The sequence below is a fragment of the Pituophis catenifer genome, unplaced genomic scaffold (assembly GCF_029215685.1).
Source record: "Pituophis catenifer annectens isolate HBS135680 unplaced genomic scaffold, rPitCat1.0.hap2 SCAF_2, whole genome shotgun sequence".
In the NCBI taxonomy this organism is placed as follows: Eukaryota; Metazoa; Chordata; class Lepidosauria; order Squamata; family Colubridae; genus Pituophis; species Pituophis catenifer.
In genome coordinates, this window is record NW_027256882.1 from 34,325,154 (window position 1) to 34,607,701 (window position 282,548).

Below are 282,548 nucleotides of genomic sequence, written 5' to 3' on the forward strand. Positions count from 1 at the left end.
CGCCGCCTTCGGTCTGACCTAAGCTCAGTACATAAAATTATCTGCTACAATGTCCTACCTGTCAATGACAACTTCAGCTTCAACCGCAACAATACACCAGCACACAATAGATACAAACTCAAAGTAAACCACTCCAAACTCGATTGCAGAAAGTACAACTTCAGCAACAGAGTAGTCAATGCCTGGAATGCACTACCTGACTCTGTTGTTACATCCTCAACCCCCCATAACTTAACCTTAGACCAGTGATGGCTAACCTTTTTGCCGTCGCGTGCCAAAAGTGGGGGGAGCGTGGGGGGTTTGCGTGCGTGCATGCCCACATCTATAATTCAATATGCCCCGCCTCCCCGTGCATGCCTGTGCTCCCCCCGCCGCTTTTGGCACATGATGGCACGGTGGGCCTGGTAGGCCCGTTTTTCATCCTCCCCAGGCTCCAGAGGCTTTCTTGGAGGCTGGGGAGGGCGAAAACAGCCTTCCCCATCCCCCAGAGGCCTTCTAGAGGCCAGAAACGGCCTGTTTCCTGACTTCCAGTGGGCCCGGAACAGCCAAATATCAGGTGGCCAGCGCGCACGTGTGCTGGAGCTGAGCTAGGGCAACGCTCGCGTGCCCACAAATATGTCTCCACATGCCACCTGTGGCACGCGTGCATAGGTTCGCCATCACGGCCTTAGACTGTCTACTGTTGACCTCACCCCATTCCTAAGAGGTCTGTAAGGGGCATGCATAAGCACACCAACGTGCCCACCGTCCCTGTCCTAATGTCCCCATTTATTCATACCCATTTCCTGTGTTCATAATCATGTTTATACTTATCCTTGTTATCTCATACATGTTTGACAAACTAAATAAATAAATAAAATAAATAAAAGAATGTGGGATGAGACAGGTGGTAGCCCATGTACATTAAGAGGAGTCTAGGAAGCTGTTGGTCTGTCTCAGAGAAGATAAGGAAGTGGTAATGTAGAATCGGTACATTGCTTAACACCTTATCTGAATCTGTCTTCTTTCAAAAGAGGAAGAGGACTAACTGAAAAAGAGGAGAGGGGAATGCGGTGCAGAATTGAGAAAGGTCCTTGAAAGGTCCCCCAAGCTTACCTCGGGGGATCTAAATAAAACTTCCCTAAAGATGGAGATAACCACCACATAATGCGATAATGCCAAAATGACAACACACGCCAAGTAATGTTGTTACATATCAAGTTGGGTTGCTGGGTGTTCTGATTGGTGGATTCAGAGGGTGGCGTCTGGTTGGTTGTTCACTGACAGCGGGTTACATATAAAGAGCTGTCAAGCGCGGGATGTTGATTCGGTTGTAAATTGAGTTCTGAAATAAAGCTGTTACAGTTATAGCATTCCTGCCGATCCTGTCAGTGTGTAAATTAGAATGAAATAGTGGCGACGAAGGTGGGATTACGAGCGGACCCCTGGGAGACGAGTTAAGGGGTTTTCCGTGGCGTTGGAATCCCTCACACATCGGAAGAGTCGGGCGAGCAGGAGAACGGGAGGAGAAAAATGGCGGCGGCGCAGAGTTTTGCTCCTTTCAATTCGGCGAAGGAGTCCTGGGAGGCGTTTGTAGCCCGGTTTGATTGCTATTTAATCGCCAATGATTACCGTGAGTTGTCCAGCGAACGCAAACGGGCGTACTTCCTGAGTTTCTGCGGGCCGGAGATGTTTGAGACGGCGATGACTCTCATGGCGCCGCAGTCTGTGCATGCAGGGACTTGGGAGGAGTTTATGTCAAAGTTAAAAAATCATTATGCCCCCGCGCCATCCCGAATCGCTCGCCGTCAGCATTTCTATCATCGGGACCAAGCTGACGGCGAGTCAATTAGCCAATATGTAGCAGCACTACGGAAAGCAGCCAGACATTGTCAATTTGTGAATCTGGACGATTATCTTTTAGACAGACTGGTAAGCAGCGTGAGGGATGAAAATCTCAAGAGGCGCCTGATTGCAAAGCCTGAGCTGTCATTTCAGGAAGCTCTTGATGAGGCGTGTGCCGCGGAATTAGCCAATCTGTCATTGGCTGATTTGCCACGAGGACAGTTCCCGAGTAAAAATATTACAGAGCAGGTGCATACTAATGAGATGGAGTTCAGTGATGACGATTACCATGGACTGGATAATGATGTGGATCGGATTAAAGACGGCCAGCGCCCCATGAGGCAGGCTAGGCAAGCGCAAGGGGAATGCCTGAGTTGCGGGGGAAGTCATCAAAGAGCAGTTTGCCGATTTAAAGACGCGGCGTGCCATAGGTGTGGGCGCCGGGGACACATCGCACGAGTTTGCCGGGCGCAAAACCTGGCAGAGAAGACTACCCCCCCCACGGGGAATAGGCGGGGCCCTGCACGGAGAGGGGCAGGATCACTGGGACGCTCAGGTTGGGCCCGTGAACCAGGTGGCGTTAATGGGGTGTATCCGGGTTCTCAAGGAACTACCCAACCGAAAATCTACTTGTCACTCACCATTGAGGGCCGCCCCTGCCGTATGGAAGTAGACACGGGGTCGGCTAATTCGATTGTGTCATGGAGCACGGTCAAACGGCTTGTACCCCGTATATCCAAGCGTCGCCTGGATCCCTGCCACCTACAATTACGGGACTATCAGGGAAATGACATTGCTATTGTGGGTTGCGGACAGTTCCGGGTTCAATTTAAGGAATTTTGTGGACGTCTGCCTTTGATCGTAGTGGCAGCACCATTACCTAGTTTATTGGGCTTAAACTGGTTCCAGGCATTGGGACTCGAAATTCAGGGGGTGAATACGATACGGCCGTCCGAACTAGACTCGCTGGTCAAGGAATTCCCAGAGGTGTTTGATGGTAAACTGGGATGCTACAAGGGCTCCCCTGTCTCGTTTAGTTTGGATCCACAGATTCCCCCCCGCCGGCTGAAACCTCGCCGGGTTCCTTTTGCGCTACAGGAGAGGGTTGATGCGGAACTGGATAAATTGATTGCGCAAGGGATTTTGGAGCCAGTTGAATTTGCCAAGTGGGAAACGCCGATTGTGACACCAATTAAGGCGGATGGCTCGGTCCGCATATGCGCTGACTACCGGGCCACGTTGAACAAGGCTCTTCTTGGTCACGCCTATCCTGTACCTGTGGTGCAGCATTTGCTGCACTCCCTGGGCCAGGGGTCGGTCTTTGCAAAACTTGACCTGGCCCAGGCCTACCAACAATTACGGGTGGACGACCAGACGGCGGAAGCACAGACTATTGTGACCCACAGGGGGGCGTTTCGGTGTCGCCGCCTGCAGTTTGGGGTTAGTGTAGCCCCGGGAATTTTCCAAAGCATGATGGAACGGATGCTGCAAGGAATTCCCGGGGTCATACCCTACTTTGATGACGTCCTTGTCGCGGCCACGTCCACATCACAGTTAATGAGTAGGATGCGACAAGTCCTCCGTAAGCTTAGTGACGCAGGCCTCAAAGTTAATAGGAATAAATGTCAGGTTGCGGTGCGACAAGTAGAATTCCTGGGGTTCCTGGTTGATGGGTCGGGGATCCACCCGACGCCCGCCAAAACATCAGCTATTATAAATGCTCCGCCCCCACGTTGTAAGGCTGATCTCCAATCCTTCCTGGGTCTACTTAATTTTTATGCGGTTTTTATTCCACATAAAGCCACTATAGCTGAGCCGTTGCACCGACTCTTGGATAGGGCTGCGTGTTGGCAGTGGGGGGCCAAAGAGGCTGCAGCTTTCCGTGCTGTGAAGAATCTCCTGGTCTCTAACGCAGTCCTCACACAATTCTCGCCTCACCTCCCATTGACCCTAGCCTGTGACGCTTCCCAGTTCGGGGTGGGGGCAGTTTTAAGCCATAAACTGCCATCGGGCCGGGAGCTGCCCATTGCCTACTTTTCGAAAACCTTGGCCCCAGCGGAGCGGCAATACTCGCAGCTGGATAAAGAGGCGCTTGCTTTGGTGGTCGGGGTCAAGCGATTCCACCATTACCTGTACGGCCGGCCATTTACCTTGTATACAGATCACAAGCCTCTCTTAGGCATTCTGGCCGGCGACAGGCAGGCGCCACTAATCTTGTCTCCCCGCATGACTCGATACTCTGTCTTCCTGGCGGCGTATTCGTATAACTTAGTTCACCGCCCCGGCAAGGACCTCGCCCACGCTGATGCGTTGAGTCGCTGTCCCGTTCCTGACCTTCTCGTGGACCCTGTTCCTGTTTCCTCGATTCTCCTGTTGGATGACTCTCCCCTGATAATCACCGCGTCTGACGTCGCCCATTTTTCAGCAAAGGACAGTGTTCTGTCGCAAGTGCTCGATTGGATGGCCAGGGGTTGGCCTCAGGGACCCTTTGCCCCAGAGTTTCGGCCCTACGCTACAAGACGTCATGAACTCTCTTCTCAAGCGGGTTGTCTCTTGTGGGGGCATAGGGTGGTTATTCCCCCACCCCTTAGACACTCTTTGTTGAAGCAATTACATCGGGGTCACCCGGGGGTGGTGCGTATGAAGGCCTTAGGCCGTTGTTATATGTGGTGGCCGGGGTTAGATCAGGCCATCACTGAGTGGGTCGCAACCTGCTCCCAGTGCCAGGCGTGCATGCCCATGCCACCCAAGGACCAGCCTGGGGAGTGGGAGACCCCGGGCTCACCCTGGTCCCGTTTGCATATTGATCTCGCTGGCCCGCTACAAGGACAATCATTCCTGGTGGTAGCTGACGCATTCTCCAAGTGGGTGGAGGTAGTTCCCCTACGTTCAACGACGTCAGAGGCTGTCATTAAGGCTTTACGCTCAATGTTTGTTACACATGGGTTGCCAGATTTGGTTGTTTCGGATAATGGGCCCCAATTCACGGCTGCCGAGTTCGAGGGATTCCTAGCTCACCGAGGAATACGGCACTGTTTGATTTCGCCGTTCCATCCATCTAGTAACGGATGTGCAGAGAGGGCGGTGCGGTCCGCTAAGGAGGCACTGAAAAAGATAGGCCACGGGACTTGGGGTGAAAGGGTGGAGGAGTTTCTATTAGCTCAGCACACCACGCCCTGCCAGTTAACTAATAGAAGCCCCGCCGAGCTTCTTATGGGTCGGAAGCTCCGCACCAAATTAGATAGGCTTCACCCCTCATACGGGCACTCCAAACCATTGGATTCCCTGAGAAGTTACCGTCAGTTCCAAATAGGGGAATTGATATACGCCAGGAATTATGGAGGGATGCCGTTGTGGTTAGCGGGGACCGTAGTGGGGATAGCGGGGCCATGCTCCTACTACGTGGAGGTAGAGCAAGGGAGAATTTGGAAGCGTCACAAGGAACAATTACGGGCGAGGAGGCAGCTGCCAGACTATAGGAGTAAGGGGGGCGAGCTAAGCGACATGGAAAGCTCCTCTGCAGCTGAGGTTAAAAAGAAGCATCAGGCGACCAGGGGATCATCCCAAGAGAGGGTGGAGACAGAGGGTTTCTTTTCGCCGGACAGGGCTGACCAACCAGGGGAAGTAGGGTGTGAGAATAGGACGCAACAGGAGGATACTTTGTCACAAGGGGAACAACCTAAGTCAGCAACTGAACAGGCGGAGGGGGTGGAGCCAAGGAGATTGGGAAGGGTTCGAAGGCGTCCGACATACTTGAGTGAATATGACTGTGTGGGTTAAGAGTATATGTCAAGTTTGGTGGGAAGGAGTGTTACATATCAAGTTGGGTTGCTGGGTGTTCTGATTGGTGGATTCAGAGGGTGGCGTCTGGTTGGTTGTTCACTGACAGCGGGTTACATATAAAGAGCTGTCAAGCGCGGGATGTTGATTCGGTTGTAAATTGAGTTCTGAAATAAAGCTGTTACAGTTATAGCATTCCTGCCGATCCTGTCAGTGTGTAAATTAGAATGAAATAAATGTCATCATACAAATGCCGGGATCATGTATTTGTGCTCCTGTATTTGCTCATTTGATGCAAGTACAGGTTAGTCCCCGACTTATGACCACAATTGTTGAGCCCAAAATTTCTTTTGCTAAAGCAAGATGGTTGTTAAATGAGTTTTGCCCCATTTTGTGACCTTCCTTGCCCCACTTATTAAGTGCATCCCTGCAGTTGTTAGTAACATGGAACACTGCGACCGTCATAAATGTGAGCCAGTTGCCAAGCATCTGAATTTTGATCAGATGTCCATGGGGATGCTGCAAACAGTCGTAAGTGTGAAAAATGGTCGTCAGTTTTTTCAGTGCCGTTGTAACTTCGGACGGTCACTAAATGAACTGCTGTAAGTCGAGGATTACCTGTTAAGTAACTTACAACAGTTATATGATGATGTCCCCACATGTTGCCATTTGTCCCCCTTTCTTCCCTGTAGACATCTATAAGCTGTCAAGCTTCTGAATGAATCTCATCAAAATGTTCTTCAGGAATTAATTCCACAGTTGGTTTGCTTTTTCTATTAGCGTGTTTTTTCCTGTGGCGAGTTGTGCCGTGGCAAGTTGGCTATGGCAAGTTGGCCATGGCGATTTGTGGAGCATAGTATCCTTCCTCCTCTTTGTGACTGCCAGCTGCCACCTCAAACTGTACATCACGTAGTGACTGGCTGTAAGCTGAGAGCACATAGCAGTCCAGTATCTGATTTTTTTAATATAACATAATAATATAAAATATAATATAATCTTAATATATGTAGCTAGTCCATATGCCTTAGGGCTTAGGCTAAATAAATAAATAAATATAAAAACAACGTCCTTATTAGGTCCTTGTTTGAAGTGTTTTGTGCAGTATCTGTTAATTGATTGTAGCTGCCAAACAGTTTATCTTTTGCCAAGCTTGTCAATTACATATGTACTTTGCTGTTTTTACCTTTCGGTCATAATAAACATGACGGACAACAATAACAATAAAACCATGTCTTGAACATCATGTGTATTATGACCATCTGATGGAAAAACCTATTTATCTTGCCCTTCTTTTCAAGGCTAAATCTAAGTGGTTCCCTCAGGGGTGGGCTTCAAAAATTTTAGCAAGGGGTTCTCTGCCCGGTTGCTGGGTGAGCGTGGCCATGGTATGCGTGGCCTAGTCGGCCTCCTGTACCATGGCTGCGGGGGCGGGGGGGGGGCTTTTTGCCCTCCCCAGGCTCTGGAGGCTTTCCTTGAGCCTCTGGGAAGAGGAAAACGGCCTCTCCAGGCTCTGGAAACCCTCTGGAGGCTGGAAACGAGCCTATTTCTGGCCTTCCTGAACTTCCGGTAGGCCTGTTTTTCGCCCTCCCCAAGCCTCTATACGCGCCCTGAACTTATCTGCATCCAAAATGGGCTGCATGGGGACTCCTAGGAGGGGAGGGGTGGGCAGGGCCAATCAGGAGTGAGTTTTGGGGTTTCTCCGAACTGCACAGAATCTTAGCTAGAGGTTCTCCCGAACCCCTGCGAACCCCCAGCAGCCCACTCCTGGGTTCCCTCAAACAGAAGAAAGGAAGGACCTTCAGTCTGGTTTGTCTGGGCCCTTCTTAAAATATGTTGCTGGACTCTTTACATTTTTGCCTTTTACAATGATTACAGTAGTGTTTGTTAACCTTGATGGCTTTAAGATGTGTGGACTGGAACTCCCAGCATTCCCCAGCCAGCCATGGCTAGGACTGAAAGCATTCTAACTCAGGGCAATTTTTCATGTCTTTTCCCATCTGACCTCTAGAGGGCGCAAAGTCTTCACCCCAATTTTCATCCTCTCAGTAAAGGTAGTCCTTAACTTACGACCACAACTGAGCCCAAAATTTTTGTTGCCAAGGGAGAAATTTATTAACTGAGTTTTGCCCCATTTTACGACTTTTCTTAACACATTTGTTAAATGAGTCTCTGCAGTTGTAACACCATCGTTAAGTGAATCTGGTTTCCCATTGAATCTGCTTGTCAGGTCGCAAAGGGTGACCATATGACACTGGGACACTGCAACCATCATAAATATGAGTCAATTGACAAGCATCTGAATTTTATTCATGTGACCATGGGGATGCTGCAATGGTCATAAGTGTGAAAAATGGTTATAAGTCACTTATTTCAATGCTGTTGTAACACTCACATGTCAAATAATGTCACCATATAAATGCCGGGATCATGTATTTGTGCCCCTGTATTTGTGTATCTGATGCAAATACAGGTAAGTCTTCGACGTATGACCACAACTGAGCCCAAAATTTCTGTTGCTAAGCGAGACGGTTGTTAAATGAGTTTTGCCCCATTTTATGACCTTCCTTGCCACAGCTATTAAGTGCATCACTGCAGTTGTGTTAGTAACATGGAAGTTGTTAGTAACATGGAACACTGCAATCGTCATAAATATGAGCCAGTTGCCAAGTATCCGAATTTTGATCAGCTGACCATGGGGATGTTGCAAACAGGGTCTAAGGGTGAAAAATGGTCATCAGTCACTTTTTTCAGTGCTGTTTTTTTTTTTTTTTTAATTTTGATTTATATGCCACCCTTCTCCGGAGACTCAGGGTGGCTTACAGTGCGTTAAGCAATAGCCTTCATCCTTTTGTATTTTTATACAAAGTCAGCTTATTGCCCCCACAACTGGGTGCTCAATTTACCTACCTTAGAAAGGATGGAAGGCTGAGTCAACCTTGAGCCTGGCGAGATTCGAACCTGCAGTAATTGCAGGCAGCTGGTCTTAATAACAGGGTGCTTTAGACCATTGTACTACCAAGGCTCTCTATTGTAACTTCAAAAAGTGACTAAGTGAACTGTTGTAAGTTGAGGACTTTTTGTTGTTAGTTGCGAAGTTGTGTCCGACCCATCGCGACCCCATGGACAGCGTTCCTCCAGGCCTTCCTGTCCTCTACCATCCCCCGGAGTCCATTTAAGCTCACGCCGACTGCTTCAGTGACTCCATCCAGCTACCTCATTCTCTGTCGTCTCTTTCTTCTTTTGCCCTCAATCTTTCCCAGCATTAGGTTCTTCTCCAGTGAGTTCTTCCTTCTCATTAGGTGGCCAAAGTATTTTCATTTTCAGGATCTGGCCTTCTAAGTTTAGGACTATCTGTACCCTATTAGAGAATTCTCGACTTTTGCTTCTGGTCAGAACTGGAAGTATTCTAACTTGAGACAATTTCCCACCTGCCTTCTCCTATCTGGCCTCTGGAGAGCGCAAAGGCTTCACCCCAATTTTTCTCCTCTCATAAAGCCCAGTTTATACAGGCAGGTTGCCTTCCACCCTTGTCCCATCAGCTGGCCTGAAATGCCCTGAAACTTGCTATCACATTTTCTGTACAATTACCAGCCTTGCAAAGTAGTCCAGACAAGAAACACACCCAGGAGTTACCAGTTTTATCCCTATTGTAAAGTTACATGAGCAGAATCTTTGCAAATCTGAAAATAACCCCTCCCTGCCCTCATTTTTACTATCCCCAAAACTAAGGAGGGTCTTTCAACCAACCTTCCTTCTTTGGACTCGAATTTTATTCATCATAATCTTGTCTAGGCTGCAGGTCTTCCTCCTATCTACAAGGTCATTCCCACAGACCATTACATCAATTCACCCACTGCTCCTTTAGTTGGCTTCTTTACACAGAATGGGAACTGGGATACCTGTGTGGGGATGAAAATGTCCGAACAGCGATCTAGATCACAGGTGTCAAACTCGCCGTGTCACGTTGCCGTCATGTGACGTTTCACATTTTTCACATTCACGGAGCTTGTGGTGGGTGTGGCCTGCGCATGACGCATCCGGCCCGCAGGACACCAGTTTGACACGCCTGAATTAGATTCTACTCTTTGCTTAGCCACAGAAACCTAACCACAGTTTGCTTAGTCAGAGACTCTAGAAACTGGAGTAAGGAGAAGCACAACGAAAATGACTGGGGAATGGAGGCTAAAACATATGAAGAACGGTGTCTGGAATGTCTATTTTAATGAAGGACTACGGGTGACATGATAGCAGTGTTCCGGTATCTCAGGGGCTGCCACAAAGAAGAGGGAGTCAAGTTATTCTCCAAAGCACCTGAAGGAAGAACAAGAAGCAACGGATGGAAACTAATCGAGGATAGAAGCAACTTAGAACGGAGGAGAAATTTCCTGAAAGAACAATTAATCAGTGGAACAACTTGCCTCCAGAAGATGTGAATGCTCCAACACTGGAAGTTTTCAAGAAGAGATTGGACACCCATTTCTCTGAAATGGTATAGGGCTGTGATGGTGAACCTATGGCATAGGTGGCACGCAGAGCCCTCTATGCGGGCACATGAGCCGTCGCCTAGCTCAGCTCCACCACACATGCGCGCGTGCCTCCTGCTGGCCAGCTGATTTTCAGGTCTCTGGCGTGAGGGCGGGGCGCATGTGGGAGACGTGCGCATGCGTGGGGGAGGGAGGGGGTCTCACGCGCATGTGGGGGGTGGGGTGGGAGAGGACAGGGGAAGTGGTTCCCCCCATGCCAAAACAGGCCACAGGGAGGTTTGGCGCCCCCACTTTATGGCCCATATTTGGTCCCAAGAGGCTTCAGGGAGGCCTGCCAGGCCCGTTTTTGGTCCCAGGTGGTTTCAGAGAGGCCTGCCAGGCCCAAAATGGGCCACGGGGGTCACGCACGCATGCATGAGGGAGCACAGGGGAGCGCGGGAGAGTTGCACGCATACATGGGGGAGTGTAGGGGTGAAGAGCATGCACGGAAGGCCATATTTGGCCTGCTTAATTCTGCTTGAGTTAATTATAAAAATAATAAAGGCCGGATATACCTGGGGACAGAAAAATAGAAGAGAAAGAACTGGAGAAAGTCTCGATATATAAAGACCTGCAAATAGAAGTATAATGACTGTGGCAAAAGAAAGCAAAGCTAGTACCATTAGTGATAGGCGCCTTGGATGCAATTCCAAAACATCGGGCACACCCCATGAACACCATCAGCGCTGACAAAATTCCCATCAGCCAATTGCAAAAGGCAGCGTTACTTGCAACAGCTTCCATCCTTGATATCACATTTAATACCATCTCAAACCTCAACATCTGTCTATCCCAGGACTCGATAGGTGGATAAAAATGCCAAATCCAGTCTGAACATCTGGCTGTGTGACCAACCATAAACAGCAGGAGAGTCAGGATGAAGTCCACTCTGAATCACAGCGGATCAGTTCCTTCCTCTCTGCCCCAAAGCCATGGGTGTGTTGCACAACAAAGGTACTGAACCAGGAGTGGAGAGGCCAAATTTCACTCCCTCTTCTGCCACTTAAGTTCTCTGGGTGACTTTGGGCCAGTCCCTGCCTTTCAGCCCCAAACCCAAGATAGGTTAGTGGCTAGGATATTGGTCTAGGGGCAGAGACCCACATTCAAATCCACTCCGTAGCCACAGAAGCTTCTGGAAGACTTTGAACCAGTCCCTCTCATTTGTAACTCATTTCTCCTCACAGGATTAACAGAATAAAGGTAATCCTCGATTTACGACCATAATTGAACCCAACATTTTTGTTCCTAAATGAGACATTGGTTAAGTGAGTTTTGCCTCATTTTAGGCCATTTCATGCCACATTTGTTAAGGGAATCCCTGCAATTGTTAAGTTAGTAACACGGTTGTTAAGTGAACCCATTGATTTTGCTCGTTAGAAGGTCGCAAAAGGGGATCACATGCCCTCGGGACACTGCATCCCATCATAAATGTGAGTCAGCCACCAAGCTTCTGAATTTTGACCACGTGACCATGGAGATGCTGCAGCGGTCGTAAGCGTGAAAAACGGTCACTTTTTTCACTGTAACTTTGAACGGTCACTAAATGAACTGTTGTATGTTGAGGACTACCTGTAACAGAGTTGGAAAGGCCAATCCTCTGCTCAAGCAGGAGACCCTAGACCAGTGATGGCTAACCTTTTTGCCGTCACGTACCAAAAGTGGGGGGAGCACAGGGAGGTCACCCACGTGCGTGCCCACACCCATAATTCAATGCACCCTGTGCATGCGCGCACGCCCCCCCGCTTTTAACACGCAATGGCATGGTGGGCCTGGTAGGCCCGTTTTTCACCCTCCCCAGGCACCAGAGGCTTTCTAGGAGCCTGGGGAGAGCGAAAACAGTCTCCCCCTCTCCCCTCCAGAGGCTGGACACAGCCCATTTCCCAACTTCCAGTGGGACTGGAAGGCCCAAAAATCAGCTGGCCAGTGCACTCATGCGCGCTGGAGCTGAGCTACGGCAATGCTCGTGTGCCCACTGATATGGGTCCGTGTGCTACCTGTGGCACCTGTGCCATAGATTCGCCATCACGGCCCTAGACCATTCCGGACAAATTACTGTCTAATCTTTTCTTTCAAAAGAAAATAAAAATTGAAAGGAAGAATATCAATCCTAAGTAATATAAGAGGCATCAATCCTAGAATCAGTCTAATAATAACTCTGCTCCGAGTTATTTTGTTTTTGTGAATTTAGAGCTGGGGGAAGAGGGCAAAGTCAAAAAGGCTAATTTCTCCCAGTTATTACCCTCCCCATTTGGGATGAGATTTCTTTTAATGAAATAAACAAGTATAAAGGGAGACCTTTGTCCACTGCCTCTCCCTCTTATGTTTAATCATTAAAATGCAGCCAAATTAGCAGAGCAGCCACAGACAGCCTTTCAACCGGATGCCCAATGGATGCAAATCCAAGAAGTGTAGTGTTACAGTTCCCATAATCTTCAACCCTTGTGGCCATAAGGTGTTTCATGCTCTCTTGGTTTTGTCCTCAGATACCCCGGAGCTGTAATAACAACAGAATAAAGTTTCCCGCAACTTCCAAAGGCAAGCTGTTCCATTGGCTGATTGTTCTGTCAGAAAATCTCTACTTATTTCCAGGTTGAATCTCTCCTTAATCAGTTTATAGTCACCACACTATAAAAAAGATGTTGAGACTTCAGAAAGAGTGCAGAGAAGAGCAACCAGGATGATTAGGGGACTGGAGGTTAAAATATACAATTAACGGTTACAGGAACTGGGCATGGCTAGTCTAGTGAAGAGAAGGACCAGGGGAGACATGATAGCAGTCTTCCAATATTTGAGGGGCTGCCACAGAGAGGAGGGGGTCAACCTATTTTCCAAAGCACCTGAAGGCCAGACAAGGAATAATGGATGAAAACTGAACAAGGAGAGTGTCAGCGTTCCAGAAAGCCCCACTCCAATTAAACTATCGGAGCCATATTAGCACCAGAAGCTTCCACACTGCCAGGGTGATTCAACTTAGAAATGAGGAGGAACTTTCTGACAGAGAGAACAACCAACCTATGGAACAGAAGTTGCCTTTGGAAGTTCTGGGAGCTTCATCACTTGAAGCTTTCAAGAAAAGATTAGACTGCCATTTGTCAGAAATGGTGTAGGGTCTCCTGATTGAGCGGGGTGTAGGGTGTGGGTGAGGGGTTGGATTAGATTACCTATAACCGTGATGGCGAACCTATGGCACACGTGCCACAGGTGGCACACGGAGCCATATTTGTGGGCACGTGAGCGTTGCCCTAACTGAGCTTCAGCGGGCATGCGTGCGCTAGCAAGCTGATTTTCGGGTCTTCCGGTCCCACTGGAAGTTGGGCCGTTTCCAGCCTCCGGGGGGCCTCTGGGTGGGCGGAGGATGTCGTTTTCCCCCCTCCCCAGGCTCCTAGAAAGGCTCTGGAGCCTGGGGAGGGGGAAAAACAGGCCTACCGGGCCCACCGGTAACCTTTTTGCCATCGTGTGCCGAAAGTGGGAGCGCAGGGGTCCATGCGCACATGTGCGGGGTGCGGGGTATGGGGGCATTAAATTATGGGTGTGGGCACGGGCATGCGTGACCCCCCCCGCCTCCTCTCGCTTTTGGCACCTGACAGCAAAAAGGTTAGCCATCACTGACCTATAAGGTCCCTTCCAACTCTGTTAATCTGTTAATTTTTCCATCCATTATTCTTTGTCTGGCCTTCGGGTGCCTTGGAAAATAGCTTGACCCCCTCCTCTTTGTGGCAGCCCCTCAAATATTGGAAGATTGCTATCATGTCTCCCCTGGTCCTTCTCTTCACTAGACTAGCCATGCCCAGTTCCTGTAACCGTTATTCATATGTTTTAGCCTCCAGTCCCCTAATCATCTTTGTTGCTCTTCTCTGCACTTTTTCTAGAATCTCAACATCTTTTTTATAGTGTGGTGACCAAAACTGGAGGCAGCATTCGAGGTGTGGTCTTACTAAGGCTTTATAGAGTGGTAATTAGTACCTCACCTGATCTTGATTGTATCCCTCTGTTCATGCAACTCCACCTAACCGGCACGGGGAAAACCCCAGCTATTCACCGAAGTCGGGCGCGATCTTGGTAGCCTTGACTCCGAACTGAAGTCTTGCAAACTAGGGTTTACGGGAAATCAAGGCCGAGGTGAGGGAGGAAGACCGGGCCAAGCGAGAAAGCCCCGCGAACGCCACAGGCCACCAATTTTAACCCACCAAGTTAAAGCAGCTTTTTTCCAAGTGCGAACGACGTCGCGGGAGACGGAACGCGTGTCGCTCGGCTACGTGCGAATGCGCGGGCGCTCGCGTCTGCGATCGAACTGCATTTTTTTTCCCTCCGTGTGTGTGTGTGTGAAATCACTTCGATGTCAGGACTTTACACACACACACACACTTGAGCCACAAGAGTTTCGATCACGATCGGTTACAATAAAAGGAAGGAAAAGCCTCGATTTCCCCAAACCCCGTCCCCCAGCGACTCAGATCCGCTCGAAGCCACAGGAAAGACTCCGATTTAGCTACGTCGAGAAAATTGCCGGAACAGTTTTAACCAAGTTTGCGCAATTCTCCCTTTTCCCACCAATCGATTCTCCCCCCCCCACTCGCCGCCTCCCTCCTCCCTCGCCGCTTAGTTTCTTTCCTCAAACGGGAAAGGCGGACTGAAAGCGGAGTCGGCGGCTTTTTTCCCGTGTGGCTGGCAACGTCTGCGACGGAATTTCTCCGCTCTGCAGCCGCGGGGTGCAAAGCGAACGGCGGTCTGGGCTCGTCGGCGGCGCGACCATGATCCAGGAATTCTGTTTTCTCTCCAGCTTCGTGGCAGGTAGTGGGAAAACGCTGCCACTCGCTGCTGCCTGGGTTGGGGGCGGCGATCCAGCCCCAGGGATGAGTTGGGCGGGGAAGGGGGGGGGGTGTCAAAGCATCTCTCTCATCTCTCTCTCCCTCTCTCTCTGTCTCTCTCTCTCAGATCTCTTTTTCTCAGATCTCTCTCAGTCTCTTTCTCTTAGATCTCTCTCTCATCTCTCTCTCTGATCTCTTTCTCTCTGATCTCGCTCTCTCAGTCTCTTAGATCTCTCTCTGTCTCTCTCAGATCTCTTTTTCTCAGATCTCTCTCTCTCAGTCTCTTTCTCTTAGATCTCTCTCTCATCTCTCTCTCTGATCTCTTTCTCTCTGATTTCGCTCTCTCAGTCTCTTTCTCTTAGATCTCTCTCTCATCTCTCTCTCTGATCTCTTTCTCTCTGATCTCTCTCTCTCTCAGTCTCTTTCTCTTAGATCTCTCTCTCATCTCAGATCTCTGTGTGTGTCTCTTTCTCTCCTCTCTTTCTCTGTCTCTCTCTCTCTCTCTCTCAGATCTCTTTCTCTCTCTCAGATCTCTTTCACTCTCTCTCAGATCTCTTTCTCTTAGATCTCTCTCTCTCAGATCTCTCTTTCTCTCTCTCTGTGTCTCTCTCTCTCAGATCTCTCTCTCTGTGTGTCTCTTTCTTTCTCTCTCTCAGATCTCTCTCTCTCTCAGATCTCTTTCTCTCTCTCAGATCTCTTTCACTCTCTCTCAGATCTCTTTCTCTTAGATCTCTCTCTCATCTTTCTCTCAGATCTCTCTCTCTCAGATCTCTTTCTCTCTCTCTCAGATCTCTTTCTCTTAGATCTCTCTCTCTCTCTCTCTCTCCCTCTCTCCCTGCCTACTTTCCAATAATTCCAACTTGCCATTCGATTGTGTGATGCTGAATTTTCTCTGGCACTCTGGAGGCTAAAACATATAAAGAAACTTGGAATGTTGCATCCAGATTTGGTTGCCACAATGTAAAGCAGATGTTGAGACTCTAGAAAGAGTGCAGAGATGAGCAACAAAGATAATTAAGGGAGCTGCTGGAGGCTATAACATATAAGAATGGTTGCTGGAATTGGGTGTGTCTAGTTTAATGAAAAGAAGGACCAGGGGTGACATGATAGCAGTGTTCCAATATCTCAGAGGTTGCCACAAAGAAGAGGGGGGGAGGGCAACCTATTCTCCAAAGCACCTGAGGAGAGAACAAGAAGCAATGGGTGGAAATCCATTTTTCAAGAGGCAAATGAACTTTCTGGTTTTTCTTTGAAGATGTTTCGCTTCTCAAGGAAGAAACTTCTTCATCTCTGATTGGTTTCCAATGGATGGAAACTAATGAAAGAGAGAAGCAACCTAGAACTAAGGAGAGATTTCCTGACAGTTGATTCAAATAGATATAAGGCTTGGGAATGAGAGTTACGGTGCTGTGGTGGTTGTCCTACTTCCATTTAGTGTTGACAGGTGGAAAAAGGTCCATCCTGAGCCTGTGATTTGTGGTTTGCCTCGGGATTCTATTCAAACTACACAAAACTGCAGGGTGAGGTCATTTGTTGACATGTCTGTTCTCAGTCATCCAGGTCATGGTTGTCCCAAAGGTGCTCTTTCAAGAGGCAATTGGACTTTCTGGTTTTTCTTTGAAGACGTTTCGCTTCTCATCCAAGAAGCTTCTTCAGCTCTGACTGGATGGTGGGGAATGGAAGGATTTATACTCCTTGCAGACAGCTGGTCATTTGCATCCTTTTTCACAGAGGGCCATCTATGTCAAAATTGAACATCCCTCTCTTAACAGAGGGGGAGGGATATGACATCATCTATCTCCAGTCTACAACACAATCCTTTTAGCAGTTCCAAGAAGGCTCCACGCTCATTTGCACCACTCAGGTGACCCTGATGACACAGATAAATCTCCAGGTGACCTTAAGGACTGGCTAAAAGGATGCAAATGATCAGCTGTCTGCAAGGAGTATAAATCCTTCCATATACTCCTATATATACTCCTATACTCACCCCATTCCTAAGAGGTCTGTAAAGGAGGTGTGCATAAGAGCACCAGCTGCCTATCGTCCCTGTCCTGCTGTCCCCATTTATTTATATTCATTTCCTTCGTTCATGTTCATGTTCATATTCATACCTGCTATCTTGTACCTGTTTGACAAACTAACAAATAAATAAATAAATAAATCTGGAGATGAGGCAGAGACATCATGAACAAATGACATTAAAAAAGCTAGGTTTGTGCTGCACTGCCTCAGAATGAGCCTTGGAGCTTGCTTTTTAAATTCTTCTTCTTGTGCCATATCTGTCATCGGACGTTGGCAATCATGTTGGCGATCCTATTTTTATCAACAGCTACACAAAAAAGTGCTGTTGAGTTTTGTCCAAACCAGTGCCTTAGATTTTGAAGCCATGATGATCTTCTTCTGCCTGGACCTCATTTGCCTTCAGTTTTCCCTGGAGGATTAAGTGAAGGATGGCGTATTTTTCCGAGTGTCGCATCACATGCCCAAAATATTCTAACTGTCGCTTTTTTACGGTTTTGATGATTTCCCTTGGCTTTCCCAGGCGGCTTATCACCTCCTCATTTCTGATTTTGTCAACGCTTTTTTAATAGTAACTTTATTAAAAATATATATAATTACAAAAATAAAGAACAAATATAAACTAAAAGCAATCAAAGCACAGAAAGAAAAAATGGAAGATGCAGAAAAAATAGAAGAAAAATAGAAAAAAATCAGAGAGAAAAGAAAAAAATAGGAATATGGTAAAGAAAAAGAGAAGTGACTTTTCATTACAAGTATAAACAGGTAACTTATCACATTCTCTTAAAATACAACAAACGATCGCTTCTTCTCATATTCCAACTCTTTTATCTATAAAGACATCCTTAAAAACCTGGTCATTTCAGTACTCATCAGCAAAACCTGATCAGTACAATGCTGCCTTGCAGTCTCCTTGCAAGGAGCAGCTGTGTGGAAAACATATGGGTGATCTCCAGTCTTTTCCTTATCCAGAGAGGAAATACGAAGAGCCAATCTACTTGCTAGCTCTTCATCCCACTGCAGTCATAGAATTATAGAATCAGGACTGGAAGGGACCTTGGAGGTTATTTAGTATAACCGCCTGCTCAATACCATCCCTGACAAAGGGTCCAGGATTGGTCCAAGTCCAACCTATTCTTGAAAGTCATCAACTCTGCTTTTCCGAGTGCCATCTTCAGTCTCCCATTTGTTCCCTAGAAGTTCTGAGCTTTTTTTTACTTGGCGGAAATTCATTCCCCTCTTGCCAGCAACTGTCTTCCCAAGCTTCGACCTCCCTCCCAAAGTATTGGGAGGACAAAATTTAGCAGATTTTATATTCTGAGACTGCCCTTGGAGAAGTATGAGTATCTTATCAGGTGAGGTGGTACGAGATGGGTCCGTGAGTCCTTACAAAAAGGTACAGTATAGTAGGATGTGAGCTGTAGTTTCAATGGCCCCTTGTCTACTGAGTCACGGTCTCTGCTCATACGGGATTTTCTTACATCAATCTTCCAAGACTGCTGTGGGAGTTAAAAATTAAAATTGATGCATTTGATGCCATATTGTTTCTCATGATAGTTTGATGGGAGTTTAAGAATGCATTATTTTTCAGCATTAGTGAGGCAAATAATTTTGATTTTGGTTGAATTAAAATTAAAATGAGAAGAATAGAATAGAATAGAATAGAATAGAATAGAATAGAATAGAATAGAATAGAATAGAATAGAATAGAATAGAATAGAATAGAACAGTTTAGTTTAGTTTAGTTTAGTTTATTCATACTTATATGCCGCCCTTCTCCCGAAGGACTCGGGGCGGCTCACAACAATAAAACAACAGAACAATAAAAATTAGCACTAAAATAATCCAATTAAAATCCCCAACAGGTTAAAACTAACAACTCCCAGCAGATCAGGAGATTTGTTGGAAAAGCCATGTCTTCAGGTCACCACGGAAAGAGCGGAGGTCCAGTGGGTAATTCGTTCCAGGGAACAGAATAGAATAAAAGTTGGAAGGGATCTTGGAGGTCTTCTACTCCAGCCCCCTCCTCAGGCAGAAAACTCTATACCATTTCAGACAAATTGCTGTCCAGTCTCTTCTTAACAACTTCCAGTGTTGGAGCATTCACAACTTCTGGAGGCAAGTGGTTCCACTGATTAATCGTTCTAACTGTCGGGAAATTTCTCCTTAGTTCTAAGTTGCTTCTCTCCTTGATTTGTTTCCACCCATTGCTTCTTGTCCTGCCCTCAGGTGCTTTGGAGAATAGCTGACTCCCTCTTCTTTGTGGCAGCCTCCACAAAAGAAGGACCCCCCTAGTCCTTCTTTTCATCAAACTAGAGTCAGACCCAAACCTTTCTAGGTTCTAGGACCAGACTTTAAAAACACTGAAAATGTTTTATAGGTGGCACATGTCTCCAACCAGACTAGGAAAAATACAGCCCAAAAATAGTCCGATCTGCTGGAAATGTAAGAAGACACAAGGAACCTTCTATCATTTATGGTGGACATGCCCGGCAGCAAAGAAATTTTGATCTAACATCAGAAAATGGTTGGAACAAATAATAGAAACCCAAATAGATAAAGAACCAGAAACGTTTTTACTAGGAATTTTTAATAAACCATACCCTAAAGATATTAAATATCTCACAATCCACATACTAACAGCTACAAGAATAATATATGCAAAAAATTGGAAGCAAGAAAAAAACGCCAAACGAAACAGATTTAATAGAAAAAATTCTAGAATGTGCTGAAATGGATAGGTTAACCAAAGAAATACAAGAAAGAGAAGAATCAGATTACTATAAAATTTGGAATAAATGGTATAATTGGTTAAAAATTAGAAATAAACAAAAAACCTAGAGGGGAAATATTACCGGTATAGAAAATGTCATTATACTAAGGAGAGGTGAAGAAATATATAACAAGGAGAATGTCACTTTGAAACAATGCTTAAGAAGGAAACATAATTTCTTTTTGTTTATATGTTGTATAAATGTTTGTTGTGTGTATGTCATGTTATGTTTTTTTTAATATTATACTCTAATAAAAATTTATTTTAAAAACACTGCTTTAAGCTGTCTCAGGGGCTGGGAAACAGCAAAAGAGAGAGAGAGAGAGAGAGAGAGAGAGAGAGAGAGAGAGAGAGAGAGAGAGAGACTAGCAGGTGTATTTGTGCAGGGAGGAAGGCAAGTGGGAATGACTGAGCCAGCGCCAGGCCTATGCCACAATTTTGTTGTGAGGATAAAAGTGGAGGAGTGCCAGGATACAAATATAGCATTGCATATCTATCGTGTTGTTATCTCCATTTGCAGAAGTTTTCACTTCCAGAGCAACTTTTGATGTTTCTTTACCCAGGGTTTCATAATTCCACAATTTGTACTTTCGGTCTCGTTTCCCTGATCATCTAGCCATTTCCAATCATTTTTTTTATTGTTTTGTCCACACCCTTTCTAATTCTTGCAGATCTGCCTATTTCGGGGAAGGCAGGAAATCATATGTGAAGCAACCACGATATGTAAGCTAGAAAAATGGAAGGGGAAGACACTTTGCACCATCAGCAAATTAAGACTCAAATCAAATTATTTGTGGTTTGGCGTTTTTAAAAATTTTGAAATCCCAGTTTGGAGGGCAGGGACTGATGAAATCATTTTTCTGCCTGTCATGGAGCAGCAAGGAGTCATAGGAGCTATATGATATCCAAAAGCAAGCAGGTTATTAAAAATATGAAGAACGGTTACCCAAATTGGGTCTGTCTAGTTTACTGAAAAGAAGGACTAGGGCAGTGGTGGGTTTCAACATTTTTTACTACCGGTTCTAAATTGATTGACGACCAGAGACATGCCTGCTTGGTTCTAAGCCGGAAAATTTAAAAAGGGACTTATGGTATTTGGCACTACATATCATTACAGCGGCGAGACTGACATATGCTCAACTCTGGAAAAATCAAAATATCCCAACAGAGGAGGCTATTATAAAAATTTTTTTAGAATGTGCGGAAGCAGCTATGCTAACTAAAAAATTAAAGGATAGAGAGCAAACACAAATAGGTTTAGCTTGGGAAAAATTTTATAAATGGTTAGAAAAGAGGAAACTATAACCCACATTAGATGAGGAATGGTATTTAATGAGAAACCTATATTATATAAGATAAGTGAGGTCGGATAGACCTAACTGATGTATTAAGGTATATAAGCTGTTCTGTCTTCTCTGGAATATAATATAGAGTTATAGTACCGAATATTTGTTTATTAAGGTACTATATGGAAGTATGTTTGTTTATTGTTGTATTGTTCTTTGTGTGTCATTTTATGTTGTGTTGTCTTTTCTTTTTAATCGAAATGTAAATAAAGATTATTTTTTTAAAAAAAAACATTTTTTACTACCGGTTCTGTGGGTCTGGCTTTGTGGGCGTGGCATGGCTTGGTGGGCATAGCTTGGTGGGCGTGGCAGGGGAAGGATACTGTAAAATCTCCATTCCCATCCCAGTCCAGGGGAAGGTTACTGCAAAATCCCCATTTCCTCCCAATCAGCTGGGACTCTGGAGGCAGAGAATAGATGGGGACGGGGCCAGTCAGAATTTTTACTACCAGTTCTCCAAACTACTCAACATTTCCGCTACCGGTTCTCCAGAACTGGTCAGAACCTGCTGAAAACATGATAACACTGTTCCAGTATTTGAGGGGCTGCCACAAAGAAGAGAATTCTCCAAAGTACCTGAAGGCAGGACAAGAAACAACAGATGGAAACTAACCAAGGAGAGGACCAATCTGGAACTAAGGAGAAATGTCCTGACAGAGAGAACAATAAAACCAGTGGAATATCTTGCCTTCAGAAGTTGTAGGTGCTCCATCACTGGAGGCTTTTAAGAAGAGACTGGACAGCCATTAGTCTGAAAGGGTAGACTTTTCTTCTGGGGCAGCGGGTTGGGCTAGAAGACCTCCAAGGTCTCTTCCAACTTTGTTACTCTGTGAAACCTCTGCACCTCTTCCCCCCACAATGTTTGCGTAAGAGTCCATTTATTTAATAAGACTGTAATAAGATCTCTCAGAACAAAAGGCTTGTTTTGGACTCTAAAATTTAGAGACTTCCTTCTTCCTTGCTTCCACACTTCCTCCCTCCCTCCCTTGACAATCTCATAAAAAGGGTTTATATTTCATCACCAAAGCCAACTTCATTTCCTTCCTGTGCTTTTCAGCTATCGCCACCCAAAGTTTGGTCCATGATGAAACACCATCCTGTCCAACAGCATCCATCCAAGGCGGGCACATCTCTCTCTCCGACGGATATCGTCCAGGAAGTATCCTCACCTTTGCCTGCCCAGCTGGCACTTACCCATATCCCACACCCAGCCGGGTCTGCCAGCCGGATGGCAAATGGACTCCAATGCAGCATCCTAGTGGAAAGCCAGCCAAATTAGCACGTTGCAGAGGTATGTGTTAGGCTACTATTTACACTTAACGTTAACCAATTATAACTACAGGTAGTCCTCGATTTACGGTCATCATCGTGCCCAACATTTCTGTCACTAAGCAAAGCAAGACAGTGGTCAACTGAGTTTTGCCCCCATTTTATGACCTTTCTTTTTTTATTTTTATTTGATTTATATGCCGCCCTTCTCCGGAGACTCAGGGCGGCTTACAATGTGTTAAGCAATAGCCTTCATACTTTTGTATATTTATACAAAGTCAGCTTATTGCCCCCACAAACTGGGTCCTCAATTTACCTACATTAGAAAGGATGGAAGGCTGAGTCGACCTTGAGCCTGGGGAGATTCAAACTTGCAGTAATTGCAGGCAGCTGAATGTTAATAACAGGCTATTGGCCAGCTGCGCCACCAGGCCCCTTCTTCCCCCAGTTGTTACGTGAATCACTGCAGTTGTACAGTTAGTGATCCGGTTGTTAAGTGAATCTGGCTTCCCCCTTGACTTTGCTGGTCAGAAGTTTGCAAAAAGAGATCACGTGATCCTGGGACACTGCAACCGTCATAAATACGAGCCAGTTGTCAAGCCTCCGAATTTCGATCATGGGGGTGCTGCAATGGTCATAAGTGTGAAAAACGGCCATAAGTCACTTTTTTCAGTGCCACTGTAGAATAGAATAGAATAGAATAGAATAGAATAGAATAGAATAGAACAGAACAGAACAGAACAGAACAGAACAGAATACTTTATTGTCACTTCAAATGTACACTAATCAGTGTACATTAAAATAAAATTACATTGCATACACTGTGACTTCAAACGGTCACTAAATGAATGGTTGGAAGTTGAGGACTGTCTCTAGAGGCTCTCTGGTTTGTTCAGTGGTTCCCGCTGGATGGTGGAGTATATTTATTTTTGATAAACCCAAATGTTTGATTTATTCATGAATGCTGGTCTGTTTGTATGAATGGTTATCAGCCAAGGTTTCTATAACGTCTTCATTCTGTATTAATTTAAAATCATCACATTTCCTGACACCCGTTGGCATTTTTATTTTTTTTCCCTCTTATCAGTTCTTATTTGTGCTTATGCAATGGTAGGAATTTCCTAGGCGATCCCAGAATGCCATTACAATCCCACGTGCCAATATCAAAAGTCCAAAAGATAACAAAAAAACCCTGCACAAACTCCATATTTATTTTTTCCCTCGAAATGTTTGGAAAGGGAAGGGCAGTGAACACCTTTCCAAACAATGGGGCATGTAGAGTTCTGGTCAACAATGAAAACTTCACATAATTTTGCAACGATTTCTTTAAAAATTAGCAAAGATGTAAACACTTGCGATAATATTGGCCTTGCAGGAGTCCCACACGAACTGAGGGACTTAATTGGTGCTTCCCATCTTTAAGCAGCTTTTTGGACCAGGTTTCCCAGCAAAAATTAGTAATCCTTGATTTACAGCAGTTCATTTAGTGACCTTTTGAAGTTACAACGGCAGTGAAAAAAGTGACTTATGACTGTTTTTCACACTTAACAACCGGTGCAGCATTCCCAGGATCCCAGGATCAAAATTTAGACGCTTGGCAACTGACTCGTATTTATGACAGTTGCTTTCAGTACTTTATTTGTCCTGGTTTTCAGGCCAAGGGCTATGAGATTTAGGGTGCAAGACCCAAGACTGCCACTGGGACAACATAAGGGGAAGACCATCTTAACTCTTTTCTGCCTCTAGTGACTGTCTGAATTTTTGCAGACCTGATTTGGTAGATGCACAGGATTGAGGCAATGCTACAATAGCTGTTCTGCAAGAGAAGGAACCGGAAATCTGTCAGTCTCTTGGGGTAAATTACCTTGTTTCCCAATTGGAAAATAAGTCTTAGTATGATTTTTCAGGATGCTCGTAATATAAACCAGGAGTGAAATGCTCCCGGTTTGGACCAGATCGCCCGATTCGGTAGTGATGGTGGCAGGTGGTTCGGAGAACTGGTAGCAAAAATCCCTGCGCCTCCCCCACCATGCCCAGCTGAGCTGTACGATCATCAGAGGCTTTTTTTTTTTTTTACTTTTAAAAGCATTTTTTCTACAACCTCTTCTGACGAAAAAATGCTTTTAAAAGTAAAAAAAAAAAGCCTCTGATGATCGTGCGGCTCAGCTGGGATCGTCAAAGGCTTTTCAAAGCATTTTTTTAAAAGCCTCTCTGACGATCCCAGCTGAGTTGCCTGATTGGCAGGGGCTTTTCAAAGCTTTAGAAAAAATGCTTTGAAAAGTTAAAAAAAAAAAAGTTGGCCACGCCCACCCAGTCACATTACCCCCCCCACCAAGCCACGCCCACAGAACCGGTAGTAACAATTTTTACATTTCACCCCAATATAAGCCCTACCCCCAAGATAAGACCCAGTTAAGATTGTCAGCCAGATGGATGTATTTAGCACCATATTTTCCCCAAAATAAGACCTAACCAGAAAATAAGCCCTAATGCATCTTTTTGAGCAAAAATTAATATAAGACCCGGTCTTATTTTCGGGGGAAACACGGTAGATAGGAACCACTACCAGATGAGCTAATTCGACTTTATTGTAAAGCTACATTGACAGAATCTTGCAAACTACAAATAGCCCCCTCCCTCAATCTCCTCTACAGCCTGAGAAACTAGGGAGGGTCTCTTCTGAGCTTCTTGCCTCACCCAGTTATCCAGTTGCAGCCTATGCTGTCTCTTATCTGACCGATTCCTTTGTAGCATCTCTTTGCCCAGTCTCCCAAGGTCTTTGCCACATACTATTACAAAACCTTTGGGAAACCAGAAAAGAGAGATTTGGAGCATTTCCTCGATAAGTGACGACATTTAAAGATGGCATCAGTCCGTTGGATTGTGAGCATGGAGTTCAAGTCCTGGCAAATCCTGAGCTGCTGTGTTTCCCCAAAAATAAGACCCAACCAGAAAATAAGCCCTAGCATGATTTTTACAATGCTCCTAATTTAAGCCCTACCCCCAAAATAAGCCTCAGTTAAGATAGTCAACTGGGGGGAGGGCGTGACCAGCACAGGAAGCGGCAAGCGCACAATGGTGTCCAGCAGCAGCTGTAGCCTGCCAGCCCCTTGGCCGGCACACTCTGGGACTGTGCAGTGCTGGTGAGTCCAAACGCTGCAACCGTCAGGCTGGCCCTCAAAGCAGCAGGCAGAGGTAGAGGCATGGATGGGGCAGGAGGCATGAGACTCACCTATGCTTCATGGTCTGTGCAGCCCCAAAGTGCACTGGCCAAGGGACTGGTGGCTTGCGGCGGCGGCTGGACACCGTCGGCCCCTGTGCATTCACCGCCTCTTGTGCACGCGCCAGTGGGGTGAGGTGCCCAGCCTGATCATCCTGATACCGTACCAAGTTTAAGAGCCTTGGTAGTACAGTGGTCTAAGGCACCCTGTTATTAAGCTGGTTATTAAGACCAGCTGCCTGCAGTTACTGCAGGTTCAAATCTCACCAGGCTCAAGGTTGACTCAGCCTTCCATCCTTTCTAAGGTAGGTAAATTGAGGACCCAGTTGTGGGGGCAATAAGCTGACTTTGTATAAATATACAAAAGGATGAAGGCTATTGCTTAACGCATTGTAAGCTGCCCTGAGTCTCCGGAGAAGGGCGGCATATAAATAAAATTAAAAAAAAAAAAGTTTCCACAAAAATAAGTCCTAATGCAACTTTTGGAGCAAAAAAAAAAAAGTTATAAGACCGGGTTTTATTTTCGGGGAAACAAAGGAAGTACTGCCACCTTTGCCCAAGAGCCTATATGGGTTAGTGGTGAAGGTGTTGGATTAGGTATAAGGCAGTGGTGCAATCCAAATTTTTTTACTACCGGTTCTGTGGGCGTGGTGTGGCTTGGTGGACGTGGCTTGGTGGGCGTGGCAGGGGAAGGATACTGCAAAATCCCCATTCCCTCCCCACTCCCGGGGGAAGGATATTGCAAAATCTCCATTTCTACCCCACTCTGAGGCCAGCCAGAGGTGGCATTTCCCAGTTCTCCGAACTACTCAAAATTTCCACTACCAGTTCTTCAGAACCTGTCAGAACCTGCTGGATTTCACCCCTGGTATAAGGAGACCCAGATCCTAGTCCCCGTTCAGCTACAGAAGCTCCCTGTATGATGCCAATGGTGATTTCTCTGCCTGCCCCACATCACAGGGTTAGTGGAATAAGTGCTACGGAGTCCCAAAGGTACTTTTTCAAAAGGCAACTAGACTTTGTTTTCAAGATGTTTTCAAGAACTGAAGAAACTTCTTGGATGAGAAGCGAAATGTCTTCAAGGAAAACCAAAGTCCAGGTTGCCTTTTGAAAAAGCACCTTTGACACTACCACGACCTGGATAACTGAGAATCTCCATCGACTGCTATGGAGAAAAGGCAAGATACAACTTATTTTTGAAACATGACCTGTACTTTCATTGCCCCATTTTAACTCTGCACCTAAATTTTGGATCTTTTGGTTGTGATCTCTTCCCTTTTTTTGCAGATATACGCTGCCCAGGGCAGATGAACTTTGAAAATGGCTTTTTCATCCCACGGCGAACTTTCCACCCCATTGGCGACATCCTGAGTTTCCAGTGTTCTGATGGCTACCAGCTCCTCGGCTCATCCCAGCGATACTGCCAGCCCAACGGCATATGGAATGGGACCTCCCCTGTTTGTGATGATGGAGGTAAATTAAACGCAAAAGAAAATAGTGGGGAAGATAGGTGAAGCAAAAGGTGTAGGAAAAAGAGAAGAAAGACAAGGCCTTGACTTCCGACTCTCTTTGGTGTGGATAAAGGTAAAGGTTCCCCTTGCACATATGTGCTAGTCGTTCCCGATTCTAGGGGGCAGTGCTCATCTCCATTTCAAAGCTGAAGAGCCAGTGCTGTCCGAAGACGTCTCTATGGTCATGTGGACGGCATGACTAAATGCCAAAGGCACACAGAACGTTCTTACCTTCCCACCAAAGGTGGTCCCTATTTTTCTACTTGCATTTTTTACGTGCTTTCGAACGGCTATGTTGGCAGAAGCTGGGACAATTAACAGGGGCTCACCCCTTTACGCGGCACTAGGGATTCGAACCGCTGAACTGCCGACCTTTTGATCAACAAGCTCAGCGTCTTAACCACTGAACCACCGCATCCCACAAAGGAGGGGGCACCCAGAGTTGAACCAGGGACCTCTTGATCTGCAGTCAAATGCTCTACCACTGAGCTATACCTTAAACCTCAACTTTTTACTTTTACATAGTAATATAAATTAGCCATTTGAATAAGAACAAACCTATCTAATCAGTAAAACCCAAAACCAAAGTTTCATTTTTTTTCTCCCACCTCAAGCACAAAGTCCAGAAGTGGTTTCCAAGTAGAAACAAAAATAATTGTGTTTTTTTGTTTAAACAGAGCACTTAATTTAGCCATCTCTGCTAACTCCATCAGATTTTGTAGCCATTCATCCATTGTGGGAATCTAAGTGTCCTTCTTTTTTTGTGCATAAAGTAATCTGCTGTCAACATAGATAAGATCCAAGATCCCATTTCCCCCCTCCCCCCCAAGCAGGGGTGAAATCCAGCAGGTTCTGACAGGTTCTGGAGAACTGGTAGCGGAAATTTTGAGCAGTTCAGAGAACTGGTAGCGGAAATTTTAAGTGCAGAACCAGAAAATACCACCTCTGACTGGCCCCAGAGTGGGGTGGGAATGGAGATTTTGCAATATTCTTCTCTCAGGAGTGAGGGGGGAATGGGGATTTTGTAGTATCTTTCCTCTGGAGTGGGGTGGGAATGGGGCTTTTGCAGTGTCCTTCCCCTGCCACTCCCACCAAGCCACGCCACCAAGCCACACTACGTCCACCAAGCCACGCCCACAGAACCGGTAGTAAAAAAAATTGGATTTCACCGCTGTCTTTATCCATTAAACCCCAAAGAAAAGTTTCTGGTTTTATCTTGATATTCACTTTGAGAATCTTCTGTAGTAAGATGTGAATCCTACTCCAATATTTCTTTGCTTTGTCAAAATGGAGGTAAATCTTGTTAGGCTTTCAATATGTCCGCTTCTCATAGATGTTCCTTCCTGGCTCTGGAGATGCCAGCTCCCCCGCCACCTCTGGTTGATCTTGTTTGGGGTTCAGAGAAGGCTTTTGTGTACATTTTGGAAATACACTAAACAATCTCCAGGCTAAATATCTCAGTTGTTCAACTTAAACAAGATGGATGGCCGTCACCACATCTTGTGGTAGTGACCGCCATGCACGTTTTCACACAGTACGGGTAGTCCTCGACTTACGACCACAATTGAGCTCAACAATTGAGCGGTTAGGTCAGTTTTGCTCCGTTTTACGACCTTTCTTGCCACCGTTGTTAAGTGAATCACTGCAGTTGTTAAGTTAGTAACACGGTGGTTAAGTGAATCTGGTTTCCCCCATTAACTTTGCTTGTCGGAAGGTCAAAAAAAGGGGATCGTGTGACTCTGAGACATTGCAACGGTCATAAATACAGGCCAGTTGGCCAGCATCTGACTTTTGGTCATGTGACCATGGGGGGTGCTGCAGCAGTTGTAAATGTGAAAAATGGACACGAGTCCCTTATTTCAGTGCCGTTGTAACTTTTGAACGGTTACTAAATGAACTGTTTGTTATACCGTATGTCGAGGCTGTGTACTGTGCTGTAAAAATGAAGTAATTTGGAACCAGTATGAGAGTTAGGCACTTACTGGTATCTCCCCACATCATCTGCTACAGTCTCGTCTCTACAATTGTGTTGATGTTGTCGTCTTCTCTCCACAGTCGGACACTGCCTCACCCTTGCTGTGCCCCCGGGGGCGATTGCTACAGGAAAAGGCAACCGTCTGGGTGATCGGATCTCATTCAAATGTCAGACTAACTTAGATTTGATTGGATCATCCCAACGGGTCTGCATGCTGGATGGCGAATGGTCTGATGCGCAGCCAAGTTGTAGAGGTACGCATTTCAAGAACACCTCTTTTTCCAGCGGGTTAGATTAGATGATCTCCAGGGTCCCCGCTTATCCTTTAGCTTCTGCGTCCTTTTTTTTTTTTTTTTAACATTCATTAGACGCATTTCCTTTTTAATTACTCTGGCTCCTTTATCATCTTTCTATATTCCTTTTTTATATTGCATTGAGTAATAATTGTATAACCTCAGCAATTATTTGTTCATTCAAAGATAATACCTTTATAGAATAGAATAGAATAGAATAGAATAGAATAGAATAGAATAGAATAGAATAGAATAGAATAGCATAGCAATAGCAATAGCAATAGCAATAGCAATAGCAATAAGACTTATATACCGCTTCACAGAGCTTTACAGCCCTCTCTAAGCGGTTTACAGAGCCATCATATTGCCCCCAAACAATCTGGGTCCTCATTTTACCGACCTTGGAAGGATGGAAGGCTGAGTCAACTTTGAGCCTGCTGAGATTCGATCTGCCAAACTGCTGGCAGCAGGTGATCAGCAGAAGTAACCTGCAGTATTGCACTCTAACCACTGTGTCACCGCAGAATAGAATAAAATAGAACAATGAATAGAATAGGACTATAAATAGAATAGGAACCTGCTTGATATCACCTGAGGGAGCATTGTGGATTATTTTTATTTATTTTTTAAATCTATTCATTTGTATCCTCCCTTTATTTTTGTATCTCCCTTTTTGTATCCGTGAATGCCACTGCTTTCCCTTTGAAATAACATATCCAAACAGAAGCATTCATTAAAATGGTTTTATACCAATTAAATGTACCCCATGCTGTCTGCTTGACATCTCAAGAAAGGCTAAAGAATTTTATTTATAGAATAGAAGCCAAATTCCTCTATTACAGTAAGATTGGAGTTTGGATGGAACAAACTTCAATTTTTGCTTTCACAGTTTGGCTTCTATTTTATCACCATATTTTATCTTCCTTTTTCTTCCTCGTTAGATTCAATTTTCCTGTCAGAAAACTAAATTCTTGGCCCTTCCACTATCTGAGCTGCCCATAGGGGGAACCACATCAATCCATGTTTTAAAAAAGGGGAAGAAAAAGAGGATGGAACTTTGATTTCAGGCTTCTGGCTGCCATCTTGACTTTTTTCACCTTCTTTGGGACCACCATCTTCGAAAAATTGCTTCTTAATTGAATCAAACAGAGAAACCAAAAAGAAAATGATACAAAAAAAATGAAAAAAGGAAAAAGAAAAGCAAAACCAATGAATTATATATATGTAACTAAGGAGATTTTTTTAAAAAAAATTACAGTCACTCTGATTTTTATTTTATTTTTTTGCCAAGAATGCCAATGTTTTTTCTGCATGGTGAAGGCAAGCATTTGAAGGTATTTTGTTAACATGTCTAACAAAGGGACTCTACATGTTAATAAAACATGCCCAGTGGTGGGTTCCTCCTGGGTTCGGTCTGGTTCGGCTGAGCCGGTAGCGGTGACGATATGACGTCACCGAACCGGTTCTCCCCCACCATGTTATTCTTACCTTTTATTTGGTCCCACCCCCAATCTATTGCTGCCTCCTGAGTCCCAGCTGATGACTAGAGGGAAAAAAACTTGTCAGATGTAAATGCCTTATTCTCTAATGTGTAAATAGTATATGAACGGGGTATCAGGGGTTAACTTATTCTTCACTTCTTAATGTATTCATAATTCACCACTCCCACATATAGCTCCACCCATTGTATATATAAGGAGCTACCTGCACCCTTTTCCTTGCTTCTATCTGTGAATATTCAGTGAATATAGAATGCCTATTGTAAATAAAAGGAAATATATTTAAACCTTTAACTCTTACTAATCTTATTGAGTCTGATCCTGAAAATATTGCAACAAGCTGGTAGCAGAGGATGGTTAATTGACTCAATAAAAACTTAAAAATGCCTAAGAAAGATAGGCCCAACACCAGGGCCTACAGCAAAGAAATGGAAACAGAACAAGAAATAATCAACGAATCCACAAACGCAATTTCGAGAGAATCCGAAGAATACACCACTGAAGACGAAGAAATAATAGATGAAAATGATGACCAGGAGGAAATCGAAATAGAGAATAACGAACTCAGGTCAGAGATATTAAAACTATTAAAGAGCCAGAAGAATGATGAAAGCCTCATCGCGAACCTCCAAGATATGCTGAAGAACAGCGGAGCAGCGAGAGAGAAAAACATCACTAATGAAAAGTCTAAAGACCCAAAAATAGTGAGTGATATGACTGCAGAGAAAGTCATTGCGAAGAAGAAAAACGGTGATCCCGCGCGAAATTTTGAATGGCAGCCATCTTGGTTTCAACAGGCCTCCAAGGTGAGCGAAGCAGAGCCAATCAAAAAGCTCAATTCAAAATTTCTGGCGCGAAAAGCATTATCAGACAACGAAAATGAAAAAGAAGATTCAAACATCTCAGAAGAATCAGAATCAGAAAGTGAAGATGATTCAACAAACTACCAAATAAAATCAGCAATGAAAACGCTTTTTGCTGCATTTGGGCCAAAACTAAAAATTACTAAAAAGCTAACGAAGAAGCGAGCGAGCAAACCAATGCCTCAAGACCTGCCCGCTCCCATCCTGACTACGAGAATGCCGACGCCCGAACCCAGAGAGCCCTGCCGATACCGTCCTACGTCACAGACCGAAGCAAGCACCAACGCCCTCAAAAGAAGAGGAAGAGCAGCCGCCGTCGTTAGGACTCCCAAAATCGAACCAGAGACCGATTCGTCTGAGGAGGAGCAGAACGAGCGAGCCGCAATGGGGAGAACCTTCCACGACGACTCCAAAGAAGAAATGGACAACACGCATGCGCAAAACTACGCAGACGGTCCGGGAAGACATGAACTAGCGAGAAGACCGTGCAGGCTCGTTGCGAGCATCCCCACGCCGTTTTGCAATTTTCTGCATTTACGAGACCACGGACTACCTCAGGTTGTAAGTAATGGACCCAATAATGTCGGAAATTTACCCAGTGACTTCCCAAAGCTAAGGGTTGATGGCATTAATTTGCAAGAATGGTATCAACAGCTCCAGGTTGTCTTTATGAAGGAAAACTTACTGTTTTTTATCACTAGTCCCCCCAAAAGACCTTGGACTCTAAAAATAGATTGTTTACACCATAGAGCATTTTTCTTAATAATATCTAGTGTGTCTCCTGCAATGTATCACAGCATTAAGTCAAATCTGACTGTTTCAGAAATTATTCAATGCATGTTTAATTTGTTTCACAGTGACAGTGTAGCTACCACCACAAGGATGTCTAAAGATTTCTTTTCATCTAGGGTAAAACCAGGGGTTTCCATAAGTGAGCATTTAATATCTTTAAACAAAATGAGAGCTGAGCTGCATTTGAGGGGGGAGGTGATTTCAGACCAAACAATGAAAAGTGTTATTATCAACTCACTTGATCCATCATGGGACAATTTTATGTCACATTTAGACACAATCAATCTAGGATACTTATCCATAGAAAGTCTATCCAATAAATTGATAGCAGAAGACAATTCAAGAAGGAATCGTTCTAACAATCACACAGAACACAAACCATATAGGAAAGTAGCTTTCCAAGAAAAATGTAATGAAACATTTAAATGTCACAATTGTGGATCCAGGGAACACAATAGAAGAGATTGTCCCAAAATTTCAAAGGATAGACATAGGTCAGAATATAGAAACAAATACAATTATAGACAGTCTTCTATAGATAGACATAGATATAGAAGCCCACCAAATTACAAAGAGAATAGAGGGGGCAGAGATAATTCAAAGGATAGAAAATCTGGTTCACTGAATGGATTAAATAGACAAGACAACACTAACATACAGCAAAATGAGAACAATAATTGGCTTATTGATTCTGGAGCAACTAATCACACCACTAATAACAAAAATATATTGTCTTCATTTGCAGAAGATAAATTTGTAATAAAGGTAGCTAACCAAGAAAAGGTTCAAGTATTAGGTAGAGGGAATGTAACCTTGCCTGGTCTAGGAAAAATAGAGGGGGTATTGCTAATACCTGAAATACCTCATAACATATTAAGTGCCATAAAACTAAGTAGAGATTCTGACATTAACATTGTTTTTTCAAAAGGAAAAGCGACTTTGGAGAAGAATAAAATAAATATAGGCACTGTGATGATTAAAGGAGGCCTACCTTATCTGATAACAAAGGAGAAATGGTTGCATAACATTGATTCAAATATGGAAGATTGTATTGAAGTAGATGATGAAAATATTAGCAACAGTGACAATGATGAATGTAAAATATCTCATGATCACATAGATGCACACACAAAAAAAAAAACCAAAAATAGGTAAGCCAATTCATGATGAGTGTGCTCACATCTTACATAGGAAGTTAGGACATGCCAGTTTTCCTGTAGTACAAAAAATGACTGAACACGCAGAAGGTGTTAAAATAAAAAATTGTGAAAACTATTTGGAATGCTCAGTATGTAAATCTACAAAACTGAAAACTAGTCCCAGGCCAAGAAAATCTACTAGATCAACTAACAAAATTTTTGATTTAGTACACATGGACTTAGTTGGTCCATTAACTCCATCAATCACTTATAGAAAACGTTACTTCCTGACAATAGTAGATGATTATAGCTGCTATGGGTTTGTTTATACATTAAAACACAAAGATGAAACCTTTCAAAAATTTAAAGAATTTTACAAACGCATAGAAACACAACACAATATCAAAATAAAACAAATCATGACAGATAGGGGATGTGAATTCATGTCTAAAGAATTCTCCCAATGGTTAAAAGACAAAGGAATGTTACATTACACATCTAGTCCATTTTCTGCGTTCCAGAACGGGATTGTAGAGAGGAAGAATTCAACATTACAAACCATGATTAGATGCACATTGGAAGATGCTGGCTTAAGCAAACAATTCTGGTCAGAAGCCTTACATTATTCAAATTACACACAAAATAGAACCTGGTCCAGTATTGTAAATAAGACACCATATGAAGTGATGTATAATAGGAAACCAAAATTAGCACACATGCACATATTTGGAGTCACTGCAGACGTACACATACCTAAGCAATTAAGAAGAAAGGGAGAAAACGTATCCAGAAGACTCAGATTTATGGGATATGAGACTGGCACTAAAGGGTACAGATTCATTGATAATAATAACAAATTTATAGTCTCCAGAACAGCTGTGTTCCATGAACAGGCCAACTGGTCTAAATTACATCTTAATGAAATATTTCCAAATAAATACAAAGATACAAAATCTCATGAGAAAGAGGCCATAGAAAGGCAAAATATCAACAAATATAAAAACAAAACCAAAACTTGGACAAATAGCCAACACAAAATAAAGACAGACACACTAACAAAAAAGGAAGCAAGATATTTGCATGATAACGATAGTAAACCTGAAAAAACTGTTAGAAACACCAGAAATCAAATGCCAAATAAATACAAGGATTATATAATGCATATGGATGGTGAGCCAACAACACCTAATACATATGAGGAAGTGTTAAAACTCCCTCATGAAGAAAAAGAAAAATGGGAATTAGCGATGAAGAAAGAGATGGAAAGTTTACAAGGATTAAATGTATTTACACCTGCAATTGCACCTAAAGATAAAACAATTATTGGTACCAGGTGGATATATAAAATTAAGAACTTAGAGGGAGGCAATACTCTATACAAAGCTAGACTAGTTGCACAAGGTTATGCACAGAAATATCCGGAGGACTATACTGACACGTATTCCCCCACAGTAAGAACAGAGAGTGTCAAAACAGCTCTAGTGGTAGCATCAGCACTCAATCTTGATGTATTTCAATATGACATACAGACTGCGTATCTACACGCAAAACTAGATAAGGAAATATACGTAAGAGCACCTCACAGTCAATACACAAACAAAAATGAGATTTGGTTGTTAAACAAGAGTTTATACGGGTTAAAACAATCTGGTAAACGATGGTATGATTGTTTAGTAAAAGTACTTAAAACCATGGACTTCAACGCTACCACTGCTGATAACTGTTTCTTTGTCAAAAAGGGTGATGATTACATTGAATTTGTATTGATTTATGTGGATGACATTTTATACATAGGAAAACATAAAGAGAGAAGAGAAACTTTTGTAACTAAGCTAAATGAACATTTCTCGTTGAAATCTCTAGGCAAAGTAAACAAATATCTTGGTGTTCAAATTAATAAAACTAGAAGGGGATTCAAACTTACTCAGAGAGATAAGATCATAGAACTTTTAAATAAATGCAATTTAAACAATGCCAAACCTTGTGATACTCCTATGCAAACTGATTTTCTAAGAAATACTGATGAATCTTCCCCCGAATTCAAGGATAACACATTTTATAGATCAATCATAGGTTCACTTCTTTATATATCTAATTGGACAAGACCAGATATCGCCTTACCACTCAATTTATTATCCAGACATGTCAGCAAACCAACAATGTATCATTGGGAAGCTGTTAAAAGAATTTTAAGATATCTGAAAAGTACACTAGACTTTTGTTTAATGTTAGAACCTAATGATAATAAAGAACCAAAGCTTACATGTTACGCAGATGCGGACTGGGCTGGAGACACCTCATGTAGAAAAAGTACATCTGGTTATATATTTCTCTTAAATGACTGTCCAGTTTACTGGTACACTGGTAAACAAGAACTAGTGGCCACTTCAACGACAGAAGCGGAATATGTTTGTTTATCCAAAGCTGCAAATAACCTTGTATGGTTTAATGATTTAATTTCAGATGTTTGGAAAAAACCTGCTTTGCCTTTTGTTATGCATGAAGACAATAAAGCAGCCATTGAAATATCTAGATCTGATGCCATTGGACAAAGGTCTAGACACATAGATATAAAATTTAAACATGTGAGACAATTATCTCAGGATGGATTTATTAAAGCAGTGCATTGCGATACTTCAGAACAATTAGCTGACATATTGACAAAGCCTTTACCTTCTAAGCAGCATAAATATTTAACTTCTAAGTTGTATGTTTTGTATTGTCCTGAATCTGAATGTAATTGGTGTTGCATAACGAATCGGCATTTAGAGGGGGATTTGTCAGATGTAAATGCCTTATTCTCTAATGTGTAAATAGTATATGAACGGGGTATCAGGGGTTAACTTATTCTTCACTTCTTAATGTATTCATAATTCACCACTCCCACATATAGCTCCACCCATTGTATATATAAGGAGCTACCTGCACCCTTTTCCTTGCTTCTATCTGTGAATATTCAGTGAATATAGAATGCCTATTGTAAATAAAAGGAAATATATTTAAACCTTTAACTCTTACTAATCTTATTGAGTCTGATCCTGAAAATATTGCAACAAAACTGTTTAAACTCTTGCCGTGGGGCTTCAAAGGGCTGTCCTACATCTGATCAGTGTTAAAAGCAAACAAATAAGTCGGGTCGTAAGTGTGAGGACTGGTCGTAAGTGTGAGGACCTTCCAGAAATGACTCTGACCAGCTAGCCACGCCCACCTAGTCACATGACCTCCAAGCCATGCCCACAAAATAAGCCATGCCCACAGAACCGGTAGTAAAAAAATTTAGAACCCACCCCTGAACATACCTGAATTAAAGAATTTTAAGACACTTTTTGTTACCAGGCTAACTGCAGATAGACCACAATTCAGCCCCAAATTTCTGTTGCTAAATGAGGCAGTTGCTAAGTGAATTTTGCCCCATTTTACAACCTTTCTTGGCAAAGTTGTTTAGTGATTCACTGCAGTTGTTAAGTTAGTGACAGGGTTGTTAAGTGAATCTGACTTCCCCATTGACTTTGCTTGTCAGTAGGTCTCACATGACCCCGGGACACAGCAGCTGTCATAAATATGAATCAGTTGCCAAACATCTGACTTTTGATCATGTGACCATGGGAATGCTGCAACGGTCATGTGAAAAACTTAGTCATTTTTCATGCCGTTGTAACTTCGAATGGTCACTAAATGAACTGTTGTAAATCGAGGACTACCTGTATTCAGCCAATGCTTTTTTTCTGATGTTTTGAAATAACCTGTTAAATAAAGATGTATTTGTATTTCCAGTATTTGACAATAACAATATTGCAGGGATTTAGGAAAAAAAAAAAGAATTACTTTCTTATGTTGGAAAGATGAATGGTAAATCCATGGTCAAATTAATTACAAAATATTGTTCAGAGCAATTTCTCATCAATCAATCTATCAGAATAGAGGTGGAAGGGACCTTGGAGGACCAACCCATTGCTCAAGCAGGAGATCCTATACCATTTCTTTTTTTTTTTTTAGAAATATTTTTATTCAACATTTTTAACCTTTAAAATCACAATTACACTATTACAGCTTTCGGTTATCGGAAATTTTTCTTAATTTCAACTTATTCACAGGCCTCTTGTTTTATACATATACATTCTTATTTCATAGTTACTTATTTTTATAATATATACAATATTTACATGTCTATTACTCTCTAAAATATACATTTTATCCATTTATTATCTTTTCTGTACATTCACTATACGGTAATTTTAGACTTCTTTTCAAGCCAATTATACCACCTATTCCATGTCTCATAATACACTATTTCCTCCTTGTCCCTTAATTCCATTGTTAATTTGTCCATTTCTATATATTCTAGCACCTTTTTTATTATCATTGTGTTTGATGGAGTGTTTTCTTGCTTCTGATTTTGGGCAAATGTGATTCTGGCTGTGGTGATTATATGGAGCATGATGTATTAAATTTCTTTGCTTATATTACCTTTTATTATACCCAAAAGGAATAACTCTGGTTTCATATCAATTTTTTGTTCAACAATTTCCTCCAACCATTTTTTAATTTTTGTCCAATAATCCCTGGCTTTGGGACATGTCCACCACATGTGGTAGTAGGTCCCTTGCTGGTGGTTGCATTTCCAGCAATTTGGTGGTCCATTGGGAAACATTTTGGCCAATCTCGCCGGGGATAAATGCCATCTATAAAACATTTTGTAAATGTTCTTCTTGTTTGTGGCCGACATCATCATTTTATAATTATTAAAAAAAAAATTATAAGATCCTATACCATTTCAGGCAAGTGTCTGTCCAGTCTCTTCTTAAAAACCTCCAGTGATGAAGCACCTACAACTTCTGAAGGCAAAGTTGTTCCACTGGTTAATTGTCCTCACAGTTAGGAAGTTTCTCCTTGATTCGTGGTTGCTTCTCTCCTTGGTTAATTTCAATCCATTGTTTCGTGTCCTGCCCTGCTTTGGAAAATAAGCTGACCCTCTCTTCTTTGTGGCAGCGTCTCAAATACTGGAATCAATGCCTTAATCTCTTTTGCATTAACACGAGATGTTCCCTTTTTCCCATCCCCACAGCCAGTTATTCTTATGACCGAGCTGAAGATGTTAAAGCTGAATTTGGAGCCTCGTTGACGGATGTTCTGAGTGAAGTATCCACTTTCGAGTTGGACCCTTCTGGGACAGTTCAAAGTGAGTCTTTTTCCTCCAGAGCAGCTAGTCTAATGGGTGTACTAGTTAAAAGCGGCAGGCAGGAATTAGTACTTTTCAGACTCGTGATATACTGTTAATGTAGTCTTAGTAAAGTAATTTTCACCTCAGCTAGTCAATTTTCCTGTCTGGTTTAGCTGGGAAGGCCAACGTAACATGATTAGTAGCCATTGGTAGCCTTATCCTCCATGAATTAGACCAGTGTTTTTCAGTCTTGGTAATTAAGATATATGAACTTCAATTCCCAGAATTCCCTAGCCAGTATGCTGCCTATGGAATTCTGGGAATTGAAGTTCAGGAATTCTAGAAGTGGAAATTCTCAAGTTCTCAAACACTGAGAAACATTGTTATAAATGGTAGTTCCAACATGATCTTCACAAATCTCTTAAAAATTAATTTTGGAGGAAACTATGGCACTTAAAGAGGGCCCATTTAGTATTGATTAGGAACTAGATAAGGGGTGAAATCCAGCAGGTTCTGATAGGTTCTGGAGAACCGGTAGCGGAAATTTTGAATAGTTTGGAGAACTGGCAAACGCCACCTCTGGCTGGTCCCAGAGTGGGACAGGGATGGAGATTTTGCAATATCCTTCCCCCAGGAGCGGGGAGGGAATGGGGATTTTGCAGTATCCTTCCCGTGGAGTGGGGTGGGAATGGAGATTTTGCAGTATCCTTCCCCTGCCACGCCCACCAAGCCATGCCCACCAAGCCATGCCCACAGAACCAGTAGTAAAAAAATTTGGATTTCACCACTGAACTAGATGTCGTTTTATTCTGAATTAATTAAATGATAGATGCACGGGAGATCTCCAGCGGGACTGAAGCATGTAATGAGTCATAGGCACTTGCAGAATCATGTGCTAAGGTTGAGAAACACACAAAAATGGCAATGCGGTGGATATTCATCAGGTCAATGTCATGATACATTTTGTGCAAGCAAATTCTATGGCTTGGCCTTTGGGCTGTCCATCTTTTTGTGGCTTCAGAATCACTTTCAGCTTCTTTGCAGGTATCCTAGGTTATTGAAGGGGAAAGAGAGAAAAAAAGAAGTATCTGGTACCAGTGGAAGCAAGTTCTTTTGCTTAGGATGGGAAATAACAATTCCTTTTTTCTCCATATCAGCTCCATCTTTAGGCCGAAGAATTATACTGACCAAAGATGGCTTCCTCTACATTTACTTCCTGTTGGATGCTTCCCACAGCGTTACAGAACCTAACTTTTCTATCTTTAAAGATGCTGTAAGCCAAATCATCATCAGGGTAAGTTTCTGTAGGTACAAGTTGGGTAAAGAATTGGGAGGTGGATGCAGGAGATGACCAGGCTGAGCCCAAGAGAGTGGTCAAACACATAATCAGTCTAAATCCAGCCCACGTTGAATTACTTATCTACCGCCAAATTGCTTTGACTGTTAGTAGTTCAGATTCTTGTAGAGAGTTTAAGCTTACCGTAAATCCTTATACCCATTTGAATTGTCTGGATCTCCTGATTTCCCTGGCGCCTGATGGTGGTAGTGTTAGCAACAGTGCTGGTGACTACTGAGATAAGGATATGTTTACCCTGCAAATATAATATAAATTTGAACTTTTAGAAGGCCTAACCCAGGTTAACCATACTATAAGCAGCCAAATCAGAGTGTGTACAAAATTAAATCCCCAAAAGTTGGAAGTGAGAAAGGGATTTTCACCAAAATAAGTATGTGAGCAGATTACGTTGGTTTATTTATTGATTTATCAATCTGCATGCTCCCTCCATTGGTAAATGTCCCCTTCACTAGATACCAGTCAAGCAGGGATGGGCTTCAAAATATTTAGCAAGGGGTTCTCTGCCCAGTTGGTGGGTGGGTGTGGCCATGGTGGGCGTGGCCTAGTTGGCCTCTTGCACCACGGTGGTCGGTTTTTTGTTTGTTTGTTTTTTATTTATATGCCGCCCTTCTCCGGAGACTCAGGGCGGCTTACAATGCATTAAGCAATAGCCTTCATACTTTTTTTATATTTTATACAAAGTCATCTTATTGCCCCCACAATCTGGGTCCTCATTTTACCTACCTTAGAAAGGATGGAAGGCTGAGTCAACCTTGAGCCTGGTGAGATTTGAACTTGCAGTAATTGCAGGCAGCTGATGGTAATAACAGTGATTTAGTCTGCTGCGCTACCAGGGCTCTTCTGCCCTGGTAGCGCATTTTTGCCCTCTCAGGGCTCCAGAGGCTTTTCTCGAGCCTCTGGGAGAGCAAAAGCGGCCTCCCCAGGCTCCGGAGGCCCCATGGAGGCCAGAAACAGGCCCGTTTCTGGCCTTCCTGAACTTCCGGTAGGCCCGTGTTTTGCCCTCCCTGAGCCCTGCATTTACCTGCATTCAAAATGGGCCGCGTGGGGACTCCTGGGAGGGGAGGGGCGGACGGGGCCAGCCAGGAGTGGGATTTGGAGGTTCTCCGAACTGCACAGAATCTTAGCTAGAAGTTCTCCCGAACCCCTGTGAACCCCCAGTAGCCCTCCCTTGCAGACCGGAAAACAACCGGAAACCTAAAGCTCCTTTGATCGAGATTGGCTATAATAACTGAATTTTACAAGTCTGTTTGTCCCCCTCTTTCTTAAACTCCATGGAATTAGGGAGGCATCTGTCTAAGCCCCTTCTGAATGTTATAGCATTACTTTGGACTTTAATATTGCTTCAGCAACTTTTGCCTACACAACAAATTCTGCATATCTCTGTCAAGGCCATCTTTCTTACACCCTGCACAAAGGGACTCCAGGAAGCTTAACTTATAGGGTTAATACATCAATTACACCTGGAGGAACATCTGACGGCTGTTGCCAGGGGGACTTTTGGTCAGGTTCGCCTGATCCGTCAATTGCGGCCCTTTCTTGATCGGGATTCCCTGTGCACAGTCACTCATGCCCTCGTCACCTCTCGCCTGGACTACTGCAACACTCTCTACATGGGGCTCCCCTTGAAGAGCACCCGGAGGCTCCAACTGGTCCAGAATGCGGCCGCGTGGGTAGTCACGGGAGCCACATGGTGCTCCCATACAACACCTCTCCTGCGTGAGCTGCACTGGCTCCCAGTGGTCTTCCGGGTGCGCTTCAAGATGTTGGTTATCACCTTTAAAGCGCTCAATGGCATAGGACCTAGTTATCTTCAAGACCGCCTGCTGCTACCGACGGCCTCCCATCGACCTGTGCGCTCCCACAGAGAGGGCCTCCTCGGGGTGCCATCAGCCAAACAATGTAGGCTGGTGACCCCCAGGGGGCACCTACCCTCTGGAATCACCTGCCCCCAGAGATAAGGAGAATCCAAGACCTCGGTGCCTTCCGCCGTGCCCTTAAAACCTTCTTTTTCCAGCAATCCGGGCTTTTCCAGCAAGCAACCTAGAACTAAGAAGAAATTTCCTGATATTTAGAACAATTAATTGGTGGAACAACTTGCCTCCAGAAGTTGCGAATGCTCCAACCAACAGTGGAGCATTTTAAGGAAACTTTTAAGAAGACGTTGGATAACCATTTGTCTGAAGTGGTGTAGGGTTTCCTGCCTAAGCAGGGGGTTGGACTAGAAGACCTCTAAGTCCCCTTCCAATTCTGTTATTCTCTTCTATTATAATTCCCCAGCCAGAAGGGTGGATTTATAGGTTTCCTTGAGGGATGATCACTCTTGTTGAATGATTGTAAATTGGCAGTATTCAGTCACCTTGAATAGGGAGAAATGGATTAAAAGCTGGTTTTGAAACAGGGCTGGGACCTGTATCTTGTGTATTCAGCTGCTGGTGTGTTGTTGAGAGGATTTTCGAAGAACAATGCAAAGACTTGCTGGCCCCCAAGTTATCAACCGATCAGTGACTGCAATCCTTAGTATCGCACACAAACAATCGAGGACATCTGATCCTATTCCTTTCAGTGAATAATATTTAAAAGATCCTGCTTTTTTGTTTGACAGAAAATTCCGCACAATTCAACTTCAACAGGAAAAGCCAATGGCTTTTCTAGATGTTTGTGGTAAAAACGAGCTCTTGCAGCATTCTGTCCTTCAATAACTGGCCTAAAGTTGGTTACTTCGCCGTAAAATAATGAAAAGGGGGGAAAAAAGCCATTACCAAAAGGCAAAACTGTCATAAAATATAGTCACGGGATTGCAGTTTGCCGCAAGCAGCCATATATGTGGTCTGGTTATGGCGCACCCGAAGTACGGCCATGTGACTTGGGAGGGGGCTGTCAGAACTTGAATCCAGGTTGTAAGTGTAACACACACACAGGTTCGTTGGGACTATGAATGGTTGCTAAGCAACCTGTCACAAGCCAGGGTCTACCTGTATTATGTATTCCTGATCAATTCGAGCTGCATTGAAAGCGAGTGGATCTGGATCCTGCTTCAAATCAACTGAGGGAGCATTGTGGAATGTTTTTATTTATTTATTTTTTAATTTATTCGTTTGTATCCTCCCTTTATTATTTGTTCAAATAATTCAAGGCCGCTAACATACCCAACACAGATACCCAACACATTTTCTTCTCCTTCTTTTTTCCACAACAACCATCCTGTGAAGTGGGTTGGCCTGAGAGAGAGAGAGAATAGCAGAGTTGGAAGGGACCTTGGAGGTCTTCTAGTCCAACCCCCTGCTCGGGCAGGAAACCCTACACCATCTCAGAGAAAGGGTTGTCCAATCTCTTCTTAAAAACTTCCAGTATTGGGGAGCACCCACAACTTCTGAGGGCAATTTGTTCCACTGATTAATTGTTCTCACTGTCCAGAAATTTCTCCTTAGTTCTGAGTTGCTTCTCTCCTTGATTAGTTTCCACCCATTGCTTCTTGTCCTGCCTTCAGGAGCTTTGGAGAATAGCTTGACTCCCTCTTCTTTGTGGCAGCCCCTGAGATATTGGAAGACTGCTATCATGTCACCCCTGGTCCTTTTCATTAAAGTAGACATACCCAATTCCAGCAACCATTCTTCATATGGTTTAGCCTCCAGTCCCCTAATCATCTTTGTTGCTCTTCTCTGCCGTCTTTCTAGAGTCTCAACATCTCTTTCAAATCATGGCGACCAAAAGTGAAGTGGTGTAGGGTTTCCTGCCTAGGCAGGGGGTTGGACTAGAAGACCTCCAAGGTCCCTTCCAACTCTGTTCTATTCTGTTCTATTCTATTCTATTCTATTCCATTCCGTTCCATTCCATTGTCTATTTTGTATTCTATTCTATTCTATTCTATTCTATTCTATTCTATTCTATTCTATTCTATTCTATTCTATTCTATTCTATTCTATTCTAAAACTGGATTCAGTATTCCAAGTGTGGCCTTAGCAAGACATTATCAAGCTTTACTAACATTTCACGTGATCTTGATTCTATCCTTCTGGGTTTTTTTTTTAATTTTTTTTTTTTAATTTTGATTTATATGCCGCCCTTCTCCGAAGACTCAGGGCGGCTTACAATGTGCTCAGCAATAGCCTTCATCCTTTTGTATATTTATACAAAGTCAGCTTATTGCCCCCACAAACTGGGTCCTCATTTCACCTACCTTAGAAAGGATGGAAGGCTGAGTCAACCTTGAGCCTTGGCGAGATTCGAACCCTGCAGTAATTGCAGGCAGCTGGTCTTAATAACCAGCTTAATAACAAGGTGCCTTAAACCCCTGTACTACCAAGGCTCTTGGTAATGCAGCCTAGAATTGTCTTGGCTTTTTTGGCAGTTGCAGCACACTGCTGGTTCATATTTAGGTGATACTACAGTGAGTAACAGGTCCAAGGTCACCCAGCTGGCTTTCATGGCTAAGACAGGATTAGAATTCACAGACTCCCACTTTCTAGTTTGGTGCCTTAACAACTAGACCAGGGGTGTCAGACTCGATTTCATTGAGGGCCATATGAGGGTTGTGTTTGACCTTGGGGGGCCGGGGTGAGCATGGCCAGCTCAATGTCACTCGTGTCAGGGGTGCCTGTGGTGGCCTGAGTATTCTGCTAGCGAAAACAGGCTCCTGAGTTCCGTTTTCGGCTGCGACAGCCTCCTGCAACCCTCTGCCAGAGAAAACGGAATTTGGGAGGGCCGCAAGCTCCGTTTTCTCTAGCAGAAGCACAGCGGGCCGGTCATTTGTTGTTTCCAGGGTGGCCCCGCAGTCCAGATCTAAGTATCCTGTGGGTGAGATCCGGCCCCCGGGCCTTGAGTTTGACACCTCTGGACTAGACCAAACCAACTGTCAAGTATGCCTCAGAATTCTTTGCCAAGCATTAGAGTGAAATACTTTGGTAGAAGAATATCATATGGAAAAAGGTTCTTTGATGGTAAAGAAAATGACCCGTTTGATGGATGTTCTCTAAAATGTAATCCTGGTTTTGTTTTGTTTTTTCCCCTGTATTTTGGCTTTTCTTTGCTCCTCAGATTTCTAGCTTTGAAGTTCCGGTCAAGTTCTCAGTCATATCTTATGCCAGCCAGCCCAAGACAATTGTCGACATTGGTGATGTTGCCGCTGAAGATGTCGATATGGTGCTTGATGAGATGGAAAATAGTATGAATTACAAAGGTAGGCATTTAGATCAGTTTTGTTCTCCTCCCACCTCCCCCACCCCAATATAGAATAGAATAGAATAGAATAGAATAGAATAGAATAGAATAGAATAGAATAGAATAGAATAGAATAGAATAACAGAGTTGGAAGGGACCTTGGAGGTCTTCTAGTCCAACCCCCTGCCCAGGCAGGAAAACCTACATCACTTCAAACAAATGGTTATCCAACATCTTCTTAAAAATTTCCAGTGTTGGAGTATTCACAACTTCTGCGGGCAAGTTGTTCCACTTATTATATCTCTGTATGTTGCCTAGTGTTGTTGTGAGTTGGGTGGCTTTATACATTTGATACAAACCGTATTTTTCGGAGTATAAAACGCACCGGAGTCTAAGACGCACCTTAGTTTTTGGGGAGGAAAATAAGAAAAAAGCTGATTGGCAGGTGGATCGGCCCCCAGGAATACCCCCAATCAGCTGTTCCCAGAGGTGAATTTTAGCGACAGGTTCCTTGGTTGTGAGCTCTGTGCCTTGCTTTTTTTTGCTTTTTTTTCTGCCTTTGAAACTTCTGAAACTCTGTTTCAGAAAAAACTTTCTTTTCTTGCCTCTGAAAGCCTCCGAAACAGAGCTTCAGAAAAAAAGCTCCTGAAGCTCTGTTTGGGGGCTTCTTTTCTGAAGCTTCGTTTCTGATGCTTTTTTCAGCCTTTGAAACCTCCGTTTGAGAAGCTAGGTGGGGCTACATTTGGAGTATAAGACGCATCCAGATTTTCACCCTCTATTTTTTGGGGGGGGGAAAGGTGCATCTTATACTCTGAAAAATACGGTCGATCTTTTATTTTGATTAAAATATTGACACACTGCTTCTCATCATTGGCTTCTGAGAGGAGGGAGTGGACAAAACCGACAAATTTGTGATACAAGCCCCATGTTATTGTTGTCTCACTGCATAGAGAGACTCTCCCCCTTAGGCACAAATTCATCTCACACACATATACAGATAGTTCTTGACTTACGACCACAATTGAGCCCAAATGCTTGTGTGAAAAACAGTCATAAGAAGAGGTGGTATTCAGTCGGTTTGGACTGGTTCACCCGAACTGGTAGCAGAAATCGCTCGCAGGTGCCCCCCCGCCCCCGCCTCAGCTCTATGCCATCCTATTTAGGCACGTTTTTGAGGCCTGGCGCATGTGTGGAAGAAAGGCGCGCGCAGGGCGGACCGTTAGTAACATAATTTGAAATCCACCGCTGGTCATAAGTCACTTTTTTCAGTGCTGTTGAAACTTCAGACAGTCACTACTGTTGTTTATTTTATTTTATTTAAATGGTTGCTGTGATACTGTTACTGTTAACAACAAGAGTGTTGTTAGTCGAGGACTACCTGTACAGTATCACATTCATACTTTTTCCCTCATCTCTTTCTTAACCATACATATACGTACACATAATTTTTGGATAGAAGGTTATGGCTTCTGGAAGTCAACTTGATTTGAGCTGGCAGCCATCAAGAGAAAAAAAGAAAGGCTGGAATGTTTACCTCAAGTTCAACCGTTTATTTTGCCCTGATTGCTTCCTTTCCAGCCAGCCTCAAAATCTTTCTGCCTTGCTGTCAATCAATCAATCAATCAGAATAGAGATGGAAGGGAACTTGGAGGTTTTCCAGTCCCTGATCAGGCAGGAAACCTTATACCATTTCAGACAAATGGTTGTCCAGTGTCTTTTAAAAACCTCCAGTGATGAAGCACCCACAACTTCTGGAAGCAAAGCTGTTCCACTGGTTAATTGTCCTCACTGTTGGGAAGTTTCTCCTTGATTCCAGGTTGTTTCTCTCCTTGATTAGTTTCCATCCGTTGTTTTTTGTTTTGCCTTCTGGTGCTTTGGAGAATAAGCTGACCCTCACTCTTCTTTGTGGCAGCCTCTCAAATACTGGAATATTGCTATCATATCCTCCCTAGTCCTTTTTTTCTCTAGGCCGGGGTCGGCAACCTTAAACATTCAGAGAGCCCTTTGGACCCATTTCCCACAGAAAAGAAAACACCTGGAGCCACAAAACTCTTCCCGTAACTGACTATTTCCTGAGCGGCCACAAAACTAGCATATAGTTGAATTAAAGATTCTGTTTTCTTCTGAAACCTTTCTTTTCTTGGATTTATCCATGATTGTCCTACCGGGGATCAAAAAGCTTAATAAATTGTGTGCCGGTGGGTGTCAGACATTGGCAGTTGTGACACATATATTGAGTGATAGTGAGCCGCAGCAAAGGGATGAAAGAGCCACATGCGGCTCCAGAGCCACAGGTTGCTGACCCTTGCTCTAGACTAAGCTATACCCAAATACTGCAATGGAAGCCAGCTTGCATTGGGCCTCTGAGTTGTGGCAAAGTTGGCCTACCGTATCAGTGGTGGGTTGCTCCTGATTCGCCCCAGTTTGGGCGAACCGGTAGTGGCAGCAGCGGGAGCCTCCCCACACCCGCCCAGACGGCATCAAAAATGCTCTGCGCATGCGCAGAAGTGCTGCGTGCTACCAATAGTGAACTGGGAAGAAATCCACAAAACTTTGGCAAATGTTATCTATTGCAGTTCCCTCTTACGCCTCTTGCATCGTGCCCTTTATTGTCCTTTCGTATGCCTAATTTACAAGTAGTCCTTGACTTATGACCACAATTGAGCCCAAAATTTCTGTTGCTAAGTGAAACACTTGTTAAGTGAGGTTTGCCCCATTTTACGACCTTTCTTGCCACCGTTGTTAAGTGAATCCCTGGACTTGTTCAATTAGTAACATGGCTGTTAAGCGAGTCTGGCTTCCCCATTGACTTTGCTTGTCAGAAGGTCGCCAAAGGGGGATCACATGACCCCTGAGACATTGCAACCGTCATAAATACGAGTCAATTGCCAAGCGTCTGAATTTTGATCACATGACCACGGGGATGCTGTAACGGTTGTAAGTGTGAAAAACCGTCATCAGCCAATTTTTTCCAGTCATGTTTTAACTTCGAACAGTCACTAAACGAACTGTTGTAAGTCAAGGATCACCTGTATAAGCCTCTCAAGCCTTAGTGAAACTGAGCTTTAAAAAGAAGAATCTCTTAAGACTAATCGAACCCTTTTTGCAGATCATGGCAATGCAACGGGAACCAACATTTACGCGGCCCTTTATGCAGTTTACGAGATGATGATTAACGAAGAAAAATTTTCAAAAGATCAATGGAGCAAAGTCCGCCATGCTATCATTCTGCTTACGGATGGTAAGGAGAAATGGGGATATTGAAAGTGGGTTTTTTTGGGGGGGGAGAGACCATTCACTATCTAGTGATGGTTATTGTACCAAACATCTCGATCAGGGCAAAGCAATAGACACAGTTTACATAGACTTCTGTAAAGCTTTTGATTCAGTGGTACACGACAAATTACTTCTAAAACTAAAATCCTATGGCATTTCTGGACTCCTACATAAATGGATAGCTGCCTTCCTGTCAAACAGACAATAAGTGGTCAAAATAGGAAGCGCTTTATCAAATCCTGTACATGTTAATAGTAGTGTTCCCCAAGGCAGTGTTTTAGGTCCAATACTCTTCATACTTTACTTTACTTTACATATAGGAAACTATTTGTAGCTCAGGGTTGAAATGAGGGGTCCTTGGTGCTCTCTGAGCTTGATGTCAGCGTTTCAGAAGAACCCAACTCCAGTTAAAAATTCTGAGACAGGTATTTTCTCAAGGTTTCCATTTATTAGAGTAGGTATGCTGGCACATCTGGGAAAACCCGAATCTGAGAGTTCCGGGTTTTCCCCCAGTAAATCAAAACTCCAAATCCAGCCCCTGAAGCCATTAGTCCATCACATGGTCCAATTACCATCCATCCAGAGGTTGGTTTCAGCAGATTCTGACCAGTTCTGGAGAACCAGTAGTGGAAACTTTGAGTAGTTCGGAGAACCGGCAAATACCACCTCTGGTTGGCCCCAGAGTGGGGTGGGAATGGAGATTTTGCAATAGCCTTCCCCCAGGAGTGGGGAGGGAATGGGGATTTTGCAGTGTCCTTCCCCTGGAGTAGGGAGGGAATGGAGATTTTACAGTACCCTTCCCCTGGAGTAGGGAGGGAATGGAGATTTTACAGTAGCCTTCCCCTGGAGTAGGGAGGGAATGGAGATTCCCTCCTTCCCCTGGAGTGGGGTGGGAATAGAGATTTTACAGTATCCTTCCCCTGCCCTGCCCACCAAGCCACTCACACAAAGCCATGCCACGCTCACCAAGCCATACCCACAGAACCGGTAGTAAAAATTTTTGAAACCTACAAATATATCCGTCCCATCTCGAGACACCACTCCAACCAGTGGTGGGTTCTTCCCGGTTCGGTCCGGTTCAGCCGAGCCGGTAGCGGTGACGATTTGACGTCACCGAACCGGTTCTCCCCCCCCCGCCCTCCCACCCCCCCCCACCCCCCCACGTTATTCTTACCTTTTATTTGGTCCCACCCCCAATCTATTGCTGCCTCCTGAGTCCTAGAGGGAAAAAAACTGTTTAAACTCTTGCCGCGGGGCTTCAAAGGGCCGTCCTACAGCTGATCAGTGTTAAAAGCAAACAAATGAGTCGGGTCGTAAGTGCGAGGACTGATCGTAAGTGCGAGGACCTTCCAGAAATGACTCTGACTAGCTAGCCACGCCCACCTAGTCACATGACCTCCAAGCCACACCCACAAAATAAGCCACGCCCACAGAACCGGTAGTAAAAAAATTTAGAACCCACCCCTGACTCCAACCACTCCTTCGCCAGATGCAGGAATGCCATGACCTTGACCGAAAAGAAGAATGATATTTTGTCTTAACTACATTCCCTCTACTAAATTCCCCCCCCCTAATTTCCCAAGCGCAAGAAGGTGGCAGCGTGGAAGCTGTTAATATGGCTTCCAAAGCTGACAGTTGTCCCCCCCACCCCCGAAGGACATTTCATTACCCAAACTAGGTAACATCATCAGTTCTAGGAGGGAGTGGGGTTTGCTCTCATTGTGTTGCTCTTATCATGTGAGCTGTGAAAAAGATAACACTGCCAAGCATCAAAGACATGTTGGAAACCACAAACAGACTATTATAACCAGATGGCATTAGGGTACCACACAAACCAACTAAGGCCCTCTAAAACATCCTAAGTAAACTAAAAGACCCAGCAGCCCCAGAAGAAAAGAAAAAAAACCAGGAGTCATTGACAGCAGAGATCCCCAATCCCCAGTACATGAATTGGCAACGGGCTGTGGCATGCCAGTAACCAGGTCGCGCAAACAAGCAAAGCCCCATCTGTGAGAGGCAGGCAACATGTGAAACCATGCCTGCTCCAGTCAGAGAAAAACCTCTCTCCACAGGTTTTTTTCCAGTCACAGAAAAACCTCTCCACCTGTCCCTGGTGCCCAAAAGGTTGGGAGCCACTGATCTACAGCATACAGCAGAGGTCTTCAAACTTGGCAGCTTTAAGACTTGTGGACTTCAACACAAGTTGAAGTGAACTTGTTGAAGTCCACATGTCTTAAAGTTGCCAAGTTTGAAGACTTCTGGCATACAGTGTACAGTAGTGGCCAAACTTGTGGAAACCTTTTGGGAAAAGTGTATTTTCTAAAACTAGCTAATAACACCACTTTTCTTTTTTTAGTAGTGCCATAAAATTATATATCAATGGAAAGATAATTTAATCAAGAATGTAATGCAGTAACTTTTATGAAGGATTTGCTATTAGAATAGCAATTGCAGTATAAAGAAGAAAAGTGAAACATGTAGAAAAAATGAGATATACAAAAATTATTACCATAGAAAAAACAAGATATTCAAAAGTTATCACGTCAGTTAATACTTAGTTGGATAAGCTTTAGCATGGATTACGGCCTCATAATGTCTTCCCATGGAGTGAACCAAGTCTTTTAGTTCTGCAGCTGTTATAATGTGAAACCAAGATTGAAGGATTGCTTCTATTAACTGAGTTTTATTGCTGGGTCACTTCTGACTAACAAGTTTCTTTAGTCAGCTCCATAGATTTTCAATTGTGTTAAAGTCTGGGCTATTCCCAGGCCATTCCAGCAGTGGAATATGATTATCTTGAAACTCCGCAAAAAAAGGGGTGTTATTAGCCATCAAACTTCAAAAATATACTTTTCCCAAATGGTTTCCACAATTTTGACCACTACTGTAAAGATTGAAACAACCGCTACATAGGACAAACAGGCAGGAGATTAGCAGAGCGCATCTATGAACACCAACTAGCAATCAGAAGAGATGTTGAAAAATTCCTTAATCGCACAAGACTCGCGCAAAATTAACTATAGTTTCAACTGTGAGCATCCCCAGACCAAGCCAAGTCCAAAAATGCTAGAGAATTCCTGGAAGCCTGGCATTCAGACGAAATCGGCCACTAGCAGGCACATAGACATAAACATCTATATACCATTCAAAAGAGAACAATCAACAAGCCACAAAGGGAACCAAAGAACTAGAACATCTCCTCAACTAGCAATCAACATTCAGGATTTGGTTGAGATGGAGAGCTCATTTTTCTGATTCTCTTCTTCTCCATTTCTCCAAGGATTTGAGGAAGGTGGGGTGGAGAAAGACCTAATCCTCATAATTCCAGAATAAATCTTACGATATGGTGTCCAACCGATCCTTCCCAGAACGGTTTGCTCCCCGTGGTTTTAAAAATTGCTGCCCAGTTTTAAGCATGTGTGTATTTTAATATGACAAAAGTCGGAATGTCTATGGAGATGCTCAATCATTCAGGTCATGGCTGATCCAAGGTGCTTTTCTAAAAGGCAACTGGATTTTCTTGGTTTTTTTTTCCCTTTGAAAATGTTTCGCTTCTCATCCAAGAAGCTTCTTCAGTTCTAACTGAAGAAGAACTGAAGACATTTCTTGTTTCTTCAAAGAAACAAAGCCAAGGAAAACCAGTTGTCTTTTGGAAAACCACCTTGGGGACAGAAGTGGGAAGTTACATCAGCTGCACCATTTTTTTTTTATTTTTTTGGGGAATGCAGTTCTGGAGCACAGAAAGTTCCACCATCTATGTTCTAAGATGAGCTCTTTGGACCATCCCTCCTTTGGTCCCTTCTTCTGACCATTATGATGTAAACCCTTTTGCTTGTGGTCTTCAAAAGCCTCCACTAGATGAAGATTTAGACTGAAATTTAGTGTTTCAAAGCCAGGCTCCAGCCTATCAATCACAAGGATTTTTAAAAATTCCCTCTTGTTTTTAATACAGTCACAGGTCAGCCTGGTCATAGTCTTCAGAATGCCCAGGAAACCATGCCAGGTCTTCATTTTTCTTAGCTTGCCTATTTCTGTTTTTCATTTAAGAACACAACACCAATTCAATATGATCATCCTTGAGTTTTCCACAATTTATTCCTCTTTTTTTTTTTTAAATTTGATTTATATGCCGCCCTTCTCCGGAGACTCAGGGCGGCTTACAATGCGTTAAGCAATAGCCTTCATACTTTTGTATATTTATACAAAGTCAGCTTATTGCCCCCACAAACTGGGTCCTCAATTTACCTACCTTAGAAAGGATGGAAGGCTGAGTCAACCTGGAGCCTGGTGAGATTCGAACTTACAGTAATTGCAGACAGCTGGTGTTAATCACAATGCTATCAGTCTGCTGAGCCACCAGGCCCCTTGGCTCACTTGTTTTACCATAAGTACATGGCAGTGGTGAAATCCAAATTTTTTTACTACCGGTTCTGTGGGTGTGGCTTGGTGGGCTTGGTGTGGCTTGGTGGGCGTGGCTTGGTGGGCATGGCAGGGGAAGGATACTGCAAAATCTTCATTCCCACCCCACTCCAGGGGAAGGATACTACAAAAACCCCATTCCCTCCCCACTCCCGGGGGAAGGATATTGCAAAATCTCCATTCCCACCCCACTCTGGGGCCAGCCAGAGGTGGTATTTGCCGGTTCTCCGAACTACTCAAAATTTCTGCTACCGGTTCTCCAGAACCTGTCAGAACCTGCTGGATTTCACCCCTGATACATGGTTTGGGAATTACTTTCTGATTTTGTCCTTTAATTTGTTTGTTGTTATTTTTTTGTCTTCAGGAAAATCCAATCTTGGAGGTTCTCCCAAAATGGCAGTGAACCTCATAGAAGGTCTGCTGAATGTGAGAGAAAACCGAAAAGATTATCTTGGTAAGAAAATCATGCTTGATTTTTTTTTTCAAAAGAATGAATTGTGTTATATTGGGATAGCAAACCTTCCCTCAAGAATCTTGTTTTTCTACAGTAGACTGAATGTCTGTATAACTACTGCTCAACTGAAAACCCACTACTGGCAATCCTCGACGTATAACCATAATGGAGCCTGTCCATTATGGACTTATGCCATGATGATCCTAACATGAGTTGATCATATGACTGACTCAATTTTATGACCTTTTTTGCACTGGTTGTAAAACAAATGCCTGTGCTGCCCCATTCACTCACTCACACACACATGTAAAACATGTGTTTTTAAACTATGGGCCAAATTTAATTATTTTAAATCTATTTTTAATCGTACTTATGTATAAATGTTTTTTATTTTGGCTGTTCACCGCCCTGAGTCCGAAAGGAGAAGGGCGGTATAGAAATTCGAATAATAAATAATAATAAATAAATAAAAATAAATGTATTTTACAGAGTTTATTAATGTTCCCCAGCAATTTTGGGGGGATTCCCCAAATCCCCAAAACTTTAACCTTAGACTATCTACTGTAGACCTCACCCCATTCCTAAGAGGTCTGTAAGGGGCGTGCATAAGCGCACCAGCGTGCCTACTGTCCCTGTCCTAATGTTTTCTTTTATTCGTATCCTTTTCATGTATTTATAATTATGTTTACACTTGTATCTGTCATAAAATACATGCTTGACAAAATAAAATAAATAAATAAAATTAAATTTAAAAAATTCCCTTCACCCAGCCTGAGAACTGCCCCAAATAAAGCCACCCACAAGCAGGCCAAGGTTAGTCCACAAGGCAATGGCCAGTAGTCCATAAAAGGTTGCTCCAACAAGTAAGTCCACCAAACAAACTTAAAGCCAAGAGGCAAAACTGAAAGTACATCCACAAGAGTTCACTTGGCAAGAGAAGTTCAGAGTCTCCAAGGCACAAAGTCAAGCAGGAAGCATGAACAAACACAGCCACAAAACAAACACGTTGTTCCCAGAAATGCCTCCCTCTGCCTGCCATGATAAATAGCTTTCTGTGCAGTCCATCAAGATGGGCGGGGCCTTCTCCCGAGTAATCTGGCAGATCTCCTTTGCTCTTGTCTTTTCTCTGCCCTGCGTGCTCTCGGATCCAACATGGAAGGCAGCTCCTCCTCTTCAGTGACCTGCAAACTGTCCCCTGCCAAAGCCCCCTATAAATCACTTTCGGCCAGCAGTTCAGAGTCATTAATTAACCCAGTTCCTAACATGCCAGGAATGAGCTCATCCTCCCTCAAGCCGGCCTCCGAGGAAGAGTCAGAGGAGTCATCCAAGGGAGACATCACAATGCCATGGTCATTAGGCAAAAGCTGTGGTCGTTAAGTGACGTAGTGGTTCACTATGGGTGCAGTTTTGCTGAAAACTAGAAGTAAGCACCAGTCAAAATTGTCATAAAATGTGATCACGTAACTGCAGGACTTTGCAAAGGGCTGTATATGTGACCATATTGCCCAGTGCCCGAAGTTTCATCACACGACTGTGGAGTGGGTGTGACTGTCAGAGCTTTGAATCTGGGTCACAAGCCCCCCATTTTGGGTCAGTTATAGCTTTGATCATAAGTAGAGGAATACGTAGAGGAATATAGCTTAGTTGCTGGGGCCTAGAGCTCACAACACGAAGCAAAATAAATGTTCTTGTAGCCTTTATAAAGCTACCAGAGTTAATTTTCTCTGATTGTTATGAGGGGATCCTCAATAAATCATTTTTTCCTCCTCTTGAAATGCTTTTCTTCCCAGGTTACCTCTCATATCTGACTTCATTGCTTCTCTCAGATTGCTGCTCCTAGATAAATCAAACATCAATTCTTCACCCTGACCACACTCGTTTTCTCACTCTCTCACAAAATCCAAGTGTTATCATGAGCAGCTGAGATCTGCCTTCACTGTAAAGCACCACTTTCTACTTTCTGGGGAAAGCCTGTACTTTCACTTTCACTTTCCACTGTCAGAAGAAAGGCTGTAGCTCAGGGAGTAAGTAACCCGTGGTAAATGCTCTCCAAGAGATGTAAGGTTTTATTTGTTTATTGTCAGGGAGTTACGCAGCAGGTATTCAAATGAAATCACAGACGCTGACACGAACTTGTACTTTTTAAAAAAATAAATAAATACATTTAACATCTATATGTAGTCAGGATAGTCAGGCAAACAGGAGCATCACAGAGCATACAGGGCACACAGAAGAAAAAGGCGGGGGGCGGGGGGAGAAAGGGAAAACTTCCCCCTTTACACACAGTAACCAATCATAATCTAGATTGCCTCATGCAAGAGCCAGCACTCTCCAATCAATCATAGTTGTGGCCCATTATCCACTTTACTGTTCCAGCTATTAAATTAAATATCTTAATATTCATTCATTCATTTATTTATTTATCCAGCTATTAATTTAAATATCTATCTATCTATCTATCTATCTATCTATCTATCTATCTATCTATCTATCATCTATCTATCTATCTATCTATCTATCTATCTATCTATCCAGCTATTAAATTAAATATCTTAATATTTTATTTATTTATTTATTTATTTATTTATTTATTTATTTATTTATTCATTCATTCATTCATTCATTTATCCAGCTATTAAATTAAATATCTTAATATTTATTTATTTATTCATGTATTTATTCATTCATTCATTTAGTCCAACTATTAATTTAAATATCTTAATATTCATTCATTCATTCATTCATTCATTCATTCATTCATTCATTTATAAATTTGTTTACCAACCCTTGTCTAAAACCCAAGAGATGTGTCGCCAGTTAGGGCCAACAGAGAAGTAAGTAATTTAGCAGCTCATCTATGACTAACACACTACATTAGAAGAAACAACTCAGATAAAGAGGCTGCCCAAAATAGAGCAATTGGAAAAAAAGCTGCTGCTGGAAAACAGCAGGAGCAATTGTTAAAAAGCCAGGCAAGTCATTCATGCGGCAGTAATTGAAAACAGAAAATTCAATCACTCCTGCATCTCTCCAGGAAAAGTAATTTCAGTTAAGGTATTTTCCTGGGCAACCCACAGAATAAAGTAACAAAATTTTAAGTCACTGCAAATGTTCTCGGAGTTCTTAGAATATAGTATAAAACCCCCTGCCGGATTCACCTCAGGTTTGCTGGAAATCTATCTGCTTAGTTTCCCTCAAAATGAATTCTAAAGAGTCAAGCTCTTATTTTTCTTATTTCATATGGCTTTCAGTGCATCCAGCCCATTCATCCTTGCTACTTAACTGTCTTGATAAATCTGAAAGAATCCCTTGATAAGATTCGGGGACTGTCCTGTCTTCTCTTCCAGAATATCCCATGTTAACATATGTCCTTTTGAAGGACCCTTGGTTATTTTCTTGCAAGACATTTCATTACCCAATTAGATAACATCATCAGTGCATGTCCTGTTGTTGTTTCATTCAGATATCTATGTTTTTGGCATTGGGAACCTCGACGTTGAGTTGAGTGCCATGAATGACATTGCATCAAAGAAGCCAGGGGAGAGGCATGTCTTTGTGATGGAAAATCCACAGGAACTCAAGAATGCTTTTGAAGATCTGTTGGGTGTGTAGAATCTATCTTGTTTACCAGGGACCAGCGTGCAAGGGGGAAAGGGGCAAAGGGTTGGTGCACCTATCTAATCAGTCTTATGCTTGTGGGAATATATACATGCTGCCCATCTCACCCAGAGGCGACTCCAGGCGGTTTACAGTAAACTTTGCTGTAAGCAAACTAAAAACAACAAGATCAAACATTAAAATATTAAGCTAATAAATATTAACATTAAAATTCAGTTTCGTTGTAACTTCGAATGGTCACCAAATGTATAGTTATGAGGACCGAAGAGCTGTATTGGCAAAGTGGTTAGAATGCAGTATTGCAGGCTGACTCTGCCCTCTGCCAGCAGTTCGAATCTCACCAGGCTCAAGGTTGACTCAGCCTTCCATCCTTTTGAGGTCGGTAAAATGAGAACCCAGATTGTTGGGGGCAATGTGCTAATTCTGTAAACCACTTAGAGAAGGCTATAAAGCACTACGAAGCGGTATATAAATCTAAGTGCTATTGTTACTTGTAGATAGTTCCAGCCTGTATGTGAACAGTCCTTCCCTGTATAACTTCGCCTTCATTTTATGTTTCTATTTGTTCCGTTGTAGACAGTTCAATATTTGTTTCCCTATTTTGAATCATTTTTATTTATGCAAAGCAGGTAATAAGATCCAGAACAAAACAGAAATGAAACCAACATTTTGCAGTGTTAGAAATGCATGGTGTAAATATGAAAGAAGAGAGGCAGTTTGGTGCACTGGTTAAGGCACTAGGCTAGAAACTAGGGGACTCTTGAGTTTTAGTTTCATCTTGGGCACGAAACCAGCTGGGTGAGTTTGGGTCGGTCACTTTCACTCAGCCCTGTGAAGCTGTCAGTGGCAAAGCACTTCCGAAAAACCTTGCCAACAAATCTGCAAAGACTAGTTCAGGTAGTTGCAGGAATTGACACTGACTCAAAGGCATGCATTCACACAAGTACACCCCCCCCCCACTAAAGTATTGACATAAAAAGGGGTTGATTTTTCCCACATGCAAAACTAATCTCAGAACCTCGTTTCTGCTAACATGAGAAATTTTGTCACTAAACAAAGCCAGTGGGAACCTTTGGACAGAAGGCCAATTGGGTTGGTTCTGCTGAAAGAGTGATAGACCTTGAAATCTTCTATGTAGAAAATCCCAAAGGTGCTTTTTCAAAAGCCGACTGGGCTTTCTTGTTTTTCCTTGAAGACGTTTCGCTTCTCATCCAAGAAGCTTCTTCAGTTCTGACTGAATGGTGGAGGAGGGAAGGATTGATATATAGTATAAATCCTTCCATCCTCCATTATTAGTCAGAACTGAAGAAGCTTCTTAGATGAGAAGCGAAGCATCTCCAAGGAAAAACAAGTCCAATTGTCTTTTGAAAAAGCATCTTTGGGACAAAGCTGGATGACTGAAAATCTCCATAAACATCTGTGTAGAAAGAACACGCAAGTAAGGGTGGCAAATGGCAAGATTGAGGATGATCAGTTTTCTCCCAGATTCATTAACTTGCTAACCATCTTAGATCCTAGAGATTTGGAGGCCATTTGTGGTTTGGCAAACTACTCGGACAGTGCAAGGTGGGATCAGAAGAACCCTTGGCATGTGCGTCTCCAAAACACAGTGAGTACAGACTGTTGTTCTCCACCACTGCCGCCTAAGTCATAGAATAAAATAATAGAGTTGGAAGGGACCTTGGAGGTCTTCTAGTCCAACCCTCTGCTTAGGCAGGAAACCCTACACCTACACTTCAGACAAATGGTTATCCAATCTGTTCAAAAACTTCCAGTGTTGGAGCATTTAAAACTTCTGGAATCAAGTCGTTCCACTGATTAATTGTTCTAACTCTCAGGAAATTTCTCCTTAGTTCTAAGTTGCTTCTCTCCTTGATCAGTTTTCACCCATTGCTTCTTGTCCTGCCCTCAGGTGTTTTGGAGAATAGCTTGACTCCCTCTTCTTTGTGGCAGCCCCTCAGATATTGGAACACTGCTATCATGTCTCCCCTTGTCTTTCTTTTCATTAAACTAGACATACCCTGTTGCAATATTTTCAGGATCAGACTCAATAAATTTAGTAAGAGTTAAAGGTTTAAATATATCTCCTTTTATTTACATTAGGCATTCTATATTCACTGAATATTCACAGATAGAAGCAGGGAAAAGGGTGCAAACAGCTCCTTATATATACAATGGGTGGAGCTAGGTATGGGAGTGGTGAATTATGAATACATTAAGAAGTGAAGAATAAATTAACCCCTGATACCCCGTTCATATACTATTTACACATTAGAGAATAAGGCATTTACATCTGACAAATCCCCCTCTAAATGCCGATTCGTTATGCAACACCAATTACATTCAGATTCAGGACAGTACAAAACATACAACTTAGAAGTTAAGTATTTATGCTGCTTAGCAGGTAAAGGTTTTGTCAATATGTCAGCTAATTGTTCTGAAGTTTCACAATGCACTGCTTTAATAAATCCATCCTGAGATAATTGTCTTACATGTTTAAATTTTATATCTATGTGTCTGGACCTTTGTCCAATGGCGTCAGATCTAGATATTTCAATAGCTGCTTTATTGTCTTCATGCATAACAAAAGGCAAAACAGGTTTTTTCCAAACATCTGAAATCAAATCATTAAACCATACAAGATTATTTGCAGCTTTAGATAAACAAACATATTCTGCTTCTGTCGTTGAAGTGGCCACTAATTCTTGTTTACCAGTGTACCAGTAAACTGGACAGTCATTTAAGAGGAATATATAACCAGATGTACTTTTTCTACATGAGGTGTCTCCAGCCCAGTCCGCATCTGCGTAACATGTAAGCTTTGGTTCTTTATTATCGTTAGGTTCCAACATTAAACAAAAGTCAAGTGTACTTTTCAGATATCTTAATATTCTTTTGACAGCTTCCCAGTGATACATTGTTGGCTTGCTGACATGTCTAGATAATAAATTGAGGGGTAAAGCGATATCTGGTCTTGTCCAATTAGATATATAAAGAAGTGAACCTATGACTGATCTATAAAATGTGTTATCTTTGAATTCAGGGGATGATTCATCAGCATTTCTTAGAAAGTCAGTCTGCATAGGAGTATCACAAGGTTTGGCATCACTTAGATTGCATTTGTTTAAGAGCTCTATGATCTTATCTCTCTGAGTAAGTTTGAATCCTCTTTTAGTCTTATTAATTTGAACACCAAGATATTTGTTTACTTTGCCTAAAGATTTCAATGAGAAATGTTCATTTAGCTTAGTTACAAAAGTTTCTCTTCTCTCTTTATGTTTTCCTATGTATAAAATGTCATCCACATAGATCAATACAAATTCTAAGCAATCATCACCCTTTTTGACAAAGAAACAGTTATCAGCAGTGGTGGCATTGAAGTCCATGGTTTTAAGTACTTTTACTAAACAATCATACCATCGTTTACCAGATTGTTTTAACCCGTACAAACTCTTGTTTAACAACCAAGTTTCATTCTTGTTTGTGTATTGACTGTGAGGTGCTCTTACATATATTTCCTTGTCTAGTTTTGCGTGTAGATACGCAGTCTGTATGTCATATTGGAATACATCGAGATTGAGTGCTGATGCTACCACTAGAGCTGTTTTGACACTCTCGGTTCTTACTGTAGGAGAATACGTATCAGTATAGTCCTCCGGATATTTCTGTGCATAACCTTGTGCAACTAATCTAGCTTTGTATAGGGTATTGCCTCCCTCTAAGTTCTTAATTTTATATATCCACCTGGTACCAATAATTGTTTTATCTTTTGGTGCAATTGCAGGTGTAAATACATTTAATCCTTGTAAGCTTTCCATCTCTTTTTTCATTGCTAATTCCCATTTTTCTTTTTCTTTATGAGGGAGTTTTAACACTTCCTCATATGTATTAGGTGTCGTTGACTCACCATCCATATGCATTATATAATCTTTGTATTTATTTGGCATCTGATTTCTGGTGTTTCTAATTGTTTTTTCAGGTTTACTATTGTTATCATGCAAATATCTTGCTTCCTTTTTTGTTAGTGTGTCTGTCTTTATTTTGTGTTGGCTATTTGTCCAAGTTTTGTTTTTGTTTTTATATTTGTTGATATTTTGCTTTTCTATAGTCCCTTTCTCTTGAGATTTTGTATCTTTGTTGTTACTCGGAAATATTTCATTAAGATGTATTTTAGACCAGTTGGCCTGTTCATGGAACACAGCTGTTCTGGAGACTATAAATTTGTTATTACTATCAATGAATCTGTACCCTTTAGTTCCTGTCTCATATCCCATAAATCTGAGTCTTCTGGACACGTTTTCTCCCTTTCTTCTTAGTTGCTTAGGTATGTGTACGTCTGCAGTAACTCCAAATATGTGCATGTGTGCCAATTTTGGTTTCCTATTATACATTACTTCATCTGGTGTCTTATTTACAATGCTGGACCAGGTTCTATTCTGTGTGTAATTGGAATAATGTAAGGCTTCTGACCAGAATTGTTTGCTTAAGCCAGCATCTTCCAAAGTGCATCTAATCATGGTTTGTAATGTTGAGTTCTTCCTCTCTGCAATCCCGTTCTGGAATGCAGAAAATGGACTAGACGTGTAATGTAACATTCCTTTGTCCTTTAACCATTGGGAGAATTCTTTAGACATGAATTCACATCCCCTATCTGTCATGATTTGTTTTATTTTGATATTGTGTTGTGTTTCTATGCGTTTATAAAATTCTTTAAATTTTTGAAAGGTTTCATCTTTGTGTTTTAATGTATAAACAAATCCATAGCGGCTATAATCGTCTACTATGGTCAAGAAGTAACGTTTTCTATAAGTGATTGATGGAGTTAGTGGACCAACTAAGTCCATGTGTACTAAATCAAAAATTTTGTTGGTTGATCTAGTAGATTTTCTTGGTCTGGGGCTAGTTTTTAGTTTTGTAGATTTACATACTGAGCATTCCAAATAGTTTTCACAATTTTTTATTTTAACACCTTCTGCGTGTTCAGTCATTTTTTGTACTACAGGAAAACTGGCATGTCCTAACTTCCTATGTAAGATGTGAGCACACTCATCATGAATTGGCTTACCTATTTTTGGTTTTTTTTCATTGTGTGCGTCTTTGTGATCATGAGATATTTTACATTCATCATTGTCACTGTTGCTAATGTTTCCATCATCTACTTCAATACAATCTTCCATATTTGAATCAATGTTATGCAACCATTTTTCCTTTGTTATTAGATAAGGTAGGCCTCCTTTAATTATTACAGTGCCTATATCTATTTTATTTTTCTCCAAAGTCGCTTTTCCTTTAGAAAAAACAATGTTAATATCAGAATCTCTACTTAGTTTTATGGCACTTAGTATGTTATGAGGTATTTCAGGTATTAGCAATACCCCCTCTATTTTTCCTAGACCAGGCAAGGTTACATTCCCTCTACCTAATACTTGAACCTTTTCTTGGTTAGCTACCTTTATTACAAATTTATCTTCTACAAATGAAGACAATATATCTTTGTTATTAGTGGTGTGATTAGTTGCTCCAGAATCAATAAGCCAATTATTGTTCTCACTCTGCTGTGTGTTAGTGTTGTCTTGTTTATTTAATCCATTCAGTGAACCAGATTTTCTATCCTTTGAATTATCTCTGCCCCCTCTATTATCTTTGTAATTTGGTGGGCTTCTATATCTATGTCTATCCATGGAAGACTGTCTATAATTGTATTTGTTTCTATATTCTGACCTATGTCTTTCTTTTGAAATTTTGGGGCAATCTCTTCTATTGTGTTCCCTGGATCCACAGTTGTGACATTTTGATGTTTCATTATATTTTTCTTGGAAAGCTACTTTCCTATATGGTTTGTGTTCTATGTGATTATTAGAACGATTCCTTCTTGAATTGTCTTCTGCTATTAATTTATTGGATAGACTTTCTATGGATAAGTATCCTAGATTGATTGTGTCTAAGTGTGACATATAATTGTCCCATGATGGATCAAGTGAGTTGATAATAACACTTTTCATTGTTTGGTCTGAAATCACCTCCCCCCTTAAATGCAACTCAGCTCTTATTTTGTTTAAAGATATTAAATGCTCACTTATGGAAACCCCTGGTTTTATCCTAGATGAAAAAAAATCTTTAGACATCCTTGTGGTGGTAGCTACACTGTCACTGTGAAATAAATTAAACATGCATTGAATAATTTCTGAAACAGTCAGATTTTGCTTAATGCTGTGATACATTGCAGGAGACACACTAGATATTAATAAGAAAAATGCTCTATGGTGTAAACAGTCTATTTTTAAAGTCCAAGGTCTTTTTGGGGGACTAGTGATAAAAAACAGTAAGTTTTCCTTCATAAAGACAACCTGGAGCTGCTGATACCATTCTTGCAAATTAATGCCATCTATCCTTAGCTTTGGGAAGTCACTGGGTAAATTTCCGACATTATTAGGTCCATTACTTACAACCTGAGGTAGTCCGTGGTCTCGTAAATGCAGAAAGTTACAAAACGGCGTGGGGATGCTCGCAACGAGCCTGCACGGTCTCCTCGTCAATTCATGTCTTCCCGGACCGTCTGCGTAGTCTTGCGCATGCGTGTTGTTCATTTCTTCACTGGAGTCGTCGTGAGAGGTTCTCCTCGTTGCGGCTCGCTCGTTCTGCTCCTCCTCAGACGAATCGGTCTCTGGCTCGATTTTGGGAGTCCTGACGATGGCGGCTGCTCTTCCTCTTCTTTTGAGGGCGTTGGTGCTTGCTTCGGTCTGTGGCGTGGGGCGGTATCGGCAGGGCTCTCTGGGTTCGGGCGTCGTCGCTCTCGTAGTCAGGATGGGAGCGGGCAGGTCTTGAGGCATTGGCTTGCTCGCTCGCTTCTTTGTTAGCTTTTTAGTAATTTTTAGTTTTGGCCCAAATGCAGCAAAAAGTGTTTTCATCGCTGATTTTATTTGTTTGTTTGTTGAATCATCTTCACTTTCTGATTCTGATTCTTCTGAGGTGTTTGAATCTTCTTTTTCGTTTTCGTTGTCTGATAATGTTTTTCGCGCCAGAAATTTTGAATTGATTTTTCTGATTGGCTCTGCTTCGCTCACCCTGGAGGTCTGTTGAAACCAAGATGGCTGCCATTCAAAATTTCACGCGGGATCACCGTTTTTCTTCTTCACAATAATTTTTTCTGTAGTCATATCACTCACTATTTTTGGGTCTTTTGTTTTTTCATTAGTGATGTGCTTCTCTCTCGCTGCTCCGCTGTTCTTCAGCATATCTTGGAGGTTCGCGATGAGGCTTTCATCATTCTTCTGGCTCTTTAATAGTTTTAATATCTCTGACCTGAGTTCGTTATTCTCTATTTCGATTTCCTCCTGGTCATCATTTTCATCTATTATTTCTTCGTCTTCAGTGGTGTATTCTTCGGATTCTCTCGAAATCGCGTTTGTGGATTCGTTGATTATTTCTTGTTCTGTTTCCATTTCTTTGCTGTATGCCCTGGTGTTGGGCCTATCTTTCTTAGACATTTTTAAGTTTTTATTGAGTCAATTAACCATCCTCTGCTACCAGCTTATTGCAATATTTTCAGGATCAGACTCAATAAATTTAGTAAGAGTTAAAGGTTTAAATATATCTCCTTTTATTTACATTAGGCATTCTATATTCACTGAATATTCACAGATAGAAGCAGGGAAAAGGGTGCAAACAGCTCCTTATATATACAATGGGTGGAGCTAGGTATGGGAGTGGTGAATTATGAATACATTAAGAAGTGAAGAATAAATTAACCCCTGATACCCCGTTCATATACTATTTACACATTAGAGAATAAGGCATTTACATCTGACATACCCAGTTCCTGCAACTGTTGTAATCTCTTTCCTCTTACGAAATTTCTGTAGGGGCTTACAGGAATGTGGCCCCCACCTGCAGTTAACTTGCTTTATCCCCGATATTTGGTTCTGTTGGATGGTTAAAGGATGGGAATCTGGACTGCCTCCCAGTCAAGGAGAGATGACCTAGAATAGGGGTGCCAAACTCTAGGCCCACAGGCCGAAGCTGGCCCACAGGGTGCTTGGATCTGGCCTGTGGGCCCTCCCTGGGAAGAGTGAAGAACTGGCTCATGGTACCTCTGCCAGCGAAAACGGAGCTCGAGAGGGCTGCGCATGGCTCGCCAGGGCTCCGTTTTTGGCCACAACGGCCTCCTGCAACCCTCTGCCAGCAAAAGCGGAGCTTGGGGAGGCCCGCCCGATCTCCGTTTTCGGCCGCAACGGCCTCCTGCAGCCCTCTGCCAGCGAAAACGGAGTCCGGGTGGGCCATCGTGACCGAAAGCAGAGCCTCGATGAGTGACATCGAGCTGGCCACGTCCACCCTGGCCATTCCCCCTGTCCCCCCGCCCCCGAGGTCAAACAAAAACCCTGATGTGGCCCTCAAATCGAGTTTGACACCCCTGACCTAGAACGTAATTCTGGGATGCTAACCTGATTATATTGTATTTAATTTTTGCCCTAGCATCATCGGGATTCTACTTGCCGAGGTGCCTTGATTTCCAGTACCTGGGTTCTAACAGCGGCTCACTGCTTCAACCACTTGCAAAATACGTCTAATTGGATCGTGGTTCTGGGTAAGATACTACATTTATTTATTTATTTATTTATTTATTTATTTATTTATTTATTTATTAGATTTTTATACCGCCCCCTCTCCCGAAGGACTCGGGGCGGTGAACAGCCAAAATTAAAAACATACAATATAAACAATTAAAATACGTTTAAAACAGAACTAAATCTAAAATGGCTCCCCAATTTAAAACGCCTTACCCATACCCCTATAAATAAGAAAGCATGCATTCTGTCGTGGTTCCAGCATAGTTCTGGGGTCTTCCCTTCTTCAGGGATTTCTGAGGCATTATTTCCCTGCATTTAATTGGGGATAGAATTTCAGAAACACCCATTCCAGTATGAAATGCTGGATTCTGCCTTGATTTGTACATAGCTCCATCAACATACCTGGGACCATCTCTAGAAAACAAGAACACAGAAAGCCCTAAAGGAATAACAGTCTAAAATTTAACTGAGAACAAAGAACAGAGGATCGTAGGGAAGAACCAAAGAAAATATGTAATGCTGCTTGAATGCTGCTTGCTTAAACTGGGTGATGTAGAATATAGGACCAATAGGCAGAGTGAGAAGTGTACAGGTAATCTTTGAGCTACAACTACAATTGGGACCAGAATCTCTGCATCTACTAAGCAAGGCAGTTGTTAAGTGAATTGCACCTGATTTTATCACCTATTTTGCCACTGTTGTAACCGTGCAGTCATTAAGCGAATCTGTTTTCTCCCATTGACTTTGTTTGTTAGAAGCTGGATGGGAAGGTCACAAAGGGCGATCACATGACCTTGGGATACTACAACCAATAGCAGAGAATATACAGGTAGTCCTCAATTTATAAACAGTTTGTTTAGCGACGGTTCAAAATTACAACGGCACTGAAAAAAGTGATCATTATGACTGTTTTTCCAACACTTTAAAAGCGTCACAGCATCCTCATGCTCATGTGGTCAAAATTCAGACGTTAGGCAACTGACTCATATTTATGACGATTGCAGTGTCCCAAGGTCACTTTTGCGACCGTCCGACAAGCAAAGTCAATGGGGAAGCCAGGTTCATTTAACAACCGGGTTACTAACTTAACAACAGCAGTGATTCACTTCACAAGCTATAGCAAGAAAGGTCATAAAATGGGAGAAAATTAATTCGCTTCACAAATGTCTCGCTTAGCAACGGAAATTTTGGGGTCAATTGTGGTCGTAAGTCGAGGACTACCTACCTGTACTTCAACTGTTGTAAAGACATGCCGTTTGCCATGTGCCTGAATTTTGATTGCGTTATGCAACAGTCACAAGTGCAAGGACCGGTTGTAAATCACTTTCTTCAGTGTCATTGTAACTTTGAATAGTCACTAAATGAAAGGTTGTAGGTCAAGGACTACCTGGCCCTTAACTACAGCATTTGAATCTCCCCTGATTTATCTATCATGGAAGAGTTAGTAGATGAAACAATTTGCCCTTCACCTCCAAAGTTCCAAAGGTGCTTTTCTAAAAGGCAACTAACTGGATTTTCTTGGGTTTTTTTCTTGAAAACATTTTGCTTCTCATCCAAGAAGCTTCCTGAGTTCTGGCTGAATGATGGGAAATAGAAGGATTCATATTCTCCTGCTTGGGGGGGAGGGAGGGGGTGTTGGACTAGATGACTTACAAGGATCACTAAGCAATGTACTTTTTTTTTTAATAAAAAAGTTTTTATTTTATTTTTTTAATATAAACATTCCATCTTCTCTTAAACAGTGTGTCATCTGGGTACAAATATCTCTGTGCAATAACCATCAGAATTTGCAACATCATTTACTACATTGATATTAATTCTCTAATTAATAGTATATTAATTAGAGAATTATAGTATATATTAAACAATTGAGCATAGTAAGCTTATTCATTTTTCCCTCTTAACGTATCTTCTAATAAGAATATAATAATATTTTTTTTTTGGAAAAAAATTATTTTTATTTTTAAACAAACATACATAAAACCATCTTCAATTACACACAGTGTGTCGATTGGTTACAAGTCTTTTGTGCGTCTTCAACATATTCATAGCTTACAATTTACCTAAATTCTTATCTTATCGATCTAATATATATCTATGTATTGTTGTCCTCAATAATCATTTATTTGACTATAGCTATTCTTCCCTCATTTTGTACAAAATATTCTAAGATTTGACTTAATTTATATTGTAACATTCATTTCATCATCCTGAATCAATCCAATAATAATAATAATACATCTTTATGTTATATTTAATATAGTTCTACAATTCTTGTATTATAACAATCTCTATCATATTTCATTTCCATATTTTTTTATCTAACCATTGATAAAATAAATCCCATATCTTATTATATTGTTTATCTTCTTATTCTCTAATTTCAAATGCCAATTTACTCATTTCAGCACATTCCATTATTTTCTTAATATAATAATAATATTAAGCATAATAATCCTAATAATCATGATACTAACAATTATCATATTGTTTACTTAAATTCTGAGCTCAGGTTTTTTTTTTTTTTTTTTTTTAATTTGATTTATATGCCGCCCTTCTCCGGAGACTCAGGGCGGCTTACAATGCGTTAAGCAATAGCCTTCATACTTTTGTATATTTATACAAAGTCAGCTTATTGCCCCCACAAACTGGGTCCTCATTTCACCTACCTTAGAAAGGATGGAAGGCTGAGTCAACCTTGAGCCTTGGAGAGATTCGAACCAGCAGTAAATTGCAGGCAGCTGTGTTAATAACAGGGTGCACTAAACCACTGTACTAACAAGGCTCTTGTGGTTGTAAGTCGAGGACTACATGTAATTGCCCATAAGGTGAGGACCTTCGTGGCTTAGTTGGATTCTCTTTTTTTTTTTTCCAAAATTGGCTTTAGCATGTTTGGGAGGCTATACTAACATTTTGAAGGGTTTTGCACATGGATGGAGATTCTCAATCATCAAGGTCATGATTGTGTCCTTTTTCAGTTCTGAACTGAAGTAGCTTCTTGGATGAGAAAGCGAAACCTTTTCAAAGAAAGAGCCAATAAAGTTCAGTTGCCTTTTGGGGGAAAAAAAGCATCTGTGGATTTGTACATGAATATGTTACGAAACCACCCTGCAGATGTTTCCTAATTGCACTGCTGAAGTTCAGTGACGCAGCTGAATTTACACAAAAATCATTGTATTGGTTAGCACTTCTATCATAGCTGGATCGCTTGCGGTTGCCAATGTTACTTTAAGTTCCAATTGCAAATCTGGCTGGCTTTTATAAATCAAGTGAAGTAAGACACAATCTATGATCTGTTTTTTGAAGGCAGCAAAATGTCCTAGTTCCACTGAACGTTATGGAATGACCTACTGTGTGTAGACACAATAGTGGATTTGCTGTTAGTTTTACTAAGATAGGGATTTAAAAAACAGACTCGTGCCTCACGTTCAGCCTTTCATTCTATATAGGTAGTCCTCAATTTATTTACTACTGCAATGGAGCCCAAAATTTCTGTTTGCTAAGCGAGACAGTTGTTAAGTGAGCTTTGCCCAATTTCTTGTCATGGTTGTTAAGTAAATCGCTGCAGTTGTTAGATTGTTTAAGTGAATCTGGCTTCCCCATTGACTTTGTTTATCAGAAGTTCACAAAAGGTGATCGGACAACTCTGGGACGCTGCAACGGTCATAAATATGAGTCAGTTGCCACGCGTCTGAATTTTGATCACATCAGCATGGGGGATGCTTACAGTGGCTGTAAATGTAAAAAAATGGTCATAAGTCACTTTTTCCAGTGCCCTTGCAACTCTGAACGGTCACTAAATGAAGTGTTGTAAATCGAGTAACTACCTGTATTCCAGGGGGTGAATTCCAGCAGGTTCTGACAGGTTCTGGAGAACCGGTAGTGGAAATTTTGAGTAGTTCAGAGAACCGGCAAATACCACCTCTGGCTGGCCCCAGTGGGAATGGAGATTTTGCAATATCCTTCCCCCAGGAGTAGGGAGGAAATAGAGATTTTGCGGTATCCTTCCCCTGGAGTGGGGAGGGAATGGAGATTTTGCAGTATCCTTCCCCTGCCATGCCCACCAAGCCACTCCCACCAAGCCACGCCCACAGAACTGGTAGTAAAAAAAATGAATTTCACTAATGTTGTATTCTATGGGCCTTGTATCCTACTTAGGATAGATAGGATTAACAACCACCCACTCTTTTTTGCATTTTTTAGAGTCACGGGATTGTATTTGTTTGTTTATTAAATTTATATGCCACCCATCTCACTATCCAAAATGACATTCAAATTTTAAGGGCCATTTTACCCCTTCTGGTCTCAAGCCTCAAGACCAATTTTTACCTCATAAAACCACCAGAATCCTGCTGTCCCCCCCACCTTCTACATTTCTAATACATCTCATCATGCAAAACCCGGTGTAACCTCAACCCTAGTGGAAAATGCTTACATGCCAATGTAAAAAGGGGAATGGTCATCATAGAGGCAATCAGTAGTTGCTTCCTTGTGGCAAAGTCCATCTGAATGTTTACCTGCCTGATTCAGCAAAGCTCCTGGTGTATTATTTCCTGTTTGGTTGGGCAGGAGATTAATGAGGATATCTTGGGGGGAGGTATTGGTTTTCTTCAGAATGTCTACCCTACGTGTTTCAAGGCCTGCCCTCAGTTTTATTTTCTTCCGTTTTGTTGATACACACACAGAGAGAGGGTGGAACAGGTGGAAAACACCTGGGTGAAAGTAGGCGGGAGCCTTCAAGGGAAAAAAATTAAAGGCAACTCAGTCCTGAGAAAAGGGGAGACGTGAGAAGGGGATTCTAAGTCCCCTTCTCACGTCTCCCCTTTTCTCAGGACTGAGTTGTTCTAACATCACGGTGGTTGTGTTTTCGTATAAGAAATGGCAAGGGTTTTCATGATTCTGTGATTCTACAACAGGATTTTTTTCAACCTTGGCACTTTAAGGTGGGTGGACTTCAACTCCCAGAATTCTCCAGCCAGTATGCCAGCATTCCCCATGCCTGCCGACTGGGGAATTGTGGGTGAGTTGAAGTCCACCCACCTTAAAGTTGCCAAAGTGGAGAAACACTGCTTTAAAGTGAATGAAGTAGCACTCCTGGATTCTTCCAGTGTCCGCTTCCTCACCTGATCTACCTCAAAGGACAAGTGGTGGTCATCTAAGATACTAAGATACTAAGAGCCTTGGTGGCATAGCAGACTAAAGCACTGTTAAGTAACACCAACTCCCTGCAATTACTGCAAGTTCAAATCTCACCAGGCTCAAGGTTGACTGAGCCTTCCATCCTTTCGAGGTAGGTAAAATGAGGACCCGGTTTCTGGGGGCAATAAGCTGACTTTGTATAAAAAAGAACACCGCTTTGGGGGGGGCGAAAGCCCTACTAAGCAGGTATATACAAAAGTATGAAGGCTATTGCTTAACGCATTGTAAGCCGCCCTGAGTCTCCGGAAAAGGGTGGCATATAAATCGAACCAATAAATAAATAAACAATAAATAAAATCTTGTAGAAAAAAGAAGGGTCACTAGATGGCCTCTGAGACTCCACCCAACATTAAACCATCATAATCTAATAATGGCTTAGTGTTGGAAGAGATCTCAGAGATCATTAGTGACCCTTCTTTCTACAAGATGGCCACCATGATTTTAATCATGATTTAATAAAGTGCAATACCGTTTACACAAACACATGGTACATGTAGAGAGTGAGGCAAGGGTAGAGAATCAGGGTTGATATTTTCTCACTAATAGTCAAAACTACAGTCTCTGGGACCACTGCTCTGCTTCATCAAAAGGATGGGAGGCAAAAGATGGACAGGGTAACCAACATTTGGTAATGAACAGATATATCTATATCTATACATCTGATCTCTCTCTCTCTCTCTCTCTCTCTCTCTCTCTCTCATATACATATATATATATCTCAGATATATAAATATCTGTGTATATTCCGGAAGTTGGCAAACGAGCTGTTTCTGGCCTCTGGAGGGCCTCCGGTGTGTGTGTGTGTGTGTGTGTGTGTGTGTGTGTGTGTGTGTAAGGCTGTTTTTGCCCTCCCCAGACTCCTAGAAAGGCTCTGGAGCCAGGTGAGAGAGAAAAACAGGCCTTCCCCACCACTCCCCGAGGCCCTCCGGAGGCAGGAAACAAGCTGGTTCCCTACTTCTGGTGGGCTCAGAAGGCCCGAAAATCAGCTGGCTCGCATGTCCACTGATATGACTACGCATGTCACCTGTGGTACGCGTGCCATAGGTTCGCCATCACGGGTATAGGGTTTCCTGCCTGAGCAGGGGGTTGGACTAGAAGACCTCCAAGGCCCCTTTCAACTCTGTTATTCTATGTTGCTTCTAAGGTAACAAGCACTGTTAGGCTGTAACAAGTAGTTTAGCACTAATGATATTACATAATTTGGATAATAAAACATCTGCAAAAAAAACAACCGGCACGCAGGCCCCCTCGATGCAGTGTTTTACAGTAGAAAAAGAAAATTGAGGATCTCTGATTCTTTCTTCCCTTGGCAGGTGGAGAAATCAGGCTAAAGATAAAGACACGGATTGACCATGAATTATACAACATTCGAGCTAAGACGGCCCAGGGCATCAAAGAATTCTATGACTACGATATCTCCCTCATTGAATTGGAGAAACCTGTGACCTTCGGAGGAAGAATCAGGTATTGTGGCTTTTTGCCAAGGTTTTAAAGTTCACCTGGTTTGTTCTGAAACATTGATCGATTGACACTAATTATGCTCTTTGCACATCTCAACTGAAGCCTTGTTAAAGGAATCCAGTTCTCTTTCATCTACCAGGGCAGCATCTTCCACTGGAAACTCATTTGCATTAGGCTCTTACAGGAGGTTCTCGTTTAGCAACCAAAATTGGTAGCTAAAACATAGGAAGAACGGTTGCAGGAATTGGGTATGTCTAGTCTAGTGAAAAGAAGGATTGGGGTGACATGATAGCAGTGTTCCAATATTTGAAAAAGGGGGTGCCACAAAGCAGAGGGGGGGGGGTCAACCTATTTTCCAAAGCACCTGAGGGCAGGACAAGAAACAATGGATGGAAACTAATCAAGGAGAGATTTCCTGACAGTGAGAACAATTAATCAGTGGAATGGCTTTGCCTTCAGAGTTTGAAGGTGCTCCATCACTGGATGTTTTTAAGAAGGGATTGGATAACCATTTGTCTGAAATGGTATAGACCAGGACTTCCTGCCTGAGCAGGGGGTTGGACTAGAAGACCTCCAGGAAGTGATGAAATGCAATTTTTTTTGCTACTGGTTCTATGGGCATGGCCTGTTAGGCGTGGCCTGTTGGGCGTGGATCATGTGACTGGGTGGGCATGGCCAACTTTTTTTTTTAAAGCGTTTTTTACTACCTATTCGCCCGAACCGGTAGTAAAAAAATGCTTTAAAAAAGTTAAAAAAAAGGTTCCGACAATCGCGCGGCACAACTGTGATCGTCGGAACCTTTTTTTTACTTTTTAAAATATTTTTTACTACCGGTTCGCCCAAACCAGAGCGAACCGGTAGAATTTCACCCCTGCCTCCAAGGTCCCTTCCAACTCTTGTTACCTAATCAATAAAATACAGTATCTAATCTAAATTTGGAGATAGATAGATAGATAGATAGATAGATAGATAGATAGATAGATAGATAGATAGATAGATAGATGAAATAAAGTGATAAAATGCAAGTGTTAATACAAAGATAGATTTTCTTTGCCTTACAGACCAGAAAAGATCATAAATGAGAGGACTGGTTGCAAAGTTACTTTTTTCATCACTGTCATACGGACGGTCCTTGTATGAGGCAGTCACTAAATGAGGTGATGAGTGAGGCTTAATGTTTTTGTGACCTCCTGACTTTCATGTTTATTGCAGTGAAAGTTTGTGTTCTCACGTTGACTGTACGTTACTGAAATGTTTATTTTTATTACAGTTTTACCCTGTAAGGGGCAGAAAGGACAGAGAAAGCCCCTTTTAACTTTTTAAGCAAATAAACAAACAGGTACTGGCTTTGGTTGTGGGTTCAGTGGATTGAGTATCCCAAACAAGAAGGGTGGCCAGTCAAGGGCCACCTGGCCACAGCCCTTCGTTGTAGCTTACAGAATCCCCTCTGATTGCACCTTGGAATTTTGCTGACCCAACTGCTAATTTCCAAAGTTGGAAAATCCCCGCTGGCCCTACTCAACTTGAATTGCCACCCTGTCCTCCCTCATTCAATCAGACTAGAGCTGAGAGGGACCTTAAAGGACTTCTAGTCTAACCCCCTGCTCTGAAGGCAAGATGTTCCACTGGTTAATTGTTCTGTTAGGAAATTTCTCCTTAGTTCTAGATTTATTTATTTTATTTATTTATGCGCTTACGCACGCCCCCCTCTTCTGACCACTTAAGTATGAAGTAAGGTCCACGGAAGTCAATTTGCGACTGAAACACTGCAAATTTGTAGCTGAGACAACAGGATCAGGTAGAGCATTCCAGACTTCGACAACTCTATTACAGAAATCATATTTTTTACAGTCCACGTTGCTTCTCTCCTTGATTAGTTTCCATCCATTGTTTCTTGTCTTGCCTTCTGGTGCTTTGGAAAATAAGAGGAGGCAATTTGTTCCACTGATTAATTGTTCTCACTGTCCAGAAATTTCTCCTTAGTTCTAGGTTGCTTCTCTCCTTGATTAGTTTCCACCCATTGCTTCTTGTCCTGCCCTCAGGTGCTTTGGAGAATAGCTTGACTCCCTCTTCTTTGTGGCAGCCCCTCAAATAGTGGAATAGTGCCATCATGTCACCCCTAATTCTTCTTTTCTTTAGACTAGCCAAACCCAATTCTTTCAACAGTTCCTCATATGTTTTAGTCTCCAGGCCTTTAATCATCTTAGTTGCTCTTCTTTGCACTTTTTTTTTTCAAAGCCTCAACATCTTTTTTGTAATGTGGTGACCAAATCTTGATGCAGTATTCCAGGTGTGGCCGTACAAAGGCTTTATAAAACAGTACTAATACTTCACGGTGAAGTATTCCTCTTGGCACTTACCCACCCACCTACCTTTCTGGCACCCCCTGGATTTCTCTTAAGGGTCATTAAATTAAACAGATCCATTTTTTTCTTTCTAGACCCATCTGCCTCCCTTGCACCGAAGGGGCCAGCAGAGCCCTGAAGAAAAAGCCTGGAACAACAACATGCAGAGATCATGGTAAGGATACCAGGCTTCTCCATACTTTGCAGTGTGCTGCCTTTAAGCAAGGAATAAACTTAGGAGAGATTTCCTGACAGTTAGAACAATTAATCAGTGGAACAACTTGCCTCCAGAGGTTGTGGGTGCATCAACACTGGAGGTTTTTAAGAAGAGATTGGACAACCACTTGTCTGAAATGGTGCAAGGTATCCTGCCTGAGCAGGGAGTTGGACTAGAAGACCTCCAAGGTCCCTTCCAACTCTCTTATTCTGTTAAATTGTACAGGAGGTGTCAGCTTTCCCAATAGAACAGACAAGAAGCATGACAAATGAGCTAATTAGAACTTAGAACGGTGATGGCGAACCTTTTTTTCCTCAGGTGCCAAAAGAGCGCGCACGCGCGCTATCGCGCACACCTACAATGCAGTGCCCCCCATGCACCCCGCCACATGCACATGCACCCACTCCCGTGCTGCCCTGCCCCCCCACGCATGCACGTATGACACTCACCCCCCCGCACACACTCCATTTTGACCCTAGCAGGCCTCCCTGAAGCCTCCGGAGGCCGGAAACGGCCCATTTCCGGACTTTCAGCAGGCCTGTTTTTTGCCCTCCCCAGGCTCTGGAGGCTTTCCTGGAACCTGAGGATGGTGAAAACAGCTTCCATCGACCCCCCAGGAAGCCAGAAACAGCCCATTTCCAGATTTCCCGAGGCCTTTTTTTTACCCTCCCAGAGCCTCTGTGCAAGCCTTGTACTTATGTGGCGTCCGGAGGGCCTCCAGAGCCCGGGGCAGACCATTTTCACCCTCCTGGAGGCTCGAGAAAAGCCTCCAGAGCCTGGGGAGAGCGAAAACGCCCCTGTGCCCCCCCCCCCGTGGTGCAGGAAGCCGACTAGGCCACGCCCCCATGGCCACACCCACCCAGCATCCGGGCAGAGAACAAGTTGTTAAAATTTTTCAATTCCACCCCTGGGTTCACCTGTCATTCAGCTGTGCAGAGGAAGCCCCCACCTGATTTTTTTTTATCATACGTAACTTAAATTAAAAGAGTTGGGATTCTGTGGACACATCATCTTGCCCTTCTGACATTCTCCCCAGAGATGACCTGTGCATGTCCCTCTAGGGCTGTACTGTCAACATCGGTTCCTCATTTTTACAAAGTGGTCACCTTCCTTTCTTCCATTTTTTGGAAATCTATTACTTTCAGTTCTTCTTAGTTTCTCAATCTGTCATATTTGGTTTGGTACGCTTGATTTAATTTTATAAATATGTGCACTCATTTTCCATGTGTTTTGGCGAATTATCAGTTCCAAATTTGTGAAACACACCCATGTTTTGCAATTCCATGTTTTCCCTCAGTTCATCATTTCCCTGCATTGTTCTCGTGAATGTGTGTGCGTTCTTTGGCTCTGATTGTCCCATATAAACCTGCAAATTGAAGATAGCCCAATTTTGCTTTGGTTTTTCTTTCATTTGGAAATCGAAATGAAATATTCAAATGTACTTGTCCCTCATTTTTTAGTAGTTTTTAATAATATTTTAATTCTGTGTTGTTTTAAACTTTTAACTATTTTTACTTCCTTTGTAAGCCCCCTCAGACTCACCTTGTAGAAAAGATGGGCAGCATAAAAATTTAATAAAGAAAGAAAATTAAATTTAAAAAATATTGAAATAGCAGTGAACAGTCTGCTAGGATCAGGTCTTCAATCTACATTAAATAATATTTGCAAAAGGTGCAAAATGTTCAAGGACATGCATATGAGGGAGCATGGCATTGATTGATTGATTGATGAGACTTATATGGCTGTCCATCTTATGTGCCATAACTTTGGGTGGCCTACACTAAGAACAAGAGAAATATTGAAGAAACTATTAAAACCAGCATCCAAGAAACAACTCAGGTGCCCTAAATCAACACTCCCTAATATATAAATCAGTGTTTCTTAACCTCCAGAAGTTTAAGATGAATGGCCTTTATCTCCCAGAATTCCTCAGTCAGCATGCTGGCTGAGGAATTCTGGGAATTGAAGTCCACACGTCTTAGACTTGCTGAGGTTAAGAAACACTGCTCCAGGCACTGGGTCAATGTCTGAATAGTATGACCTGGCCAGCCAGAGTTAAAGTATCAATTATCAGTATCACCCAGGGATGTTATTCAGCAGGTTCTGACAGGTTCTGGAAAACCGGTAGCGGAAATTTTGAGTAGTTCGGAGAACCGACCTCTGCTCTTTCCGTGGTAACCTGAAGACGTGGCTTTTTCAACAAATCTCCTGATCTGCTGGAAATTTTAGTTTTAGTTTTAACCGTTCGGGGATTTTAATTGGATTATTTTAGTATTCATTTTATTGTCTTATTGGTTTATTGTTGTGAGCCGCCCCGAGTCCTTCGGGAGAAGGGCGGCATATAAGTACGATAAAATAAATAAATAAAATAAATAAATAAACCAGCAAATACCACCTCTGACTGGCCCCAGAGTGGGGTGGGAATGGAAATTTTGCAATATCCTTCCCCCAGGAGTGGGGAAGGAATGGGGATTTTGCAGTATCCTTCCCCTGCTATGTCTACCAAGTCATGCCTACCAAGCCATGCCCACAGAAACGGTAGTAAAAAAAATTGAATTCCATCACTGGTACCCCATAACACTGAATGGCCTCCCCCAGCAATTTCATGTAGATGTTAAACAGGAACAGGGAGAATCCTAATCCCTGAGGAATGCCACAAAAAAAGGGGAAGAGGGCTGGAAACTCCCCCCCCCCAATATTTAGAAATATTGAACATTGAGAAAATGACTAAAGGCTATTTACACATCTCAAGGAAAACTAAGGGCAAAAAGATTTGAAAATTTTTCTAATGCATTTTTTTTTAATCCATTGAAAAAATCTTCCAAATCCTGCCTCAGCTTCTGCCAGACCCAATCACTGACCAATTTAGACTGATTGGCACATCCTTATCCTTGCGGATGTAACGTGAGAGATTTTGAGGAACTTGTGCAGTTAAAACCTTTGCTATTTCAGAGGAAAGATGAAGAAATGATTCAGAACAAATATTGTAAAGACATTTCACATGTTGAGTTCACGTTTCTTGGCACCCTTTCAAACAACCCAACCCAGTTTCATTAGAATGAGTGGATTTCTTTTTAAAAAAATAGAAAACAGAACTTGTATCAGAGGGGTTTTTTTTCCAAAAAAAAAAACAAGCATGTTTCTTCAGAAAAGGAAATTGCTCCACTATAGGTCACTGCCTTTCACCAATCCATTTTCTGAGGGCAGAAATTGAAAACAATCGTCCATACTTTCTTTTATCTGCCATGTTTCTTGCTTTCTCTGTTCAGAAACACCATAAATGTTTAGTTATTTTTGTTTGAGGATGGGTTTTCCTTGCTGTAACCTATTAGATGCTTGAGCCTAAATATTAATCTATTTAAACCATGGTGGCAACTTTAAGACCCATGGACTTCAACTCCCAGAATTCCCCAGCCACTGGCCATTCTGGTTGGGGGAATTCTGGGAGTTGAAGTCCAAAGGTCTTAGAGTTGCTAAGATTGGACACCCCTGATCTAAAGCCATAATTATATGTCCCTTTCTGCTTCACAGAACTGGAGCTACTGAGTTTTGAGAAGGTGCCTGCCGAATTCATCTCCTTGGACCACAAGAGAATGAATGTGCAGATCAAGACCAAAACAAGTGTGAGTGTTTGGTTCCCTCCTCGGGGATTCTGGATAATAAGAGCCTGAAAAGGAAAAGGAAATAATGATAGAAAAGTCTCTTAAAGAAAACGAACGGGAGAATGTTAATTTGCCACTCCCTTGAAAATACAAAAAGATAGTTTTAAAACTTATTTTTAATTAATTAATTAATTAATTAATTATTGGTGAAACAAAAATTACAAATTTGAATGAACAAAATGAAAAAGCTAAAATGTGACAGGACTGTAGGCATGTTAATGCACTTACGCACATCCTCTTAGGAAACTCTTAAATAGGGGATGAGGTCCATAGAAGTCAAATTGGAATTAAAACTGTGAAAGTTAGTAGCCGAGACTATTGAATCGGGTAAGGTATTCCAGACTTCGACAACTCTGTTACAAAAATCAAATTTTTTACCATCAAGAAATCATGCAGAAATAGTACACTTCATTGTGTTTCAGATTTTGCAGCATATGGGAAAATTAGAAACCTTTGGTGCTCCCAAAATGTGTGGGGGGGGAAGGCTTTTTTTCTCAAATGTTGTGGCTTTATCATTAGAATGCTCCAGCTTTTTCATCAAATGAAACCAACCAATGTCTCTGTGCAAATGCCGCACATACACACAACCACACTACCCAACTTATTCAGGGAGCAAACTCAGAGGAGAGAGAGCAGAAAAGGTTTTTTGTGGGGGTTTTTTGTTTTGTCCAAGTTCACCTTTTGTTCTGAATCCCACCAAAGCTCATTATGAAATCAAGCGCATGGCTTTGGCTGAAGAAAAACAACAAAATTGGCACTCTACGAATAATGTACAAGTATACGATAGACAGGAACGGAGAAGAATATAAATACATATATTAGTTCTAGCAATGTTTCTGTTATGGTAAATGCCTAACTGTATTGCTATCACTGGTACACAGCCCTGCAAGGGTTAACCAACCACATATCCCATCACTCCCATAGCCACTCCTTACCTCCTAGCCCCTCCTCCTGGGTATAATATACAAAATATAATATAATATACAAAAAGAATGAAGGCTATTGCTTAACGCATTGTAAGCCGCCCTGAGTCTCCGGAGAAGGGCGGCATATAAATCAAATTAAAAATAAAAAAAATAAAAAATAATAGCTCGCTCCACGACATATTCTGGTTGTTCCAGATGTGTACCTGAAAGAGAAAGGTCCAAGGTCAGTGACCTCTGGTTCCATAAGGCCTAGCATCAATCTAGGCCTGCAATAAAGGAATTTACTTAAGAAAGAGAATTCATCTCGTGAGTTATTGGGCTAGATCCATCACCACAACAGTTTCTTTATCTTGGCATCTTTAAGGCAGGTGGACTTCAACTCCCAGAACTCCCTAGCCAGCATGCTAGCTGGGGAATACTGGGAGTTGAAGTCCACCCGTCTTAAAATTGCCAAGGTTGAGAAAGACTGAGTTAGAGTGACTGACCTCCTTTCCCCTTTGCACAAACATGTTTGGGAAATCTCTTTTTTTCTATCCCCATGACACTGCGTTCATTTCATCCCAGGCCTATTTGTGTGATAGGTTTAAACCATCCTTAAAGTAATGTCTCCCCTCTTCAAGCTGACAGTGCTGAAAAGACAGCCTGAAGCTAAATAAAATTCATTAGGCTGTGTTGCTTTACCTTGGTCTAGAACAGTAGGACTGGGGGAAAAGGCAGGAAAACAACAGGTCACAGGAATGATAGATTTATGTTGATCGTTTTCTCTGACTCAGAGATAGAGAACTTGGCAACGAAGAAATGTCATTAGGTGAGGAACTTGTAGTGGGAAAAGGCTCTGAGGCTGATGAATGGATGGTCTGTCACCAACCCGGCCTTTTGAAACTTTCAGTCAGAATTTCCATCACCAAGTTCAAAGCATCAATAATCTTTTTTTTTTTTTTAATTTGATTTATATGCCGCCCTTCTCCGAAGACTCAGGGCGGCTTACAATGTGCTCAGCAATCTTTCTATCTTTCTATCCTGATTCTTCAGAATCCCAACAGTTGACTTCCGTAGCAGGTCACTGAAAAAAATAACACATAGCTGAATCTAAATTGTATTATATTTTAATTTGGGCACAATGACTATGGAGATTCTTAATCATCCAGGTCATGGTTTTCCCAAAGGTGCTTTTTCCAAAAGGTGAACTGGACTTTCTTGTTTGTTTGTTTTTCCTTTGAAATCATTTCGCTTCTCATCCGGGAAGCTCCTTCAGTTCTAACTTCTCATCTCCTCTCGAACTCAACTCTAACTGAAGAGGAGAAGCGAAACGTTTTCAAAGGAAATAGAAAACCAAGAAAATCCAGTCGCCTTTTGGAAAAAGCATCTTTGGGATAACTTGGGCACAGATCTGAAACCAACCCAGGCAGGGTGAAGCGGGAGGGTTACCCTCTTTTCCAGGGGTGGGTTCTAAATTTTTTTACTACCGGTTCTGTGGGCGTGGCTTATTTTGTGGGTGTGGCTTGGAGGTCATGTGACTAGGTGGGCGTGGCTAGCTGGTCAGAGTCATTTCTGGAAGGTCCTCGCACTTACGACCCGACTCATTTGTTTGCTTTTAACACTGATCAGCTGTAGGACGGCCCTTTGAAGCCCCGCGGCAAGAGTTTAAACAGTTTTTTTCCCTCTAGTCATCAGCTGGGACTCAGGAGGCAGCAATAGATTGGGGGTGGGACCAAATAAAAGGTAAGAATAACGTGGGGGGGCGGGGGGGGAGAACCGGTTCGGTGATGTCATATCCTCACCACTACCGGCTCGGTCGAATTGGGAGGAACCTACCACTGCTCTTTTCCGCACCAGCTGTTCAGAGGGCTTATTCTGCCCCCTGTGAAAAAGGGAACGTGTCCCACTTCCCCTCATGTAGGGTAAGCCCCTAAACCAAAGATCTGGTTGCGAAGCTTGTTTTGAGCACTGAAGCTGAGCGCTGAACAAGGGGATACATCAGCTGAATGGGGAAGCTGCATGATAAACAGGAACTTCCAAACTTGGCAACTTTAAGACTAGTGAGCTTCATTTCTCAGAATTCCTGGCTGAGCAATTCTGGGAATTGAAGTCCACAAGTCTTAAAGTTGGCAAATTTGGAGACCCCCTGTGATAAAGCAAGAGGCAGCAGATTTGGACAGTGAGGAGGTTGGGGAGGAATATGGGCCAATCCTGGAGTCTGGGGAAGGCTCTGATGAGGGCTCTGCGTCGGAGGCAGAGATGGGGCCAGGGCCGTATGCCAGCTATCAGCTGCCTTCAGAATCAGTCTGTCAGGTTTAGAGGTCGTCTCAAATAAATTGCATTTCAAACAAAGTCTTTGATGGAAAAAAAACTCCCATTTATTAAGCACGACATTCTAAATCCGACTCCATCGTAGCCAACACTGACTTCCAGACCCAAAACCCTCCCTTTCCGTTCCCCACTCCCCTGCACTCATTGGCCATCTTCCAAGTCACTCTACCCCTAATCTACTGCTCCAGCTCAAAGGAATTTCCCCCCTCCCATCCCATCTCCTAGGGGATATTATCTCCAGGGAAAATAAGTAGGTGAAAAATCAAACGTCCCTTTCCAGACGCCTCCGCTTCTCCTTCTTATGTCAACACTAGAGTAAATGCAGCTTGAAGTGCTGACACAGACATCAGTGAGGCAGACGAACAGCTGTTCCCAGTGCGCGCATGCGCAGAGTTGCCAGACGAAGGGAACAGCTAAAGAACAAGGGTCGACTTGGGAGTAAGGCCACAGGTGGATGATGAATGGTCCCTTCCAGAGGGAATAAAAGCGGAGCAAAAGGGGAGTGGGCTTTTGCAGGAAACAATTCATTCGGTCGTTCATTTCAGGAGTGTGAAGATCTGTCCGTAAATCTCAAGAGACTTTGTGCCAAGTCTTTCCTTGCACAGCACTACGTTTGGACAATATTTACATGGCAGCTTTCCAGTTTTGAAAAAGTGTTTGCCAGGCCTTTGCTGAAGATGAATGAGAGGAATTCACTGTTTGTTTTAATAAAAGGGGTTTTGTCGGGACCAGGATTCTGCTTCGTGCTTTTTGGGGAAGCCTAGGTCGGAACAGTGGTGTCTCAGAACAGACACAATGGAAGTAGGAGAGAAATCAACATTGGAGGCAGCTGATTTCACACCAGTACAGTTTTCTATTGTCTCAAGAACAGCTGGAGAGCCAGTTTGGTCTAGCGGTTAAAGCACCAGGCTTGAAAACAGGAGACGGGGCGTTTTCATCCTGCCTTAGGCCCAAAGCCAGCTGGGCGACCTTGTTTTGTTTGTTTTATATTTTATTAAATTTATATACCGCCCTACTCCCGAAGGACTCAGGGCGGTGAACAGGCACAAAATAAAATACATAAATACAAAAGTTAGAAACATAATTAAAACCAAATTAAATAATTTAGCCCAAGACAATTAAAAATCCCAATAATTTAAAACAAATTAAAATTTCAATTTAAAAATTTAAAAGAAAGGGGAGAAAATTAGGCCAGGCTGGCTTGCTGGAATAGGAGGGTCTTAAGAGCACAGCAGAAAGTGCGCAGATCCGGGATCCTCCGTATCTCCGGGGGGAGCTCGTTCCAGATAGTGGGTGCCTCCACAGAGAAGGCCCTCCCGCTGGGGGCCGCCAGTCGATACTGCTTGGCTGATGGCACCCAGAGGAGCCCCTCTCTATGAGAGCGTACTGGCCGGTGGGAGGCTGTTTGTGGTAGTAGGCGGTCCTGTAAATAACCAGGTCCTAAGCCATGGAGCGCTCTAAAGGTAGTGACCAAAACCTTGAAGCGCACTCGGAAGACCACCGGGAGCCAGTGCAGCTCGCGCAGGAGAGGTGTCACACGGGAGCGCCATGTTGCTCCCATAACCAACTGCGCGGCCGCACTCTGCGCCAGTTGGAGCCTCCGGGTGCTCCTCAAGGGGAGCCCCATGTAGAGAGCGATACTGACCTTGAGCCAGTATCTTCCATTCAGCCCTAGGAATGAGGCAATGGCAAACCACTTTTGAAAAATCTTACCAAGATAACTGTAAGGCAGTGTTTCTCAACCTTGGCAACTTTAAGATGTGTGGACTTCAACGCCTACATTTCCTCAGCCAGCGGTGATACCGGCTGGGGAATTCTGGGATTTGAAGTCTACATATCTTAAAGTTGCCAAGGTTGAGAAAAACCGCTTTAGGGACTAGTGGAGGCGGCCACCAGTATTCAAAACCCAATTTGAAGTCCCAAAGGTGTGTTGTTGTTTTTTTCCAAAAAGCAACTGGACTTTTTTTTTTTTCTCTTGAAGACATTTCGCTTCTCATCCAAGAAGCTTCTTTATTTCTGACAGAATGGTGGAGAATGGAAGGACTAGTATTCCTTGCAGTCATCTGGTCGTTAGCGCTCTCTCTGAGGTTTTTCTGTGCCCTCAGGGTCATCTGAATAGTGCAAATTGGTGTGGAACCTTCTTGGAGCTGCTGAAAGGGACTGTGTCATACGCTGGAGATAGAAGATGACTGTTTTATAAATCCTTCCATCCTCCACCATTCAGTCGGAAGTGAAGAAGCTTCCTGGATGTGAAGTGAAACGTCTTCAAGGAAAAACAAAGTCCAGGTGCCTTTTGAAAAAAAAAACAACTTTGGGACAACCATGACCTGGATGACTGAGAATCTCCATAGACCCAATAAGAGCCTTGGTGGCGCAGCAGACTAAAGTGCTGTTAAATAGCACCAGCTGCCTGCAATTACTGCAAGTTCAAATCTCACCAGGCTCAAGGTTGACTCAGCCTTCCATCCTTCCGAGGTAGGTAAAATGAGGACCCGGATTGTGGGGGCAATAAGCTGACTTTGTATAAAAAGAACACCGCTTGGAGGGGGCCAAAAGCCCTACTAAGCAGGTATATACAAAAGTATGAAGGCTATTGCTTAACACATTGTAAGCCGCCCTGAGTCTCCGGAGAAGGGCGGCATATAAATCGAACCAATAAATAAATAAATACACACACACACACACACACACACACACAAATAGATAGAGAACCCTTGATCCAATGGTCCAATTAGCTACTCCAGTAACAACTTCTGTTGCTTCTTGCAGCGTCCCACATGTGTTTCTGCAGCTATTCAGAAGGGAATGATATATGCCAATGTGTCCAGTATCGACGAAGTAGTGACTGACAGGTTCCTGTGCAGTGGAGAAGATAAATCGTTGGAAGCCTACACTTGCAAAGGTGAATTTTACCTACAAAAGAGGTGTGACTATATCCCCAATGCGGGTAGAAGTGTGGTATGTCAAAGAGGGAGGGTTGAATTCTGGCCAAGCTACGTCATCTTAGTTGGGAGTCCCTAGACGAGGAGCGTTTTGCACCATTCCCACTCCCCAATCCTTTAGAAATACGGGTAGTCCTTGACTTAGGACCAGTCGCTAAATGACCGAAGTTACAGTGGACTTCAAAAAAAGCCACTTAGGAACAGCCCTCAAAGTTATGACTGTCGTACCCCACCCTCACCCCGCCACAGTCACATTATTGCATTTGGGGCGCTTGGCAACTGGCTGGCATTTATGACTAGTTGCAGGGTTCTGTGGTCAGGTGACTGCGATGTGCGATGTTTTTGTATGCTGGATTCGCTTAACGACTATATGGTTCCGTAACAATCACATGATTCACTTAAGAACAGCAATGACTCGTAAAAATGGTGGTAAACTCAAGTCTAGTCACGTGGTCTCTTGACTTAAGACCACCAACAGCTTATGACTGAAATTCAGGCCTCCATTATGGTTGTAAGTTGAGGACAGCCTATAGTTTGAGGCTGAGCTGTAAGTATCATAATACCACTCGATAAACCCTTAGAAAGACCACACCTAGAGTACTGCATCCAGTTTTGGTCACCACACTATTAAAAAGATGTTGAGACTCTAGAAAAAGTTCAGAGAAGAGCAACTGGGATGATTAGGGGACTGGAGGCTAAATCATATGAAGAACGGTTACAGGAACTGGGCCTGACTAGTCTAATGAAGAGAAGGACCAGGGGAGACATGATAGCAGTCTTCCAATATTTGAGGGGCTGCCACAGAGAGGAGGGGGTCAAGCTATTTTCCAAAGCACCTAAAGGCCAGACAAGGAATAATGGATGGAAAATGACCAAGGAGAGATTCAACCTAGAAATAAGGAGAAATAAGACAGTGAGAACAATCAACCAATGGAACAGCTTTTCTTCGGAAGTTGTGGGAGCTTCATCACTGGAAGCGTTTGGAAATGGTGTAGGGTCTCCTGCTTGGGCGGGGAGGTTGAACTAGATGACTTACAAGGTCCCTTCCAACTCTGTTAATCTAATCTAATCTAATCTAATCTAATCTAATCTAATCTAATCTAATCTAATCTAATCTAATCTAATCTATCGTCATGGCTGTTCTGATTATATCATAAAGCCAATGGGTTATGCCTTCAATTACCCCATAGATAGAAGCAAAGAACCAGGAACAGGATGCTGAATTTCGTATGTAAGAACATGGACATAAATCAGTGTTTCTCAACCTTGGCAAGGTGAAGATGTCTGGACTTCAACTCCCAGAATTCCCCAGCCAGCATGGGATGGCTGGCAAAGCCTGGGAGTTGAAGTCCAGACATCTTCACCAGAGGTGGGTTTCAGCAGGTTCTGACCAGTTCTGGAGAACTGGTAGGGAAAATTTTGAGTAGTTCGGAGAACCGGTAGTAAAAATTCTGACTGGCCCCACCCCCATCTATTCTCTGCCTCCCAAGTCCCAGCTGATTGAGAGGAAATGGGGATTTTGCAGTATCCTTCCCCTGGAAGGGGGAGGGAATGGAGATTTTAAAGTATCCTTCCCCTGCCACACCCACCAAGCCACGCCCACCAAGCCATGCCATGCCCACCAAGCCACGCCCACGGAACCGGTAGTAAAAAATTTTGAAACCCACCACTCATCTTCACCGTGCCAAGATTGAGAAATGCCGACATAAGAAATATTCAGCTGGATTGAATCCCTTGTCCATCTAGACAGCAGTTTGTTTTCACAGTGGCCCACCAACTGCCCAAGGAAGCCCAATAGTCTCCCAGCAAATGGCCTTCAGAGGCAGTCCTACAGCCATCCAGGCAAATAACCAGTGATCCCAAAAATGGGGTCAAGGCCCGATCAGTGGGATAATGAACCATGGAGAGGTTCTACAGAGCTGCACCATAGCAGATGGAAAGTCAACTTTGCCTTAGGTTGAAATCAACCAGTGCAGAGCTGGGTAGTTAGGTAGAGAGATAAATTACATAATTTTATTCTCTCTCTCTCTCTCTCTCTCTCTCTCTCTCTCTCTCTCTCTCTCTCTCTCTCTCTCTCTCTCTCTCTCTCTCTCTCTCTCTCTCTTTTTAAAAGGATATTTAAGTGGGGGGAGGAAAGATTGGATGCATCCCATTGCTGGTCCCAGCTGAACAAATATTTTCTAATAACAGAGATCTTTCAGTCCAGGATATTTGAATCAACTTATTGATGTTATGGCAATTTTTATTCATAGAACCCTTCTCCTCCCTCTGTAAACTTTCTAGTCCTTGCTATGAGCTGAGTGCCGGATTCAGTGCCTTGTATGTTTCAGCCATGCAAAAGATCAGATGGCTGTAGGAATAATGTACATTTCCTGCTGCCCAAGTAGAAATTTTGAGGGCCAGTTTGGTTTAGCGTTTCAAGCCACTAGCTTAGAAGCCAGAAGACCATGAGTTCCGGTCCCTCTTTTAGATATAGAAGTTAATTGGATGGCCCAAAGGTGCTATTTCAAGAGGCGGCTTCTTTAAGCTGAAGAAGCGTCTTAGTTTGGTTTAGTTTAGTTTATTATATTTGTATACCGCCCTTCTCCCGAGGGACTCAGGGCGGTGAAACAGCCATGGTAAAAACAATGTACAACAAAAATTAAAAGCTTATTAAAATAATTCAATCAATCGGCCAAATTTAAAACATCCAGCTAAGATCATTTTAAAACCCCTATCAAAACCCAATTTAAAAACCTTTATCCTGTCAATCCAGCTTGCTGGAATAATAGAGTCTTCAGAGTGCGACGGAAGGCACGGAGGTCGGGGATCCTTCGTATGTCCGGGGGCAGTTCATTCCATAGGGCTGGGGCCCCCACAGAGAAGGCTCTCCCCCTGGGGGTTGCCAGCCTACACTGTTTGGCTGACGGCACCCTGAGGAGGCCCTCTCTGTGGGAGCGTATTGGTCGGTGGGAGGCAATCGGTGGCAGAATGCGGTCCTGTAGGTATCCAGGAGGGTCTTGGATGAGAAGTGGAACATCTTCAAAGAAAAAACAGAAAGTCCAGTTGTCTCTTGAAAAAAAAAAAAAAAAAAACCTTTGGGACAACACTACCTGGATGACTGAGAATCTCCATAGACATTAATTGGATCATATTTTGAGGCAATCGTTTTCATCCCTAGACTGGGAAGTCGAAAAATATCTATCTACCAACCCACAAGGATCAGCATGGAACGTGATGCTCCATAGCCCAGTCCTTCACCCTACAGTGCATTGATAAATGAGAAGGAGGAGGAGGAGGAATTACACAATGCTTCCCTATGTACTGTTGACATAGGTTGCATCTTGATGACCAGAATAGTTTGCTCTTGGGTTTTATCAACCGTAGGATATCAATTGGCATTTCAAATGAAACAGTAGGAGTAATGCTACCATGTTTATCATGGACAGAAGAATTCCAAGATGTATGATCTACATGAGATAAAAGGCTAGTGAGGAATAAACAATTATCTTTAAACAATTCCAGAGTAAACTGAGGCCTTAGGACTGTAGGTTTAGAAGTCCTCTGTCTTAGGTCTCCCCAGATGTAAAGATAGATCTCTGATCAGGAGAAAGAAAGAGACCTTCTCCTTCTATTGTTCATCTAATCTGGGGTTAAGTTTTGGCCAGTTTTGCAAGGCCTGAACTTTTGAACTTTTCCCTCCTGGAGGTGGCAAGAAGTGGTGAAATTTGTCCTCTGTTTAATTTCACTTCTCCCACTGAGAGCTTATGCACTGAAGACAACATTGCAATCACACTTGGCCAATAAAGAATTCTGTTCTGTTCTGTTCTGTTCTGTTCTGTTCTATTTTCTATTCTATTCTATTCTATATTCTACTATTTTCTGTTCTATTCTCTTTTCTATTCTATTCCATTCTTTTTTCTATTCCATTCTTTTTTCTATTCTATTCTATTTTCTGTTCTATTCTATTCTCTTTTCTATTTTATTCTATTCTCTTTTCTGTTCTATTCCATTCTTTTTTCTATTCTATTCCATTCTTTTTTCTATTCTATTCTCTTTTTTATTCTATTCTATTCTCTTTTCTGTTCTATTCTATTCTCTTTTCTATTCTATTTTCTGTTCTATTCTCTATTCTATTCTATTCTATTCTATTCTATTCTATTCTATTCTATTCTATTCTATTCTATTCTATTCTTTTCTATCCTATCCTATCCTATCCTATCCTATCCTATCCTATCCTATCCTATCCCATCCCATCCCATCCCATCCCATCCCATCCCATCCCATCCCATCCCATCCCATCTCATCTCATCCCATTCCATTCTATTTTGCAGGTGAATCTGGGGGATCGCTCTTCGTGGAAAGGAAAGAAAGACATTTTCAGGTAATGAATTATGTATTGGGTTCGAATGTGGCATGTACAGTAGCCGAAGTCAGTTGGTTAAAGCTCTTTTCATCTGGGCTCCAGCCAGTCCTTCCTTGAGATCCTACCTGTTCCTAAGCCAGAGGTTTTTTGTTTTTTTTTTTTAAATTGTGGATTATTGAACTAGCTACAATGGTACGGCTTGATTGTGGTAGTTAAAACTTAGATCACTATGTGAACTTACGCAAAGTCTTGCAATCTTCAGGGTGGAGGTGGTGATTACAGCCTCATGGTGGCATATGTGGGGATGGGCATTTGCTCAAACTTTAGATCAAGGGGTGTCAAACTCAATTTCATTGAGGGCTGCATCAAGGTTGTGTTTGACCTCAGGGGGCCAGGGTGGGCGTGGCCAGCTCGATGTCACTCATCTTGGGGTCGCCTGTGCTGGCCCAAGCCCTCTGCCAGCGAAAACGGGCTCCCTCCCGAGCTCCGTTTTCGGCTGCGACAGCCTCCTGCAACCCTCTGCCAGAGCAAACGGAATTCGGGAGGGCCACCTGCAGCCCTCGTGAGCTCCGTTTTTGGCTGCGATGGCGTCTTGCAACCCTCCGGCCAAGGGTGGGTTCTACTTACCTTTACTACCGGTTCGCAACGGGGCCGCACGCTCTTCTGCGCAAGCGTAGAAGCATTTTCATGATGTCAGGGTCAGTGGGCGGAGCCTCCTGCCGGTTTTACTACCGGTTCTATAGAATTGGTGCGAACCAGGGGCAACCCACCACTGCCTCCGGCCCATGGGCCTTGAGTTTGACACCCCTACTTTAGATGCTCTGACAACAGTTGAGATGCTTTGCATTAGAAAAGGCAAGAATCCTCATGGTGAGTGTTAAAAAATCTTCCTAATAAGCAGGAAGCTCTGCTCAAGAGGGAAGACCCTGAAATGAAAGAAGCGGACTCCCATTTCCTGGATGTGTTCCAGCAGAAACCAGGGTACCTTCTCTTGAGTGTGCTCTACTTGGATTCTTGCACTAAGCAGAAGGAGGGGCTCAGTGGCTCTATGGTCTTCTTTTCCAAAACAGTCCCCCCCCCTTTGTTTTAATCTTCCTTAATTTTCCTGCAGAGTCCCACTTACTCTCCTTTTATGCCTTAAAATGTTTCAATTTAAGGTAGGTCCGGAAGGCAGAAGTTAGAATAACAATGATCGGCCAACATATGTGGTTGCAGAAATAAGAATAAACTAATAGTATTGTACAGGTGATTCACTACAGTCACCATAGGCTTAGCGCTACACATTATCCACTATACAACACTGGGTTATTGTGAGAGTAAATGCAAGTGTGTATCTGGAGGAGGCTACCAAGCACTGCATAGGCCAGGGGTCTCCAAAGTTGGCAACTTTCAGACCTGTGGACTTCAGCTCCCAGAATTCCTCGGCCAGCTGGCTGAGGAATTCTGGGAGCTGAAGTCCACAGGTCTTAAAGTTGCCAACTTTGGAGATCCCTGTCATAAGCTATGTTTTTAGAGTGAGATGGTATGAAAATGTCACGAAAAGTTCATTGTGACATCAGTGTGAACTCCACCTTGGACATACATGGGTGTGATATTACTTCTGCTACTGCAATTTGGCAGTTCGAATCTCACGAGGCTCCAGGTTGACTCAGCCTTCCATCCTTCCGAGCAGGGGTGAAATCCAGCAGGTTCTGACAGGTTCTGGAGAACCGGTAGTGGAAATTTTGAGCAGTTCGGAGAACCGGCAAATGCCACTTCTGGCTGGCCCCAGAGTAGGGTGGGAATGGAGATTTTGCAGTATTCTCCCCCCAGGAGTGGGGAAGGAATGGGGATTTTGCAGTCTCCTTCCCCTGGAGCAGGTGTGGGAATGGAGATTTTGCAATATCCTTCCCCCAGGAGCGGGGAGGGAATGGAGATTTTGCAGTATCCTTCCCTTGGAGTGGGATGGGAATGGAGATTTTGTAAAATCCTTCCCCTGCCGCGCCCACCAAGCCACGCCCCACCACGCCACACCCACAGAACCAGTAGTAAAAAAAATTGGATTTCATCACTGCTTCCGAGGTTGACTCAGTCATTCATCCTTCCAAGGTCGGTAAAATGAGGACCCAGATTATTGGGAGCAATAATGCTGACTCTGTAAACCGCTTAGAGAGGGCTGTAAAGCACTGTGAAGCGGTATATAAAGCTAAGAGCTATTGCTGTTGCTATTATGATGAAAGGATAAATAGCCATAGCACTGATATATGGCTTCATAGTGCTTTACACCCAACTTTAAGCTGTTTACAGAGTTAGCATATTGCCCCCGACAATCTGGGTCCTCATTTTACCGACCTTGGAAGGATGAATGGCTGAGTCAACCTTGAGCCGGTCAGGATTGAACTCCTGACAGTGGGCAATACCGCATTCTAACCACCACGCCACCATGGCTCTTGCAAAATGACCTCATGATGTACATTTTGACATCATACTTGGGAAAATCAACCAAAGGCTGATTGGAAGATGGAGGCTTCCCTGTTCAGAACCACGCCAGGTGAAGGGCAAAAAACAGCGAGATTTAGGTTGGCCAAGAGCATTAATACCCACAATTAGTGACTCACTGGATCTGATCCAGGTTATCTAGTTTATTATTTACCATTCTTTTGTCTTTCCCGATAGGTGGGTGTGATCAGCTGGGGCACGTACGATCCATGTGCGCGGCAGAATAAAAATAACAATGGGGAGATGATACGAGATCGGCCGATCAAAGACTACAAACCACGAGATTTCTACATCAGTCTGTTTCAAGTGCAGGATTGGTTAAGAAAACATCTGGGCAACTCCTTGAGATTCATTCCCATGCAATGAACTACTAATATTTGCTCTTAACCAGAACTCCGTACAGTGTTTGCCAAGCCAGCAATCTCCATGACGATTATTGAAAATTACCTTGATGGCATCTGTGATTCAACTAATTGATATTCTCAGCAGAAGGTTCAAAACCTAATCTGCTCCAAAGCTCATCGTGTCAGAGCCTTGAGAGGTCCTTCAAACAGACATTGCAAAAAATGCCAATCGGCTGAAAATAGAATTAAGCCAGTGGTTCCTTTCATAATAGTGTATATTATGCACCTCTGCTTGCCTTCTTCCAAAATCCTTGTATAATATTTGTTCAAAAGTTAATCCCGTTCCCCTAAAGCTTTCTAATGTTAATTAACACAATGGTAATTAAAAGCTTCTTCCTTGTTCTTCCTGCCCTGTTTGTTATGACTTCTTACAGAGCATGGCAGCAGAATTGCTATTCAATAAATTGTCAGTGGAGTAGCATGTCTCTTCTTCTTGTGCCAAATCCGTCATCGGACGTTGGTGATCGTGTAGCATATCTCAGTTGCCTCTTAATATCAATCCTTGTTTACTCAGAGTGAATGTTTGTGTTTAGTGCCATAAATGGTTCCTTTTTATGTGTTTTCGTTTTGGCAGCATCACATCACATAATGTAGTTTCATAGTTCGCAATAATGCCTTTGTGTGAGAAAAGAAAGGTATTTGAGCAAACAAACATTATCAGGAATTCATGATAAGAGGCTATTAGAAATCCCTAGGAAGTAATAAATAAGTCAAAGGCATTTTTGAATTAAAAGACTCCTGTTTCCTGCTTCACACAGGATGCTTTTGATTCAAAATATTGAAGTGCCAGAAACGGTTTGCTACCTCTATCCAGATTAGGCTCTACGACATCCACGGGAAGGGCAGGTCTTTTGACGATGAGATTGTGGCTGCCATCTGAACTTATTGGACACACGTATACACACAACTTGTGAATGTCCTTGTTTAGTTTCATAATCCCATTTTAAATCTGGACATCATTTTAAAAAGCAACAGGAAACAAAGAGAAAAGTGACCCCAGAAAAACATAACATTAATCATAGATGTCCCTAAATGTTTATCTACAAATAAAGGAATAACCCAATAGATACATTATGAGGTTGTTGTTTTTTTCATTCAGGATATCGTCTTTAAGTGAAGTGGAGTGGTTTCTGCATGTAGTTTCATGAAGTTAAAAGTAAAACGTTGGCTATGATTTTGTCATAAAAACTAATAACCACTTTCCATTTTTCCCCACTATTAAGTAGAAGTTCTCTCCATATATCCCCGAGTCAGCAGAAAAGTATACTGGCATGAAATTTGTTGTTCTCATTGCCAATTTGATCCTGGTTCTGCTTCATCAGTGCAAGATTTGAGCAACCTTAAGGCTGTCTTTGGATGGAGCTGGAATACAGGTAGTCCTCGATATACGACCGTTCAAAGTTACAACGACACTGATACTTGAACAATCACTAAATGAGCTGTTGTAAGTCGAGGACTACCTGTACGTATCTTTGCTCAGTGGCTACGTCCTAAATACATGCCAGTTGGGAAGAGTCCAAATTTTAATCACGTGACTATGAGGGTGCTACAATGATCGTAAGTGTGAAAAGTACTTTTTTTCAGTGCCGCTGTGGTTTTGAATGTTCACTTTGAACACTGTTCCAATATTTAAGGGGCTGCCACAAAACAGACGAGGGTCAACCTATTCTCCAAAGCATCTGGAGATGCTTTGGAGAGTACAGAGAAGAGCAACCAGGATGATTAGGGGACTGGAGGCTAAAACATATGAAGAACAGTTACAGGAACTGGGCATGGCTAATCTAGTGAAGAGAGGAACCAGGGGAGACATGATAGCAGTCTTCCAATATTTGAGGGGCTGCCACAGAGAAGAGGGGGTCAATCTGTTTCCCAAACCACCCGAAGGCCAGACAAGGAATAATGGATGGAAACTGACCAAGGCGAGATTCAACCTAGAAATAAGGAGAAATTTTCTGACTGAGGACAATGAACCATTGGAACAGGTTGCCTTCGGATGTTGTGGATGCTTCATCACTGGAGGCTTTCAAGAAGAGATTGGACTACCATTTGTTGGAAATGGTGTAGGGTCTCCCACTTGGGGGTGGGGGTGGGGGTTGGACTAGATGACCTACAAGGTCCCTTCCAACTCTGTTATTCTGTTAATCTGCTATTGCTACTAGTTTTCCCCTTCTAGGAAGGAGTACCTAGAAAAAAAACTGTATTATCTTAAACAGGGTTGTTCTCTGCAGATGCCGTACATGTGGTCAAAAAATCATAATGGAAGCCGCAGCTATGCAATCAAAGGGTGCCCTGTATTTTAATGCAATGTACCTTAAAAATAGGCAGAACTTTAGTCAGACCATCATGGCTGCCATCTTTTTGCTGATATCCTACGGACAAACCTTGGGCATAAATTTTTGGTGTTTAGAGCTCACTTTATATCTATTTATTCCTTCTGGAGGCTGCCCAGTTCCAATCAACTCTTCATGAAGTGCGTTTGTTTGAAAAGGTGCTATCGGACTCCTTCTGTGGCTAACACAGACTAACATGGCTGCCTGCTACAAGGCACAGCTAGTGAAATAGAGGTAGTTCTCGTCTTACAACGGTTCGCTTAATGACAGTTCGAGGTTACAATGGCACTGAAAAAAAGTGACATGACCAATTTTCACACTGATGACCGTTGTACCATCCCCATAATCATGTGGTTTACATCCAGATGCTTGACAACTGACTCGTGTTTATCATAGTTGCAGCGTCCATGTGATTACCTGCAACCTTCTGACAAGCAAAATCAATGGGGGAAGCCAGATTCACTTAACAACCGTGCTACTAACTTAACAACTGCAGTGAATCACTTAACAAATGTGGCAAGAAGAGTCGTACAATGGGGCAAAACTCACTTAACAAATTGCTCACTTAGCAACGTAAATGTTGTGCTCAATTGTGGTCGTACGTTGAGGAGTACCTGTTGTTGTGACCCAGGCCCAAATAAGTAGCAGGAAAATCAGTCAATGAAAAAATAAACAAACTTTATTCGGACAGCTGAGAATTACTTCATTTCCAGCGTTGTTCAACTAAATTAAAGCAAATTCCTCCCAACACAAATTCCTCAGTCCTATCGCAAACCTTGATCCAATTAGGCAAACTGCCAAAGGCCTTTCTTGGCAAACATTCAGAAGTCACAGATACAAAAATAAATGCAAGACGTAGATGAAGAAGACGAAGCTACCAACGTTGTTTTCCGGCAAAACCCAAATGCCGTTGCTGGTCTGTTTTAAGCCTTATGGGAGGGGCCAATCATCTCTTGGCCCTACTCCCGAGTTGTCCTCTTTGCTTGAGCTGCTCTTGCCTTCTGGCAGGTCTTCTCATGCGTGCATTAGGAACAGCCTCCTCCTGTTCCTCTGCCTCACTACTATCAGTCAATGGAGGCTCTGGAGTCCTCATCTCACTTCCCGATGGCCCTGGCCCCATCTCTGCCTCCGACGCAGAGCCATCACCCGGGCCTTCCCCAGCCTCCAGGACTGGGCCATGTTCTTCCTCAGCCTCATCACTGTCCGACTCCGCTGCCAGCTCCGCAGGCTGCTGGCGGACCACAACACCTGTATGCTGTAAAATTAGTTTGCCTGATTCTTTTAATGACAGCCTGGCTTCTTTGCTGTAGCTTGGTTTAGCTGTGAATCTGCTCTGACAGTTCTGGATTATTTGGTAAATTTGGTTTATAATAGCAATAGCAATAGCACTTAGACTTATATACTGCTTCATAGTGATTTTACAGCCCTCTCTAAGCAGTTTTACAGAGTCAGCCTATTGCCCCCAACAATCTGGGTCCTATTTTACCGACCTCGGAAGGATAGAAGGCTGAGTCAACCTTGAGCCTGGTGAGATTTGAACTGCTGAACTGCAGCTAGCAGTCAGCTGAAGTAGCCTGCGATGCTGCACTCTAACCACTGCGCCACTTCGGCTCTATAATGTAAGCAGTTGTTCAGCATCTGAATCTACTTTGATGCTTTCATGCTCAGCATCCTGCCCATAGCAAATCTGGCTGCCAGGTTGAGAGTAAATTACAGTTTCCTTTATCCTTTGATAATTTCTTTTTTTCAGCCAAGTCTTTAAATGTACCAAAATGACTCTGATATCATGACTTAGAATCTGGTTAACTTTAGAGGCCTACCTATAGAAGAATATTCTTTATTGGCCAAGTATGACTGGATACACAAGGAATTCGTCTCCAGTGCATAAGCTCTCAGTGTACATACAAATGACAAAGTGATGTCATAGATGGTACAATCATAAATCATAAGATACAAACAACAGTGTGATAATACTGGATAGCTCAACAGATAGGCTCAATAGGAGCCTGGACAGCTCATCAGACAGAAGCACTGCAATTTAACACCAGCTGTCTGCAATTAAAGTAACATCAAATCTCGCCAGGCTCAAGGTTGACTCAGCCTTCCATCCTTTCTAAGGTAGGTAAATTGAGGACCCAGTTTGTGGGGGCAATAAGCTGACTTTGTATAAATATGCAAAAGTATGAAGGCTATTGCTTAACGCATTGTAAGCCGCCCTGAGTCTCCGGAGAAGGGCGGCATATAAATCAAATAAAAAAAAATAAAAAATAAAAAAATAAAACTAATAAAAGAGAGTATTGTATAAAAAAGAACACTGCTTAGGGGGGGCCAAAAGCCCTATTAAGCAGGTATATACAAAAGTATGAAGGCTATTGCTTAATGCATTGTAAGCCGCCCTGAGTCTCCGGAGAAGGGTGGCATATAAATCAAATTTTAAAAAAAATAAAAAAAAATAATACAAAGCCATGCTACAAAGCCAGCAGGGTGCAACAGCAGCCAAAAAAGCTAATACAATCCTTGGTTGTCGAAACAGGCATTGAATCAAAATCACGTGAAATATTAATACCGCTTTATAAAACCTTAGTAAGCATGGGGAACCTGTGTGCATGTGCGGGGGCGCTTGCATTACATTTTGGGGGGTTGGGGCACACACGTGTGCATTCACACACATGTGCACATGCGCGCTTTGGACACTCGGCACCAAAAAGGTTAACCATCACTGGCCTATAGTGTCCCATTTCAGACAAATGGTTGTCCAAGCTCTTCGCACTTAATGTTGCCACGAAACTCCGTGTTTCCCATTGTTTTGAAGGACTGGTTCAGACCACGTGCGTCTGTTTGCACTGCCTATTCCCAGGCAATCCCGAAATCAATTATCCTGAGTCTAAGTCAATTAGACTTCATACTGCATTCATAGTCCATGCAGATAAAGAACTTAAGTCTTTAGAAATTACGTTTGATTGTCACATGCCAAAAAAAGTGCTAGTTGTATTGTAGTTTGGCTTGATAAATAGCGGAAGACTAGAAGAGCAAACAAGGGAGTTGGTGAATAAGAACATGATTCTGGGCTCCAAGTTAGATCCATTGCTTAGCAATGGCGGGGACCTGATACACTGCAGTAATCCTCTGGCATAATTCAAATTGTGAAACTTTCCTTTGTGATATTAAATCTGGGGATTTCCCAAATGACCTTTCCTCTTTTCCTGCCTCCACGATTCAGATTTTCCCAATTCCATCCCCCCCCCCAAACCTTGGGAATTCCTGTCCACCTGCAGACCGAGGTCATCTGGCCTCACCCCTCTCCCACCCGACTCTAGAATTGCTTAATAGACCGTGTTATTTCCCAAAACTCAGCTGCTTTCTCGGGGTGGGGTTAGCCAACAATACGTTTGGAGGGAGGAAAATCAACATTTCATAAGCAGCTGCCCTGCATCGCTGCTGTCAGTACCAAAGCAGCAGCAGCAGCAGAGAAACTGAAAGGCAGACAGGAAAGAGAGGCAGGAATGCAGAGGGTTCGTCCGCTCCTTTACATCGCCATTGTCCTTGGGGCACTTGGCACAGGTAAGCTAAAAGATTCGAGAAACACCTGGTGAACTTCTTCCAGGTGCCCAGAGCAAGCTTGTGCTCGGAGGAAGCTAATGGCTCTTGAAGCCTGAAACTTCTCAGACTTTTGTCCTGCTGAAAATGATGCCACAAGGGTTGTCACATGAAAATAATGAAGTTTTTAAAGTTTTCTTTTTTTCAGTTCCCCTGTTGGAACTTTTTGCTAGTCGATATTTGCTGTTTTCTCCTATTCTCCTGTCTTTGCTGCCTGTATTTTGCATAACTGCCTTTTTGACATCTTCTAAATAAGGGATTGGTTGTCTATTTAATTTTAGCATGATTGCTACCCTAAAAAAAAAAAAACACCACACCACAAAGTTAGAATAATGAACCGGTAGAGAGAAGAACCACAATTCTATCAAATTTGAGTGGATTCAAAATTTATCTCAATAGCAATAGACCACTATATGGCAACATTTTATGCATGGTAAATTTGTGTGTGTAAACTGTGACTTTGTACTTTTTGTACTTTCTAATTTTTTTCTCTATGCATCTTGGATTCATCATGCTAATCATAGTTCAATAAAAATGGTTTCTAGCTGCTTTTTGACATGTAAACATATTTGGATGGATGACTTATAACGGTTCTTCAATAAGAGGCAGTTTTTAAGAACCAACGTTCAGTGATGATAATGTGGTAGCCTACAGGCAATCTTATTTGACCATTGCTTTATAGGCAATGCTTATGAAAAACAAGCAAGAGATTGTCTCATAAAATCTTTGGCACTTGGAGTCTAAGAGACGAGGAAGCTTTCAAAATGAATTTTGAGTTTTGAAATCAAAACAATTTCCTTTCCCTTCTGAATTGCACATTTGAAAAGCCACAAAGGTCTGTTTCAAAATCTGTTCAAATGCCTTGGATGTGTTTCAAAATCATTGAGGTGTCAAAATTGTGGATGCACTAGATCTTTCTGTTTATGAATCCTTTACACAGGCTTATATATTTGAGGCAAACACAATAGGTTTCATATTTATATTCATATTCTTACAAGGAAGTTTTCAGCATACTGTAAGGCATTTGTCATTCATTAAGCATGGTGTGATCTCTTGGGTTTTTCCCCTTTTCCCAGTGTATGAAAAGCTATACAGTATAGGGGCAAAGGCTTAGATTTCATTTATTAATTTTATTTGTTTGTTTAATTTATACAGCTGCCTATCTCAACATATATGATTCTGGGCGGCTACAAATCTTTAGAAACAAAATAACAACCATTTATAGTCTTTCTTAAAAATAATTGCACTGGAAAAGCATAATGTCAGAAAGAGGTTTATAAAACCTAGCTCCTTCCCTGATTTATGGAAAGACGTATTTGCTTATAAGCCTCTCTTTCTGAGATTATGTCTTTTTTCAGTGCAATTATTTTTAAGAAAGACTATAATAGCTGTTATTTTGTTTTTAAAGATTGCTAGCTGCCCAGAATCATGTGTTTGAGATGGGCGGCTTGTGTAAATTAAGTGAACAAATCAGATGAATGAAATAAATGAAATGATAGCCTTTGCCTTTATATAGCTTTGCATACACTGGAAAAAGGGAAAAACCCAGATCACATCATGCTTTATAAGCGGCAAATGCCTTACAGTATACTGAAAACTTCCTTGTAAGAATAAATATGAAACCTATTGGGTATGCCTCAAATATGCATGCCTGCGTAAAGGACACGTAAACAAAAAGACATACTACATCCACAATTTTGACACCTAAATGTTTTTGCTTTTGCTACTGCATTTTAACAGCAGTTTATATAAGGCTAAGCCTATCTCAGTAAGAATTGAGCTGAGATTTAGCACAAGTAAAGATAAAAAGCACAGTGGTTGAATGTATTCTCTCTCTTGAAGTACTTTGTTGTTGTTGTTTTTCCCCAAGACTGTCATTAGTTTTTAGGCCATTTATAGTGGGTTTTTGTTTGTTTGGTCTCCTTCTGTCAGAAATAAGATTTAGAAAGTTTATGACTATTGGTTTGAGGTTTATGGGATTTTCAGAAACAGTCCATCCTGAACAAACTGGATTAGCCATTAGATTAAGTACACTAAATTGCAGGGTTATTGACAGATCTGCAGCTTTCATCTGGACATTTCCCAATAGAAAGAATTTGTCAATATTACACCATCCCTTTCTATAAATGTGTGCACCCTTGCATACTTGCAACAGATAAATCAATTGTCTCTCAAGGGCCTGTAATCCCTAGTTTACCAGATATTGCCGGACTTCATTTCCCAGCAACCTCCAGTGTATAAGGCTAACAGTGAGGGATGCTGGGAGCTTTTTTTTTTTTTTTAATTTGATTTATATGCCGCCCTTCTCCGGAGACTCAGGGCGGCTCACAATGTGTTAAGCAATAGCCTTCATACTTTTGTATACTTATACAAAGTCAGCTTAGTTTAAGTCAACTACACCGAAAGGGTCAGATGGTTTCTTTGTAAAGCAGTGTTTCTCAGTCTTGGCAGTCTCAAAAGATGCATGGACTTCAATTCCCAGAATTCCCTAGTCAACATGGGGCATTGTGGGAGTTGACGTCTACACATGTTGTAGCTGCCAAGGTTAAAAAATGCTGCTCTACTGGGACATCATTGCTCATGAAGGACCCCTCCCCATAATGCATTTTAGTAACAGCCCACACTCTCTATTACACACATTGTGACAGGCAGGGGCACCACAGCTGCCATCTTGACTTTTTTGATCCTGTTCTCTTTGTTTTGCTTCTAAGTCAGTGTTTCTCTACCTTGGAAGCTTGAAGATGGGTGGACTTCAACTCCCAGAATCCTCCAGCCAGCAGCGTTTGCTGGGGGATTCTGGGAGTTAAAGTCCACCCGTCTTCAAGCTTCCAAGGTAGAGAAACAATGTTCTAAAGCCAAGTACCAAGATTGGATCTGGTCCTTTCCTTGCACTCTTGCAATCTCCAGCGGACATTTGTGATTTTAGGATAGCCGGTGAGAAGGGAGGGAATTTGCCTCATGGAGAGTCCTTGACTAACAACAGTTCATTTAGTGACCATTTGAACTTACAATGGCACTTGAAAAAAAACACATATGACCGTTTTTCACACTTATGATGGTTGCGGCATCGCCATAGTCACATGATCAAAGTTCAGAGACGCCTGGCAACTGATTCATATTTACGACGGTTGCAGTGTCCCAGGGTCATGCGATCAAACTTTTGTGACTTTCTGACAAGCGAAGTCAATGGGGAAGCCAGATTCCCTGAACAACCATGTTATACTAATTTAACAGCTGCAGTGATTCACTTAACAACTGTGGCAAGGAAGGTCATAAAATGGGGCAAAAAGTCACTTAACAACCACTTCACTTAGCAACAGAAACTTTGGGCTCCATTGTGGTCGTAAGTCGAGGACTAAAGGAAAAAGATGCCCCCCCCATCTTTCGGCAAAGATGGGACCCCTGGCTTTCTTCTTTTTTCAGAATGTGGGGTTATAGAACAAGACTAATTTCAGATTTGGGAAGCGGGGTGGTGGTGGTGTCAAATGCAAACTGAGCCCACCCTTCCCCAATACAGCTCCACGCAAAGGAAGAGGGAGACTAATTCCCAGCTTCCCAAACCGGTGTGACTCCAGATAGCCTTAGTACTGCGCTGCCTGAGGTAAAATGGCCCCGGGTTACTTCTCCTTTCATATTCCCCCCCCCCATTTTTTTTGAATGAGGAAATTCATATTAAGGCAAGATTGTTTCAGAGCTTGACCTAAAATAAAAAAGAAGCTCCTTGGACTTCAGGATAAAGGAATTTAATCAAGATGTCCTTCATTTTAATCTTTGGTTTTAATTTATTTGGGTTTTAATGTAGTTGTATTTTTTTTAGGTCTGCAAGCCACCCAGAGTTGTTTATGGCAAGATAGGTGGCAAACAAACAAACAAACAAGCAAACAAACAAATATACATACATACCCTGCGCTTATTTCAGGGTTCAAAAAAATATAAGACAGGAACTTATTTTCGGGGAAACACGGTACATACATACCGGGGTGAAATGTAAAATTTGTTACTACCGGTTCTGTGGGCATGGCTTGGGGGGTGGGGGTAATGTGACTGGGTGGCCGTGGCCAACTTTTTTTTTTTTTTTAACTTTTCAAAGCATTTTTTTTAATGCTTTGAAAAGCCTCTCTGAGGATCAGGCAACTCAGCTGGGATCGTCAGAGACTTTTCAAAGCATTTTTTTTACCACCGCTTCGGCCAAGAGGTTGCAGAAAAAAATGTTTTGAAAAGCCTCTGATGATCCCAGCTGAGCCGCGCGATCATCAGAGGCTTTTTTTTTTACTTTTAAAAGCATTTTTTCGTTGGAAGAGGTTGTAGAAAAAATGCTTTTAAAAGTAAAAAAAAAAAAAAAGCCTCTGATAATCATGCGGCTCAGCTGGGCATGGGGGGGTGGGGCGCAGGGATTTTTGCTACTGGTTCTCCGAACCACCTGCTGCCATCGCTACCGCATCAGCGATCCGGTCCGAACCGGGAGCATTTCACCCCTGATACTTACATACATACATACAGTACATACAAACATATCTGTAAGCCACCCAGTTACTTATGGTAAGGTGGGCGGCCAATAAATGTTATATATACATACATACATACATATATATACACACACACATACACACACACACACACACAAACACACACACATATATCAATGTGTGTGTGTATATACCATATACCGTATATCTATATCTATATCATGTCTGCCTCCCTGCCTGCCTGCCTGCCTATACGTATGTGTGTGTGTGTGTAGATAGAGATAGATAGATAGATGATAGATAGATAGATACACACACAGATATATATATATATATATATATATATATATATATATATATATATATATATATATATACACACACACACACACATATATATACACATAGTACCCTGTTTCCCCCAAAATAAGACAACCCCTGATAATAAGCCCAATCGGGCTTTTGAGTGCATGGCAATAAGGCCAAGTGCTTATTTCAGGGTTCAAAAAAATATAAGACAGGGTCTTATTTTCGGGGAAACACGGTATATGTATATATACACACACACACCACTCAGAGTTACTTATGGTAAGGTGGGTGGCCAATAAATGTTATAAATACATAAATAATTCATAAATACATACATACATAGGTACGTATGTACATACATATACACACTCAGTACAGGTAGTCCTCAATTTACAATCTTTTGTTTAGTGACCGTTCGAAGTTACAACGGCACTGAAGAAAGTGACTTCCGACTGTTTTTCGCACTTAAGACCGTTGCATCATCCCCATGGTCACGTGATCAAAATTTGGACGTATGGCGCTGGATTATATTTATGATGGTTGCATTGTCCCAGGGGTCATTTCATCATCTTTTGCGACCTTCTGGCAAGCAAAGTCAATGGAGAAGCCAGATTCAATTAACAACCATGGTACTAGCTGGACCGCTGCAGTGCTTCACTTAACAACTGTGGCCAGAAAGGTCGTAAAATGGGGCAAAACTCACTTAACAACAGTCTCACTTAGCGACAGAGGTTTTGGTCTTAGTTGTGCTCAGAGATTACCTTTATATAACACCACAGCCCTCAGATCCAAAGTAATATTTTACCCAACCCTGAGTTAAGCTTTGCCTTTCAAAATGAGCTCTGAGGCTAGATTTTACCTCAGGTAGCGTACTCAGCTCACAGCGGTTTTCAAATGAAAATAATGTGAAATTCCGCTCCTATGGTGGGTCATTGCAATGGGGGAGGACAAGACCTCAAGTCCCTAGCTCCTGATATCCCCCAGAGGGAGTCAAAAAAGTCAAGATGGCAGCCACAGCCAAACAATCAAACTCTATCCCTTTTGCAATGCAAGTAAAAAAAACTGAACGGTGGAGCTTCAATTGCAGGATTGCGGCTTGCCATCTTGGCTTGCTAACTATGCATTACAGGGGAATCTAAAGGAAAGTATCTCCTCTATAAAAGCAATCCTCACTTAGCAACCGTCTGAAGTTACAACGGACCTCCCCAGAACTACTTAGGACCCAGTTCTGGAGTTCTGACGGTCGCAGCCCTACACAATCACATTATCACATTTGGGACACTTGGCAACCGGCTCTCATTTATGATCATCGGCAGCTTCCCATGGTGATGTGTTTTTGACATATTTTTTTGCCAGTTTCCAGCATTTACTTCCCGTTTCCAGGTAAAAAACACCCATTGAAAATATGTTTGCTTAATGACTGTGGCATACACTTAAAAGCCATCACCAGAAAGTTTGTAAAATCTGGCCTGGTTAAGTGGTGACTCACCACACCTTACAACTCTAATTCCAGGCTCAATTCCGGTCATAAGTTGAGTGCTATCTGTACACCTTGATTTGAAAACATTTACATAAGTGGCTGCGTACACACAACACAGTGAGGTTATGGGGACTATATTTCCCCCTTTAACCAAATTATTGGTTCAAAGCCCAGCCCTTTGCACATAAGAAATAGGCTTCAAACATGTGGTTGCATCGCCATCTTGACTTTATTGACCTCCTTGGGTGTCCCGATTTAAGACTTATCATTGCATTTAGCTGGAATTTGACTTTAGCTTGTTGTTGACTTTCAATTCTGATTCCTGAGAATCAGAAAACTGTTTCTGTCCCTCTGACTCTAATGCTAAAGATTCAAGGACACAGTTGTTTGATAAGCTAGGTTTATTACAGATACTTGGAAATCTATCATTAAAGTGGAAAGCCAGCAATTATCAACTAGGTGCCTGATGCCATCTATATAGCATTCCTGAGGTTCAAAACTTAGGTCGGTGTTTCTCAACTTTAGCCATTTTAAGAATATGAACTTCAACTCCCAGAAATCCTCAGCTGGAGAATTCTGGGAGTTGAAGTCCATATGTCATAAAATGGCTGAGAAACATTGCCTTAGGGAACTTTCCCCCACCCCAGTGACCCAAAAGGAAGGAAGCTGATTTTTAAATCAATCAATCTACCTACCTACCTACCTACCTACCAACCTAGTTATCTAGCTATCTATCTATCATCCATCCATCTAGCTATCTAGCTATCATCTATCTATTAATCATCTATCCAGTGGTGGGATTCAGCCAGTTCACACCACTTCGGGAGAACCGGTTGTTAACTTTCTGAGCAGTTTAGCAAACTGGTTGTTGGAAGAAATCATTAGGGCAGAGAACCGGTTGTTAAATTACTTGAATCGCACCACTGGATCTATCTATCTCTGTCTAAAGTCCATTTGCCTTTTGAAAAAGCACCTTTGAGACAATTAGAACCACGTTGCTAATATAGCTGCAGTGATTCATTGAACAAGAAAGAAATGGGACAAAACTCACCTATAAAACTTGCTTAACAACTGTCTCACTTAGCAACAAAAAATTTGGGCTCAATTGTGGTCAAAAGTGAAGGATTAGCTGCATAGGTTCTGGTCCTGCCTTAGGCCTGAAGCCAGAATGGGAGACTTTGGGGCCAGTCCCTTCTCCCAGTGCTAAGGGAAATCACTTCTGAAAAACATTGCCAAGAAAACCGCAGGGACACGTAGTTGCTGGGAGTCAAGACTGACTTGCAGTCAGCAAAATCAAGATTAAGCATCATATAGCCTATAGGTTGCTATTCAGGATGTAGAATAGTGTTTGTCAACCCTGTCAACTTTAACTTCAGTCGACACATCTTAAGTTAAATACTGTGTCCAATTTTGGTCACCACGTTACAAAAAAGATGTTGAGACTTTGGAAAAAGTGCAAAGAAGAGCAACTAAGGCGATTAAGGGCCTAGAAACAAAAACATTTGAAAAACGGTTGCAAGAACTGGGTGGCATTAACAGCCGCCAAGAATTCAAAGAATAATAACTGAAAGTTTACTGTGGTTGGCAGAAAGCCCAGAAGCAATTTGCAGGAAGCTGATAAGATAAGCAAGACAAGACAGGAAGGTATGTGAAATAAGTTGTTCCTTGCAAATTGCTTCAGTTGGCATTCCTCCTTAAATAGGCTAAGAGAGTGGCCAATTAGCCCCAAGCCCTACTCTCGAGGAGACCTCCTCCTCCTGAGGAGCCAGTCCTGCCTTTTGGCAGCTCTGCGCGCCTGTGCATCGAGAAGAGGCTCCTCCTCTTCGTCCTCTTCACTTAAGGGATATTCTAGAGGTTCTGAAGGCCCTGACTGAATCCCCACCTCTGGCACCACATCTTCTCCAGCTTCCTCATTGTCCGACTCAAGTGCCAGCTGCACAGGCTGCTGGCGCAGCACCATACCAGCCTCCTCGCTGTCGGAATCAGCTACTAGCTGCACAGGCCGCTGACGGGCCACAACACATGGTGATTAAGCAACTCACTGGCTGTTAAGTCAACCGTGTGGCTGTTAAGTGAATCTGGCTTCTCCCATTGACTTGCTTGTTGGAATCCAGATGAGAAAGGAAGAAATGGTGATCATGTGACCCCAGGATATACAATCCTTGTAATTATGTGCCCGTTGCCAAGATCCTGAATTTTGCTGGAAGCTAATCGAAGAGAAAAGCAACCTAGAACTAAGGAGAAATTTCCTGATGATCCCTTCCAACTCTATAATTCTATTGTTCTGTTTTTATGGACACCCCCCTCTGTCGTTAGCTCCTTCTTCTTCTTCTCCCCCGTTAGCTCCTTCTTCTTCTCCCCCGTTTGGAATTCTAATCCTATGCAGAATTCCCATTCAATCCTGTTCGCCTTTAGAACCTATATTTGACCCAAGCTAACCACGGAGAGAACCAAGGTAGAAATAAACAGAAATTTCCTGACTGTCAGAACCATTAGTGGAACGACTTACCAATGGAATGGAATGGAATGGAATGGAACAGAACGGAACGGAACGGAATAACAGAGTTGGAAGGGACCTTGGAGATCTTCTAGTCCAACTCCCTGCTCAAGCAGGAGACCCTATACCATTTCAGATAAGTGACTGTCTAGTCTCTTGTTAAAAACCTCCAGTGATGGAGCGTTCACGATTTCTGGAGGCAAGCTGTTCCACTGGTTAATTGTCCTCACCATTAGGGTGTTTCTCCTTAATTCCAGGTTGCTTCTCTCTTCGATTAGTTTCCAACCATTGTTTCTTGTCCTGCCCTCTGGTGCTTTGGAAAATAATTTGACCCCGTCTTCTTTGTGGCAGCCCCTAAAATACTGGAATATTGCTCTCACGTCACCCCTGATTCTTCTTCTCTTTCGACTAGCCAGACCCATGTTCTTCGTATGCTTTAGTCTCCAGGCCTTTGATCATCTTTGTTGCTCTTCTCTGAACTTTTTCCAAAATCGCAATGAGATTGGTTGAGCCTCTGACACTGGAAGTTTTTAAGAAGAAATTGGACAGCCATTTGTCTGATATGGTATAGGCTGCCTGTGCCTTCCCAGATCTCCAGAGATTCCCTTCTCAGCGCTGTTTTGGGAGGCAAAGACTTTTTCTGCCCCCTCCCAGCCGTTTTATTTATTTATTTATTTATTAGTTTGATTTATATGCCGCCCTTCTCCAGAGACTCAGGGCGGCTTACAATGCATTAAGCAATAGCCTTCATACTTTTGTATATACCTGCTTAGTAGGGCTTTCTGGCCCCCCCAAGCGGTGTTCTTTTTTATACAAAGTCAGCTTATTGCCCCCACAAACCGGGTCCTCATTTTACCTACCTCGGAAGGATGGAAGGCTGAGTCAACCTTGAGCCTGGTGAGATTTGAACTCGCAGTAATTGCAGGCAGCTGGCAGCTAAGTGCTACTTTAACAGCAGTTTAGTCCGCTGCGCCACCAAGGCTCTTTTTAAGGCTCTCTTCAAAACGACTGGGGGGGGGAGGCCTCTTTTGGAGGCTTCCCCCCCCCCAGTCGTTTTGAGAGGCAAACGCTTCCCCTCCCTGCCCTCAGCTGTTTTGGGAGGCAAATACTTTATCCACCCCCTCCCAGCCATTTTGGGAGGCAAAGGGCCTGTTGGCTCAGCAGATTGATAGGATTGTGATTAACACAGCTGTCTGCAATTACTGTAAATTCGAATCTCACCAGGCTCAAGGTTGACTCAGCCTTCCATCCTTTCTAAGGTAGGTAAATTGAGGACCCAGTTTGTGGGGGCAATAAGCTGACTTTGTATAAATATACAAAAGGATGAAGGCTATTGCTTAACGCATTGTAAGCCACCCTGAGTCTCCGGAGAAGGGCGGCATATAAATCAAATTAAAAAAAAAAGGCTTCTCCCCCTCAGCCATTTTGGGAGGCAAAGGCTTCCCCCCCTCCCAGGGGGTAGCGGAGGAAGGGGGGTTGCGTGCAAATGTGTGTGGGGGGGTCACGTGCTCATGTGGGGGGGTCGCACACATGTGCAGGTGGGCGGGGCACACAGAAGGGGCATTGCAATATGGGTCGGGGCACAATAGCGCGCACACACTTTTGGCACCTGAGGGAAAAAAGGTTAGCCATCCCTGGTATAGGGGCTTCTGCTTTGAGCAGGGGGTTGGACTAGAAGACCTCCAAGGTCCCTTCCAGCTCTATTCTGATTGATTGAAAGTTGGCAAGGTTGGGAAAGGCTGACTTAGGAAACAGGTTATCACTGGGCTCCTTTTAATGTTCTCTTGTGTTTCTTCCCATCAGATGTCGCGGATGCTGGCTGTGAGGTGACGAAGGCAGACGAAATTGTAGGAGGCCAAACAGTAGCGTTGCAGAACAACATGGTGCTTAGGTATACATGCCCAGATGGCCAATACCCATACCCTACTGACTTCCGGACATGCGAATTGAACGAGTGGAAAACTATGAAAAATATATATGATGTCAACGTCTCCCAGGCCAGGTGCCGAGGTATAATTAATTTCTAAATTTAGAAAAGAAAGTCTGCCTTTCAGCTGGCCATCAAAGCAATAACACCCTGAGGGGAATGTCTTGTTCTGGAGCTCATAGTTTTGGGGCCCTGTTAGATCGGCGCAAGGCAGCAGGCGAGACTCATTAGTGAATTCAGCACCTTTTTATTTCCAGCAAAATGCAACTGCGCTCTGCCGACTGGGCTGCCGGAGCTTGCCGTTTAAGGCGCCCCAGGAAGACCAGCCGGTCAATGACAGCAGGTTAAATCTCCCACGGTCCGGACAGCCAATCCGTGGCGAGCATGAAACGTTATGTAGATTTTAGCCAATCCGTGGCGAGCATGAAACCTTATGTAGATTCTAGCCAATCTGTACATAACAGGCCCCTCCCTTTTTTTAAAAAAATTGATTTATATGCCACCCTTCTCCAGAGACTCAGGGCGGCTTACAATGCATTAAGCAATAGCCTTCATACTTTTGTATATTTATAAAAAGTCAGCTTATTGCCCCCACAAACTGGGTCCTCATTTTACCTACCTTAGAAAGGATGGAAGGTCTGAGTCAACCTTGAGCCTGGTGAGATTCGAATTTACAGTAATTGCAGACAGCTGGATGTTAATTATAATGCATTAGTCTGCTGAGCTATCCAGGCTCCTTTTGATTTCATGGGGAGACCCATAGCTTTGCTGGCATCCAAATGTGTGAAGCTAAGCGATGCTGGAGCTGAAACCTTCCTGCATGTCTTCAGCTACCAGAGATGCTTAGCATTTACTCCAAAGATCAGACTTAATGATTTTACTATCAAAAAATGGTAACTTTTTATTTTAGAAGTCTCTCTTCCTCGTTGAACGGTGTTTGACATCAGAGAAAGTGCTAGATATATAAATTGGACGGTCCTTATTGCCTACCCAATTCTACCTCCACAATGAGGTCAGAACATGTGTTGGTCCTTTGAAAAGCATCACCAGTGACTCTCTTTAGCAAATGGGTTGCGATAAGTGAATATAAGTGGCTGCTTGGTTGTGCGTCAACATGCCTCTGGTAATGTTACAGCCAGAGAGATGTTTTTCATTTGTTATCTGTCAGGGCTATTTCTCAACACAGCTTAGAGTGAACACCTCTTTCAGAAAGGGGTTGGTGCCCTAGCATTGAAAGAAATAGTGGCAGGGGTGAAATCCAGCAGGTTCTGACAGGTTCTGGAGAACCGGTAGCAGAAATTTTGAGCAGTTCGGAGAACCGGTAGCGGAAATTTTGAGTAGTTCAGAGAACCGGTAGTAAAAATTCTGACTGGCCCTGCCCCCATCTATTCTCTACCTCCCACGTCCCAGCTGATTAGGAGGAAATGGGGATTTTGCAGTAACCTCCCCCTGGAGTGGGGTGGGAATGGAGATTTTGCAGAATCCTTCCCATGCCACGCCCACCAAGCCACACCCACAGAACTGGTAGTAAAAAAAATTGAAACCCACCACTACCCTCTGCACAATTTCATATGTTGAATACTGAAATAGCTCAAGAAGGAGAGGGGAGGATTAATTTGTTGAGGTAGAGAATATAACCGTGAGGTATTCAATCCCGCTTACTGATCATTTATTATTCTTTTCAGATATTCGTTGCCCCAGAATTTCAGAATTTGAAAATGGTTACTATGAGCCTCCACAGTCATATTACAATATAAACGATAATATCACGTTTTCTTGCTACGGAGGATACAGCATGGAGGGGTCTGAAGTCCGCACCTGCCTTCCCAATGGGAAATGGAGTGGAAAAACAACCATTTGTCACGATGGAAGTGAGTATGGAAATTAATTACATGCAAGTCCTATGACCGTTCTCACTTCAGACTTCCTTTTCTGTCTTCGAAAACACAACATCAGTTTTTAGTCCTCCATCATCTATACTCAGCTATCAATAGACACATCTGCCATTAGCCAATATAGACTACCAGCCACCAATGCTGATGCCTCGTTTCCACACAACGGCACATCCGGACATCATGCAGGGTCAATTCCCTCGAAACTTGCAAGCTCTTGTGCAGGACTCCTGTGTGATGCTCCTATAGAAAAACCTGGTTGTATTCAGCGTGGAAACGTAGCATTGTTCTGCCCCAGCTACGGACCCCAAAGAACGCAGCACACACAAAGTCCGTACAAACCTTAGTTTACTAATTAAGGACTACTAATAAGCTTTCTTAGTAGTTGTTCGAACACAAGTACAATTTTAAATCAGTCTTTTTTGAACAAGGGCTGTTAATTTAACATCATTAACAGCCGACAAGAATCCAAAGAATAATAACTCAATTCTGAGGTACAGTATTTCAGATAACTGTAATCTTACTGTGGTTGGCAGAATGCCCAGAAGCAATTTGCAGGAAAACTGACAAGAGAGAAACAAGAGCCGAATCAAACATTTCTGGAATCAAGACGCGAAGGAATATGAACGAAGTTGTTTCCTGCAAATTGCATCAGCTGTCGTCCTTCCTTAAGTAGGCTAGGGGAGTGGCCAATTAGCCCCAAGCATTACTCCTGAGGAGCCACTCCTGCCTTTTAACAGCTCTGCACGCTCGTGCATCAAAAAGAGGCTCCTCCTCTTCTTCCTCTTCACTTATGGGAGCTTCTGGAGGTTCTGAAGGCCCTGGCTGAATCCCCACCTCTGACATCACATCTTCTCCAGCCTCCTCATTGTCTGACTCGAGTGCCAGCTGCACAGGCTGCTGGTGCAACATCACACCAGCCTCCTCGCTGTCGGAATCAGCTACTAACTGCACAGGCCGCTGACGGGCCACTACAAGCATCAACATTTCATTTACATGTCCCAATGGTGCTTTTTCAAGAGGCAACTGGACTTTCTAGTTTTTCTTTGAAGACATTTTGCTTCTCATCCAAGAGATGAGCAACCCACCACTGTTACAGACCTCTTAGGAATGAGATGAGGTCAACAGTAGACAGGTTAAAATTTTGGGAGTTTTGGGATGAAACCTCAGAGTCAGGCAGTGCATTCCAGGCATTGACCACTCTGTTGTTGAAGTTATATTTTCTGCAATCGAGTTTGGAGCGGTTCACTTTAAGTTTGTATCTGTTGTGTGCTCATGTGTTGTTATGGTTGAAGCTGAAGTAGTCATTGACAGGTAGGACATTGTAGCAGATAATTTTGTGTACTATGCTTAGGTCAGACCAAAAGCAGCGTAGTTCTAAATTGTCTAAACCCAGAATTTCAAGTCTGGTGGCATAAGGTATTTTGTTGCGAGCGGAGGAGTGGAGGACTCTTTTTGTGAAATATTTCTGGACACACTCAATTGTGTTAATATCCAATATGCAGTGCGGGTTCCAGACAGATGAGCTGTATTCGAGAATTGGTCTAGCAAATGCTTTTAATTCAAAAATGACTATTTAATTCATGGTGTCCTTTCTTCTCCTACTTTAGCTGGCCATTGCTCTAACCCGGGGATTCCAATTGGTGCTCGAAAAGAAGGAAACCAATATCGGATAGAATATCGGGTCCGCTACACTTGTGAGCGTGGTCTCATCCTTTTTGGATCCAGTGAACGGATTTGCCAAGAATCAGGAAGCTGGAGTGGATCAGAACCAGAGTGTCGGCGTGAGCAGAGGGGAAAGAATGCCTGATGGGATGAATAGGGGGGTTAAATCAGGTTAAATGGAGTACCCGTGTGTGCGCGCTCGCTTCACGTTTGCGCGTTACACCTCCGTGCATATGCAGGACCTTCTGTGCATGCACAGAGATTCAAAAACGTGATGTGATGACATCCGGGTGGGTGGGCGGAGCTTCCAGCGCTACTGGTTTCACCTGAGCCGGATAGAACCGGCTGCATTTCACCACTGAGTTAAATATTGAAAATGTGAATCCTGGGGCTGAAAATGTGAATCCTTAAGCCTAGCAGTCTTCAACTCCCAGCAACTCCCTTGCTGGCTGTGGAATTCTGGGAGTTGAAGTCCGCCAGGCTTAAAGTTGCCAAGGTTGGAGACCCCTGCACTAAAGAATCTTATATGTTTATCCCAAAGGGTCCCAGAGCAACAAAATGTGCAACTTCCCTTCTTATTATTTCAATCCTGTTTTGCATAAAAATTAGTTCTATTTATTTTGGGGCATTCTCTTTTATAATCTGTTACTAATTGAGCCTCCTCTTGTTCCTTCCCAGAGCCATATACTTTTGACACCCCAGAAGAAGTTGCCAACAATTTCATCTCATCTTTGACTGAAACTGCTGAAGCCGCAGATGCCAGTAGAAATATCTGTAAGTCTTTGTAAACGGAACAGGCTTGGATAATTATAATTCACTTCCTAGCATAACAAGAGAGAGACCACAATTAATATTGTTAGATCCTCTCAATTTCTCTGAGTAGGGTCAGCAACCTGCGGCTCTGGAGCCACATGCGGCTCTTTGGGCCGTCTGCTGTGGCTCCCTGTCGGGTGATCCCACCACTGGTCGGCCCCACCCCTCACCCTCCTCTCCCAGTCACTCCTCGCCTGGCCTGAGAAGGTAAGGGTGGTGGCAGGGGATGGAGAAGCGGCCAGGGCAGAGACAGAGAGATACAGAGAAAGAGGGAGAGAGAGAGAGGGAAAGGAGGGGAGAGAGATATATGTCAAAAGGTTTTTGTGGTTCCCGGTGTTTTTAACTGGTTCTCTGCCCTAATGACCGGCTGGGTAGGTGTGGCTGGGGGGGGGTCATGTGACTGGTGGAAGTGAGTGACATTGAGTTGGCCACGCCCACCCAGGTTTTGTGGCTCTCGGTGTTTTCTTTTCTGTGGGAAATGGGTCCAAATGGCTCTTTGAGTGCTTAAGGTTGCAGACCCCTATTCTACGGCAATTTAATGGAATCTCATTTCAATATTGGAAAAAAGAACACCGAGGGTTTTTTTTTAAAAAAACAACAACAACAATCACTCTTCTTTCCTTTCAAGAAAGTTAACTAACAGAACTCACCAACACTGATGATGTTATGTGGTTGGGTAAATGAAATGTCTACAAGCTAACAACCAAGCTTAGAAAGCACCAAGGACTCTATAGCTCAGAGGTCTTCAAACTTGGCAGCTTTAAGACTTGTGGACTTCAACTCCCAGAATTCTCCAGCCAGCTATGCTGAGTTGAAGTCCACAAGTCTTAAAGCTGCCAAGTTTGAAGACCTCTGCTCAGTGGTGGGTTGCTCCCGATTCGGCCCGGTTCGGCTGAGCCAGTAGTGGTGACGATGTGACATCACTGAACCGGTTCTCTGTGACTGGGAGCTGAGCCCTCCTGCCCACCCCTGCTTTATTCCTACCTTTATTTCATGGCTTTTAGCCCAACTGATAGGTGTGGCAGAGTGGATTGAGGTGTGGATTGCCGCACCTCAGCTGGGCAGAAACCAAATGCGCTTGCGCGGAGCGCACAAAGCACGTGTGTGAAGAGAACCGGTGGTAACACCAGTTGGAACCCACCACTGCCTCTGCTATAGCTCAACCAGGGATGAAATGCTCCCAGTTTGGACCGGATCGCCCAATCCAGTAGCGATGGAGGCGAGTGGTTCGGAGAACCGGTAGCAAAAATCCCTGCACCCGCCCCCCCCCCCCATGCCCAGCTGAGCCATACAATCATCAGAGGCTTTTTTTTAACTTTTAAAAGTATTTTTTCTACAACCTCTTCGGTGGAAAAAATACTTTTAAAAGAAAAAAAAAAGCCTCTGATGATCGCGCGGCTCAGCTGGGATCATCAAAGGCTTTTAAAAGAAAAAAAAACCCTTTTTTTCTTTTAAATGCCTCTGACGATCCCAGCTGAGTTTTTTAAAAAGCCTCTGCCGATCAGGCAACTCAGCTGGGATTGTCAAGAGCCTTTTGAAAGCATTTTTTTACAACCAAAGAGGTTGAGGTTAAAATGGTTTTAAAAGTAAAAAAAAAAGGCCACGCCCACCCAGTCACATTACCCTCCCCAAGCCACGCCCACAGAACCGGTAGTAACAAATTTTAGATTTCACCACTGAGCTCAACCCTGAGTTACAAAGATTCTCTTCTATGAGAGAATTGTTAAAAACATCACAACTAAGACATTGCACAATATTTTTCTAAATATTCAAGCAGATCATTAGTTGAGGAAAAATCGAAGCATATCTCAGGGATACTTCCAAGGCGGAAGATTCTTCCCATAATACCCTTGGGCATGAGTCTACCACTATATAGACCCCATTCTCTCTCTGTGGATGTCTGTTAGATTGACTGCTGCTGTTACTCATAGACATATCTATCTGCTACCTTCTTCTGAATTTAATTTAATTTAATTAATTAAATTTATATGCCGCCCCTCTCCGAAGACTCAGGGCGGCTCACAATACATTTAAAAATCATCTTGCAGCTCTGGACTGAATCTCACCTCAAAATACAGAGATGTTCCTAGTTATCAAGGGAAAAGTTCCTGGTCATAACTTCCATTAATGAAACTTGCAGCAGTATGTTGCGGTAGCTGTGCCTTATTCTAAGTTATTTCGTTTCAGTAGTGCCTCTACCACCTTGTGTGTAGTTTCCCCCTTCAATGTTAAACCAGTATTTTCTGTGCATTAAGCGTACTAGGTCATTGAGGTGCCTGTGTGTATATGGAAAGACTTGGCCCTCCCTGTATTTTGTAAAGAATCTTGCATTTTGATGTATCTTAGCATCATCACAGACCAATGATTTGGCTCCTCAGATGGACAATACCATTTTGGCTGCAAAATCAATAATACAGATTAACAGAGTTGGAAGGGACCTTGTAGGTCATCTAGTCCAACACCCCCCCCAAGCAGGAGACCCCTATATTTCTGACAGATGGCAGTCCAGTCTCTTCTTGAAAGCTTCCAGTAATGAAGCTCCCACAACTTCCGAAAGCAACTTCTATTCCATTGATTGATGGTTCTCACTGTCAGAAAGTTCCTCCTCATTTTTAGGTTGAATCTCTCCTTGGTCAGTTTCCATCCATTATTCTTTGTCTGGCCTTCAGGTGCTTTCAAAAATAGCTTGACCCCCCCTCCTCTCTTTGGCAGCCCCTCAAATATTGGAAGACTGCTATCGTGTCTCCCCTGGTCCTTCTCTTCACTAGACTAACCATGCCCAGTTCCCGCAACCATTCTTCATATGTTTTAGCTTCTAGTCCCCTAATCATCTTGGTTGCTCTTCAGTATATACAATATACTTAGTATATACAATATAATTCAATATATACAATACAGCTGAACTTCGTTCATTAAAAACAAAACAAAAATGTGGCTTTATTTCAACTATTGCAGTTGATTGAATGAGTGAGTGATCATGTGCTATCAGGTTGCAATTCCTTCATTCCCTTGAAAGAATGCCCAATATATCAAAACTACACATAACTGGGAAAACAAGATATGAATATTAGTTCTTTCTCTCTCTCCAGCCTCTACACAGAAGCGAAAGATTGTCATTAAGAAAGGAGGCACAATGAACATCTACTTTCTACTCGATGCCTCAAAAAGTATTAATGAAGAGGATTTCAACAGTACACAAAATGCTACAATCAAGTTGATTGAGAAGGTAAGGAAGAATCAGATAATTTCTTTGCTCAGCCATGTACCAAGAAGTTACCGGTACTAGTTATAAACCAGGGTTTATCAAACTTCGCCTCTTTAAGACATATGGACTTTAAGATGCAGAATTCCTCAGCAAGCATGATGAAATTATAAGGCAGAAGTAAACCGCTTTTAAGATCAGGGGAATACTGGAAATGTGGAGAGCCACTGAGAAATGGCTGCTGTTGTGAGCCTGGCCCAACATAAAATTCTCATTAGCTTCATAAAATATTCTCTACCATCCCATGCAGGGGTCTCCAAACTTGGCAACTTTACAAGTTGTGGACTTCAATTCCCAGAATTCCTCAGCTAGCCATGTTGGCTGAGGAATTCTGAGAGTTAAAGTCCACAAATTGTAAAGTTGTGGGAGCTTTGTAAAGCTGAAGGTCCTTCTAGCCAGCAAAAAATGAGGCTAAAGCTTAGTGAAGTCGGCTTTGCACCAAGGCATTTGTCTGAAGTCATGTAGGATTTCCTGCCTATGCAGGGGGTTCGACTAGAAGACCTCCAAGATCCCTTCCAACTCTGTTATTCTAAGGCAGTTACATTATTATTATTATAAACTTTTATTCATTAAACATGAAACTCAGTCAACTGAACATTTAAAAATGTATCACAAATATCCCTGACTGGCACTGATGGTTGATACGGGTTGCTGCCAGCATCCTACATATCAATCAAGTAACTTCTAAAAATGCACGATGTTCCGAGTAGCACAGTTTTTTGCAGTTCCGCTGGTGTTATTGCAGGAAGCTGCAATTTCTTGATGTATTATATAAACATGGTACCAAGTGCCCCAATGACAATGGGTATCACTTTCACATGCTTCATCCATAATCATGTAGTTTCTATGGCCAGGTCGTGATATTTCATAATTTTTTCCAGTTCTTTTTCTTCAACTCTGGCATCTCCTAGTACAGCAATATCAATAGATTGTATGCTTCGGTTTTCAACAACTGTGATATCTGGTGTGTTGTGTTCTAAATGATGATCCATCTGTATTCGAAAGTCCCATATATGATTATGATGATGATGATGATGACAGTATACACAGCAAACGAGATGACTATGCTGGATTTCGTATCCCAAATCATTAGTCGAACACTTCCTAAGCGTTTAGGACTGCGTGATGTATCAGCGGATTATGCAAGCAGATCCCAGTTAGGTGGCCTTCTGCAGCTGATCAATGGTGATCTTGTTAGCGCCAATTGTTTTTAAGTGCTTGCCTAGGTCTTTAGGCACAGCCCCCAGTGTGCCAAGTACCCCTGGAACCACCTGCACTGGTTTATGCCAGAGTCTGCAGTTCGATTCTCAAGTCCTGATATCTGCTGACTTTTTCACGTTGTTTCTTGTCGATTCTGCTATCACCAGGTATGGCAATGTCGACGATCCACGCCTTTTTCTTCTCCACAATCGTGATATCCGGGGTATTGTGTTCCAAAACTTTGTCTGTCTGTATTCGGAAGTCCCACAGTAATTTTGCATGCTCGTTTTCGACCACTTTTTCAGGATTATGATCCCACCAGTTCTTTGCTACAGACAGATGGTAGCTGTGACACAAGTTCCAGTGGACCATCTGAGCGACTGTGTTATGGAATAATAATAATAATAATAATAATAATAATAATAATAATAATAATAATAATAATAATAATATTCATTGCACAGTCAGCCAGATGTTCAGACTGGGTTTGGCATTTTGGTCTACCTATCAAGGACCTGGGAGAGGCAAATCTGGATGTTTGACAGTGTTACAGATATCGTCGCAGGATGGAAGCAGTTCCAAGTAAAGCCGCCTTCTGCAATTGACTGATGGCAAATTTGTCAATGCTTATGGTGTTCAAGTGGTGCTCCAGTTGTTTTGGGACTGCAACCAAGGCACCTATTACTATTGATACTATCCTTGCTTGCCTTTGCCATAGTTGTTTTATTTCTATTTGTAGGTCTTTGTATTTTGTGATCTTCTCCAGTTCTTTCTCTTCTATTCTGCTGTCTCCAGGCACTGCCACATCCACTATCCTGACTTTTTTGTCTTTCTTATATTATAATTACCGTATTTTTCGGAGTATAAGACACTCCGGATTATAAGACGCACTTACCTTTTTTGGTGAGGAAAACAAGAAAAAGAAATCTGCCTCTACCTCTGCCTCCCAGCAATTTTGCCTCGTTGCAGCAAACAGCAAATAGCCTGCTTTACTTTCATTTTCGTTTTTAGCATAGCTTGATTAGCACAAGAAAAAAAAAAATCTGCTCCCAGCAATTTACCTCCTTGCAGCAAGCAGCAGAGGCCCGCGCAAAACAGCTGAGAGCAAAACAGCTGAGAGTCGGGAGGCCGATCCAATCAACTTGTGCTAATTAGGCCGTGCTGAAGCTGAAACGAGCTGTTTCTTCTTGCTGCTTGCTGCAAGGAGGTAAACTGCTGGGAGGCAGAGACCAAAGGGTGGGGGGCCAGTGGGTGGGTGGGGCTACATTCGGTGTATAAGGCGCACCTAAAATTTCACTCCCTTTTAGGGGGGAAAAAGGTGCATCTTGGTGCAACTCCAAAAAATATGGTATATCTATTACTATTTACACAAACTTGACAGTATACACAGCAAACAAGATAACCATGCTGGATTTCGTATCTCAAATCACTAGTCGAACACTTCCCAAGCGTTTAGGACTGTGTGATGTATCGGTGGATTATGCGAGCAGATCCCAGTTAGGTGGCCTTCTGCAGCTGACCAATGGTGATCTTGTCAGCGCCAATTGTTTTTAAGTGCTTGCCTAGGTCTTTAGGCACAGCGCCCAGTGTGCCGAGTACCACTGGAACCACCTGCACTGGTTTATGCCTGAGTCTCTGCAGTTCGATTCTCAAGTCCTGATATCTGGTGACTTTTTCAAGTTGTTTCTCGTTGATGATCCACACTTTTTTCTTCTCCACAATTGTGATATCCGGGGTATTGTGTTCCAAAACTTTGTCAGTCTGTATTCGGAAGTCCCACAGTAGTTTTGCATGCTCGTTTTCGACCACTTTTTCAGACTTACGATCCCACCAGTTCTTTGCTACAGGCAGATGGTAGTTGTGACACAAGTTCCAGTGGACCATCTGAGCGACTGTGTTGTGACGTTGTTTGTAGTCAGTCTGAGCTATTGTCTTGCAACCACTCAGTATGTGATCAATGGTTTCATCCGCTTCTTTGCAGAGTCTGCATTTGGGGTCATCAGCAGATTTTTCTATTCTGGCTTTGATTACATTCGTTCTGATGGCTTGTTCCTGGGCTGCAAAAATCAGGCCTTCTGTTTCTTTCTTCAGTGTTCCGTTGGTCAGCCATAACCAGGTCTTTTCCTTATCTACTTTTCCTTGGATCTTCCCAAGTAACTGTCCATCCAGTGCTTTGTTACACCAGCTGTCAGCCCGAATTTGCATCGCTGTTTTCCTATATTGAGCCTTGGTTTGCTGCGCTTTGAGCAGCTTCCTCTTGTTGACCTCCATCAGAGCTGGTTCAACATTATCTTTCACATAATCTGCCAGAGCATTAGTAATTACATTTATTATTATTATTATTATTATTATTATTATTATTATTATTATTATTATTATTATTATTATTATTATCTCTTGTATTCATTAAACATGAAACTCAGTCAACTGAACATTCAAAAATGTGTCACAAATACGATTGACTAGTGCTAATGGTTGATACGGGTTGCTGCCAGCATCCTAGGTATCAACCAAGTACCTTCTTAAGATGTATGATGTTCCGAGTAGTGCAGTTTTTTGCAGCTCCATTGTTGTTGTTGTTATTGTTGTTGTTATTACTATTACTATTACTATTATTATTACTATCATCATCATCATCAAAATTCTTTTTAAAGGAAAAGCCAGATGAGAAATAAACTAGGGGGAACTAAACAATGTCCTAATTCTTGAGTAAATCCTAATCTCTTGAACAAGATCCTTGAACAAGGGAGCCTGGATAGCTCTGCAGACAAAAGCACTGTAATTTAACACCAGCTGTCTGCAATTAAAGTAAGTTCGAATCTTGCCAGGCTCAAGGTTGACTCAGCCTTCCATCCTTTCTAAGATAGGTAAATTGAGGACCCAGTTTGTGGGGGCAATAAGCTGACTTTGTATAAATATACAAAAGTATGAAGGCTATTGCTTAACACACTGTAAGCCGCTCTGACTCTCCGGAGAAGGGCGGCATATAAATCAAATTAAAAAAAAAAAAAGATGACCAATATACTGTAAGACCACACTTAAAATATTACACCCAGTTTTGGCCGCCACAATATAAAAAAGAAGTTGAGACTCTAGAAAGAGTACAAAGAAGAGCAACTGAGATGATAAGAAGAACATGAAGGAAGGCAAATATAGGTGTCCTAGGATAATGTTGCAGGATCCAATCTGGGTTCATCACCAGAACCAGAGGTTTTGTCTTCTGAGCTTTCAGACTTGTGCTGGAGTCCATCTTTCAGCGAACTTCTCTCTAGCAGAGTGTGCGCTGTTGCATGTGTGGGATTTATATGGTGCCTGTTGAAGTTGCATGTGCTAGAGGATGGGTGTCAAACTCACGGTGTCATATGACGTTTCACAACATGTTTTCCATTCGTGGAGCTGAGGTGGGCGTGGCTTGTGCATGATGCATCCGGCCTGAGGGCCATTAGTATGACACCCCTGTGCTAGAGAGAGAACTCTGGCTATGTTGGAACCCCAAATTATTCTTCTGACACCAGAGACCCTTGATCCTCCTTGTGGGGACCCTTAGTACTCTTTTTGACGACAACTGCCAACAATTGTAGCAAGATTCACTTTCTGTTTGAGGTTCCCTTAGTCCAGGGGTCTGCAACCTTAAACACTCAAAGAGCCATTTGGACCCGTTTCCCACAGAAAAGAAAACACTGGGAGCCACAAAACCCTTCCCGTGCCTGGTTATTTCTCGAGCGGCCACAAAACTAGCATATGTAATTGAATTAAACGTTCTGTTTTCTTCTGAAACTTTTCTTGGATTTATCCATGATTGGCCTACCGGGGCTTGAAAAGCTCAATAAATCGCATCTTGGCAGGTGTTGCACATTGGTGGTTGTGACGCATATTTTGAGTGACAGGAGCCGCAGCAGAGGGGTGAAAGAGCCACATGTGGCTCCAGAGCCACAGGTTGCTGACCCCTGCCTTATTTATTTTATTTTTATTTATTTTATTTTTCAGATTTCTATACCGCCCTTCTCCTTTCGGACTCAGGGCAGTGAACAGCCAAGATAAAAAACATTTATACACAAAAGTTAAAAATAGATTTAAAATAATTAAATAAATTTGGCCCGTAATTTAAAACATTTCAATTAAAATCCATATCAAATTTTAAAACCAACCATAAAATTAGGACAGCCCGGCTAACTGAAAAAAATAGGTTTTTAGGGCCCGACGAAAAGTCCGGAGGTCAGAGATCACTCGTATCTCTGGGGGTAGAGTGTTCCAGAGGGTAGGTGCCACCACAGAGAAGGCTCTCCCCCTGGGGGTCGTCAGCCGACATTGTCTGGCCGACATCACCCTGAGGAGGCCCTCTCTGTGGGAGCGAACTGGCCGGAGGGAGGCAATTGGTGGCAGAAGGCGGTCCCGTAAGTACCCCGGGCCTAAGCCATGGAGCGCTTTAAAGGTGATCACCAACATGTTTTAAACCCCTGGTAATCCATAGTTGATCTTTTAAAAAAAGCAACAACAGTAAAATGAAAGAGATTTATACTGAACTCTCCATATCTTTAAGAGGTCCTCAGCTGGTTGAGGGACTGGATAGAAGAAAAACATTATTTATTGTTAGCTTCTGGGTCTGCTGTGCCCTATCAATGTGTCAACTTCTGCAAAGCTCTGGAATGGGGCATTTGCAGAAGTTCTAGAATAGGGTATCCCCAAACTTTTGTGGAAGTCATAGAGTGGGTAGTCTTGGACTTTGCAAAGGTTGCCATATTGGTAAGTCTATGTCAGCAAGAGTAAGCCAGAGTGAGAGGCTGGAGATGAAAAACCTTACCTCACTAGCAAATGCTTGGCGGTGGGAGATTTTGTGCGCTGAAATGTTTAAGCCATTCCCATACTGCCCTTGGGACTGAATGTTAATGAACCTAGTTGACAAATGGGTACACGTCTTGCTTCTTTTTGTCTCCTGGTTTCCCTTTGCAGATCTCCAGCTATGACGTCTCCCCCAATTATGCCGTCATCACTTTTGCCACGCATAGCAAAGAAGTTTTGAACACAATGCACGCACAGAGCACTGATGCAGCCTGGGTGATTGAGCAACTACAAAATGTCAAAGTTTCTGGTGAGATATATTCCTGATCTTTGCCAGGTAGATAGGTCTGGCTAGAACAGGGGTCTGCAACCTTAAACACTCAAAGAGCCATTTGGACTTGTTTCCCACAGAAAAGAAAACACCGGGAGCCACAAAACCCTTCCTGTGCCTGACTATTTCTTGAGCGGCCATAAAACTAACATATGTAGTTGAATGAAATGTTCTGTTTTCTTCTGAAACTTTTCTTTTCTTGGATTTATCCATGGTTGGCCTACCGGAGGTTGAAAAGCTCAATAAATCGTGTGCCGGCAGGTGTCACACATTGGCGGTTGTGACGCATATTTTGAGTGAGGGAGCCACAGCAGAGGGGTGAAAGAGCCACATGCGGCTCCAGAGCCGCAGGTCGCTGACCCCTGGGCTAGAAGATCATTTTGCTCACCCACAATCTGCTTCATTTTATAATCCGAACAAGAAATTTTTTTCATACTTGGAATAAATATATTTACACATTTACGTAGCACTCTATAACATTTTCCATTCTATTCCAAGCAACATGTACATCCTTAAGTCTTTTACTATACTACCCATAAAAGGGACACGATGGCTCAGTGGCTAAGATGCTTGTCGATCGAAAGGTCGGCAGTTCAGCGGTTCAAATCCCTAGTGCTGTGTAACAGGGTGAGCTCCCGTTACTTGTCCCAGCTTCTGCCAACCTAGCAGTTCGAAAGCACGTAAAAAATGCAAGTAGAAAAATAGGGGCCACCTTTGGTGGGAAGGTAACAGCGTTCCGTGCGCCTTTGCCGTTTAGTCGTGCCGGCCACATGACCACGGAGACATCTTCGGACAGCGCTGGCTCTTCAGCTTTGAAACGGAGATGAGTTGGGGAACGACTAGTACATATGTGCGAAGGGAACCTTTACCTTTACCAGGGGTGGGTTTCACTTACCTTTGCTACTGGTTCGCTCACGCGCGCCCCACTTTTGCACATGCGCAGAGCATATTTGATGACATCCGGGCGGGTGGGCGGAGCCTCCCACCGCCGCTGCTACCGGTAGCAACCCACCACTGACCTTTATCTTTATACTACCTGTATAGTACCCGCCAAAGTAGCGTTGCCTGCATTCTATCAACTAGGAAGTATCAATATACATTGAAAATGCTTAAGGAATTCTTTAGACTGAGAAACATTCAATGCTGAAGAATGAATACAGCTGTTGATGTTTTTCTGAAGGGAGGTCTGAAGATCAGTTAGGTTATATTGCTGCTGCAGGTGTAGCCTGAATAGCAAATGAGATTTGCCGTGGCTAGCCAACTGCAAATAATTGTGTTCATTTTTCTACTTGTATCTCTTCTTTTTTTTTCTCTTTAGAGCATAAGATAAAGCCAGGAACCAACATCAAGAAAGCCTTGACAGCGGTCTATGAAATGATGATTACCCAGGAAGCTGATGAGAAGAGACGTGGATTAATTCCTCCTCCTGTTTCCAATTCCACACGCCATGTGATCATCCTCCTGAGTGACGGTGAGGAAAACGAACACATGCATGAAAGCTTTAATTTTTTGCAGCTACTTTTTAATATTTAATAGGGCAGCGACTCTAATATTCTAATAATACCTTTATGCTATTTATTTACTCAATATAATTCCTTACTCTGAAATTTGAATGAAATTTAGGGCTCAAATTTTTTTTTTCTTAATATGTATATTCAGGAAAAGCTGCTTTATATTTTTATCCTTTTCTCCATCATCTTCCAGAATCCAGAATCCACAGGTTCAAACCTCTTACTATGTGTGTAAACCCCCACCCCACTTTCTAAATAACCTTTTTCATTCAAAACATTACATCTAAAAAATTGTACAAAAACAAGAGAATTTAAAAATCTGCATGAAAAAGAACAAAAACCGCAAACAAACACATATATATCATCTAACTTAGTTGAATACTGATAAATAGATTGTAACAATGTTAGTTTCCCCCTCTCTTGCAAACTGAGCCCCACATTTTTAAAATTCTACCTCTATTTTCAATATATTTGACCTGTCAGCTATCTACTATATTAAGAACAGTTAACAGGCAAAGCAACAGAAAAATTAAACAGATTTTCAAAATCTGTTAACAATCTATCATTGTAATTAACTTGCAGAAAGTCTACCAAGATGTCTTTATCTTTTCCAAATCACCACAACAGTTATCTCTGATCAATCCTGGATGAATATCAAATATCCTGATTTGTTCCCTAATAACTTTTTTTTTATTTGATTTATATGCTGCCCTTCTCCGGAGACTCAGGGCGGCTTACAATGCGTTAAGCAATAGCCTTCATATTTTGTATATTTATACAAAGTCAGCTTATTGCCCCCACAATCTGGGTTCTCATTTCACCTACCTTTGAAAGGATGGAAGGCTGAGTCAACCTTGAGCCTGGTGAGATTTAAACTTGCAGTAATTGCAGGCAGCTGATGTTAATAACAGTGCTTTAGTCTGCTGCGCCACCAGGGCTCTTATCAGTTGTTGTCTGATTCAATATAGTAAGTCCATTCTCCAAAGTCGATCTATCTTCCCAAAAAGCCCTGTCAAAATTATTTTCCAATTGGATATAATAAGTCTGTAGTACATACTTATTATAGAGCCTGTAGTACAGTGGACTAAAGCACTGTTATTAACATCTGCTGCTTGCAATTGCTACAAGTTCAAATCTCACCAGGCTCAAGGTTGACTCAGCCTTCCATCCGAGGACCTAGATTGTGGGTGCAATAAGCTGACTTTGTATAAATATACAAAATATGAAGGCTATTGCTTAACGCATTGTAAGCCGCCCTGAGTCTCCGGAGAAGGACAGCATATAAATTAAAGCAAAAAAAAAAAAGTCCATCTCCAATCTCCATCAATCTTCAAACCAGTCAACTCTAAGTCTGTAAGGTCCATATTTCTTTTAGCCTTCCCCATTTGAACTTGTAGGTAAAAGCATTCTTTAGAACAAAGAAAACACATACATACAAAAAATCATGTTAAAATCCAGTAAGGGGTTAGTATAAATCAGCATTTGACCAATCAGTTAACTTTTGAAAATAAAAAGCAAATTAAAAGAGAAACATCAATGAGTGTAGTTAATGCATGCCTAAAAAGTTCAATCAGCTGAGAGGAAAAGATGGAGACCTGTCTCTCCAGCTGCTCCTACCAGGAATTGCAATCCTCAAGATTCCTCTTCCCATGCTTTCCAAGGATCATCTTGGATCATTCCTAGATGTTCCGATTCAACTCTAGGAGTCGCACCACTGAAAAGCCAGCTTTGGCAGCAAAATCAGCTGATTGTCAGTAGGAGAAAAAGATTGCCCTGGTTTTCAGCACAGAAACTTGGGGGAAGTCAAACCCTTTTTGGATCAAGATCACTACTTAGTCTTTAAATGGCAAATAAAAAAATTAATGGGGCTGGGGGAAATCTACTTTTATTTCAGTGATTCAATTTCATTTGAGTTGAACGAAGTGAATTATTTCTATAATTCCACAGAAACTTTGGAAGAGCTGTGGGACCACAGTCAGAGTTTTGAGAGGCAACTTGATCACTTCTACCATATAGTAACTGCTACTCTCAACCTTTAGGTCGCTACAACATGGGCGGGGATCCACTTCCTGTCATGAAAACTATTAAGGAATTCCTTAGGATTAAGACATTGGGCACCAATTCTCGCAATGAATTCTTAGGTAAGTTCTGACGATCTACACATCAGGAAAGAAATGGGGAGAAAAATACTTTAAACCAGAATTTCACAATGTTTGGCCTCATTTGCCTGTGATAAGACTTTCTGCCAATATTATAGGCCAATATCAGAAATTACAGATCCAGTGTTTTAAATTCTGTGAGTGTCTGATTGACTTCTTGGCATTTTAACCCAAGGGACAATAGAGAGTAAGCGACATCACAAAAGCAATTTTTGTGTTCCTGGTTGAATATAACACCCATTGAGATTAGCAAACAAGCTGAAGAGAGTACATTTGCCCTGAGGAAGCATGTACTGTATCTGCCAGGGTAGGGGTCTGCAACTTTAAACACTCAAAGAGCCATTTGGACCTATTTCTCACAGAAAAGAAAACACCAGGAGCCACAAAACCCTTCCCATGCCTGACTATTTCTTGAGCAGCCAAAAAACCAGCATATGTAGTTGAATTAAACTTTCTGTTTTCTTCTGAAACTTTTCTTTTCCTGGATTTATCCATGGTTGGCCTACCGGGGGTTGAAAAGCACAATAAATTGTGTGCCAGCAGGTGTCACACATTGGCGGTGGTGACACATATTTGAGTGACAGGGAGCCGCAGCAGAGGGGTGAAAGAGCCACATGCGGCTCCAGAGCCACAGGTTGCTGACCCCTGTGCCAGGGGAATGGGATTATTGAAAGAAGAAGGAACAAATAATTGGGTGGTACTTATGGTCCTAGAATTTACAGGCATCATGCAAGGATTGTGGGCCACATTTGATTTGATGTATCAAGTGATTTATCAAGTGTGATTATTCATTTTTTGGTCGTATTATGTACAGTACCACTGTGTTCAACTCCTAGAAGCTGATCAGAATTAAAACTTGAGATGCCATATGCTCAGTAGAACTGTTTTAAAGTAGCAAAGTTCTTACAATTGTTTGAAATTATTGCATAAATATTATTTGCTGCCAACTTTGCAATCACCATGGCACTGGTCTTCTTACACATACACACACACAGAGAGCAGAGAGTCAGAGAGTGATTGGAATGTACCAATTCTTGCCACACTAACTTCAGGAGTTTCTCCCCCAAATATATTGTAATCTGTCAAAGGAAGACTCAAATCATCTAGTCCGAAGGTCTCTAAAAGATTGAATCATGGCAACCGGACCAAAATTTGTTGAACTATACGTAAGATTTTAAAGGTTAAAAGCAAGATGTCTATCTGATGTAAATCTATAATATAGATGTGTCAGTTAAGTTTCTGATAGTCTTCAAAAGCAGTCCCATATAAAGTATTTTGCAGTAATACACAGAACACACAGACACACAAACACACATTGTTAGAGTGGAATGAACTAACGGACGAGTTTAGAATCTGGAGTTTGTACACAATTCAGTGCGTACATTACTCTTGCAAATACATAAATTTTGTATGGATCTTTGTCCTAAAATGCATTTTTTAAATTGCTGGTGAACTGCAGATTTCAAATGGCATTTGAAGAACGTTGATTCGCACATATAAATTTTGGTTAAGAAACTTCATTAAGTTAACATTCAGTGGAGATCTAAGCAAATTTATCCCTGATCCTTCAAGAGGGTTCCTACTTTTCTGTTGATTAAGAACACATATAACTGCCTTGTTTAAAAAATGTAGTGCTGGGTCATTGAGAGAATTCTCGTACTAGATGAAAACTCTAAGTGTAGGTATCAGGGGTGGGTTCTACTTACCTTTACTACCGGTTTGCAATGGGGTTGCGCACGCGCACAAGCTCTTCTGCGGATTTTGATGATGTTGAGGTCAGTGGGTGGAGCCTCCCGCCAGTTTTACTACCGGGGGCAACCCAGCACTGGTAGGTATTGAATACGAAACGAGCAGTTTCCAGACTAGGTGTGAACATAATGGATCAACAACCACTTGGCTTCAAGGCCTCCAAATGTGCTGACTACTGTCAGTCAATTCAGAAGTTTAGAAGGAAGAAACTATGAGTTTAAACCAGGGTTCTTATTCACTTACCTTCGCTACTGGTTCGCAAATGTAAGAAGCTTCCGCGCATGCGCAGAGGATCAAAAACAGGACGTGATGACATCCGGGGGTGGGTGGGCGGAGGCTCCTGCAGCTGCCGTTACTGGTTTGCTCGAATCGGATCGAACCGGTTGAATACCACCACTGGTTTAAACCCATACAAAGATAGGTAATTTTCATCTTTGAAAACGGCAGTGGGCAAACTGTTGTGTGTGGCTTTATTTTTGCCTGCAGTAAAACAAATCCTCATCTAATCCAGCTGGTTTGGGAGTTTTCTGCCAAAATTAGACGGTGAAATGTCACAATGAAATGTCGGGAGATTTTTGATGGATAGCCTAGTCTTAGCCAGGAAGACTGACAACAATTGCAATGCTGTACTTTATTAAGGACTCACCACTACAAACTACTGTTGACTTTTTTTGGGCAGGAACATTAGTCCTTCCCTCCCAACCTATGTCCCTATCCATGCTTGCTTGCAGATGTTTATGTCTTTGCTGTTGGAAATCAAATCAACAAGGAAAGCATGAATGCTTTGGCATCAAAAAAAACTGGCGAGGAGCACTTCTTCATAATGAAGAAACTTGGAGACCTGCAAGAAGCCTTTGATAAAATGATTGGTAATTTCAACCTACCTTTTGTTGATTTGTTTGCATGCTTCTATAGGGCTTGTAATCCTTCTCGGAAAACTACTGAGTTTCGGGACCCTGCAGATTTTACTCCGCTAGTCGTTGCCGACTATAGGGGACAGTACTCATCTCCATTTCAAGGCCATTGAGCCAGTGCTCTCCGAAGACATTTCCGTGGTCATGTGGTCGGCATGACATCACAGAACGTTGTTATCTTCCCACCAAAGTGGTACCTATTTATCTACTCACATTTACAGGCTTTTGGACTGCTAAGTTGCAGGAGCTGGGATGAGGATGGGAACTCACCTGGTTGCATGGAGCTGGGGTCTTGAACCTGAGCTGTCAGCTTTCCAGCCAACTGTGCTGCCCCACTCATTCACATACACATGTGTTTTTTAAAGTTTATTAAAGTTCCCCAGCAGTTCCCTTCACCCAGCCTCAGACTTCTCCCAAATAAATCCAGCCACAAGCCAGCCAAGATTAGTCCACAAGGCAATGGCCAATAGTCCATAAAACAATAGAAAGTTACCCCAACAAGTAAGTCCACCAAACAAACTTAAAGCCATCAGGCAAAACTGAAAATACATCCATGAGAGCTCACTCGGCAAGAGAAGTTCAGAGTTTCTAAGTCAAGGAGGAAGCACGAACAAACACACAGTCATAAACCAAATACGTTGTTCCCAGCAACACCTCCCTCTGCCTGCCATGATAAATAGCTTTCCAATGCAACCCATCAAGACAGGCGGGGCCTTCTCCTGAGTAATCTGACAGATCTCCTTTGGTCTTGTCTTTTCTCTGTCCTGTGTGCTTTCGGATCCACCATGGAAAGCAGCTCCTCCTTCTCCTCTTCACTCACCTGCAAACTGTCCCCAGCTGAAGCCCCTCATAAATCTCTTTCGGCCGGCAGTTCAGAGTCATTAATTAACCCAGTTCCTGACGTGCCAGGAATGAGCTTGTCCTCCCTCTAGCCGGCCTCCGAGGAAGAGTCAGAGGAGTTGTCCAAGGAAGACATCACACCGACAAGCCCAGCATCTTAACCGCTGAGCCACCCTATTTAAGGACCCATCTTTCCAGAATTTACCCCACTTCCATTTTTCTGTGGAGTGCGACTTTCGATAGCCACCTAATTTTCCTATTTACCCTTCTTATCCTTTTCAAGGAATCCTTGAGTCATAGTGTCTTGCCTAGCCTCCAGGTCATTAGGTCTTCAGCTTTTGTAGAAAATTCAAAGGTCTAAGAAAAGTGCCTCTCTCTTTCCAGATGAAAGTGAAGTTTTGTCTATGTGTGGCTTGGCAAGAGAACACAAAGCAGAAGATCAAATGAAGAATCCCTGGAATACCAAGATCACCATCAGGGTAAGAGAGGCCTTTGGAGAAGAACGCTTTCTTTAGTTATACAGGTAGTCCTCGACTTACAACAGTTCATTTAGTGACCGTTCAAAGTTACAACGGCACTGGGGAAAAAAATGACTTATGACCATTTTTCATACTTACGAACTATTTATTTATTTATTTATTTATTTATTATTAAATTTCTATACCAATTTCTATATTGCAGCATCCCTATGGCCACGGGATCTAAATGTGGACGCTTGGCAACTGACTCCTATTTATGACGGTTGCAGTGTCCCAGGGTCATGCAATCCCCCCTTTTGCGACCTTATGACAAGCAAACTCAATGGAGATGCTAGATTCACGTCATAAATAGGAGTCAGTTGCCAAGTGTCTGAATGTTTGCTCTTGTGACCATGGGGATGCTGCCATGGTCATAAGTATGAAAAATGGTCATAAAGCACCTTTTTCAGTGCCGTTGTAACTTTGAACAGTCACAAAATGTACTGTTGTAAGTCAAGGACTACTCGTTTTTTTCTCCAAGATATTATACCCATTCCTCCTCTGGGTTTCCTTTTTATTACCTTGATTAGCTATCCTCGGGACATGCTGCATTTTTCAAAGTCCTTCCTCAAGTGCTCATACTTGGATAAAATATATTCGATGTACAATAGAGTGGCATGGGGATTTTTCTTGATGTTGACATTATTTTTATTGGAGATGCAAATTCAGCGGCATTAACTCAATAGCTGATGACTTACCAATCACCAGGGATCATTGCGATACAGAGAGAGACAGAGAGTTAACGATTTATTTTATCTTCTCTCTTTGTCCGTAATGGTGTTTGCTTTTGGTCTAAGACAGGGGTGTCAAACTCAATTTCATTGAAGGCCGCATCAGGACTGTGCTCAGTGGCGAAATTCAATTTTTTAAAAATTACCGGTTCTGTGGGCGTGGTTTGGTGGGCGTGGCAGGGGAAGGATACTGCAAAATCTTCATTCCCACCCTACTCTGGGGCCAGCCAGAGGTGGTATCTGCCGGTTTTCCAAACTACTCAAAATTTCCATTACCAGTTCTCCAAACTACTCAAAATTTCCATTACCAGTTCTCCAAACTACTCAAAATTTCTGCTACCAGTTCTCCAGAATCTGCTGGATTTCATCCCTGGCTGTGCTTGACCTCAGGGTGGGTGGGTGATAGGAGAGCCGACTGGGGGGGAGGGTGGGCTGGCCAGCTTGACACCACTCACTGGGCGTGGCGGACTGGGTAGGCATGGCCAGCCTGCTGCCACTCCCCAAACTGTTGGCATGTTTCCTATTTGCATTGGGTAGACCGGGCCGAAGTGTTGCAAGTAGACCAGGCCAAAGTGACATGGGTAGATTAGTCTGAAGTGATGCAAGCTGGCCCCTTACTTACTTCAGGGTGGCCCTGTGGGCCAGATCCAACCACATCCACATCACAGGCCCCTGGGTTTGAGTTTGACACCCCTGGTCTAAGAGATTGTTATTTTCTGTCACTTTGTTCGGCATCTACTCCCACACACACAGAGAACACAAGTGCCTACAAGTAGGCCCAAAGAACCATCTACCCTATTTCCCCCAAAATAAGACATCCCCTGATAATAAGCCCAATCGGGCTTTTGAGTGCATGGCAATAAGACCAAATGCTTATTTCAGAGTTCAAAAAAATATAAGACAGGGTCTTATTTTCGGGAAAACATGGTATATTGAAATACACACATACACTCATATATATAGAGGGCCTTGGTAGAAGCTCCTAACAATCTGGATCCTCATTTTATCGATCTCGGAAGGATGGAAAGCTGAATCAACCTTGAGCCAGTCAGGATCGAACTTCTGGCAGTGAGCAGAGTTAGCTTGCAATACTGCATTCTAACCACGCTTCTAGTTAAACACAAGAAAGAGCCAGGGGAAACCCCACCAATCAGACGGCATCCCTACAGGATTCCTGAATGGCTAAAAGGAGTGTTACAGACTGAGGTAGAAAAATAAATGCTCCAGATGATAAGATGATAATAGCCATCTGTAGATGATGGGTGCTCTCTCTCATTGTTTTGGTGCCAAATTAGAGTGGCGAGGTACGCTTTTGTGTGTATTTTAGACAGATAATCAGATTGGCAAAATTTGATGGTTACCTCGGGGAAACACGCACGGTAAGTGCTAAGTGCTAGAAAACAATCCAGCTCAGAGAGCACCAAGGACCCCTCATTTCAACTCTGAGCTACAAATATTATCTTTTATTTGTTATTATCCAAGGACCTGGAAAAAGTGGGGAAAAGGCAGAACTGTTGTAGTTGATTGCAACTCTTAGAGAGCAATCATTGCCCAGTATGGAGTACAGTACAGGTGGACCTAAGTCTAAGAACTAGGATTATCTAATATCACTTATAGGAAGATGGTGGTGCAGTGGTTAGAATGCAGTATTGCAGTCTAACTCTGCCCACTGCCAGGAGTTCGATCGTGACCAACTCAAGGTCGACTCAGCCTTCCATCCTTCCAAAGTCGGTAAAATAAGGACCCAGATTGTTGGGACAACATACTGATGTTGTAGACTATCCCGAGAGCCGTAAAGCAGTGTTCACCAACCTTTCTAGGTTGGCAGCCTGGCATGGAGGGGGGAGGGGAGGCTCTCGCAGCCCCATACGTGGTCGCAGCGGGTGCCAGTGCCCGCAGCCCCATTTGTGGTATACGCGCCTGCCGCTCACACGAATGGAGTTGTGAGTGATAGTGCCTGCCGCTCATGCGGCCCAGTTGTGAATAGGCCACAGCCCAGTAGTGGGTCACGGGCTGACAGGTGGGAAACCCCTGTTGTAAGTTACTATGGGGCAATATATACAGCAAATTCTAAGTGCTATTGCTATGGTAATATTACAAATTCTTCAGTTAACGTTGAATAGCGAATAAATCCTATTGAATGCAGTGGGAATTATCTCCAAGGAAAACTATGTAGGATGCTTTTGTGACTTACTCGTGGTGATTTTTCTTTTCCGATCACAGCGTACTGGTGGGACAGGGTTTGACAACTGCAAAGGAACCCTCGTTTCTGAGTATTTTATCTTGACAGCAGCTCACTGTTTCACTATCGACGATACGGCCGACCAGATCAGAGTCACAATTGGTAAGCAGTAAGCACAATTATCTTTTGAGAGGAAGCTGGTAGCGTGGTCACCTGGCCAGGAAAGAAACATGCCTGGGCTTCAGTTTCAGAGTAACCAAATGGGCAGAGTCAGCTGATGATCCCACCATGTGGCGATAAGCTATGCAACCCAAGACAGCAGAAAGTCTATGTTTTACTTTCCTGTTTCCTAGACAAGAAAGAGTATCCCGTGGCTGCTGTTCAACTCCACCCACAATACAACATCGGAAAGCTAAAAAATCGCGGAATCCCCGAATTCTATGATTATGACGTCGCCCTGATAAAGCTTGAGAAAAAAGTTGAGTTCAGTTTCTATGCAAGGTGAGATCTCGCAGGGAGAGAGAGGGAGATAAATTGCAGAGCACTTTCAATTCTGTCTCAAAGGAACATTGGAATCAAGACATTGGTTCTGATTTAGTTGTACAAAGTGCGTAGGGTTTTTTTAATCTCAGACTTTTATTATCAAGGATGAGCTGGTTGTTTCATATTTAAAAGGCAAATTGATGGGATGATATGTCTTAAATCAGTGAGTGTGTGCGGTGGCCTAGAGGTGGAGTTCTCGCCTCCCAATCAGGAGGCTGTGAGTTTGATCCTAGGTAGAAGCAGATATTTATCTCTCTGAGCACAGTGCAGTGGTGGGATTCAAATAATTTAACAACCGGTTCTCTGCCCTAATTATTGGCTGGGTGGATGTGTCACTGGGTGGGCGTGGCCAACTCGACATGACTCATGTCGAGGGCTGCCTCACCTCACCCGGCCTCTCTCCTCGCCCCTCCCCTCCCAGCCTCTCCTCGCCCAGTCTCTCCTCACTGGGCAGCTCGCCTTGCCCGTCCTCTCCTTGCTGGGCAGCTCACCTCGCCCAGCTGCTCACCTGGCCTTCAAAATAAGCACAACATGGAAGGCTTCCATCCTACGAAACAAGCCCAAGCAATGCCTCTCTCTCCACCAAAACAGGGTAGCCCATCTTCACATCTTTTCAAGTGCAGCCTCTCTTCCAAACGATCCTGTGTATAAGATGAGCAATGCACGCCGAATTGATCTGGAGGGGCGGGGGGAGGAGGATAACTACACGAAAAGTTAGCTATCGATTCTGGTGAACCCGCACGAACCGGCTGAATCCCACCACTGGTACAATGAGAATATATCTGCTGAAAAAAAATCTCTGCATTGGCGACAGGAAGGACATCCGGCCAGTAAATGCTCAGCTCCATTCAGTTGCCTAGACTCCACTCCGCAAGGGATTATGGGGTCATTCAAAGAAGATAATATGTTTTAAATCAGTGTTTTTCCAAACTGGGGAACTTTTAAGGGGTGTGGACTTTGACTCCAGGAATCCCTCAGCCAGCCTGGGACTTCCAGTTTTATTTTAGTTTGAAAATAAGTTATACATGAAAGAATTATCGTCCCCAGGGAAGAATAATTCTATTTAAAAAGATCTGGGTAGAAACTCAAGAGTCATAATGAGGCTCGGTTGATGTCTCCTTGCACTTCTTGACTGCCTTCAGAAGTGGTGGGTTCTCCATCACTAAAGGCTTTCAAAAAGAGACTGGACAACCACGTGTCTGAAATGATACAGGGCAGCGGCCCACAACTTTTTGGGCAGCAGGAACTGTTTCTGTGGAGAAAGTTTTTTTTCACACACTGGAGGGGGTGTGATTTTGTGTGCTCCCTGCATCCTGCAGATGGGGCTTCGCTTGTTAGCATGTTTTATTGTTTGTTTTGTTTGTTTTATTAAATTTATATACCGGCCTACTCCCGAAGGACTCAGGGCGGTGAACAGGCACAAAATAAATACATAAATACCAAAGTTAAAAACATAATTAAAACCAAATTAAATAATTTAGCCCAAGACAAATAAAAATCCCAATAATTTAAAACAAATTAAAATTTCAATTTAAAATTTAAAAGAAAGGGGAGAAAATTAGGCCAGGCCGGCTTGCTGGAATAGGAGGGTCTTAAGAGCACGGCAGAAAGTGCGCAGATCTGGGATCCTCCGTACCTCGGAGTACGGTTGGTTGCATGGCCTGGTTGCTGGCATGCTGCGGACCAGTGCCGGTCCATGGACTGGGGATTGGGAACCCCTGACTAGGGCCTTCTGCTCAAGCAGGAGGTTGGACTAGAAGACCCCTGAAGTCCCTTCCATTATTCTATGTTCTGTGTTCTCCCCTGCAGGCCAATTTGTTTACCGTGTACACAAGGAACAACCCGAGCTCTGAGGAAATCCCTTGCAACAACCACATGCAGAGATCATGGTAAGGGGATTGTTTATGTTTTAAAAGTAACCAACATGGGGCAGAAGGCACCAAATCTTCTCCCAAAGTAACATTTCTCAACCTTGGCAAGTTTTGTGGACTTCAACTCCCAGAATTCCTTTATGGCTCTTCTTTGAACCTGTTCTCTGAATTTCTTTACATCCCTCGTGTAACATGTTGCACTGTATCCTAGATGGATTCAATCTCGTTTATGAATGAATTGGACTTGGGGCAAACTTGCTTGAAACCCTGGCCATCACTGGTCCATGGGATTGCTGATTCTTCCAGCATCTTCCCCTATTCCTTTTTTCTCCTCACTAGATGTTCCTCTTCCTTCCAAAGGAAGGAACTTCCTTTGGCATTTCATTAAGCTCTTTCCGTATTGTTTGGTTTAACAGAGAATGAGCTGCTACCTGTGGGAAACATTCGTTCTTTTTTTGTAAGTGACTGCAAGTACAAAAACCAAGACAACAATGGGCTAGTTCGCAGACATGTTCAAGTCAAGAATAGTGACAAGGTAAGATCTTTGAGCAAGAAACTCTAACAAGATTAGGTGGAGTGAGGCTCCCTTAAGTCAAATCTAACACCTGAGGACTCCAATATAGGAGGCCTTCCTTCCTTCCTTCCTTCCTTCCTTCCTTCCTTCCTTCCTTCCTTCCTTCCTCCCTCCCTCCCTCCTTTTCCTTCCTTCCCCTTTTCTTTCTTTCCTTCCTTCCTCCCACCCTCCCTCCCTCCCTTTTTCCTTCCTTCCTTCCCCCTTCTTCTTTCTTTCTTTCTTTCTTTCTTTCTTTCTTTCTTTCTTTCTTTCTTTCCTTCCTTTCTTTCTTTCCTTCCTTCCTTCCTTCCTTCCTTCCTTCCTTCCTTCCTTCCCTCCCTTCCCTTTCCTTCCCTTTCCTTCCCTTCCCTTCCTTCCTTTTCTTTGGATTCAGCCAATGCCTCAATTGAATACATTAAATTAATAATAAATGTAGATAATTTATATGACTGTTTGTTTTACATATATGACCCTGGCAGCTAATACCAAGAGCATATTCACACACAGAGAGAGATGTACACACGGATGCACACACACACACACACCTGAATAAAATCTCAAATAAATGTCTTCCAGGGTGTTTCTAGAACTAAATAATTATCAAGTTAGGATAACATCTATTTCCAGGGTGACTGAATCTTGTATATAGATAAAAGAGTTCCAAAGAAAGGAAAAATCCTGATCTTGATTTTAGAGGATGTCTATATTTTTTATGGGGAAAAAACATATTCCCTTCAAGGGGTACCTGCAGCCGGGGGTCAAATGGTCAAGATTTTACCTTGTCTGAGGATAGCTATTTGCTGGGAAGGGAATCAAAAAAGTCAAAATGACAATCACAACGCTCTGATTAGAGCTGACTTTTTTTTAAAAAAAAACTCTTTTCTTGAGACTCCTTTTGCTGAATTATACCACTTTGCTAAGTAGTGAGGTGTTTTTTTTCCCCAGTATTCCTAATGGACACATCAATTTGACCTACAAATTCCTTGTGTGTCCAGTCGCACTTGGCCAATAAAGAATTCTATTGTATTCAAAAAAATATATATATAATATGAACCTAATTTTCACTAAAATGGTAAATCTGTCCCAAACGGGCTGAGTTATAGAATGTCCTTTTATAATTTCTCCAAATTCTTCAAAGCTGAAAATTAGGCTTTGATGGATCAGGATTTTAATGTAGCTGTCACTCTGGCATATTGACTGTTATTTGGGTGAGCTCAGAGGTGGGCTTCAGCAGGTTCTGACCAGTTCTGGAGAACCGGTAGTGGACATTTTGAGTAGTTCGGAGAACCGGTAGTAAAAATTCTGACTGGCCCCGCCCCCATCTATTCTCTGCCTCCCAAGTCCCAGCTGATTGGGAGGAAATGGGGATTTTACAGTAACCTTCCCCTGGATTGGGGAGGGAATGGAGATTTTACAGTATTCTTCCCCTGCCACACCCACAAAGCCTTGCTACGCCCACCAAGCCACACCCACAGAACCGGTAGTAAAAAATTCTGAAACCCACCACTGGGTGAGCTGAATAGAGAATATGGGGCAGCTTGTAGCATCTCTTGAAAACAGGAAAGAGGAGACAGTGGCAAGATGGCTGCACCAATGTCATGAGTTGAGACTTACCCTAAACTGGGACTTATTAAAGACTGCATTCAAACAATCCCCACTCCAATGAACTATGGCTAAATGTAATGATTATGTATTGTCCCTTAATGATCATCTTTAATGATATGTTCAATTTTCTCCATTTCCATTTTCCATTTCCAGAAAATAGCCTGTGAACAAGATGCTCGGAATGCCAAATTCTACACAAACATTACCAATATCAAAGACGTAGTGACTGATAACTTTCTCTGCACGGGGGGACAGGACCCTGTGCTGGATCCCAATACATGCAAAGGTGAGCTGAATAATGGTACTCTCTGCTGTTTCTTCGTTTCCTATCCCTTTAAGGCCTCTCGAAACCAAGTTACCTCCAAAGCTTCATAGCAACCAATCTTGCAAGTCACAGTAGATCAGCATTTGCAGGAAGAAAGGGAATGATTTATTAACAATGTTTAAGGGTATAAATGCAAGGAGATCCTATATTTTCAAGGATCTAAGAAAATGCCCTTCTGTTCCTTTTGGCTCTGGACCCTAGTTATAATGGAGAGACAGCTAGGAACAAAAAATTGGACTTTTCAACAGTAACATTCACATAAACACAACAACAGGTATTAATACTGTATATTTCATTCTGAATGTACTATATAACAGAATTAACAGAATAACAGAACTGAAAAGGACTTTGGAGATCTTCTAGTCCAGGGGTGTCAAACTTGCGACCTGCGGCTGGATGCGTCACATGCTGGCAACGCACACCCCCAGTTTAGCGAGGGGGGGGGGAAGTTGCGATACGTCACATGAGGACAACTTGACAATGCAAGTTTGATACCCCTGGTCTAGTCCAACTCCCTGCTCAGGCAGGAAGCCCTATATTTCAGGGTCTTTCAGTGTAAATGCAACAGTTCATTAATATAACTGTCAAGTTTCCGAAAGATGCCCTAATTAATTCATGAGCCATGATCCAAACTTCAAAGGAAATATAGTGATTTATTTGGAGCAACATTCCGGCAATACTGGATGCAGTCAGGACTGAAGCCACGCAGATTTACGTCCCCCTATGACCCTGTCTCTCCCCTCCTCCCTGGCCATGTCATAAATCACATTCTCCAATTACCCACTTTGGCTGGCTGTGAAACCTAACACCCTCCTGATTGCGGTCAGAAAAAATGTATGGAATTCACTTCAGTTCTCCCTCCCTCCTGCTCATGGCAACTTGAAAGCTTTGCAAGTTGACAATAACTACACCCCCTAGACTTCGGAAAACAGGGGCATGATGGCTCAGCGGTTAAAGATGCTAAGCTTGTCAGCTGGAAAGCTGACGGCCCAGGTTCAAGACCTGAGCATTGGGTGAGTTCCCATTCTTGATTCAGCTTCTGCCCGCCTAGCAGTTTGAAAACATGCAAATGTGAGTAGATAAATAGGTACCATTTCAGTGGAAAGGTAACAGTTCTGTGCACCTTGGAGTATAGTCATCCTAGCCGCATGGCGATGGAAATGTCTTGGGACAACGCCAGTTCCCTTGGCTAAGAAACAGAGATGAGCATCACGCTCTAGAGTTGGACATGACTGAGCAGGGGAAATCTTTACCTATATCTTTAGACTTTGGAAACAGTTTTCTGATGCGAGCTGGTAAGGTTCAAATTGGATCACGTTACAGGGATGGGTCAGCTTGACTTACACAGAGAAATATTGGCACAGAGAAATATAAGGCATAGAGAATTTGGGAGAAATATTTATATATGCACAGAGTTTTTCATGGTAAGAAGTTATATATGGTTCTTCCTATCATATAGATTAACATTTCTCAGTCTTGTCAATTTCACGTTGGGTAGGCTTCAACTCCTAGAATTCCCCAGCCAGCATTTCCCCAGAATGATCAACTGGGGAATTCTGGGAGTTGAAATCCACCCATCTTAAAGTTGACAAGGTTGGGAAACACTGATATAGACAAATACATTCATATAATAATCTAGTTTTTTTAAGGAAAATCTGGAGAGGACTGTTTCTGGTAGAACCTCAGAAATTATAATGAAACCGGGAAGCCCCAGAGAATTCTCATAGAGTTGTTTTATGCAGCTTCAAAACCCATCAAATATGGTCATTAACAACTGTCACGCTAATACAGGGGTGGGGAACTATGGCCGCTTTATGACCTGTGGACTTCAATTCCCAGAATTCCTGAGCCAGCATGGGAGTCGAAGTCCACAGGTCATAAAGGGGCCAAAGTTCCCAACCCCTTCTCTAATACCCTGTTTCCCCCAAAATAAGACATCCCCTGATAATAAGCCCAATCAGACTTTTGAGCAGATGGCAATAAGGCCAAGCACTTATTTCAGGGTTCAAAAAAATATAAGATAGGGTCTTATTTTGGGGAAAACACAGTACACCCTCTTCCTCTAGTTTTTACATCACTGAATGAAGTCTACATTTGGATACATGTTGATCATCATCTCCTTTTAACGAGCCCATAATCCCTCACTGGATGGAATCTGGGCTACTGAATGGAGCTAGCAGAGTATTTACTGGCCGGATGCCCTTCCTGTCACCAATGTGGAGTTTTGTTCAGCAGAAATATTCTCATTGTGCCCAGAGAGAGAAATATCTGCCTAGGATCGAACTAACGGCCTCCTGATTGTGAGGCGAGAGCTCCACCCTTAGGCCACCACACCACTCATTTGGATACACGTTGATGCCTGTCTGAAATTCTCCCATGAGTTGGATTCCTGTGCGTTATATAGATTTGACCTCTCCATACCCAACTCAGTCCCTTGATTAAAAAATCCCTTTTCCTTTTGGCTTGCAGGTGATTCTGGTGGTCCTCTCATTATTCAGAAAAAGTTGCGTTATATTCAGGTGAGTGGTCATTTCACCGAAACTGCTAGACGACAGCAGGTGTGTATGAATGGCCCCAATTAAACCTGTCAGCTTCAGATCACTGCAGGGGTGAAACTCTTCTTATCTTTCTGTCCCAAAGGTGATTTTTCAAGAGGCAACCGGACTTTCTTTGTTTTTCCTCAAAGACGTTTTGCTTTTCATCCAAGAAGCGTTCCCAGTTCTTGGATGAGAAATGAACTGAAGAAGCTTCTAGGATGAGAAGTGAAACATCTTCAAGAAAAAGATGAAGTCCAGTTGCCTCTTGAAAAAGCACCTTCGGGACAACCATGACGTGGATGACTGAGAATCTCCATAGACATATTATCTTTCTGCTATGTGTAAGTTGGCTGCGTGCAGGGGTGGGCTTCAAAAATTTTAGCAAGGGGTTCTCTGCCTGGTTGCTGGGTGGGCGTGGCCATGGTGGGGCTGGTTGCTGGGTCGGCCTCCTGCACCATGGTGGGGGGGGTTGCCCTCCCCGGGCTCCAGAAGCTTTCCTTGAGCCTCCGGGAGGGCAAAAACTGCCTCCCCAGGCTCCGGAGGCCCTCTGGAGGCCGGAAACTGGCCCCCATTCCTGAACTTCCGGTAGGCCTGTTTTTTGCCCTCTCCGAGCCTCCGTGCGCACCCTGCACTTACCTGCATCCAAAACAGGCCGCGTGGGGACTCCTGGGAGGGGTGGGGTGGGCAGGGCCAGCCAGGAGTGGGATTTGAGGGTTCCCCGAACTGCACAGAATCTTAGCTAGAGGTTCTCCTGAACCCCTGCGAACCCCCAGCAGCCCACCTCTGGCCACATGTCCCTCAATGCCAAAAATTATCACAGAATCTTCTGATTGAACGGAGATCTGTTTGCAGCCATAATTTCATCAACTTTGGTAAAGCAAAGTCACGTAAGATTTTCCCCCCCCCCTTTATCTGATGTTGGTTTCCCTTCAATGAAAGCTGTCAGACCCCAGGTTTGAGTTTCTCACGTTTTTTCTATCTCTACCTTCTTTAGGTTGGCGTGATTAGCTGGGGTGTGGTTGATGTCTGCGGTCGCCATGGTACAACATGTGAGGAACCCGACAAATCAAAGAAACGTACCTCCTATTCCAGGGATTTTCACCTCAACCTCTTCAGAGTCATTCCATGGCTCAAACAACAGCTGGCGGACGAGGGACTGGAGTTCATCTAGACATATTCTCTTCCCAACCCCTTCAGATGCTCTGTGTAAATAGAAATAATTCTCTACAAAACTTGCCAAGTAAAGTCTGTGTTAACAATGGCTATCCGATGTAACTGTATAGACAAAAAAATAAATAAATGTGATATATGTTGTCCTTTGCTTATCTATGTTGGAATAGTGGGGCTTAGTTTCTCAATTCAATTCAAAACCTTTAGTTTCAGAGTACAACATGTGTACAATGAGATCGGCTGAGCCAACCTTCGTGCATGAGTGGTGAAATTCAAATTTTTTTTACGAATGGTTCTGTGGGCATGGCTTGGTGGGCGGGCAGGGGAAGGATACTGCATAATCTCCATTTCCACTCCACTCGTGGGGGAAGGATATTGCAAAATCTCCATTCCCACCCCACTCTGGGGCCAGCCAGAGGTGGTATTTGCCGGTTCTCCAAACTATTCAAAATTTCCACTACCGGTTCTCCAGAACCTGTCAGAACCTGCTGGATTTCGCCCCTGGCCCCAACCCAATACAACTCACAATGAAAGACAGTAAAAGAAAAGAAAAATCCCTAACCCAGTGAATCCTACTAACAAACACACTGTCAGGTTTCGAGGTCTCGAAACCTGTTTCAACCTGTTGCAGGTTTCAAGCTGCATTTACTCTAGTGCTGACACACACAATCCTACTGCACCATGTGAATTTATTGCACATCGCACTGGCCCCGCGAGTCAATCGTACTATGTTGTTGCAAAGTTATTTTCTGTTCAAAAACCTGACAGTTCACGGATAAAAACTGTTCTTCAGCCTATTTGTGCGTCTGCCTATGCATCTATATCTCCTTCCCAACGGCAGGAGAATAAAGAAGCGCTGACCAGGATGTGAGTCGTCCCTGAGGATTTTCCTCACTCTTCTAAGGCAGCGAGCCCTAGCAATCACGTCTAGTGGTATCAGGGGAACAGCCCACGATGTTTTGTGCTGTGCTCACCATACTCCGTAATATCTTTCTATCCGCGGCTGTCAAGCCAGCATACCACACCGTAATGCGCTGAGTGAGGACACTTTCTATTGTGGACCGGTAAAAGGAGGTCATCAGTTGTTGTTCCACTTAACTTTTTTTGCAAGACTCTAAGGAAGTGGAGTCTCTGTTGGGCCTTTCTGGTCACCTGAGTCGTGCTGATTTTCCAGGTGAGAATCTTCACTGAGGTAAACTACAAAGAAGCATCTGGGGAAAAAAATCAAGATGGTGACTGCTTGGGGACCCTGAGCACTCCGTAGATAGTAATAGTAGTTTGTTAACTTATTAGTCTTATGACAATATCAAAATTTCCACCCCACTTCAGGGCTTGGGAGCCCCTTCAGTCCCTTGGGAGTTGGGCAGCATAGAAATGCGACAAAATAAAATAAAAATAAATAATTAATAAAAGATAAGATTAAAAAAAATAAACAAAGCATAGGATCTACTTCAGATACCAGAAAATACAGTACAGGTAGTCCTCAACTTACGACCACAACTGAGCCCAAAATTTCTATTGCCAAGCGAGACTAGGGTGAAGTGAATTTTGCCCTATTTTACAACCTTTCTTTCCACAGTGAATCCCTGCGGTTGGTAAGTGAAACTAGCTTCCCCACAGACTTTGCTTGTCAGACGTTTGCCAAAGGTGATTATATGACCCCCAGAGACACCACAGCCATCATAAATATGAGTCAATTTGCCAAGGTCTGAATTTTGACCATGTTACCATGGGGATGCTGCAATGGTCATAAGTGTGAAAAACCTCTTTTTCAGTGCCGTTGTAATTTCGAACAGTCACTAAACAAACTCTTATAAATTGAGGATTAACTGTATAAGCAATATATTTGATGGCTGAGGCACCTTCCAAATGTCTTTTTGAAATGTGGCAGGTGATTCCATGGCCCATATTTGGCCATGGAACCCAATAACTTGGTAGTACAGTGGTAGAGCCTTGGTAGTACAGTGGTCTAAAGCACCCTCTTATTAAGACCAGCTGCCTGCAATTACTGCAGGTTCGAATCTCGCCAGGCTCAAGGTTGACTCAGCCTTCCATCCTTTCTAAGGTAGGTAAATTGAGGACCCAGTTGTTGTCATGGTAAATGTCTAACTACAACATCTCCCTGATCACCCGGCCCTGCAAGGGTTAACTGACCACATATCCCATAACCCCTGTAACCACTCCTTACCTCTTTGCCCCTCCTCCTGGGTATAATAGCTCCAACCACGAGGTCCACATTTATTCCAGATGTATACCTGAAGGGAAAAGGTACAAGGTCAGTGACCTCCAGTACCATTAAACCTACAATAAAGCTACACAAAAAAAAATTGAAGTCTGTCTTTGAGTTATTGGGCTAGCTTTTAACAAAATGGTAGCAGAGGTCGGTTGCCCATAACTCCAGATAATGACTGAACCCAATATCTACCCTGAAGAAGCAAACAGAGCACAGACCAGAGCTCTTACCAAGAAGATGGCTGAGAAACTTGCAACCAAAGCCACAGCCATGGAGGAGACAGAAGCTGGAAGCGAGCAGGACTCCAGCCTGGACTCACAATCAGATGAAGAGGGGCCATCCAAGGAAATCACCGCCCTGGAAGGAGAAACAGCACAGAAAATGAATAAATTCAAACTCTCCATCCTGAAACTGATGGAGGCAAGCAGCGACAAAGAGAACCTCATCGCGGACCTTCAAAGCCTCTTCAAGCAGCAAGAAGCAGCGATTGAGGCACCAAAGACCACCGAGAGAGAAAAGCTAGCAAAAAAGGGTAAGCCACCCCAACTCGAAGATCCCGAGCTGGCCGAATCCATTTCCGTGCCCTCTTCCCGGCGGCCATCTTGGGACGAGCACCAGCCAATGGGATGCCAGGATTTGAATCCCTTGGCGCGAAAATGCTCAAACCCCGAAACAGACAAGGGGGACTCAGAAAGCGACAACGAAGAGCCCAACTCTGAAAGCGACCACGAAGAGATCACAATAACTAAGAAAAAAACGCCTACCGATCTCGAGTTGCAAAAGGCAATCGAGACCATCACCGCTGCCCTCGGCTCCGCTTTCGAGCCTCCTGCAGCACTCAAAAAATCAAAGAAAAATCCTGGAAAACACAAGAAGGCCAGGACAACCAACGACGACCAGGCGACCGAGCCACAGCCACCTAAAAACACCACGCACACCAACAACCGGCACAAAAAACCGCCCACCTGCAGGAAGGATCAACCGCAGGACTCGAACTCGCCACCCGCTACACCAACTACGCGAGGCCCGAGGGAGAAGAGGAGAACCGGCTACTCACCCGCACCACGACATCCACCAGGCTGATCCACGCGACCAGGGACCAGCAACCACGAGGGAAGATCCGCCACCGCCGCCGCCGCCATCACCGCCGAGCCGCTGGGTGCAGGAAATCCTCAACCTACGACCTCTGCGCCGCCGACCCGCGGAAGTCCTCGACTTACGACCGCGTCGCCTCCTCCCCTCCTCCCCTTCTTCGCCGGGGATCCAGCCGTCCAGCAGTGGTGTCCACCTTCAGGAGGAACCTTCGGACCCACCGGGGGTGGGTCCAGCCTCCCACCGACAGGCCTAGGCCTAGGCCTGGGAGCTCCAGCAACAGGAACCTCACCCGATGGACTCCAGCGCAGAATGAGCTTCGCGCATGGCCAGTACCTGCCTGTAACAAGAGAAGCAAGCTACATAGATCCAAGCAAGTACAGAATGGCCACAGACATCCCAAAGCCTTATTGTGAGTTCAATCACAGTTTGGACCATGGACAGCTCCCCTCAGTAAGTAACCTTACTAACATTTCTGGGGCAAATTATGCCAATTTGCCAAAATTACAGTTAGATGTGGGTAATGTTATAGAATGGAGTCAGCAATTGAGAATTGCTCTCATGAGAGAGAATGCACTGTTCCTAGCTAACAGACCTCCCCAAAAGCCCTGGTCACTGGAAATTGACTGTATTCATCACAGGGCATTTTGTATCATGTTAACCTCCATTCCATCTGCCATGTATCCGTCTATTGAGGACAATCTGACTGTTTATGATGTTATGCAAAAACTATGTAACCTGTTTTATAGCCAGAGTAGAGCCACAACCACTAGAATATCTAGGGAGTTCCACTCCACCAAGCACAAGGCAGGGGTCCCCATGAGTGAGCACATTTTAAAGATGAATGCTACAAGGGCAGAGCTCATGCAGAGGGGGGAAATCATCACTGAAGAGAGCATGATAAGCATAATCATAAACTCTCTTGATAGCAGTTGGGACAGCTTCATAACCCAACTAAATAGCCTCAGCTTGCAATACCTAACACTAGGCACACTGACCAGTCAGCTCATTGCAGAGGACACTCTGAGGAGGGACCGCCAACTGTCCAGAAGGGATCCTAGACCCACGAAGAGGGTGGATTTCCAAGATAGGGCCAGGGTTACCTCAGAATGTTATTCTTATGGGTCAAGGAACCACTTAAAGAGGGATTGCCCCAGGAACCACAGGGATAGGGGACAGCACGACAGCAGAGGGGGGAGGTCACCTGAACGCAGGTACCCAAAGGAAAGGGGGCGAGGGTGGTCACCCAACCCCAGGAAGCACCACGAGCGCAGATACCACTCCAGGGACAGTAACTCTGGCTCCATGTATGGAATCAGGCACGATGACCCAAATGACAAACATAAGGCAGAGAGAAACACATGGCTCCTGGACTCAGGGGCCACAAGCCACACTACTTGTAACCCAGAGCTGCTAGACTCACTCACAGAAATAGACTCAGAAATAAAGGTGGCAAACCAAAGCAAGGTCAAAGTGGTGGGGAAAGGAAACGTACACATCACACAGATAGGGGATTTAAAAGGGGTACTGTATGTGCCAGAGATACCCCACAACGTGCTAGCCATCACAAAACTGACACGGGACACAAACATAGAGATAAAATTCAAAGATGGAAAGGCACACTTGATCAAGCAAGGGAAAGAGATAGGAAAGGTAACCATACATGAGGGACTTCCTTACTTCACACCCAACGCAAGGGAGGAAGAAGGCATTGATACCAACACGAACCACAAAGTAGACGAGTGTCCAGAAATAGAGGGGGTGCAGAAGAGGCAGGGAGTGGCCATGGGAATGCCAACAAGTCTGTATCTATCGGGAAGCCATTGCATGATAACTGCGCCCACCTCCTCCACAGGAGGCTGGGACACATAAGTTTCCCCATTGTAAAGAAAATGACAGAATGTACCGAGGGTCTCAAAGTAAAGAACTGTGAAAACTACTTGGAGTGTTCGATCTGTAAGCGTTCTAAGATCAAGGTTAAGGCCATCCCCAGGGGATCCAAACGAACCACAGAGTCCCCCTTCCAATTGGTGCATATGGACTTGGTAGGGCCATTGAAACCCTCTGTAGGGCATAGGAAGCGATTCTTCCTCACGATTGTGGATGACTACACCAGATACGGGTATGTCTACTCCCTCAGACACAAAAACGAAGTATTCCAAAGGTTTAAAGAATTCCACAGAAGAGTAGACATGCAGCATAACATGAAAATAAGGCAAATAATGACAGACAGGGGCTCAGAATTCATGGCCAAGGAATTCACGAGGTGGCTGAGAAAACAGGGCATAGCGCATTACACCTCTTCACCTTTCTCCCCCTTCCAAAATGGGGTTTCAGAGAGAAAGAACGGCGTGTTGCAAACCATGATGAGGTGCGCTCTGGAGGATGCTGGGATGGGGCAGCATTTCTGGTCAGAGGCACTACACTACGCCAATTACACCCTGAATAGACTGTGGTCAAGCTCTATCAATAAGACACCATACGAGATGCTATACAACAGAAAGCCCAACATCGCACACTTACACATATTCGGTGCGCCAGCCGATGTCCACATCCCCAGGCAATTAAGAAAGAAAGGGAAAAAATTATCAAAAAGACTGAGATTCGTGGGTTACGAACTGGGCACAAAGGGCTACAGATTTACCGACAACAACAACCGTTTTGTGGTTTCCAGGTCAGCCAATTTCCACGAAAATGCAAACTGGTCGAGGGTGCACTCCAACGACATTCCCACCAATAGGGTCACATTCGAACATGGCCAAGGGGAAAAGGAGGTCAGAGAGGTCGGAGGGCATAAAGCCAACAATCGCAAGGCAAGCGTCAGAGAGTGGAAAGAAGGACACCCTTCCCTGAAGATAGATGACCTGACAGACAAAGAGGCAGACAACATGCAGGAAACTGAGCCAACCCCCAGCAGGCCAGTCAGAGAAACCAGAAACAAGCTGCCAAGGAAGCTGGAGAACTACGTCATGGCCATCCACAACACCCATTTCACACCCAGCTCATACGAGGACATCCTCGGGCTCCCCCAGAAAGAGAAAGAAAAATGGATATCTGCCATGGAAAAAGAGATGGAGAGCCTAAGGAACCTCCAAGTATACTCACCTGCCCAAATTCCAGAGGACAAAAAACCAATAGGAACCAAATGGGTGTTCAGAGTTAAGACTTTAGAAGACAACAAGGTCCTGTACAAGGCAAGGCTAGTCGCACAGGGCTTCACCCAAAGATACCCCGAAGACTATACAGACACCTACTCGCCTACCGTCAGGGCGGAGAGTGTCAAAAGCGCCCTGGTGGTGGCCACCATCCTGGGCTTGGAAGTTTTCCAATTCGACGTACAAACAGCGTACCTGCACGCCGAGTTGGACAAAGAGATATACGTCAAAGCACCGCCTGGGTACAACGAGGGCGAGAACCAGACCTGGCTGCTGAACAAAAGCCTGTATGGGCTCAAGCAGTCGGGCAAAAGGTGGTATGACTGCCTAGCCAAAGCTCTCAGATCCATGGGCTTCGAGGCCACCTCAGCCGACAAATGCTTCTTCACGAAGAGAGAAAACAACACATTCGAAGGTGTGCTCGCTTACGTGGACGACATCTTGTACATCAGCAAACACAAGGACAGATGTGACAAGTTCGCCACTGAGCTGGGTAGCCACTTCTCCCTAAAGTCACTTGGAAAGATCGATAAATACCTAGGGGTCCAAGTGATAAAAACCAACAAGGGTTTCCGCCTCTCCCAGAAAGAAAAAATCATCGAGCTGCTGTCCAAATGCAACATGTCCGAAGCAAAACCCAGCGAGACCCCCATGCAACCAGAGTTCCTGAAGACTATGTACGAGGAATCTGAACCTTTCACAGACAATAAGTTGTATAGATCAACGATAGGGTCACTGCTGTATATATCCAACTGGACCAGGCCCAACATCTCCTTGGCTGTCAATCTGCTGTCCAGACATGTAAGCAAACCCACAGTAACACACTGGAACGCCATCAAAAGACTACTTAGATACTTAAAATTCAGCGCGGATGCACAACTCTGTCTAGAGCCAGAAACATCCGAGAAACCAAAGCTAACCTGCTATACTGACGCTGATTGGGCTGGGGACATAGAGTGCAGAAAAAGCACCTCTGGCTACGTGCTACTACTCAACAATTGCCCCATCCATTGGTACACTGGAAAGCAAAAACTGGTGGCCACATCAACTATGGAAGCAGAATTCGTTTGCCTATCCAAGGCCACAAACAACTTAGTGTGGTTCGATGACCGGCTCTGCAACATCTGGGCTGAACCCTCATACCCAATAGTCATCCACGAAGACAACAAGGCAGCGATAGAGATCTCAAAGGCCGATGCTATAGGTCAGCGATCTAGGCACATTGACATTAAATACAAACACGTCAGGCAGTTTTCAGAAATAGGTTTCATTAAGGCAGTACACTGTGACACAGAGGAGCAGACAGCAGATATTCTCACTAAACCCCTACTACATAAACAGCATGCGTACCTCATGTCTAAAATGCGTGTTTACATGTAATCCGTGCCTGTGCGTGTATATTCTCTCTGTGTATACAACCACTTCCCCAGGTACCCAGTTAGACATTTAGAGGGGGTTTTGTCATGGTAAATGTCTAACTACAACATCTCCCTGATCACCCGGCCCTGCAAGGGTTAACTGACCACATCCCATAACCCCTGTAACCACTCCTTACCTCTTTGCCCCTCCTTCTGGGTATAATAGCTCCAACCACGAGGTCCACATTTATTCCAGATGTATACCTGAAGGGAAAAGGTACAAGGTCAGTGACCTCCAATACCATTAAACCTACAATAAAGCTACAGAAAAAAAATTGAAGTCTGTCTTTGAGTTATTGGGCTAGATCCAGCTTTTAACAGTTGTGGGGGCAATAAGCTGACTTTGTATAAATATACAAAAGGATGAAGGCTATTGCTTAGCTTAGCACATTGTAAGCCGCCCTGATTCTCCGGAGAAGGGCGGCATATAAATCAAATTAAAAAATAAAATAAAATAACTAACTAAATCTTTCTCTGAAAAGGCCCTTCTTGAGAATTCTGTCAAATTCATTGATAAGTATTTTTCAAACTGGAAAATAATTTTGTTCCTAGCCAACTGATTTCACATTTTTGCTGATAACGTCATGCCAATTTGGCCACCAATATCTAGGACTCTTTGTTTAAAAATCCCCCTTGCCTGGGAAGGAGGCAGTTGAGAGTAAATACTAGGTGGAAAACACAGGTTGTGAAACAAATGAAACAAATAACTTTTTTTTTTTAAAAACCTTTATTAACATTTAAAATCCAAAAATACAAGTTAAAATACCTCTATAAGAAAAATACATCCGTAATAATTATACAATTCAACATCTTTCTGACAGTACTTAATTCTTAACTTTCTTCATCTATTCCCACATATTCCTACTTAATCGACATATTTAATTACATTTTATACCTTATTTTGTTCTATACATTCCTTATTTTTAATTTCTATCCATTGATATCAATTATCCCAAGTTAAGTAATATGCTGAGTCTTCCTTATTATTTAATTCTAAAGTAAGTTTGTCCATTTCTGCACATTCAAAAATTTTCCAGATTATTGCACAGTCTGTTGGAATAGTGGACATTTTCCAGGCTTGCACAAATACAATTCTAGCTGCTGTAGTTATATGAATAATTAAATATTTTATCCTTTTAGGATAATTTTCTTTGAAACAAATCACTTAAATATGAGCCAATGGTGTGCAGCAGCAGCCAAAAGAGCCAATACAATCCTAGGCTGCATTAATAGATGAATAGAATCAAGATCACGTGAAGTATTAGTACCGCTTTACAAAGCCTTAGTATGGCCACACTTGGAATTTTGCATCCAGTTTTGGTCACCGCAATATTTTTTAAAAATGTTGAGACTCTGGAAAGAGTGCAGAAAAGAGCAACAAAGATGATTAGGGGGCTGGAGACTAAGATATATGAAGAACAGTTGCAGGAATTGTGTATATCTAGTTTGATGAAAAGAAAGACTAGGAGTGACATGATAACTCCTAATAAATATAAATGAAAAAAATAAGAGAACCAAACCAAACACTATCTGGTAAACCATATAATCCATATCTGTGTTTCTGCACAGCCTCACAGGCATATGGTTTCTTCTGCATATACAGGGATTCCTCAACTTACAACAGTTCATTTAGTGAGCATTTCACATTACAATGGCACTGAAAAAAAGGACTTATGGTTTTTATCACACTTAACAACCATTGCAGCAACCCCACGGTCATGTGATCAAAATTCAGACATACAATGGCAACCAATTCACATTTATGACAGTCACAGTTGTCCGAGGGTCATGTGATCCTCCTTCCGACAAGCCGAGTCAGTGGGGAAGCCACATTCGCTTAACAACCGTGTCACTAACTGAAACAACTGCAATGATTCCCATTAACAACTTTGGCAAGAAAGGTCATAAATTTTACCTCCACCTGGGGTAAAATTCACTTAACAACTGTCTCGCTTAGCAACAAAAAAATTTGGGCATTGTTGTGGTCACAAGTCGAGGGCCACCTGTTATGACATGGCAAAGACTGAACTGATTACATTTTTGGTATTACAGTTTCTCCAGAGTCAGAATAATATCTCTGTACAGGGGAAGGGAGGATTTCAAAACTATTGCCCTGAGAATATCAGGAAATGGTATAATGAATGGAGGTTAGATAGAATGGAATGGAATGGAATGGAATGGAATAGAATAGAATAGAATAGAATAGAATAGAATAGAATAGAATAGAATAGAATAGAATAGAATAGAATAGAATAGAATTTTTGATTGGCCAAGTGTGATTGGACACACAAGGAATTTGTCTTGGTGCATACGCTCTCGGAGTACATAAAATAAAAGATACGTTCATCAAGAATCATAAGGTACAACACTTAATGATAGTGACAGGGTACAAATAAGCAGTCAGGAAACAATATCAATATAAATCAAGCAACAAAATTACAGTCATACAGTCATAAATGGAGGAGATGGGTGGTGGGAACGATGAGAAGATTAATAGTAGTGCAGACTTAGTAAATAGTTTGACAGTGTTGAGGGAATTATTTGTTTAGCAGAGTGATGGCATTCTGGAAAAAACTGTTCTTATGTTTAGTTGTTCTGGTGTGCAGTGCTCTATAGCGTCGTTTGGAGGGTAGGAGTTGAAACAGTTTATGTAAATCATTATCCAAGTACACAAAGTGTTTAGGTCACGGCCACCATTGAGTCCTTGCCAGAATCTAAGAATTGCTTAATTTGAAGTTAACCTCAGTATTACAGTTCATTTTCTGGGAAGAGATGAGAGGAGGTAGGTGGATCATAATCAGGGAGACAAATGAGGAAATATTCACTGCGATGCAATTGTATGATTTGCAAGAAACACCTGGAATTGCATCACTTTCACCGTTTCTATGAGATGTCCACAAGGGGTGTTTGTTTTGGAACTTCGAACGGTCACTAAACGCACTGTTGTAAGTCAAAGACTACCCATATTGCATTGTTATATATATTGCATTGGCACATCACCCATCAATTAAAAAAAAAACTGACCTTAGCAAACTTCTGATAAATATAGGTTTACTTCAGCTAAGCGTGATCAAGTATTCCTCTTCATATTTGCATTTTGTACCTCAGTAAAGCTTGTTTGAATTCTTAAATAAACACACATCGATTTCCTGAAACTGGGGGATTTTCTGGCCCTGATTGCAGCAGACAGGAAAGTCACAGAAAAACAAAAATGCTATTGTGTTTCCCACAGTAGAAAAGAAACTTCTGGGGCAGGGGTCTCCAACAACCTTGGCAACTTTAAGACCTGTGGACTTCAACTCCCAGAGTTCCTCAGCCAGCAAAACTGGCTGAGGAACTCTGGGAGTTGAAGTCCACAAGTCTTAAAGTTGCCAAGGTTGTTGGAGACCCCCGTTCTGGGGTATTTTTCCCAATTCCTTTTTTTTTTTTTTTGCTCTTCTTAAAGTCTTGTGCTGATGTTTATATAGTCTCCTTTTCGTTCCCGCTGTGGGTAAAGTATGGAACAAAACATAAACTTGATTTTTACATTTTTAATTTCAACTTCAAAGCATTGGCCCTTTCACACAATATCAGGGGTTTCTATAGCACATGGTCAAAAAAGATTGTGGAAAAAAAAATACTCACGCTGAATCCCGACAAAACTGAGGGTCTCTCTGTTTTTTTGACCCTCGCAAACCTGGGGGACTTTCCAAGACTAGAGACTTGGATAGTGCTATACGCTTTTGCTCCTGAGAACAATTTCATTAAAGGTATCGTTTTACTTTGTTCCTAAAGTTTCAAAAGTGAAGCGAAGAGTTTCCGTGCTTTTGCTTCCTTGTTCCTAAAACTATTGGTTCACTTATTTTGAAAAAAAAAAAATATTGCATATCCAAAGCACAGAACTGGCCCAGCTTCAACTTGGTAACTCCAAAAATGTGAGTGATGAGCTTCTAAGCAGTTTCTAACTCGGTCATATCCTTCCAGTTACATTCTGCTACCAAATAAAATAAATGTTTGCCAATCTATTTAAAATTGTGGTTCAGTTGAAAGAGGCACTATAAAGAAGAAAGAAACACTTGAAAGAAATACGACTGGGGCCAGATAGATACTTGAATTCAGAGAATTCTTAAACATGCAATTGAAACCAGAAAGTTTCCTTTTAAGGCTTGATGGGCAAACAAACTGAAATAAAACATGGGACTCTGTTTTCATATATGATAACAACAGCAAGACTCTTGTATGCACAGAGATGAAAGAATTTAGAAATTCCTACAGTAGAAGAAGGGATAGTGAAAATGATGGAGCAGCAGAGAGAGCAGAACTGAAAAGGCAAAATTAGTTTATATTTGGAAACCGGATTAGAATTTTTTGCTTGAAACTGGAAAAAAATAATAATCAGATTTTAACCTTGGGATTTGACAATTACAATTATTTATAAGTATAAAATAGTTGTAATCATCAAATCCCAAAGTTAAAGATTAATTTTAGAGTTTGAAGGGCTACTGCACTTTATATTTGTATCTGTGCTGAAGAAAGTCAGAAGTTTTTTTAAATTTTTTTATTTCCCTTTTTCCCTGTGCTCTCCTCCTTTTAATTTACTTCTTTTCTTTCTTTCTTTCTTTCTTTCTTTCTTTCTTTCTTTCTTTCTTTCTTTCTTTCTTTCTTTCTTTCCTTCCTTCCTTCTTTCTTTCTTTCCTTCCTTCCTTCCTTCCTTCGTTCTTTCTTTCTTTTGTTGCGATATTTTTAGGATCAGACTCAATAAATAATTTGAGAATTAAGAGTTCAAATATATCTCTCTTTATTTACATAAGGCATTCTATATTCACTGAATATTCACAGATAGAAGCAAAGAAGTGATGTATGCAGCTCCTTATATATACAATGGGTGGAGCTAGAAAAAGGAGTGGTGAAGTATGAATACATTAAGAAGTGAAGAATAAGTTAACCCCTGATACCCTGTTCATATACTATTTACATAATGGAGAATAAGGCATTTACTTGTGACAAATCCCCCTCTAAATGCCGATTCGATATATTACACCAATTACATTCAGATTCAGAACAATATAAAACATGTAACTTAGAAGTCAAATATTTATGTTGCTTGGACGGCAAAGGCTTTGTTAATATGTCAGCTATTTGCTCTGATGTTTCACAATGAACTGCTTTGATAAATCCATCCTGAGACAACTGTCTCACATGTTTAAATTTTATATCTATATGTCTGGACCTTTGTCCAATAGCATCAGATCTAGATATTTCGATAGCAGCTTTGTTATCTTCATGCATGATAAATGGTAAGGTGGGTTTTTTCCAAATGTCTGAAAGTAAGTCATTAAACCATACAAGATTATTTGCTGCTTTAGATAGACAAACATATTCTGCTTCTGTTGTTGAAGTAGCTACTAAATCTTGTTTGCCAGTGTACCAGTAAACTGGACAACCGTTAAGGAGAAATATATAACCAGATGTGCTTTTTCTACATGAAGTATCGCCAGCCCAATCCGCATCGGCGTAACATGTGATGATGGGCTCCTTGATATTATCAGGTTCCAATAACAAACAAAAGTCTAAACTATTCTTCAAATATCTTAATATCCTTTTGACAGCTTCCCAATGGTATAGTGTTGGTTTGCTGACATGTCTGGACAATAAGTTGAGAGGCAATGCAATATCAGGTCTAGTCCAATTGGAAATGTAAAGAAGGGAACCTATGATTGATCTATAAAATGTATTATCTTTGAATTCAGGGGATGATTCGTCTGCATTCCTTAGAAAATCAGTTTGCATGGGAGTGTCACAGGGCTTAGCATTACTTAAATTACATTTATTCAAGAGCTCTATGATTTTATCTCTTTGAGAAAGTTTGAATCCCCTTCTGGTTTTACTGATTTGAACACCAAGATACTTATTTACTTTACCCAAAGATTTCAGTGAAAAATGTTCATTTAGTTTTGTTACAAATGTTTCTCTCCTCTCTTTATGTTTACCTATATACAAAATATCATCCACATAGATTAATACAAATTCTATGGAATCACCATCCTTTTTTACAAAGAAACAATTGTCAGCAGTAGTGGCACTGAAATCCATAGTTTTAAGTACTTTTACTAAACAATCATACCATCGTTTACCAGATTGTTTCAACCCGTATAAACTTTTGTTTAATAACCAAGTCTCATTTTTGTTTGTGTATTGACTGTGAGGTGCTCTTACATATATTTCTTTATCTAATTTTGCGTGTAAATACGCAGTCTGTATGTCATATTGGAACACGTTGAGATTGAGTGCTGATGCTATAACTAGAGCTGTTTTGACACTCTCTGTTCTTACTGTGGGAGAGTATGTGTCTGTATAATCCTCGGGATATTTCTGTGCATAACCTTGTGCAACTAATCTAGCTTTGTATAGTGTATTGCCTCCCTCTAAATTTTTAATTTTATATATCCACCTAGTGCCAATGATGGTTTTGTCCTTTGGTGCAATTGCAGGTGTGAATACATTTAGCCCTCGTAAACTATCCATCTCTTTGGTCATTGCTGATTCCCATTTTTCTTTTTCTTCAGGAGGAAGTTTTAACACTTGCTCATATGTATTAGGTGTTGTTGATTCTCCATCCATATACATTACATAATCTTTGTATTTGTTTGGCACTTGATTTCTACTACTTCTGATTGTTCTTTCAGGCTTACTATCATTGTCATGTAAATACCTTGCTTCTTTTTTTGTTAAAGAGTCTGTCTTTATTTTGTGTTGACTGTTTGTCCATGTTTTGGTTTTGTTTCTATGCATGTTGTTACTGTGTTCTTCTATAGTTCTTTTTCTTTGGAGTTTGGTATCTGGTTTGGTGTTTGGGAATATTTCATTAAGATGTATTTTAGATCAGTTGGCCTGTTCATGGAACACAGCCGTTCTGGAAACTATAAATTTATTATTATTATCGATGAATCTGTATCCTTTTGTGCCTGTCTCGTATCCCATAAATCTAAGTCTTCTGGATACGTTCTCTCCTTTGCGCCTTAATTGTTTAGGTATGTGTACGTCTGCAGTGACTCCAAATATGTGCATGTGTGCTAATTTTGGTTTCCTATTATACATTACTTCATATGGTGTCTTATTTACAATGCTGGACCAAGTTCTATTTTGTGTGTAATTAGAATATTGTAGGGCTTCTGACCAGAATTGTTTGCCTAAGCCAGCATCTTCTAATGTGCATCTAATCATGGTTTGTAATGTTGAGTTCTTTCTCTCTGCCACTCCGTTCTGGAATGCGGAAAATGGGCTAGAAGTGTAATGTAACATTCCTTTGTCCTTTAGTCATTGGGAGAATTCCTTAGACATGAATTCACATCCCCTATCTGTCATGATTTGCTTTATTTTAATATTGTGCTGTGTTTCTATACGTTTGTAGAACTCTTTAAATTTCTGAAAGGTTTCATCTTTATGTTTTAATGTGTAAACAAATCCATAACGACTATAATCATCTACAATGGTTAGAAAATAACGTTTTTTGTAAGTAATTGATGGTGTTAGTGGACCAACTAGGTCCATGTGTACCAAATCAAAAATTTTGTTGGTTGACCTTGTTGATCTTCTAGGTCTGGGACTAGTTTTCAGCTTTGTAGACTTACATACTGAGCATTCCAAATAGTTTTCACAATTTTTTATTTTAACACCTTCTGCGTGTTCAGTCATCTTTTGTACTACAGGAAAACTGGCATGTCCTAACTTCCTATGTAAAACATGAGCACACTCATCGTGAATTGGCTTACCTATTTTAGGTTTTTTTTCATTGTGTGTATCTTTGTGATTATGAGTTACTTCACATTCATCATTGTCACTGTTACTATTGTTTCCATTATCTATCTCAATGCTATCTTCCATATTTGAATCAATGTTGTGTAACCATTTCTCCCTTGTCATTAAATAAGGTAGGCCTCCTTTGATTATTACTGTACCTATATCTATTCCATTTTTCTCTAATGTTGCTTTTCCCTTTGAGAACACAATGTTAGTGTCAGAATCTCTGCTTAGTTTTATGGCACTAAGTATGTTATGAGGTATTTCAGGTATTAGTAATACCCCCTCTATTTTTCCTAGACCAGGTAAGGTTACATTCCCTCTACCTATTACTTGGACTTTTTCTTGATTAGCTACTTTGATTACAAATTTATCCTCTACAAATGAAGACAATATATTTCTATTATTTGTAGTGTGATTAGTTGCTCCAGAATCAATAAGCCAATTATTGTTTTCTGTTCGTTGTATGTTAGTGTTGTCTTGTTTGTTTAGTCCATTCAGTGAACCAGATTTCCTATCCTTTGAATTATCTCTGCCCCCTCTATGTTCTTTATAATTAGGTGGACTTCTATACCTATGTCTATCAATGGAAGACTGCCTGTTGTTGTACTTACTTCTGTATTCTGATCTGTGTCTTTCTCTTGTAATTTTAGGGCAATCCCTCCTACTATGTTCTTTGGACCCACAATTGTGACATCTAAATGTTTCATGATATCTTTCTTGAAATGCTACCTTTCTATATTGTTTGTGTTCTATATGGTTGTCAGAGCGACTCCTCCTTGAATTGTCTTCAGCTATTAACTTATTGGATAGATTTTCTATGGATAAGTATCCTAGATTGATTGTGTCTAAATGTGACATATAATTATCCCATGATGGGTCAAGTGAGTTGATGATAACACTTTTCATCGTTTGATCTGAAATCACCTCCCCCCTCAAATGCAGTTCTGCTCTAATTTTGTTTAAAGATATTAAATGTTCACTTATGGTAACCCCTGGCTTTATCCTAGAAGAGAAGAAATCTTTAGACATTCTTGTGGTAGTAGCTACACTATCACTGTGAAATAAATTGAACATGCATTGAATAATTTCTGAGACAGTCAGATTCTGCTTAATGCTATGATACATGGTAGGAGACACACTGGAAATTAATAAGAAAAATGCTCTATGGTGTAGGCAATCTAACTTTAGAGTCCAAGGTCTTTTTGGGGGATTAGTGATAAAAAACAATAAGTTTTCTTTCATAAAGACAACCTGGAGCTGCTGATACCATTCTTGCAAATTAATGCCATCTATCCTCAGCTTTGGGAAGTCACTGGGTAAATTCCCAACATTGTTGGGTCCATTACTTACAACCGGGGGTAGTCCGTGGTCTCGTAAATGCTGGAAATTGCAAAACGGCGTGGGAATGCTCGCAACGAGTCTACATGATTCTCTCCGCATCTCATGTCTTCCTGGGTCGTCCTCGTAGTCTTGCGCATGCGCGTTGCTCATTTCGTTCCTGGAGTCGTCGTGAGAGGTTCTCGCCGCTGCAGCTCGTTCACCCTGTTCCTATTCCGATGAATCAGTCTCCGGCTCGATCTTGGGAGTCCTGGTGATGGCGGGTGCTCGTTTCCTTCTGCTGAAGGCGCTGGTCCTTGGATCAGTCTGCGGCGTGGGGTGGTATCTGCAGGGCTCTCTGGGTTCAGGTGTCGGTGCTCTCGTTGTCTGGATAGGAGCGGGTAGATTTTGAGGCTCTGGCTTGCTTGCTTGTTTTTTGGTTGATTTTTTAGTAATCTTCAGTTTCGGTCCAAATGCAGCAAAAAGCGTTTTCATTGCTGACTTTATTTGTATGTCTGTTGAATCTTCTTCGTTCTCTGATTCTGATTCTTCTGAGGTATATATTTTTTCTTTTTTATTTTCTTTATCGAGTAAGGCCTTTCGCGCCAGAAATTTTGAATCTTGCTTTCTGATTGGCTCTGCTTCGCTCACCTTGGGTGTCTGTTGAAACCAAGATGGCTGCCATTTGAAATTTAGCGCGGGATCGCTGCCTTTCTTCTTCACTGCGTTTTTGTCTGTAAGCATTTCACTCACTATTTTTGAGTCTTTTGGCTTTTCAGTAGCGATGTGCTTTTCTCTCGCTGCTCCGTTGTTTTTTAGTATATCTTGGAGGTTCGCAATGAGACTTTCATCGCTCTTTTGGCTTTTTAAAAGTTTTAATATCTCTGACCTGAGTTCGTTGTTTTCTATTTCGTTTTCCTCCTGGTCATCATCTTCATTTATTATTTCTTCGTCTTCTGTGGTGTATTCTTCAGATTCTCTTGAAATTGCATTCGTGGACTCATCGATTATTTCTTGGTCCGTTTCCATTTCTTTGCTGTATGCCCTGGTGTTGGGCCTATCTCTTTTAGACATATTTAAATTTTTATTGAGTCAATTCAACCATCCTCTGCTACCAGATTGTTGCGATATTTTTAGGATCAGACTCAATAAATAATTTGAGAATTAAGAGTTCAAATATATCTCTCTTTATTTACATAAGGCATTCTATATTCACTGAATATTCACAGATAGAAGCAAAGAAGTGATGTATGCAGCTCCTTATATATACAATGGGTGGAGCTAGAAAAAGGAGTGGTGAAGTATGAATACATTAAGAAGTGAAGAATAAGTTAACCCCTGATACCCTATTCATATACTATTTACATAATGGAGAATAAGGCATTTACTTGTGACATCTTTCCTCCTTTCTTTTCCTTCCTTCCTCCTTTCTTTCTTTCCTCCTTTCTTTCTTTTCCTTCCTTCTTTCTTTTCCTTCCTTCCTTCCTCCCTTCTTTCCTCCTTTCTTTCTTTCTTTTCCTTCCTTCCTTCTCTTTCTTTTCCTTCCTTCTTTCTTTTCCTTCCTTCCTTCCTTTCTTTCTCTTCCTTTCTTTCTTTCTTTCTCTTTCTTTCTTTCTTTTTTATCTCTTGTTGCACTTAATAAACTCCTGTGAAAAGAAAGAATGTTTGGCTTCGCAGTCTTTTTCAGAGGATTGTTACCGTATCAGCAGTTGATAAACAAAAAACTACTGGTTTTTATTTGCACAAAGATTTTCAACAGAAATCTTTTGTAATAGAATTCTTTTGCAAACCCTAACTTGAGTGTGGCTGCTGCCAATATCAAACTAATGAGAGGGCTTAGAAGAGTAAAGTCTACAACAAATAGTTGTAGCAAAGGGGCTCTAGTCTAGTGAAAAGGAAGACTAGGGATGACAGGATAACAGTGTTCCAGTATTTGAGGGGCTGCCACAAAGAAGCAGGGGGGGGAGTCAAGCTATTCTCCAAAGCACCTGAGGGAAAGACAAGTAGCAATGGATGGAAAGTAACCAAGGAAAGAAGCAACCTAGAACTAAGGGGAAATTTCTTGACAGTGAGAACAATCAATCAGTGGAACATCTTGCCTTCAGAAGTTGTAGGTGCTGCATCATTGGAGGCTTTTGAGAAGAGACTCATTGCTGGTGGACATGTAATCAGGCACAAAAATTCTGGAGGATGATATGGGTGTGGATTAGAGAAATAATAAAAGAAAATTTTGATTTTGACCCAAAAGCTTTTCTCCTGGGAATTTTGAAAGCTGAATATGCAAAAAAGAAAAAGTATTTAATTATACATATTCTGACAGCCGCTAGAATTTCCTTTGCCCAGTATTGGAAAGAAAAACAAATACCACCTCAAGAACATGTTATTGGAAAAATATTGGAGTGCGCCGAAATGAACAAATTGACTTCAGAAATTAATGACAGAGAAGATTCAGAATTTTATAGCGTGTGGGACATGTGGTACGAATGGATGGGGGAAAGAAATAAAGAAGGTAATAGAGATTAAATTTTAACTAATTAACAAAATCTATATGAATAGTATTAGATTTAGTCTTAGGGAGTTGAGCACTATTATTTTTAAGTGTTTGAAATTAAATCTAGCTTCAAGAAACAATATCAACAAAAGACAAGCAATAATGTATGTAGATGTATATATGTATATAACTGCACCAATGAACCGAAAATGTACCGATTGTATCACTATATGTTATAATAAAATCAAATTTAAAAAAAAAAAAAAAAAAAGAGAAGAGACTGGACAGCCATTTATCTAAAAATGATATTATAAAGCCTCCCGCTTGAGCAAGGGGTTGGACCTCCAAGGTCCCTTCCAACTTACTTATTCCAGTAGTGAAATTCAAAATTTTTTACTACCAGTTCTGTGGGCGTGGCTTGGCGGGTGCGGTGTGGCTTGGTGGGCATGGCAGGGGAAGGATACTGCAAAATCCCCATTCCCTCCCCACTCCTGGGGTGAAGCATATTGCAAAATCTCCATTCCCACCCCACTCTGGGACCAGCCAGAGATGGTATTTGCTGGTTCTCCGAACTACTCAAAATTTTCGCTACCGGTTCTCCAGAACCTGTCAGAATCCGCTGGATTTCACCCCTGACTTATTCTGTATATAAACCAGGCTCTGTCTTCTAGACCTTGGGTCAAATTGCAACAAATTGGTGGTTAGATCCTTCGGGAAAGATTTTAGTGGTTTAATTGATGGCTGTTTTTCTTTGGTCTTTCATTTAGGATGACGTATTGTGCACCTTCATTGTTTTCACTGCTGTGTCCTGAAAACAGCCTAGACTCCTACAGACTTGGGGCATCCCATAAGTTGAGTGAGTAAATAAATAAATAAATAAATAAAGGCTAGGGTTAGGCAGTCCATTGTCCCCGGTCTGCCTGCGGTTCTCAGGTTTGCTTGTTTTTCTGCTGAAAATTCTCAGCGTGGTTTCCTCCTATTATAATCTCCATGAGAAGCTGCAATGTTGTAATTGTGAGGCAGTTTCCCCAGTACCTAAACTACAGTATTGTGGCAACAGAAATGCTGCCATAGCTGCAACAATGAGGACTGATTATGAACCTTCTCATTCAGGGCCATTGTAAACTTTCAAATAGTTGCTAAAACAAATGGTTATGTACCAAGAAATACCTGAGGAGCGTGGTGGCGCAGTGGTCAGAATGCAGTATTGCAGGCTAATTCTGCCGACTGCCAGCAGTTCGACAGTTTGAGTGTTACCAGGCTCAAGGTTGACTCAGCCTTTCATCCTTCCGAGGTCGGTAAAAATGAGGACCCAGATTATTGGGGGGTAAATATGCCGACTCTGTAAACCTCTTACAGAGGGTAGTTAAAGCACTGTGAAGCGGTATATAAGTCTAAGCGCTGTTGCTGTTGCTACAGGCTTTGGAACTCTTAAGTAAAAGAAAACATAGATAAACAATAACAGATCAGATGCAACAGTTCTAAAACAAGCAAGAACAAGAAACAAACGTACATCATTTCTATACAGGTAGCCCTTGACTTACAACGGTTCATTTAGTGACTGTTTGAAGTTACAACAGCAGTGAAAAAAAAAAGACTTACGGCCATTTTTCACACTTACGACCATTGCAGCATTCCCAGTGTCACATGATCAAAATTCAGATGCTTGGCAACTGACTCACATTTATGACCGTTACAGTGTCCCGGGGGGGGAGGTGTCACATGATCTCCTTTTGCATCTGTTCTGCCCCAGCTACGGACCCCAAAGAACGCAGCACACACAAAGTCCATACAAACCTTTGTTTACTAATTAAGGACTACTAATGAGCTTTCTTAGTAGTTGTTCGAACACAAGTACAGAAGTACAGTTTAAATCAGTCTTTTCTGAACAAGGGCTGTTAATTTAACTTCATTAACAGCCGACAAGAATCCAAAGAATAATAACTCAATTCTGAGGCACGGTATTTCAGATAACTGTAATCTTACTGTGGTTGGCAGAATGCCCAGAAACAATTTGCAGGAAAACTGACAAGAGAGAAACAAAAGCCGAATCAAACATTTCTGGAATCAAGACGCGAAGGAATATGAACGAAGTTGTTTCCTGCAAATTGCATCAGTCGTCGTCCTTCCTTAAATAGGCTAGGGGAGTGGCCAATTAGCCCCAAGTCTTACTCTCGAGGAGACCTCCTCCTGAGGAACCACTCCTGCCTTTTAACAGCTCTGCGTACTCGTGCATCGAGAAGAGGTTCCTCTTCTTCCTCTTCACTTATGGGGGCTTCTGGAGGTTCTGAAGGCCCTGGCTGAATCCCTGCCTCTGGCACCAAATCTTCTCCAGCCTCCTCATTGTCTGACTCGGGCACCAGCTGCACAGGCTGCTGGCGCAGCACCTCACCAGCCTCCTTGCTGTCGGAATCATCTACTAACTGTACAGGCCACTGACAGGCCACAACAGCATCCTTCTGACAAGAGAAGTCAGTGGGGAAGCCAGATTCCCTTAACATCTGTGTTATTACCTTAACAACTGCACTGATTCACTTAACAACAGTGGCAAGAAAGGTGGTAAGATGGGTCAAAACTCACTTAACAACAGTCTCACTTAGCAACAGAAATTTTGGGCTCAATTGTGGTTGTAAGTCGGGGGACTTATCAGAACAGGTAGTCCTTAACTTACAACTGTTCATTTAGTGACCGTTTGAAGTTACAACACCACTGACTTATAACCATCACAGTGTTCCCACAGTCAAATTTGGGCGGTTGGCAACCAGCTTGTATTGGAAGCTGTGTCCCGGGGTCATGCGATCGCCATCTGTGACCTTCCTGGCAGGTTTCTGACGAGCAACCTCAATGAGGGAGCTGGATTTGTTTAATGACCACACAATTCACTTAACAACCATGGCAAAAAAAAAAGTCATGGATTTGGATGCGATTCACTTAACAACCGCCTTGCTTAACCATGGGAATTCCGGTCCCAATTGTGACTATAAGTCGAGCATTACATCTACCTAAGAGAAGAGAAACAACAGTTTTTATTTTTGATGGCAGTCTCTTATCTGATTTGCAAAGATCTTAATTTTTTTTTTTTAAATTAAAAAATTGCGCAAAAATAATGGCGGTTCCCCGTGCTTTTGACCCCTGCCATCGCACCAACGACACCGACCATAGATGAAGGTTTTATAGGAGCATTAAAACCAGGTTTGAGTGCGGGAACGTGCCAGCGAGGTTTGCCTAGCCCGGCCGAACTGCGTAAGGCCGACAAAAGGAGGAGTTTGTGGGTTTAAAGATTCAAATGTCTGCCTGACCCTCAGCCTTTTGCCCAGCTAAGTAGACTTTCAAATCATTTTCCAATAAGCCAGATTTCGGCTTTTGGCTGAACCTTTGTCACCCTAGATGTGTATCAATAGATTTATCATTTCCCACAACTCAGCTGCTTTCTCAGGGAGGGGCCAGTCCATCACATGATGGGAAGGAGGCCAAAACATTTATAAGTACGGTAGCACAGAATTGCATTCCACCTGCTGTAACGAAAGCAGGAGCAGGGAAAGAGAAAAGGAGCGGGAATGCAGTGTCTCGGCTCATATATCCACCTTCTCCTCTTCCTGGGGGCGTTTTCTGCAGGTAGGGTGTGATATTCCAGACCCGGTTGCAAATTTGCCCCAAAACTTAATACTATCCCCCTGCTTATAGACTGCTAAGCTTTTTGGTTAAAGGTGCAAATTCTATCCTCCTTAAATGTATTGCTGCATGCTGAGAGAGTTTGCTTTCACAATGTTTTTTCAAAAAAAAAAAAAGTTGAGGCAAAAGGTCCCAGAAGTGAATTTCCCCCTTCTACAATATTATGTATTGTTTGATGTGTTATATTCCCCTTTGGCCATTGCTTGGTATTTCATGGTTGAAGAGGCAACAAAAAGTTCATATTTGGTTGCGTGGAGGTAGGAAGGTTGGAGCAAAACAGGGTCAGGTCTACTTCAGTTAGGGGGGCTCATTCAGACAGATGGAGCTGAGGGGTTCTTTCAGCCCAGCCTACATTACAGGGTTGTTTTCTGGGAATGAAGTGAAGAGAGATGCCCACAGAAGTGACTGCATGATAGTGGAAGAAAGGTGGGGGGAGAGGAGGAGGGGGGGGAGGAAGAGGAAGAGAAGAAGAAGAAAAACAAGAACAAGAAGAACAAGAATAAGAAGAGGAGGAGGAGGAAGAGAAGAAGAGGAAGAAGAAGAAGAGGAGGAGGAGGAAGAAGAGAAGGAAGAAGAAGAAGATGATGATGAAGAAGAAGAAGAAGAACAACAACAACAACAACAACAAGAACAAGAAGAGGAGGAGGAAGAGAAGAAGAAGAGGAAGAAGAGGAGGAGGAGGAAGAGAAGGAAGAAGATGATGATGAAGAAGAAGAACAAGAAGAGGAGGAGGGGAAGAGAAAAAGAGGAAGAAGAAGGAGGAGGAAGAGAAGGAAGAAGAAGAAGAAGAAGATGATGATGATGAAGAAGAAGAACAAGAACAAGAAGAGGAGGAGGGGGAAGAGAAAAAGAGGAAGAAGAAGGAGGAGGAGGAGGAGGAGAAGGAAGAAGAAGAAGAAGATGATGATGAAGAAGAAGAACAAGAAGAAGAACAAGAACAAGAAGAGGATGAGGAGGAAGAGAAGAAGAGGAGGAAGAAGAAGAGGAGGAGGAGGAGAAGAAGAAGAAGAAGAAAGAGAGAAAGAAAGAAAGAAAGAAAGAAAGAAAGAAAGAAAGAAAGAAAGAAAGAAAGAAAGAAAGAACCTAAGTAACAACCAAGGTGACTGTGGACATGCCAATGCATTCTCTGGCATCTACCAAACTCCCTGCCTTACCTAATTATATTACATTGTTTTTTATTGAATACTTTATTGAAATGAATAAGAAGGAAGCCTACTCTCCAAGCACTCCCCCCCCCCAGCATAAACTGTATTTTGAACAATGTTTGGAACTTGGAAGCCTCATGTAGACCCCCAAATGAGCTCCATTTTTGCTGGCAGAGGGCTGCAGGAGAATCCCCCAGCCCTGCCCGGGCCACCACAGGTGCCCCCGACACGAGTGACATCGAGCTGGCCACGCCTCCTGGCCATGTCCCCCCCAGCCCCACGAGGTCAAATACAACCCTGATGCGGCCCTCAATGAAATTGAGTTTGACACCCCTGGTGTAGAGTCTCCTGCTTGGGAGGGTTAGACTAGATGACCTACAAGGTCCCTTCCAACTCTGTTAATCTGTTCAAGACTCTATAATGAGACACTAGATCGCTGTTTCTCAGTCCTGACTGCTTTAAGATGTGAGGACTTCCAACGCCCAGAATTCCTCAAGTCAGCATGGCTGGCTGAGGAATTCTGGGAGTTGGTCCACACATCTTAAAGCGGCCATGTTTGAGAAACACTGGTCTAGATTAAAAATTGGCTAAAAGTAAACGATCCCTGACCCTCCTAACTGATTATTTATTTATTTATTTTATTTATTTATTGCGATTTATATGCCGCCTTTCTCCCTAGGGACTCAAGGCGGCTTACAAAATGACAACTTCAATACAAATCACAATACAATACAAAATTAAAATCAATAACCCAGTTAAAAAACGATTTAAAATTATCCCAGTGTACCCCCAAACGGATCAGTTTAATTATTATCTCTCTCTGGTTGGGGAATTCCCCCATCTGAAAAATGTGTCAACATTGTGACACACTTTTGGCTGAGAAGTCTGAGACAAGTCAATACTTGCAGAAGAAGAAAGAGCTTAGCTGCCAGCTTGGATTGGATCATGGCCTATTTAAAAACATTTGCTGTGCAATCAAATATGATTTGCAGTCTTTTTTTCCCTTTTTTTCACAGTTAGTCCTCGACTTACAGCCATTTCTTTAGTAACTGTTTGAAGTTACAGCAGACTTATGACCATTTTTCACACTTACAACTGTTGTAGCATCCCATGGTCACATGATCAAAATCCGTACACTAGACAGTTGCAGTGTCTTGGGGAGTCACATGATCCCCTTTTTCAATCTTCTGACAAGCAGCGTCAATGGGGAAGCCAGATTCACTTAACAACCACCTTACTAACTTGACAACTGCAGCGATTCACTTAACAACGGTGGCAAGAAAGGTTATAAAATGGGGCAAAACTCACTTAACAACTGTCTGGCTTAGCCAGGGAAATTTTGGGCTCAAGTGTGGCCATAAATCAAGGACTACCTGCATTTATTCTATGCATTAGCAGTTAACAAAACCATCTTTAATCTTAAAAAAAAAAACTAAAAACACAAACAGTAAGAAAGAATAGAAACAAAAGGTGGGTTTCAGCAGGTTCTGACCAGTTCTGGAAAACCGGTAGTGGAAATTTTGAGTAGTTCGGAGAACCGGTAGTAAAAATTCTGACTGGCCCCACCGCCATCTATCCTCTGCCTCCCAAGTCCCAGCTGATCAGGAGGAAATGGGGATTTTGCAGTAACCTTCCCCTGGAGTGGGGTGGGAATGGAGATTTTACAGTATCCTTCCCCTGCCACGCCCACCAAGCCACGCCCACCAAGCCACACTCATAGAACCAGTAGTAAAAAAATTTGAAACCCACCACTGCCAAGGATCATAAATCACCTAAGACTCATCTCTTCCTTGGAATTCCTTGACTTCACTTTGGACTGCTTGAAACTTGGAATTCACCTTTAAAGTCCTTACCTGTGATTAATTGTTTGTTTTCCTGCCGTTGCCTTTCTGCTACGTCTATGGCCTTGGTGTTGGGATTTACGGAAACAACTCTTCCCTTTAACACTGTGTGTGCCTAGCTCCTGAACGGGTGCTAAAAAAGCCAGGATGCAAAAAAAAAAAAAAGAAATAAAAGAAAAATGGGATTCAGGGTAGCATACAACAACAATTAAAATAATATCACAATCATAAGAACACTTTAAACATAATAAAAATAAATTAAAGGGAAGATTGTCGCTGTCCCTCTGGGACTGGAATTCAGAGGCATTGTCTCCATTACTTCCAGTTTCTATAATGCTTCTTCATTTCATATACAAAAATTAAATACAGGCAGTCCTTGACTTACAACAGCTCATTTAGTGACCATTCAAGGTTACAACCGCACTGAATGACCGTTTTTCACACTTACAACCGTTGCAGCATTCCCATGATCCCATGTTCAAAATTCAGATGCTTGGCCACTGATTCATATGTATGATGGGTTGGAGCGTCCCGGGGGTCATGCGATCCCCTTTTGCGACCATCTAACAAGCCAAGTTAATGGGGAAGCCAGATTCACTTAACAACCGTGTTACTAACTTAAGAACGACAGAGATTCACTTAACCGTGGTGGCAAGAAAGTTCGTAAAATGGGGCCAAACTCACTTAACAACTGTCTTGTTTAGCAACAGATGTTTTGGGCTCAACTGTGGTCATTAAGTCGAAGACTACCTGATTCGCGAAGAGCTCCGTGATCGACCGTGGATTTAAATCTGAGTTTTCCCAGGACCATTCTGTTAGAAGAAATATCCATCTGGTTCCATTCCAAGCCCGGAGAAAGACACTGGAAACATGGAAGCTGATTGAAAGAGGGTTTAATGGTGAACAGAACCACCAAGCACATGGTCCTGGTGCAGTTGACCACATGGAGTGAAGAGTGGGGTTATTTTATACCTTCTCTTGGGTTTTGAACTTGAACTTCCTGTTCCTATGCAAGAACATGTATTCTATTGGCTGTTGTCAGATTCCTATGGGGTCATGTTTGTCTGAGCTCCCAGGTTTGGTTGAAGTTTGCTAGGTGATGCAATGTCCTTAGGACAGGGGTGGGCAAATGTGGCCCTTTTACAATCTGTGGACTTCAACTCCCAGAATTCCTGCGACAGCCAAGCTGTCAGCTTGGATCGTCAGAGGCATTTTAAAAAAAAATCCTTTTTTTCTTTTAAATGCCTCTGACGATCCAAGCTGAGTTGCCTGATCGGCAGAGGTTTTTTAAAAAGCCTCTGCTGATCAGGAAACTCAGCTTGGATCATCAGAGGCATTTAAAAGAAAAAAAGGGTTTTTTTCTTTTAAAAGCCTTTGATGATCCCAGCTGAGCCGCGCGATCATCAGAGGCTTTTTTTTTTTACTTTTAAAAGCATTTTTTAGCCAAAGAGGTTGTAGAAAAAATGCTTTTAAAAGTAAAAAAAAAAGCCTCTGATGATTGTGCGGCTCAGCTGGGCATGGGGGGGGCAGGGATTTTTGCTACCGATTCTCCGAACCACCCGCCTCCATCGCTACCGGATCAGGCAATCCAGTCCGAACTGGGAGCATTTCACCCCTGAGCTGAAGGTCTTTTGTCTTGTAGATAAACTGGCCCAGTCCTGCTGGGGCTATTAACAAAGGTGGGAGCTGCTTTCCAAGAGCATGTTTCTCCTTTAGGGAAATATAAATATTCTGCCTTTTTAAATATTTCCTAAAATATTTCATTCTTCTGGGAGAGGGGTGGGTGCTAACTTTGTACAAGTCTGATTGTACATTTTCACCACTTTCCACTCTGCTTTCTTTCTAGGTACAGTTGATGGAGCCTGCGATCCTAAAGCTGCTGAGATCGTAGGAGGCAGTTATAATCTCCTGAAAGATGGAACCACATTGATCTATGACTGTCCTCAGGGACAGTATCCCTATCCGACACAATTCCAGTTTTGTAAGGATGGCAACCAGTGGAGCCCCTTGACGGGCAGGGACGGCAGGACTGTTGAGCAGGCTGAGTGTCGAGGTACGGTGGGTTCATTTCTCAAAAGAGAGGCATCGTATGACATCTCCCCTCTTCCTCTCATATATATTTATTTGTCAAGAACGTGTTTGGTAATAAGTCTAAGCATGGATTGGATGCATAAAATCGATACAAATAGAAGAAACATGAGGACAGGGACGGTAGGCACGCTGGTGCGCTTATGCACGCCCCCTTACAGACCTCTTAGGAATGGGGTGAGGTCAACAGTAGCCGGTCTTAGGTTAAAATTTGGGAGGGGGGGTTGGGATGAAACCACAGAGTCAGGTAGTGCATTCCAGACATTGACCACTCTGTTACTGAAGTCATATTCTCTGCAATCGAGTTTGCAGCGGTTCATTTAAAGTTTGTATCTATTGTGTGCTCGTGTATTGTTGTGATTGAAGCTGAAGTAGTCATTGACAGGTAGGACATTGTGGCAGATAATTTTATGAGCTATGCTTAGGTCATACCGAAGGCAGCATAGTTCTAAATTTTCTAAGCCCAAAATTTCAAGTCTGGTGGCATAAGGTATTTTATTGCAAGCAGAAGAGTGGAGGATATGTTATCGCTAACCAAGTCCCGGGTTTTCCACCAGAGGCCTTTTTGTAACTATATAAAAAAAACTTCGTGGGAGTCACTAGCAGGCTTATCAAAGTGCAAAAGCATATTTACTTTACTTTTATCTATTGTATGGAAAACGTTTATAAAAACAACTCTGGGCTGCTTACAAGCAATAAAACAATATTCATCAGAATAAAACGAACAACAATAAGATTAAAAACCAGGAAACCGGCATGTAACCCTGAAGCATCCCCCCTCCTTTTAATTTTTAACTTAGGGTTTTTAGATGGCTCCCATTTCCCTGAACCTGATATGTATTGTGTTTTTATGTGATTTTCATGATTTTTATCTGTAAACCGCCCAGAGTCACTCTAAGAGCGAGAGGGGCAGTATCTGTGCTTCATAAATGAATAAATAGAATCCCTGGTGGTGCAGTGGTAAGAATGCAGTATTGCAGGCAAATTCTGCCCAAAGTCTGGAGTTCGATCCTGACCAGCTCAAGGTTGACTCAGCCTTCCACCCTTCTGAGGTCAGCAAAACGAGGAGCCCGATTGTTGGAGGCAATACACAAATAAGGGTTACATTATAAACCACCCAGAGAGTGTTGTATGGAGTGGCAGTGGTGAAATGCTACCAGTTTGCACCGGTTCCAACGAACCGGTAGTGATAAATCTACCAGTTTGGGCAAATCAGTAGTAAAAAAAAGAGCTACCGATTCCTCCGAACCGGTATTTCCGATGATCAGCTGTGCCGCACAATTTAAAATTGCTATAAAGCAGGAAATCCTGCTTTCTAGTGAATCTAAATCACGCGGCACAGCTGATCCCCCACCCTCACTGCTCTACTTACCTTCCCAAGCCTCCTTTTGGCGCGTACTGTGTATGTGTGCGTGCGTGCTGTGCACATTTGGTGTGCACGGTGCATGTGCATGCAGCGTGTGTTCGTGCATGCCTGCACCGCGTGTTTGTCACACGGCACGCATGCGTGTGCAGGCAGTGTGCATTTGGCACACAGCATGCATGCGCAGCCCAGTGAACCGGTGGCAAACCGGTTCAGATTTCACCACTGTGGGGTGGTATATAAATATACACGTCTGAATGCTATTGCTATTGTTAGGGTTGAGCCCCAAATTTCCATTTGCTAAGCAAGACAGTTTTCCCCCATTTTACGATCTTTCCTGCCTCAGTTGTTAAGTCAGGGGTCAGCAACCTGCGGCTCCAGAGCCACATGGGGCTCTTTGGGCTCTCTGCTGTGGCTCCCTGTCGGGCGATCCCACCACTGGCTGGCCCCGCCCCTCAACCCTCCCCTCCCAGTCACTCCTCGCCTGGCCTGAGAAGGTAAGGGCGATGGCGGGATGGAGAAGCGGCCAGGCCAAGGTGGTTGTTAAATGAACCTGGCTTCCCCATTGAGTTTGCTTGTCTGAAGGTCGCAAAAGAGTGGATCACATGACCCCACGACACTGTAATTAGCATAAATATAAGCCAGTTGCCAAGCATCCACATTTTGATCACATGACCATGGGCATGCCACAACAGTCGTAAAAGTGAAAAATGGTCATAAATCACTTTTTTCAGTGCCATTGTAACTTTGAACAATCATAAGCCATAGCACATAGATTTACTGCTTCATAGTGCTTTATAGTACTGTGTAAACAGTTTACAGAGTCAGCATATTGCTCCCAACAAATCGGGTCCTCATTTTACTAACCTGGGAAGGTTGGAAGACTGAATCAACCTTGAGCTAGTCAGGATTGAACTTCTGACAGTGGGCAGAGTTTGCCTGCAAAACTGCATTCTAACCACTGAGCCCCCATGGGTCTCTAAACAAATGACTGTAAGTCAAGGATTAACTGTAGTGATATTTGTGTTAGAATACAATTTTCTTTTCTTTTTCTTTTCTTTTCTTTTTTATAAAAATGTCAAATCAATATGTGAACAGTGTGGCACCTGGGTGCCTGACATTTCCATACAAATTAAATTGATCAGATTAAACATAATTATTACATTCAATCAATTTATGTGTTTCTAATAGCAATACACATCTATGTTAGGTTGCAGTCTATCATTATTTGATTATTCCATATTTTCTCATTCTTACTTTTATTTTATAAAATAAAAATGTGTGTATTAATATTCCCCTTATTTCTGTCACTTATTCTAGCTTTTAATTATGTCACCCTTTATTACAAAACTTTTTCTTCCTTTCCTGTCTAACTTTTAGTCACGTCACCTGCCTAAAGAAAAAAGAGAAAAAAAGAATAGAGAGAGGGAGGGGGGTAGAAGCAACTCAAAACAGCAACAACAACAAAAAAGAAAAAGAAAGAAGGAATCATCCATCCATCATCTCTTGTCCACTTCATGCTTTAATTGCTATGCTTTAAAAGAAAGAGGGGAAGAAGGAAAGGCGAATCAGAACAACAATAAACCAAAAAAAAAAATCATCTATCCATCGTCTCTTACCCGCTCCAATACTTTAATTGCTATGCTTTTATTTTTTTTACTTCCCTCCCAAATTCCTCTCTTAAATCGCCATCTAAGAATACAACTTTCTTTTCATCACTTCCGTCACTGTTGCTTCTAGGCATGGCATAGTCTATGCAATTAATTGTGGCTTCACAATTGTAATGGTCTCAGATGAGCAGGGCCAGAACGATTGTGAATGATGGAACTAGGAAAAAGATGGAGCTGGGATTGGATAGGACATGCAGAAAAATTGACTGGTGTTTTCTCTTCCATCCAGTCATCCGGTGTGTCAGGCCTCTAGAATTTGAAAACGGTGCCTTTGAGACCTTCCAGCAATTTTACAACGTAAGCCAGAAGCTGAAGTTCAGTTGCTATGACGGACACAAGTTGCGAGGGTCCCAGATACGTACCTGTCTCCCCAACGGGAAATGGAGTGGAGAAACAGCCGTATGTGATGATGGAAGTGAGTCTGATTGTCCTTTGTGATCAAAATCTACCATTTCTTCTTCCCCCTTGGGGAAAGGTTTATGGAAATTCTCAACCATCCAGCTCATGGTTGTCCCAAAAGTGCTTCTGAACGGAACTAAAGACGCTTCTTGGATGAGAAGCGAAACATTTTCAAAGAAAAAAAACAACAACAAAGTCCAGTTGCCTTTTGGGGGAGTTTCCCTTTCCGGAATGTATTCATTTTATTTTTTTTTAAATTTGATTTATATGCCGCCCTTCTCCGAAGACTCAGGGCAGCTTACAATGTGCTCAGCAATAGCCTTCATCCTTTTGTATATTTATACAAAGTCAGCTTATTGCCCCCACAAACTGGGTCCTCATTTCACCTACCTTAGAAAGGATGGAAGGCTGAGTCAACCTTGAGCCTTGGCAAGATTCGAACCCTGCAATAATTGCAGGCAGCTGGTCTTAATAAGCTTAATAACAGGGTGCCTTAAACTCCTGTACTACCAAGGCTCTTTTATTCATAATTTGAATGTGTAGTTTTCCTCTGATTGCTGTATTTTTTTATGTTACTTTTTTTTAGTTTAGGAAATTTATATTGCTGCCTATTCACACATGGCGACTCAAGGTGGCTTACAAGAATATAAAAACCTCATATATAAAACAAGAAAACTAATAAAAGAGAGTATTGTATAAAAAAGAACACCGCTTAGTGGGGGCCAAAAGCCCTACTAAGCAGGTATATACAAAAGTATGAAGGCTATTGCTTAACGCATTGTAAGCCGCCCTGAGTCTCTGTAGAAGGGCGGCATATAAATCGAACCAATAAATAAATAAATCAATAAATCAATCAATAAAATAATATAATAAAATAACCCCCATCCCATGCCCCGAAGACAGCACCTCACATGAGCCATTTAATGGGCTCCATCCCGCTCTGGGTTCCCCAGGCCCGCTGGCAGAACCAGGTCTTCAGCACCTTCCGGAAGAGTGATAGAGTCGAGGCCATTTTAATCTCTGAGGGAATGATGTTCCAGAGAGAGGGAGCCACCACGGAGAAGGCCCTTCTTCTGGGCCCCACCAGGTGTCTCTCCCTCGGGGATGGGACCCTGCATTCCCTGCCTCCCCGCTTTGGTGGGTCGGGTAGATGTGACCAGCAAGAGGTGGTCCCTCAGATAACCTGGTCCCAAGCCATGAAGGGCTATAAAGGTGACAACCAGCACCTTGAATTGCACCTGGAAGTAAATCGGCAACCAATGCAGCTCCTGCAGGAGAGGTGATACATGTGCATACCGAGGTCTGCCCAGAACCATGCAGGCCGCTGCATTTTTCACCAACTGGAACTTCCGGATGCTCTTCAAGGGCAGCCCCATGTAGTGTATGTTGCAATAGTCAAGACGGGAAGTGACTAGGGCATGAGTGACCATGAGTAGGGATTGTCGTTCCAGGAAAGGGCGTATCCTTCTTGGCAGGTTCTTATAAATTTTGCTACTGGTTAAGTCAGAAGGTCAGGGCTTGTAGCCCTGTCTGCCATCTTGCTGTTTTTGACCTTACCCTCAGAGCAGTGGTGGAATTCAATTTTTTTTAACTACCGGTTCTGTGGGTGTGGCTTGGTGGGCGTGGCAGGGGAAGAATATTGCAAAATCCCCATTCCCTCCTGACTCCTGGGGGAAGGATATTGCAAAATCTCCATTCCCACCCCACTCTGGGGCCAGCCAGAGGTGGTATTTGCCGGTTCTCCAAACTACTCAAAATCTCCGCTACCGGTTCTCCAGAACCTGTCAGAACCTGCTGGATTTCACCCCTGCCTCAGAGGGTAGTAAAATCCTCTTTGAAGTGTGGAGGTATCATAAAAACACTTCGATGCTTTAAAGCCTCCAAGGAACTTGTCTGCTAAGCAAATCAGGTGGGCTCAATATTTTAATTGATTTAATTTTAGTCTCCATTGCATAACAGGAGGGAAAACCGTTTTGACTTCTTATCTATGAAGATAAGCTTTCGTACCTCATTTCGTGCCCTTCAAATGGACATGCTAGCTCAGGAGGCTGTGAGTTGTGGCCTCATGTAGGGATAGAGGAAGGTGCAGCTAAGAAGCAGCTCCCAACAATCTATTGAAGTCCAAAGACTTAAATTCACAAACCAACTGATTTTTCACACTACTTGTCCTGCTTCAGATGGAGCACACACTCTGAAATAAAATGGCAAGGATTTTATAGGTAGTCCTCGAGTTACGACTGCAATTGAGCCCTGAATGTGAAGTTGTAGTCGTAAATCGTGGCATCACATGAGCAGACCTGATTTTTTTTTCTACATGCGGTAGTCATTAAGCAAACACTTCGGTCCTTAAACCAATCAATTTTCCCCAGTGGGTGTATTTTGCCAGAAATTGGAAGTAAATGTTGAAACCGGCAAAAAAACGTTGCAGATTGTGGTTGTGCTTATACAACCAAGCACATCCAGCCAAGCCCACGAAATGTGACCATGTGGCAGAGAATCAATGGAGACCATTGTAACTTTAAAAGCAGGTCTTAAGTAGCTTTTGGGATGCTACATCATAAGTTTGAATGCTCGTTAAGCAACCGCTTGTAAATCAAGGAATATCTGGACTCACAAGTAGCAGACAATTAGAGGAATGAGCTCATGTTTACGTAGCACAGACATTCAGGTAATATTTACAGGGGAATAAGGAGAAGCTGACAAGCATCAAGAACCCATGCTCCCCACCAATGCTCACACAGATATGGGAATTTGCTTGAGAAGGAGTCCAAAGTATAACAGCAAAGAAATAATATAATCGAATCATAGCTTAAATCTTTGTTTCTCAACCTTGGCAACTCTAAGATATGTGGTCTTGAACGCACTTTATCTAAGGAGCAGCCACAAAGAAGAGGGAGTCATGCTATTCTCCAAAGCACCTGAAGGCAGGGCAAGAAGCAACGGATGGAAACTAATCAAGGAGAGAAGCAACCTAGAACTAAGGAGAAATTTCATGACAGTGAGAACAAATAATCGGTGGAATGACTTGACTCCTGAAGTTGTGGGAGCTCCATCACTGGAGTTTATGGATATTCGCAGTGATCCAGGTCATGGTTGTCCCAAAGATGCTTTTTCAAGAGGCAACTGGACTTTCTGGTTTTTTTCTTTGAAGACCTTTTGCTTCTCATCCAAGAGGCTTCTTCAGCTCTCAATATTGCTGAACAGAGTGGAAAAAGCTTCTTGGATGAGAAGCGAAACGTCTTCAAAGAAAAAAATAAACAGAGAGTCCAGTTGCCTCTTGAAAAAGTACCTCCATCACTGGAGGTTTTGAAGAAGAGATTGGACAGCTATCTGTCTGGAATGGAATAGAGTCTCTTGCTTGAGCAGGGGGTTGGACTAGAAGACCTCCAAAGTCCCTTCCAACTCTGTTATCCCGTTAATTCTTAACATTCTTGAAGTCCACACACCAGTGGTGGGTTGTCCCCGGTTCGCACTGGTTCTATAGAACTGGTAGTAAAACTGGTGGGAGGCTCCGCCCACCGACCCCGACATCATCAAAATGCTTCTGCGTGTGGCCCCATTGTGAACCGGTAGTAAAGGTAAGTAGAACCCACCCCTGATCCACACATCTTCAAGTTGCCAAGGTTTGAGAAATGCTGGTCTAGAACGATAGAATTCAAAACCAATGATTTCTCAAGGAGTTTGTATCATACATTGACGATGCACTGTCTCGTTTGATGTTTGGTTTAACTGTTTACCACCGTGAGTCCTTGGGAACGGCGGTGATGCAAAAATTGTATTTGCAGATAAATAAATACATCGGTGTGTCATTCCCTCCCTCTCTTGTTTTCAGCTGGCCATTGTCCTGACCCAGGAATTCCCATTGGTGTTCGAAAATACGGCACGGAGTATCAAATAGATAGTATGGTTCGCTACCAGTGTTCTCGAGGGTTGTCTCTTATCGGATCTAGGGAAAGAGTTTGCCAAAAATCAGGAATCTGGAGCGGATCAGAACCAGAATGTCGAAGTGAGTAAATATGATAGGAAAAGACGGGCTCAGCATCCGAAAAGGTGAATCTGGAACTGTTATTGTTTTCTCTCTTTTTTTGCCATCATTTATGGAACTATTTTTTCCCCTACTCTTATATACACACACCAAGAGTGAAATGCTACCCGTTCGGACTGGTTCACCCGAACCGGTAGTAAAAAATGCTATTGGTTCGGGCGAACTGGTATTTCCGACAATCAGCTGTGCGACGATCAGCTGCTTTCTAGCTAATCTAAATCGCGCAACACAGCTGTTCCCCTCCCCCTTGCTGTTCTACTTACCTTTGCAGACTCAGAAAAGGCTTTTTAGTCCTCCTTTTTCAGCGCTGCATGGTAACGTCTGTGGTGCACATGCGCGAGCGATGCAAACCAGTAGCGAAGCAAACCGGTAGCAGACTTCAGAGCATTTCACCCCTGACATGCTCATAAAAATAACACTGGGAACCAAATTCACTGTCTCCTTCTTTTCTTTCCCAGGCTCATTCACTTTTGATTCTAAAGAAGAAATCGTCAGCAAGTTCCTTCCATCCCTCCTTGAAGTTGCTTTGTCTGCCAGCCAAGGTAAATTTTTGTAAGTGTGGTAGGATAGGAGATTGTAGCATCATTTAACCTGGTTTCGTCACTGGAATCGTGTTATATCATCCTTGGTAAAAGGGGAAAGATACGGTAAAATCTCCATTCCCACCCCACTCCAGGGGAAGGATACTGTAAAATCTCCATTCCCACCCCACTCCAGGGGAAGGATACTGTAAAATCTCCATTCCCACCCCACTCCAGGGGAAGGATACTGTAAAATCTCCATTCCCACCCCACTCCAGGGGAAGGATACTGTAAAATCTCCATTCCCACCCCACTCCAGGGGAAGATTGCTGCAAAATCCCCACTTCCTCCCGATCAGCTGGGACTTGGGAGGCAGAGAATAGATGGGGGCGGGGCCAATCAGAATTTTTACTACCGGTTCTCCAAACTACTCTAAATTTCCACTACCAGTTCTCCAGAACTGGTTAGAAGCTGCTGAAACGCACCACTGCTGCAAACCCCATGCCTTATATTAGGGTTCTCCAAACTTGGCAACTGTAAGACTTGTGGACTTCAACTCCCAGAATTCCCCAGCGAACATGAAATAGGAATAGCACTTAGACTTATGTACCGCTTCACAGTGCTTTAACAGCCCTCTCTACGCGGTTTACAGAGTCAGCCTCTTGCCCTCAATAATCTGGATCCTCCTTTTGTTGACCTCGGAAGGATGGAAGGCTGAGTCAATCTTGAGCTAGTGAGAATCGAACTGCTGAACTACAGGCAGCTGGCAGTCAGCAGACATAGCCCGGAGCATTGCATTCTAAACACTGCACCACCATGGCTCTTCACAAGTCTTAATATTGCCAAGTTTGGAGGAATAGACAACAGTCCAGAAGCTAGGCTCAAGATCCAGATGGATCTCGAGAGGCTTGAACACTGGGCCCTATCTAACAAAATGAAATTCAATCTACATAAAAGTAAGATTTTACATTTAGGCAAGAAAAACCAACCATATAGGTCTAGGCTATGTGAAACCTGGCTCAACAGCAGTAATTGGGAAAAGGATCTTGGAGTCTTGCAGCCAAAAAAGCCAATGCAATCCTAGGCTGCATTAACAGAGGGATATAATCAAGATCATGTGAAGTTCCAGTACTGTTTTACAAACTCTTAGTAAGACCACACTTGGAATTCTGCATCCAGTTCTGGTCACCGCCATGTAAAAAAAGCTGTTGAGATTCTGGAAAGAGTGCAGAGAAGAGCAACCAAGATAATTAAGGAATTAGAGGCTAAAACATATGAAGAACATTTGCTGGAATTGGGCATATCTAGTTTAATGAAAAGAAGGACCAGGAGTGATGTGATAGCAGTGTTCTGATATCTCAAGGGCTGCCACAAGGAAGAGGGGGATCAAGCTATTGTCCAAAGCACCTGAAGGCAAGACAAGAAGCAATGGAGGGAAACTAATCAAGATGAGAAGCAACCTAGAAATAAGGAGAGACTTCCTGACAGTAAGAACAATTACCGTATTTTTGGGAGTATAAGACACACTTTTTCCCCCTAAAAGAGGGTGAAAATTTGGGTGCATCTTATACACCGAATGTAGCCCCACCCACCCACCGGCCCCCACCTTTTGGCCTCTGTCTCCCAGCAATTTGCCTCCCTGCAGCAAACAGCAAACACTTTCAGCTTCAGCTTCAGCACAGGCTGATTAGCACAAGCAGCTGATTGTCAGTTGGATCGGCCTCCTGAGGATCAGCTGTTTCAGGCGGCAGGGATTACTGAAAATGGGGTGTGGGGAAGCAGCAATAGGCTTTGGCAATCCCTGCAGCCTGAAACAGATGATCCTCAGGAGGCCGATCCAACCGTCAATCAGCTGCTTGTGCTAATCAGGCTGTGCTAAAGCTGAAGCTGAAACAGGCTGTTTGCTGTTTGCTGCAAAGAGGCAAATTGCTGGGAGGCAGGGGCAGATTTCTTTTTTCTTGTTTTCCTCCCCAAAAAAGATAGGTGCATTTTATAGTCCAGAGTATCTTATACTCCGAAAAATACGGTAATCAGTGGAACACCTTGACTCTGGAAGTTGTGGGTACTCCAACTCTGGAAGTTTTTAAGAAGAGATTGGACAGCCATTTGTCTGAAATGATATAGCGATTCCTGCCTGAGCCGGGGGTTGGACTAAAAGATCTCCAAGGTCCTTTCCAACTCTGTTATTCTGGTTTTGTTTTTCCTATCAGGAGCATCAGCTAACAACAAAAGTGACTCACTTAATATCTACTTTCTCATTGATGCCTCAGAAAGCTTTGGCCGAAAAAGGGTCACAAAGGCTAAGGAAGCATTGCTGAAGTTAGTCGAGAAGGTAGGTTCCATTTTGAAAACGTCCTTCAACTAGGTTTGCTTCAACAAAACTGAAAGCAGCTTGAACTACAAGACCTATGTTCCAGGGTTGTCAATATTCCTAGAAAGCTCTAGTGTCACATGGAAGAAGGGCAGATAGCTTTTGGAAAGATGGGGATAAGGTCATTTTTTTTTGACAATGGCCAAGCTATAGAAATTGCCTTGTTAAGTAGGCAACAAGCATATAGTATATACCATATTTTTCAGAGTATAAGACGCACCTTTTCCCCCAAAAAAAGAAGGTGAAAATCTGGGTGCATCGTATACTCCGAATGTAGCCCCACCCAGCCTCTCAAACAGAGGTTTCAGAGGCTAAAAAAAAGCCTCCAAACAGAGCTTCAGAAAAAAAGCCTCAGAAAGGAAGCCTCAGAAAAAAAGCCTCCAAACAGAGCTTCAGAAAAAAAGCCTCTGAAAGAAGCTTAAGAAAAAAAGCCTCCTAAACAGAGTTTCAGAAAGCTCTGAAGCTCTGTTTCGGAGGCTTTCAGACACAGAAAAAAAGCAAGGCGCAGAGTTCACAACCAACGAACCTATTGCTAAAATTCACCTCTGGGAACAGCTGATTGGGGGTATTCCGGAGGCTGATCCACCCGCCAATCAGTTTTTTTCTTATTTTCCTCCCCAAAAACTAAGGTGTGTTTTATGCTCCCAAAAATATGGTATATAATCTATCTATCCTGAAACGTGACATAGGTAATCCTCAATTTACAACCGTTGCTGGACCGACTGTTCAAAATTATGATTATCCTGAAAAATGTTACTGGCAACCAATTCTCACACTTAACCACTGTCGCAGTGTCACCAATCCAAAATTCGGGCACTTGGCAACTGGCATGAATTTGTGACAGTTTCAGCTTCAAGGGGGTCACATGATCACCATTTGTGACCTTTCTGGGAGGTTTCCAATAAGTCAAGTCAATGGGGGAAGCTGGATTTGCTTAATGACCAGCTGATTCACTTAAGGACGCAGAAAGGTTGTACAAGTGGCACAACGACAGCGTCTCTTAGCGATGAAAGTTCCAGTCTCCAATTGTGGCTGCAAGTTGAGGGCTACCCGCATGAATTATAAAAAGAAAGAAATAAAAGACCCATTTTTTGCTCCCAGGGAGGTGCAGGAGGTCGAGTGCTGCCTGTCACACACCCCTGGCCACGCCCACCATGGCCACGCCCACCCAGCCGGTTATTAGGGCAGAGAACCGATTGTTAAATTATTTGAATCCCACCACTGATCATAGATGTGTTAATATCTATGTGTCCACTGATGACTTAGATAGAGCTCTATGACCGTAAGACAGGGGTGAAATGCTCCCTGTTCGGTCCGGTTCACCCGAACCGGTAGTAAAAAAGGCTACTGGTTCACCGAACTGGTAGTAAAAAATGTTTTTAAAAAAAGTTCCAATGATCAGGTGAGCGACGCGCGATAGTCGGAACTTTTTTTAACTTTTTTAGCACTTTTAAAAGTTAAAAAAAAACAAGTTCCGAAGATCGCGCGTCGCTCACCTGATCGTCAGAACTTTTTCTTTTTTTTACTTTTTAGGCATTTTTTTACTACCGGTAGTAAAAATGCTTTTAAAAAGTAAAAAAAAAGAGGCTCCGAAGATAACAGCTGTGGCGCGCGATTGCCAGTTGCCAAGCCTCCCAATTTTTGATCAGGTGATTGTGGGGACACTGCAATGGTCGTAAGTGTGAAAAATGTCACATTTTTTCAGTGCTGTTGTAACTTTGAACTGTCATTGGACTTAGACTTAGAATAACTTTATTGTCACTTTAAATGTACACTAATTGGCATACATTAAAATGAAATTTTGTTCCATACAGCACTCAAAGGGTCTCCACATCCAATATACGCTACATAAACATGACAAGAAAAATATGCATATACCCACATATATTATATGTCACAGAAAAACAACACATTCTAGTTCAGATCGATAGATGTACATGGCGAGACCAATGAATCTTGCGAGTTTACGAGACAGATGGCATAGAGAACAAAGCTGTTACAGAATCTGGCGGTCCTGCTAGAAATATTTTGAAACCTCCTCCCAGAGGGGAGCGACAGAAACAGACCATCAAGTGAGTGTGTGGGGTCTAATTTGGGGTAATTTGTCAGAGCCAAGTTGTTTCCAGAAATTCCCTGGCATTTTTGAACTCAGTTCGGTCTAGGATGGTCACATTTTCCCAATTGAAAGTATGTTTAAGCCTGTCTATGGAATGCTTTGGGGCAACTTCAAGCAAAATTTATCAGAAGAGGTTTAACCCCTTGGCTTTTTTTATTATTATATACTTTATTCATTAAACATGAAACCCAGTCAACTGAACATTCAAAAATGCATCATAAACACCATTGACTGGTGCTAATGGTTGATACAGGTTGCTGCCAGCATCCTAGGTATCAACCAAGTACCTTCTTAAGATGTATGATGTTCCGAGTAGCACAGTTTTTTGCAGGTGTTATTGCAGGAAGCTGCAATTTGTTGATGTATCTTATAAAATTCTTGGACATGGTACCAAGTACCATGACAGGGGGTATTACTGTTACATGTTTCATCCATAGCCGTGTAGTTTCGATGGCCAGGTCGCGATATTTCATGATTTTTTTCCAGTTCTTTTTCTTCGACTCTGGCATCTCCTGGTACCACGATGTCAATAAATTATACGTTTTGGTTTTCGACAACTGTGATATCTGGCGTGTTGTGTTCCAAGTGACAATCTGTCTGCATTCAAAAGTCCCACAAAATCTTCACCTCCTCATTTTCTATAACTTTTTCCACTTTATGTTCTCATGACTTTTTGGATACAGGTAAATTGTATTTTTTACATAATGACCAGTGGATTAATTTAGCAACTCAGTCGTGTCTAGCTTTGTTATTTATTTGTTATTTATTTATTTATTTATTTATTTATTTATTTATTTTTATTATTATTATTATTATTATTATTATTAATAATAATAATAATAATAATAATAATAATAATAATAATAATAATAATAATAATAATAATAATAATCTCTTTTATTTATTAAATATGAAACTCGGTCAACTGAACATTTAAAAATGTGTCACAAATACCATTGACTGGTGCTAATTAATGGTTGATACAGGTTGCTGCCAGCGTCCTAGGTATCAACCAAGTACCTTCTTAAAATGTACGATGTTCCGAGTGGCACAGTTTTTTGCAGTTCCGCTGGTGTCATTGCAGGAAGCTGCAATTTCTTGGGGTGTTTTGTAAAATTCTTGAACATGGTACTAAGTGCCCCGATGACAATGGGTATCACGGTTACATGTTTCTTCCATATAGCCTTGTACTATTATTATTATTATTTAAACAGTATACACAGCAAACGAGATGACCATGCTGGATTTCGTATCACAAATCACTCGTCGAACACTTCCCAAGCGTTTAGGACTGGGTGATGTATTGGCGGATTATGCAAGCAGATCCCAGTAAGGTGGCCTTCTGCAGCTGATCAATGGTGATCTTGTCAGTGCCAATTGTTTTTAAGTGCTTGCCTAGGTCTTTAGGCACAGCCCCCAGTGTGCCGAGTATCCCTGGAACCACCTGCAGTGGTTTATGCCAGAGTCTCTGCAGTTCGATTCTCAAGTCCTGATATCTGGTGACTTTTTCACGTTGTTTCTCATCAATTCTGCTGTCACCAGGTATGGCAATGTCGACAATCCACACCTTTTTCTTCTCCACAATCGTGATATCTGGAGTATTGTGTTCCAAAACTTTGTTAGTCTGTATTCGGAAGTCCCACAGTAATTTTGCATGCTCATTTTCGACCACTTTTTCAGGATTGTGATCCCACCAGTTCTTTGCTACAGGCATTTTTTGTTATTATTATTAATAATTATTATTATATATTATTAATATAACTTTGTTGTTGTTGTTGTTGTTATTGTTGTTATTATTATAGATCTCCAGCTATGACCTCCTTCCCAAATATGGCATTGTGACTTTTGCCACCGAAAGCAGAATGGTTCTGAGTACAACTTCTCCACAGAGTAGTGATGCTCACTGGGTGTCCGAACTGCTGGACACCGTTAGCATCGATGGTGAGCATGCTGGTTAGAAAAAAGAAATGTAAATACATTTCATCCTCAACTTACGACCACAATGGAGCCCAAAATTTCTGTTGCTAAACAAGACATTTGTTAACGGTTAATGAGTTTTGCCCCAGTTTGCAACCTTGCTTGCCGCAGTTGTTAGGTGAATCACAGAAGTTCTTAAGTTAGTTATCCCGTCGTTAAGTGAATCATGCTTCCCCGTTGACTTTGCTTTTCAGAAGGTTGCAAAAGGGGATGACATGACCCCAGGACATTGCAACCGTCATAAATATGAGTCAGTTGCCAAGCTTTTCCTTCCTCACATGACCATGGGGATGCTGGGACAGTCGTTAAGTGTGAAAAGTGGTCCAAAGTCACATTCTTCAGTGCCATTGTAACATTGTAATGGTCACTAAATGAACTCCTGTAAGTTGAGGACTACCTGTGCAGTGGTAGGCAAGCTTTGGAGCTTCTGCCTTGTGGCTGCCAAGGGCTTTTCTTTCATGTATGAGGGCAACCAAGAAAATTATTTTTTTAATTTATTTTAATCAGCTTCACACTGAAGGCCTTTGTGGTCATATACACGAAATTTGGATGTAAATGCCTGTTAGAAAATGTCATTTATTGTCATTTATTACCATTGCATTTGGCAATGGTCATTTATTACCATTGTATTTGTAATTTATTACCATTGACATTTATTACCATTGTATTTGTGAATGGCCGCTAACCAAGATAGTCCCAGAGATGCTTTTTTTCAAAAGACAACTGGGCTTTGAAAAACTTTCTGGTTTTTCTTCGAAGACATTTCGCTTCTCATCCAAGAAGCTTCTTCAGTTCTAACTGAACGGTGGAGGATGGAAAAATGTATATTTCTTGCAGTCATCTGGTCATTAGCGCTCTCTCTGAGAGTCGTTGAAGCCGCTTGGAGGTTTATCTGTGTCCTCAGGGTCACCTGAATAGTGTAAATGGATGTGGAGTCTTCTTGAAAATGCTAAAAGGACTTTATTGTAAACAAGAGATTTCAGCAGTTCTCAGAAGTTTCCACACCTATTTGCACCCATAAGATGACCCTGAGGGCACAATTAAACCTCCAAGTGGCCTCAATGACTCTCAGAAAGGGTGTAAGAAATATAAATATAAATCCTTCCATTCTCCACTATTCAGTCAGAACCGAAGAAGCTTCTTGGATGAGAAGCGAAATGTCTTCAAGGAAAAAAAAAGTCCAGTTGCCTTTTGGGGGGGGGGGGAGCACCTTTGGGACAACCATGATTGGATGACTGAGAATCTCCATAGACAACTAATCAAGATAATTGCTAAATGAGGAGCAGCTATATATCTCAGGACACTCTGTAATGTACTCATCAGAACTGAATTCCTGTTAGCTGTAGAGATGCATTTTTTTTTTCATCTCATGTTCCAATTCAGGAAAATATTTGCAGCTCAGGGTTGAAAGGAAGGGTCTTTGGTGCTCTCTGATGGATGTAGATTAACATCAGACCAACAATCAAGAAGTAAACAATAACCCAATCAAGAAATTGCTAAAGAAGCCAACAGTAAACAGCTCAGCCAAAGAACCTCTAAAAGAGGGGTGAAATGCTCCCGGTTCGGACAGGATCGCCTGATCCGGTAGCGATGGAGGTGGATGGTTCGGAGAACCGGTAGCAAAAATCCCTGCCCGCCCCCCCATGCCCAGCTGAGCCGCACAATCATCATAGCTTTTTTTTTTTTTTACTTTTAAAAGCATTTTTTCTACAACCTCTTCGGCCGAAAAAATGCTTTTAAAAGTTAAAAAAAAAAGCCTATGATGATCGCTCAGCTCAGCTGGGATCGTCAAAAGCTTTTAAAAGCATTTTTTCTACAACCTCTTCAGAGATTGTAGAAAAAATGCTTTTAAAAGCCTCTGGTGATCCCAGCTGAGTTGCCTGATCGGCAGAGGCTTTTTTTCTTTTAAATGCCTCTGACGATCCAAGCTGAGTTGCCTGATCGTCAGAGGCATTTAAAAGAAAAAAAGCCTCTGCCGATCAGGCAACTCAGCTGGGATCGTCAGAGCCTTTTGAAAGCATTTTTTCTACAACCTCTTCGCCGAAGAGATTGTAGAAAAAAATGCTTTTAAAAGTATTTTTTTAAAAAATTGGCCACGCCCACCCAGTCACATTACCCCGCCCACCAAGCCACGCCCACAGAACCGGTAGTAACAAATTTTAGATTTCACCACTGCTCTAAAACCAACCCCACCAACACTGACACAGCAAGGCACTAGAACAGTGTTGGCTAACCTTTTCCATACCGAGTGCCCAAAGTGCGCATACCCCTGCATGCGCCCTGCCTCCTGCGCACGTGCCCCCATACACCCTCCCAGTGCATGAATGCACGGCCCCCCTGCAAGCTCCCTTCCCCCCGTGCATGCAACCCCCCCGGCACGCTCCCTTCCCCGCGTGCACGCAACCCCCGCGCATGCCGTGCCCCCCGTGCATACGCGCACAGCTCCCGCACACACTCTTCCCCTGCGCATGTACACACGCCCCCCCCCGCATGCACCTTGTGCCCACATATGCACGCACAGCCCGCCCCCCCACGCATGCGCAGTAGAGATCCAAAGACCAGCTGGCCGGCGGGAGGCACGCACGCACACACGCGCAGCAGAGCTGAACTGGGACGACAGCTCGCGTGCCATCAGAGAGGGCGCTGCGTTCCATAGGTTCGCCATCACGGCACTAGAATATAAACTCAGAGCAAATCCCAGTCCTTACCAGCACTGATGGTGTTATCGGGTGTGGTAATTAAACGTCTGCAAGAAAACAATCAAGTTCAGACAGCACCAAGGACCTTTCGTTTCATGTATTCCTCTGTTAGGCTTATTGGGACTTATGAAGGCTCACCAACTAATGCACTGTTCAACTTTGCATTTTGATTATTCCAGCGCATGAGCTGAAGCCTGGCACCAACATCGCGAATGGCGTTCAATTTGTCCATGAGATGATGATCATGCAGGACTTGGAAGAGAAGCGACGGGGGCTGAACCCCACTCCTGTCTCCACCACAACCCGTCATATCATTATCCTCCTAACGGATGGTGAGCAGATCAAGAGGACGATGGAAATGCTTGAGTTCTTTCGGTTGCTCTCCTTCTGTTGTTTGAGGAAGAATTTTTAGAGGACCTTAAAAAAGATTATAAGACCAGTCATTTCAAATATTAAGCACCATTTTATACAAGGGCCTCAACTTGTCTGGGAAGGGAGGGAGGGAAAGGGAAAGGAAGAAAAGGGAGGGAGGGAAGGAAGGAAAGAGAGGGAGGGAGGGAGCAAAAGGGAAAGGGAGGAAAGGAGGTAGGAAGAAAGGAAAGGAAGAAAAGGGAGGGAGGGAGGGAGAGAGAAAAGGAGGAAGGGAGGAAAGGAGGCAGGAAGGAAGGGAAGGGAAGGAGGGAAAGAGAGAGAGGGAGGGAGAAAGGAAATGAGGAAGGGAGAAAGGGAGGAAAGGAGGCAGGAATAAAGGGAGGAAGGGAAGGGAAGGAGGGAAAGGGAGGGAGGGAAAGGGAAGGAGAAAGGGAGGGAGGGAGCAAAAGAGAAAGGGAGAAAAGGAGGTAGGAAGAAAGCAAAGAAGGGAAGGAGGGAAAGGGAGGAAGGGAGAGAGGAAAGGAGGAAGGGAGGAATGAAGGAATGGAGGCAGGAAGAAAGGGAGGAAGGGAAGGAAGGAAGGAAGGAAGGAAGGAAGGAAGGAAGGAAGGAAGGAAGGAAGGAAGGAAGGAAGGAAGGAAGGAAGGAAGGAAGGGGTAGACAAAGTACTGAAGGGCAATGAAAGCTGTTAGTGTGTCAAAGTGCTTTTGGAAAAGTAGAATCCAGGACCGAGTAATTTTTTTTTTAAAAAAATCCATAATATTCCATTCCTTTCCTCTCCTTACTCCCAAATGACATCATGACAGGTGAGAATGACTCTTCGCAATAATCTTTCTTTTTCTAGGAAACTACAACTTGGGGGGGCCCCCGTTTATTGTCATCCAACAAATAAAGGAGTTTCTTAACATTGAGGGATCTTCCCAAAACTCTCGTGATGATCATTTGGGTAAGATGACGATGAATGGACTGGACAGCTTCATTTTACCTTCTTTGCATTTCACTGTCCCAGCCAGATGGGAAAAAGATTGTTTTATTTCATTTCCACGAATTGCTTTGCTTATTGATCAATATACTACAAAAACTCTTGTGTGTCTTTTGTCTGTGACCTTTAATTGGGCAAAGGGAAAGGGAAAGAGAAGGAGAGGGAGAGTGACAGTGAGGAAGGAAGTGTGCTGGTTAGAGTAAGTAGTTTAGGAATTAAGAATCACCCCTTTAAGGGATTGCTTTTAAGAAATGTAGTTTATTTCACGTGGTCACATCTGTGTTTCTGATTGGCCACTGGGTTAGACTTCTGATTCGCTGCGGGTCTAACCTGCTATGTGTAGATTAGCGGGGTTTTTAAATTTCAGCCCAACTGGGAGTTGTTTGCTCCTTCAACACGGGGACAAACTAACTTGTTTCATCTACATGAATTGGGAACAGATTATATGTACCTCAGAAGAATCTCTTCAGTGACTGTGAGTTATTGTTTAGAGAATGCCTGATGAATAAAAGTAATCTGCATCGGGGTGGATTCTACTTACCTTTACTACCGGTTCGCAACGGGACTGCCCGCGCTTGCTTTGTGCCTGCGTATGCGCAGAAGCTTCCTGATGACGTCCAGCTCGGTGGGTGGAGCCTCCCGCCGTTTTTACTACCGGTTCTTGCGAACCGGTATGAACCGGGGGCAACCCACCACTGATCTGCATTTAGTAATCTCCCTTTCTGTGGAGTTTATCTGTCTGTGATAAGCCATCTGCCATTTGAAACAGAACAGAAAGGAAGGGGAAGGGAAAGGAGAGAGGGAGGGAGGGAGAAGGGGAAAGGGAAAGGGAGAAAGAGGGAGAGAGGCAGGGAGGGAGAAAGCGAAAACAAAAGGGAGGGAGGGAGAGAGAGAGAGAGCAAAAGGGGAAAGGGAAAGGGAGAAAAGGAGGGAGGGAGGGAGGGAAAGAAGAAAGGAAGGAAAGAAGGAAAGAAGGAAGGAAGGGGTAGACAAAGGTCTGAAGGGCAATGAAAGATGTTAGTGTGTCAAAGTGCTTTTGGAAAATGTTGGAAGAAGAATCCAGTACTGATTAATATTTTTTTAAAATTTTCCATAATCTATTTATTCTATTCCTTCCCTCCCCTTACCCGCAAATGACAGCAAGCCATAATAAATGCAATAACCATTTCTTTTTCCACATAACTACAACGTGGGGATCTCCTCATCTACTGACCTACAAATAGACATTGGCGAATCTTCCCCAAACCCTCGTGATGATCATTTGGGTAAGACGACGATCCATGTGCCGTACGGGCTTTCTTTTACCTTCATTGCATTTCACTGTCCCAGCCAGTTGGGATTGTTTTTTTTTTTATTTCATTTCCCTGAATGTCTTGGCTTATTTATCAATCTACCGCTAAATCTCTTGTGTCTCTTTTGTTGGTGACCTTTAACTGGGCAAAACGCTGCGTCGCTCAGCAAAGTTTTTCCATGCGTTGCTTGAAAGGATTTTTTCCGTAGTGCAATTTTAACAGGGAGAAATCCATTGCTGGTTTCACTGCGCTATTCCTCTCCTTAACGTATACTTCTCTCCACATTTACGCCTAGATATTTATGTCTTTGGTAATGGCCATGAACTCAACATAGAATCTATTAATGAGATGGCTTCTCACAAACCCAATGAGAGACACAGCTTCATTTTGAAGGACTTGAGTGAACTGCAAGAGGTCTTCGAGAAGAGTCTGGGTAATCTGAATTTTCATTTCTCTGATTTCATGACTCGTTGACCCAGTGGTGGGTTCCATTTACCTTCGCTACTGGTTCGCAAATGTGACCACACGTGCACAGCGCTTCTGTGCATGTGCAGACCATCCGTGATGATGTCCGGATGGGTGGGCGGAGTCTCCCGCCACCGCCACTATCGGTTTGCACGAACTGGGGTGAACCTGTAGGAACCCACCACTGCATTGACTTGACCCTGACATTTTGTTTCCCTTGCAAAGAAAGGAAGTTGGAAGTTTCTATCTTTCATACCCACACAGCTCTTAATACAATAGCAATAGCACTTAGATTTATATACCGCTTCACAGTGCTTTACAGCCCTCTCTAAGCAATTTAGAGTCAGCATATTGCCCCCAACAATCTGGATCCTTGTTTTACCCACCTCGGAAGAATGGAAGGTTGAGTCAACCTTGAGCTGGTCAGGATCGAACTGCTGGCAGTCGGCAGAATTAGCCTGCAATACTGCATTCTAACTACTATGGCACCACAACTCTTAATAGTAATAGCAATGGCAGTTAGACTTATATACTGTTTCACAGTTGCGTTATAGCCCTCTCTAAGGGGTTTACAGAGTCAGCATATTGCCTCCAACAATCTGGGTCCTCATTTTACCGGCCTCGGAAGAATGAAATGTCTTTGAAATGTCTTCAAAGAAAAACAAGAAAGTCCAGTTGCCTCTGGAAAAGGCACCTTTGGGTAACTCCAGGGGTGAAATGCTCCCGGTTCGGACTGGATCGCCCGATCCGGTAGCGATGGCGGCGGGTGGTTCGGAGAACCGGTAGCAAAAAGTAAAAATGCTTTTAAAAGTAAAAAAAAAAAAAAAGCCTCTGATGATCCCGCGGCTCAGCTGGGATTATCAGAGGCTTTTCAAAGCATTTTATTTGCAACCTCTTGGCCAAAGAGGTGGTAAAAAAAAATGCTTTGAAAAGTCTCTGACGATCCCAGCTGAGTTGCCTGATCGCAAGAGAAGCTTTTCAAAGCATTTTTTAAAAAAGCCTCTCTGATGATCCCAGCTGAGTTGCCTGATCAGGGAGGCTTTTCAAAGCATTAGAAAAAAATGCTTTGAAAAAAAAAAATTTAAAAGTTGGACACGCCCACCCAGTCACATTAATCCCCCACACACCAAGCCACGCCCACAGAACCGGTAGTAACAAATTTTACATTTCACCCCGGGTAACTGATACTTTTTCATTGTAAATGTTTAATTGGTGGGCTCGGTAGGCACGCTCTTGAAGTTTGTTGAATCTGTGGGCATCTATCCATGAGCACCAAGTTTCCAAACGCACTTAAAAAATTTTCTCTGGTAGTGGTTGAGGAATGAAGTTTGAGGAACTCAGTATAGGAACTGTCAATTCACTTTAGTCCATTTCCATCTTTTTTTTCTCCCAGTCTAAGGATGTCACTTGTTTCCAAACTTGGTCTACTGTCCTTCCCCGGAATCCAGAAGTCCCACTGATCTGTCTCCCTTCCAACCTGCTCATTTTTTTTTTCTAGGAAGTTCTACCTTCCAAAAACATGTCTTTCTATTCCCAGATGATGGTGAATCTTTGCCCATGTGTGGTTTCTCACCGGGAGAAGAAGCAGTAGATGATTATGAAAAGTATCCCTGGTTTGCAAGGATCGTCATCAATGTAAGACTGACTAGCATCGGGATCGATAGATACTTTTATTATGGGCATACGACCAGCACAAAAAGCATTTTTAACCAAAATCCAGCCAATCCAGTAAAGATAACCAGAAAACGTGACCAGAGAAAACATCAAAAGAGAAATCTGTATTCCAACCTCAGAATGTGACAAGTTTTCAAAGACAATTTCATTTTTGGGTGGACACCGAAAATGAAATATTCCATACTTCCAATAAAGGAGAATATTTATGGCTCAGGGTTGAAATGAGGGGTCCTTGATGCTCTCTGAGCTTGCTAGTTTTTCTTGCAGACATCTCATTACCTTAACCAGGTAGCATTGATGATATTACCTAGTTAGGATAATTAAACACCTGCAAGGAAACAACCAAGCTCAGAGAGCACCAAGGACCCCTTATTCCATATTTCAAATGCAGAATTTTGCACAAGACTGCATAGCAACGAAATGTCTGGCAGAATGCACTTTGTTCATGCTTCCCCAGTGCAAGATAATATTGTGGCATGCCTAAGGAGGAGCCCTTTCATAAAAATGCCATCAAGATAGCAACGTTTTCCCGGATCTGGTTTGCTTTCCTTAACTGTCTTTGTTGCTTTCTGTGATCGTTGGGTTGGTTCTAAGGTCCAGCTCTGTGTTTCTCAAATTTGGCAACTTGAAGACGAGTGGACTTCAATTCCCAGAATTCTCCATCCAGCCATGCTGGCTGGGGAATTCTGGGAGTTGAAGTCCACACATCTTCAAATTGCTGAAGTTGAGAAGCACTGGTTTGAGGTAAAATTGTTCCATGATCCAGGAGTGATATTCACTTACCTTCGCTACCGGTTCGCAAATGTGAGCACACAGGTCCGCAGGGCCCACTTCCGCGCATGGGCAGGGCCTTTGACGCAGAGCATCAAAAACGTGGATAAATGGGATGTGATTACGTCCGGGCGAGTGGGCAGAGCCTCCCCAGCCACCGCTACCGATTCACCCGAACCGGATAGAACCAACTGAATATCACCACTGCCATGATCCCAGGATGATTTCCATGTCTAACTTTTAGGAACCGCGGCAAGAAATCTGCAAGGGAGTCGTTGTCTCTGACCGGGACATCTTGACAGCAGCGCACTGCTTGGCCGGAATTAATGGGATCGAAGATATCAGCGTCGTCCTTGGTAAGCCAAATTCTCGCGAGGGCATGGAGAGAGAAAGAAGAAGAGGTAGATTTCTAACTGGTGAAAGAAGACTCAACTGCTTTATTCTTGTGCCATTAACAGTAGGTCGTGAATGATGGTTTAACACAGGGGTCCACAACCCTCAGTCTGTGGCCCTGTACCGGGCTGTGGCCCGTTGGGAACTGGGCCACACAAGCTGTGGGCAAGCACATAAGCGTGCAAGTCTGCATTTGTGCAAGCAGTGTTCATGCATGCTAAACCATCCCGTCCACCGTCAATACTCTTTCTGCTCCCCAGAGCCAGAAAGTTTGGGGACCACTAGTTTAACATTTCCGTGGTTCCATTATTATAATAGTGTTGGAAGAAATGTCCATCTGGGTTCAGTTCCAAGTGGGGAAGAAACACACTGGAAACATGGAGGCTGCTTGGAAAGATGGTTTTTAATGGTGGATAGGATCACGTGGTTTTGAGGTCCTGGGGGAGAAAAGGGAAGAGATGCTGAGAGTGCCCCCATTTTATGCCCTCTCTGGGCTTTTGAATTTGAGCTTGTATTCTGATTGGTTGTCAGACTCCCATGGGGTCATGCAGAGGTGACTTTTTAGATTGTCTGTGTTCCAGGCTTGGTTGAGCCTTGCTGGGTGATGATGTAATGAAGGGGATTTGGGCAATTCCTATTATGGCTCTGCCTGAATGTGGTAGATCTTTGTTATGTAGAGTAGACTGGCCCAGACCTTAATGGCCCATTGACAAAGGTGTGAGGGAGCTGAGTTTCTGCCTCCCTTTTAGGGGAAATATTCTGCCCTTTTAATATTTCCAAAAAATCTCATTTTCCTAGGAGAGGGGTAGGTGCTAACTTCCTACAATATTTATTTATTTACAAATATTTATATGCCGCCCTTCTCCCAAAGGACTCAGGGCGGCGAACACAAGTTAAAAAACATACAATAATAAAGGAAAATCCAAATTAAAAACCAATTAAAACAGGGACAAATAAATAATAAAACCCAAGAATCAGAATCAGCCCATTTGTTGAAAGAGCCAAGTCTTTAGGCCTCGACGGAAGGAGCGGAGATCAGGGGCCGTCCGGAGCTTGGTGGGTAACTCATTCCAGAGGGCAGGAGCGCCCACAGAGAATGCTGTACCCCTGGACATTGCCAGCTGACATTGTCTGGTTGACAGTACCCTGAGGAGGGCATCCCTGTGTGAGCGGACAGGATGGTGGGAGGTGGGCAGGAGATGGTCCTGCAAATACCCCGGACCTAAACCATGTAGGGCTTTATAGGTAAGTACCAGCATTTTGAAGCGGATCCGGAGGACCACTGGTAACCAGTGCAGCTCGCGTAGGAGAGGTGTTACGTGGGAGTAACGGGGAGCTCCCGTAACAACCCGCGCGGTTGGTCTCCATCATCTGCGAAGGTTTCCAGGAAGTTCGCATTGTCTCTCTCCAGCGGTGGGTTTTTTCCGGTTCGCCCCAGTTCGGGCCAACCAGTAGTGGTGGCGGTGGGAGGCTCCGCCCATCCACCGAGATGTCATCATGGACGCTCTGCGCATGCGCAGAAGCGCAGCGTGCGAGCAAAGCGAGCACACACACCACTTGCTCCCAGTTCCGAACCTGTAGCGAAGGTAAGTGGAACCCATTACTGTCTCTCCCTCTTCTTTAGGAACCACCGACTTTGCAGTAGCTGAAATCCGACGCCACCCAGAATACAATAGTCAGAAAGTGAAAAATAAGGGCACTCCAGAGTTCTACGATTATGACGTTGCTCTGGTCAAACTCAAAGAAAAGCACCTTCCATCTTTTGCAAGGTGAGCTGAAAGAAGAATGAGGGTTGGAGGATACTGTAAAAATTTATTTTTTATCGTTATCCGATGATGTCTCTTTGATTCGGGAATTAAAAAACTGTTCAGGTGGGAGGGCTGACAAACAGCACGTCTGTGTTCCATCAGGCATGAGGTAGGGAATAAAAAGGGTGAGAATATGGTTAATAGTCTAGAACAGTGATAGCTAACCTTTTTCTTGTTGTGTGCTGAAAGCGGGGGGGCGGGTGGCAGAACTGGTTCGGTGACGTCATATCGTCACCGCTACCGGTTCGGCGGAACCGGGCGGAACCGGGAGGAACCCACCACTGAAACACACATCCTTTTTTACTGTATATGAGCCTTGATAGTACAAGGGTTTAGTGCACCCTGTTATTAACACAGCTGCCTGCAATTTCTGCTGGTTCGAATCTCTCCAAGGCTCAAGGTTGACTCAGCCTTCCATCCTTTCTAAGGTAGGTGAAATGATGACCCAGTTTGTGGGGGCAATAAGCTGACTTTGTATAAAATATACAAAAGAATGAAGGCTATTGCTTAACGCATTGTAAGCCGCCCTGAGTCTCCGGAGAAGGGCGGCATATAAATCAAATTAAATAAAAAAAAGAAAAATTGTTATGAAAAAATAATGGTTTTAATTAAAACTAATACACTTGGCCATTGCAGGTAGTTCTCAACTTATGACCGCAACTGAGCTCAAAAGTTCTGTTGCTAAGTGAGACAATTGTTAAGTGGAGTTTTGTCCCATTTTACGACTTTTCTGGCTAGAGTTGTTAAATGAATCACTGCAGCTGTGAGTCACGTGGTTGTTAAGTGAATCAGGCTTCCCCATTGACCTTGCTCATCAGAAGGTCGCAAAAAGGGGATCACGTGACATCCCCATCCCACCCCGGGACATAGCAACCGTCGTAACTATGAGTCAGTTGCCGAGCATCTGAATTTTGATCACATGGCCATGGGGAAGCTGCGAAGGCCATCACTGCAAAAAAACAGTCATAAGTCACATTTTTCAGTGCCATTGTACCTCTGAATAGTCACTAAATGAACTGTTGTAAGTCGAGGACTACCTATATTTCTGTCAGTAAGGTGGTACACAGCAGTTAGAATGGTCTAAGCTAAGGTTAACGCATCTGTCCTTGCTCTCTTTAACTTCTTGGCAGTCTTCAGTATAGATAGTCCTCAACATACAACCTTTCGTTTAGTGACCGCTCAAAGTTAACAACGGCACTGGAAAAAAAGTGACTTGAAGTGAAAGATTTTTTTTTTATTGTTTTGTGCGTATCCCTAATGATATGATGTGGATGAGAGATATTGCAATGATCCCTGTCCTTTCTCATAACCCACTTCCAACAGGCCAGTCTGCCTACCATGCACATTAGAAACCACTCGGATTCTGAGAAAGCCACATCCACAGACCACATGCAAGGATCACGGTAAGAGAAACCTAAGTGTTCAATTCTCAGTAGTCACAACAAACATTTTTAGCATTCCTACCTTTCCCCCCCTACCTTCCTTGTGTTTTTCCCATGAGGCTCCGCCTTTTTGTTGGGGGAAGGATCAACATTTAGTTGCAACGTTGGCTGTGACAAGAATTGATCAATCAGTTTTTTTGCTTGAACCTAAAAATCATGGACTGAGAGGGTGGGTCTGGCCCAAAATCTTTCATGCCTAAGGCGGAACTAGAACTCATAATCTCCTGGCCAATCACCAGGAGATTGTGAGTTCTAGTTCCACCTTAGGCATGAAAGACATTTGGGTGGGCCAATCACCAGGAGATTGTAAGTTCTAGTTCTGCCTTAGGCATGAAAGACATCTGGGTAACTTTGGGGATTGGCCTAAAGTCAGCCAGATGTCTTTCATGCCTGAGGCAGAACTAGAACTCACAATCTCCTGGTGATTGGCCCACCCAAATGTCTTTCATGCCTAAGGTGGAACTAGAACTCACAATCTCCTGGCAATTGTCCCAAAGTCACCCAGATTTCTTTCATACTTAAGGTGGAACTAGAATTCATAATCGCCTGGTGATTGGCCCACCCAGATGTCTTTCATGCCTAAGGTGGAACTAGAACTCACAATCTCCTGGTGATTGGCCCACCCAAATGTCTTTCATGCCTAAGGTGGAACTAGAATTCACAATCTCCTGGCAATTGGCCCAAAGTCAGCCAGATGTCTTTCATGCCAGAGGCAGAACTAGAACTCACAATCTCCTGGCGATTATCCCAAAGTCACCCAGATGTCTTTCATACTTAAAGTGGAACTAGAATTCATAATCTCCTGGTGATTGGTCCACCCAGATGTCTTTCATGCCTAAGGTGGAAGTAGACCTCACAATCTCCTGCCGATTGGCCCAAAGTCATCCAGCCAAATTTCATGCCTGTTGCCTGAAGTAGGACTACAATTCACGCTCTCCTGGTTTCTAGCCTGGTGTTAGACCAAACTGGCTCTCTATTAGCATCCCTAATTATTAATTCAATGCACGCCTGATTTAATGGACCAGTAGAAAGAAAAAGGTGTCCATTAAAACCAGAGGTCTTTTTAAATTGAGTTGAAGTCCACGCATCTGAAAGTTGCCAAGGTTGAGAAACATTTGAATGGCAACTCAAATCCATCTACGTTGGACTTGTACCATATTTAACAGAATTACAGAGTTGGAAGGGTGCGTGCCAAAAGTGCCAAAAGTGGGGGTCACATGGGGGGGTCGCGCACATGCGTGCCCACACCCATAATTTAATGCACGCACGACCCCCTGTGGTCCCCCCACTTTTGGCACACAAAGGCCCGGTAAGCCAGTAGGCCCATTTTTCGTCCTCCCCAGGCTTCAGAAGCTTTTTTGGAGCCTGGGGAGGGCGAAAACAGCCTTCCACTGGTTAATTGTCCTCACCGTTAGGAAGTTTCTCCTCAATTCCAGGTTGCTGGCATTCCATATTTGGCCATTGAATTCCACATTGGTCTATTTATTTATTTTTTATTTATTTATTTATTATCAAATTTATAGACCGCCCTTCTCCTGAAGGACTCAGGGCGGTGTACAGCCAAAGTAAAAAACATAGATACAAACATTAAAAGCAATTTAAAAAGATATATATAAATTTGGCCCCAAAGTTAAAAAACAATAACAAAACATATTAAAAACATTTAAAAAGCATTAAGCCATTAAGCTATTGAAAACCTAGTTCTCCTCCTCCATCCCTTCCTTATAGATTAACCCTTCACTAATACTCACCATCCTACTTTACGTTTTTTTTATTTCTTCTTATTTATTATTTTTCCTAGAGGAAGAACTCCTGTATGATGGAAATATTCCTTCTCTTTTCATCACCCCCTGTGAAAACAGCAGTGGCCAGAAATCTGGATTGCTCCAGAGAAATGTGTGGATCAAGAATGGAGAAAAGGTGTGTTAGGAATAAGACTGTTACCCAACTTGTTGGGTTGGCAATATATAAACCATCAATGAATGTTTGCAGTGTATTGCAATTGTATTGTATAGCTTTAAGACTGCTGTATGGCATCATAATGTGTCCTGATTGGTTAGCTTTGTTGCCAATGTCCTTAAGAGGGAGCTAGAAAATGGCTTGCTCTCTTTGTTGCTCTCTGATAACTCTATCTGACTTACTGTATTACTGTTTGCAACTCCAGAAGAACTGTTTACTGTGTATGATTACTACGACTGGTATGAAGACTTTGTTTTTTGGACTGTGCTTTATTTTTCCTGAATGTAAACTGTAACACAACTCAGTGTATCTGTGTGGTGACTGTGCTTATTCATAACTACTCTCCTTTTTTTTTCAATTTTAAAAACAAACTTTATTGAGTTTAAAAATTTTAAAAGACAAAAATATACATTTTTTTCTCAGTCATACAATTACATATACAATACACAACCCCACAAACAAACTAAATATATGTAATTGTATGTACATAGGTATATAAACAGTGATTTATTTCTTCTTCTATCTACCTGACGGTGCTTATTTGTTACATTTGATTTTTTCCTAAATTTACTCTTTACCCCTTTTTCTTTTGATTTATCCACTTATACCATCTATTCCATACTTCAAAATATTTTGAGTCTTCCTTATCTTTTAATTTTAAAGTTAATTTATCCATTTCTGCACATGCGTAAATTTTTTGAATTGTCTCCTGGTCTGTTGGCAAGCGATCTGTTTTCCACAATTGTGCTAGTGCCAGTCTTGCTGCCATAATTATGTGTAATGTTAAGTATTTTATGTGCTGTCTAATGTTCCTTTTAATCATGCCTAATAAGAAGATTTCTGGCTCTAATTCAATTTCTTGGTCTGTTATTTCTTATTCATAACTACTCTCAACTGCTTTCATGTGCACACCCTTGCTACTCAAGGGTTATTCCTTAGCAAGGTGCTAACAGGGGACTTACTTTGAGTAAAGGCAACTTACATCATTAGCAGTTCAGCAACAGTAATGGGTTTGCTATCATATATAGGTAGTCCTCCACTTACAAACATTTGTTTAACCACCATTCAAAGTTACGACAGCACTGTGAAAAAAGTGACTTAAGACCAATCCTCGCACTTAAAACCACCACAGAGTCCCTTGATCATGTGATCAAAATTTGAGCCCTTGGCAGCTGACATGTATTTATGATGGTTGCAGCACGCCAGGGCCACAGGATCACCATTTCTGTCACCTTCCTGGCTTTTTTCTGAACAATTAAAATCAATGGGGAAATCCAGATTCACTTAACAACCGCACAATTTGTTTAACGACCATGGCAAAATAGGTTGTAAAATCAGGCATGACTCAATGTCATCACCAAAGGATGTTCCAGCCCCGATTATGGTCGTAAGTCGAGGACTACCTACATTGCGACGTCCTGGAATCTAGAATAGAATAGAATAGAATAGAATAGAATAGAATAGAATAGAATAGAATTCTTTATTGGCCAAGTGTACAGGAGCCGGAGTGGCGTAGGAGGCTAATGCCTCCTAAGGCAGCATTTAACATCCAGCTGCCTGCAATTACTGCGAGTTCAATTCTCCCCAGGCTCAAGGTCGACTCAGCCTTCCATCCTTTCTAAGGTGGGTAAATTGAGGACCCAGTTTGTGGGGGCAATAAGCTGACTTTGTATAAATATACAAAAGTATGAAGGCTATTGCTTAACGCATTGTAAGCCGCCCTGAGTCTCCGGAGAAGGGCGGCATATAAATCAAATTAAAAAAAAAGTGTGATTGGGCACACAAGGAATTTGTCTATGGTGCATAGGCTCTCAGTATACATAAAAGATACATTCGTCAAGAATCATAAGGTACAACACTTAATGATAGCCATAGGGTACAAATAAGCAATCAAATCATACTAGGAAACAGAACAATATAAATCGTAAAAATACAAGCAACATGATTATAGTCATAAGTGGGAGGAGATAGGTAATAGGAAGGATGAGAAGAATAATAGTAATACAGTCTTAGTAAATAGCTTGACAGTGTTGAGGGAATTATTTGTTTAGCAGAGTGATGGCGTTCGGAAAAAAACTGTTCTTGTGTCTAGTTGTTCTGGTGTGCAGTGCTCTATAGCATCGTTTTGAGGGTAGGAGTTGAAACAATTTATGTCCAGGATGTGAGGGATCTGTAAATATTTTCACAGCCCTCTTTTTGACTCGTGCAGTATACAGGTCCTCAATGGAAGGCAGGTTGGTAGCCATTGTTTTTTCTGCAGTTCTAATTATCCTCTGAAGTCTGTGTCTGTCTTGTTGGGTTGCAGAGCCAAACCAGACAATTATAGAGGTGCAGATGACAGACTCAATAATTCCTCTGTAGAACTGGATCAGCAGCTCCTTGGGCGGTTTGAGCTTCTTGAGTTGGCGCAGAAAGAACATTCTTTGTTGTGCTTTTTTGATGATGTTTTTGATGTTAGGTGTCCATTTTAGGTCTTGAGATATGATAGAAACTAGAAATTTGAAGGTCTCTACTGTTGACACTGTGTTGTCTAGTATTATGAGAGGTGGAAGTACGGGAGGGTTAGGGTTAGGGTTACATGTAACAACAAACCTATTTCCAGAACCATCCTTCCCCAGCTTGCCTCCCTCAAGATGTGTTGCCATTACAACTATCAGAGTTTCTTAAGAACCATCATGGCTCAGGTTCTGAAGATGCCTGGGTTCGACAGATTCAGGACCTTCTGGATGTTTCCGGTGTTTAAATCCGCGTCTCCATTTCTCTCCTCAGAAAATGGCCTGCAACATGGATGCTGAAAAAGCCAAACAATACAAGAACGTTGCAAATATCTCAGAGGTGATGAACGAACACTTCCTTTGCACAGGAGGCACTGATCCACGAGAGGACCCCAACGTTTGTTCACGTAAGGAGAATTGGCCCTAAATCTTATTCCTTCTCTTTAGATCTAGGAAGTATAGGAACTTCCAAAGCAGCAAGTGATCTGGCCCAGCGTTAACCCCATTAGGGTCTCCTGCTTGAGTAGTGGGTTGGACTAGATGACCTACCAGGTCCTTCCAACTCTGTTATTCTCTTTCTAATTCCTTCTATGTATACATTGAAAATTAGGGGACTGGAGGCTAAAACATTATTTATTTGTTTGTTTGTTTGTTCGTTTGTTTATTTATTTATTATTTATTTATTTATTTATTCATTCATTCATTCATTCATTCATTCATTCATTCAATTTGTATGCTGCCCCTCTCTGAAGACTCAGGGCGGCTCACAATGCATTTAAAATCATTATAAAAAACATTTAAAAATTAAAAACATTAAAACTCATATGAACATATGAAGAACGGTTGCAGGAAGTGGGTATGTTTAGTTTAATGAAAAGAAGGACTGGGGGGAGACATGATTGCAGTGTTCCAATATCTCAGGGGTTGCCACAAAGAAGAAGGAGTCAAACTATTCTCCAAAGCACCTGAGGGCAGGACAAGAAGCAATGGGTGGAAACTAATCAAGAAGCAACTTAGAACTAAGGAGAAATTTCCTGACAGTTAGAACAATTAACCAGTGGAACAACTTGCCTCCAGAAGTTGTGAATGCTCCAACACTGGAAGTTTTTAAGAAGAGATTGGACAACCATTTATTTATTTATTATTATTTTATTTATTAAATTTTTATACCGCCCCCTCTCCCGAAGGACTTTGTCTGAAGTGGTGTAGGGTTTCCTGCCTAAGCAGGGGGTTGGACTAGAAGACCTCCAAGGTCCCTTCCAACTCTGTTGTTCTAAATGGATAAGTGACTACTTAAGGCTGTGAGTTAGACTGGGGAGAAAAATTTTGGTGCCCTGAAAGAAAGACAAACAAGCTACTTCCATATTTTTATCAAGAAAAGAACATTGATGTCTCTCCAGTGTATGATTGCCCAAACTGGAGCTGACGGTTGATTTACACAGAATTAAAATGAAATTGAAGGATTAAACCGAATTGAAAAATAGATTCTGCATGTCAGTTTGACGGCAATACTTCCGAGATGTTTCTGGGACTACTGGACTCAAGATTTCTCCAATGAGCTGTGCACCTCTTTTCTGAAATTCTTGTGCTCACGGATAATTTAGAATTTGCAAGGTAGATACTGAAGCACGAGAACATTCAGAAGAGAAGCCAGGACTGAAATAAACAAGATCAAGTTTATTAAAAATTGTCCGCATTAATTAATTTGGACACCAGGAGTCCTCCTTCTATCTGCTATAGTAAGCCCAAATGGCAGGGATAATCTTCTGTATTTGACTCACAAAGGGATTGCTTTCGTTGGGCATGTAATAGCCCTCCAATCTTTGTCTCCTCCTCCTCCACTTTGGAGATGCTTAGTTTAGGGATCAGCAAGGGAAAGTTACTCTAATGGGAATTAAGCATCTATGTCAAGCCCTGGGGAAAGATTCAGGAGATTCAGACAGTTCAAATGAGTATAAAGATTTATTGCATGATTAAGCTCTCTACATGAATCTGACCAACTAACCGTTAAGGGAAATGAGCGGGAGATAAAGAGAGGCATTCAGGGTGAGATGGACTTAGATCTCTTGCGGGAACGCAGGGACTCGTGATTTATGATGTGTTTGACCCCTCCCTTGAGTTTAGCCTGATCATCTCCTGCATCCTGGCAGGCATTGAGCAGCTAGCTGCCAAGGAAAAAAGAGGGATATAATTATCTAATTAAAGTTAGAAGAAAAATTGTTATCCTGCAGCTTGCAAGAATAAATAGGAGAGCTAGCTTACTTAAGCAGTTTCTCTTCCAGGAGGTAATTTTAAAAATGCAGGTCAATCGCAGGACGGTAGCGCATGGCAGAGGAATGTTCTACAAGACATGTTGCCTTCATATGAACCTAGGTAAAGGTAAAGGTTCCCCTCGCACATATGTGCTAGTCGTTCCCGACTCTAGGGGGCGGTGCTCATCTCCGTTTCAAAGCCGAAGAGCCAGCGCTGTCCGAAGATGTCTCCGTGGTCATGTGGCCGGCATGACTAAACGCCAAAGGTGCACGGAACGCTGTTACCTTCCCACCAAAGGTGGTCCCTATTTTTCTACTTGCATTTTTTACGTGCTTTCGAACTGCTAGGTTGGCAGAAACTGGGACAAGTAACCGGAGCTCATCCTGTTACACGGCACTAGGGCTTCGAACCGCTGAACTGCCAACCTTTCGATCGACAAGCTCAGCATCTTAGCCACTGAGCCACCGTGTCCCTGTTCATATGAACATAGAGCGTAGAATAATAGCTTTGGAAGGGACCTTGGAGGCCTTCTAATCCAACCCCCTGCCTGTGGCAAGAAATCCTAAATACCAGTGATAGCTAACCTTTTTGCCATCGCGTGCCAAAAGCAGAGGGAGTGCGGGGGGGGGGTCGAGCGCACGTGTGCCCATACCCATAATTCAATGTGCCCCACCCTTCCACGCAGATGCACACGCTCCTTCCCGCTCCCCCCGCTTTTGGCATGCGACCGCAAAAAGGTTACTGGTGGGCCAAGAAAGCCCATTTTTCACCCTCCGCAGGCTCCAGAGGCTTTCTTGGAGCCTGGGGAGGACGAAAACAGCCTCCCCTACCACCCCCGGAGGCCAGAAATGGCCCGTTTCTCAACTTCCGATAGCCCCGGGAGGCCCAAAAATCAGCTGGCTGGCGTGCCCATGCACGCTGGAGCTGAGCTAGAGCAACGCTCGTGTGCCCACAGATATGGCTCCACGTGCCACCTGTGGCACGCGTGCCATAGGTTTGCCATCACGGCTATATACCATTCCTGACTTTTTTGGGCTTGATGGGATGGATAAAGGTGATCATAGAAAGAATAACAGTACAGAATAATAGATATATGACAAGCGGGAAACCTCACAGAGTTTTGAAACCCAGCTTTCTACTCACTCGAGTTGTGGGGGTGGGGGGGGGGGAAGGAATCAGCGAAGGAACATTTAACAATTCCATCCCTCTTCATTCATTACTTCATAAAATGAGAAACTTTTTTTGCTGGTGCCTGAAATGTTTGGGGAAACCCGCTTCTAGTACACCGTTCAGGCTGAGAGCTTGGCTGTGCCTAGCCAGCTAACTCCTTGGCTAAGCTCCTTTCTTCTCTTGGTTGCAGATGATTCTGGTGGGCCTCTCCTCATTCAGAGAAGGCTACGTTACGTCCAGGTGAGTGGTTACTTGAGCCAAACCCGGCCTCTTCTTCTCAGCCAAACAGACCAACATTCCAACCTTCAAATATAAATGGTTTCCGAAAACCATTTGTTAAGGAGGTAGACACATACTACAGCGTTACTGAACAACGGGCAGCCATATTGGTGGATGAAGCAAAATTTATCTCTTACTTAGCTATGCTTTCTTCTCATTGGAGCAGTGTTTTTCAAACTTGGCAACTTCAAAACGCGTGGACTTCAGTTCCCAGAATTCCCTAACCAGTGCTCCAAGATTTCTAGGCATTGGAGTTTACACCAAGGCCAGGGGTGAAATTCAGCAGGTTCTGACAGATTCTGGAGAACCGGTAGCGGAAAGTTTGAGTAGTTCAGAGAACCGGCAAATACCACCTCTGGCCGGCCCCAGAGTGGGGTAGGAATGGAGATTTTGCAATATCCTTCCCCCAGGAGTGGGGAGGGAATGGGGAATTTGCAGTATCCTTCCCCTGGAGTGGGTTGGGAATGGAGATTTTGCAGCATCCTTGCCCTGCCACGCCCACCAAGCCACACCACGCCCACCAAGCCACGCCCACAGAACCGGTAGTAAAAAAAATTGGATTTCACCACTGACCAAGACATTGCCAAGTTTGGAAAAACACTGCACTGGAGTCTGTCGAGCTTTACAACCACAGTTCTTTCTCCATCTTGTCTCTCCTTCTGCAGTTGGGTGTGATCAGCTGGAGTGTGGTTGACACTTGCAAAGGCAGTGGGTCATTATTGTGCGACTTGGAGCCCATCAAGCAGAAGTCTCTTCCCCACGCTAGAGATTTCCACATCAACATCTTCAAAATTCTACCTTGGCTCAAAGAGCAATTGGGGACAGAGGTGGAGTTCTTGTAAATTCGCTTTTCTCTTTGCTTTGTTTTGAATAAATGGATCACGTATTTCCGCATCCTTAAAACTGAATGCAATATTAATGATTGTGTATTAAATATCAGGCGGGGAGAGAGGTGCACATGGGTGAGTTGTGTTGGCCCCAATTGTGTACATATTAAGCCAGAAACCTGGTTAAATAATATGTGCTCCAACCTTTATTGGTGAAGCATAAGGAATCCAACCTAGTGCCATCTTGTTACACTTGGATGACAACTCTCAAAATGTCTAGCCATCATGATAAACAGCCACCATCTTGCATTTAAAGGTAAAAGGTTTCCCGTCCAGTCATTTCTAACTCTAGGGGGTGGCACTCCTCTCCATTTCCTAGCTGAGGGAACCAGCATTGTCCAAAGACACTTTCTATGGTCATGTGGCCAGCAAGCCTATACACTGAGGCACACGGAACACTGTTATCTTCCCACCAAAGTGGTACCTATTAATCTACTCGCATTTGCATGCTTTCGAACTGCTAGTTAGGCGGGAGCTGGAGCAAGTAACGGAAGCTCACCCCGTCGCGCAGCACTCAGGTCTCAAACCCGGGCTATCAACTTTCCAGCTGACAGGCTCAGCGTCTTTAACCACTGGGCCATTGCGCATTTACACGATCAGGATTTGTATACAAGTTTTGACTTCTATAAAGCCACAGTTAATACTATTCCAGGTTCTGATGAGATGCTAAGCCTCCAACTCTGATTATGTGGGTCATGGCCAAGTCACGACCATAATGGAATCCATCATGGTTGGAACTTGTAATGGCCATAAAAACAAGTCAGTCAGATGACCAACCCAATTTTACAACCTTTTTTGAAGCAGCTATGCAGCGAAGCACCATGATCATTAAGGAAATCTGCAGTTGTGAAGTGAACCAATATTTAAACTTAACAAACACAGTTGTCAAGTGAACCAATAGTTTTCTACGGGCACAGTTTTGCTGAACAACAGAAATAAATGCTGGGCTGTGGAAAAACAAATGTTGTAAAATGCGGTCATGTGACCACGGAACGCTCCAAGCACCCACAAGGAGGAGAAATGACCATTGGAACTTTGAATCGTAAGTAACTCCCAGGTAGATCTGTCAGAAATTTGAATCTACTCGCATCTGTATGCTTTCGAGCTGGAGCAAGGAACAGGAGCTCACCTATTGTGTGGCACTCAGGTCTCAAACCCAGACTGTCAACTTTCCAGCTGCTGGTCAATGGAGATTATCAATCATCCAGATCAGGGGTCTGCAACCTTAAACACTCAAAGAGCCATTTGGACCCATTTCCCAAAGAAAAGAAAACACAAAACCCTTCCTGTGCCTGACTATTTCTTGAGCGGCCACAGAACTAGTATATGTAGTTGAATTAAACGTTCTGTTTTCTTCTGAAACTTTACTTTTCTTGGATTTATCCATGGTTGGCCTACCAGGGGTTGAAAAGCTCAATAAATCACGTGCTGGCTGGTGTTGCACATTGGTGGTTGTGACGCATATTTTGAGTGACGGAGCCGCAGCAGAGGGGTGAAAGAGCCACATGTGGCTCCAGAGCCGCAGGTTGCTGACCCCTGATCCAGGTCATGGTTGTCCCAAAGGTGCTTTCTTCAAGAGGCAATTGGACTTTCTGCTTTTTCTTTGAAGACATTTCACTTCTCATCCAGAGCTGAAGAAGCTTCTTGGATGAGAAGAGAAACGTCTTTAAAGAAAAAAACAGAAAGTCCAGTTGCCTCTTGAAAAAAACACCTTTGGATTTTCCAGCTGACAGGCTCCAGCTTGATGGCTGGTGACTAGTTCAGTGGTGGGTTCCTCCCGGTTCGGTCTGGTTCAGCCGAGCCGGTAGCGGTGACGATATGATGTCACCGAACCGGTTCTTTCCCCCCCCCTCCCCCCCCACATTATTCTTACCTTTTATTTGGTCCCACCCCCAATCTATTGCTGCCTCCTGAGTCCCAGCTGATGACTAGAGGGAACAAAACTGTTAACTGTTTGCCGCGGGGCTTCAAAGGGCCGTCCTACAGCTGATCAGTGTTAAAAGCAAACAAATGAGTCGGGTCGTAAGTGCGAGGACCTTCCAGAAATGACTGACCAGCTAGCCACGCCCACCTAGTCACATGACCTCCAAGCCACACCCACAAAATAAGCCACACCCACAGAACTGGTAGTAAAAAAAATTAGAACCCACCCCTGGACTAGTTGTAAGATGAGGATTACCTGTAGAATGGCATGATTGAGGAAGGCGATAATTATTAACCCAGCCCGGCTTGCTGAAATAAAAAAGTCTTCAGGGCCCGGCGGAAGGTCCGGAGGTCCGGGATTAGTCGTATCCCTGGGGGTAGCTCATTCCAGAGGGCGGGTGCCCCCACAGAGAAGGCTCTTCCCCGGGGGATCGCCAGCCGACATTGCCTGACAGACGGCACCCTGAGGAGACCCTCTCTGTGGGAGCGTGTTGGCCGGTGGGAGGTTATCGGAGGCAGAAGGTGGTCTCGTAAATAACTGGGTCCTAAGCCAGAATGCAACATTACATACCACGCAGAAAGTAAGGAAGAACTAGTAAGCCAAAGAAACTGATAGTATGAAATAAAAGAAAATGCAATTCAAACGTCTATAAACAGTATTTCCCAAATCCTTGCAAACCTTCATCCCTTCCCCCAGTACATAAATTCACACATTACTTTTTGATTTTCAAACTTATCTTTTTCCTCTTAAAGATCTCATCGATTTCATCCAGGCCACATCATCCCGGCTTCATGTCTGTTGTTGATGTTGTTTTTAAAGTTTTAATCATGGGTTTAAGTCAGGGGTCGGCAACCTGCGGCTCTGGAGCCGCATGTGGCTCTTTCATCCGTCTGCTGCAGCTCCATCGCCAGTTGACACCACAATTTTGAGGAGCTTCCGGTTAGGGAGGGAAAAGCATGGTGTGCCAGGAGGAGACTCTATGGTAAGGGGTGGGCTTTCCGGTTGGCTCCACAATTGAAAGGGCTTTTGGTTAGGACAGGTAGAGGAAAAAGGACGCCACACTAAGAAGAGACCCTATGTGTTGTAGCGCGGGAATAACGAGAGGCACAAGCAGGCTACTAACAACAGCTCTTTAATACAGGGTGAGACTTCAGCAAAAACTCACAGGCAACAGCCCTCTTTATATACTTTTCAGAGGCAACCAAGAACCAATCAGAATTCACTATGCATTTGAATTTCCCGCACAAAATAGATACATACACAACACTATGGTGGGGGAACTGGACTTCCGGTCGGCAGAGGAAAAAGGACACCATGCTAGGAGGAGATTCTATGGTGGGGAACCAGACTTCCGGTTGGCTCCAGAATTGAACAGGGGGCTTCCAGTTAGGACTTTTGTGACTCTTTGAGTGTTTAAGGTTGCTGACCCCTGGCTTAAGTGTTATAAATTTAATGTGATTTTATGTCTTTTCGTTTTTGCTTGAGAATTGCTCAGAGTTGGTTGAAAGATGGGCAGTTGTATAAATGTCTTAAATAAATAAATGTTTATTTTGTTATTTGATCCTCATTCCTTCTGTCCAATCATTTTAAGATCTTTCTTTCATACTAGTTACTCATTTTTTTTCCTTCATTCTACTTTCAGTAGACATTCATTCTGCTGGTTTGTTCTTGTGTGAAAATACAGATTTAAGTATCCCAGTTCCACTGCATCCTTCTCTTATATTTCTCACGGTTCTTACTTTTATATAGTCCGCTCGCCTATAGATGTGTTCAATTTTGCCACATTCTTTTTCGGCAACAGATCACAAACTATCAAAACTTGCTTTTCCATGGATATCTCCCTTTAATAAATATTCTACCAATACCTAAATACTTGCTCTAGTTTTTTTGCCTACTGTGTATACCTTACCATTATTTATTCCATTTCCTTCTCAAGCAGAACTATTCTTTTCCCCAAAATAAGACATCCCCAATTGGGCTTTTAAGAGCATCACAATAAGGCCAAGCGCTTATTTCAGGGTTCAAAAAAATATAAGACAGGGTCTTATTTTCAGAGAAACATGGTATATTTTACTGCCTTTCGTGCATGTCTAATTGTTGTGTTGATTTATGAGGGGATCATTTCATGAAGTAGATTTTTTTTTAAGCTGAATTGTACTGTATAAGTTTTTTCTCATCTAGAAGCCACTCTCTTCAAATTGTGGTGGGATATAAATATGATAAAGAAACATATAAGCAACCTTGGCTTCTGATACATAAATGTTCAAACTGATACTTATCATGGCGTCATAGCCTATCTAATATACACTGAAATTACAGAGAATCCTCATTTAATCATAATGTTAATTGGGGCTGGAAATTCTATCAACAAGCTATCAACATTCGGTCATTGAATGCAAGACATATGATGCCACTTTATGCCAGCATTTCCACCTTGGGCAGTAAATGAGGACTTAATATGGTTGCGATTTTTGACTTCCTGCTGGCTTCCCCATTGACTTTGCTTGTGAAAAAGTCAGAAATCGTGATCAAATCATGGGACGCTGCAGTGGCTGGAATGCGGCCAGTCACCGAATGCCCAAATAACAATCACATGACCAGGGGAATGCCACATGGGTCATAAGTATAAGGACGGGTTGCAAATACCACTCATTCAGCGCTGTTCAACTTGAATGTTCATTGAATGAGCGGTCATTAAGCACAGACTACCTATAATTGGAATTTTCAGCCAATATGTTCTTTCTGTGCATAGAAAAATAACTTGCACATTCAAGTTCTCAAACAACACAACTCTACTAATCACAAGTATTTCTCACACATACATTAAACAACCAAATAGCATCACACTTCCTTGTCTTACTCCCTTGTTCAGTGTTGAACTTTTTGCTAAGCATTCAATTTTTTCAAACACATGCTTTGTTTCTATTGTATCCTGGTTTTATTGCAATCAAGAACACTTATCTCTCATCTCTCTCTCTACCTACCTTTGTTGTTGTTGTTAGTTGCAAAGTCGTGTCCGACCCATCGCGACCCCATGGACAACGTTCCTCCAGGCCTTCCTGTCCTCTACCATCCTCTGGAGTCCATTTAAGCTCACACTGACTGCTTCAGTGACTCCATCCAGCCACCTCATTCTCTGCCATCCCCTTCTTCTTTTGCCCTCAATCTTTCCCAGCATTAGGCTCTTCTCCAGTGAGTTCTTCCTTCTCATTAGGTAGCCAAAGTATTTGAGTTTGATCTTCAGGATCTGGCCTTCCAAAGAGCTGTCAGGATTGACATCCTCTAGGAACCTACCTATCTACCCATCATTTATCTATGTCTGTCTGTCTGTCTGTCTGTCTGTCTGTCTGTCTGTCTGTCTGTCTATCATCTACCCATCCATCATTATCTACCTACCCATCCATCCTATCCATCCATCCCTTGTTCTCTCTAGCCATCCATCATTATCTATCCATCCATCCATCTCCCACCTTTTTACAAATAACTCAAGGCAGCAAACATATTTAATGCATCTTCTTCCTATTTTCCACCTGTTGGGTGGGCTGGGCTGAGAGAGAGAGAGAGAGCGCAACTGGCCCAAGGTCACCCAGCTCGCTTTCATGGCTAAGGTGGACTTTCAACTCATGGTCTCTTCTGGGTTTGGAGAAATTTCCCGTAACTCATGTATTTGCTTTACCAGTGCCCTTTTATCTATCAACAAACTAAAATAAATATTTGTAACGGTCATAAGAGTTCTCAGCAACTGTCAGCCCAACAAAGTAAACCAAACTAAGAAACCGATGCTGTGTAGGATAAGAATTGTTTATTGAAACATCTAAACAAACAAAAATCTTGCAAGTCTGAATGTACTTCCCTTGCCCGTCACTTTTACCTTCGTAAGAAATTGAGAGGGGCTTGGCTTAGCTGTATTCTCACATTATTTCCTTGGCCTGACCTCAAGGCCCTCCTATCTGTTACATTGGTAGAGACATTTCTGCCTGTGCTTCAGAGCCATTCCCTCTGCCCTTTTATGCTAATCCTCCTTGCCTTTATATCAAAAATAACAGGATTTTTCCAATTGTCAGGCCCAGATGATGTCACTTAACTCTCCCACAAGCAAAAACTGCATCCGTATTTTAACTTTTCTCCACCTACGTCCTCTTAGGATTTTTCAACATTCTGACAGAATCTATTACAAGCAGTCCTCGACTTACAACCGTAATCGAGCCCAAAATTTCCACTACTAAGAGAGTTTTGCCCCACTTTAGGACCTTTCTTGACACAGCGTTTAAGTGAATCGCCACCGTGGTTAAGTTAGTAGCGCGCTTGTTAAGTGAATCTGGCTTCCGCGTTGCCTTTGCGCTTGTCTGAAGGTCGCAAAAAGGGATCGCGTGACACCCCCACCGCCCCAAGATGCTGTCACCGTCATAAACACGGACCACTTGTCAAGCATCCAAATTTCGATCAAGGGACCATGGGGATGCCGCCATTGTTATAAAAGTGTGAAAAATGGTCATAAGTCACTCCCCCCGTTTTCCTGTTGTTAACTTCGAACGGTCACTAAACGAACGGTTGTAAGTTGAGGACTATCTGCGTCCTCTTTTTTTACATCCACTTTCCCCATTTATTTGGTTGGGAGATTAGTTTTCATACAGGAGTTTTACTTTCTCATCTTGCAGTCCTCTTGTGACTCATATATACTTAAATCATAGGATTCAAAACAAGCTGGTCTTTTTCTATGTAGACGCTCATCATATTATCCCCATTATTAACTCTGCTTGATACTTGGCTAATTCTGAAGCTAATAAATTGCTTTTTGTTATCAAATTAAATGTTTTTTCCAGCCTGGTTGCCTCAACCTTCCTTTCTTTCCATTGCAAAACATCTGAGGAAAACAATCACTTCATTTTCTGTGACTAAACCACATTTAGAAAAATCTTCAGTATTTACATTTCATCTATATTTTCTTTTAAAACACCCCCCCCCCCCAATATCCAAGTTGGGGAAAGCCTTGAGATTCAAGCTTGTATTAAAGACACCGAAAAGGACACAGTGCTTTCCAAAGCCTCACTCCTAAAACTGGAATTAGCACGGTTCAAAACTTTTTTTTTTTTTTTAAAAGCCAACATTTATTTGAATCTTTTAAATGAAAAGGCAGAGAGGACAGGGGAGAAACGGGTCTTCCTACGCTTCAGAAGTTGTCCTCTTTGTAGATAACCTGGGCTCGCTTGTCTCGATGAGAACCATTGATGGTGTTTATCACAGCTGAAAAAAAGGAAATGAGAACACATCAGCGATCCTAGCGAAAGATAAATAGCTTTTGGCTTATCCCACTTCTGGCTTTGCCTCCCAAAAAGAGAAACCATGCGAAGCCTGTGGCATAAGGCCTTCCTCCCTCTCCCCCACCCCGCAATTTGGGGTGCAGAAACATTTTGGGAGGGACTTGATCTTGGGAACCTCTGATGCCAAATCCTAGTGATGCTAGAGAACCTAGGCCTCTTTATTTAGTCCGTTCCCATTTTAAGATTTTCAAGCACAAGCAGGCACAATGTAAAATGGCACTTGGGTGCACGAGCAGAAAAGATTATTTGGGCTGAAAGTCTGTAGAGATTCTCAGTCATCCAGGCCATGGTTGTCCCAAAGGTGCTTTTTTCAGGAGGCAACTGGACTTCCTGGTTTTTGCTTTTGAAGATGTTTCGCTTCTCAACCAAGAAGTTTCTTCAGCTCTGACAGGATGGTGGGGAATGGAAGGGTTTATATTCCTTGCAGACAGCTGCTCATTCGCATCCTTTTAGAGGGTCTTCAAAGAAAAAACAAGAAAGTCCAATTGCCTCCGGAAAAAGCACTTTTGGGACAACCATGACCTCGACGACTGAGAATCTCTACAGACTTTTAGCTATACAATTTGGGATGAACACCCTTTGAATGGTATGGGAGTAGGAATGGATTTCCAGAGGGGAAAAATTGCAGTCTACAGAAACCAGGAGCACTACTTCAGGTGACCCTGAGGACACAGATAAACCTCCAAGTGCTTCAAGGACCTTCTAAAAGGATGCAAACGACCAGCTGTCTGCAAGGAATATAAATCCTTCCATTCTCCACTATCCCGTCAGAGCTGAAGAAGCTTCTTGGATGGGAAGTGAAACGTCTTCAAAGAAAAACCAAGAAAGTCCAGTTGCCTCCTGAAAAAAGCACCTTTGGGATTATTTGGGCTGCTTTTAACATAAAAGTAAAAATGGCCTGGGAAACTTGTTGGCCGTACTCCCATGCTTCTGTCTACATCCATCTCCTCACCCAAAGTTCCCCACACGGATTTGCCGACGGCCACATCCAGCATGGGCTGCTTGCGAGCGATGCTGACCATCAGCTTCACGTCTTCCACCACTGTATCGTTGAGCTGGGAGGAGACAAGACACCCAATCAACTCAGACCAACTTTGAGAAAACAAGAGACTTCTCTGTCTCTGGTACAGGCCAATAAGACTTAACCAAGCCAAGACCCATCATCCTATCATGATGCAAGAGAAGGGGGGGAGGAAATAGGGAGGGGCCGATTGCAGCTATAATAGGGCTATTCGAACAGACAATTGAAGAGCAGAAAATGATGGAGGGAAATGGGTGCTCCAGGACTGTTCCTCCTGATTTATTTATTAAATGTATATAGCGTCCATCTCACTGTTGAAGTGACTCTAGCCAGTTTACAAAGCCATAAAAAGATAATACAAAACCATTAAAATGAAAGGAGATTAAATCAAGACAAAAACCCATTAAAGTTAAGAGAAATTAAATAAAGATTAAAAACTAAAAGAGGATTGGAGACACCTGGGTGGAAGTCTTCTCAGCCATTCCCAGCATAGACCTCTATCATTCATTCATTCATTCATTCATTCACTCACTCACTCACTCACTTTCACTCCCTCTCCCTCCCTCTTCCTCCCTCCCTCCCTCCCTCCCTCATCTTCCTTCCTTGCTTCCTCCCTCCCTCATCTTCCTTCCTTGCTTCCTCCTTCCCTCATCTTCCTTCCTCCCTCTCTCCCTCATCTTTCTTCCATCCCTCCCTCCCTCCCTTCCTCTCCCTCTGTCTTCCTTCCTCATCTTCCTCCCTCTCCCTCCCTCCCTCCCTCTTCCTTCCTTATTATTTTTACAAATAACACAAATAACACATATCCAACATATCCGCCTCCTATTTTCCTCACAACCACCACCTTTTGTGAGGGTGAGGTGGGCTGAGGGACAGTGACCAGTCCAAGTTACCCGGCTGGCTTTCAAGGCTAAGGCGGGACTTGAACTCATGATCCCCTGCTTTCTAGCCTGGTACCTTAACCATTATTAGACCATACCGGCTCTCATTTTAATTCCGCTACCCATAAGAAAACCCCTTCTCCGATACCTGAGCAACAGCTTGATCTGCTGATTCAATCTTGTCATAGGTCACAAAAGCACAGCTGAGCGTGAGGAAAAAATGAAGAGCAGTTAGAGAGGTGGGGTGGGGGTGGGAAAAGTCCCATGTGGCTAAGTGCTCAGTGGCACAAGGCACCATTTACCGAGGAACCAGGGTCAACGTGAGTCAAAGTTACACATCTGTTCCTCTGACCTTAATGGAAAAAGAAGAAGGAAAGGAAAGGAAGAAGGAAAGGAATTTTTGGATGCCGTTGTGGTTGCTTCCAGCAACAGCCACTGACTTAGGTCACCAGTACATTATACCCTCCTGACATTTTGATCTGGGAGTTCACATTTTTCAGCACGTAAAATAAGATTAAGGCACATGTGTTCCCACATTCCCACATCTTCCATTTAAAAAATAATAATTAACATTTTGTGTACTAAATATTTAATCTGAAATTAATACCTATTACTTGCGTCATTTCACATAGCAGTGTTTTTCAGCCACAACTTTTAAGATGTGTGGGCTTCAACTCCCAAAATTTTCCAGCCAACATATTGGTGGGGCAGGAAGGGGAAGGGAGGGGAATGAAGAGAAATATCAATTCCCTTCAAGATTATTTTTTTTAAAAAAAATGACGCTATCCTCTTCCTATGACTGGCGAAGTGATGCTAAAAAAAAAAGATTTGTCTATTTTGGATACTGATCTTTCTTCATATCTACCCAATTCTGAGAAACAAATCTGTAAACTTATTCAGTAAAATGAAACTTCAGTAAGCCATGACTTAGCCATGTTCCTCAAATTTAAGAGTTGAGATTTAATAGACAATCTAGCATGAAGGGATAAACCTTTGGATAAATGTATCGTCATTGGATATTCTGAGGTAACAGAAACGAGGTAGCCATCTTGAAGACTGTTGCTGTTTACAGGTAGCCCCCAATTTACAGCCATTTGTTTAGTAAGTTTTTCACGCTTACAACTATTGTAGAATCCCCCCAGTCATGTGATCGAAATTTGGCATGCTTGGCAAGTGGCATGTATTGCTGATCATGTGATCAACTTTTGCAACCTTCCGACGAGCAAAGCCAACAAGGAAGCCTGATTCACTTAAAACAACCAGGTTACTAACTTAACAACGGCAGTGATTCATTTAACAACACTGGCACGAAAGGTCGTAACATGGGGCAAAACTAGTTTTAACAGCTGTCTCGCTTAGCGATGGAAATATGGGTGTTCAGATGCAGTCGTAAGTTGAGGACTACCTATATTTAATTAAGGAGTGATGGGTGTACTGAAATGTATTTGAATATAAAGAGCTCGGGTTAGTAGTTGGGCTGTGGGTTTGAGTTCCGAGCTTGGCAATTTGGTTGCAAACGTTTCATCACCATTCGAGGAGGCATCGTCAGTGCGTTTTTGAATTGTGCTCATCTGTCAAGAGCACTGGCCTTTAAAACATCTTTTTATGCGATGCAAATTAGTGTGGATGTTGTTTGTTCAGCTACTTCTGAGTCATGGTCTGACTTTGGACAGTTTGATGGGCTGGCTGTTGTTACTGAGTTGTTACTGTCTTTGTGTCAACCCTGAAGCAAACCCGTCTGAGGCCATTTTTATGGCTTCAGGATTCCCATAAGACAGGGAGGAGAGAAAATAGTTAGCTGGGGCTTTGTAGTCATAACAAAAAGTTTTCCTGTGGGAACCAAGGACATTTCAACAGGTGGCGGGGAAGAGGAGTAGTAGAGTAACCGAGCAACTGGCCGGCACCTCGATTGGACAATGTGACTGATAACTGGGGGTGGGGAGGGGAACTTTCACTTTTTAGTTAGGTGAAAACTGTGGGAACTTTCAGAGTCGGTTTTCACCAGTTGTGCCAATATGATGTATCCAATAAATCAGGGGTGTCAAACTCGCATCGTCACAGCATCATCACATGATGTATCGCGACTTTCCCCCCCTTCGCTAAATCAGGCATGGGTGTGGCTAGCATGTGATGCATGCGGCCCGCGAGTTTGACAGCCCTGCAATAAATTGTTCTTTGAGGAATCTACCTGCCTCGGAGTTCTGCTTTCAATGGGTGCATTACTTGCAACGTTGACACTTTCGTTTTAAGTACCGTCTATGTGACCGAAACCAGACCATGACTCAGTAATATCCGAACAAACAGCACTAATTTACATCACATAGACAGTACTTAAAAACCAAAGACCATGCCTCAGTAACAACAACCAGCCAATCAAACAGTCTGAAGTCAGACCATGACTCAGAAGTAGCCGAACAAACAACGTCCACACTAATCTGCATCACATACAAAGGTATTTAAAGGCCAGTGCTCTGACAGATAAGCACAACTCAAAAGCGTACTGACGATGTCTCCTCGAATGGTGATGAAACGTTTGTAACCAAATTGCCGAGCTCAGAGCTCAAACCAACAGCCCGTTGGGTGAATTGTTTGGCAGGATTCTTCATTTGCATGCACATTTCTACTGAGGGCATCATTCGCACTTTCTTCAGAGATCCTGTCCAGGTTCCTCCCAGCACTCACTTGCGGACACTGTCGACAGAGAGGTCAATGATCTTCCCAAAGGCCGAGAAAGCCGTGGTCAACATGGCCTCATTCATATTTGCCCCATACACGTACAACGTGTTCCCTTTGCGAGGGAGACGTCCCTCGGGATAAGAATCCGATCCTGGATAAAAAAAAAAGAAGTGGTTGAGAAAAAGTGTGTTATTTAGGTTCTGCCTGTCCTGCAAACCACACAAAAAGTGTTGTGGTCCGCCAGCAGCTTGCGGAGCTGGCAGTGGAGTCAGACAGCGATGAGGCTGAGGAAGTACCTGGGCCAGTCCTGGAGGCTGGGGAAGGCCCAGATGAGGGTCTGTGTCGGAGGCAGAGATGGGGCCAGGGCCATCGGAAAGTGATGTGCGGACTCTGGAGCCTCCAGAGGCTGACAGTAGAGAGGCAGAGGAACAAGAGAAGCCTGTTCCTAGTGCATGTATGAGAAGAGCTGCCAGAAGATAGGAGCAGCTAAAGCAAAGAGGACGACTCGGGAGTAGGGCCAAGAGATGATTGGCCCCTCCCATAAGGCTTAAAAGACCAGCAACGGCTCTTGGCCTCTTTGCCAGAAAACAACCGTTGAGAGATTTGCTTTGTGTTTGGCTGTATTTCTTTCTTGTCAGCGTCTTCTGTTCCTGAACTGTTGCCAAGAAAAGCCTTTGGCAGTTTGCTTAATTATCCCAAGGTCAGAGATAAACTGAAGGTGTTTTGAGAACTTTGCTTTCATTTAATTTGGAATTAAGCTGAGAATGAGTTAATTCTCAGCTGTTTAATAAAATCTGTTTGTTTTTGGAATTGTTTTGCATTTGATATTAACTACGTGGGCCTGGATCACAACAGAAAGTCTTCTTCTCTTTTCTCCTGCAGAATCGATATTTTGTAGATAGTTGTGTGTAAACCCATCTGCGGATAAGCCGACCCTTCAATTTTTTACCAAAATATTGTGAAAAACATGCCACTCACAGATAAGCTGACTCTTGAAAATTCTTGTATGCTTTAAATATCATAATGGGCTTATCCTTGAATTATGCATTTGTTTTGGTTAAAAGTTTTAGGGTCAACTTATTCTTTATATGCAAGTACCTTAAAAAAAAAAAAAGTGATTTCCATATATTCTCGCAAAAAAGCCAAACCCGATTTCTAGGGTGTATTCTGCCACCTGAAATGGTCTTGTACAGTAACCGGTTCGTATTTATAACGGTTGCAGTGTCCCGAGGTTACATGGTCACCTTTTGCAACCTTCAGACAAGCGACATCAATGGGGAAGCCAGATTCGTTTAACAACCGGGTTACTAACTTAACGACTATGGCAATTCACTTAACAACCACGGCAAAAGGAAGGTTGTAAAATGGGGCAAAACTCACTTAACAGCTGTCTCAGTTAACAACAGAAATTTTGAGCTCAATTGTGATCGTACGTCGAGGACTACCTGTATATCTTTAATGATGCAAGTAGTTTGCTTTAGTCTGGCAAGATTTCTGTCTATAGCGGAGAAATAATAAAAAGAAATTGCTTTGAAGTAACTCAGCCCGTTAACACTGCCCTCCAGAAGAACCAAGTATTTCTTACGGCGGTAGCCTTCTCTGTCCCGTTCTCGCTCACGTCCTCGATCTCGGTCTCTGTCCCGGTCTCTATCTCGGTCTCTGTCCCGGTCTCGGTCTCGGTCTCTGTCCCGGTCTCTACTCCTGTCCCGGCTACGATCCCGGTCACTGTCCCTCTCAAATCCATGCAGACTTTCACTCTGATCGGATTCTTTGTCTGGATCTCTGCCTTCTTCTGGCTCTTTCTCTGGATCTCGCAGGCTATCACTGGAGCTCACAAAGCTAGGAGAGAGCATGGAAGGAAAAGAATTGATTCAGCAGAAGTGGCGGAATCTAGAGAAGCAGGTAGTTACGAGAGGACATTAGGCACCTACTTCCCCAAATCAGAACTACAGGGCACAGGAGGAAATAACTGGCATGAAACCTAACACTTGGCCTTGTAAGCAAAGAACAATCAAGACTGACAGATTTGCCTTCGTGTTTTGCTTTCAGCCTTTGAGTATTGTATCACTTGCCTTTTCTATCCTCCCATTCGCTTGCAAACTTTTAAAAGTTTTCATTTTTTAATATCTACATTATCATTCCCCAAATGTTTTGCAAATGAGTACTTTTAGCAATGTCATTCTCACTCTTTGCATTTGACCTCCATCTGATTTCTTTCCATTCCTCGGGATAACCCTATTCCCATAATAAACACGATACCCCTCACAGTCTCGTAAGACTCTATTGAGGTTCTTTTTTTAAAGCAGGGGTCCTGAACCCCCAGTCCATGGCCTGGTGCCGGGCCTTAGACCATTTGGAACCGGGCCAGAGAAGTGGTGGGTGAGTGTGTGCACACAGCTGCATTTGTGAAAGCGGCACGCATGCACAACCATCCCCTCTCCTCTCCCACTGCTGCTGCCTCCGCCTCCAATGGTCCATCGACCCAGACAGGTTGGAGTTCACTGTTTTAAAGGCCAGTCACTTGTAAAATAACAATAATTATAGGGCAGTTTTTCACTTACGCACATAATGGTACTTTGCACATCTGAATTAAAGCTCAGCAAGTATCCAGATCTGTTGAGCCCTGCATGGTCTGCATGACATCTGAATCTTTGGTTATTAACAAAGAGTGACAACAAAAGAATTCTCCACTTCCACAATTAGTACAAATCGATGTGTGGAAAAATAACCAATTCTAGTTTTCAGAATCAGGCTCCCAATTCCTTAATTTTAGGTGCACAATTTTTTCACACCAAGGAACCTGTTGACCTGTTTAGTACCAGCTAAAACCACCAAAGTGAGAAAGTTACACTAAACAGCAATGGTTGTCCCTCAACACAAAAATACTTTAGTTAATGCAGCCTTTATCAGCTGGATTTCTCGTGTGACTAGAAAGATTCTGCTCGCCAAAGCTGGCATCAACGGAATTATCCTGATAGTACCATAAGAGTCACCTTACCGGAGAGATAGGAGACCTATAAATGTAATTGATAAATAAAGGAATAAAAATAAATAAATGGCGTGAATGAAACCAACCTCTCGTATAGATACTTCCTTTGGGGGCGCCGGGCCTAAAATGAAAGATTAAAAAAAAAAAGGCTTATTAAGTATGAAATTACATTCTAAGTCTGGTGCAGTCGTGTGATTTTTCACTGTGACCACAGGGCTTAGTAAAAGAGTTGCTGAGTTCCCAATCATGGTTGGTAAGCAAGGAATACCTGTAGATGCACCGCCTTGAGTTGTTTCAAACAAAATTTTGAAATTTACAATGCAGAGCGAATTGTAATAATCCACATAGGAGAAGACCAAGGTATGAGTGACTGAACGGATATTCTGAACCACTGGACATATATATTTTGAACCGCTGAAGGAGAACCCCGCAAGCACTGACCTAACCAATTTTCCACCCTGATTAGGGAATTGTATCTCAGTTACCTCTCGGGAATCGTCATCTGCTGAGACGCTGCGCTGAAAGGGCTGGTAAGTTGGGGCAGATCCCTTCTTCGTCTCCTAAAGACAAACAGGCATTAAAAAGCAAGTAAAAGCAACCCCGACCCACTAGATGTCTACGGAGATTCTCAGTCATGGTTATCCCAAAGGTGCTTTTTTTCAAGAGGCAATTGGGCTTTCTTTGTTTTTCTTTGAAGACGTTTCACTTCTTATCCGAGCAGCTTCTTCAACTCTGACTGGGGGATGGAAGGATTTATGCTCCTTGCAGACAGCTGGTCATTTGCATTCTTTTAACGAGTCGTTGAGGTGACCTGGAGGTTTATCTGTGTCCTCAGGGTCACCTGAGTGGTGCACTTAAAAGACAAAGGCCACTCTTTTGAAGACAGCAAAGTCCACATTTTGGACAGAAAGGACTGCTGGTTTGAAAGAGGGGTCAAAGAGGCCATCTATGTCAAAATTGAACAGCCCTCTCTCAACTGAGGGGGAGGGACACGGCATCATCTATCTCCAGTCTACAACACAGTCCTTTCAACAGTTCCAAGAAGGCTCCACACCCATTTGCATCCCCTCCATCCAGTAGAGCTGAAGAAGCTTCCTGGATGAGAAGCAAAACGTCTTCAAAGAAAAACCAGAAAGTCCAGTTCCCTCTTGAAAAAAGCATCTTTGGCCCAATCCATACTGGCTGGGGAATTCTGATAATTGAAGTCCACAGGTCTTAAAAGTTCCCCAGGATGGACATCCCTGCATTAGAGGGTTTCTCCTTGCACCTCCTTGCATTAACCCAGCTTACTTTTGGCTTCACCTTCCGAGTCCAAGAGCGTTTGAATCCCGAGTTTTTGTTCTCCACTTTAATAGCACTGATGGCCCCCGTTTTCACCAGCATCTTGGCTTGTTCTGTGGCTGTCGCGGTGTCGACTACTGGCTGATCTGAGATGGCTGGAAACAGGGAAGAAAGGAAAAAACTGCTGTCCCCAGATGGGCAACATTGGCAGGAAGGCGGCTCCCTCACAGCAGCCCATTTTTTTCACAAAAGTCCGACTTACATCGTTTAATTCCTCCCTGGATAGCCTGACTGGTTGAACCCTGCTGCTTTTTTAAGGCCATGAGGGCCTTTTTCTGGATGGGAAGAAGAAAAAAATAAAAGCTAATAAAAGATACGCATAGTTCAACATCCCTTCCTTCCCAAAAATAACTTTTGCTAGTCCCTTTCTTTCCTATTGTACTAAAACATCTGGCTGACTGAAAACCCCTTGATCTATACAGGTAGTCCTCGACTTACAGCCACAACTGAGCCCAACATTTCTGCGGCTAAGCAAGGCAGTTGTTATCTTTGCTCCATTTTATGACTTTTCTTGCCGCAGTTGTTAAATGAATCATTGCAGTGGTTATAAAAGAGAATCTGGCATCCATACTGACTTCGTTTGTCAGCAAATCGCAAAAGGTGGATTACATGACCCCTGGACACTTCAACTGTCATAAATACAAGTCAGTTGCCAAGTGCTCAAATTTTGATCACGTGACCTTAGGAATGCTGCAACAGTCGTGTGAAAAAACAGTCATAAATCATGTTTTTGAATGTCGTCGCAACTTTGCTAAACACACTGTTAAGTCAAAGACTACTTGTACTTATAAGAATAATTTCACCCTCAAGGTGAACAAGCTCACCTTTTTCTTGAGTTTGGCAAATTTCTTCTGTAGAGCCTCCTCATCTTCTGTTAACCCGGGTGGCAAAACAATCATGATGGAATGAAACAGTACTGCCTAGAATTGGAAACCAAGGAAGGAATCAGTCAGGTGGAGCTTGGTGCTTGATTACTGAGGGGCTTACATGCAGGCAGGGCACCCTTAGTATTAGCAAATACACATTTAATATATTTTACCATTGCATTTACGGTATTTCCATGCCTGATCAGAATCATTGGCTCTCTAATAAATCTTTTAATTTAAAAAAGAAATCAATTTTTATCTCCACTATCTATGCTTAGATGTTTTTTTTATTGCAATATGGTTTAAAATTGGACAAATGTTCCAGTTTTTAAAAACTGAATGCTGTAGTTAATGATGCAGCTAGTTTTTTTGCTTGTCATTCTGAGGAAAGCAATACTTATCGGTAACATTCGTATATTTTATTACTGCATTTTTCTTGCAATGTATTAATAGAATAGAATTCTTTATAAGTGTGATTGGACACACAAGGAATTTGTCTTTGGTGTATATGCTCTCAGTGTACATAAGGAGAATAAAATACATTCATTGAGAATAAAAAGATACATTTAGTGATAGTCAAGGTTACTAATAAGCTATCAAATCGTACTAGGAAACAAATAAAAACAATATAAATTGCAATATAAATGCAATTTCCATTTGTTACAGCAAACATATTACAGGTCCTCCTCGACGTACCATCGCAACTGAACCCAACATTTCTGTTGCTAAGTGAGAGAGTTATTAAGTCTATTTTGCCGCATTTTACAACATTTTCTTGCCAGAGTTGTCAATTGACTCACCATAGTTGTTCAGTTACCGTTTTCCCCAAAATAAGACCTCCCCTGATAATAAGCACAATCAGACTTTTGAGGGCATGGCAATAAGGCCAAGCGCTTATTTCAGGATTCAAAAAAATATAAGACAGGGTCTTATTTTTGGGGAAACACAGTAGTAATATGGTTGTTAGGTGAATCTGGTTTTCCCATTGACCTTGCTTGTCAAAAGGTCGCAAAAGAGTGATCACATGACCCCGGGACACTGCAAACCGTCATAAATGAGTCATTTGCCAAGTGTATGAATTTTGATCACGTGGCCATAGCGATCCTACAATGCTCATGTGAAAAAGTCATAAGTCACTTTTTTCAGTGCTGTTCAGGCAGCCCCCCTTTTTTTTGCAGTGGGTCCCAAACTAATACAGGTTGTCCCCGACTTACGACCACCAACTGAGGCCAACATTTCTGTTGCTAAGCGAGACATTGGTTAAGTGAGTTTTGCCCCATTTTACGACCTTCCTTGCCACCGCTGTAAAGTGAATCGCTGCAGTTGTTCAGTTAGCCACACGGTTGTTAAGTGAATTGGGCTTTCCCACTGACTCTGCTGGTCAGAAGGTTGCAAAAGGGAATCCTGTGATGCAGGAAGACGGTTAACATGGTCATAAATATGAGCCAGTTGCCAGGCATTTGAATTTTGATCACGTGACCATGAGGACGATGCAGTGGTCGTAAGCGTGAAAAACGGTCCCAAGTGTCGTCATAATTTCGAACTGTTGTTAAATGGACTTAAGTCAATGATTATCTCTATACATCTCTCATGTATTTTAATATGAGAAGGCATCATATACACACACACACACCCCACTTAATTTTTAGTCTGTTAAATTCCTGTAAATTTATAATGGTTTTTTTTTTATACTTCCACCTTTATTGCACTGCTAGCCGCCCACTTTGGATAGAGAGGTGGGCAGTGTAGAAATTGAATAATAAATTAAAAATAATAATATAACCTGCTGCCACAGTCCTAAGTATGAAAAAACAGCCCTACAGTAAGTCCCTTTTTTTTTTACCCAGGGGCCCCTGTAACTTCTAACGGTCCCTAAACGAACCTGCCGTAAGTCAAGGACTACCTGCTGCTGGACGATCTGCCTGGATTTGGCTGCAGTTCAAAAACCATTAGTCCCGGGGTGAAATCCAGCAGGTTCTGGAGAACAGATAGCGGAAATTTTGAGTAGTTCGGAGAACCAGCAAATGCCACTTATGGTTGGCCCCAGAGTGGGGTGGGGATTTTGCAGCATCCTTCCCTTGGAGTGGGATGGGAATGGAGATTTTGCAATATCCTTCCCCCTGGAATGGGGAGGGAATGGCGATTTTGCAGCATTCTTCCCCTGGAGTGGGGTGGGAATGGGGATTTTGCAGTATCCCTCTCCTGGAGTGGCGTGGGAATAGGGATTTTGCAATATCCTTCCCCCAGGAGTGGGGTGGGAATGGAATTTTGCAGTATCCCTCTCCTGGAGTGGGGAGGGAATGGGGATTTTGCAATATCCTTCCCCTAGGAATGGGGTGGGAATGGAGATTTTGCAATATCCTTCCCCCTGGAGTGGGGAGGGAATGGGGATTTTGCAGTATCCCTCTCCTGGAGTGGGGTGGGAATGGAGATTTTACAATATCCTTCCCCCAGGAGTGGGGTGGGAATGGAGATTTTACAATGTCCTTCCCCCAGGAGTGGGGTGGGAATGGAGATTTTACAATATCCTTCCCCCAGGAGTGGGGTGGGAATGAGGATTTTACAATATCCTTCCCCCTGGAGTGGGGAGGGAATGGGGATTTTGCAGTATCCTTCCCCTGCCACGCCCACCAAGCCACGCCCACAGAGCCGGTAGTAAAAAAAAAAAAACACCACTGTTTTAGTCAGAAACCTTCAGGAAGTGCAGCCAAATCCAGACAGGTCGTCCAGCAGCAGGTAGTCCTCGACTTACGGCAATTCCACACACCCCTCACCCGGATAGGCACTTCGGGGGAGGGGGAAGGGGGAGAGAATCCCGGAGTGGATTTGTGGGCGTGTCTCGAACTCACCTGCAAAGGCTCCAAATTTGGGGGAACCCGCAGATTCGACCTCGCCTCCTCCGCCTCCTCCTCCCCCCGCCGCAGCCTACGAATCCCTCAAGCAACGCAACGTTCCACTCCGAACCCTCCCACAATGCACCGCGCCTTCCCAGGATGCACCGGAAACCAGTTTCCCCCCTCCTCCTCCTCCCCCCCCCCACACCCCCAGCTTTCCCTACGAACTGGTGCTGAGCCCGTCCCAAGATGCATTGCGGCTCAGGCCAACGCTGAACGTAATGACGGTTGGACATCCTTGGTTTGATTCCTCCCCCCTCCCACACACACACACACTCTCTCTGTCTCACCGGTCGTTGCTGTTTTTAATGGCTTGCCTTTTCAGTCTAGAGTCGACCCTTCCCAAGATGGAGGAGGAGGAGGAGGAGTGAGGAGGCTTAATTTGCATAAGCCGCCCAGCGACGCAAAAGCTATTGGCTGAAAATTACAGGAACCTGAGTCTTCGGAGGCACGAGAGGGAGGAAAATAAGGAAAGGAAAACTAGAGATTTGCATACTGGGCTCTCATTGGTTGAACCGTGACACCGTGGTGACGTTCGAAAGTACGGGATGATCCGAAACCGAACAGTGTTTTGTTTTGTTTTTTAAAAAAACCGAATTTGAATATCCAGCTGCTCATTGGCTGCCTTCGGGGTTTTGGCGGAACAGTCGAGTGAGGAAGCGCTTTCGTTTTTGCATACCGCCCCGTCATTGGGCAGCTGCTGTTGCTTTGTTAGCCAATCCGTCCCTTCGTTCGAAATCGAAGCCACTTTCTCCGACCAGGCTTCCGCCCTTCATTCGATTGCCCAATCCCGTTTTACTTCCGCTTAGTGACGTGTGACAGCAATGCATACCGTCACCCTGAGAAACAGGGCGTGGCTTCAACTGCCCTTCCTTTTGGTAAGGGGGAAGGTTCCGCCCTTAGTATCACAGCCCGGAGGGGAGAGTTTCCGGGTCAATCCATGAGCGAACCGTGGCAGCCGAGATGGATCTGGAGAGGATAGGTGAGGACGGGGTAGAGATCCTCCTGCGTCTGGCTCAGCTAATATAATGGAGCCTTTTAAAGTCTGTTGCAATTGGTCCTGCTCATTATCTTTTTAAAATATTTTTTAAAATATTTTTTAAGAAAATCTTCCCCACCCAATTGTCCTCTAGATCTAGTGGATTGCAACCCCCATATTCCCCACCCCGCACGTGCAGTGATTTAGGATTATGGGGATCATGGTCCAATGTGCCTGCCTGCAGAAAGCTGGGGATCCCCTTTCAATTCAAAATGCAATCCTATAGGCTGCACTAACAGGGATAGAGTCAAGCTCATGTGAAATATTAGTACCACTTTATAATGCCTCGGGCATCTAGCTTTGGTCTCCACAAAGTGCAGAGAAGAGCAACAAAGATGGTTAGGGGACTGGAGGCTAAAACATAGGAAGAACGGTTGCAGGAACTGGGTATGTCTAGTTTAATGAAAAGAAGGACTAGGGGAGACATGTTAGCAGTGTTCCAATATCTCAGGGGCTGCCACAAAGAAAAGGGAGTCAAGCTATTCTCCAAAGCACCTGAGGGCAAGACCAGAAGCAATGGGTGGAAACTAATAAAGGAGAGAAGCAACCCAGAATTAAGGAGAAATTTCCTGACAGTCAGAACAATTAATCAGTGGAACGATTTGCCTCCATAATTTGTGGGTGCACCAACACTGGAAGTTTTTAAGAAGAAATTGGAAAACCATTTATCTGAAATGGTATAGTTTTTCCTGCCTGAGCAGAGGTTTGGACTAGAAGACTTCCAAGATCCCTTCCAACTCTGTTAATCTGTATTATTCTGTATTCTAAACAGAGGTAAAATTTCAGCAGCACAGCTTTTGTTTTTCCTGAGTGCAGTGAGTCTGTAGCAGGCTGGAGAAATTAATTGTTGAGCAAATAAATAAATAATAACTTACACATTACTTGTTTCTTTGTTCAATGTTTAAGCAGCTTCAATCGCCCAAGCAACTGTAGGTATTGTGCAAGAAATGAAAAACAAAAATTTTGTGCTTCCCAACCATATCAACTTTAAAATGGACTTCAACTCTCAGAATTCCTCACCCAGTATACATGTTGGGCAGGGAATTCTGGGAATTGAAGTCCATTCATCTTAAAGTTGCCCAGGATGGGAAATACTGCATAAATAGAAAACAGTAATAAATGACAAGAATGACAAAAAGGAAGTTATATTACAATATTGAGGAGGACATCACCAGTAACTAAGGGAAGAATCCCGGGATCCCAAAGCTCCTTGCCTCTTGACCTGATGAAAGAGCCATGTCTCAAAACCTTTCCAGAATGACCACAAAGCTGAAGCTATCATGTGGACTTTGAGGAGGACTCCTTCTCTTACGATATCTCTGACCAACATGATTCTTGTCTAGACCCTGATGCTGTAATGTATCTTTTCTTTTATGAGAGTATATGCACCAAGACAAATTCCTTGTGTGTCCAATCACACTTGGCCAATAAAGAATTCTATTCTAATCATCAGAGTTAGATGTTCATAAAGTTCCAACAGAAAATGGGGATGGGGGAAGAGTTAACTCCCAACACAACTGATTTTTGGCCAGGAGAGCTCTGCTTCTTAAGAAGAGGTTCCAGGATTTTTATTTTTAAACAGATTCATGGCCTGAACAATTTTGAAAACCCTGTTTTAATTTACCAAAGGACCATTCTGCTTCTCTCGCAGTTGAATTCTCCACTGAGTCCTGTAAAGACAGTGGGGGCCTTTGTGTGGGAGGGATGACTTATAATGCTAGGAATGCATTATGGTTTGTTTTTTTTAACCTTTGGGATGTCTCGATTCTTGTAGTTATGTTGGTAGGTATGCATTAAAAAAAAAAAACAGCTTCAGCATGAGTCAAACATTGAACTTCTTCCAAAGCCATGTACTTCTGTGGGCAGATGAAGTGAAGCGAAATTCAGAGAGTTGTATAAGTGGAGAAACAAGAAACCTTGGGAAAGCAGCTGAGTGATTTCTTACAATCAAGATGGGATCCAGACATTTGGCTGCCTGAGATGTAGGACAGGATGTCCCCTTCCTAATTCTAGGTGTTAGAAGCCAATCTAATCAATGTTTAACTCTTGACTTCAGAATATCAAGAATTGGGACTTATCTTCCAGCAGAGCTGAGGTTGACAAAGAAGCTTAGGGAGCATAGAGCAAAGGAGATTGATTGATTAATGTGCTATCAAGGCAGTGTCAACTGTTAGCAACTGGGTAGTTAGATTTTTTTTTTCTAGGACAATCTGCCCTCAATCTGGTCCTTTGGATATTCCAGTGATGTACCATTGCTGTTGTAACTCAGTCCAGCCCAGGGGTGAAATCCAGCAGGTTCTGACAGGTTCTGGAGAACCGGTAGCGGAAATTTTGAGTAGTTCGGAGAACTGGCAAATACCACCTCTGGCTGACCCCAGAGTGGGGAGGGAATGGGGATTTTGCAGTATCCTTTCCCTGCCACGCCCACCAAGCCATGCCCATGAAACCGGTAGTTTAAAAAATTTGAATTTTACCACTGGTCCAGCCACTTTGCTATTAGTTGTCTATGGAGATTCTCAGTCACTGAGATTCTAAGTCATTCAGTCTCTTTGCTATTAGTTGTTTTTCCTCCCTCTCCCTTCCTTCCTCTCTATCTCTCCCTCCCCCTCTCCCTCCTTCCTTCCTTCCTCCCTCCCATCACCCATCCTTCCTTCCCCTCTATTTCTCCCTCCTTCCTTCCTTCCTCCCATCACCCTTCCTTCCTTCACCTCTATCTCTCCCTCCCTTCCTACCTCCCTCCCATAACCCACCCTTCCTTCCTTCCTTCCTTCCTTCCTTCCTTCCTTCCTTCCTTCCTTCCTTCCTTGGTATTATTGACTTCTCCAGCCTGATTATTTGTGCCTCAAATAAGAATTCTGGATTATTTGTTTTGGTAGACCATGTGTGTGTGTTTTCTTGGTTATAGGGGATCTTGACAATAGTTCAGTTTGGATTTTTTTTTTTTAAATTTGATTTATATGCCGCCCTTCTCTGGAGACTCAGGGCAGCTTATAATGCGTTAAGCAATAGCCTTCATACTTTTTGTATATTTATACAAAGTCAGCTTATTGCCCCCACAAACTGGGTCCTCAATTTACCTTAGAAAGGATGGAAGGCTGACTCAACCTTGAGCCTGTTGAGTTTCGAACTTACAGTAATTGCAGACAGCTGGTATTAATCACAATGCTTTCAGTCTGCTGAGCCACCAGGCCCCTAGGACAAGAATTCTTGTCCTGGATAAAATTGGGATCAGTCATGTAAATGGTCTGTTCCGGTTCCGTAATCGGGAGTATCCATAGGGAGAGGAGACAATAAAAATCTGCACGATCATGGTGTTAGCCCCTTTCCTTCACAGATGCTGCCATTTTGCAAATTTCAATCCTCACCTGTGGATACTGTTGTCTCAAGAGTATATTATTTTAAAGCAACATTAAAGAGAGCACAGCTTTGACCGGAGAGTAGCGATAGATTGTCTTAACATATCTTTGCCTCATTGTCTTCTTCAAGTCCTCCCTCCCCGGGGACCTTTAGAGTTGCCTCTTTCCATTTTGGAGGTTGGATGTGCTGGTCGTTTTGAGCTCATCACCCAAGAGGAACCCACCAAAGAGGGATTTCCACTGACCACAGTGAGTACAGTACCTCTTCCTATCCTGAAAGGAGAGGCAAAGCCACAGTGTGATTTGTTGGGTTTTGACTTAGCAGGTTGCGTGCAAAGTCAGCCACGGGGGTAATCTGTAGGTTTTGGTTTAGAATGGGTTGAGCAACTTAAAATAATCATCTTTTTTAGCCAGATTAAAAGAGAGAGAGAGATGGCTGTTTGTCTTCCCCCTCCAGGTGCAGGGCAAGATGTCCTTGACTGTCTGAGAAAGGAATGTTATTTATTTATTTTTTTTAATTGCAAAAGTTTTACAATTACATTTTCTCCCCTTTTTCCCCCCCACCACCCACCCCAAACTTCCAAACCTCCCTAACCCTCCCTAACCCTCCCCTCCCCCCAGACTTCCACACAATATACTCATATCCGATACAAAACCCCCCTTAGTATAAAACTTGTATAAAACTTGAGCCCCTCCCTCCCCCTTATAATTTCTCTTTTTATCTTCATTACATTAAAAAATTTCTAATACATTATTTTCAAGTAAAAGCTATTTGATACTTCCTAGTTTGATATTTGTTCTGAACATATTCTATCCACTTTTTCCATTCCCATTCATAAGTCTCTTGTGAACAATCTTTTAAGTATGCTGAAATCTTCGCCATCTCTGCAAAACTGGCCATCTTCAAAGTCCATTCCTCAATAGTGGGCAAAGCTTCATTCTTCCAGTATTTACCTATCAACAATCTTGCTGCTGTTATCATATACAATATCAATTTTGTTTCACCCAATGTAAAACCCTTAACTATACCCAATAAAAACAATTGTGGAGAGAATTGAATTTTTTTCTTCAAAACATTCTGCATGACCCACCAAATTTTTATCCAAAAAGCCTTAACTTTCCTACAGGTCCACCAAACATGATAATATGTAGCATCCAAACATTCACATCTCCAACATTTTGGCTGAACATTAGGGTACATACATGATAACTTTTTGGGGTCTAAGTGCCATCTATAAAACATTTTATAGAAATTTTCCCTCAAATTCTGCGACTGTGTAAATTTAACGTTCTGAACCCAAATTTTTTCCCATGTTTCCAACATCACTGGTTCTTCAAAATTTTGAGCCCACTTAATCATACAATCTTTAACTAGTTCGGTTTCTGAATCCCTTTCTAACAAAACATTATAAAGCCTTTTAATATGCATTGGACCTTTCTCTTTTATGTGTCTAACCAATTCTTCCTCGTGCAACATAATACCAGTTTTTTGGTCCTCTTTCCATCTCAGTTGCAATTGGTTATATTGTAGCCAGGTTATATTAATCCCTTCAGCCAACAGTGTCTGTAGTGTCTTCAGCTGCCATCTGCCCGCATCTGTAAAAAGAACCTCTTTATATAAAAACCCCCCGAGTGACATTATATTTGTATTCCACAAAGTATGACCAAGATCCAGCCATAGCGGTATTTTATAATCCCATTTGAATCGGTGCTTCTTCCAAACTCTCATCAAAGAGTCTCTAAGTATATGGCTTTTAAATACTTTGTCAACTTTGTTATCATAAAATAAGTAGGCATGCCATCCAAATTCAAGATCAAAACTTTCTACATTCAATATTCCAGTCTTTTTCCTTCCAAACCAATCACTTGTTAGAGTCAAAGCTGCTGCATCATAATATAGCTGTAGGTTTGGTAGTTTAAGACCTCCCCTTTCTGGAACATCTTGCATAATTTTCAATTTCACTCTCGGCTTTTTCTCGTTCCAGACAAACTTATTCACTCCAGCTTGCCACACTTTCAATTGTTTATCACTTTTAAGCACCGGAATCATTTGAAACAAAAAAAGAAATCTTGGCAAAATGTTCATCTTAACTGCTGCTATTCTTCCAAGTAGAGACAGTTGCAGTTTTTTCCAAGTCTCCATATCTTTCTGCACCTCTCGCCACAACACCTCATAATTATTTTGAAACAATTTCATATTTGATTCTGCAACCTGAACTCCTAGATATTTTACCCTTGGTACAACCTCAAAACCTGCCCTCCTTTCAAGCTCATGTTTATCTTGTGTCATATTTTTAACTATCATCTTAGACTTTTTGTGATTCAGTCTAAAACCTGAAACATGTCCTTCATCAGGATTATTGATTCCATTGGCTGTGTTAGGGTAACAACTAGATCGTCTGCAAATGCCTTTATTCTGTAATCCTCTTGCCTTATCGTTATACCTTTCAAGATATTAGAGTCCCGTATTGTATTTAACAAGACTTCTAGTGTTAAAATAAATAAAAGTGGGGACAGCGGACATCCCTGTCTTGTTCCTTTTTCAATTTTAAACTCTGTTGTCAAGCTTCCGTTAATAATAATCTGTGCCTTTTGCTCTTGATAAATTGCTGAAATCGCCTGTACAAATTGATCCCCAAAGTTCATCTTTTTTAAAGTCTTTAGTAGAAAATTCCAATCCACTCTATCAAAGGCCTTCTCTGCATCCAAGAAAACCAGCACTGTAGGGATCTGTTTGTTCTTCTCAAGATATTCCAATAGATCTATTACTTGCCTTACATTGTCCTTCATGTATCTACCCTCGATAAATCCCGCTTGGTCATCATGAATCACCTTTTGAATTACTGGCATCAACCTGTTGGCTAATACTTTCGCATAAATTTTATAGTTGGAGTTCAAAAGAGATATTGGTCTATAATTCTCCGGTTTTTTAGGACCGGCTTGCTCTTTTGGTATCAAAGATATGTAAGCTGTTGTCCGTGATGGGGGTATTTTACCCCCTTGTTGAATATTGCAAAATAAATCTCTAAGTTGTTCCACCATTTCGACTTGCAGAGTTTTATAATAGACTGCAGTCAAGCCATCCGTACCAGGAGCTTTAGCTGTTTTTAATTGTTTAATTGCTACTATTATCTCTTCCACTGTTATAGGATAATTCATTCTTTCCTTTTGTTGGTCAGTAATTTTTATAACTCTTTTATCATCTAGATATTTTTCTATAAGTCCATTCTGCACATCCTCTTTAGCATATAAGTTAGTATAATAATCCACAAAAGCTTCTTTAATTAATTTTTGTTGAAAAATTTCTTTCCCTCCAATATCAATACTATCAATAGTCCGTATACTCTGTTTTTTCCTCAATGTATAGGCCAACCATCTGCCCGGTTTATTAGCGTTACAAAATGTATTATGCTTCGCATATTGTAAGTTTGTTGCAACTTGTTCCACCATAAGCATTTGAAATTGGTCTTTCAGAAGTTTTATAGCACCACATATTCTTTCATCTGTTGGATTTTTAATAAGTAACTGTTCTTTATTCTTTATTTCTGCTTCCAATTCAGATCTTTTCTTTTGTCAAATCAGTCTATGTTTAGAGTTCATATAGATAAGCACCCCTCTCATGTAAGCTTTACTTGCATCCCAGACAATTTCTATTGGGGTGCCTTTATTCAAATTTATTTCAAAAAATTCTTTCAAGTGCTTTTTAAGTTCTATTATATTTTTTTCATATCTGAACAAATTCTCATTTAATCTCCAAGAGCGTCTCTCAGTCTTGCCTATCTCAATTTCTATCCATACTGGGCTATGGTCAGTCAAAGTTCTTGGAAAAATCTTTGTTCTTTTTGTCTTAACAAGTAGATCATCTGACAACAAAATGAAATCAATCCTAGAGAAGGATCTATGTCTATCTGAAAAAAAAGTATAGTCCAATTCTTTTGGATTGTGTATTCTCCAAATATCTTTTAATTCCAAATCTTCTTTCATATCAAAAAAGGTCTGTGGTAGCCTAATCCTAGACTTCGCCAAACTCTTTTTATCTAATTTGGAGTCAATTACTCCATTCCAGTCTCCCATGATTAAAATAGATCTATAATCCCATTGCAGTATTTTAGTATGTAACATTTTATAGAAGTGATCCTGTTGTTGATTGGGAGCATAAATTCCAATCAGAAGAATTTGACCATTTGTTGTAAATAATTCAATTGCTACAAACCTACCATCTTCATCTGCTTCTATAACTTTAGCCGAAAATTTTTTATTTACATAAATAACCACACCATTCTTTTTTTGCAAAGTTGAAGATATAAAATGCGTTCCTAATTTGGAGTTTATCAAATATTTTTGATCTTGAACTGTAATATGCATTTCTTGTAGACAAATTATATCATTATTAAATTGTTTCAAATATGCAAATAATTTCCTCCTTTTCTGTGCTGAATTCAACCCATTCACATTCCAAGATAAACACTTAATCGTCATCGTTATCTTTCTGGAGCAAAGAGCAGAATAACCGAATGTCTTCCAGAATCTTCGGTCCTGCTCCCCCCATGGCTCCAGTCTCTTGTGTAGTACTCTTAGCTCCCTTTTTATCTTGTCTTTCCTGTTGTTGCTTTTCTTTAAGTTGCTTAGACTTAGCTCGAGTTATACGCTGATCCTTAAATTCAGCCATCTGAACCGGGTCCAAAATTGGAGAAGATTCCAGCAAAGGCTCATCCAGAAAACCTCCTTCAGCGCCCTGCGTTTCCTCTGGTTGCTGCTTAGACTGTTCTTGAAGTTCTTGTTGAAGTTGCTTCTTATCACTCTCCTTAATCTCCAGAACTGTGGATGTACGCGGAGATGGTGTTCTTTCTTTAAAAATAGTAGTGTAAAAATGCTCCGCCTTCTCCACAGTGTTCAAGTGATATCTTTCTCCCTTGTATCTCAAAATTATACCAGTTGGGGCATCCCACCGAAATGGTATCTGTTGGTTTTGCAGTTCTTTAACAAGAAAGCCAAAGTCCTTTCTGGTTTTCAACATTTTAGGTGGTAACTCTTTATAGACTCCAATTTGTGAGCCCCCCACTTGTACAGAAGTATGAAAGGATTTTTGCAGGATGTCATTCCTTATTGCTCTATCTGTAAAATATATGACCACATCTCTAGGCAGTTGTCTTTGTCTGGCCACCCAAGAATTCACTCTGTAAATTTTATCTATTTTGTAAAAAACCACATCAGGATTAATTTTTAAAATCACAGCCAAGGCCTCAGAGCAGACCTGTCTCAAATCCTGTCTGTCATCTTCTCGAATTCCTCGAAGCCGTATAGCGAATTCCATTGCCCTGAATTGCATCATAACAATTTCGTTCTCGACTTTCTGCATTTTATCATCCACATCAGAAATCTTATAGTCATTATCTTTCATCTTGACATTAACTTCTGATTTAAATTCTTCCACTTTAGAATCAACTTTGATAATAAATTCTGCCAGGCCAGACGCAACTTCTGATATTTTTTTGGTCACCTTATTTTGATTCTGTTTCACCATATCTTTAACTTCATTAATTTCCTGCATAATTTCCTGATGAGACTTTTGAATTTTGTCATCTATTTCCTGTTGGGATTTTTGAAATTTATCATCCAAAATTTTAGAAATAAATTCTTTTAAATCTCCCACATCCAACTCTTTTTTCTGAGTCTGTAGCTGTTGAGCAGGGGGAGGCTGCGTTTCATGTTTATGTGTGGGGGATCCCCCCCCTGTTGCCTTCCCTTCCTGCTTCTTTGAAGCCATCCTGCCACGTAGGCTAGTTTTTCTGAAGAAGGAAGTTCCTTTTCCTTTCCCTCCTCCACAGAGACTTCTAAAAAAGTCCCCCAGATTTAGTCAAATGAAACTGAAGTAAAGCAAAGTCAAATTTTAGAAAAAGGAATTTTTTCTTTAAATAGAGCAACTTTGTAGCAGCTTTGTAACTTTATAGCAAAGCAGGATGACTTCACAAATCCACTTTCACTAGCTCGTTAACTCAAATGCTGGGCGCCATATTTTTTCAAATCACTTTCACTCACTCGCTTTCTCTTTTGAATTAAAAAGTCAACAAAGCACTAATACTTGCAATTTTCAAATTTCTGGATTCAAGTTAGTATTTCCGCTGCTTGTTAAGGTTGGTTCCTTTCACTTTAAAAGTTTGCTGCTGCCGGCTTGTTCTGCTGAAGGCAGAATCGTCCCACGCCGCCCGGAGTCTCCGCAGGTTGGGAGGGAGTCGCGCCTGTTTTCTCCCCAGAAACAATTCCCTGGGGGGTTACAGGGGCTCAACCTGTGCCCTGCTGTCTCTTCTCCTACAATCTTCAAGATTTCGGAGTTTTCGAGCCACTCCTCGTTCGTGGGGCGGCTCTACAGGCAGCGGGGCTGGCGGTCTTTAAAAAACACCGCCGTCGCCGAAGCTTGCAAACCGGAAGTCTCAGAAAGGAATGTTATTATGACTATATATCACCCTGGCTCCATAAAATCCCCCCTCCCAGTTTCCCACATCACTAATGTGGCAGGCCTGAAGATCCAATGCAAAAGATGGCTTCCAGGCCTGACACCTACAGCCCTGGAAATCTCTGATAGTCTCTCGGTGAAGAACTGCCACTTAGCTTCTGAGCTGTAACAAATACATTTTATGAATGGCGTTAAATAAGAAATGATACATCTTCCTTCTCTTTTGCCCACCTCTCCAGCTGCCACATGGTCTGCCCCCATATGCTGAAGATCTGGCCTCGGAATTGGAGCAGCATTATCTCAACAGCCCGGAATGGCTTCCCATCCATGACTTTGAAAGGTCTCACAGGTGAGTCCCCGGCAGCCGGGATGGTTGCTTGGAAGTTGCAGTAGGAATGAGAAGAGGTCTGGTTGGGGTGGGTAAGGGGATCATCTGTAGCAGAAGGAGGGTCGGGGGGGGGGGGAAATGGGATGACTCACCGCAGCCAGGTGGGTGTGACTTGGTGGGCGTGGCCATCTGAGGGCCACCAGGTGGATGTGGATGGGTGGGTGGATAGTTGTGTTCTGTCCCCAATCACACACACACACACCAACAGACGTTCAAGAGTTAAAGACCAAACCAGCCGGCAAAATCCTTTTCCTTATGATAACGGAACTTGGCAACAACCTAGTGGCTGCCTGCCAAGAGTTTATTATTTACGAAGAGGAGAGATAACTTCTCCCCACTTCTGATACATCAAAAGAAACAGCTCAATAATTACGGAGTTAATCAAGTCCAGAGATAATCCTGCAAAGTCTTATAGCAAAAGTCCGGCAATGCAGAATGGCATGGAAGCTTTCAGTTTTGTTCGTCACAAGGTTTGACTGGCCACCACACTCCCTTTTATATCCTGTGGGGTGTGGTCCAGTGACTCAGCCTAATCTCGGGCACGCCTTTTCTTCTGTTGCGTGCGCTTATCTCTGCGACGCTGGCGTGGATCCAGCCAAGACTCATTACCCTCATCACTGTCCATCTGTGGCTGCGTGGACGTGCTTGGCCCCGGCCCTATCTTTTGCCCTTCGGCGGACACCGAAGGCATTGCCAGAGAGGAGGGTCCTGGAGAGGGAGGCCTTGCCAACTCCTCTTCTTCACTCTCGGAGTCCTCTCCTGCCGATGACACAGGTTCAGGTAACGGAGCCACAACAAGTTGTGGCCAGGTCAATGTGGAGGATTAGGTGCAGCATTTCTCCAAATTGTGGAGGGAAGGGAATCCACCCAGCCCCTCCCTTCCCTGCCAAATTTAGCAGAGAAACCTCTAGTCAGGAGGCAGAAAAAAGGAACATTTCTCCAAATTGGGGTGGGTGGGTGCATCCACCCCCTTTGCCTTTCAAATTTTGCCCCTTCCCTGTTTCCTGTTTGCCAACACATCTCTGGGTGATTTTTGTTCTGGCAGGGTGCTGAGTTGGCTTACACGTCCAGTTGCCAGGACTGACTTGTTCTGTGCCCAGCTGGTACCCCCCCCCCCAATTCCCAGCCACACCCACGTGGTTGTGTCCGTCTGGCCACGCCCAATCCCAAGTCATCCGCGCCGAGCTGTTCTGCACCTAATCCTTCTCGTCGACCTGGCCACGCCTACCCATGCACACCCACCTGGCGGCACTGAGATGGCCGTGCCCACCTGGCTGCGGTGAGTCATCATCGACCCGTCAAGGGAGCCAAAATGATTTAACTCCACCTCTTGTCCTGAGGCAGGTTCTGGCCCCGAGAGAAGGATGTCCAATCACTCTTCGCACTGGAGGTCACACCTGTGCACTCCACCCTCCAGGCTGAACGCAATCCCACCACCGGGGAGCTGCTGGGTTTTAAAGAGGTGAGAGATGAGCTTTCTTCCCAGGGGGCATTGGGATAGAGGGTTGAAGGAAAAAGTTAACCTAAATCTTCGCGCACGGATTTCAGACGCCGACTGACTTTCTCTGCTATTACTGTCCCTCAGTAAAAGTTCCTTTTGAAATGCCAATTGTTTCAAGAGTCAGGCTTTCCTAGAAGGTAGCTGAGGCAGATTAACAGAGTTGGAAGGAACCTTGTAGGTCATCTAGTCCAACCCCCCGCCCATGCAGGAGACCCTGCACCATTTCTGAACAGATGGCGGTCCAGTCCCTTCTTGAAAGCTTCCAGTGACGAAGCTCCCACAACTTCTGAAGGCAAAGCTGTTCCATGGGTTGATTGCTCTCACTGTCAGAAAATTTCTCCTTATTTCCAGGTTGAATCAGTTTCCATCCATTAATCCTTTACACTCTCCCTCTTTTGACTTCAATTCTAGGCACTTGTGGACAACACGGGATTATCAGCCAAGAATTCGCTTTCCTTCCAGCGAGCGCCTGGCCCTCCCTCCGAGTCTCTGAGAGGCAGTGCCACCAACTACCCCTTCTGGCCAGGTGTGGGTCTCCCGTTTCTGTTATTTGAGTTTATAACTTTGAACGCAGAACCATAAGCAGGAACAAACTTGAAATCAAGGAACAGTGTTTCATCCACTATCGGGGGCTTTGGAAACTTTTTATGGGTTGTAGATCAGTGGCTTAGTGGCCCGGTGGGCAGCAGAAGAGAAGAGTATCAGGCCACGCATGCATGCACAGCTTGACTTGCACTAGTGGAGCTGCGCACGCCTGTGCACACGCACCGGCCCGCTGCTCATACAAGTCAAGCTATGTGCACCCCAGCCTGCTGCTCACTCAGCCCAGTTCTAAATAGGCCATGAGCCCGGTAGTGGGCCATTTGGGACCCCTGTTGCAGATCAGTTAGTTGGCTTTTGTACTCTTCCCATGTCTCTAATTTGGTTATAGAACGTGCATCTCCATTTTGCCCTCCAGGTAACTAAGCTCCAGACCACTAATAATCTGCTCTTGTAACACAATCTCTCCAGGTGGAATTGATGAGCCAAGCTTGGAACTGATTAAGGCTCAGGAAGATAAGGAAGAGGACATTGATTTTGAGAAAGGTAATAACATAAGCATATTCCAGCCAACGGCTCTATTGTTTCAGTCCTGACTATTCTGGTTTTTTTGTAATGCCCTCTGCCCTCTGTTTGAGCAGACTCAAAAATGTAGTTTATTCCATTTACGATACTCAGAGATAGCGATGATAAGAAAATGGGGTCTGGCACAAAAGAGCTGTGCCGTGGGATTATTTGTGATCTCTGTTATGTGGATAGTTTATGATTTTATTTACAAAGAATGATATGGATAAGACTCAGATGGAAATAGAACTGAAATAATTGCCCAGAGACTCTTTTCTAGCATTTAAAGAGTTGTGGTAGCACAGTAGTTAGAATGCAGTACTGCAGGCTACTTCTGCTGATTGCAGATTTCCAGCAGTTCAGCGGTTCGAATCTCACCAGCTCAAGGTTGATTCAGCCTTCCATCCTTCCGAGGTCAGTAAAATGAGGACTCAGATTATTGGGGGCAATTTGCTGACTCTGTAAACTTCTTAGAAAGGGCTGTGAAGCACTGTGAAGCAGTATATAAGTCTAAATGCTATTACTATTAAAACTAAAACTAAACTAAAGAATAGAGTGTGCTTTGTGGTAGATTTATTGATAGCATTTTAATCCATCTGAAAAATTCCTTGACTGGTATAGATCAGTGTTTCCCAACCTTCAGGTATGTAGAATACAGTTCCCGAAATACCAATAGAAGAGAATATCTATAGCTCAGGGTTGAACTGCAGGATCCTTGATGCTCTCTGAGCTTGGACATTTTCTTGCAGATGTTTCATTGCTAAACTAGGTAGCAACATTAGTGCTACGTTCCTAGAATTCCAACAGTAGCAATGCTGGCTGTGGAATTCTGGGATTTGAAGTTTACACATCTGCAAATGGTCAAGGTTCGGGAACACCGGCTTAGATCCATTAATAAAGTGGACTAGCCTTGACTTCAAGTTTGATGTAGGGGACATGGTGTCATCTTGGCAACTGCTTTCATATTTTTCTCTTTCCCTCTCAGATTTGCTGACAGTGCCACCTGGATGGAAAAAAGGGGTGGAATTCACCAAACAAGGTATAGCAAAATCAAAGCGTCAATAATAAAATGAAAACAATGAGCAAATCATCTCAAGGTTGAAAGATTTTAATTTTGAAACCTTCTGGCCTGGTCTTCATTTCACTGTTGGAACGGTTTCAAGCACAGAACGCTTCTGATCGGGTCAGAACATCCATATTCATAACATGCATTTATTATGACCACCCAAAAATATTAGGAACCTTTAGCTGGAAAAATCCATTTAGCTCATATAGCATACAGTAGTGGCCAAAATTATGGAAATCTTTTGGGAAAAATGTATTTTTGAGGTTTGATGGCTAATAACACCACTCTTTTTTTTTTTGAGTTTCAAGATAATCCTATTCCACTGCTGGAATGGCCTGGGAATAGCCCAGACCTTAACTTAACCCAATTGAAAATCTATGGAGCTGACTAAAGAAACTTGTTAGTCAGAAGCCACCCAGCAATAAAACCCAGTTAATAGAAGCAATCATTCAATCTTGGTTTCACATTATACCAGCTGCAGAACTAAAAGATTTGGTTCACTCCATGGGAAGACGTTGTAAGGCCGTCATTCATGCTAAAGGTTACCTAACCAAGTATTAACTAACATGGTGATAATTTTTGTATATTTCGTTTTTTCTGTGGTGATAATTTTTCTATATCTTGTTTTTTTCTACATGTTTCACTTTTCTTCTTTATATTGTAACTGCTATTCCATTAGCAAATCCTTCATAAAAGTTATTGCATTACATTCTTAATTAAATTATATTTCCAGTGATATATAATTTTATGGTACTACTGCTCCCCCCCCAAAAAAAAAATGTTATTAGCTAGTTTTAGAAAATACACTTTTCCCAAAAGTTTTCCACCATTTTGGCCACTACTGTATCTCAGCATGAAGGTAACTTGGAACGTAGAAGTCCTAAGGATTTCTCCACTTGGGTTTCTTTTTAAAAAAAGAGGTTCAGATTTTGCTCCTTTTGCTTCTTCAGAGATCATGGCCTCCCCAGGATTGCTGAATTTGACCAATTTGCTGGGTGCACTAGACACCTTCGAGCTGGAGGCCTCCAGTGATGAGGAAGGCAAAGAGAAGGCAGAGGAAGTGGAGAAGAGGAGGAAGAAAGGGAAGAATAAGGGAGCAAGGGAAGAAGAGATCCCTCCAGCAGAACCAGCACCACTGCACAGAGTGAACAGCTTGGAGGAACTGGTGCTTAAGGTAAGGACATGTCTGCATGCAGGTTTCGCTTCATGGGTGTGCTCATGGGTATGAGATGTAGGAGCCCAATGTCAGAAGAAAGAAGGAGACAAAGGTAGGATATATCAAGCTATAGAATAGGGCAGGGGTTTCCAACCTTGGCAACTTTAAGACTTCTGGACTTCAACTCCACAAGTCTTAAAGTTGCCACGGTTGGAGATCCCTGGAATAGAGAACCTGGGGCTGAGACATAGGTGGCCTGCAGCTCCCAGCATCCTTCAGCTTCAGTCTAGCAAGATCTGGAAAGCTCTAGAGCAGGGATCCCCAACTCCAGTATGCCAGCAAACGGTCCACGCAAATAAGCGAAGCCCCATCCGTGGGATACAGGCAGCATGCAAAACTACGCCCCCTCTGGTTTGCAGAAAAACTTCTCCATGGAACCGGTCCCTGGTGCTCAAAAGGTTGCGGGGAGGGGGGGTACTGGTCTAGAGCAAGGGTCTCCAAACTTGGCAGCTTTAAGACTTGTGGACTTCAACTCCCAGAATTCCTCAGCCAGCCAACCCTTGCTCTAGAGAAATGGGAAAAGTGAACCTGGGATAATGGGTGTCGGGATCAGTTGATTTTTTCTGGACATAGATGGCGGGGAAAGGTGGGGCTGCTAAGAAATAAAATTATTGGAGCCAATGGTTGGAGATGTATTGCTTGTCTTCAAATATCAGGATAAATCACAGCCATTATGAAGAGAAGGTGGCTTTTATTTGTCCTCTGCCCGTCCTCTCAGTTGTGAAGAGATTATTTTATTGATGTGATTTATTCTACCTGGATTTTAGTTTGTGGCCCATATCTCGTGAACTGCAACTCATCGTGATCCCAGTTTTGAAATTCTGAAACAAGCTAGCAGTATCAGGGGTCAAAGCAAAGAAAATGTGTTTAAATGTTTCCATATTATGAACCTTGCTATAAACCTACCCTGTTTCCCTCAAAAGAAGACATCCCTTGATAATAAGCCCAATCAGGCTTTTGAACGCATGGCAATAAGGCCAAGCGCTTATTTCAGGGTTCAAAAAAAAAGTATAAGACAGGGTCTTATTTTCGGAGACACACGGTATATAGTTTGGAAACGCTAAGTTCCGGAAAGCAGTTTGGGAGGATTCCATATTAACTGTTTTGGCCTGTCCTTGCCTTGTTCTCAGGAGGTGACACCCATCCCCGAATCAGCCCCACAGGCTGCCCCTGCCTCTGCCCCCGCTGCAGTGCCCCCTAAAGAACAGTGGGCTATCCTGGTCGATGTAAGCTCCCCCGTGGATGATTTCTACAAGCTAATTCCTGATCCAGCCTTCCAGGTAAACCACCACTTGTCAGCTGTCCCATTAGTGTATGCAAAAGGGGGGGGGGGCACAGACACACCTGGGATATAATTTTACAAAGAGTATAATTTTACTGATAAATCCATGTAGGCACAGAAGAAGCAAAGCCAATTCTAAAGGTTCCCGAAGTCCCAAAGGTGCTTTTTTTTTTTTTTCAAGAGGCAACTGGACTTTATTTTTCTTTGAAGACGTTTCGCTTCTTATTCAAGAAGCTTCTTCAGCTCTGACAGGATGGTGGGGAATGGAAGGGTTTATATCTCTTGCAGACAGCTGGTCATTTGCATCCTTTTGGAGAGTCGTTGAGGCCACTTGGAAGTTTATCTGTCCTCAGGGTCACCTGAATAGTGCAAATGACCCTGAGGACACAAATGACCCTGAGGATGGCGAACCTATGGCACGCATGCCACAGGTGGCACACGGAACCATATCGGTGGGCACGTGAGCGTTGCCCTAGCTCAGCTCTGGCGCCTGCATCTGATTTTTGGGCCTTCCGGGCCCACCAGAAGTCGGCAAATGGGCCGTTTCCAGCCTCTGGAGGGCCTCCAGGGGGTGGGGAAGGCCCATTTTCGCCCTCCCCAAGCTCCTAGAAAGGCTCTGGAGCCTGGGGAGGGCGAAAAGTGGGCCTACTGGACCCACCGTGCCATCGCATGCCAAAAGCGGGGAGGTCGCATGTGCATTCGCGGGGGGGGGGGGCGCATTGAATTATGGGTATGGGCACACGCGCACATGACCCCCCTGTGCTCCCCCTGCTTTTGGCACACGATAGCAAAAAGCTTAGCCATCACTGTCATATAAGGACCAAGAAATTTATAATGTCTGTCCTACAAAGTAGACCAGATCAAGAAACAGGTACTGTGTGTCTCTGCCTAAAATTAAGATTGCCCTCAGTAAATGAATCTTGCAAGTCTGAATGTGCTTCTCTCTCTCTCTCTCTCTTATCTTTCATGTAAATTTGGAGGGGGGGGGAGCCTGAGGTGTTTGCATACCCCTCCTATGGGCCTCTGCCATTTTTATCTGCTTGTTCGCCAATCCAACACTTCCTTTGTGATTTGGAAAACAGTCTGTGCCGTTCGAAGACTTCCCATAACGTGACCTCGAGGTGAAGGAACTTTCACAGAGCCCAGCTGGCTCGTCCCTCCCAACTCTCCCCAAGGATTTCGTCTCCTCCCTTACATAATTACAGGAACCATTTGCTCTTCGGTTTGAGATTCAGTCAACACGGACTCATCCCCAGGGACTCAGGGCAGAAAACATTGTGAAGCCAAGAAGGCTCCACACCCATTTGGCGACCCTGATAAGCCTCCAGGTGGCCTCAACGTCTCTCTAAAAAGGATGCAAATGACCAGCTTGTCTGCAAGGAATATAAATCCTTCCATTCCCCACTATCCAGTCAGAGCCGAAGAAGCTTCTTGCATGAGAAGCGAAACGTCTTCAAAGAAAAACAAGAAAGTCCAGTTGCCTCTTGAAAAAAAGCACCTTTGGGTCCCCCCTGTTAGGGTGTGTGTCCAAGTCCAAGGTCATAATCAGTAATATCAGTCCAGTAAGTATCTTCCCTTACCAAAGCAAACAGACTTTAGTAATTCTTGGTATACAGTACCATATAACAATTCAGTCTAACATCAATCAGCAGAAAGACGCAGGAAGCAACAGTAACAGGATCAATCAGGAACAAGGAACGCTTCTCTGCGCTGCTTATTTATGCACTGTAGCCTAATCACAGGGTTCAGCAAACCTTGATTACATGGCTCAGTTGTTCCTTAAAGAAACAGATATATTGCCTGACCAACCAGTTAGGAGTAAGCTACAAGCTGAACCTAACACCCCCCCACATCCCTTCCATTTTGGTTGTCAATCTGCGAGGGAAACGGCAAGTAGGGATAGAATCCGAATCAGCTCTGACACCAGTTCTGTTGGGCTGCTGGGAGTGGAGAGCCATGTGTCGATAAACTAAATTTCCTTTTTTTCCCCTCCACCCAACCCAGTGGCCTTTTGAGCCCGACGTTTTCCAGAAACAGGCAATTCTCCACTTGGAGAAGCATGATTCAGTCTTTGTCGCCGCCCACACCTCTGCGGGAAAGACTGTCGTGGCTGAGTACGCCATTGCTCTGTCGCAGAAGCACATGACACGGTGAGAATATCCTTGTTTCCTGTGTTGGTTTTGTGTTTTACGCTTTCAAATCATCTTCTTGATCCAAATGCAGTTTTTTATTTCATCCAATTGGTTGAGGAATTCGCAGAGCAACCCTAGAGTAGCAAGGGTGTGCACATGAAAGCGACTGAGAGCAGTTGCGAATAATCACAGCCAACACACAGATACACTGAGTTGTGTTTACTTTTAGGAAATAGTAATAAGGCACAGTCCAATAAACAGTCCAGGTCATACACAGATAAAGCAGTAGATAGTAAAACAATAGTCCAGGGATATTCCAGTAACAAAGTCTTCTTACCAGTCGTCGTAGTCATACACAATAAACAGTTGCAAACAGTAGCAAACATAGCAAATAGCAGTAACGATCAGCAAAGAGCAATAATGGTCAGCAAAAAACAGCAAAGATCAGCAGAGAGCAATACTAATCAGTAGAGATCAGCAGAGAGAAACAAGCCATGTTTCAAGCTCCCTCTTAAGGACATTGGCTACAGAGCTAACCAATCAGGACACAGTATGATACAGTACAGCAATACAGTCTTAAAGCTATATTGAGGTTTTATATATTGCCAACCCAACAAGTTAGGTGATTATCATTTCCTAACACAGTTTCCAGCATTTATTTCCAATTTGGGGCAAAAAAACACCCATTGGTGAAAACAGATTTGTTTAAAGACTATGGCATTTGTTTCAGTATATTCATAAACTGGAATAGGGCATAGCAACAAGTCAGCCAATGGAGGACTGTTTGGTAACTGAAACACAGTATTTGCCTCTGACTAGGTGGCTCAGTGGCTAAGACATTGAGCTTGTTGATCAGAAAGATCGGCAGTTCGAATCCCTAGTACAGGTCTCTGCGTGAGCAGGGGGTTGGATTAGATGACCTCCAAGGTCCCTTCCAACTCTGTTATTGTTACTTTATGGGGCCATAAGAGACAGTTTGGAGCCTGGGCGTGGCTTAACTGTTCTGTATATAAGCTTGAGGGCACTAGCTTTTCCCTCCTCCATTTTGCTCTCCTCCATTTTGCCTCCTCCATTTTGTGCTGTGTTTGTACTTGCTATTTCTCTTTTCTACAACGTGGAAAAACCTACAAGGGTATTGTATACATGCCTTATGTGTTGTTATGTATCTAAAGAAGTTTTGAATCCTGCTGAATAGTCTGCTTGTGTGTGCTGCAACAAACTCTGACGATTTGTTTAACGACCTCCACAAAAAAGGGTCATGAAATTGGCTTCTGGTCAGGTGGTGACCCTAATTCCTGGCTCAAATACGGTCATAAATCAAGGACTATCTGTACTTAGAAGATTTTTCTCTTCCTCCTGCATATATTATAAGTGTTCCTAATCTCAACTTTAGCAATTTGAAGATGCGTGGAGTTCAACTCGCAAGAATTTTGGGAGTTGAAGTCCACTTGTTTCCAAGTTGCCAAGGTTGAGAAACAATAGCCTCATCAAAAAAGAAAAAGAAAAAAGGCGGTTCTTCAGATTATTTTAGAGTCTGCAATTTTCCAAATATCTCATTCTTTCCCCCTTCTGCCTCCTTTTGCAGCACCATCTACACATCCCCAATCAAAGCGCTTTCCAACCAGAAGTTTCGGGATTTCAAGAACACCTTTGGGGATGTTGGCTTGTTGACAGGAGATGTGCAGCTGCATCCGGATGCCTCCTGCCTCATCATGACAACTGAGATTCTCAGGTGAGGGCTAGGCCGAAGAGAGAAGGCTGTCTCTCAATGCAAGGGGGTGGGCAGGATGGCTGGAAGGTATCATGAGGCGTGAAAGTCTATGGAGATTCTCAGTCATCCAGATCACGATTGTCCCAAAGGGTTTTTTGTCTGGAGGCAACTGGACTGTCTTGTTTTTCCTTTTGAAGACGTTTCGCTTCTCATCCAAGGAGCTTCTTCAGCTCTGACTGGATGGTGGGGAATGGAAGGATTTATATTTCTTGCAAACAGCTGGTCATTTGCATCCTTTTAGAGCAGGGGTGTCAAACTCAAGGCCCATGAGCCGAATCCGGCCCATGAGGCCGCCCTGAAAACGGCAAAGGATCGGCCCACGGTGCCTTGCCAGCAAAAATGGAGCTTGGGAGTGCCGCGGGCAGCCCTCTCAAGTTCTCTTCTTACAGGCAGAGGGTTGCAGGAGACCGTCACAGCTGAAAACAGAGTTCGGGAGCCCATTTTCGCTGGCAGAGTGCTCGGACCCCCATAGGCGCCCCCCAAACGAGTGACATCAAGCTGGCCATGCCCCCTGGCCATGCATGCCACCCCCTCCCGAGATCAAACATAACCCTTAATCGGCCCTCAATGAAATCGAGTTTGACACCCCTGTTTTAGAGGGTCCTTGAACCACTTGGAGGTTTACCTGTGTCTCAGGGTCACCCAAGTAGTGCAAATGGTTCCTGTAGTCTGCAATTTTTCCTCCTCTGGAAATCCAGCTGTCTGCAAAGAATGCAAATGACCAGCTGACTGCAAGGAATATAAATCCTTCCATTCCCCACTATCCTGTCAGAGCTGAAGAAGCTTCTTAGATGAGAAGCAAAACGTATTCAAAAAAAAAAAAATTAGAAAGTCCAGTTGCCTCCTGAAAAAGCACCTTTGGGACAACCTTGACCTGGATGACCGAGAATCTTTACAGACTATCTGTAGCTGTATTTGCCACTTCTGTTTTCCTTTGAAGGCAGGATTCCCCATCAGCCAGAACTAATTTTTTCGGATTCAGACGCCTTTCTCAAACCGAAATTCCTTCATGCTTTCATAATTAAGCAGGGCCAAACTGACAACCCAAATCTTTTTAGTTGTTTTACAACGATAATGCTGTCTTAAAAATGCCGTTTTCTTTTTTCTTATTTGCAAAGGTCTATGCTCTATAATGGCTCCGATGTCCTCAGAGACCTAGAGTGGGTGATCTTTGATGAAGTGCATTATATTAATGATTCTGAGGTAAGAGAAAAAAACCAAGGATTAAAACACAGAAAAAAATCAGGACCTGAGCAGTCCTGAGGTATTTAGTTTGGGTTGGTGGAAATTCATTGGCTTCTAGAATGTTCTTCAGATGGTCTTCAATCAACTGCCCTCTTTCTGTTTCTCAACACAGATAGTCCTCGACTTACAACAATTCATTTAGGGACTGTTCGAAGTTACAACGGCCTTGAAAAAAAAGTGACATGACCTTTTTTCACACTTACGACCTTTGTAGCATTCCCCCTGATCGTGTGATCAAAATTCAGACATTTGGCAATTGGGTCATGCTTATGACGGTTGCTGTATCTCAAGGTCACGTGATCCCCTTCTGTGATCTTCCAACGAGCAGTCAATGGGGAAGCCAGATTCACTTAGCAACCTATCGATTGCAGTGATTCTCATAACAGCGGTGGCAAGAAAGGTCGTATAATGGAGCAAAGCTCACTCAACCAATGTTTCGCTCAGCAACAGAAATGTTGGGCTCAATTGCGGACGTAAGTCGAGGACTTTCTATATAAAAGGGGAAATACTTAGGTCCTTCATTGCTCTGCAATAAAAGTGAGAGAGAACGTATGGGTCAAAGGCCCATACTTTTGATATAGTATTCCCTTATTTATGGAAGGACAGTGTCTTAAGTGCTCCTTGGTCAGGACTTTGCATTGTCCCCTCATTCTTTTTATTGGATGGCAGCCATTGTTGGGATTCAGCCGGTTCGCACCAGTTCAAGCGAACCGATTGTTAAATTATCAATGCCCTGCTTTTAAAGTGGATCCTGGGCGCTGCATTGCAATGGAGAAAAGGACAATGGACTGCCAGCGCGAAGGAAGAAGAAGGCCGCTTTCCTCCTTCCCTCGTGCTGGCCGCTCCATTTCACATTTCTCTATCGCAGCGCAGTGCCCAGGATCCACTTTGATCCATTTCTCCATCGCAGCGCAGCACCCAGGATCCACTTTGATAGTGGGGGTGGGAATTTAACAACCGGTTTGTCTAGGGTCAGGTTGACGATCACGGGAGGCTCGTCCCACATGTGCAACAGAGCTGGAGGACAGAGATGGGACACACCTCCCACGACAGCCAACCTGACCCCGGGTGAACCGGTTGTTAAATTATTTGAATCCCACCACTGACCTCATCAGAAAGACATCCTCCTTCACATGCTCAGGGGCATTCTTCTCTTTCTTTTCTCCTCCTCAGCGCGGTGTGGTTTGGGAAGAGGTCCTCATCATGTTGCCAGACCACGTAAACATAATTTTGCTGAGTGCCACCGTCCCCAACACCCTGGAGTTTGCTGACTGGATTGGGTGAGCAGAAACTTAGTCCAACGTCCTGCAGCTCATCTAAGGTCCCGTTTCAGATGCTTCTGTGACAGGAAGGCATCTTCCTTCCTTCCTCTCTTGTGGGTTCTGATTATGGAATGAGAACATCTAGACACCATAATACAGGTCCCAGTGTCCTTTACTCTAGCAATTTGTCTAGTCCCTTTTAGAAGGCAACTGAGCCAGAAGTTGGCAATATAGAGGTCCTCAATTTAACAACAGTTCGATTAATGGCCAATCAAAGTTACAACAGCACCAAAAAATGAGACTTATGACCGCTTTTCACAGTTATGATCTTTGCAGCATCTCTATGATCATCTGATCAAAATTCCAATGCTTGGCAACTGGATTCATATTTATGACGGTTGCAGTGCTCCAGGGTCACGTGATCCCCTTTTACGACAATGGGGAAGCCAGATTCACTTAACAGCCGGGTTACTAACTTAATGATTGCAGTGATTCACTTAAGAAGTGAGGCAAGAAAGGTTGTAAAATGGGGCAAAATTCGCTTAACCAGTATCTCGCTTAGCAACAGAAATTTTGGGCTCAATTGGCGGTCATAAGTCATGTAGTCTTTGTGGATCAAAGCTCTCCTGATGTCTTTGGGAAGACTATCCGTTAAATAGAAATTCAGAATTAAAAATAGGCCTCGAATCATGTGGGACTGCAGTTTCCTAGGGACACGTTACCTTCTGACAAGCAAAATCAATGGAAAAGTCAGATTCACTTAACAACCATGTTGCTAACTTAACCACTGCAGTAATCCATGTAACTCTGGCAAGAAAGATCATAAAATGTGGCAAAACTCAGTTGACAACTGTCTCACTTAGCGACAGAAATTTTGAGCTCAATTGTGATCAAAGGAGCCGTGGTGGCACATTGGATAGAATGCAGTACTGCAGGCTACTTCTGCCGGCTGCCTGCAATTTGGCAGTTCGAATCTCACCAGGCTCAAGGTTGACTCAGCCTTCCATCCTTCCGAGGTCGGTAAAAATGAGGACCCAGATTGTTGGGGGCAATAGGCTGACTCTGTAAACCGCTTAGAGAGAGCTGTAGAAGCACTGTGAAGTGGTATATAAGTCTAAGTGCTATTGCTATTGCTGTCAGCATTCCAAGTAATGCACCCATTGAAAGCAGAACTCTGAGGCAAGTAGATTTCTCAAAGAACTATTTATTGAATATATCCTATTTGCACAACTGCTGAAAATCAACTCTGAAAGTTCCCACAGTTTTCACCTAATTAAAAAGTGAAGGTTCCCCCCTTCCCCCAGATCATTGGTCACATTGTCCAATAGAGGTGCTGGCTGGTTGCTTGGTTACTCCACTCCTCCTCTCCCCAGCTACCTGTTGGAATGTCCTTGGTTCCCACAGGAAAACGTTTTGACTACAAAGCCCCAGCTATCTTATTTCCCCCCTCCCTGTCCCTTCTTCTTCCCTGTGGCAACCCTGAACCCTCCAAGATGGCCTCAGCCAGGTTCGCTTCAGGGTTAATAAAATCCTCATTATATGTTCTATCTCAATATATGTTCTTTGAACAGCACAGTTTTGGAGAGGGGAGGGAAGAGTTCACCAATATAACACTGTTTGTGGGATTCCTGCTCTTGACAGGAGAATCAAGCGGAAGAAGATTTATGTGATCAGCACACTGAAGCGCCCTGTTCCACTGGAGCATTATCTGTACACGGGAAACAGCCAGAAGACGCAGAACGAGCTCTTCCTCCTCGTGGACGCCCGTGGGACGTTCCTTACAAAGGGGTAAGCTGAAGATCAACAGATGGTCCCTTATAATACCTTCCAGGCCAACTTCTCCTTCCCTACTTCCACGAGAATTAAAGCTATCCTTGTTAATGATTTTTTTTTAAAATGCCACTGCGAAATGGTTGAAACCTTGCTGAGCTTTAATTATAGGTTTATAACCTGCCTCAAACAAACATCCTTTTCCCCAGCAGGTAATAGCCTCAGTATGTACCCCAGAACATACCTGGGCAACCTTTTTATATGTTACAAATGAAAGCAAATATACATGTCCCCAGATAACGTTGCATGATCCAATCTGGATTTGTCACCAGGACCAGAGATTTCGTTTTCCAAGCTTTCAGACTTGTGCTGGAGCCTATACAACAGTCAATGACTTAATAACCAGCCATTAAAATCTAGTAGTAGCCCAATCTACCGTATTTTCCCCAAAATAAGACCCTGTCAGTGGTGGGTTCCTCCCGGTTCGGCCGAGCTGGTAGCGGTGACAATATGATGTCACCGAACCAGTTCTCTTTGTTCGGGAGCTGGGCCCTCCCCCCCACATTATTCTTACCTTTTATTTGGCCCCGCCCCCAATCTATTTGCTGCTTCCCGAGTCCCAGCTGATCGGCTAGAAGGAAAAAAACTGTTTAAACTCCTGCTGCAGGACTTCAAAGGACCGCCCTACAGCTGATCGGTGTTAAAAGGCAGTGTGGTGGTAGACCAGTGCACTTGAAAAACAAATGGGTAGACCGGTACCTCCAAAAACAAATGAGTAGACCGGTACAGCTCTGCAAGCAGTTAAAAGCCTGGTAGACCAGTACCCCTGCTAAATCCTAAAGAATTGTCACATGACCATCAGGATGGATTTTGCGCATTATCTGCACGATAAAGTCGCTCAAATTCGGGAAGGCTTGGACTCCGACTGGGTAGGTACAGGCGGGTTGTCCGAGGTCTGTCTTGAGACGGTTATCTGGGATGAGTTTGACCCTGTGACTCCCGAGGACGTGGACAGGATGCTGGGGAGGTTGAACGCAACCACATGTTTATTGGACCTGTGTCCCTCCTGGTTGGTGCTGGCTACCCGGGAGGTTACACGAGGCTGGCTCCAGAGGATTATAAATGCTTCCTTGAGTGAGGGGTTCTTGCCTCCCGCCTTGAAAGAGGCGGTGGTGAGGCCCCTCCTCAAGAAGCCCTCTCTGGACCCAGCTGTTTTAGCAAACTATCGTCCAGTTTCCAACCTTCGCTTCTTGGCGAAGGTTGTTGAGAGTGTGGTTGCGCGACAGCTCCCACAGTACCTGGATGAAACCGTCTATCTAGATCCGTTCCAGTCCGGCTTCAGGCCCGGGTACAGCACGGAAACGGCATTGGTCGCGTTGGTTGATGATCTCTGGAGGGCTCGGGACAGAGGTTGCTCCTCTGTTCTGGTCCTATTAGACCTCTCAGCGGCTTTTGATACCATCGACCATGGTATCATGCTGCGCCGGTTGGAGGGGTTGGGAGTGGGAGGCACTGTTTTACGGTGGTTCTCCTCCTATCTCTCCGACCGGTCGCAGTCTGTGTTGGCTGGAGGGCAGAGGTCGACCTCAAGGCACTTGGTTTGTGGGGTGCCACAAGGGTCGGTCCTCTCGCCTCTCCTGTTCAACATTTATGTGAAGCCGCTGGGCGAGATCATCCGTGGTTTTGGGGTGCAGTGCCATCTGTACGCTGATGACACCCAGCTGTACATCTCCACCCCAGACCACCCCAACGATGCCCTTGAAGTGATGTCCCGGTGCCTGGAGGCGGTGCGGGTCTGGATGGGGAGGAACAGGCTCCGACTCAATCCCTCCAAGACTGAGTGGCTGTGGCTGCCGGCGTCCCGATATAGTCAGCTGGTGCCATGACTATTGGGGGCGAGACATTGGCCCCCATGGAGAGGGCGCGTAACTTGGGTGTCCTCCTGGACGCACGGCTGTCTTTAGAAGAGCATTTGACGGCCGTGGCCAGGGGGGCTTTCTATCAGGTTCGCCTGATACGCCAGTTGCGCCCCTTTCTGGATCTGGACTCCCTATGCACGGTCACTCATGCCCGCGTTACTTCCCGCCTCGACTACTGCAACGCTCTCTACATGGGGCTCCCCTTGAGGAGCGCTCGGAGGCTCCAACTGGTGCAGAATGCGGCCGCGCGGGTACTTACGGGGGCGACATGGCGCTCCCACGTGACACCTCTCCTGCACGAGCTGCATTGGCTTCCATTGGTCTTCTGAGTGCGCTTCAAGGTGTTGGTTCTCATCTTCAAAGCGCTCCATGGCTTAGGACCCAGTTATTTACGAGACCACCTTCTGCCTCCGATAACCTCCCACCGGCCAACACGCTCCCACAGAGAGGGTCTCCTCAGGGTGCCGTCTGTCAGGCAATGTCGGCTGGCGACCCCCCGGGGAAGAGCCTTCTCTGTGGGGGCACCCGCCCTCTGGAATGAGCTGCCCCCAGGGATACGACTAATCCCGGACCTCCGGACCTTCCGCCGGGCCCTGAAGACTTTTTTATTTCAGCAAGCCGGGCTGGGTTAAAAAATTTTTAATTGGGTAAATTTTATGGGTAACGGGGTTTTAAATTGGAGAAGCCTAAGATAATTTAATTTTGTTTTAATGTATTTTAATATTTGTATTGTGTGTTTTTAATTTTGGCTGTTCACCGCCCCGAGTCCTTCGGGAGAGGGGGCGGTATAAAAATTTAATAAATAAATAAATAAATAAATAAATAAATAAATAAACCACGCCCACAAAATAAGCCACACCCACAGAACCGGTAGTAAAAAAAATTAAAACCGACCCCTGGACCCTGCCTTATATTTTTTTGAACCCTGAAATTGGCCAATAAGGCGCTTGGCCTTATTGCCATGCGCTCAAAGTTCTGATTGTGCTTATTATCGGGGGATATCTTATTTGGGGGGAAACAGGGTACTAAAAAACTAAAAAAAATCACACACAACCAGGCACCACATAAATACTGTGCATGGAATAGCCCAAAGCACACATTCTGGCAAGAGAGTGTCAGACGGGTGAAATGTTCCCGGTTCGGACCGGATTGCCTGATCCGGTAGCGATGACGGGTGGTTTGGAGAACCAGTAGCAAACATCCCTGCCCCTTTAACACCATTTATTGATAAAGGCCCAGTTTACTAGAAGTCAAGTGAATTGCAGTAACGCCTGGATAGAACTGAGAAACTGCGTGCCAAAATACCCAAGTCTACCTTTTCCCCCTTCTTTAGTTGCCTCCTATCACTGGACCCCCCCATGTTCCATCACGTTCATAAAAGATGTTTTTAGAACAGCCACTTCAGTCATAGGCTCCGTATGCAGCTGCATTCTGATCCTAGCTAAGTGTCCTTGAAGCCCATCTTGAAGAGATATGGTTACCGTGTTTTTCAGAGTATAAGACGCACCTTAGTTTTTGGGGAGGAAAATAAGAAAAAAGCTGATTGGCAGGTGGATCCGCCTCCTGGAATACCTCCAATCAGCTGTTCCCAGAGGTAAATTTTAGCAACAGGTTCTTTGGTTGTGAGCTCTGTGCCTTCTTTTTTTTTTTGCTTTTTTTTCTCCCTATGAAACTTCTGAAACACTGTTTCAGAAAAAACTTTTTTTCTGCCTCTGAAAGCCTCCGAAACAGAGCTTCAGAAAAAAAGCCTCTGAAGCTCTATTTGGGGGCTTCTTTTCTGAAGCTTCATTTCTGATGCTTTTTTCAGCCTCTAAAACCTCCATTTGAGAAGCTGGGCAGAGCTACATTCGGAGTATAAGACGCACCCAGATTTTCACCCTCTTTTTTGGGGGAAAAAAGTGCATCTTATACTCCGAAAAATATGGTAAGTTTCATTTTGTCATGGCCCTGTTGGAGCCTGAGTCCGCAGAGGAGGATGCTGCCGGAGCTGGGGCCGCCGGAAGTCGAGGGGGCAGCCTCGTTGGCTTCGGAGGAACGTGGGGAGGAGCAGGATGAGGCAGCCCTGGGTCCCTGTGTGTGTGTGAGCGTTTGCTTCGGGACTTGCCATAAACATGGAAACATTTAGGATAAAGTTGGAGCAATAAAGGGGAGTTTGAACTATCAGCTGGCTGTGTTGCCTCCATGCCTTGCCCCGGGTCATCACATGTTTCCCTCGAAGCATCCTCCTCCCATCCAACCCCTCTCCCTTGAGTTCACAGTAGCTGATACTGATTAGTTGCAAAGCGCAAGGTTCCCTGAGGATGGGCTCCAACAGGAGACCGAAAGCTCAAAAGACTAAATCTCTGGTCCCAATGACCAACCCCAGATTGGATCCTGGTTGAATCGGCAGTGAGGAATTCAAGGTAGTCAGGCCAAGATTTTTTTTTTGCAGCATAAGAAAAAAATATGCCACCGAGGCATTCTTTATAGAATAGAATAGAATTCTTTATTGGCCAAGGGTGATTGGACACACAAGGAATTTGTCTTTGGTGCATATGCTCTCAGTGTACATAAAAGAAAAGATGCATTCGTCAAGAATCATAAGATACAACACTTAATGATAGTCATAGGGAACAAATAAGCAATCAAATCATATTAGGAAACAGTCAATATAAATCTTAAGTATTATAAATGTAATAACCTCCCTTTAATGCATTGCTTTCCTCTGATGTCCTTTCAGGTATTATGATGCTGTAGATGCCAAAAAGGACCGAACTAGCAAACACTCCCAGACCTTTGGGGCCAAACAGCCAATGCATGCAGGAGCTGGGCCAGGCCAGGTGAGCTGAATTAAGTTAGATATAAAGAGGGGTTTCTGTCAGTGGACAAAATACGAGTAAATGGGTTAATCTTTCCCTTACCTGACACTAAAAAGAGTCAGTTCAAATAACGTCCCATGAGATGTATCCAGATGTTTGGATGTCTCCCCATGCTCTCCTTTGTGTTGGAGGAAGGGAGCACTGCATTGAAAGAGAAGAAGGTCGGGAGTAGGGGAAGGAAAGATCTAGTCCTGGAGCAAACATCTGGAATTTCCACAGGACAAGAACATCTGGCTCTCCCTCATTGACATGCTGCGCAAGAAGGACCAGCTGCCGGTGGTGGCCTTCACGTTCTCTCGCAACCGCTGCGACGAAAACGCCTCCATGCTGACCACCATCGACCTGACCACCACGACGGAGAAAAGCGAGATCCACGTCTTCTTCCAGAAGTGCATCTCCCGACTGAAGGGTACCGATCGGCAGCTGCCTCAGGTGAGAGAAAAGGAAAAGGCTACTAGGGGGTGTCACCTTGGCAGCATAGCCAGGATGGGAGCTGAGCCTCAGGACCTCGGTGGTTGCCAAGAGGAAGAGGAAGAGGAAGTCAAGGGGCCCTAACAATGGAGAATCACACTGGAGGTGCTTGACGGATCGATAACAGATCACACCTCACCCCTGCATATCTTTTTTCCTCCCTCCCCAGCTTTATACCATCTTTTTACGATAATTTTAATCACGTCTTTGCTACTAGATGTATGTATGTATGTATGTATAGTTTATTGTTTTTAACCTTGTAAACCGCCCAGAATCACCTTGCAATCACCTTGCAATGAGATGAGTGGCAAACAAATTTGGATAGATGGATAGAGTGGGGTGGGCTGGGGTGGGATGGGATGGGATAGGGAGTTATGGATGGATTGATGGATCAAAGGATAGGATAGATAAGATAGGAAGGAAGGAAGGAAGGAAGGAAGGAAGGAAGGAAGGAAGGAAGGATGGATACATAGGTAGGTAGATGGAGGGATAAGGTAGGACAGGATAGATAAGATAGGAAGGAAAGAAGGAAGCAAGGAAGGATGGATGGATGGATGGATACATAGGTAGATGGAGGGATAAGGTAGGACAGGATAGATGAGATAGGAAGGAAGGAAGGAAGGAAGGAAGGAAGGAAGGAAGGAAGGATACATAGGTAGGTAGGTAGATGGAGGGATATGGTAGGACAGGATAGATGAGATAGGAAGGAAGGAAGGAAGGATGGATGGATGGATACATAGGTAGGTAGATGGAGGGATAAGATAGGATAGATAAGATAGGAATGAAGGAATGAAGGAAGGATGGATACATAGGTAGATGGAGGGATGGAGGGATAGGGTAGGATAGGATAGATAAGATGGATGGATGGGTAGGTAGGTAGGTAGATGGAGGGTTAGGGATAGGATAGATAAGATGGATGGATGGAGAGAGAGAGAGAGAGAGAGGGATGTGATGATGATGATGATGATGATGATGATGATGATGATGATGATGATAAATGTATTAAAATCCTCTCTAGCACCAGTCCTGGATTTCAGCATAAAATTAAGTTTAATTAAATTGAACAACATTATTACTAAAAAACCTCATTTGTGGGATTTTTTTCCCTCAGGTTCTTCACATGGTCGACCTTTTGAAACGTGGGATTGGGGTGCACCACAGTGGCATTCTGCCCATCCTCAAGGAGGTTGTGGAGATGCTTTTCAGCAAAGGCCTTGTCAAGGTAGGTGTAAGAGTTCACCAGGCTGAGCCCCCTGGGGCAAGGGGGGGGTCAAATGCAACATGAGTTTGGAGTTTCTGTGCCCCCTTAAAAGACTTAAGTCCAGTTCTCCCTTGGAATCTCTTGAATCTGGCACCAATTTGCCTCGACCGTTAGTAGATCAGATTCTTGTGTACAGGTAGTCCTCCACTTACGACCATAATTGAGCCCAAAATTTCTATTGTGAAGTGAGATAGTTGTTAAGCGAATTTTGCTCCATTTGTGACCTTTCTTGCCACAGCTGTTAAGTGAATCGCTGCAGTTGTTAAGTTAGTAAGAGGGTTGTTAAGTGAATCTGGCTTCCTCATTGACTTTGCTTGTCAGAAGGTCGCAAAAGGGGACCACATAACCCCGGGACGCTGCAACCGTCATAAATATGAGTCAATTGCCAAGTGTCTGAATTTTGATCACATACCCCTGGGGGATGCGTTAGTGGTAGTAACTGTGAAAAACGGTCATATGTCACTCTCTTCAGTGCTGTTGTAACTTCAGACTGTCACTAAATGAACTGCTGTAAGTCGAGGACTATCTGTATAGGTAGCACGGAATTAACTTAATGTCAGCTGTTCCAGAAAAACCTCTGCTCGAATTAAAAACTCTGAGGCAAACATTTTCTCAAAGTTCCATTTGTTAGAGTAGGTATATTGTAGTGGGAGGTTTCAAAATTTTTTACTACCAGTTCTGTGGGTGTGGCTTGATAAGCGTGGCATGGTTTGGTGGGCGTGGCATGGTAGGTGTGGCAGGGGAAGGATACTGTAAAATCTCCATTCCCTCCCCACTCCAGGGGAAGGTTACTACAAAATCCCCATTTCCTCCTGATCAGCTGGGACTTGGGAGGCAGAGTATAGATGGGGGTGGGGCCAGTCAGAATTTTTACTACCGGTTCTCCGAACTACTCAAAATTTCTGCTACCGGTTCTCCAGAACTGGTCAGAACCTGCTGAAACCCACCTCTGGTATACTGGCATATCTTGGGAAAACCCGAATCTGAGAGTTCCAGGTTTTCCCTCAGTAAATCAAAACCCCCCAAACCATCCCCTCACTCATCAGTCGATCACATGCTCCAATCACCATCCGTTCCATCTTGAGACAGCACTCCAATCACTCCTTCTCCAGATGCAGGCTCCTCCTGACGTTGACCAACGTGAAGAATGCTATTTTGTCTAAATACAAACCCTCAAATAAATCCCCCCTCCTACTTTCCCACACACGAGAAAGTGGCAGCTTAGAAGCTTCCGGCCTAATATGGCTTCCAAAGCTGACACTTGTTAATACTTTTGAACCCAATCCTGGCTCCTGAGAGAATGTCCCATAGACCAAACCTTTCCAATCTTGTGCCTCCAGATGGTTGGAGCATTCCCACGTTCCCCTGTCTGGAATGGGATAACTCAAAACGGCCAACTTACCACGGGACAATTCGCCGCGGCCAATTCACCACGGAAAAAAATTCGCTACAGGACCATTCAACCATTTCATTTAATTATTTAAAATAAATTTTAAAATATTTTGGTCATTCTCATTTCATTCTGTCCCTCCTTTCGCATCTTTTCTTTAATGGTTCTATTTCACGACTTCTTCGATATAGTGTAATTTTTGTTCTACGGCGAATTGTCCCTTGGCGAGTTGGCCGTGGCAAGTTGTCCTAGACCAGGGGTGTCAAACTCAAGGCCCCGGGGGCCAGATCCAACCTGCGGGGCACTTAGATCTGACCCACATGGCCACCGGGGAAACAGTAAAGGACCGGCCTGCAGTGCGTCTACCAAAGAAAACAGATTGCGGGAGCACTGCAGGCGACCCTCTCAAGCTCCGTTTCCGCTGGCATAGGGTTGCAGGAGGCCGTTGCAGCTGAAACGGAGTTCGGGAGCCTGTTTTCGCTAGCGGAGAGCTCAGGCTGCCATACGAGTGACGTCGAGCTGGCCATGCCCACCCCGGCCCCCCAAGGTCAAACACAGCCCTGATGCGGCCCTCAATGAAATCAAGTTTCATACTCCTATCCTAGACCCTCCCTAGTCATTGGACTGGAGGACTTTGCAGTATTCACTATACAAATGAAGTGTAATTCTGTGGAAAGTATCAGTCAGAGGAAAGCTGCTCTAAGCCAATCTGGTTTATTGCGAAGAAAAACAGGTGGCATCTCCCCATCTTTCTCCTTCCTTTTGGGTTCTAGATCCTCTTCGCCACAGAGACTTTCGCCATGGGGGTGAACATGCCAGCAAGGACTGTGGTTTTCAATTCAGTTCGTAAACATGACGGTGCTAATTTCCGGGACTTGGTACCAGGTAGGAATGGAGAGGAGCATATTTTATTTCATAGTGCCCTTTTTTACGAGGGGTACGTGGGTGTTTATAAGTAGAATGGCCAGAGGTTCCACAGACAAAACATCTGTCTTCCCTTCCCTTGCACATCATCTCCCACTTCCTACCCCCAGCTTTTCCCCTTTGCTAACTGTTTATCTTGTTACTCTTCCTGCTGGCTGCCACGAAACCTTTAAAGATGGCGTGTCCCACAGAGCTGCCCTAGAGCTATTGGGATTTTTTTTTTTTTGTAGGCAAAAAGCCAGCAAGCCAATTTATCTCAACTGTTTATGATATTTTGGGGGGCACTTTGAGACTGGGAACATATATACAGCAACCACAGCATGGTTATGCTGGTCTCTTCTCCAAAGGAAAGCAAAAGTGGACTATCATTTTTAACTATGGAGCCCTGTGCGTCAGGAGGCTAAAACAATTAAGAAGATGTTGGATAACCATTTGTCTGAAGTGGTGTAGGGTTTCCTGCCTGGGCAGGGGGTTGGACTAGAAGACCTCCAAGGTCCCTTCCAACTCTGTTATTCTATTCTATTCTATTCTATTCTATTCTATTCTATTCTATTCTATTCTATTCTATTCTATTCTATTCTATTCCATTCCATTCCATTCCATTCCATTCCATTCCAATGTATTTCAACCTTGGGCACTTTAAGATGTTTGGACTTCAACTCCCAGAAATCCCTATCCAGCATGCCAAAATTCTGGGATTTAAAGTTTGAGCATCTTAAAAGTGGCCAAGGATGAGAAACACTGGGCTAAAAGGATAAAATTCTAGCAAAGTACAGGTAGTTCATGACTTGCGACCACAATTGAGCCCAAAATTTTTCTTGCTAAGTGAAACATTTGTTCAATTGTACAACCTTTCTTGCCTCAGTTATTAAGTGAACTGCTGCAGTTGTTAACTTAGTGACACGGTCGTTAAGTGAATCCGGCTTCCCCATTCACTCTGCTTGGGGGTCACATGACCCTATGACATGGCATCTGTCATAAATATAAATCAAGTTGCCAAGCGTCTGACTTTCAATCACGTGAGCATGGGGCTGTTGCCACGGTCATAAGTCTAAAAAGCGGTCGCAACTCACTTTTTCCAGTGCCATTGTAACTTTGAATGGTCACTAAATGAGCTGTTGTGAGTCGAGGACAACCTGTATACAGAGATGAGGTTTCATCTGTCAGTTTTGCTGAGGCAAAAATGAAACTCGTGGTGTTTTTCCTTCTGGATATCGATCCCTTACTTGATGGCAAGAGTGGTTAACACCACACATCTCTCTTTCTTCCGCATCCTGATAGCCGAATACATCCAGATGGCAGGCCGGGCTGGACGTCGAGGTCTCGACACAACTGGGATGGTGATTATTCTGTGCAAAAACCAAGTGCCTGAAATGTCCGACCTTCACCGCATGATGTTGGTGAGTGATTGGTGTGTGTTTGTCTCGCTTAAATTGCAACACGCAGCAACTGCAGTTGCTTAAGCTGTAAATGAATCCGTCGTAACAGAATAACAGAATTGGAAGGGACCTTGCAGGTCATCTAGTCCAACCCCCCCCCACTCCCCGCCCAAGCAGGAGACCCTACACCATTTCTGACAGACGGCAGTCCAAACTTTTCTTGAAAGCTTCCAGTGATGAAGCTCCCACAACTTCCGAAGGCAACTTCTGTTCCATTGGTTGATTGTTTTCAGTTTCAGAAAATTTCTCCTTATTTCCAGGTTGAATCTCTCCTTGTTCAGTTTCCATCCATTATTCCTTGTCTGGGCTTAAGGTGCTTTGGAAAAAAGCTTGACCCCTTCCTTTCTGTGGCAGCCCCTCGAATATTGGAACATTGCGATCATGTCTCCCCTGGCCCTTCTCTTCTCTTCACTAGACTAGCCATGCCCAGTTCTTGCAACTCTTCTTCATATGTTTTAGCCTCCAGTCCCCTAATCATCCTGGTTGCTCTTCTCTGCGCTCTTTTTAGAGTCTCAACATCTTTTTTTATAGTGTGGTGACCAAAACTGGATGCAGCATTCTCGGTGTGGTCTTACTAAGGCTTTATAGTGGTCTTAGTACCTCACGTGATCTTGATTGAATCCCTCTGTTAATGCAATTTAGGATTGCGTTGGCTTTTTTGGCTACTGCCACACACTGCTGGCTCATATTTAATTGGTTGTCCACTAAGACTCCAAGATCCCTCTCACAGTTACTGCTATTAAGCCTGGTTTCACCCAATTTATATGTGTACTTTTGGTTTTTCTTGCCTAAGTGTAAGACTTTACTTTTTCTCTACATTGAATTTCATGTTGTTAATATTTGGGTTGAAATTATAGCCAGTGATAAATATCCTCCTGGCTGAGGATGAAAGTTTATTGGAACCTCATTAAGGACAGAGAACAGACACACCCTTCTGGGTCCAAAAACCCAGATGTTTGCTACTTCATCTTGGACATTCTGTTTCAATCCAGATAATCCTCGATTTACAACCATCATTGGACCCAGAACTACAGTCATAAGTTGTGGAGGTTGTTAACCAGATCGCCATGTGACTGTTGCCAATTGTACGACCTTTCTGTTTCCTTTCAGGGCAAGCCTACTCGGTTGCAGTCCCAATTCCGCCTGACGTACACCATGATCCTAAACCTGTTGAGAGTGGAGGCACTCCGCGTGGAAGACATGATGAGGAGAAGCTTCTCCGAGTTCCACACCCGGAAAGACAGCAAGGTGTGATGGATGGGAGGGGGGAAATTGAAATAGCTTCTGGAAAGACTGGAAAGATGCTTGAGAGGAATCCAGAGAAGCATCCTAAACTTTTCTGAGACACAACAGTTTTGAGGCAGAGGGAAGACAATGGAAAAGAAGTGTGTGTTAGAAGGAGTTTCCCATTTTTAAGACAGGAGGGTGCCTGGAAGAAAATGGAGGATGACTGAGGAGATAATAGAGGAAGCAGAGGAGGAAAAACTGTACAAATCTGTAGAATGGAATGGAATGGAATAACTTTGAATGTACACTAATCGGCATACATTAAAAAGAAATTACATTGCATACAGCTCTCAAAGGGTCTCCACCTCTAATATAAACATACATACATACATACATACATACAGTACCCAGATATATTATATGACACAGAGAAAAGAGATGGAAGTCCATCTCTAAAGTCAAGAACAGGAGTCTGCAAACTTGGCAACTTTTAAGATTTGTGGTCTCCCAGAATTCCTCCATGCCGGCTGTGGAATTCTGGGAGTTGAAGTCCACAAATCTTAAAAGTTGCCAAGTTTGGAGACACACATACACACACACCCCGGTCAAAAAGATGAAGCCTAAACTGCTGTAGACGATTGAGTCCCTCCAGCTAGCAGTGGTTTTCCAAGGATGTAGTAAAGACTTGTTCTCATTTGGCATCAAGGACTGAATTTTGAGCTTGCTGTGCAGATATCAGTTGCTCCTCCAGATCACCTGGAAGACCCCAAAATATTTCCTTCTATGATGGCTGCGATCACCTGATATGCTAACACATTAAACCATTGGGCTGGGTCCATGCAGCATGCTGAATCCACATTTCAGCTGTGTTCACACAACACTTGGAGCCACAGTAGTCAATCCTGGTATAGCCTTGCATGTTTTGTGAACTCGGCTTCTTTATGTTAAATGGTTGGAACTAGGTGGGAAGGAGAAGGCAAAGAGTTGGGCGCTGTATGACTTTGCTCCACCATCTGCATTTCCTCGCCAGGTCTATGAACACAGAATCGCCCAGCTGAGCAGTATGTTAGCCAACATGGAAGTGCCAGACACGTCAAGGCAGCTTGGTGACTTACAGGAGTATTATTCTGTAGTCAGAGAACTGCGAGAGATACGGGAGCACATTCAGGTACTGACTGGAAGAACTGGGGCATAAGGTTCTTTTCCACCTTGTGGTATTTATTTATTTATTTTGTCGCATTTCTATGCCGCCCAACTCCCAAGGGACTTGTCGTCATTCAGATCCTGGGCAATGATCATTCGAAGACAGTCTTTCCCCCTGAGTCTGGTATCCTGCTGTTGAATTGGGGCTGCAGACCTGCTTATTGTAGGAGTTCCTAATACAAGTTGAGGAAGATCCCTTTAGAACAGGAGTCACCAACTTTTCGGACCTCAGGGACCACTAAATTCATAATTTTAAATCCTGCGGACCGCTAATATGATCTGCCTAATGACCGGCTGGGTGGGCGTGACTAGGTGGTCATGTGACTGGGTGGGTGTGGCCAACTCGACGTCACTCACATGGAGGGGTGCCTCGCCAGCCTCTACTCGCCCCTCCCCTCCCAGCCACTCCTTGCCTGCCCGCCCGGGCTCCTTAGGGCCACAACAGGAAGCAGTTGTTGGAGTGAAGCAGCCATCACGAGAAAGAGTTGGCAAAACAGCTGGCTCAGTTCAAATTGGATCTGAACAAGAAGGAGACTCAGGAGAAGCACCTCACTGAGGACTACGAGCATAGGCTTTCCAAGCAGAGGGAAGACCTACGGGAGTGCAAGGTCAGGTACCGGCACCTGGAGGCTCAGAGGACTGAGATGGTCAGCCAGTTCCAGGCCATGATGCTGTCCCACTGGAACGAGGCCCTCCAGCTCTTTGCCACCAGCGGCACTTCCTTCTAGTCTTTGCCCAAAGCCGCGCACCAGGAGGCTGAAGCAGACTCCAAGTCGGAATTTCTGCCCCCCTCCGACCCGCACAAAAAGACCCCAAAGGAGGAGACTCTCTGCAACAACACAACCGTTCATTGCACATATCCGGCCCAGGGACCGTAGTTTGAAGACCCCTGATTTAGTGCAATATAAAAAATGCAAATAATTTTCTGCGGACCACCAGTTGGTGACCGCTGCTTTAGAAGGCATTTTTGGGGTGGGTCTCGCTAAAGTACCTTGCCCAGGATTCAGCTTCGGCATGGAGGGAAGAGCCGAGGATTTTGTTCAGTATCTGTATGACAAAATCACTCAGATTCGGGCAGGTCTGGACTCCGACGGGATAGATCCAACGAGGGTGACGGAGACAGGTCTTGAGACTGTTATCTGGGATGAGTTTGATCCTGTGACCCCAGATGACGTGGACAGGATTCTGGGTAGATTGAACGCGACCACATGTTTGTTGGACCCGTGTCCCTCCTGGTTAGTGCTGGCTTCCCGGGAGGTGACGCGAGGCTGGCTCCAGGGGATTATAAATGCTTCGTTGGGTGAGGGTGTCTTTCCCGCCGCCTTGAAAGAGGCGGTGGTAAGGCCTCTCCTCAAGAAGCCTTCCCTGGACCCGGCAGTATTGGCTAATTATCGTCCAGTCTCCAACCTTTGCTTCGTTGCGAAGGTTGTTGAGAGTGTGGTTGCGCGACAGCTACCCCAGTACCTGGATGAAGCGTCGTATCTAGATCCGTTCCAGTCGGGCTTCAGGCTCAACCCATCCAAGACTGAGTGGCTGTGGTTTCCGACGTCCCGATATAGTCAGTTGACGCCATCACTTGACTATTGGGGGCGAATCATTGGCCCCCACGGAGAGGGCTCGCAACTTGGGCGTCCTCCTGGATTCACGGCTGTCTTTAGAAGAGCACTTGACGGCCGTGACCGGGAGGATTTTTCATCAGGTTCGCCTGATTCGCCAGTTGCGTCCCTTTCTAGATCGGGACTCGTTACGCACAGTCACTCATGCCCTCGTCACCTCTCGTCTGGACTATTGTAATGCTCTCTACATGGGGCTCCCCTTGAGGTGCACCCGGAGGCTCCAACTGGCGCAGAGTGCGGCCGCGCAGGTGGTTATGGGAGCAACATGGAGCTCCCATGTAACACCTCTCCTGCGCGAGCTGCACTGGCTCCCGGTGGTCTTCCGGGTGCGCTTCAAGGTTCTGGTTACCACCTTTAAAGCGCTCCATGGCTTGGGACCTGGTTACTTACGGGACCGCCTACTACCATCATCAACCTCCCACCGACCAGTACGCTCCCACAGAGAGGGGCTCCTCCAGGTGCCGTCGGCCAAACAATGTCGGCTGTCGGCCCCTAGGGGGAGAGCCTTCTCTGTGGGGGCACCGACGATCTGGAATGAGCTCCCCCCAGAGATACGGAGGATTCCGGATCTGCGCACCTTCCGCCGCGAGTTGAAGACGCTTTTATTTCATCAAGCTGGCCTCGCCTAAATCTTCTCCCTTTTAAGTGTAAATTCTAAATTTTAATGGATTTTAAAATATGGGTATTTTTAAATTATGGGTATTAATTCAGCCAAATTTATTTAATCCATTTTATTCGATTTTAAATTTTGTATATTTATGTGTTTTATTTCATGGCTGTATATTTATGTGTTTTATTTCAAGCTACAAATATTCTCCTTTATGGGTTTTCTCCCTTTCAGAGACGAGTAATGGAATCAATGAACGGATTGAAAGCCCTTTCTGTGGGACGAGTGATTGTGGTGAGCAACCAAGAGCACAAGAATGCCCTGGGAGTCATCTTGCAGGTAGGTCCCACCGTTTCCACATTTTTCCAGACTGGTGCTTTACAAATGGAATGGGAACTATTTAGCCCAGCGTTGGGCACTTATGGCCCTTTTATGACTTGTGGACTTCAACTCCCAGAATTCCTGAGCCGGGCCATATTGGCTCAAGAATTCTGGGAGTTGAAGTCCATAGGTCATAAAGGAGCCCTAGATGCCCAACCCTTGATTTATCCCACACTCGGCTAAGGAACTCCGACTCATTCAGCCCTCTAACCCAGTATTCCTTAACCTTGGCAATTTTAGCATATATGGACTTCAACTCCCAGAATTCCCAGTCAGAATAATGGAGAAACACTTCTCTAACCTGTCTGTATGTGCTCTTTGTATCTGTATAGTATTTTTTTTTTTTAAAAAAATAGGCCTAATGAATGGACTTATTCAGTAAGATTCTCCTCTGGCCAGGCCTAATAAAAGGAGTGCTGATTTAGCAATTACTTCATTTAGCAACAGTACATTGTTAACAACACTGATGAAACACTAATCTTTGTGGCCAGTCCTCTCGTTTACGACCTTCGCAGAACTGTAAAGCAAAGGAAAGCTGAGTCTAAATACAGTCAGTTTCCCTTAGCAGCTGCATCCCTCAGTGACCGAATTGCCAGTCCCAATTTGTGGTCACTAAACTTGTACAGGATTCATGTCATGATAAAGGTAACAGCTTGAGTTGAAGTTTGGCTCTTGTCCATCTAGATCATGGGTGTCAAACTCGCTGCGTCACGTTGATGTCACGTGATGCATCGTGACTTTTTTGCCTTCGCAGAGCTGGGGTGGGTGTGGCCTGCGCGTGACACATCTGGCTCGCGGGCCGCCAGTTTGACACCCCTGATCTAGATCAACAGTCCCCAACCCCTAGTCCGTGGACCAACACTGGGCTGTGGCATGCCAGAAACCGGGTGGCGCAAACAAGCAAAGCCCCATTTTTTGTTGTTTTGTTTTCTCAACTATAGCTCCAGGATTCTCAAGTCTCTCATTCAAATGCTGATCAGGCCAGACTGTTCAGTATTTATTTATTTATTCAGTCAGTCAGTTAGTCAGTCGTTCATTCATTCTATCAAGACTGATTCGCACTTTCACCTACGTTTTTCCAATGCTTGACAATAACAGTGAGGGATGGAATATCAGGGTGGGAAAATGGTATTCAAGCATCCATCGGCTTCCTTGAGACATTGCTGGCAGCTCAAGGACGCCCCGAGCAAGTGTCCCAGCTTGATTGACTGTTTCCCATAACAAAATGTACAGGAGTGATTGGTGAATGTTATGGACAATGGGTGGCCCATAGAGAAAAGGGAGAATTAACTACTGTATTTTTCAGAGTATAAGACACACCTTCCCCCCCCCACCCAAAAGGGAGTGAAAATTTAGGTGCGTCTTATACACCGAATGTAGCCCCGCCCACCCACTGGCCCCCACACTTTGGCCTCTGCCTCCCAGCAATTTACCTCCTTGCAGCAAGCAGCAAGAAGGAACAGCCCATTTCAGCTTCAACACAGCCTAATTAGCACAAGTTGATTGTCCATTGGATGTCTCCTGACTCTCAGCTGTTTTGCACGGGCCTCTGCTGCTTGCTGCAAGGAGGTAAATTGCTGGGAGCAGATTTTTTTTTTCTTGTGCTAATCAAGCTATGCTGAAAACGAAAATGAAAGTAAAGCAGGCTATTTGCTGTTTGCTGCAACGAGGCAAAATTGCTGGGAGGCAGAGGCAGATTTCTTTTTCTTTTTTTCCTCACCAAAAAAGGTAGGTGCCTCTTATAGTCCAGAGTGTCTTATACTCCGGAAAATACAGTATGCTTGCTTTTGCACGGGAAACCCAGAGATGGTTTTGCTTCTTCTGAATCAGTGTGGTTTATTCAGTAAAGTTTATACTCTTGGTAAAATAATGTCCCAGGAGTTCCTTTTTCTGGATTCGCCAACTGGACAGTTGACACATTCATTCATTTATTCATCCATCCATCCATTTTTTGAGATAGCCAGAGTTGATGGCGATATTAATTGGATGAGGCCCTCCTAAATGATCCACAGTTCTCAGGCAGCAGCATCTCCTTTTACAAATAAGGCCTTGTAGCTCGCAGCTTCCTATCTTGTGAGGCAATTTTCTCCCATAATTGGGGCCAAAGGTGGAAAACGGGGACGTAGTCCTACCTAGTGTGAAAGATCTTGATCCCTCCCTCCTCCAGGTTTCTTCAGACGCAGCCAATCGGATCTTCAGCACTTTAGTGATGTGTGAGAAGAACTCCATGGAACGGGACCTGGTTGAAGGCCAGGAGTTGAATCGTCCTCCATCTGCTGAGGTGCCTCTGCCCGAGGATCTTCTCCACACGAAGCTCTTCCTTCCTGAAGGTAAAGTGATGGAGAACTCAGAACAGGAAGTTGTTTGGGGGCAGGAGGTTGAGGAAGCAGGGAAACTCAATAGGATCTCAGTAAGCTAATGCACAAGCATAATTGTGCCTCTTATATACAGGTAGTCCTTGATGTACAACAGTTTGCTTAGTGACCGTTCAAAGTTACAACGGCACTGAAAAATGTGACTTACGACCGTTTTTCACTGTTAACAACCTGTGCAGCATCCCCATGATCATGTGATCAAAATTCAGATGCTAGGCAACTGGTTCATACTTTAGTTTACAAACTTTATTGTGTCCCAGCATCATGTGATCCTCTTTTGCGACCTTCTGACAAGCAAAGTCAGCGGGGAAACCCGGATTCACTTAACAAGCAGGCTACTAACGTATCAACTGCAATGATTCACTTAACAACTGTAGCAAGGAAAGTCATAAAATGGGGCAAAAGTCACTTAACCAATGTCTCACTGAACAACAGAAATTTTGGGCTCAATTGTGGTCGTAACTCAAGGACTATCTGTATTCCAAACAGTTTGAAGAATTTGGGGGAAACAAAATTTCCCCCAAAGATTGCTGACAAGATTGTCCTCCAGAAGAGTTATAAACTGAACAGCCCTGACTTCTCGTACTCCCAAATCACAGCTTCTCAGGAAAGCTGCCCGGTGTCAGACGTGGCCCAACTTGGTCCCTTAGGAAAGAAACACTCTCGACTCCATTTGTAGCAAAAAGGTTATTTTTATTAAAAGCCAAGTGGTTACAGTAGGCAAAATCAGAACGAAGAGTTTGAGCATTTCAAAGGTGCTTTTTCTTTGAAGACATTTCGCTTCTCATCCAAAAAGCTTCTTCAGCTCTGATTGGATGGTGGATAACGGAAGGATTTATATTCCTTGCAGACAGCTGGTTGTTGCATTCTTTTAGCGGGTCTCTAAGATCACCTGAGGTTTATCTGTGTCATCAGGGTCACCTGAGTGGTGCAAATGGGTGTGGAGCCTTCTTGGAACTGTTGTAAGGACTGTGTTGTAGACTGGAGACAGATTATGTCATAACCCTCCTCCTCTATTGAGAGAGGGCTGTTCAATTTTGACATAGATGGCCTCTTTGACCTCTCTTTCAAACCAGCGATACTCTATCCAAAATATGGACTTTGCTGTCTTCAAAAGAGTGGCCTTTGTCTTTTAAATGCAGGTGGATTGCTGAATCTTGTCCTGATAGGTTTGTTCTCCCATGTTGTGCCATGCGTTTATAAAATGGTTGTTTTGTTTCTCCAATGTACAGATCTGCACATGGCTCACTGCATTTTGCTCCATATACCACGTCGCTCAGTTTGCGTCTGGGTATCTTATCCTTGGGGGTAGACAAGCTTCTGCCTTAGTGTATTCTTGTGTTTGAAGTGGGCACGTATGTTGCACTGGCTAAAGATCCTCCTGAGCTTTTCTCAATATTCCTGCAACGTATGGAATGACAACGTTGCTTCGTTTATTGTCTTCTTCATTGTCTGTTATGGAGGAGCTCCTGTAGGGTCTTTTTTGAGATTTAATCTTAAGAGTTTGAGCGCGAAAATTTCCCTAGTTAACTTTCCATTCCTGGCCCACCCTCCTGTTATCACCCCATTGTCCAGTCACATTCAGAGAAGATAAATTTTGGTAACTATCCCTGCTGAGGTTGGTGAGATGGATAGGCACCGCCTTCCATTCCCAGGACCACAGCCTTCAGACGTCTCGGGACGCTACGACTTACTGCTTTCCTTTTCTCCCAAATCTTCCTTTCAGGTTCCCCCTGTTTCCTCCATGCCTTCCCCAGCTCCCTCCCCACCATAATGTGTGACAGACCGACATCTAGCTGAGCTCAGAGTTGAGCAAAAGATGGCAGCTCTGACACCCAAACTCTTTCTCCTCTCCCTCACAGGCCCCTGTGGACACACCATAAAGAAACTGGGCCCCGCAGATATTCTGGGCATCACAACGAAAACCCTCCGTGTTAATGCCGAGCGTATCCTGGAGGATTTCAGGAAACGACAAATGCCCAGGTTCAGGTGAGTTGAGAAGTGAAATTTGCCATTTTCTACTCATCCCTTCCAATCCAGCAAGAGGGCCCTGCTTCCGATGCCATCCGCTGTATTGTTAAGTTGCCCAGAATGATTCGTTTCAGATGGGTGGCTTTTATAAGTCAAATAAATATATAAATATGCCTGGGAAATGGCGTTTGCATGTAAGAACTTGGAAGGACCGGCATTCCTCAATTTTTTTATTCCGGCAATCTGGAACTTAGTTCTGGCAAGTTAAAAAAATAAAAAGTGCTAACAAACCAATTGGGCAGATACACATCCTTGATTTTTTCTCTCACAATTTCCCTCAGTTTTTCTCAGTTTCTTCTTTGAAGCTGGTTGCCAAATGTTTGGAGTGGATCCTCTCTTTGTTAAATGTGTTCCTCTCACACAGTAACATAGGAAAGTAGACCCCCGTTAAGCTGAAACATCTTTTTAAAGAGTCAAAATCTTGCAATTGTAGGTTACAGGTAGTCCTCACTTAGCGACCATTCACATTATGACCGATGACCTCAGAGTTAATTATGAACTGATTTCTAACTTCTGATGGCCACACTAACACCAACACACACACACACATGTGGTTATGTGATTGCATGTTGGCAACCAGCACAAATTTACAGCCATTTGCAGTGTCCCACAGTCAACATAGCTGTTGACTGCTATAGATTTGGGGCATTTTTTGCTGATTTCCGGTTTCAGTTTCTGGCAAAAAAACACGCCCATCGGGGAAAATATTTTTGCTTGATTACCGTGGCATTCGTTTAACAACTGTGATGTTCGCTTAACGATCACAAAAATGCCACAAAATTAGGTGCAGTCACGTTGAGAGCTGCTTAATGAGTGTCACAACTTACAACTGTAGCACCGGGGTCAATTACAGTCATAAATTGAGGCCTTCTATAAAACTACATGAAAGTTGGTGATCTCGCAGTAACTTGGACCTGGCTGAAAGATTTAGCTAGCTTTTTTGTTTGGTGGGTTTCACACTCATGATCCCGAAGTTGATATGACTTGGAATACAAGGGAGATTTTGGAAGGATTCAAGGCACCCAGTTACAGGAGACACTGGTTTTCAAGGGTCAGGCGTTAAAAACCTACTGTCATCGTCATCTTTTAATGACCCCATAATCCAGGGGTGTTAAACTCAATTTCATTGAGGGCCACATCAGGGCTGTGGTTGACCTTGGGGGTGGCATGGCTGACTGGGTGGGTGTGTTTCCTCTTTACAATGGGTAGACCAGGCCAAAGTGACGCGGGTAGCCTGGGACAGCCCTGCTAGCCGGATCTGACCACACCGGCCTGCGGGCCTTGATTTTAACACCCCTGCCATAATCCTTTGTGCGGTGGAGTCTGGGTAACTGAATGGAGCTGAGTGAATTCTGGCCGGATGCCCTTCCTGTCGCCAATGCGGAGTTATATTCAGCAGATATATGCTCATCGTGCCCAGAGAGAGAGAAATATCTGCCACTACCTAGGATCGAACTCACAGCCTCCTGATTGTGAGGCGAGAGCTCCATCTCTAGGCCACCGCACCACTCATTAAAAAACCTACTATGGCCTCCTTATTTTCCTCAGGAACGACCCACCTGGACCGTCAGCAGCCACAGCAACCCAGGAGCTGCTGCGTTTAGCCGAGGGCTCTCCGGAAGGCCTTCCCCTTCTGGATCCAGTGAACGACCTTCAGCTGAAGGATCTGGAAGTCGTAGAGAGCATAATCCGGGCCCGCGGTCTGGAGGAACGTTTGCCAGAGTTCCAGTGTGTCCACAGCCCACTCTTTCACATAGAGGTCAGTTCAGGGACGGCATTTTGTGGGCAGCTTTGGAAAGGAGGCAGGGCAGAGGGCACCATCTTCAGAGTAATAACTGAGTTGGAAAGGACCTTGGAGGTCTTCTAGTCCAACCCCCTTGGTGCAAGTTCAAAAGGAACGGGAGCGAGGAGTGTGATTGTGATCTAGAGTTCTGCACAATTGCCAGCCTCCTTGGCACTCTCTCCTGATGTTGCCCCCCCTCCCCCTTCCCATTTTTTCAAAAACAGGAAACCGCACCTGTTTACCAGGAAACTATGAGTTTAGCAGCTGCTCCAGCCTTTACATTTGCCTCTTTCTTGTTTTTGGTTTATGTTTCCTTAATTAATATCATTTTTGTTCTTTTTCAAGCCCTGTTGATGCTGTTGGGATGGTTTAATGTATTGTTGTTTTTTTTTCTTTTGCCTTGTGAACTGCTCTGGCCTCTGCTGGGAAAAACAGCAGTGTAGAAATAAATTAAAAACCGCAGAGGATTTGGTAGACGGCAGGTAGCACGTTGTCCCCATTTTAACTTCTCACACCTAGCAAATGCAAAGACAATGTATTCATTCATATTAATTCCAATATTAAATCTATACATATCTATCATTTATCTATCTATCTATCTCTATTTCATTTCTTTCTTCAATTAATATGAATATTAATTAATTAATTAATATTAATTCTTCAATCATATTAATTCCTATCTCTTTCATTTCTTTCATTTCATTTCTTTCTTCAATTAATATGATTTCTTCAATCATATTAATCTATCTATTTCATTTCTTTCTTCAATTAATATGATTTCTTCAATCATATTAATTCCAATTTTAAATCTATACATATCTATCATTTAGCTATCTATCTCTATTTCATTTCTTCAATTAATATGATTTCTTCAATCATTAATTCCTATCTATCTATCTTTCTTTCTTTCATTTCTTTCATTTCATTTCTTTCTTCAATTAATATGATTTCTTCAATCATATTAATCTATTTATCTCTATTTCATTTCTTTCTTCAATTAATATGATTTCTTCAATCATTAATTCCTATCTATCTATCTTTCTTTCTTTCATTTCTTTCATTTCATTTCTTTCTTCAATTAATATGATTTCTTCAATCATATTAATCTATTTATCTCTATTTCATTTCTTTCTTCAATTAATATGATTTCTTCAATCATATTAATTCCTATCTATCTTTCTTTCATTTCTTTCATTTCATTTTTCTTCAATTAATATGATTTCTTCAATCATATTAATTCCAATTTTAAATCTATACATATCTATCATTTATCTATCATCTATCTATCTATCTATCTATCTATCTATCTATCTATCTATCATCTATCTATATTTCATTTCTTTCTTCAATCTGTAAATTAGTTGCAGTTGGCCAGTTGCAGAATCTCTGAAGGTTTTCAAGAAAAGATTGGAGAACCATTTGTCTAGGACGGGTCGGCAACCTTAAACACTCAAAGTGCCACAAAGGTCCTAACTGGAAGCCTCCCATTCAATTCTGGAGCCGACCAGAAGTCCGCTTCCCCCACCATAGAGTCTCCTCCTAGCGAGGCGTCCTTTTTCCTCTACCTGTCCTAACCGAAAGCCCTATCAATTGTGGAGCTGACCGGCAACAGGGAGCCACAGCAGAGGGATGAAAGAGCCACATGCGGCTCCAGAGCTGCGGGTTGCTGACCCCTGATCTAGGATGGTATAAGGACTCCTGCCTTAGGCAGCAGTTTGGATTACAAGACCTGTAAGGTTCCTTCCAGCTCTATGAATCTATGACTCAGCTGGTCTTTCCCCCTAGGGAAAAGGGGCTTGGGTGCTTAAGGCAAAGCTTGGAGACAGGAGTCAGAATAACAGTTGCAAGAGACCTTGGAGGTCTTCTAGTCCAACCCCTGCTCAATCAGGAAACCCTATACCATTTCAGACAAATCGTTGTCCAATCTCTTCTTGAAAACTTCCAGTGTTGAAGCATTCACAACTTCTGGAGGCAAGTTGTTCCACTGATTAATTGTTCTCACTGTCAGGAAATTTTTCCTTGGTTCTAAGTTGCTTCTCTCCTTGATTAGTTTCCATCCATTGCTTCTTGTCCTGCCTTCAGGTGCTTTGGAGAATAGCTTGACTCCCTCTTCTTTGTGGCAGCCCCTCAAATATTGCAACATTGCCATCATGTCAACCCTAGTCTTTTCTTTTCATTCGTCGTGTTCTTTGACAAACAGCAGCTCTGTTTGGGTTTCCTACGAATAAGGAATTGCAGCCCAGACGTAGGGATGAAACTCTTTTCTGGAAAAATTAACAAATATTCAGACAGGCTCGCCCCAACCTGGCCTCTTCCAGTTGCGTTGAAAAGCATTCTTTCCTCCACACCATGGTCGCTGGGGATGTGGTCATTCTGCACAAGAGGGCTTCAGATTGGCTTACATCCCTTCTCTCACCTTTCCGATCTCCTTCCTCCCTCTCTAGTTTGTACGCTTCCGAGAGCGCCAGCGGGTGTTGGACGAACTGGACCAGCTGCGCTTCCTGCTGTCGGACCAGTCTCTTCTCTTACTGCCTGAGTATCACCAGCGCGTCGAAGTGAGTGCCTCTCTGCAGTTGGATCAAACCGATGACTTCAGAAATTAAGAAACGGAGAAACGGAGTTCTCGTGTCTTGTGCAGAGCTGGGCCAAGGGGCAACCTAGAGAAATCTTGGCAATGTTTTATGGTCATTTGACCTCCTGCAGCCTTTCTCCTTCTCCCCAAAGGTTCAGCGGGGCTCCTCGGCCACAAAAGATGCTCAACCAGCCTATATAGTTGAACCTGGCACAAACTCAGATGCTTGTATTATTTGTGGACAGAGCAGAGGCCACATTTTGGGAAAGAGGACTGCATGTTTTCAAGGGTCTTTTTTTGATCTTGAATTTTGCTCGTCCCTGCATCATTTCCCCCTAGTCAACTCTCCATCTCTTCCGCCTGGCCCCGTGCCTTCCCCCGAATTCGCAGGCAAGGCCTCCACTTCTTTGGGTAGGAAATGGCTATTGACCCTGGTACAGCATTCAACTTAAAAGTTGAAGTTGAGCTGTGGTGGCACAGTGGTTAGAATGCAGTATTGCAGGCTAATTCTGCCGACTGCCAGGAGTTCGATCCTGACCGGCTCAAGAATTCTCTGTGTTCTAAGATTTAAGTCTAAATTGCTAAGTGTTTCTGAAATATTGAAAATGTACCACAGTGGTCACCCTGAGGAACTGAAGTCTGAGGGACCAATTCTAGCAGTCCTCCAATGCTCTCACTAGAAAACATTTTTGCAATGGGGTACTGGCCCAATTTGGCACTATATAAATATATTGCGCCATGGTGGCATAGTGGTTAGAATGTTGTACTGCAGGCTAATTCTGCTGATTGCGACTGCCAGCAGTTTGATTCTCACCGGCTCGAAAGGTTGGCTCAGCCTTCCATCTTTTTACCGACGTCGGTAAAACGAGGAGCCAGATTGTAGGCGGTAATATGCTGACTCTGTAAACCGCTTAGAGCAGTGGTTCCCAACCTTTGCGGTTTGGCAGCCCAGCTGGAGGAGGGAGAGGGGAACTGGGCTGCGCAAATTGTGGGCCTGCATGCACGCGCAGGCAGCTCTTGTGCAAGTGGCGGGTTGGCACGCACTGGCGCAGCTCAACTGCGCAAGTGGCTGGCCAGCACACACAAGTGCCCGCCGGCCCACTGTTTGCACGAGCTGCCTACCCACTTGCGCTCGCTCCAGCCATCCACTCGCGCGGCCCAATTCTGAATAGGCTGCAGCCAGGGCTGGATTTTCCTATAGGCTAACTAGGCTTCAGCCTAGGGCCTCAAGATCAAGAGGGGCCTACATTCAAATTGTTAGCAAAATTAAAATTACACTTTCACTATAGGTGAAAGGGCCTCATAAGTGGAATAGCCTAGGGCCTCTTTTCATCTAAATCCGGCCCTGGCTGCAGCCCTGTGGTGGGCCCTGACACAGAGGTTGGGGACCCCTGGCTTAGAGAGTGCTATAAAGCACCATGAAGCAGCATATCAGTCTAAGTTCTGTTGCTGTTGCTACAGCATGGCCCCCATGGTGAATTCTTGTCAATTTCATGGAATCGTCAAAGGGAGACTGTTCTCTTTTGTTCCCCAAGCCAGAGGTAGAGCTATTTGGGCTTCTTTTCAGTCTCCACTTCTGGTCACTTCAGGTCTTGCGTTCCCTGGGCTACATCAACGAAGGAGGAGCCGTGGAGCTCAAGGGGAGCGTGGCCCGTCAGATCAGCAACCATGAGCTGCTCCTGACACAGCTGCTTCTGGACAATGCTCTGACTGACCTGCGGCCCGAGGAGATCGTGGCCTTGCTGAGCTGCACGGTGTGCCAGGTCCGCACCCAGGTGGAGCCTCAGCTGCCCTCTGTCCTTCAGAAGGTGAGTGGGGAGCGGGAGATGGGAGGGAAGCAGAATACAAGGGAGGACCTGAGTTGCCATTTAGGCTTCTTCCTCTCCTCCGAGTCTTAGTCTGCCACCGACATCTCAGGGTTATTGGCCTCCTGATGAGATCCAAATAGGCTACTACTATGAGAACTGGCATATGCAGCAAAAGAAACTCCTGGCACATTATTTTACCAACAATATAACTTTACTGATAGATGAGTGGTGCAGTGGCCTAGAGGTGGAACTCTCGCCTCACAATCAGGAGGCTGTGAGTTTGATCCTAGGTAGCGGCAGGTATATGTCGCTCTGGGCACAATGAGTAAAATATCAGCTGTGAACTCTGCATTGGCGACAGGAAGGGTATCCGGCCAGTAAATACTCAGCTCCATTCAGTTGCCTGACTCCACCCCGATGTAAGGGATTATGGGGTCATTAAAAGAAATAATAAAAATAAATAATAATAATGGGGTTGTTAAAACAAACAATAATAATAATATAACAACAACAACTACTACTTTACTGATAGATCCATATAGGCACAGTAGAAGCATAGCCAGTTCTGAAATTTTCGCACAAAAAACTGAATAGTTAAAAATCTCCCTTTCCCCCCACCCTGTGGGCCACCCACTGTCCATTGTCCACCAATCCAGTGCAATCTCTTTGTTTTGGGAGACAGTCCACTCAGCTCAGAAGACTCTCATCGTTCGACCTTGAGGTGTCGAGACTCTCCCAGGCCACAGGCGGTGCACATGAATTCCTCATTTCCCTCCAGGCCACCCATACCTTCCAATCACACCCCCTCCCTCTTCCGTGTTGTCTGGCTGCGAGCAAAAGCTCCCAGCGAGTCGTCCATCTCATTTAGTGTCTCCTGGACGGATCCCCACCTTCTCTCCCTCTTCCTCCTTCAGGGCATAGAGCACATCCGCTCGGTAGCCGAACAGATCGCCCTGCTGCAGCGCAAGTGCGGCCTGCAAGAATCGATCGAGGATTTTGTGGAGCAGTACAAATTTGGGCTGGTGGAAGTGGTTTACGAATGGGCCCGTGGCATGGTAAGGTTTAAGGCTCCACCCCTTCCCTTCCCACCTTGAGTTATGTTTATTTGTTTGTTTGTTTTATTTGACTTGTATACCGCCCTACTCCCGAAGGACTCAGGGCGGTGAACAGCCACAAGATAAAAACACATAAATACAAAATTTAAAAACAGAATAAAACCGAATTAAATAATTTGGCCGAAGACAGATTTAAAACACCCCAATAAATTAAAACCAATTAAAATTTGTATTTTAAAAGGGAAAAAAGGGAAAAATTAGGCCAGGCCAGCCTGACGGAATAAAAAGGTTTTAAGAGCGCGGCGGAAGGTGCGTAGATCCGGGATCCTCCGTATCTCCGGGGGGAGCTCATTCGTGATAGTAGATGCCCCCACAGAGAAGGCTCTTCCCCTGGGGGCCGCCAGTCGACATTGTTTGGCCGACGGCACCTGGAGGAGCCCCTCTCTATGAGAGCGTACCGGCCGGTGGGAGGCTACTGGTGGCAGCAGGCAGTCTCATAGATAACCAGGTCCTAAGCCAGTTATCTCACACCACGGGGACCATGTTTCCCTCTCTTACTCTTAAGGCGGACAAAGCTCCCCTGTTTGAGGAACTAGTAGCGCATGATAGTTTCTTTCCTATGGTTGACCATTTGGAGCTTTGGGGCAGTGAGACAATGTAAAAACAATGAGGTCACACCCAAGGACAAGTAATAGAAAAGGGATGATTGCCTTTGGACCATCCAGCGGACTGGTCATGGTCGTCCCAAAGATACTTTTTCAAAAAATAACTGGACTGTCTGTACAGATTCTCACTCATGTTTGTCCCAAAGGTGCTTTTTCAGGAGGCAACTGGACTTTCTTGGGGTTTTTTTTTGAAGACGTTTCACTTCTCATCCAAGAAGCTTCTTCAGCTCTGACTGGATGGAGGGGAATGGAAGGATTTATAAATCCATTCCATCCTTCCATCCCCCACTGTCCTGTCAAAGCTGAAGAAGCTCCTTGGATGAAAAGCGAAATGTCTTCAAAGAAAAACCCAAGTCCAGTTGCCTCCTGAAAAAGCACCTTCGGGACAACCGGACTGTGTTTTTTCTTGAAGACATTTAGCTTCTCATCCAAGAAGCTTCTTCAGTTCTAGACTGAAGCATCTTGGATGAGAAGCGAAACGTCTCCAAGGAAAAACACAGTCCGGTTGCCTTTTGAAAAAGCACCTTCGGGACGACCGTGACCTGGATGACTGACAATCTCCATAGACATTGGTTACATGATTTAGATTTGGATGCGTGGCAACTGACTCACATTTATGGCAGTTGCAGTGTCCCACCGGGGTCATGTAATCCCTTTTTATGACCGTTTGACAAGCCAAGTCAATGGGGAAACTAGATTCGTTTTTACATCTGTATTACTAATTTAACGACTGCAGTGATTCACTTAACCAATGCGGCAAGAAAAGTCGTAAAATGGGAGAAAACTCACTTAACAAATTTCTCACTTAGCAACATAAACTTTGGGCTCAGTTGCGGTCATAAGTTGAGGACTACCTGTAATGCAAAGGCAGAACTGAAATTCACGGGCCAAATCCCTAAGTGAAAACTACTTTTCCCTGCAATGATTAGAATGCATGTACAGCAGGCTAATTCTGCTGACTGCCAGGAATTCGATCCTGACAGGGCTCAAGGTTGACTCAGCCTTCCATCCTACCGAGGTCGGTAAAATAAGGACCCAAATTGTTACCTTTAACCACTTAAAGGTAAAGGTAAAGATTCCCCTCGCACATATGTGCTAGTCGTTCCTGACTCTAGGGGGCGGTACTCATCTCCGTTTCAAAGCCAAAGAGCCAATGCTGTCTGAAGACGTCTCCGTGGTCATTTGTCCAGCATGACTAAACGCCAAAGGCGCACAGAACGCTGTTACCTTCCCATCAAAGGTGGCCCTTATTTTTCCACTTGCATTTTTTACGTGCTTTTGAACTGCGAGGTTGGCAGAAGCGGGGACAAGTAACGGGAGCTCACCCCGTTATGCAGCACTAGGGCTTCGACCCGCTGAACTGCCGAACTTTCGATTGATAAGCTCAGCGTCTTAGCCACTGAGCCACTGCGTCCCTTACGTAAACCAGTTAGAGGACTGTAAAGCAGTGTGAAGAGGTATATAAGTCTAAGTGCTATTGCTATTAGGCACTTCCTATTCCTGGCGTCCCCGTCCACCCCCGCCCCTCCATCATCCTATCAATCTCCAAGATGTTTTTGAAATGGCCATTCTGGTTTTAGCCTGGCTCGCAGCTGTATTCTTCTCATAGCAAGGTGACCTCAAACGCCACCTTGGAGAGCCACCTTCACTTTTGTAGCTTCCCCCCCCAAGCACTTCCCCTCCCTCTCTCTCTCTCTCTCTCTCACACACACACACACACACACAGACCGGTTTTATGTCAGATTGGTACCGAACGGCCAGCGTCAGGTGGCAGTTCTGACAAATCGGGTGCGCTTAAGTCCCGAGCACCAGCTCAAAGATTTTTTTTTTCCTCTTCGTCCTCCTCAGCCCTTTGCCGAGATCGCCCGCCTGACCGACGTGCAGGAAGGCATTATCGTCCGCTGCATTCAGCGCCTGGATGAAACCTGTCGCGAGATGCGCAACGCTGCCCGGGTGACGGGGGAGCCGACCCTGCACGCCAAGATGGAAGCGGCCTCCAACATGATCAAGAGAGACATTGTCTTTGCCGCTAGCCTCTACACCCAGTGAGGGTGGGGAGATGCTGGCTGGACTGTGGATCCATTTTGCCAATCCTGGGAAGTTCTCACTCCCTTATTCTGACCTCTAAGAGGTTTTGCAATGCATCTGCAGATCTAAACAATAAAAATATGTCCTTGTCCCAAACAAGCAGAGTTGGTCGTCTGTCTTCATGTATGAGCCGTGGTGGCGCAGTAGTTAGAGTGCCGTACTGCAGGCTAGTTCTGTTGGCTGCCTGCAATTTTGCAGTTCAAATCTCACCAGGCTCAAGGTTGACTCAGCCAACCTTGAGTAAAGCACTGTGAAGCAGTATATAAGTCTTAAGTGCTATTGCTAGTAAAGCTGAGGTCCCACAACCTGTAGGACATGGCCCACTACTGAGAAGTTTACAACTGGGCTGCAGCGAGTGCGCGCACACACACATCCTCGTTTGCGCGAGCAGGGACTAAACACCTGTTCACGCACTCCATTTGCGTGAACGGCAGGCACGCTGTTTATGGAATTGTTGCGCATACGTGTGCCTGCCAGCCACTTGCATGAACCAACGCCTCCCCCACACCCCCCGGCTGGTCCGCAAAGCCCAAAACGTTGGGCAACTCTGCAGTAAAGGATGTGGCCCTAATAGGTTGAACGCCTCTTTCGTTGGACAGAAAGATATTCCACCTTCTCTCTAGTTCTTTATGCTGATATATACCAAGGAGCATAGAACGCTGTTACCTTCCCATCGAATTGGTACCTATTTATCTACCTTTATTTGCGTGCTTTCGAACTGCTAGGTGGGCAGGAGCTGGAGCTAATAACGGGAGGTCACCCCATTGTGCAATGCACAGGTCTTGAACCTAGGCTGTCGGCTTTCCAGCCGACAAGCTCAGCATCTTTAACCGCTGAGCCATCGCTCATATACAGTATCATATACAGCAATATATTAATTAAAAATCCAATTCATTCCAGTAGAAAAGAATATCTGTAGCTGAGGGTTCAACTGTGGCGTTCCTGGCACTCTGAAGTTGGTTGCTTGCAGATGTTTCATTACCCAACTAGGCAACGCCATCAGTGCTACCGTATTTCCCCGAAAATAAGACCCTGTCTTATATTTTTTTGAACCCTGAAATAAGCGCTGGCCTTATTGCCATGCACTCAAAAGGCTGATTGGGCTTATTATCAGGGGAGGTCTTATTCTGGGGGAAAGGGTAGTGGGTGTAGGGTTTACTGCCTGTTTATGTACAGTAACTTGCCCTGCCAGGGTTGGTGAAAGTGTGATTTTCTCCTTGGTAGTTCCTTGATTAGGGCATTGTTTTCTGCTTGTTTGTCTGGTGTTAATCTCTGCTTATCTTTGTACGGATTGCTGGAAAGGATGTGTTCTGGTCTTTTTTGTTTCCTTCTCATGTTTTTTTATCCCTCTCTATTGAATGGTCATAAATATATGTCTACTTGTCTACTGATGGCTGATCCAATTCTGTAGAGATTCTCAGTCATCCAGGTCATGGTTGTCCCAAAGGTGCTTTTTGAGGAGGCAACTGGACTTTGTTTTTTCTTTTGAAGACATTTTGCTTCTCATCCAAGAAGCTTCTTCAGCTCTGACAGGATAGTGGGGAATGGAAGGGTTTATATGCCTTAGACAGCTGGTCATTTGCATCCTTTTAAAGGGTCAGTGAAGCACTTGGAAGGTTTATCTGTGTCCTCGGGGTCACCTTACTAGGAACCAGCACTACTCAGATGACCCTGAGGACACAGATAAACCTCGAGGTGGCCTCAGCGTCTCTCTAAAAAGGATGCAAATGACCAGCTATCTGCAAGGAATATAAATCCTTCCATTCCCCTCCATCCAGTCAGAGCTGAAGAAGCTTCTTGGATGAGAAGCAAAACGTCTTCAAAAAGAAAAAGCAAGGAAGTCCAGTTGCCTCCTGAAAAAGCACCTTTGGGACTGGTCTAATTCATACATTATTGTTAAATATGATCCAATTATGGATCGTATTATGCTAAAGATAATGTGTGTCCCAAATTAGCCATAACTGGCTGAGACACATCCAGAGCTCATCCATTCTCAAACCATCTTACTTGACTTCAAGTAGGCTTCAATTGTTTTGGTCCGCCAGCAGCCT

General features: G+C 43.3%; 4 protein-coding genes across 6 annotated transcripts; 3 read left to right on the forward strand and 1 right to left on the reverse strand.

The window, feature by feature from the left end:
• The first annotated feature begins 14,863 nt into the window (after positions 1 to 14,863).
• Positions 14,864 to 141,829, forward strand: LOC139310091 (uncharacterized). The gene is made up of 37 exons (XM_070934245.1): positions 14,864 to 14,918; positions 22,134 to 22,367; positions 26,853 to 27,038; positions 29,132 to 29,305; positions 38,703 to 38,816; positions 39,956 to 40,092; positions 45,190 to 45,331; positions 48,422 to 48,553; positions 53,372 to 53,461; positions 56,925 to 57,065; positions 58,591 to 58,688; positions 65,552 to 65,663; positions 72,159 to 72,309; positions 74,747 to 74,826; positions 78,400 to 78,491; positions 84,536 to 84,668; positions 89,022 to 89,071; positions 91,709 to 91,890; positions 92,694 to 92,730; positions 97,643 to 97,826; positions 108,418 to 108,624; positions 110,227 to 110,412; positions 112,044 to 112,217; positions 112,777 to 112,872; positions 116,001 to 116,137; positions 122,324 to 122,462; positions 123,802 to 123,954; positions 126,034 to 126,135; positions 128,634 to 128,771; positions 130,041 to 130,135; positions 133,129 to 133,249; positions 133,441 to 133,588; positions 135,440 to 135,519; positions 135,918 to 136,036; positions 137,813 to 137,945; positions 140,454 to 140,503; positions 141,516 to 141,829. Exons 1-37 carry the CDS (start codon positions 14,879 to 14,881, stop codon positions 141,690 to 141,692), a joined length of 4,764 nt encoding a protein of 1,587 aa, XP_070790346.1. The 5' UTR covers positions 14,864 to 14,878; the 3' UTR covers positions 141,693 to 141,829.
• A 22,862-nt stretch (positions 141,830 to 164,691) lies between these two features.
• Positions 164,692 to 205,349, forward strand: LOC139312103 (complement factor B-like). Its single transcript, XM_070936631.1, has 19 exons — positions 164,692 to 164,794; positions 169,684 to 169,890; positions 173,188 to 173,373; positions 177,190 to 177,363; positions 177,861 to 177,944; positions 180,134 to 180,255; positions 184,213 to 184,351; positions 187,266 to 187,418; positions 188,303 to 188,404; positions 189,664 to 189,705; positions 190,028 to 190,165; positions 191,735 to 191,832; positions 192,887 to 192,998; positions 194,660 to 194,804; positions 196,167 to 196,246; positions 198,087 to 198,205; positions 201,014 to 201,146; positions 204,353 to 204,402; positions 205,107 to 205,349. The coding sequence occupies exons 1-19, from the start codon at positions 164,737 to 164,739 to the stop codon at positions 205,281 to 205,283; spliced, it is 2,319 nt and encodes a 772-aa protein (XP_070792732.1). The 5' UTR covers positions 164,692 to 164,736; the 3' UTR covers positions 205,284 to 205,349.
• A 5,685-nt stretch (positions 205,350 to 211,034) lies between these two features.
• NELFE (negative elongation factor complex member E) lies at positions 211,035 to 225,644 on the reverse strand. Of its 3 annotated transcripts, none has more exons than XM_070936634.1 (11): positions 225,556 to 225,644; positions 222,303 to 222,398; positions 221,681 to 221,753; positions 221,428 to 221,573; positions 220,623 to 220,697; positions 220,224 to 220,258; positions 218,734 to 218,987; positions 217,155 to 217,299; positions 214,621 to 214,675; positions 213,526 to 213,628; positions 211,035 to 212,496 (listed from the first exon to the last, which is right to left on the reverse strand). In XM_070936634.1, the coding sequence occupies exons 2-11, from the start codon at positions 222,375 to 222,377 to the stop codon at positions 212,423 to 212,425; spliced, it is 1,035 nt and encodes a 344-aa protein (XP_070792735.1). In that variant the 5' UTR covers positions 222,378 to 222,398; positions 225,556 to 225,644; the 3' UTR covers positions 211,035 to 212,422. The 3 variants fall into 3 exon arrangements, with proteins under 3 accessions (XP_070792735.1, XP_070792733.1, XP_070792734.1); XM_070936632.1 differs by having other exon boundaries at positions 225,529 to 225,630; XM_070936633.1 differs by lacking the exon at positions 225,556 to 225,644 and adding an exon at positions 225,194 to 225,301.
• Positions 225,645 to 226,180: 536 nt separating this feature from the next.
• Positions 226,181 to 280,596, forward strand: SKIC2 (SKI2 subunit of superkiller complex). The gene is made up of 29 exons (XM_070933395.1): positions 226,181 to 226,220; positions 229,764 to 229,882; positions 236,327 to 236,436; positions 237,820 to 237,937; positions 238,388 to 238,502; positions 238,988 to 239,062; positions 240,066 to 240,119; positions 241,097 to 241,320; positions 242,493 to 242,642; positions 244,649 to 244,794; positions 246,362 to 246,508; positions 247,666 to 247,750; positions 248,966 to 249,072; positions 250,696 to 250,842; positions 255,463 to 255,562; positions 255,821 to 256,033; positions 257,184 to 257,294; positions 259,497 to 259,608; positions 260,929 to 261,047; positions 262,197 to 262,334; positions 263,344 to 263,481; positions 265,974 to 266,078; positions 268,288 to 268,450; positions 270,358 to 270,484; positions 272,075 to 272,285; positions 274,754 to 274,864; positions 276,471 to 276,689; positions 277,604 to 277,744; positions 280,258 to 280,596. The coding sequence occupies exons 1-29, from the start codon at positions 226,202 to 226,204 to the stop codon at positions 280,456 to 280,458; spliced, it is 3,825 nt and encodes a 1,274-aa protein (XP_070789496.1). The 5' UTR covers positions 226,181 to 226,201; the 3' UTR covers positions 280,459 to 280,596.
• The last annotated feature ends 1,952 nt before the right edge of the window (positions 280,597 to 282,548 follow it).

Bases quoted from the DNA above. Each gene is read 5' to 3' on its own strand.
- LOC139310091 (XM_070934245.1), top strand. From the start codon at position 14,879: ATGATCCAGGAATTCTGTTTTCTCTCCAGCTTCGTGGCAG. The intron at 53,462-56,924 runs GTAAGAAAATCA...TGTTTCATTCAG, and splicing joins AAACCGAAAAGATTATCTTG to ATATCTATGTTTTTGGCATT. The intron at 89,072-91,708 runs GTAATGAATTAT...CTTTCCCGATAG, and splicing joins GGAAAGAAAGACATTTTCAG to GTGGGTGTGATCAGCTGGGG.
- LOC139312103 (XM_070936631.1), top strand. From the start codon at position 164,737: ATGCAGTGTCTCGGCTCATATATCCACCTTCTCCTCTTCCTGGGGGCG. The intron at 187,419-188,302 runs GTGAGCAGATCA...TTCTTTTTCTAG, and splicing joins CATTATCCTCCTAACGGATG to GAAACTACAACTTGGGGGGG. The intron at 189,706-190,027 runs GTAAGACGACGA...ATTTACGCCTAG, and splicing joins CCCTCGTGATGATCATTTGG to ATATTTATGTCTTTGGTAAT.
- NELFE (XM_070936634.1), bottom strand. From the start codon at position 222,377: ATGATTGTTTTGCCACCCGGGTTAACAGAAGATGAGGAGGCTCTACAG. The intron at 213,629-214,620 runs GTATCGGAGAAG...GTCTCCTCCCAG, and splicing joins CAGATCAAGCTGTTGCTCAG to CTCAACGATACAGTGGTGGA. The intron at 212,497-213,525 runs GTGAGGAGATGG...CCTTTTTTTCAG, and splicing joins ATCCGTGTGGGGAACTTTGG to CTGTGATAAACACCATCAAT.
- SKIC2 (XM_070933395.1), top strand. The intron at 247,751-248,965 runs GTAAGAGAAAAA...TCTCCTCCTCAG, and splicing joins ATTATATTAATGATTCTGAG to CGCGGTGTGGTTTGGGAAGA. The intron at 266,079-268,287 runs GTAGGTCCCACC...TCCCTCCTCCAG, and splicing joins CCCTGGGAGTCATCTTGCAG to GTTTCTTCAGACGCAGCCAA.